This window comes from Ambystoma mexicanum, chromosome 14, assembly GCF_040938575.1.
Source record: "Ambystoma mexicanum isolate Mex_15411 chromosome 14, UKY_AmexF1_1, whole genome shotgun sequence".
NCBI lineage: Eukaryota > Metazoa > Chordata > Amphibia > Caudata > Ambystomatidae > Ambystoma > Ambystoma mexicanum.
In genome coordinates, this window is record NC_090940.1 from 638,080,218 (window position 1) to 638,357,591 (window position 277,374).

A 277,374-nucleotide genomic window follows, 5' to 3' on the forward strand; every position below is an offset into this window, starting at 1 on the left:
TGCAAATGGCTGCGGAGCACGGCATAGATGCCAGTGACATAACATAGCCTAGCATAACAGAATCTGACATAACATTCATTCAACACAAGGTGGACACGAACACGAGTGGCGCGGTGGCACACAGCGCATTCCAGAAGTAGGGGGGCGCCTTAGACACAACTTAGGTGGCACTTAAGAGGTCCTAAAAGGCACAAAACAAGGGGAGGAGGCCAAGAAGATGCTTTGTATGCAAGTCGCCTTAAATACAACAGTACACATTCTCTTGGGAGGATAGCTCAGGGGCAACGTGCTCGCCTTGGAAGCAAGACGACACAGAGCAACACAGGTTCGATCCCCGGGTCGCGCTTAGAACTCGCTGGGTATTAAGCGCATTATAAATAACCTATCATATCATATCGTATCATACACTCTGGGTTACAGACTACACACGTCTCCACACACTGGAATGCAGGCCTCATTTAGGTTTGGTTGCTGCACAGATGCTGGTGCCAGGATTTCAGTGCGGGCCACTAACTCTGTGTGGCAGTGATTCATTCGCAGGACTGCTCCTTTCTGGGGCAGACACTCTCTGCAGGGCAGGGCCCTGCCTCGGGGACGCAGACCACAAGTCTTCAGGGACCTGGGCCTGGTTACACTAGCTTCCCTGAAGCTGCCTCGGCGCGCGCGAGCCTGGCTCACAGAGCATTGCACTCAGAGTGTCAGAGCAAGAGCCCCCGTGTGGGAGGAAGCAGGACACAGGCTTTGTGTGATGGTTGCCATAGTAATCTACCCAGAAGGGCTGGCTAATGGCGTTTGTTCCCAGGACACTTAGCAGTGCTGGGAACGAGCTGAAAGCACTGGCCCGGCTACAGCTCTGTGGGAACTCCTCACTGTCTCTACTCCAGTGGTAGAACGTCTGTGAGAGGTGTTTACTCACAACAAGCGGAAATAGAGCGTGCCCGTCACGCGCGGTCCTCACAGGGTTGCTCACATGCCTGTTGTAGCCATTGGCACCGCTCTTTCCAAGCCCTGGATTCTCCATGCCAGTCATGGTGGAGGGTTCTGTATAACCTCAGTGTGAGGTTTCTCGCAGAGCGCAGACCGCGTTGCAATGATACGCGGGAGCCAGGGGTGTAACACAACCTTTCTTTATTAAACATCCGATAGCAAGAGTACTTCTGGGTGTCTTTGGAGTAAACTGCTCCATGGCGCCAGACCACCTGGGAAGGGGGGGAGGTGTTGATGAGAGCGGGTTTGGTTGACTTAATTGGACGTTGGTTTTTGAGACCACCTAGAGCAAGGAGCAAGGCCAGCTGTCCACTGGTTGTCCCCAGTGGTAGCCATCGCAGAACTCACTGGTTGCGCTGTCTGTGCTGGGCAGATGCGCGCTGACTTGGTGGCTTGGAGTTGCTCGCTTCCTTGATGCCAGTAAACTCTATCGCTCAGATCCTGGAAGAACCCCTAAAAGTGTCCTGAAGAGGTTATTTTCAATGGGGGGGAATCTTGCCTTGCCATGACTCCAGATCACTCTGCCAGTCGATTCCCAGTCTGTCTCTTTGGCCATGGGCACCATCTGATGCCCTTCGACTTAAACCCCAGCCTTGCTGTTACTAAAGGATGGTAGCGCCAGGTGGCACTGGGTCGTTGCCCTTTATGCTTTCAAAGTTTAATTCCCCAATGCCACAGGGAGGAGAGTCTCATGCCCAGATCATAATCCAGTGGGTTCCACGCTAGGAGCTCTCCTGGTGCCCAGTGGGTTCCATTCTAGGAGCTCTCCTGGTGCCCAGTGGGTTCCACTGTGGGAGCTCTCCTGGTGCACAGTGGGTTCCATTCTGGGAGCTCTCCTGGTGCCCAGTGGGTTCCACTCTGGGAGCTCTCCTGGTGCCCAGTGGGTTCCATTCTGGGAGCTCTCCTGGTGCACAGTGGGTTCCATTCTAGGAGCTCTCCTGGTGCCCAGTGGGTTCCACTATGGGAGCTCTCTCTGTGCCCAGTGGGTTCCATTCTAGGAGCTCTCCTGGTGCCCAGTGGGTTCCACTCTGGGAGCTCTCCCGGTGCCCAGTGGGTTCCACTCTGGGAGCTCTCCTGGTGCCCAGTGGGTTCCACTCTGGGAGCTCTCCCGGTGCTCAGTGGGTTCCACTCTGGGAGCTCTCCTGGTGCCCAGTGGGTTCCACTCTGGGAGCTCTCCCTGTGCCCAGTGGGTTCCACTCTGGGAGCTCTCCTGGTGCCCAGTGGGTTCCATTCTGGGACCTCTCCTGGTGCCCAGTGGGTTCCACTATGGGAGCTCTCCCTGTGCCCAGTGGGTTCCACTCTGGGAGCTCCCCTGGTGCCCAGTGGGTTCCACTATGGAAGCTCTCCCTGTGCCCAGTGGGTTCCACTCTGGGAGCTCCCCTGGTGCCCAGTGGGTTCCACTCTGGATGCTCTCCTGGTGCCCAGTGGTTTCCACTATGGGAGCTCTCCCTGTGCCCAGTGGGTTCCACTCTGGGAGCCCTCTTGGTGCCCAGTGGGTTCCACTCTGGGAGCACTCCTGGTGCCTAATGGGTACCATTCTGGGAGCTCTCCTGGTGCCCAGTGGGTTCCACTCTGGGAGCTCTCCCTGTACCCAGTGGGTTCCACTCTGGGAGCCCTCTTGGTGCCCAGTGGGTTCCACTCTGGGAGCACTCCTGGTGCCTAATGGGTACCATTCTGGGAGCTCTCCTGGTGCCCAGTGGGTTCCACTCTGGGAGCTCTCCCTGTACCCAGTGGGTTCCACTCTGGGAACCCCCTTGGTGCCCATTGTGCGGCCATTCTGCCTAAGCATGTAGGCCTTCAGCATGTTCCAGAAGCCCTGAAAGGCAGCTGTTAACGCAGTGGTCTTCAAACTTTTTACGACTGGATGCCCACCCCCACCCCAGAAAAATGGGGCAGGCCGGGCCCTCCCAAAAATGGCAAATGGACAGTAAGTCCACATGGCTATGAACTATCACGCGCCGTCACCGCACTCTGCTCCCAGTATAGTTCCTGGTATCCCCCACCTGCTCCCATCAGAGTCTGTGGACTCCCTCATCCCACTCCTAGCCCCGTCCCTGGGCTCTCCCTACCCCCAGAGACCCTGGGCTCTCCAAACCCTGCTCCCACCACTATCCCATGGCTCCCACCCATCCTGCTCCCACCACAGTGCCTGGGCTCCCCCCACTCCGCTCCCAGCACAGTTCCAGGGCCAGTGGTGGCTGGTGAATTCTTTAAGTTGAGGGGCATACATATTTCCACCAGATATGCCATAGCAACCGAGCGCAGTGAGGGAGCCAGAACCAATCAAAGAGGGCTCAGGGGGTTTCCCCCGTGAATTTGTTTTAAATAATGGGTTAAAATGTTGCATTTTAGAGCATACTTTGAGAGAAAAAGGGTTAAAAGCCAAACAGTTTGCAATTGGCACTGGGGGGAACAGGAGGCAGGCATGATACAAAGATATACCTGTCTCCTCGGCCCAACGGGGAAGCATGGTATTTTTGACTGGACATCTATGATAGATGTCCTGTGAGAAAGTACCTTCCCTGTTCTCTGGGCTCCACAGCACCTCAGAAGGAGAGCTGATTTTAACAGGTGCGTAGGGTAATTTTGCAACAAAGGCATTTTTTAAATGCCTTTGTTCAGCAACCCTCCTTCCCTACTCGCCAAAATCAGCTCCACTGACCAGAACAAACACATGCATTCACACAGCAATCACTCTATCATTCACACGAGCATCCATCACCAAACACAAGCATACACGCATCCATACACATATTTAAATAAAAATTAAATGAACATAAATGTACCTTCTGCAGGGGCCTGCGCTTGAGTGCTGAAGCGCCCTGCTCCAGCCTGCTCTGTCTGTATGTGAGAGGAGGTGCAGGAGCTCCCCCTTGCACATACAGACATGCAGTGCCCCAGCCAGCATTTCCAATGAGCTATGCAATGCTGGCAAAGCAAAACACCCCCAGCCTTGCATGGCTCAGTGAGCAGGTGCGGCTGGGGAAGTGAACTGAACTGTCAAAGGGAAACAGTGGTTCCCTTTGACAGTTCAGCCAGCCCAGGAGAACGCCCTCAGCTGGAAAAATCAGCTGAGGGAGTGCTCACGGTTTCACTTGGCTGGCTCCTCGGCTCCTCCATAAGGGGTGAGGGGACCACTGGGTGGACTCCCCGTTGCCCATTATGGATGAGCCGCCAGCCTCGGACTGGCCTATAGGGCAATGCACGTACCAAAAATGCGAAATGCTAGTGTGCTAGTTTTGACCATTGTTGCAGAATAAATATTCTTTAAATATCACAATTTGCTTACATTTGAACAAAAAACTCCCCCTTGGGTACTTTTCAAACAGTATGTGACCAAAGGAATGAATATCCATTTGCAACTGTGGGCCACCTTTTCATTGGTGCCTTTTTTACGCCCCAATCCGACCAGGTAAGCCGCTCCTACCCATTTCGTCCAATCTAAAAAAATACAAGAACATTTTACATTTTTTTTTTTTACATTTCATGCTGGGCTCTCGCAGCCACTCCCCCACCCCCCACAGTTTGAAGACCTCTCTGTTAATGTCTGAAGGGCTCTGCGACTGCCTGCAGTAAATGGCTACCAATAGAGCCGGACTGGGTCACACAATGCAATTAGTTTAGTTTTATTGAGTATCATTGGTTAAAACGAGTGCAGCAACTCATGAAACCGGCCCACACTGGCTCACTCTAGAATGCTCGGTCCAGGCCTTCGGGTATTCCCCTATAGGCCAATCCGAGCCCGGCTAGCAGCTTCTGTAGGGTGTTGTGTGTAGAGAGCAGCGACTAGGACACTCCGAGGTGGCCCCATTTCCCAGAGGGATTTGGATTGCAGCCTCGCTGATTTCAGAGCAAAGCTAAATCCCGCTTCTGAGAACTGCAGTAAACCCTGGGATGAGCCATGAGCTGTGTGTTCAAGCGTGCAAGGGCACTGTGAAGTGAAGGGTAGCCGCCATTGCACCTATGAGTGGAGTGAAGGGTGGCGGTCCTTGCACCTCACCGATGGGTGGAGTGAAGGGTGGCCGCCATTGCACCTCACCGATTGGTGGAGCGAATGGTGGCTGCCATTGCACCTCACCGATGGGTGGAGCGAAGGGTGGCCGCCATTGTACCGATGGGTGGAGTGAAGGGTGGCCGCCATTGCACGATGGGTAGAGTGAAGGGTGGCTGTCATTGCACCGATGGGTGGAGTGAAGGGTGGCTGCCATTGCACGATGGGTGAAGTGAAGGGTGGCTGCCATTGCACCTCACCGATGGGTGGAGTGAAGGGTGGCTGCCATTGCACGATGGGTGGAGTGAAGGGTGGCCGCCATTGCACCTCACCGATGGGTGGAGTGAATGGTGGCCGTCATTGCACCTCACTGATGGATGGAGTGAATGGTGGCCGCCCTTGCACCTCACCGATGGCAATGGGTGGAGTGAAGGGTGGCCATCCTTGCACCTCACCGATGGGTGGAGTGCAGCGTGGCCATCCTTGCACCTCACCGATGGGTGGAGTGAATGGTGGCCGTCATTGCACCTCACCGATGGGTGGAGTGAAGGGTGGCCGTCATTGCACCTCACCGATGGGTGGAGCGAAGGGTGGCCGTCATTGCACCTCACCGATGGGTGGAGTGAAGGGTGGCCGTCATTGCACCTCGCCGATGGGTGGAGCGAAGGGTGGCCATCATTGCACCTCACCGATGGGTGGAGTGAAGGGTGGCGGTCCTTGCACCTCGCCGATGGGTGGAGTGAGGGGTGGCCACTGTTGAGCCATTGGATGGAGGAGACAGCACCCCAACAGTCGTAGCGTCTTCCAGGAAGCACCGTGGGTGGTGCTGCAGACCCGCCTTCGTGTAATGACCCCTTGTTAGGAAAGATTTCTCTTTACTGCACTTTTCCTTCTATCTTTATGGAACCCACAAAACTTTTTGCTTTTATTTTTCATGCTGACCTTCTCTTTAAGCTTCAATACACTGGCGTTTCCTCATAGGTTATGGGGAAACTGACATGTCCTTCAGGCTGTCAGTACTGGGTAATCTTGTTTCCCTTAATCGTGTTACTGTGTTACTACTTTTGGTTGCTTTTGTATCACTTGTGGTAACTTATCATTGTACAATGCATCTTACAATGCAGTACAATGGGGTACACATTTGCTAGACCAACACTCGAGGATTTCTGGTTACTCGGTGTGCTAAATGGACAAGCTAGTGGCATTAGTGACTTTTCCCCATTTCTTGGGACTTTTTGTTTTGGCCTTACCGCATTTACCGCATTTGGCTACTAGCTGTGGCTAGTGTCCAAGCATGGCCGTGCCACATGGTTTTTTGCTTGTCCTTTGGCCATCTTGTTCTTTAGCATAAGGACTTCCAGTGCCAGGGAAAGCAGAGGCTTTTAGCGGGCTACTGGAGGGCTATGTGTGTTTGCTGGCAGGATGTGGACTGGGACTGTCTGGTTTCAGTGTGTCTCAGTGTTATGCATGAGTGTACCCACTGCTGGGGTGTGTGGTGTGTGGGCTAGTGCTGCTATTGGCTAGTGGGAGATTCGGCTCTTACCTGGCTTTTAGGATAAGAACAGGACCCCCGCACCCATTCTTCAGAGATCCAAGAGAAACCTGAAGGAGCCAAGATTTCTATACAGCTGCGAGACCTACAACGAAACTAGAGACCTCTCGGAAGGAGGCCTGGCTGCCAACTTCTGCTGCTATCCTGGAGGAGCCCTGTCTTGCTGAAGATCTTTTGCAGTCCTGTGAAGGAGCTGCAACCCTGGGAGTGGAGGGAACATCCATTCCTGACGCCTGCTCGATACCCTGCAAAGAAGAGCCTTTGGAAGTGTCCCGGGACCGTCCTGTGGCTGACCAGCACCAAATTTGGGCTACCGTGCTGCCGACGTCCTCGTTCCGAGTTTTGACTTGGAACTTAAGAGATCCTCAGCTGGCCCTACAAGATATACCTCTGCGTAAATTCGGCATCCTAGCATCAGTGGGACCCGAGATAGGTGGGAAAGTCTGACTGCAGCAGTTGAGTCCCTTTGCGTCGCCGTGCTGCATTGACCAACATCCAAAATCACTTACCTAACCCAAGTCAAGTTCTGAGAGCGGTCCTGCATCGGGTTTTGCTGCATTCTTCCTTCGGGAGTCCTTGCACCAGTGAAAGACACCAACAGCAGATCAGCTAGAACATGCAACCCCTGCAATTCGAGAACTGCGACTATCTGGGAAAAGCAACCTTGGATCCTCTTCCTTTATCCTGGCAAGTCTTGGGAATAATCTGAGTACGGCAGGGGGTAAGTTACAGTGATTCTTACCTACCCTAAACTCCCATTATAAGTGTATGGGCTTATAATAAACTTTATTCTAACAATATTGGCTTTGCCACTGCTTGCTTGCGCAAGACTTCTGAAAGTTGGGGCTACTTCTATTAGCTAGTTTTACTTGGACTCTGACAATAAGAACCCTTCACTGGACCCCAGAGACCCTACCTGCATTTCTTCCTGCCTCAAAGAATCTGTGGAACGTTACCTGAACTATTGGACAAAAGGCCCCAGACAACTTAGGGCTGGACATTCTGAGTTAGGGATCCTTCTCTGTGGACCTATAAGTGCATAATATAACCTTAACTTTCCTTTGCAGGAGATTGCGATGTATATTATGCCCTCTGATAAGTGAATGTATATATATATATGTAATCTATTTTGGTAGTGTTGTGTGATAACTGTACTTGCTAGTAGTCCTTTTTCTATAGTGTGTTTGGCCAATAAATGATCATTGTATATTTATACATCCTGTCTAAGTGTAATCTGTGATTCCCACTGTGTGAACTCATTGTGGACCCTTTACAGGCTCACCACCTCTGAAGAACCTAGCTTAGACCGCCTGTCACGGCTACCTTGAACTGGTCTGGCTACAGCTCCCCAGAGTTATCCCTGTCCCAATATAGGTTGGCCTTCTATACATCTCTCCACCAGGTCAGAGTGTGGAAAATCAGTCCTAACACCCCCTAAGTGGGAGAAGCATTGTGGAGCAACCTGTAGCTCTGAAGAGAGCATGTTCAGAAGGGCTGGAGGCGTGCTTAGCGAAGAATCAGTCAATATTTAAGGCACCACCTGATGTTTGGCTCTGGCTGGTTGCTTGTGTGTTCTTGAAGCTGCAGTGTGGTGGGCAGAAAGAGGCCGGCATGGTGAAAGCATTTGTAATCAGAATCTGCTTGTCGATGAAGGCCCAGCCCAGCAGATTCAAACTTTCCCACTCGCAGGTTGAGAAGATTGTGAAAATATCGACTGAAGCAGAAGGCGGCACACTCCTCCTCATCATCATCTTCCTACTCTTCCTCTGCCGAGGAGCAAGCCGCATCTACTGCGGCGAGGGGTGTCGGCACTGCAGAGGAAACCTGGATCTTCCATTACCAGAGGCACCGCCATCGTCAGGCTCCCAAAATCATGACGCACCTTCATGGCTCTGTGTAGTCGAGGATATAAAGGATGGACTCTGAGGGAAGAGGCAGATGAAGGGATGGGGTCCATATCTACATGGATGATGCACACGTATGACCTGGAAGATTCAGAAATCCATGCTCGCCACCCGCGCAAGTAGACCTGACCCGTCTCATCCTGGTGCCAACCTAACAGACCCCACAGGAATTCTAGGAAGTCTACACTAGATGTTGTCTGGCTTTGCCCCCCGGCACCTACGTGGCCTACGCAGCTACCTTTGCCATGACGTCCTTTGCCCTGGCATAGAGTGTTCATCACTACTTGAGGACGCTGCTCTTGACATGCCATAATATCCAAGTCACCTCAGCCTCAGGTGCTTTGGAAGATGGAAGCTGTGGAGCCAGTAATGGAAGCCAGAAGACCATCAGTCAGCCAGTCTTTTAAAGATGCTTTTTGTATTGTTTGGCACTTTGTCTACGAGATTGATGAGGCCATGTCAAATGCCTGTGGATGTTTCCAGCGGCCCCTTACTTTTCAGCTGGAACGGAAGACGTCTTCCTCTTGTCCCCATAATATGTGTAGTTCTTTCCGGTACCTTTCATCAGTCCGAAGCAAGCACCAAAGATGTCCCACTCCAAAGTCCTACAGAAGACTCAAAAGCCTTACCATGCCAGGCCTGCTCCATGTTCATGACCATTGGGTGGTTGAAACCGGGAAGACCCAGTTGGAGGACGCCTGCCTTCCTAGTTTCCCACTGCTAGGTCATGAATATCCTTAAACATGGTTTCCAATTGCAGTTTTGAGCAATTTGCCAACATTTGGGAACTCAGACTAGACTTTAACCACATTATCCAGTCTTGAAAGAATTCTTCTTTCTGGGATCCGGTAGCCACGTTGAAGTCGCGCTAGTATTGGTCACCGAATCAATCCTATTTCTGACGGTGCAGAATTCCGGGCTGGTGCCCTGGGTTAGATCTAAGGAGGATCCGGTTACTTCAATTCTTCAGCCTCAAGGAGGCCGCAACATCACCTCGCCCACGGATCATCACCTCGCCCACAGATGTGTCGCGACAATGCTCCCTGAATACGAAAGATGCCTCACTCTATACTTCCATCAAGCCAACCCTCCTGCAGTTCTGCGGATTCTTAGTTGAAGGCCTATTTTTACCAGTTGAAATTCTTCCCTGTTCAGTCTCGAGACAGCCTCCGGGGTGTTTGCAAAGGAATTGATGGGAGTGCCGCGCGTCCTGGTCATCGACCGTCACCTTTGCGCGAGTGACTGGTCCATCAACGAGAAGACTGTGGTGACCATCCTTCTGGACCTTGGACTACTCCCGAGATGCAGCCACACTGTTCCTCTTTTCAAGCGCTGTATAATGACTTCATTAGCGACTTGGTACAAGATATCATTACATTGACCATTGAATACGGCGTTGAGCGCAGACTATGATATTCAACCGTAAGTTGACCATGTCTTTCACCATGAACCGCTTTAGCTAGGAATACTTCTACAGTGACGTGTTCACACTACTAAGCTTCAGAAACAATAGAACACAGATACATTGGTCGTTGCTTTCAAATGTTTTGTGTATGTTAAGATATACATTGGTATTTGGCCCTCTACGGCACAACCTCGTGACAAAAGTAGGCCTGCAGTGTGTCAAAGTGCTTTGGGCTACTTGTTTTCAGGAATTTGGTAAGAACGAGAAATCCAAGATGGTAGTATTTTAATAAAAAAAGATCTGGCCTCCTCAACTGATCAGATACTCACTTTGGGATTTGAAGGTCTGTTTGGCTTGGAAAATCTGCAGCCCATGTTATCAACTGCCGCATTGGGGGGTGGGGGCTTCATTTTTAGACCGGGATGGCTCAAGGAGCAGCCATTGAGGACTCCTGACGAGGCTTTCGGAGCCAACCCTGGAACAGCAGAGAGCATTATACCTTGTGAAATAACCACAATGTTTCTGGAAGTGCATCAACACTGCCCTCGTCCGCTTAAGCTCTCTAGCAGAACTCGTGCAGGCAGAGGCGTTGCTAGGTGGGGGCTGGGAGGGCTATAGCCCCGGGTCTTTTGGTTGTAGCTCAGGATAGAAGCTCAGGGGCTACAAGCAAGGCCCTGCTGCTGCCACACCCACACGCCTGTTCTTATCTATGGCAGGATTAAAACACTGGTAAAGATGTCCGCGTGTGTGCTCTGGGTAAGGGGTGGAATGACTCTAATAAGCAAAGCAGCGGGTAGATAGCTCACTTTATGGCTAGCAACAAATCAGGCATTTTGTGCATTTCATTTTTAGTTGCACTTTCATTGTCTCGGGAGGATACCTCAACGGCACGGAGCAACACGGGTTCGATCCCGGGGCCCGCTTAGAAACCTCTGGGTATTAAGCACATTATAAATAACCTATCATATCATATAGCTTAACGTTGCATTTTACAAGCCCCTCTCCCCCAGCTGCGATGCATGTTTTGTTAGTATATAGGACAATGTTTCCTTAAACTTTTCTACCAACAGCCACAATAAATCTCCATAGAAACAAGCTTTGGCTAAGCCAATACGTCTTGCTTTGTAAAGGTGGAAGGTGTTTTTTGTGAAGCCCCCACCAGACAGGAGGCAATCTTAGCCACTGCATTTGCAACGCCAGGCCCATTGGCTTTACCGATGCTTGCTAAGTAATGTCTCAAGACTTATGCATGCAATTCTACGGTTGAGGTGATCTCTTGTAATGAGCTTAGAGGAAGGTCTATATATAGGCCACTGAGCGAGACCCATCTGCATCCGAGAGAAGAGCGACCCCGGGACACTGGAAAGAACCAACACGCGCAAGGTAAAAGGCCGGGAGGGATAATACTCACTGCACGTGAATGCACACAGAGAAAGCCTGGCACAGTATAGTGGGAATGTTAAGACTTTAGCGGGTTATGTGGGATGTATATGCGCAGAGAGCCTGTCCATTCACAGGAGGAAGGCTTCCAGGATGGAAATTACTTCTCTGATCAGATTAAATTACCTCTGTCCGTCAGGTAAAGATTTACAGTAAGCCAATTTTTGCCCAATCCAGACTGCGGCTACAATTAGCCAAGGGATACAGTGACTAGTGATTAAATAATAGATATGGGGAAAGAGAAATATACCTATCTATCCCTCTACCTATCCAGCTATCTAAATATCCCTCTACCTGTCTATCTATCCCTCTACCCATCTATATTAATCTGCGCCCATCTATCTACCCATCTACACATCTATCTCTCTATCCCTCTACCCATCTATCCCTCTACCTGCCTATCTATCCATCTATCCCTCTACCCATCTGTGTAGCTATCTATCCTTCTACCCATCTATCCCTCTACCCATCTATCTCTCAATCTATCCTGCTTCCTATCTGTCTACCTATCTATCTCTCTACCCGCCGGTCTCTCTAGCTATCCATCCCTCTACCTGTCTATCTAGCTATCCCTCTATCCATCGATGTAGCTATCTATCAAGCTATCTATCCATCTACCCATCTATCGATCCCTCTACCCATATATGTAGCTATCTCTCCATCCCTCTACCCATCTATCTAGCTAGCCATCCCTCTACCTGCCTATCTAGCTATCTCTCTACCAGCCTATCTAGCTATCCCTCTACCCATCTATCTAGCTATCTATCCCTCTATCTGTCTATCCAGCTTTCCCTCTACCATCTATCTAGCTATCTACCCCTCTACCCCTCTATCTATCTATTTATCTATCCAGATATCCCTCTACCCATCTACCTGTGTAGCTATCCATCTAGCTATCTATCCCTCTACCCATCATTCTCAGCTATGTATCTATCCGTCTATGTAGCTATGTAAGCCTCTACTTGTATGTCCCTCTTCCTGTCTATCTATGTAGCTATCTAGCTGGCTATCCCTCTAACCATTGATGTACCTACCTATCCCTCTACTTGCCTAGTTATCTATCCATTCCTGTACCCATCTATCTATTACTCTAACCGTCTATCTATCCTTCCACCCATCTATCTCGTTTATGTAGCTACCTATCCCTCTATCTGCCTAGCTATCATCCCTCTACCCATCTATTGCTCTACCTGTCTATCTATCTAGCTATACCGCTACCCGTCTAATTATCTATCCCTCTATCTATCCCTGTCTATCTACCCCTCTACCAGTCTATCTACCCCATCCCTCTACCCCTCTATCTATCCCTTTACCAGTCTATCTATCCCTCTACCCGTCTATGCATCTATCTATCCCTCTATCTCTCCCTCTACTCGCCTATCTAGCTATCTATCCATCCTTCTACCTGTCTATCTACCTCTCTACCCATCTACCCATCTATCTATCCCTCTCCAACCGTTTATCTGTTCCTCTACCCACCTATCTGTCGGTCGGTCTGTCTATCTATCTATCTATCTATCTATCTATCTATCTATCTATCTATCTATCTATCTACCCCTCTACCCGTCTATTTATCCTTCTACCTGTCTATCTAGCTATACAGCTACCCATCTATGTATCTATCCCTACACCTATCCATCCCTCTACCTGTCTATCCCTCTATCCCTCTATCTACCCCTCTACCCACCTAGCTATCCCTCTACCGGTCTATTCCCTCTACCCGTCTATCTATCTCTCTACTTGCCTATCTATCCCTCTACACGTCTATCTATCCCTTTACCCGCCTATCCATCTTTCTATATATCCCTCTACCCATCAATCTATCCCTCCACCCTTTTATGCATCCATCTATCCCTATATCTATCCTTTTGCCTGCCTATCGAGCTATTTTATCCATCCCTCTACCCTGTCTAGCTAACCCTCTACCTGTTTATCCCTCTACCCATCTATCTATCCCTCTACCTATCTATCTATCTATCTATCTATCTATCTATCTATCTATCTATCTATCTATCTATCTATCTATCCCTCTACCTTTCTATCTATACCTCTACCTGTCTTTTTACCCCTCTACCCATCTATCTATCCATCTACCTGTCTATCCATCCCTCTACCCATCCATCTATCCCTCTACCTGTCTATCTATCCCTCTGCCTGTCTATTTACCCCTCTACCCATCTATCTATCCCTTTACCCATCTATCTTTCCCTCTACCTGTCTATCTAGCTCTCTACCCATCTAACTATCCCTCTACCCATCTATACATCTATCTATCTATCTATTTATCTATCTATCCCTCTACCCACCTATCTATCTACCCCTCTACCCGCCTATTTATCTGTTCCTCTGCCCGTCTATCTGTTCCTCTACCGTCTAGCTATCTGTCCCCCTACCCGTCTAGCTATCTATCCCTCTACCCACCTATCTAACTGGCCCTCTACCTGTCTATCTCTCCCTCTACCTGTCTATCTATCTGTCCCTCTACCTGTCTATCTATTCCTCTACCCACCTATCTATCTATCCCTCTAGCTGTCTGCCTGTTCCTCTGTCCATCTATCTATCCCTCTTCCTGTCTATCTGTCTGTTCCTCTACCTGTCTATCTATCCCTCTACCCATCTATCTGTCCCTCTACCCATCTATCTATCCCTCTACCCACCTATCTAGCCCTCTGCCCGTCTATCTATCCCTCTACCTGTCTACCTCTCCCTCTACCCGGCCATATATCTGTCCCTCTACCTGTCTCTCTACCCACCTATCTATCCATCTACCCCTTTACCCCATCCCTCTACCAATCCATGTATCCCTCTACCCGTCTATCTATCCCTCTACCCATCTATCTATCCATCCCTCTACCCGTCTATGCATCTATCCATCCCTCTACCTGTCTATCTAACCCTCTACCTGTCTATCCCTCTACCCGTCAGTCTATCCCTCTACCCATGTATCCATCCCTCTACCCGTCAGTCTATCCCTCTACCCATCTATCTATCCCTCTACCTATCTTTCCCTCTACCTGTCTATTTACCCCTCTACCCATCTTCCTACTCCTCTACCCATCTATCCTCTACCTGTCTATTTATCCCTCTACCCATCTGTGCATCTCTCCCTCTATCTATCCCTGTACTCATCTACCCGTCTATCCATCTATCCCTCTACTCGCCTATCTATCTACCCCTCTACCCCTCTAACCGCCTATCTTTCTGTTCCTCTGCCCATCTATTTGTCCCTCTACCCGTCTATCTGTCCCTCTCCCCGCCTATCTGTTCCTCTACCCGTCTATCTGTCCCCGACCCGTCTATCTATCCCTCTACCCATCTATCTATCTGTCCATCTACCTGTCTATCTCTCCCTCTACCTGCCTATCTCTCTGTCCCTCTACCTGTCTATCTCTCCCTCTACCCATCTATCTGTCCCTCTACCCATCTATCTGTCCCTCTACCTGTCTATCTATTCCTCTACCTGCCTATCTATCCCTTTACCCATCTATCTATGCCTCTACCCGTCTACCTATTCCTCTACCCACCTATCTATCCCTCTACCCACCTATCTATCCCTCTACCCGTCTATCTATGCCTCTACCCATCTATCTATCCCTCTACCTGTCTATCTTTCCCTCTACCTGTATATTGACCCTCTACCATCTATCTATCCCTCTACCCGTCTATCTATCCCTCTACCCATCTATGCATCTATCTATCCCTCTATCTATCCCTCTACCCATCTACCCGTCTACCCGTCTATCTAGCTATCCCTCTACCCGCCTATCTACCCCTCTACCCTCCTATCTATCTGTTCCTCTGCCCGTCTATCTGTTCCTCTACCCGCCTATCTATCTGTCCCTCTACCTGCCTATCTATCCCTCTACCCATCTATCTTTCCCTCTACCTGTCTATCTCTCCCTCTACCCGTCTATCTCTCTGTCCCTCTACCAGTCTATCTCTCCCTCTACCCGTCTATCTATCTGTCCCTCTACCCATCTATCGGTCCCTCTACCTGTCAATCTATTCCTCTATCCACCTATCTATCCCTCTACCCATCTATCTATCCCTCTACCTGTCTGTCTGTTCCCCTACCCTTCCATCTATCGCTCTACCCATCTATCTGTCTATTTCTCTACCTGTCTACCCATCCCTCTACCCATCTATCTGTCCCTCTACACATCTATCTATCCCTCTACCCGCCTATCTATGCCTCTGCCCATCTATCTATCCCTCTACCGCCTATCTATCCCTCTACCCCATCCCTCTACCCATCTATATTTCCCTCTACCTGTCTATCTCTCCCTCTACCCGTCTATCTCTCTGTCCCTCTACCAGTCTATCTCTCCCTCTACCCGTCTATCTATCTGTCCCTCTACCCATCTATCGGTCCCTCTACCTGTCAATCTATTCCTCTATCCACCTATCTATCCCTCTACCCATCTATCTATCCCTCTACCTGTCTGTCTGTTCCCCTACCCTTCCATCTATCGCTCTACCCATCTATCTGTCTATTTCTCTACCTGTCTACCCATCCCTCTACCCATCTATCTGTCCCTCTACACATCTATCTATCCCTCTACCCGCCTATCTATGCCTCTGCCCATCTATCTATCCCTCTACCGCCTATCTATCCCTCTACCCCATCCCTCTACCCATCTATCTATCCCTCTATCCATATATCTATCCCTCTACCCGTCCATCTATCCATCCCTCTACCCGTCTATGCATCTATCTATCCCTATATCGATCCCATCCCTATATCGATCCCTCTACCCACCTACCTAGCTATCTATCCATCCCCCTACCTGTCTATCTATCCCTCTACCTGCCTATCTATCCCTCTACCGGTCTATCCATCCCTCTACCCACCTATCTACCCCTCTACCTGTCTATCCATCCCTCTACCCACCTATCTATCCCTCTACCTATCTATCTGTCCCTCTATCTACCCTTCTACCCACCTACATATCCCTCTGCACAGCTTTCTATCCCTCTACCCATCTATCTAGCCCTCTCCAACTGTCTATCTATCCCTCTACCTGTCTATCTAGCTATACCGCTACCCATCTATTTATCTATCCTCCACTTATCTCTACCCTTCTACCCACCTAGCTATCCCTCTACCGGTCTATACCTCTACCCGTCTATTTATCCCTCTACTGGTCTATACCTCTACCCGCCTATCTATCCCGCTATCTCGATGCTGCAAAAGTTTGTGTTCATCGTTGGGGGTCGCAGGCTTGAACACCTCGCCCCCACTCCCCAAATTCGGTCATTGTTTAAATCCTACCAATTTAATAAATGGATTCACAATATGGCAGGCTGTAGTAAGAATGATTTTTTAAGCGTGGGTGCGCGAGAGATATGTTAACAGCTCCTGCTCACATGATCCCTTTTTGATTTTGAAAGAGGATGCGTTTGGAAGCGCGAGTGTAAAGGCTGCGGGAGTGGCGGGGGGGGGGGTGGGGGCGCGGCCCGGGGTCGCAGTTTGCTTGAGAGGGAATTATGGGATGTCTTCTACTCTTTTTCTTTTCGTGTTCTTGGGGCCGACCCTATGACTCACCCCCACTCGTGTGTAGCGTTGGGGGCAGGGCAGCGACTTGCTATGCTGTGATGGGGGAGGGGCCAGGGAGGATAACAGAACTGCCCGTCATGCTGCTGTCTCGGCACGGACTTATGGAGTCAGGGGAACCCAGGGAAAGCCCCGTTTTCTGCGTTTCAATGGGCCCCCGTGCCTCCTTCACACGCCATCAATAGAGGGGGCTCGATGGGGAGGGCACATAATATCCTGTATTAAAGGAGCTATTGGAAGCAGGGGTGAGTTCGTATGGCCATCCTACAAGGCCCATTGAGTATAAGGTGCTTATCATGAACCAAGGATATCCATGAATTGGGAAAATGCACATGTGTGGAGCCAAAATATCTGAAAAGCTAAACTTGTTGGGAGGTTTTGTTCCTTAGAAAAGGAGGGGGTTTAATCCCCTTCTGAATGGGACTTTACTCAGACCTGGCTCAGCCAGTTGAGCCCCAGAGCAACAGAGAGAACTAGGCACCCGTTAAGGATGAGGTCACTATGGCACTCAGCCGCGGCACTGGGTAGAGTTATGCCGTCGAAGAAGCTCCACGTGAAGGAGGCCTTGGGAGGCTTAGTCACTAGAGGAAAGCAGTGCCTGCAGAGGGTAGGGTTATGCTGTGGAATGATATGATATGATCGTTTATTTATAGAGCGCCTATACAGAATGTGTTTCAAAGCGCTTCAAGGCAAGGGAGGGAACTAGGGAAAATACAATGACATTCTTACAGGCCATGAACAGTAAGGATGTGAAATTAACTATCGTACTCGGCCTGATGACATTTCAGATAGTGCAAGAGCTAAGACATAGATAAGGAAGGGAGGGAGGGAGAGAGTGGGAAGTGGAAACAGACAGGCGACTACCGTACCAGGCCTGACGACATTCCTGGTAGAGCCGGAGAAAAACAAAAGGTGAGGGAGAGGGGTGAAGAAAGGGAGGGGAGGAACAAAACAAGCGACTATGATACTAGGCCTGACGACATTTCAGATAGTGCAGGAGGGGCCCTGGGAAGGAAAAAAACAGTAATGTGAGGGTGGAGGAAGCAGACGAGTTTGCTATCATATTAGGTTCAGGAACAATTCTGATAGAGTAAGTGCATAGAAGAAAGTAAGGGGAGGAGATAGGAAAAGGGAGAAGGGAAAGGAGGAGAGAACAGAGAGTAAGCAGTCAAAAAGAGTGGAGAAGCAAGAGGGGAGAGTGAATACAATTGCAGAAGTCAGTAGTAACACATAATGTTGCAAGCCTGGATACAAGATGAAGATGGGAACAGCATGATTCAGGGCCACCATGAGTACAAGATGCAAAGGAAGTCCAGCATGAGAGTTGGGAAAGAGTGAAGCACCGAGAATGAATGATGTCCATAAAAGTGAAATCCAGCATTGGCCACAAGACGGTGATGGTGAAACCAGAATCTATCAGGACAGACTCCAGCAGAAGTAGGCTGGAGGAGGTTGAGGTGGAGCAGGGTAGAAGAATCAAGCTAAACAGGCAACACCTGTGTGCGAGAAGGGGGGGGCACAAGGCAAAATCACATGGGCACCAGAGGGGGTGGGGATGGCCGTGGGGACAGAGGGGTAACACATGTTGGTGCATGCTTACCTGCTGTCTGAGCAGGGGGTCGGGCCTTGGGTCCTCCTGGTCCAAACAGGAATTGCCCGTTTCTTCGTCTGCCCTTCGTTGCAGACGCCTGGGCGAGAGACGCCCCTGATCTAATAGTTAAGAGCAGGAAGGAAGAGGCAGGGCTAAGAAGGTGGGTGGTGCTTAGACCAGGTGACCTAGATCCACTTGAACCTGCTCCCCTTCTGTAAAGGAAAAGAGGCTGGAGGGCTCCTTAAGTAGGGAAACAGAGCAGCAAGCAGGAAGGTATCAGGTGGGCGGGGCTTGCTAAGTGGTGAAAAAGAGCAGCAAACAGGAAGGCACCAGGTGGGCAGGGCTTGCTAAGTGGTGAAAAAGAGCAGCAAGCAGGAAGGCACCAGGTGGGCGGGGCTTGCTAAGTGGTCAAAAAGAGCGGCAGGGAGGAAGGCACTAGGTGGGCGGGGCTTGCTAAGTGGTGAAAAAGAGCGGCAGGGAGGAAGGCACCAGGTGGGCGGGGCTCGCTAAGTGGTGAAAAAGAGCGGCAGGCAGGAAGGCACTAGGTGGGCGGGGCTTGCTCAGTGGTGAAAAAGAGCGGCAGGCAGGAAGGCACCAGGTGGGCGGGCCTTAGGCCAGGTGACCTAGATCCACTTGCACCTGCTCCCCATCTGCCGAATTGCAGAATAAACTCCCTGCAAAGGTGGCCTTGGGAGGCTTAGTCATTAGAGGAAAGCAGTGCCTGCAATGGGTAGAGTTATGCTGTCATGCACCAGCCCTGGAAGATCTGGAGTCGATGGAAATACTACAAACATGGTCCTGGTTGTTCCCAGTTGACGGTCTAGTGTATTTCCAATATGGGTGTCGTAACCTATGAACAACATTGCAAACTGGCGTTTGGTGCGTTGTATCAGATTTTGTTACGTGCGCTGCCAGTCCCTTTCCTAAAGCGACTTGCCTCACAGAGCTTTCTCTCGTCTTCTTAACCTTCATACCTGTCTATTAGTTTCATCTTCCTATTTTCCCGCACGCTGGGATCATTCAGGTCTTCCGGTAAGGTGGCGGGAGCTTTTTTCACTATTCTTTCGTGCACATAGCGTTGACTATCTTTGTAAGAAACGCTACCTTCGTTTATGTGTCTTACCTCGGCTACCTCTTTTAGCCTCCTCCTGCTCTGTTCTATTACCGCTTTCCTCGGTAACATGAGTCTTTCTGTTCTTGATCAGTTCTTTAATTTCTCCGTTCTTGCTTTCTGAGTTTATATCTTTCTGTGAACCTTTAAGCAAATATTACCTGCTCTCCTGGTTTCCTGGATCGGAACTTGCCTTCCCCGTTCCGCCCCTTGTTCGGACCACCTTCATCTCATTCTGGTGTTACAGTACCGCCTGTTTCGATTCCATTCTAAGCCTGTCATCAAGGGATCAGAGATTCCAGTCTCATTCCATGTGGTAACGTTGGAATGGAAGGAAGCTGCGAAGTTGGAGGAGTTACTAGAAGTTACAGGTGAGGAGGAGTTAGGTGAAGGGGATTCAAGTCGTGACAGTATACAACGCCCAAGTGTACCCATGGCATCTCTGGAGCAGTTTCAAGAACTATGCAACGCCATTCAAGGACTTAGAGTGGAAATGCAAACCCTTCATGCGGAGAACCTTACTCTTCGTCAACAGGCTGCGGCCAGAGATGAAGGCAAGGATGATTTTACCACCGATGCTGTTTTCTTATGGCAAGTATGGCAAGTTTGAGGGAGACCCCAAGACGATAAAGGAGTTCCTGGATGCTTGTGCAGTATATTTCTCCTTCAGACCCAGAGCCTTCTAATCTGGAAGGTCTTGGTTTGGATTAATTATATCTAATTTAGCAGGAAGCGCCCTGGCCTGGGCCACCCCCTAGTTACTAATCAAGACCCTTCAATTAATGATTACGCCTTATTTGTGCAAGGTTTCAGGAACTGTTTTGAACGTCCCGAGGTCCAGTATACCAAATACGAAGCCCTCCTTAATGTCAAACAGGGTAATCAGGATCTGCAAGCTTACATTGCGCAGTACCAGAGTCTGGCGGTTTCTGCAGGTTGGCCAGACACAGCTCAACAGACTATTTTTAGAAGAGGGCTAAACGAGGATATTAAAGACGAGCTAGCCCGTGTGGCTCGACCAAACAACTTTCAGGAACTAGTCACTCTAGTCCTCCAGATCGAATTCCGTCTTCAAGAGAGACGTTCGGAAACGAAGAAGAGGAAGAGGATACTCACAACGGTATAGCCCCCCTCAAGGACGGAGGGAACGACCAACACTGGAAGAACCCATGCAGATAGGATCGGCTAGGGGGCCCTTAAGTAAAGCAGCAAGGAGGAGAAGACAAGAATTGAACCTCTGTATGTATTGCGGATCCTCTAAACACGCCCTCAAGGATTGTTCGGAAATCCCCTTCAAACGGCAGGGAAATGTCAGACCCCAGGTTTATGCAAGGGAGACCATGGGGAAGACCGCCCAAACCCTTGCAACCTTACCAGACCCAGCCACGAAGGAGTAGAAGACAATCGCCTAATGGTGTTTCAAGTCTCCTTTTCCTACAGACCGAAGCATACTACCTCGATGTTGGCAATGCTAGACTGTGGTGCTGCAGGAAACTTCATAGACGTCACCTGGGCCCAAGAAAACCAGATCCCACTCCGGGAGAAAACAAAACCTGTGCCTGTAGAGGGTGGGGACGGACGCCCTTTATCCTCTGGACCTATAACTATGGAGACTGTTCCGGTCACGTTGGAGATGAGTCACCACATCAAAACCCTCAGCTTTGATGGCATCACGGTGGCCCATTTCCCCCTGATATTAGGGGTTTCCTGGCTAAGACGTCATACCCCAGTATTGATTGGGCTACAAACAAACTGAGCTTTGATTCAGACTTTTGTGGTGAACACTGTATGAAGGGGCTCAAGGCTGAGGTCCAATCCAGTAACACCGAAATGCACTCAAGCGTCTCAGTCTCTTCCATTCCAATACAGTATCAGTCCTTTTCAAAGGTTTTTGAAGACTTAAACCCCAGACTCCTCCCACCTCACCGTCATGAAGACTGCAGCATTGACCGCAAGGAGGAAGTCTCTCTTCCATTTGGACGGATGTATCCGTTGTCATTATCAGAAAAAGAAGCTCTGTAGGAGTACTTAGAAGCAAATCTTGAAAATGGGCTTATACGACCTTCGAAGTCCTCAGGTGGGGCTTCATTGTTCTTCATATCTAAAAAGGATTCGAAGGAATTACGCCCCTTTATTGACTATAGGGGTTTAAATAGCATTAAAATCCGAGACAGATACCCAATGCCGCTTATTTGAGATATCCTCGAAGCAGTTAGGAACTCCAAGGTCTTCACTAAACTCGACCTCCGAGGTGCCTAGCATTTGTTAAGAATTAAGAGTGGGAATGAATGGAAGACCGCATTCAGAACACCGCTGGGGTTATTCGAGTATTTTGTGATGCCCTTCGGATTGGTGAACGCCCCAGCGGTGTTTCAGAGGTTTGTGGATTAGATCTTTGCAGACATTCTATATATATCTGTAGTAGTGTATCTGGACGATATATCGATCTTCTCACCTTCCTTGGAAGAACATTGAATCCATGTCAATGAAGTTCTTCAGAGATTACAGGAGAATCATCTCTTCGCCAAACCGGAGAAGTGTATCTTCGAGGCTTCTGAGATACCATACCTCGGATTTATATTGTCAGCAAATGGGGTTCGTATGGATCTTAACAAGATTCAGGCGATAGATCGATGGCCCAAACCATCTTCAGTTAAGGAGGTGCAACGTTTCCTGGTCTGGCAAATTTCTATCGCTGATTTATCCCAAGATTCTCAGACCTCGTACTACCCATCACTTCACTTCTCAAGAAGGGAAGAGTCTTTCAGTGGGGAACCGAAGCGCAAGAGGCATTCAAGAGCCTTAAGAGACTTTTCACCTCAGCACCAGTCCTGTTGCAATCCAATCAGACCAAGCCTTTTGTCCTGGACGGACGCCTCAGGAGGCGCCTTAGGGGCAGTATTGTTACAAGAGGACATGGATGGGAAAGAACACCCCATAGCATATTACTCCCGTACCCTGACTGGAAACGAACAGAACTACTCTGTACTCGAGAGACAGCTGTTAGCTATGTGAGCTGCCTGCCAAGAGTGGAGACATCTTTTGCAGGGGGCTTCCCAACAGTTCACCATCCGTACGGATCATAGAAAATTGAAGGTACTCCAACAAATGGAGTGCAGAAACTCGAGGCATGCTCGCTGGGCTTACTACTTTTCCAATTTTGATTTCCAGATTACCTATATACCTGGATCTCAGAACAGCATCGCCGACGCTTTATCCCGAAGCTGGTCAGAAGAAGAGACGCCTGAAATAAACACAGAAAGGATCCTACCTGAGCATCATTTCCAAAGGATAGCTAACATCTTTCTAGAGGAGGCCCACAGCGGGTTGGAGAACTATACACAAGAGGAAAGACAAGCATATCACTTACAAGAGGTTGGAGGGTTGTGGTTTCACCAGTCCACCCTCTTTCTACCTACACCAACTCTTCAGAATCAGGCTATGAGATTTTGTCATGACCTACCATTGGTAGGACATAAAGGCGAAAAAACAACTTACGAATTGATATCTAGAAGGTTTTGGTGGCCGTCTATGCGAAAGCATATCGCCTTATATGTCTCTACTTGTCTCATCTCTGCCATCAACAAGACACCTTGACAAAGACCATTAGGGCTCCTTCACCAGGCAGAAACACCTTCACGTCCTTGGGAAAATCTTTCCATGGATTTTATAGTGGAACTACCTCCCTCAAACGGTAGAACAGCGATTCTGGTGACAATTGATTCCTACACAAAATTAGCTCACTTTATAGCCTTACCGGGTGTACCTTCGGCCTCAGAGACTGCTGCTATATTTCTTAAGGATACAGTAAGACTACATGGATTACCGAAGATAATAATCAAAGAGAGAGGTACACTAATCACCTCCAAGTTTTGGAACTCACTATGTCATCAACTAGGAATACAGAGAACTCTGACCTCGGATATCATCCTCAATCAAATGGACAGAGAGAGAGAGAGAGATTGAATGCTAACTTAGAGCAGTACTTTTGTTGTTTTTGTAACAGGGAGCAAGACAATTGGGCTTCTTTAATACCAATGGCTGAATTTGCCTACAATAATACGCATCAAACAGCGATCAAGATGAGTCCTTTCAAATGTACCTATGGGTATCATCCACACCACTTACAAGGGGCATTATCTATGATTACCCAGACCAAGACTCCAGCCATAGAAAAGATGTTAACGGATCTCAGCGTCTCCCACAAGGAAGCGTTAGAAGCATTGGAAGACAACAGAAAGAGATATAAGGAGTATGCAGACACCAAGAGAGGCCCTACTCCTTCATGGAAGCCGGGAACACGGGTCTGGCTTTCAACTCGATATTTACCTCGCTGGATCCATATGGGTAAATTTGCAGCTAGATATATCGGTCCATGTCGGATACTATCCAGGATCAATCCGATAGCTTTCAAACTACAGCTACCCTGTGCTCTAAGGAGAATTCACCCAGTCTTCCATACTTTGCTTCTCAAAACTCATAAAGAAGATCCATACAAAAGAACCCTGAAGAAACCGATTACCGCTCCTCCCACTGAGCCTGAAGAGTATGAAGTTGCCATACTAGTCGATTCTCATTACAGAGGAGGAACACTCCAATACTTAGTCCATTCGAAGGGCTACCCTATTACTGAAAGGACATGGGAACCAAGGTCCCATGTACGTGCTCCCAGACTTATACAACGATTCCACAGACTATATCCGGGGAGGCCTGGAGGAAGCAAGTATCGAAGGGGGCATACTGTCATGCACCAGCTCTGGAAGATCTTGAGTCGATGAAAATACTACTAACATGGTCCAGGTTGTTCCACGTTGATGGTTTAGTCTATTTCCAATATGGCCGTCGTAACCTATAAACAACAGTGAAAACTGGCGTTCGGCGCGTTGTATCAGATTTTGTTACATGCGCTGCCAGTCCGATTCCTAAAGCGACCTGCCTCACAGAGCTTTCTCTCGTCTTCTTAACCTTCATACCTGTCTATTAGTTTCATCTTCCTATTTTTCCGCACGCTGGGATCATTCAGGTCTTCAGGTAAGGTAGCGGGAGCTTTTTTCACTATTCTTTCGTGCACCTAGCATTGACTATCTTCGTTAGAAATGCTACCTCTGTTTATGTATCTTACCTCGGCTATCTCTCTTAGCCTCCTCCTGCTCTGTTCTATTACCGCTTTCCTCGGTAACGTGAGTCTTTCTGTTCTTGATCAGTTCTTTAATTTCTCCGTTCTTGCTTTCTGAGTTTATATCTTTCTGTGAACCTTTAAGCAAATATTACCTGCTCTCCTGGTTTCCTGGATCAGAACTTGCCTTCTTCGTTCCGTCCCTTGTCCAGACCGCCTTCATCTCATTCTGGTGTTCCAGTACCGTCTTTTTGAGTTCCATTCTAAGCCTGTCATCAAGGGATCAGAGATTCCAGTCTCATTCCGTGTTGTCACGTTGGACACTTGCCTGTATTCCTTACAACAAAGACTATTTCTGATTACTGCCTGCTCTGCTGATATCCTCCATTTAACCGGGTCTTAAAGCAGAAGAGTTCCTTTCCAATTTCCCACGACCACGCACCTATTCTGAAGAAGAACGGAAACATCGAACAGGGTTTTTTTAGCCTTCGGCTTTTTTTCCCTGTCCTAGGGGTGTGCTCCTCGGGGATCCCCAAGATCTGTATACTATCCAGATCAAGGTGGCCACCGAATGAGCACGTCCCTACTTACATCAGAAGAAAGAGAAGAAGACAACAGAAGTTAAAAGAACCAAGAAGAAGAAGAAAGCTGTGAAGTTGGAGGAGTTACTAGAAGATACAGGTGAGGAGGAGTTAGGGGAAGGGGATTCAAGTTGTGACATATACTGTGGAAGAAGCTTCCCACGAAGGCGACCACTGAGGCTTAGTCACTAGATGAAAGAAGTGCCTGCAGTGGGTAGTGTTATGCTGTGGAAGAAGCTCCCTGCAAAAGCAGCCTTGGAAGGCTTAATCATTAGAGGAAAGCAGTGCCTGCAGTGGGTAGAGTTATGCTGTGGAATGAACTCCCCGTGAAGGCGGCCTTGGCCGGCTTAGTCGTTAGAGGAAAGCACTGGCTGCAGTGGGTAGAGTTATGCTGTGGAATAAACTCCCTGAAAAGGCGGCCTTGGGAGGCTTAGTCATTAGAGGAAAGCACTGGCTGCAGTGGGAAGAGTTATGCTGTGGAATAAACTCCCTGCAAAGGTGGCCTTGGGAGGCTTAGTCATTAGAGGCAAGCACTGGCTGCAATGGGGAGAGTTATGCTGTGGAATAAACTCCTTTCCAGGGTGGCCTTGGGAGGCTTAGTCATTAGAGAAAAGCACTGGTTGCAGTGGGTAGAATTATGCTGTGAAACAAGCTCCCCACAAAGGCGGCCTTGGGAGGCATAGTCATTAGAGGAAAGCAGTGCCTGCAATGGCTAGAGTTATAATGTGAAGAAGCTTTCCACAAAGGCGGCCATGGGATGCTTAGTCTTTAGAGGAAAGCAGTGCCTTCAGTGGGTAGAGTAATTCTATGGAATAAGGCCAGAAAGGCGGCCTTGGGAGGCTCAGTCATTAGAGGAAAGAACGGGCTGCATTGGGTAGAGTTATGTTATGGAATAAGCTCCCCACGAAGGCAGACTTGGGAGGCTTAGTCATTAGAGGAAAGAAGTGCCTGCAGTGCGTACGTAGAGTTATGCTGTGGAAGAAGCTCCCCACAAAGGCAGCCTAGGGAGTCTTAGTCATTAGAGGAAAACACTGGCTGCAGTGGGTAGAGTTATGCTGTGGAATAAACTCCCTGCAAAGGTGGCCTTGGTAGGCTTAGTCATTAGAGGAAAGCACTGGCTGCAGTGGATAGAGTTATGCTGTGGAATAAACTCCCTGTGAAGGCGGGCTTGGGAGGCTTAGTCATTAGAGGAAAGCAGTGCCTGCAGTAGGTAGAGTTATACTGTGGAATAAGCTCCCCACAAATGCAGCCTTGGGAGGTGTAGTCATTAGAGGAAAGCACTGGCTGCAGTGGGTAGAGTTATGCTGTGGAATAAACTCCCTGCAAAGGTGGCCTTGGGAGGCTTAGTCATTAGAGGAAAGCACTGGCTGCAGTGGGTAGAGTTATGCTGTGGAATAAACTCCCTGCAAAGGTGGCCTTGGTAGGCTTAGCTGTTAGAGGAAAGCACTGGTTGCAGTGGGTGGAGTTATGCTATGAAACAAGCTTCCCGCGAAGGCGGCCTTGGGAGGCTTAGTCATTAGAGGAATGCAGTGCCTGCAATGGGTAGAGTTATGCCATGGAAGAAGCTTCCCGCGAAGGCGACCATTGAGGCTTAGTCACTAGAGGAAAGAAGTTCCTGCAGTGGGTAGAGTTATGCTGTGGAAGAAGCTCCCTGCAAAAAGCAGCCTTGGGAGGCTTAATCATTAGAGGAAAGCAGTGCCTGCAGTGGGTAGAGTTATGCTGTGGAATGAATTCCCCGCGAAGGCGGCCTTGGCCGGCTTAGTCGATAGAGGAAAGCACTGGCTGCAGTGGGTAGAGTTATGCTGTGGAATAAACTCCCTGCAAAGGAGGCCTTGGGAGGCTTAGTCATTAGAGGAAAGCATTGGCTGCAGTGGGTAGAGTTATGCTGTGGAATATTCTTCCTGCAAAGGTGGCCTTGGGAGGCTTAGTCATTAGAGGCAAGCATTGGCAGCAGTGGGTAGAGTTATGCTGTGGAATAAACTCCCTTCAAGGGTGGCCTTGGGAGGCTTAGTCATTAGAGAAAAGCACTGGTTGCAGTGGGTAGAGTTATGCTGTGAAAAAAGCTCCCCGTGAAGGTGGCTTTGGGAAGCTTAGTCATTAGAGGAAAGCAGTGCCTGCAATGGGTAGAGTAATACTGTGGAAGAAGCTTTCCACGAAGGCGGCCATGGGAGGCTTAGTCTTTAGAGGAAAGCACTGGCTGCATTGGGTAGAGTTATGCGATGGCATAAGCTCCCCACGAAGGCGGACTTGGGAGGCTTAGTCATTAGAGGAAAGCAGTGCCGCAGTGCGTAGAGTTATGCTGTGGAAGAAGCTCCCCGCAAAGGCAGCCTTGGGAGGCTTAGTCAAAAGAGGAAAGCAGTGCCTGCAGAGGGTAGATTTATGCTTCGGAATAAGCTCCCTGTGAAGGCGGCCTTGGGAGGCTTAGTCATTAGAGGAAAGCAGTGCCTGCAGTAGGTAGAGTTAGGCTGTTCAATAAGCTCCCTGCGAAAGCGGCCTTGGGAGGCTTAGTCATTAGAGGAAAGCAGTGCCTGCAGTGCGTAGCGTGATGATGTGGAAGAAGCTCCCCGCAAAGGCAGCCTTGGGAGGCTTAGTCAAAAGAGGAAAGCAGTGCTTGCAGAGGGTAGATTTATGCTTCGGAATAAGCTCCCTATGAAGGCGGCCTTGGGAGGCTTAGTCATTAGAGGAAAGCAGTGCCTGCAGTAGGTAGAGTTATGCTGTTGAATAAGCTCCTTGCAAAGGCAGTCTTGGGAGGCTTAGTCATTAGAGGAACCAGTGCCTGCAGTGGGTAGAGTTATGCTGTGGAAGAAGCTCCTGCGAAGGCGGCCTTGGGAGGTTTAGTCATTAGAGGAAAGCAGTGCCTGCAATAGGTAGAGTTATGCTGTGGAATAAACTCAGTGCGAAGGCGGTCTTGGGAGGCTTAGTCATCAGAGGAAAGCACTGGATGCAGTGGGTAGAGTTATGCTGTGGAATAAACTCGCTTCCAGGGTGGCCTTGGGAGGCTTAGTCATTAGAGAAAAGCACTGGTTGCAGTGGCTAGAGTTATTCTATGGAATAAGGCCAGAAACGCGGCCTTGGGATGCTCAGTCATTAGAGGAAAGAACTGGCTGCATTGGGTAGAGTTATGCTATGGAATACACTCCCCACCAAGGCGGACTTGGGAGGCTTAGTCATTAGAGGAAAGCAGTGCCTGCAGTGGGTAGAGTTATGCTGTGGAATGAACTCCCCGCGAAGGTGGCCTTGGCCGGCTTAGTAATTAGAGGAAAGCACTGGCTGCAGTGGGTAGAGTTATGCTGTGGAATAAACTCCCTGCAAAGGCGGTCTTGGGAGGCTTAGTCATCAGAGGAAAGCACTGGATGCAGTGAGTAGAGTTATGCTGTGGAATAAACTCCTCTCCAGGGTGGCCTTGGGAGGCTTAGTCATTAGAGAAAAGCACTGGTTGCAGTGGGTAGAGTTATTCTATGGAATAAGGCCAGAAAGGCGGCCTTGGGAGGCTCAGTCATTAGAGGAAAGAACTGGCTGCATTGGGTAGAGTTATGCTATGGAATAAGCTCCCCACGAAGGCGGACTTGGGAGGCTTAGTCATTAGAGGAAAGCAGTGCCTGCAGTGCGTACGTAGAGTTATGCTGTGGAAGAAGCTCCCCACAAAGGCAGCCTAGGGAGTCTTAGTCATTAGAGGAAAACACTGGCTGCAGTGGGTAGAGTTATGCTGTGGAATAAACTCCCTGAAAAGGTGGCCTTGGTAGGCTTAGTCATTAGAGGAAAGCACTGGCTGCAGTGGATAGAGTTATGCTGTGGAATAAACTCCCTGTGAAGGCGGGCTTGGGAGGCTTAGTCATTAGAGGAAAGCAGTGCCTGCAGTAGGTAGAGTTATACTGTGGAATAAGCTCCCCACAAAGGCAGCCTTGGGAGGTGTAGTCATTAGAGGAAAGCACTGGCTGCAGTGGGTAGAGTTATGCTGTGGAATAAACTCCCTGCAAAGGTGGCCTTGGGAGGCTTAGTCATTAGAGGAAAGCACTGGCTGCAGTGGGTAGAGTTATGCTGTGGAATAAACTCCCTGCAAAGGTGGCCTTGGTAGGCTTAGGCATTAGAGGAAAGCACTGGTTGCAGTGGGTGGAGTTATGCTCTGAAACAAGCTTCCCGCGAAGGCGGCCTTGGGAGGCTTAGTCATTAGAGGAATGCAGTGCCTGCAATGGGTAGAGTTATGCTGTGGAAGAAGCTTCCCACGAAGGCGACCATTGAGGCTTAGTCACTAGAGGAAAGAAGTGCCTGCAGTGGGTAGAGTTATGCTGTGGAAGAAGCTCCCCGCAAAAAGCAGCCTTGGGAGGCTTAATCATTAGAGGAAAGCAGTGCCTGCAGTGGGTAGAGTTATGCTGTGGAATGAATTCCCCGCGAAGGCGGCCTTGGCCGGCTTAGTCGTTAGAGGAAAGCACTGGCTGCAGTGGGTAGAGTTATGCTGTGGAATAAACTCACTGCAAAGGAGGCCTGGGGAGGCTTAGTCATTAGAGGAAAGCATTGGCTGCAGTGGGTAGAGTTATGCTGTGGAATATACTCCCTGCAAAGGTGGCCTTGGGAGGCTTAGTCATTAGAGGCAAGCACTGGCAGCAGTGGGTAGAGTTATGCTGTGGAATAAACGCCCTTCAAGGGTGGCCTTGGGAGGCTTAGTCATTAGAGAAAAGCACTGGTTGCAGTGGGTAGAGTTATGCTGTGAAACAAGCTCCCCGTGAAGGTGGCTTTTTGTGAAGCCTAGTCATTAGAGGAAAGCAGTGCCTGCAATGGGTAGAGTTATACTGTGGAATAAGCTTTCCACGAAGGCGGCCATGGGAGGCTTAGTCTTTAGAGGAAAGCAGTGCCTTCAGTAGGTAGAGTTATTCTATGGAATAAGGCCAAAAAGGCAGCCTTGGGAGGCTCACTCGTTAGAGGAAAGAACTGGCTGCATTGGGTAGAGTTATGCTATGGAATAAGCTCCCCACGAAGGCGGACTTGGGAGGCTTAGTCATTAGAGGAAAGCAGTGCCTGCAGAGGGTAGATTTATGCTTCGGAATAAGCTCGCTGTGAAGGCGGCCTTGGGAGGCTTAGTCATTAGAGGAAAGCAGTGCCTGCAGTAGGTAGAGTTATGCTGTTGAATAAGCTCCCTGCGAAAGCGGCCTTGGGAGGCTTAGTCATTAGAGGAAAGCAGTGCCTGCAGTGGGTAGAGGTATTCTGTGGAATAAGCTCCCCACGAAGGCGGCCTTGGGAGGCTTAGTCATTAGAGGAAAGCAGTGCCTGCAGTGCGTAGAGTTATGCTGTGGAAGAAGCTCCCCGCAAAGGCAGCCTTGGGAGGCTTAGTCAAAAGAGGAAATCAGTGCTTGCAGAGGGTAGATTTATGCTTCGGAATAAGCTCCCTGTGAAGGCGGCCTTGGGAGGCTTAGTCATTAGAGGAAAGCAGTGCCTGCAGTAGGTGGAGTTATGCTGTTGAATAAGCTCCCTGCAAAGGCAGCCTTGGGAGGCTTAGTCATTAGAGGAACCAGTTGTCACGGCCGCCAGCGACTGGCGTTTGTGGCGAAGGTGGACGAGAGGACGCCATTAAAATGTTCCATTACGTTCCTCCTCGTCTATCAGACGCGGTCTAGTTGTTTTCAAGATGGCCGCCGCCGTTTGTACATATACCACTCGGCTGCCGGCGGTTCGGCGCGTTGCAACTGTGTTTACTCATCGCCCTGTTGCTTGCGCTAGTTTTCCCTTCGGATAGTCTACTTGCTATTTTTCCTGATTGTTTTCTCCACCTCCCGTTCCTTACGGGCCCCCCCTTCCTCTGTATCCTGTTTGCCTTCTCCTGTGTGTCTGTTCTCGTGCTGAATCTCTGCTGAGTATTTTTTTGCTCTAGAGACACTGCCCTCGGTTTACTCCGTTCACTCTTGTCCTCCACCCTGAGGGGTGCCTACCTGAAATCTACCATCTCCTATTCCCTCGATCAGCGGTATCGCCAACCTTACCTATCATCTGGGTCTTCGGCAAAGGATCATTCAACCTACGACTGCGCTGACTGCGCCCACAATCTTCACGTCTATATTGGATCCAGGGGTTTTTTGCCGTTCCAGTGGCTTTTTCCCCTCTGGCTGTCGCGGAGGGGAGTCACCGTGGGGTTCCTTTGTCTGAGAGTCACGGTGGCTTCTTTCCGAGGTAGACCATATCTTCTAAAAAAGAAGAAGCCGTACACAGGACTTACCCGCCGGAAGAAACTGGACTATTCAGGTGAGGAGGAAGAGACAGGGGAGGGTTACAAATCGAGTGAAGACGAAGATATAGCTGATCACCTAGCTAAACCCGTAGCCAATATTGCCAGTACTGATAGATTGCAACGCCCAACAGAAAACATGGCTACGCCACAACAACTGCAAGAGCTGGTGACAGCTGTCCAAACCCTCAACGTAGAAGTCCAAACACTAAAGGCTGACAACGTGGCGCTCCAACAAAGAGTAGCTGCAAGAGAACAACAGACAACCGATTTACCTCCACTACCCCTGGTGTCAGGTAAATTCGACGGCTCGGAAAGAAAGGTTAAGGAATTCCTGGAGGCCTGTAATATTCACTTCACCTTCCGCAGAAACGCCTTTTCCACAGATCATTCCAAGGTGGGTTTCAGGATCACGCACATGACGGGAAACGCCTTGGCATGGGCTACTCCATTGGTATCCCTATCAGACCCAGTGTTGCAGGACTACGCGGCCTTTAAGGAACTGCTGCGACACACCTTTTTGCGAACCGAATGCTCACACGTGGCTAGCGAAGACCTGCTGGAATTACGTCAAGGGAGTACCGACTTACTATCCTATATCTCCACGTTCAAGAAACTTGCTGCAGAGGCAGGTTGGCAAGAGCAGGCCCAGTATACCATATTCCGCCGGGGCTTGCGAGAAGAGCTCAAGGATGAGCTTGCCCGGATCCCGCGCCCAGACACCTTTCTGGATCTTCAAACTGCAGTTCTAAGAATCTATTTCCGCCTGTTGGAACGAAGAAACGAAAGGAAGAAGGTCCGAGGTCCACAATCTTTCTTGGATATACCCCCCGCCTCCTCCTCGCCTGTATCGCGCCACGCCAGAGAGGAACCCATGCAGATCGGAAGCACCAGATCTCCGTTGACTGCCGAAGAAAAGAAGAGGAGACGTGAAGGGAACCTTTGTTTATATTGTGGAGGAGCCAACCATTTGCTGAGAGATTGTCCCGACGTGCCCCCAAGGAGATCGGGAAACGAACGCCCTCGATAGTCAGTGGAACGGACTATCGAGGGGCTACGCCTTGTTCCTACACTACACTTTCTTTGGCCTCTTCTCAGATGAGCGAAGATGTGCGTCTCATGGTGATAGCCATCAAACTCCGCTTCCGGAATAGAGAGGTAGAGACGCAGGCCCTACTGGATTGTGGTGCGGCTGGAAACTTCCTTGACACTTATTGGGCTGAAAAGATGGGTCTGCTAAGAATTGAGAAAAAGGAGGACCAAAAGGTTGAAGGAGTGGATGGTACACCCTTATGTTCTGGACTCATTACCCACACCACTGAGGAGATACAGGTGTCCATACACCAGCATTCTGAAATCATCAAGTTTGATATTATACGGGTGGCCCATTTCCCTGTCATCTTAGGAATAGGCTGGCTCAGGAAACACAACCCAACGGTGGATTGGTCTAAGAACTTACTAAGTTTCCATTCCGCCTTTTGCCTAAGAGAATGCCTTCCAGAACCAACATTCACCACTGTAAAGACCATGTCTGCTGTAGAAGGCAGTACAATCCATTGCATCCCAAGATGTCTTTCAGAATATAACGAAGTCTTTCAGGAGCAGACCCCCATTAGACTCCCTCCACATCGCCCAGAGGATTGTGGTATCGACCTAGTGCCACAAGCATTGGTCCCCTTTGGAAAGATGTACTCCCTCTCAGTATCGGAGAAGGCTGTACTCCGATGCTATCTTGATGATAATTTAGCCAACGGACTCATAAGACCTTCCAAATCCCCCGCTGGGGCCTCTCTGTTTTTCATACCCAAACGGGACACCAAGGAGCTGCGGCCCTGTATCGACTATCGGGGGTTAAACAGAGTGACCATAAAAGACCGATACCCTATGCCCATTATATCAGAGATCCTAGAGGCTGTCCAAGGCTCTGTGGTGTTTACTAAACTTGATCTACGGAATGCGTATCATCTACTCCGCATAAGAACAGGAGATGAGTGGAAGACGGCGTTTCGCACCCCCTATGGGTTGTTTGAGTACCAAGTCATGCCGTTTGGCCTAGTCAATGCACCATCTATTTTCCAGAGATTCATGGACCGATTGTTTTCCGACCTTCTTAACCTTAACACAGTGGTATACCTGGATGACATTTTGGTCTTCTCACGGAGCCTGGAGGAACATACCCGACATGTCAAGGAAGTTTTGCGCAGACTACAATGTCACAGTCTTCTGGTAAAACCTGAGAAATGTGCATTTGCTCAATCCTCATTGTCTTACTTGGGATTTATTCTATCCGACAAGGGGGTTACTATGGACCCCAGGAAGGTGGATGCCATCTTGTCATGGCCATCGCCTTCTTCGGTGAAGGACATTCAACGTTTCCTAGGGCTGGCGAATTTCTATAGGAAGTTCATTCCAAGTTTTTCCTCACTCACTCTTCCTATTACATCCCTTCTCAAGAAATCCACAGGCCCTTTCATCTGGTCTAGTGAGGCCGAAGAAAGCTTTCTCGGCTTAAAGCACAAGTTCTGTGCAGCTCCTATTTTGAAACAACCAGATCAGCTACTACCCTTTATCCTGGAAACTGACGCTTCTGCAGCAGCCGTAGGTGCGGTTCTTCTTCAGAGAGTCGAGGACCTAGAGCATCCGGTGGCGTATTTCTCAAAAACTCTAAATCCTAGCCAACGAAACTGCTCAGTCATAGAGAAGGAATTACTTGCTATGAAATTGGCTTGTGTGGAATGGAGGCATTTGCTCCAAGGAAGCCTACACCAGTTCCAGATACGTACAGACCATAAAAATCTGCAAATACTCAAGCAGCAAGAGTGTTACAACACCCGCCAGGCCAGATGGGCTCATTTTTTCGCCCAGTTTGATTTTGTCATCACATTCATCCCTGGCTCTCAAAACCTAGTTGCTGATGCTCTCTCCCGCAGAGACGATGTTATCGTCCCTTACAGAAAGGAGTTTATGTTTCCTCGTACCCGGATCATATCTACAGTGTCTAACTTCCTGGATGAAGTACGAGGAGCCTGCCTCCAAGAACCTGCTCTCAGTATGGGAAACCAACCGGTCACCACTAAGGACGGGTTGCACTTTATCCACGGAAGACTGTTTATTCCTTCCAGTAATCTTAGAAGACGAGTCACTCAGTGGTGCCACGATTCCAAGACCGCTGGTCACCGAGGAGTACGAGGTACTCTGGAACTTCTCCAAAGGGCGTTCATCTGGCCGAACATGAAGGCTGACACACAAGTCTATGTTAAATCCTGTATGGTATGCTTACAAAGCAAATATTCCACCTCGAAACCTATGGGGCTGTTACAACAGGAGCCGGTTCCACTTGGCCCCTGGAAATGCATTTCTACGGATTTTATTGTGGAGTTGCCGGTATCCCGAGGCTGTACCTGCATTATGGTAACAGTAGACGCTTTCTCGAAACTTGCACATTTTTCTCCATTGACAAAGATCCCATCCGCCTCGGTCATGGCTGACGTATTCCTAAAGGACATTTTTAGGTTACATGGGCTTCCTCAAAAGATAATATCAGACAGGGGCAGCCAGTATACCTCCAGATTCTGGGCAGCATTGTGTAATTCATTGGGCGTGGAGAGAGCTCTTTCGTCGGGGTTTCATCCCCAGACAAATGGACAAACCGAGAGGTTAAACGGTACCTTAGAGCAATACTTAAGGTGTTTCATAAATAAACAGCAAGACAACTGGGTGGACCTGCTTCCCACAGCAGAGTTTGCATACAATAACGCTATCCACACGGCTACAGGTACTAGCCCGTTCTTTTGTACCTACGGATACAACCCGCAGTCCATAGTTCCGTGTTTCTGGGAGGAAACTAACGTTCCTACTTTGGAGAATACCCTTGCGCAGATCAAGGAGGCCCATAACACAGCCATTCAGAGCCTCTCTAAGGCTAGCAGTCATTACAAAGAGCAAACGGACAAACACCAAAGTCAAGTTCCTGCCTGGGACAGAGGGTCCAAGGTCATGCTGTCCACCAAGTTCCTTCCTCGATGGGTTCGGCCTTCTAAGCTGTCACCGCGCTACATCGGACCCTTTGAGATAACTTCAAAGGTTAATCCGGTGGCTTTCCGCCTCAAGTTGCCAAAGGTACTCAGGCGGATTCATCCCGTGTTTCACTCATCACTCTTACGCCCCTTTGTGCCAGATACCCGGAAACAAGCATCCCCCAAACTGGGTACTTTGCCAGTTCCAGCTTCCGAGGAATATGAAGTTTCCCGGATACGGGACTCCCGTTATCATCGGGGACGTCTTGAGTATCTCGTTCATTGGAAAGGATATCCTTCCTCAGAAGACACCTGGGAACCACAGTTCCATATTCACTCTCCTCAACTGTTACACAGGTTCCACCGACTACATCCGGAAAGGCCGGGTGGGAGATGCCTTCGGAGGGGGCATACTGTCACGGCCGCCAGCGACTGGCGTTTGTGGCGAAGGTGGACGAGAGGACGCCATTAAAATGTTCCATTACGTTCCTCCTCGTCTATCAGACGCGGTCTAGCTGTTTTCAAGATGGCCGCCGCCGTTTGTACATATACCACTCGGCTGCCGGCGGTTCGGCGCGTTGCAACTGTGTTTACTCATCGCCCTGTTGCTTGCGCTAGTTTTCCCTTCGGATAGTCTACTTGCTATTTTTCCTGATTGTTTTCTCCACCTCCCGTTCCTTACGGCCCCCCCCTTCCTCTGTATCCTGTTTGCCTTCTCCTGTGTGTCTGTTCTCGTGCTGAATCTCTGCTGAGTATTTTTTTGCTCTAGAGACACTGCCCTCGGTTTACTCCGTTCACTCTTGTCCTTCACCCTGAGGGGTGCCTACCTGAAATCTACCATCTCCTATTCCCTCGATCAGCGGTATCGCCAACCTTACCTATCATCTGGGTCTTCGGCAAAGGATCATTCAACCTACGACTGCGCTGACTGCGCCCACAATCTTCACGTCTATATTGGATCCAGGGGTTTTTTGCCGTTCCAGCGGCTTTTTCCCCTCTGGCTGTCGCGGAGGGGAGTCACCGTGGGGTTCCTTTGTCTGAGAGTCACGGTGGCTTCTTTCCGAGGTAGACCATATCTTCTAAAAAAGAAGAAGCCGTACACAGGACTTACCCGCCGGAAGAAACTGGACTATTCAGGTGAGGAGGAAGAGACAGGGGAGGGTTACAAATCGAGTGAAGACGAAGATATAGCTGATCACCTAGCTAAACCCGTAGCCAATATTGCCAGTACTGATACCAGTGCCTGCAGTGGGTAGAGTTATGCTGTGGAAGAAGCTCCTGCGAAGGCGGCCTTGGGAGGTTTAGTCATTAGAGGAAAGCAGTGCCTGCAATAGGTAGAGTTATGCTGTGGAATAAACTCAGTGCGAAGGCGGTCTTGGGAGGCTTAGTCATCAGAGGAAAGCACTGGATGCAGTGGGTAGAGTTATGCTGTGGAATAAACTCGCTTCCAGGGTGGCCTTGGGAGGCTTAGTGATTAGAGAAAAGCACTGGTTGCAGTGGCTAGAGTTATTCTATGGAATAAGGCCAGAAACGCGGCCTTGGGAGGCTCAGTCATTAGAGGAAAGAACTGGCTGCAATGCGTAGAGTTATGCTGTGGAAGAAGCTCCCCGCAAAGGCAGCCTTGGGAGGCTTTGTCAAAAGAGGAAAGCAGTGCCTGCAGAGGGTAGAGTTATGCTGTTGAATAAGCTCCCTGCAAAGGAAGCCTTGGGAGGCCTAGTCATTAGAGGAAAGCAGTGCCTGCAATGGGTAGAGTTATGCTGTGGAATGAACTCCCCGCGAAGGTGGCCTTGGCCGGCTTAGTCATTAGAGGAAAGCACTGGCTGCAGTGGGTAGAGTTATGCTATGGAATAAACTCCCTGCAAAGGCGGTCTTGGGAGGCTTAGTGATCAGATGAAAGCACTGGATGCAGTGGGTAGAGTTATGCTGTGGAATAAACTCCTCTCCAGGGTGGCCTTGGGAGGCTTAGTCATTAGAGAAAAGCACTGGTTGCAGTGGGTAGAGTTATGCTATGGAATACGGTCCCCACCAAGGCGGACTTGGGAGGCTTAGTCATTAGAGAAAAGCAGTGACTGCAATGCGTAGAGTTATGCTGTGGAAGAAGCTCCCCGCAAAGGCAGCCTTGGGAGTCTTTGTCAAAAGAGGAAAGCAGTGCCTGCAGAGGGTAGAGTTATGCTGTTGAATAAGCTCCCTGCAAAGGCGGTCTTGGGAGGCTTAGTCATCAGAGGAAAGCAGTGCCTGCAGTGGGTAGAGTTATGCTGTGGAATGAACTCCCCGCGAAGGTGGCCTTGGCCGGCTTAGTCATTAGAGGAAAGCACTGGCTGCAGTGGGTAGAGTTATGCTGTGGAATAAACTCCCTGCAAAGGCAGTCTTGGCAGGCTTAGTCATCAGAGGAAAGCACTGGATGTAGTGGGTAGAGTTATGCTGTGGAATAAACTCCTCTCCAAGGTGGCCTTGGGAGGCTTAGTCATTAGAGAAAAGCACTGGTTGCAGTGGGTAGAGTTATTCTATGCAATAAGGCCAGAAAGGTGGCCTTGGGAGGCTCAGTCATTAGAGGAAAGAACTGGCTGCATTGGGTAGAGTTATGCTATGGAATACGCTCCCCACCAAGGCGGACTTGGGAGGCTTAGTCATTAGAGGAAAGCAGTGACTGCAATGCGTAGAGTTATGCTGTGGAAGAAGCTCCCCGCAAAGGCAGCCTTGGGAGGCTTTGTCAAAAGAGGAAAGCAGTGCCTGCAGAGGGTAGAGTTATGCTGTTGAATAAGCTCCCTGCAAAGGTAGCCTTGGGAGGCTTAGTCATTAGGGGAAAGCACTGGTTGCAGCGGGTAGAGTTATGCTGTGGAAGAAGCTCCTACGAAGGCGGCCTTGGGAGACTTAGTCATTGAGGGGAAAGCACTGGTTGCAGCGGGTAGAGTTAAGCTGTGGAAGAAGCTCCCTGCAAAGGCAGCCTTGGGAGGCTTAGTCACTAGAGGAAAACAGTGCCTGCAGAGGGTAGAGTAATGCTGTGGAAGAAGCTCCCAGCGAAGGCGGCCTTGCGAGGCTCAGTAATTAGAGGAAAACAGTGCCTGCAATAGGTAGAGTTATGCTGTGGTATAAACTCAGTGCGACGGCGGCCTTGGGAGGCTTAGTCATTAGAAGAAAGCAGTGCCTGCAGAGGGTAGAGTTATGCTGTGGAATAAGCTCCCAGCGAAGGCGGCCTTGGGAGGTTTAGTCATAAGAGGAAAGCAGTGCCTGCAATAGGTAGAGTTATGCTGTGGAATAAATTCAGTGCGAAGGCAGCCTTGGGAGGCTAAGTCATTAGAGGAAAGCAGTGCCTGCAGTGGGTAGAGTTATTTTGTGGAAGAAGCTCCCAGGGAAGGCGGCCTTGGGAGGCTTAGTCATTAGAGAAAAGCAGTGCCTGCAATAGGTAGAGTTATGCTGTGGAAGAAGCTCCCGCGAAGGCGGCCATGGGAGGCTTAGTCATTAGGGGAAAGCACTGGTTGCAGTGGGTAGAGTTATGCTGTGGAAGAAGCTCCCTTCGAAGGTGGCCTTGGGAGGCTTAGTCTATAGAGGAAAGCAGTGCCTTCAGTGGGATGAGTTATTCTATGGAATAAGGCCAGAAAGGCGGCCTTGGAAGCTCAGTCATTAGAGGAAAGAACTGGCTGCATTGGGTAGAGTTATGCTATGGACTACGCTCCCCACGAAGGCAGAGTTGGGAGGCTTAGTCAAAAGAGGAAAGCAGTGCCTGCAGAGGGTAGAGTTATGCTGTGGAAGAAGCTCCCCACAAAGGCAGCCTAGGGAGTCTTAGTCATTAGAGGAAAACACTGGCTGCAGTGGGTAGAGTTATGCTGTGGAATAAACTCCCTGCAAAGGTGGCCTTGGTAGGCTTAGTCATTAGAGGAAAGCACTGGCTGCAGTGGATAGAGTTATGCTGTGGAATAAACTCCCTGTGAAGGCGGGCTTGGGAGGCTTAGTCATTAGAGGAAAGCAGTGCCTGCAGTAGGTAGAGTTATACTGTGGAATAAGCTCCCCACAAATGCAGCCTTGGGAGGTGTAGTCATTAGAGGATAGCACTGGCTGCAGTGGGTAGAGTTATGCTGTGGAATAAACTCCCTGCAAAGGTGGCCTTGGAAGGCTTAGTCATTAGAGGAAAGCACTGGCTGCAGTGGGTAGAGTTATGCTGTGGAATAAACTCCCTGCAAAGGTGGCCTTGGTAGGCTTAGCCGTTAGAGGAAAGCACTGGTTGCAGTGGGTGGAGTTATGCTATGAAACAAGCTTCCCGCGAAGATAGCGTGCGCGTGTGGATTTACACGCGAACAGGATTCACGCAGTCCAGGCCAGCAGCGCTTGAAGATAGTGTGCGCGTGTGGATTTACACGCAACCAAACAGCTCCAGGAATCAGCGTGTGACGGAAAACACGCTATAGAAGGCCCAAAAAGTAGCTGTAGTAACCTGCAAGGAAGCAGACCGGAGGTTCAGCTACACAACGCCAAATGATTCGATCAGAAGCAGCGAGTGAAGTTTCCACGCTGCTTAAATACGTAATGCCGTAGTTCACGTGACGAAGCAGAATACACGTGAAGTTAGCGACGTGAAAAGTGCAAACGTCGTTTTCCCGGCAACGTATCGAACAACCGCCATTTGGAATAGAACGGTCTAGCTGTTCTACGAGCGTAGGAGGTAGGACCACGTCCAGCATGCATGACAGTTATGCTGTGGTATAAACTCAGTGCGACAGCAGCCTTGGGAGGCTTAGTCATTAGAAGAAAGCAGTGCCTGCAGAGGGTAGAGTTATGCTGTGGAATAAGCTCCCAGCGAAGGCGGCCTTGGGAGGTTTAGTCATAAGAGGAAAGCAGTGCCTGCAATAGGTAGAGTTATGCTGTGGAATAAACTCAGTGCGAAGGCAGCCTTGGGAGGCTTAGTCATTAGAGGAATGCAGTGCCTGCAATGGGTAGAGTTATGCGGTGGAAGAAGCTTCCCACGAAGGCTACCATTGAGGCTTAGTCACTAGAGGAAAGAAGTTCCTGCAGTGGGTAGAGTTATGCTGTGGAAGAAGCTCCCTGCAAAAAGCAGCCTTGGGAGGCTTAGTCATTAGAGGAAAGCAGTGCCTGCAGTGGGTAGAGTTATGCTGTGGAATGAATTCCCCGCGAAGGCGGCCTTGGCCGGCTTAGTCGATAGAGGAAAGCACTGGCTGCAGTGAGTAGAGTTATGCTGTGGAATAAACTCCCTGCAAAGGTGGCCTTGGTAGGCTTAGTCATTAGAGGAAAGCACTGGCTGCAGTGGATAGAGTTATGCTGTGGAATAAACTCCCTGTGAAGGCGGGCTTGGGAGGCTTAGTCAAAAGAGGAAAGCAGTGCCTGCAGAGGGTAGAGTTATGCTGTGGAAGAAGCTCCCCACAAAGGCAGCCTAGGGAGTCTTAGTCATTAGAGGAAAACACTGGCTGCAGTGGGTAGAGTTAAGCTGTGGAATAAACTCCCTGCAAAGGTGGCCTTGGTAGGCTTAGTCATTAGAGGAAAGCACTGGCTGCAGTGGATAGAGTTATGCTGTGGAATAAACTCCCTGTGAAGGCGGGCTTGGGAGGCTTAGTCATTAGAGGAAAGCAGTGCCTGCAGTAGGTAGAGTTATACTGTGGAATAAGCTCCCCACAAATGCAGCCTTGGGAGGTGTAGTCATTAGAGGAAAGCACTGGCTGCAGTGGGTAGAGTTATGCTGTTGAATAAGCTCCCTGCGAAAGCGGCCTTGGGAGGCTTAGTCATTAGAGGAAAGCAGTGCCTGCAGTGCGTAGAGTTATGCTGTGGAAGAAGCTCCCCGCAAAGGCAGCCTTGGGAGGCTTAGTCAAAAGAGGAAAGCAGTGCTTGCAGAGGGTAGATTTATGCTTCGGAATAAGCTCCCTGTGAAGGCGGCCTTGGGAGGCTTAGTCATTAGAGGAAAGCATTGGCTGCAGTGGGTAGAGTTATGCTGTGGAATATTCTCCCTGCAAAGGTGGCCTTGGGAGGCTTAGTCATTAGAGGCAAGCATTGGCAGCAGTGGGTAGAGTTATGCTGTGGAATAAACTCCCTTCAAGGGTGGCCTTGGGAGGTTTAGTCATTAGAGAAAAGCACTGGTTGCAGTGGGTAGAGTTATGCTGTGAAACAAGCTCCCCGTGAAGGTGGCTTTGGGAAGCTTAGTCATTAGAGGAAAGCAGTGCCTGCAATGGGTAGAGTAATACTGTGGAAGAAGCTTTCCACGAAGGCGGCCATGGGAGGCTTAGTCTTTAGAGGAAAGCACTGGCTGCATTGGGTAGAGTTATGCTATGGCATAAGCTCCCCACGAAGACGGACTTGGGAGGCTTAGTCATTAGAGGAAAGCAGTGCCTGCAGTGCGTAGAGTTATGCTGTGGAAGAAGCTCCCCGCAAAGGCAGCCTTGGGAGGCTTAGTCAAAAGAGGAAAGCAGCACCTGCAGAGGGTAGATTTATGCTTCGGAATAAGCTCCCTGTGAAGGCGCCCTTGGGAGGCTTAGTCATTAGAGGAAAGCAGTGCCTGCAGTAGGTAGAGTTAGGCTGTTGAATAAGCTCCCTGCGAAAGCGGCCTTGGGAGGGTTAGTCATTAGAGGAAAGCAGTGCCTGCAGTGCGTAGCGTGATGATGTGGAAGAAGCTCCCCGCAAAGGCAGCCTTGGGAGGCTTAGTCAAAAGAGGAAAGCAGTGCTTGCAGAGGGTAGATTTATGCTTCGGAATAAGCTCCCTGTGAAGGCGGCCTTGGGAGGCTTAGTCATTAGAGGAAAGCAGTGCCTGCAGTAGGTAGAGTTATGCTGTTGAATAAGCTCCCTGCAAAGGCAGTCTTGGGAGGATTAGTCATTAGAGGAACCAGTGCCTGCAGTGGGTAGAGTTATGCTGTGGAAGAAGCTCCTGCGAAGGCGGCCTTGGGAGGTTTAGTCATTAGAGGAAAGCAGTGCCTGCAATAGGTAGAGTTATGCTGTGGAATAAACTCAGTGCGAAGGCGGTCTTGGGAGGCTTAGTCATCAGAGGAAAGCACTGGATGCAGTGGGTAGAGTTATGCTGTGGAATAAACTCGCTTCCAGGGTGGCCTTGGGAGGCTTAGTCCTTAGAGAAAAGCACTGGTTGCAGTGGCTAGAGTTATTCTATGGAATAAGGCCAGAAACGCGGCCTTGGGATGCTCAGTCATTAGAGGAAAGAACTGGCTGCATTGGGTAGAGTTATGCTATGGAATACACTCCCCACCAAGGCGGACTTGGGAGGCTTAGTCATTAGAGGAAAGCAGTGACTGCAATGCGTAGAGTTATGCTGCGGAAGAAGCTCCCCGCAAAGGCAGCCTTGGGAGGCTTTGTCAAAAGAGGAAAGCAGTGCCTGCAGAGGGTAGAGTTATACTGTGGAATAAACTCCCTGCAAAGGTGGCCTTGGTAGGCTTAGTCATTAGAGGAAAGCACTAGCTGCAGTGGATAGAGTTATGCTGTGGAATAAACTCCCTGTGAAGGCGGGCTTGGGACGCTTAGCCATTAGAGGAAAGCAGTGCCTGCAGTAGGTAGAGTTATACTGTGGAATAAGCTCCCCACAAAGGCAGCCTTGGGAGGTGTAGTCATTAGAGGAAAGCACTGGCTGCAGTGGGTAGAGTTATGCTGTTGAATAAACTCCCTGCAAAGGTGGCCTTGGGAGGCTTAGTCATTAGAGGAAAGCACTGGCTGCAGTGGGTAGAGTTATGCTGAGGAATAAACTCCCTGCAAAGGTGGCCTTGGTAGGCTTAGGCATTAGAGGAAAGCACTGGTTGCAGTGGGTGGAGTTATGCTGTGAAACAAGCTTCCCGCGAAGGCGGCCTTGGGAGGCTTAGTCATTAGAGGAATGCAGTGCCTGCAATGGGTAGAGTTATGCTGTGGAAGAAGCTTCCCATGAAGGCGACCATTGAGGCTTAGTCACTAGAGGAAAGAAGTGCCTGCAGTGGGTAGAGTTATGCTGTGGAAGAAGCTACCCGCAAAAAGCAGCCTTGGGAGGCTTAATCATTAGAGGAAAGCAGTGCCTGCAGTGGGTAGAGTTATGCTGTGGAATGAATTCCCCGCGAAGGCGGCCTTGGCCGGCTTAGTTGTTAGAGGAAAGCACTGGCTGCAGTGGGTTGAGTTATGCTGTGGAATAAACTCACTGCAAAGGAGACCTTGGGAGGCTGAGTCATTAGAGGAAAGCATTGGCTGCAGTGGGTAGAGTTATGCTGTGGAATATACTCCCTGCAAAGGTGGCCTTGGGAGGCTTAGTCATTAGAGGCAAGCACTGGCAGCAGTGGGTAGAGTTATGCTGTGGAATAAACGCCCTTCAAGGGTGGCCTTGGGAGGCTTAGTCATTAGAGAAAAGCACTGGTTGCAGTGGGTAGAGTTATGCTGTGAAACAAGCTCCCCGTGAAGGTGGTTTTGGGAAGCTTAGTCATTAGAGGAAAGCAGTGCCTGCAATGGGTAGAGTTATACTTTGGAAGAAGCTTTCCACGAAGGCGGTCATGGGAGGCTTAGTCTTTAGAGGAAAGCAGTGCCTTCAATAGGTAGAGTTATTCTATGGAATAAGGCCAAAAAGGCAGCCTTGGGAGGCTCACTCGTTAGAGGAAAGAACTGGCTGCATTGGGTAGAGTTATGCTATGGAATAAGCTCCCCACGAAGGCGGACTTGGGAGGCTTAGTCATTAGAGGAAAGCAGTGCCTGCAGAGGGTAGATTTATGCTTCGGAATAAGCTCCCTGTGAAGGCGGCCTTGGGAGGCTTAGTCATTAGAGGAAAGCAGTGCCTGCAGTAGGTAGAGTTATGCTGTTGAATAAGCTCCCTGCGAAAGCGGCCTTGGGAGGCTTAGTCATTAGAGGAAAGCAGTGCCTGCAGTGGATAGAGTTATTCTGTGGAATAAGCTCCCCACGAAGGCGGCCTTGGGAGGCTTAGTCATTAGAGGAAAGCAGTGCCTGCAGTGCGTAGAGTTATGCTGTGGAAGAAGCTCCCCGCAAAGGCAGCCTTGGGAGGCTTAGTCAAAAGAGGAAAGCAGTGCTTGCAGAGGGTAGATTTATGCTTCGGAATAAGCTCCCTGTGAAGGCGGCCTTGGGAGGCTTAGTCATTAGAGGAAAGCAGTGCCTGCAGTAGGTAGAGTTATGCTGTTGAATAAGCTCCCTGCAAAGGCAGCCTTGGGAGGCTTAGTCATTAGAGGAACCAGTGCCTGCAGTGGGTAGAGTTATGCTGTGGAAGAAGCTCCTGCGAAGGCGGCCTTGGGAGGTTTAGTCATTAGAGGAAAGCAGTGCCTGCAATAGGTAGAGTTATGCTGTGGAATAAACTCAGTGCGAAGGCGGTCTTGGGAGGCTTAGTCATCAGAGGAAAGCACTGGATGCAGTGGGTAGAGTTATGCTGTGGAATAAACTCCTCTCCAAGGTGGCCTTGGGAGGCTTAGTCATTAGAGAAAAGCACTGGTTGCAGTGGGTAGAGTTATTCTATGCAATAAGGCCAGAAAGGTGGCCTTGGGAGGCTCAGTCATTAGAGGAAAGAACTGGCTGCATTGGGTAGAGTTATGCTATGGAATACGCTCCCCACCAAGGCGGACTTGGGAGGCTTAGTCATTAGAGGAAAGCAGTGACTGCAATGCGTAGAGTTATGCTGTGGAAGAAGCTCCCCGCAAAGGCAGCCTTGGGAGGCTTTGTCAAAAGAGGAAAGCAGTGCCTGCAGAGGGTAGAGTTATGCTGTTGAATAAGCTCCCTGCAAAGGCAGCCTTGGGAGGCTTAGTCATTAGGGGAAAGCACTGGTCGCAGCGGGTAGAGTTATGCTGTGGAAGAAGCTCCTACGAAGGCGGCCTTGGGAGGCTTAGTCATTGAGGGGAAATCACTGGTTGCAGCGGGTAGAGGTAAGCTGTGGAAGAAGCTCCCTGCAAAGGCAGCCTTGGGAGGCTTAGTCACTAGAGGAAAACAGTGCCTGCAGAGGGTAGAGTTATGCTGTGGAAGAAGCTCCCCGCGAAGGCGGCCTTGAGAGGCTCAGTAATTAGAGGAAAGCAGTGCCTGCAATAGGTAGAGTTATTGTCAGAAAGCACCACAGTATTAACCGAAAAGGATACGGTACTCAAAAGGATACAGGTGGTAGGGTCTTCCGGATCCCTGTTCAAGCGTTTTGATAGTTGTGAAGTCAAGTTAAGACCTTCCAAATGATACAACTCTCTGACCGGTAAAACAGGCAGAGCGATGGATCACTGGAAAGGGCGTGGGTAAGGTATAGGAAGTCAACCTAGAACAAAATAAAGTATCATGAATAACTGCCCCAACCTGGATATGATGGAATAGAAAATGTCATGAATGCACACACTGACCTTGAGTCTAGGGCAGACGAATCCAGCAGAGTCTCTTGAGGAATCCAAGGTAGAACAAACGACAAGGAAGGGAAGATTAGTAAGGGAGACTTATCCCGAACGGAACGAGGCTCACGCTAGATACCGGGTTGATGCACCACAGGATAGCGTCCAAAGTACTGTTCACTGTCACCTTCCAATTATCCTTGAAAAGCTTCCTTCCCACGTAGAGTAAAGTATAGAAATGAATCAATCCCCCTGTTAATATCACAGGTGCAGGAGTTGGAAATAACGCCCCTTTTAAGGTATAAACAAAGTTCACGCGGTTCTGTACAGCCGCAAAGAAAAGAGCGTGTGCGTGTGGATTTACACGCGATTAGGATTCACGCAGTCCAGGCCAGCAGCGTTCGAAGACAAGATATGCGTGTGGATTTACACGCGAGCAGGATTCACGCAGTCCAGGCCAGCAGCGTTCGAAGACAAGATATGCGTGTGGATTTACACGCGAGCAGGATTCACGCAGTCCAGGCCAGCAGCGCTTGAAGATAGCGTGCGCGTGTGGATTTACACGCGAACAGGATTCACGCAGTCCAGGCCAGCAGCGCTTGAAGATAGCGTGCGCGTGTGGATTTACACGCGAACAGGATTCACGCAGTCCAGACCAGCAGCGCTTGAAGATAGCGTGCGCGTGTGGATTTACACGCGAGCAGGATTCACGCAGTCCAGGCCAGCAGCGCTTGAAGATAGCGTGCGCGTGTGGATTTACACGCGAACAGGATTCACGCAGTCCAGACCAGCAGCGCTTGAAGATAGCGTGCGCGTGTGGATTTACACGCGAGCAGGATTCACGCAGTCCAGGCCAGCAGCGCTTGAAGATAGCGTACGCGTGTGGATATACACGCGAACAGGATTCACGCAGTCCAGGCCAGCAGCGCTTGAAGATAGTGTGCGCATGTGGATTTACACGCAACCAAACAGCTCCAGGAATCAGCGTGTGACGGAAAACACGCTATAGAAGGCCCAAAAAGTAGCTGTAGTAACCTGCAAGGAAGCAGACCGGAGGTTCAGCTACACAACGCCAAATGATTCGATCAGAAGCAGCGAGTGAAGTTTCCACGCTGCTTAAATACGTAATGCCGTAGTTCACGTGACGAAGCAGAATACACGTGAAGTTAGCGACGTGAAAAGTGCAACGTCGTTTTCCCGGCAACGTATCGAACAACCGCCATTTGGAATAGAACGGTCTAGCTGTTCTACGAGCGTAGGAGGTAGGACCACGTCCAGCATGCATGACAGTGCCATCCCCCAAAGGGGCAACCTCTCCCCTTCTCGTGTAAAAACGTTTCAATAAAGCAGGAGCATGAATATTAGAAAGAGGTTCCCAGGACCTATCTTCGGGCCCATAACCCTTCCAGACCACCAGATAAAACGGCCTACCAGAACGTAGTCTCATATCCAGTATGTCCTGTACCTCGTATTCATCTGAACCCCGCACAAAAATAGCAACAGGCCGTACAGGCAATCTTGTAGCTTCAGAACATGGCTTAATGAGTGACACGTGGAATACGGGATGCACTCGCCATCGTTGTGGCAAAGCCAGACGGACAGCAGCCGGATTAATTACTTGGAGCACTACATACGGACCAATGTATTTAGGCAATAATTTCTTTTTGCCTGGAATTCTCAAGTTCTTAGTGGACAGCCATACTTTCATACCAGCCTTGTAGACGGGTGCGGGTGTTCTATGAGCATCAGCGTAGAACTTGTCGCGTCTTTTAGCCTGCTCTAATTGCTGCTTCACTTTCCTCTGTAATTTCTTCAGATCACGAAAGGTACGGCCTGCGGCAGGAGTATCCAAAGACAAGCTGGAATCCAAAGGTATAGACCGGGGGTGCTGTCCATAAAGCGCATAGAACGGTGAAGTGCCTATGGCACTATGATAGGAGTTGTTATAGGCGAATTCAGCTGCCGGCAGGACCGTGAGCCAATCCGATTGGTACTGCAGACACAGACATCGCAGATATTGTTCCATAGTGCAGTTGACTCTTTCGGTCTGTCTATCAGTTTGAGGGTGGTAAGCACTGGACATTCTATCATCAATCAGTAATGCAGAGGTTAGTGCTCTCCAAAAGCGTGACGCAAACTGTGAGCCCCTGTCCGTAATGATTACTGACGGTAGACAAAAGAAACGAAATACATGGTGGATGAATAGGTCGACCAGAACAGCAGCGGTTGGTAAACCGATACAGGGAATATAAAGAGCCAAATTAGTGAAATAATCCACTACAACCCATATGGTATCGTACTCCTGGTTTGGTGGGAGTTCTACCACAAAGTCCATAGATATCATGTCCCATGGTTTGTTACGGACAGGTAGGGACTGGAGTAAGCCCACTGGTTTACCAGGGGTGTTTTTACACTGGATGCATACAGAACAAGTTGATACATGATCTATGACATCTTTTGACATGGACGGCCACCAGCACCATCTTTTGAGTAGTTCTAGTGTTTTCTTCCGTCCAGGATGGGCTGCGATCAAGGAATCGTGATTCCACTTGAGGGCTTTATTCCGCGTTGAAGACGTCGGTAGGTAGAGCACTCCTTGTGTGAATGGTAAACCGTTATGTACGTCCAGATTCATATCCTGGATAGCTTGTGGATGATTTTTCACCCACTCTTGTACTTCGGTTTTTAAGGATGGTTGAACAGAACAACTACATATTACATGATCTGCCAACAACTGATTCTGTACTTGTGCTTCTTCCTTCGCCTCTTCACTCATACGGGACAACGCGTCCGACTTAACGTGTTCTCGGGCAGGACGGTATGTGACCCGGAAATCGTATTGGGCAAAAAAGACATGCCATCTGGCCTGTCCGGCCGTAAGGCATTTCATGGATTTGAATGCTTGAAGATTTCTATGGTCAGAGTACACTAACACCTGATGTTTGGCCCCAAGGAGATGATGACGCCATTCTCGGAAGGCATCCTTGATAGCCAGCAGTTCCCGTTCAGTGACGGTGTAGTTACGTTCATATGGGGTAAGTTTGCGAGAGAAGAAAGCCACTGGGTGCTCCTCCTTGGTTTCTGTGCAAACTTGTGAGAGTACCGCTCCAGTAGCGACACTGGATGCATCCGCTTCAATGATAAACTGTCGATCTGGATCTGGATGTTGAAGCACGGGTGCAGTGGTAAATGCTTCTTTCAACTTTTCGAATGATGCTTGGGCATTTGGGTTCCAACAGAAAGGAACTATAGAACTAGTTAAGGCTGTCAAAGGAGCTACTGTTTTGGAGAAGGAATGAATAAATCTGCGATAAAAATTCGCAAAGCCTAAGAAAGACTGTAATGACTTGACATTGTGCGGAATCGGCCAATTCAATATGGCCTTCACCTTGGAACGGCTCATTCGAGCACCTAGATTGTTAATGTCATAGCCCAGGAATTCCACTTCCTGTGAATGAAAGACGCATTTCTCGGCTTTCACATAAAGAAGGTTCTCCCTGAGTCTTTGTAGGACTGTAGAAACGTGTTTGACGTGTTCTGAAAAAGATGATGAATAGATCAGAATGTCATCCAGATAAATCACCACAAACTGGTTCATTATGTCCCTGAATATATCATTCATGAAGAATTGAAAAGTGGCGGGAGCGTTGCACAGACCAAAAGGCATCACCAAATACTCGTAAAGACCATACCGTGTCTTGAAAGCGGTCTTCCATTCGTCGCCTTCACGAATGCGAACCAAATTGTATGCTCCTCGCAAGTCCAATTTGGTGAAGTAACTGGAAGTACCTAATTGATCCAATAGAACGTTTATCAGTGGTAAAGGATATTGGTTTTTTATGGTGATGTCGTTAAGTGCCCTGTAATCAATACAAGGCCTTAGGTCTCCCTCTTTCTTCGGAACAAAGAATAGAGGAGACGCAGCAGGTGATTGTGATGGCCGTATGAAACCCATCGCTAAAGCTTTGTCAATGTATTCTTTCAACACAACGTCTTCTTTTGGGGTCAGTGAATATAAACGACCTGTAGGGATTTTGGCACCAGGAATCAATTCAATAGGACAGTCGTACTGTCGATGGGGAGGCAATCGTTCTGCCTGGCCCTTGTCAAAGACATCAGCATACTCAGAGTATTCGCATGGTATGGTAGTGTCGCTTTGATGAACCACGCTGATAGTTGAAGCTCCCACCATAGAGGCTAATATGTGTTGCTTGTTTGACACCTCCTGACTGGTAAAGCAATGTTCATTGCAATGAATCGAAGGATACTGGAGCAATCCCGAAACCCAGTCAACGGCGGGATTATGAAGGGTTAACCATGCAAGACCAAGTATGATCTCGTACTGCGGAGCAGCTATGACATCGAAGATGATTTCTTCCGAATGGTTATTTGATAATGTCATCTGAACAGATACCGTCTCCTGGGTTACCATACCAGAAGTCAAAACAGATCCGTCCACGGTATTAACCATTTCAGGTTTGTTCTTGTTTACAAGGGGTATGGAACAATGCTTGGCATATGTGATGTCTATGTAATTGTTGGTGGCTCCGGAATCAACCATGGCCTTGGAAACCAATTCTCGTTCACCACAACGTAACGTCACCTCAACAATTACGGGTGCGTGTTTAGGAATGGTACTGGAGTCCGATGAAACACTCGACATAGGGACCCCTGCTATTGTCGAGTTTTGGCGTTTCCCGAACGATTGATGGGTTTTTTAGGACATGTCACCAATAAATGCCCAGATGAACCGCAATACATACATAAATGGTTCTTTCTTCGGTTCTCTCGTTCTGCATTGGACAACCGGCCTCTCACGACGCCAATCTGCATGGGTTCGGGGTCGTTAGAGAGGACTGACGGTGTTTCTGAACGCCCCGAGGCTTGCATGAAAGGCTTTTTCTCTCCTTTCCGAGCATTCCTTCGGGCATCAATTTGTAAAACCAAATCGAGCAACTCTGTGAATCCCGTAGGAACCACCGGAACTGTAGATAAGGCATCTTTCAGTTCTTCTGAAAGACCCTTGTAGAAAACAGCCGTTTTCTTGCCGTCAGGCCATTGAGTTTCGGCTGTTAGTTGATTGAACCGGGCAATGTAAGGCAAAAGAGGCTGATTGCCTTGTTGTAGATTAAGTAACTCCAGGTCCATGGCTTGAGTAGCATAACGCATGTCAAAGACTTTACTCATAGCAGCCAAGAGATCATCACAGTCGTACAACAAAGGGCTATTTGTTTCCAACAAAGGGTTAGCCCAAGCAGCAGCTGTGCCCCCTAAATGGGAAAGTACGAATGCTGCTTTTGTGGTTAGGTCAGGAAAAGATGTAGGACGGCAAAGAAAATGGAGACGGCACTGATTAACGTAGGTTCTATAGGTTTTGGGATCACCAGTGAACCGTTCCGGAGGGGCCAAGGGAAACTGAGTGGGCATAACCACATTAATAGTTTCCTGTGGGGGTGTCATAGTCCCCGATCCAGATGCAGTGGGCATTGGAACCTGTGCTCCCTGAGGACTACCGTGCATGGCGTCTTGCATAACGTCCATATGGTGCCGTAACATATCCTGTGCCGTAACCATTTCATTTCTCAAATCGCTGATCAACTGAGTCAAAACAGCTAAAGGATCCGTACCCTCCATGGCTTCTGATTCTGTCAGAAAGCACCACAGTATTAACCGAAAAGGATACGGTACTCAAAAGGATGCAGGTGGTAGGGTCTTCCGGATCCCTGTTCAAGCGTTTTGATAGTTGTGAAGTCAAGTTAAGACCTTCCAAATGATACAACTCTCTGACCGGTAAAACAGGCAGAGCGATGGATCACTGGAAAGGGCGTGGGTAAGGTATAGGACGTCAACCTAGAACAAAATAAAGTATCATGAATAACTGCCCCAACCTGGATATGATGGAATAGAAAATGTCATGAATGCACACACTGACCTTGAGTCTAGGGCAGACGAATCCAGCAGAGTCTCTTGAGGAATCCAAGGTAGAACAAACGACAAGGAAGGGAAGATTAGTAAGGGAGACTTATCCCGAACGGAACGAGGCTCACGCTAGATACCGGGTTGATGCACCACAGGATAGCGTCCAAAGTACTGTTCACTGTCACCTTCCAATTATCCTTGAAAAGCTTCCTTCCCACGTAGAGTAAAGTATAGAAATGAATCGATCCCCCTGTTAATATCACAGGTGCAGGAGTTGGAAATAACGCTCCTTTTAAGGTATAAACAAAGTTCACGCGGTTCTGTACAGCCGCAAAGAAAAGAGCGTGTGCGTGTGGATTTACACGCGATTAGGATTCACGCAGTCCAGGCCAGCAGCGTTCGAAGACAAGATATGCGTGTGGATTTACACGCGAGCAGGATTCACGCAGTCCAGGCCAGCAGCGTTCGAAGACAAGATATGCGTGTGGATTTACACACGAGCAGGATTCACGCAGTCCAGACCAGCAGCGCTTGAAGATAGCGTGCGCGTGTGGATTACACGCGAACAGGATTCACGCAGTCCAGGCCAGCAGCGCTTGAAGATAGCGTGCGCGTGTGGATTTACACGCAAACAGGATTCACGCAGTCCAGACCAGCAGCGCTTGAAGATAGCGTGCACGTGTGGATTTACACGCGAGCAGGATTCACGCAGTCCAGGCCAGCAACGCTTGAAGATAGCGTGCGCGTGTGGATTTACACGCGAACAGGATTCACGCAGTCCAGACCAGCAGCGCTTGAAGATAGCGTGCGCGTGTGGATTTACACGCGAGCAGGATTCACGCAGTCCAGGCCAGCAGCGCTTGAAGATAGCGTGCGCGTGTGGATTTACACGCGAACAGGATTCACGCAGTCCAGGCCAGCAGCGCTTGAAGATAGTGTGCGCGTGTGGATTTACACGCAACCAAACAGCTCCAGGAATCAGCGTGTGACGGAAAACACGCTATAGAAGGCCCAAAAAGTAGCTGTAGTAACCTGCAAGGAAGCAGACCGGAGGTTCAGCTACACAACGCCAAATGATTCGATCAGAAGCAGCGAGTGAAGTTTCCACGCTGCTTAAATACGTAATGCCGTAGTTCACGTGACGAAGCAGAATACACGTGAAGTTAGCGACGTGAAAAGTGCAAACGTCGTTTTCCCGGCAACGTATCGAACAACCGCCATTTGGAATAGAACGGTCTAGCTGTTCTACGAGCGTAGGAGGTAGGACCACGTCCAGCATGCATGACAGTTATGCTGTGGTATAAACTCAGTGCGACAGCGGCCTTGGGAGGCTTAGTCATTAGAAGAAAGCAGTGCCTGCAGAGGGTAGAGTTATGCTGTGGAATAAGCTCCCAGCGAAGGCGGCCTTGGGAGGTTTAGTCATAAGAGGAAAGCAGTGCCTGCAATAGGTAGAGTTATGCTGTGGAATAAACTCAGTGCGAAGGCAGCCTTGGGAGGCTAAGTCATTAGAGGAAAGCAGTGCCTGCAGTGGGTAGAGTTATGCTGTGGAAGAAGCTCCCAGGGAAGGCGGCCTTGGGAGGCTTAGTCATTAGAGAAAAGCAGTGCCTGCAATAGGTAGAGTTATGCTGTGGAAGAAGCTCCCGCGAAGGCGGCCATGGGAGGCTTAGTCATTAGGGGAAAGCACTGGTTGCAGCGGGTAGAGTTATGCTGTGGAAGAAGCTCCCTGCGAAGGTGGCCTTGGGAGGCTTAGTCTTTAGAGGAAAGCAGTGCCTTCAGTGGGATGAGTTATTCTATGGAATAAGGCCAGAAAGGCAGCCTTGGGAGGCTCAGTCATTAGAGGAAAGAACTGGCTGCATTGGGTAGAGTTATGATATGGACCATGCTCCCCACGAAGGCAGAGTTGGGAGGATTAGTCATTAGAGGAAAGCAGTGCTTGCAATGCGTAGAGTTATGCTGTGGAAGAAGCTCCCCCCAAAGGCAGCTTTGGGAGGCTTTGTCAAAAGAGGAAAGCAGTGCCTGCAGAGGGTAGAGTTATGCTGTTGAATAAGCTCCCTGCAAAGGCAGCCTTGGGAGGCTTAGTCATTAGAGGAAACCAGTGCCTGCAGTGGGTAGAGTTATGCTGTGGAATGAACTCCCCGCGAAGGTGGCCTTGGCCGGCTTAGTCATTAGAGGAAAGCACTGGCTGCAGTGGGTAGAGTTATGCTGTGGAATAAACTCATTGCAAAGGCGGTCTTGGGAGGCTTAGTCATCAGAGGAAAGCACTGGATGCAGTGGGTAGAGTTATGCTGTGGAATAAACTCCTCTCCAAGGTGGCCTTGGGAGGCTTAGTCATTAGAGAAAAGCACTGGTTGCAGTGGGTAGAGATATTCTATGGAATAAGGCCAGAAAGGTGGCCTTGGGAGGCTCAGTCATTAGAGGAAAGAACTGGCTGCATTGGGTAGAGTTATGCTATGGAATACGCTCCTCACCAAGGCGGACTTGGGAGGCTTAGTCATTAGAGGAAAGCAGTGACTGCAATGCGTAGAGTTATGCTGTGGAAGAAGCTCCCCGCAAAGGCAGCCTTGGGAGGCTTAGTCATTAGGGGAAAGCACTGGTTGCAGCGGGTAGAGTTATGCTGTGGAAGAAGCTCCTGCGAAGGGGGCCATGGGAGGCTTGGTCATTAGGGGAAAGCACTGGTTGCAGCGGGTAGAGTTAAGCTGTGGAAGAAGCTCCCTGCAAAGGCAGCCTTGGGAGGCTTAGTCACTAGAGGAAAACAGTGCCTGCAGAGGGTAGAGTTATGCTGTGGAATAAGCTCCCAGCGAAGGCGGCCTTGCGAGGCTAAGTCATTAGAGGAAAGCAGTGCCTGCAATAGGTAGAGTTATGCTGTGAAATAAACTCAGTGCGAAGGCAGCCTTGGGAGGCTGAGTCATTAGAGGAAAGCAGTGCCTGCAGTGGGTAGAGTTATGCTGTGGAAGAAGCTCCCAGGGAAGGCGGCCTTGGGAGGCTTAGTCATTAGAGAAAAGCAGTGACTGCAATAGGTAGAGTTATGCTGTGGAAGAAGCTCCCTGCGAAGGTGGCCTTGGGAGGCTTAGTCTTTAGAGGAAAGCAGTGCCTTCAGTGGGATGAGTTATTCTATGGAATAAGGCCAGAAAGGCGGCCTTGGGAGGCTCAGTCATTAGAGGAAAGAACTGGCTGCATTGGGTAGAGTTATGCTATGGTATACACTCCCCACAAAGGCAGACTTGGGAGGCTTAGTCATTAGAGGAAATCAGTGCCTGCAATGCGTAGAGTTATGCTGTGGAAGAAGCTCCCCGCAAAGGCAGCTTTGGGAGGCTTTGTCAAAAGAGGAAAGCAGTGCCTGCAGAGGGTAGAGTTATGCTGTTGAATAAGCTCCCTGCAAAGGCAGCCTTGGGAGGCTTAGTCATTAGAGGAAAGCAGTGCTTGCAGTGGGTAGAGTTATGCTGTGGAAGAAGGTCCCGCGAAGGCTGCCTTAGGAGGCTTAGTCATTAGGGGAAAGCACTGGTTGCAGCGGGTAGAGTTATGCTGTGGAAGAAGCTCCCTGCGAAGGTGGCCTTGGGAGGCTTAGTGATCAGAGGAAAGCAGTGCCTGCAATGGGTAGAGTTATACTGTGGAAGAAGCTCCCCGCAAAGGCGGCCTTGGGAGGCTTAGTCAAAAGAGGAAAGCAGTGCCTGCAGAGGGTAGATTTATGCTTCGGAATAAGCTCCCTGTGAAGGCGGCCTTGGGAGGCTTAGTCATTAGAGGAAAGCAGTTCCTGCAGTAGGTAGAGTTATGCTGTTGAATAAGCTCCCTGCAAAGGCAGCCTTGGGATGCTTAGTCATTAGAGGAACCAGTGCCTGCAGTGGGTAGAGTTATGCAGTGGAAGAAGCTCCTGCAAAGGCGGCCTTGGGAGGTTTAGTCATTAGAGGAAAGCAGTGCCTGCAATAGGTAGAGTTATGCTGTGGAATAAACTCAGTGCGAAGGCGGTCTTGGGAGGCTTAGTCATCAGAGGAAAGCACTGGATGCAGTGGGTAGAGTTATGCTGTGGAATAAACTCCCTTCCAGGGTGGCCTTGGGAGGCTTAGTCATTAGAGAAAAGCACTGGTTGCAGTGGCTAGAGTTATTCTATGGAATAAGGCCAGAAACGCGGCCTTGGGAGGCTCAGTCATTAGAGGAAAGAACTGGCTGCATTGGGTAGAGTTATGCTATGGAATACGCTCCCCACCAAGGCGGACTTGGGAGGCTTAGTCATTAGAGGAAAGCAGTGACTGCAATGCGTAGAGTTATGCTGTGGAAGAAGCTCCCCGCAAAGGCAGCCTTTGGAGGCTTTGTCAAAAGAGGAAAGCAGTGCCTGCAGAGGGTAGAGTTATGCTGTTGAATAAGCTCCCTGCAAAGGCAGCCTTGGGAGGCTTAGTCATTAGAGGAACCAGTGCCTGCAGTGGGTAGAGTTATGCTGTGGAAGAAGCTCCTGCGAAGGCGGCCTTGGGAGGTTTAGTCATTAGAGGAAAGCAGTGCCTGCAATAGGTAGAGTTATGCTGTGGAATAAACTCAGTGCGAAGGCGGTCTTGGGAGGCTTAGTCATCAGAGGAAAGCACTGGATGCAGTGGGTAGAGTTATGCTGTGGAATAAACTCCCTTCCAGGGTGGCCTTGGGAGGCTTAGTCATTAGAGAAAAGCACTGGTTGCAGCGGCTAGAGTTATTCTATGGAATAAGGCCAGAAACGCGGCCTTGGGAGGCTCAGTCATTAGAGGAAAGAACTGGCTGCATTGGGTAGAGTTATGCTATGGAATACGCTCCCCAACAAGGCGGACTTGGGAGGCTTAGTCATTAGAGGAAAGCAGTGACTGCAATGCGTAGAGTTATGCTGTGGAAGAAGCTCCCCGCAAAGGCAGCCTTGGGAGGCTTTGTCAAAAGAGCAAAGCAGTGCCTGCAGAGGGTAGAGTTATGCTGTTGAATAAGCTCCCTGCAAAGGCAGCCTTGGGAGGCTTAGACATTAGAGGAACCAGTGCCTGCAGTGGGTAGAGTTATGCTGTGGAAGAAGCTCCTGCGAAGGCGGCCTTGGGAGGTTTAGTCATTCGAGGAAAGCAGTGCCTGCAAAAGGTAGAGTTATGCTGTGGAATAAACTCAGTGCGAAGGCGGTCTTGGGAGGCTTAGTCATCAGAGGAAAGCACTGGATGCAGTGGGTAGAGTTATGCTGTGGAATAAACTCCCTTCCAGGGTGGCCTTGGGAGGCTTAGTCATTAGAGAAAAGCACTGGTTGTAGCGGCTAGAGTTATTCTATGGAATAAGGCCACTAACGCGGCCTTGGGAGGCTCAGTCATTAGAGGAAAGAACTGGCTGCATTGGGTAGAGTTATGCTATGGAACACGCTCCCCACCAAGGCGGACTTGGGAGGCTTAGTCATTAGATGAAAGCAGTGACTGCAATGCGCAGAGTTATGCTGTGGAAGAAGCTCCCCGCAAAGGCAGCCTTGGGAGGCTTTGTCAAAAGAGCAAAGCAGTGCCTGCAGATGGTAGAGTTATGCTGTTGAATAAGCTCCCTGCAAAGGCAGCCTTGGGAGGCTTAGTCATTAGAGGAAAGCAGTGCCTGCAGTGGGTAGAGTTATGCTGTGGAATGAACTCCCCGCAAAGGTGGCCTTGGCCGGCTTAGTCATCAGAGGAAAGCACTGGTTGCAGCGGGTAGAGTTATGCTGTGGAAGAAGCTCCGTGCAAAGGTGGCCTTGGGAGGCTTAGTCAAAAGAGGAAAGCAGTGCCTTCAGGGGATGAGTTATTCTATGGAATAAGGCCAGAAAGGCGGCCTTGGGAGGCTCAGTCATTAGAGGAAAGAACTGGCTGCATTGGGTAGAGTTATGCTATGGTATACACTCCCCACAAAGGCAGACTTGGGAGGCTTAGTCATTAGAGGAAATCAGTGCCTGCAATGCGTAGAGTTATGCTGTGGAAGAAGCTCCCCGCAAAGGCAGCTTTGGGAGGCTTTGTCAAAAGAGGAAAGCAGTGCCTGCAGAGGGTAGAGTTATGCTGTTGAATAAGCTCCCTGCAAAGGCAGCCTTGGGAGGCTTAGTCATTAGAGGAAAGCAGTGCTTGCAGTGGGTAGAGTTATGCTGTGGAAGAAGGTCCCGCGAAGGCTGCCTTAGGAGGCTTAGTCATTAGGGGAAAGCACTGGTTGCAGCGGGTAGAGTTATGCTGTGGAAGAAGCTCCCTGCGAAGGTGGCCTTGGGAGGCTTAGTGATCAGAGGAAAGCAGTGCCTGCAATGGGTAGAGTTATACTGTGGAAGAAGCTCCCCGCAAAGGCGGCCTTGGGAGGCTTAGTCAAAAGAGGAAAGCAGTGCCTGTAGAGGGTAGATTTATGCTTCGGAATAAGCTCCCTGTGAAGGCGGCCTTGGGAGGCTTAGTCATTAGAGGAAAGCAGTTCCTGCAGTAGGTAGAGTTATGCTGTTGAATAAGCTCCCTGCAAAGGCAGCCTTGGGATGCTTAGTCATTAGAGGAACCAGTGCCTGCAGTGGGTAGAGTTATGCAGTGGAAGAAGCTCCTGCAAAGGCGGCCTTGGGAGGTTTAGTCATTAGAGGAAAGCAGTGCCTGCAATAGGTAGAGTTATGCTGTGGAATAAACTCAGTGCGAAGGCGGTCTTGGGAGGCTTAGTCATCAGAGGAAAGCACTGGATGCAGTGGGTAGAGTTATGCTGTGGAATAAACTCCCTTCCAGGGTGGCCTTGGGAGGCTTAGTCATTAGAGAAAAGCACTGGTTGCAGTGGCTAGAGTTATTCTATGGAATAAGGCCAGAAACGCGGCCTTGGGAGGCTCAGTCATTAGAGGAAAGAACTGGCTGCATTGGGTAGAGTTATGCTATGGAATACGCTCCCCACCAAGGCGGACTTGGGAGGCTTAGTCATTAGAGGAAAGCAGTGACTGCAATGCGTAGAGTTATGCTGTGGAAGAAGCTCCCCGCAAAGGCAGCCTTTGGAGGCTTTGTCAAAAGAGGAAAGCAGTGCCTGCAGAGGGTAGAGTTATGCTGTTGAATAAGCTCCCTGCAAAGGCAGCCTTGGGAGGCTTAGTCATTAGAGGAACCAGTGCCTGCAGTGGGTAGAGTTATGCTGTGGAAGAAGCTCCTGCGAAGGCGGCCTTGGGAGGTTTAGTCATTAGAGGAAAGCAGTGCCTGCAATAGGTAGAGTTATGCTGTGGAATAAACTCAGTGCGAAGGCGGTCTTGGGAGGCTTAGTCATCAGAGGAAAGCACTGGATGCAGTGGGTAGAGTTATGCTGTGGAATAAACTCCCTTCCAGGGTGGCCTTGGGAGGCTTAGTCATTAGAGAAAAGCACTGGTTGCAGCGGCTAGAGTTATTCTATGGAATAAGGCCAGAAACGCGGCCTTGGGAGGCTCAGTCATTAGAGGAAAGAACTGGCTGCATTGGGTAGAGTTATGCTATGGAATACGCTCCCCACCAAGGCGGACTTGGGAGGCTTAGTCATTAGAGGAAAGCAGTGACTGCAATGCGTAGAGTTATGCTGTGGAAGAAGCTCCCCGCAAAGGCAGCCTTGGGAGGCTTTGTCAAAAGAGCAAAGCAGTGCCTGCAGAGGGTAGAGTTATGCTGTTGAATAAGCTCCCTGCAAAGGCAGCCTTGGGAGGCTTAGACATTAGAGGAACCAGTGCCTGCAGTGGGTAGAGTTATGCTGTGGAAGAAGCTCCTGCGAAGGCGGCCTTGGGAGGTTTAGTCATTCGAGGAAAGCAGTGCCTGCAAAAGGTAGAGTTATGCTGTGGAATAAACTCAGTGCGAAGGCGGTCTTGGGAGGCTTAGTCATCAGAGGAAAGCACTGGATGCAGTGGATAGAGTTATGCTGTGGAATAAACTCCCTTCCAGGGTGGCCTTGGGAGGCTGAGTCATTAGAGAAAAGCACTGGTTGCAGCGGCTAGAGTTATTCTATGGAATAAGGCCACTAACGCGGCCTTGGGAGGCTCAGTCATTAGAGGAAAGAACTGGCTGCATTGGGTAGAGTTATGCTATGGAACACGCTCCCCACCAAGGCGGACTTGGGAGGCTTAGTCATTAGATGAAAGCAGTGACTGCAATGCGTAGAGTTATGCTGTGGAAGAAGCTCCCCGCAAAGGCAGCCTTGGGAGGCTTTGTCAAAAGAGCAAAGCAGTGCCTGCAGAGGGTAGAGTTATGCTGTTGAATAAGCTCCCTGCAAAGGCAGCCTTGGGAGGCTTAGTCATTAGAGGAAAGCAGTGCCTGCAGTGGGTAGAGTTATGCTGTGGAATGAACTCCCCGCAAAGGTGGCCTTGGCCGGCTTAGTCATTAGAGGAAAGCACTGGCTGCAGTGGGTAGAGTTATGCTGTGGAATAAACTCCCTGCAAAGGCGGTCTTGGCAGGCTTAGTCATCAGAGGAAAGCACTGGATGCAGTGGGTAGAGTTATGCTGTGGAATAAACTCCTCTCCAAGGTGGCCTTGGGAGGCTTAGTCATTAGAGAAAAGCACTGGTTGCAGTGGGTAGAGTTATTCTATGCAATAAGGCCAGAAAGGTGGCCTTGGGAGGCTCAGTCATTAGAGGAAAGAACTGGCTGCATTGGGTAGAGTTATGCTATGGAATACGCTCCCCACCAAGGCGGACTTGGGAGGCTTAGTCATTAGAGGAAAGCAGTGACTGCAATGCGTAGAGTTATGCTGTGGAAGAAGCTCCCCGCAAAGGCAGCCTTGGGAGGCTTTGTCAAAAGAGGAAAGCAGTGCCTGCAGAGGGTAGAGTTATGCTGTTGAATAAGCTCCCTGCAAAGGCAGCCTTGGGAGGCTTAGTCATTAGGGGAAAGCACTGGTCGCAACGGGTAGAGTTATGCTGTGGAAGAAGCTCCTACGAAGGCGGCCTTGGGAGGCTTTGTCATTAGGGGAAAGCACTGGTTGCAGCGGGTAGAGTTAAGCTGTGGAAGAAGCTCCCTGCAAAGGCAGCCTTGGGAGGCTTAGTCACTAGAGGAAAACAGTGCCTGCAGAGGGTAGAGTTATGCTGTGGTATAAACTCAGTGCGACGGCGGCCTTGGGAGGCTTAGTCATTAGAAGAAAGCAGTGCCTGCAGAGGGTAGAGTTATGCTGTGGAATAAGCTCCCAGCGAAGGCGGCCTTGGGAGGTTCAGTCATAAGAGGAAAGCAGTGCCTGCAATAGGTAGAGTTATGCTGTGGAATAAACTCAGTGCGAAGGCAGCCTTGGGAGGCTAAGTCATTAGAGGAAAGCAGTGCCTGCAGTGGGTAGAGTTATGCTGTGGAAGAAGCTCCCAGGGAAGGCGGCCTTGAGAGGCTTAGTCATTAGAGAAAAGCAGTGCCTGCAATAGGTAGAGTTATGCTGTGGAAGAAGCTCCCGCGAAGGCGGCCATGGGAGGCTTAGTCATTAGGGGAAACACTGGTTGCAGCGGGTAGAGTTATGCTGTGGAAGAAGCTCCCTGCGAAGGTGGCCTTGGGAGGCTTAGTCTTTAGAGGAAAGCAGTGCCTTCAGTGGGATGAGTTATTCTATGGAATAAGGCCAGAAAGGCGGCCTTGGGAGGCTCAGTCATTAGAGGAAAGAACTGGCTGCATTGGGTAGAGTTATGCTATGGACTACGCTCCCCACAAAGGCAGACTTGGGAGGCTTAGTCATTAGAGGAAAGCAGTGCCTGCAATGCGTAGAGTTATGCTGTGGAAGAAGCTCCCTGCAAAGGCAGCTTTGGGAGGCTTTGTCAAAAGAGGAAAGCAGTGCCTGCAGAGGGTAGAGTTATGCTGTTGAATAAGCTCCCTGCAAAGGCAGCCTTGGGAGGCTTAGTCATTAGAGGAAAGCAGTTCCTGCAGTGGGTAGAGTTATGCTGTGGAATGAACTCCCCGCGAAGGTGGCCTTGGCCGGCTTAGTCATTAGAGGAAAGCACTGGCTGCAGTGGGTAGAGTTATGCTGTGGAATAAACTCCCCGCAAAGGCGGTCTTGGGAGGCTTAGTCATCAGAGGAAAGCACTGGATGCAGTGGGTAGAGTTATGCTGTGGAATAAACTCCTCTCCAGGGTGGCCTTGGGAGGCTTAGTCATTAGAGGAAAGGAGTGCCTGCAGTGGGTAGAGTTGCGCTGTGGAAGAAGCTCCTGCGAAGGCTGCCTTGGGAGGCTTAGTCATTAGGGGAAAGCACTGGTTGCAGCGGGTAGAGTTATGCTGTGGAAGAAGCTCCCTGCGAAGGTGGCCTTGGGAGGCTTAGTCATCAGAGGAAAGCAGTGCCTGCAGTGGGTAGAGTTATACTCTGGAAGAAGCTCCCCGCAAAGGTGGCCTTGGGAGGCTTAGTCAAAAGAGGAAAGCAGTGCCTGCAAAGGGTAGATTTATGCTTTGGAATAAGCTCCCTGTGAAGGCGGCCTTGGGAGGCTTAGTCATTAGAGGAAAGCAGTGCCTGCAGTAGGTAGAGTTATGCTGTGGAATAAACTCAGTGCGAAGGCGGTCTTGGGAGGCTTAGTCATCAGAGGAAAGCACTGGATGCAGTGGATAGAGTTATGCTGTGGAATAAACTCCCCATGAAGGCAGAGTTGGGAGGCTTAGTCATTAGAGGAAAGCAGTGCCTGCAATGCGTAGAGTTATGCTGTGGAAGAAGCTCCCCCCAAAGGCAGCTTTGGGAGGCTTTGTCAAAAGAGGAAAGCAGTGCCTGCAGAGGGTAGAGTTATGCTGTGGAAGAAGCTCCCCACAAAGGCAGCCTAGGGAGTCTTAGTCATTAGAGGAACACACTGGCTGCAGTGGGTAGAGTTAAGCTGTGGAATAAACTCCCTGCAAAGGTGGCCTTGGTAGGCTTAGTCATTAGAGGAAAGCACTGGCTGCAGTGGATAGAGTTATGCTGTGGAATAAACTCCCTGTGAAGGCGGGCTTGGGAGGCTTAGTCATTAGAGGAAAGCAGTGCCTGCAGTAGGTAGAGTTATACTGTGGAATAAGCTCCCCACAAATGCAGCCTTGGGAGGTGTAGTCATTAGAGGAAAGCACTGGCTGCAGTGGGTAGAGTTATGCTGTTGAATAAGCTCCCTGCGAAAGCGGCCTTGGGAGGCTTAGTCATTAGAGGAAAGCAGTGCCTGCAGTGCGTAGAGTTATGCTGTGGAAGAAGCTCCCCGCAAAGGCAGCCTTGGGAGGCTTAGTCAAAAGAGGAAAGCAGTGCTTGCAGAGGGTAGATTTATGCTTCGGAATAAGCTCCCTGTGAAGGCGGCCTTGGGAGGCTTAGTCATTAGAGGAAAGCAGTGCCTGCAGTAGGTAGAGTTATGCTGTTGAATAAGCTCCCTGCAAAGGCAGCCTTGGGAGGCTTAGTCATTAGAGGAACCAGTGCCTGCAGTGGGTAGAGTTATGCTGTGGAAGAAGCTCCTGCGAAGGCGGCCTTGGGAGGTTTAGTCATTAGAGGAAAGCAGTGCCTGCAATAGGTAGAGTTATGCTGTGGAATAAACTCAGTGCGAAGGCGGTCTTGGGAGGCTTAGTCATCAGAGGAAAGCACTGGATGCAGTGGGTAGAGTTATGCTGTGGAATAAACTCGCTTCCAGGGTGGCCTTGGGAGGTTTAGTCATTAGAGAAAAGCACTGGTTGCTGTGGCTAGAGTTATTCTATGGAATAAGGCCAGAAACGCGGCCTTGGGAGGCTCCGTCATTAGAGGAAAGAACTGGCTGCATTGGGTAGAGTTATGCTATGGAATACGCTTCCCACCAAGGCGGACTTGGGAGGCTTAGTCATTAGAGGAAAGCAGTGACTGCAATGCGTAGAGTTATGCTGTGGAAGAAGCTCCCCGCAAAGGCAGCCTTGGGAGGCTTTGTCAAAAGAGGAAAGCAGTGCCTGCAGAGGGTAGAGTTATGCTGTTGAATAAGCTCCCTGCAAAGGCAGCCTTGGGAGGCTTAGTCATTAGAGGAACCAGTGCCTGCTGTGGGTAGAGTTATGCTGTGGAAGAAGCTCCTGTGAAGGCGGCCTTGGGAGGTTTAGTCATTAGAGGAAAGCAGTGCCTGCAATCGGTAGAGTTATGCTGTGGAATAAACTCAGTGCGAAGGCCGTCTTGGGAGGCTTAGTCATCAGAGGAAAGCACTGGATGCAGTGGGTAGAGTTATGCTGTGGAATAAACTCCCTTCCAGGGTGGCCTTGGGTGGCTTAGTCATTAGAGAAAAGCACTGGTTGCAGCTGCTAGAGTTATTCTATGGAATAAGGCCAGAAACGGGGCCTTGGGAGGCTCAGTCATTAGAGGAAAGAACTGGGTGCATTGGGTAGAGTTATGCTATGGAATACGCTCCCCACCAAGGCGGACTTGGGAGGCTTAGTCATTAGAGGAAAGCAGTGACTGCAATGCGTAGAGGTATGCTGTGGAAGAAGCTCCCCGCAAAGGCAACCTTGGGAGGCTTTGTCAAAAGAGCAAAGCAGTGCCTGCAGAGGGTAGAGTTATGCTGTTGAATAAGCTCCCTGCAGAGGCAGCCTTGGGAGGCTTAGTCATTAGAGGAAAGCAGTGCCTGCAGTGGGTAGAGTTATGCTGTGGAATGAACTCCCCGCGAAGGTGGCCTTGGCCGGCTTAGTCATTAGAGGAAAGCAATGGCTGCAGTGGGCAGAGTTATGCTGTGGAATAAACTCCCTGCAAAGGCGGTCTTGGGAGGCTTAGTCATCAGAGGAAAGCACTGGATGCAGTGGGTAAAGTTATGCTGTGGAATAAACTCCTCTCCAAGGTGGCCTCGGGAGGCTTAGTCATTAGAGAAAAGCACTGGTTGCAGTGGGTAGAGTTCTTCTATGGAATAAGGCCAGAAAGGTGGCCTTGGGAGGCTCAGTAATTAGAGGAAAGAACTGGCTGCATTGGGTAGAGTTATGCTATGGAATACGCTCCCCACCAAGGCGGACTTGGGAGGCTTAGTCATTAGAGGAAAGCAGTGACTGCAATGCGTAGAGTTATGCTGTGGAAGAAGCTCCCCGCAAAGGCAGCCTTGGGAGGCTTTGTCAAAAGAGCAAAGCAGTGCCTGCAGAGGGTAGAGTAATGCTGTTGAATAAGCTCCCTGCAAAGGCAGCCTTGGGAGGCTTAGTCATTAGGGGAAAGCACTGGTTGCAGCGGGTAGAGTTATGCTGTGGAAGAAGCTCCTGCGAAGGCAGCCTTGGGAGGCTTAGTCATTAGGGGAAAGCACTGGTTGCAGCGGGTAGAGTTAAGCTGTGGAAGAAGCTCCCTGCAAAGGCAGCCTTGGGAGGCTTAGTCATTAGAAGAAAGCAGTGCCTGCAGAGGATAGAGTTATGCTGTGGAATAAGCTCCCAGCGAAGGCGGCCTTGGGAGGTTTAGTCATTAGAAGAAAGCAGTGCCTGCAATAGGTAGAGTTATGCTGTGTAATAAACTCAGTGCGAAGGCAGCCTTGGGAGGCTAAGTCATTAGAGGAAAGCAGTGCCTGCAGTGGGTAGAGTTATGCTGTGGAAGAAGCTCCCAAGGAAGGCGGCCTTGGGAGGCTTAGTCATTAGAGAAAAGCAGTGCCTGCAATAGGTAGAGTTATGCTGTGGAAGACGCTCCCGCGAAGGCGGCCATGGGAGGCTTAGTCATTAGGGGAAAGCACTTGTTGCAGCGGGTAGAGGTATGCTGTGGAAGAAGCTCCCTGCGAAGGCGGCCTTGGGAGGTTTAGTCATTAGAGGAAAGCAGTGCCTGCAATAGGTAGAGTTATGCTGTGGAATAAACTCAGTGCGAAGGCGGTCTTGGGAGGCTTAGTCATCAGAGGAAAGCACTGGATGCAGTGGGTAGAGTTATGCTGTGGAATAAACTCCCTTCCAGGGTGGCCTTGGGAGGCTTAGTCATTAGAGAAAAGCACTGGTTGCAGCGGCTAGAGATATTCTATGGAATAAGGCCAGAAACGCAGCCTTAGGAGGCTCAGTCATTAGAGGAAGGAACTGGCTGCATTGGGTAGAGTTATGCTATGGAATACGCTCCCCACCAAGGCGGACTTGGGAGGCTTAGTCATTAGAGGAAAGCAGTGACTGCAATGCGTAGAGTTATGCTGTGGAAGAAGCTCCCCGCAAAGGCAGCCTTGGGAGGCTTTGTCAAAAGAGCAAAGCAGTGCCTGCAGAGGGTAGAGTTATGCTGTTGAATAAGCTCCCTGCAAAGGCAGCCTGGGGAGGCTTAGTCATTAGAGGAAAGCAGTGCCTGCAGTGGGTAGAGTTATGCTGTGGAATGAACTCCCCGCGAAGGTGGCCTTGGACGGCTTAGTCATTAGAGGAAAGCACTGGATGCAGTGGGTAGAGTTATGCTATGGAATACGCTCCCCACCAAGGTGGACTTGGGAGGCTTAGTCATTAGAGGAAAGCAGTGACTGCAATGCGTAGAGTTCTGCTGTGGAAGAAGCTCCTGCAAAGGCGGCCTTGGGAGGCTTAGTCATTAGGGGAAGCACTGGTTGCAGCGGGTAGAGTTAAGCTGTGGAAGAAGCTCCTTGCAAAGGCAGCCTTGGGAGGCTTAGTCACTAGAGGAAAACAGTGCCTGCAGAGGGTAGAGTTTTGCTGTGGAATAAGCTCCCAGCGAAGGCGTCCTTGCGAGGCTCAGTAATTAGAGGAAAGCAGTGCCTGCAATAGGTAGAGTTATGCTGTGGTATAAACTCAGTGCGACGGCGGCCTTGGGAGGCTTAGTCATTAGAAGAAAGCAGTGCCTGCAGAGGGTAGAGTTATGCTGTGGAATAAGCTCCCAGCGAAGGCGGCCTTGGGAGGTTTAGTCATTAGAGGAAAGCAGTGCCTGCAATAGGTAGAGTTATGCTGTGGAATAAACTCAGTAAGAAGGCAGCCTTGGGAGGCTAAGTCATTAGAGGAAAGCAGTGCCTGCAGTGGGTAGAGTTATGCTGTGGAAGAAGCTCCCAGGGAAGGCGGCCTTGGGAGGCTTAGTCATTAGAGAAAAGCAGTGCCTGCAATAGGTAGAGTTATGCTGTGGAAGAAGCTCCCGCGAAGGCGGCCATGGGAGGCTTAGTCATTAGGGGAAAGCACTGGTTGCAGCGGGTAGAGTTATGCTGTGGAAGAAGCTCCCTGCAAAGGTGGCCTTGGGAGGCTTAGTCTTTAGAGGAAAGCAGTGCCTTCAGTGGGATGAGTTATTCTATGGAAGAAGGCCAGAAAGGCGGCCTTGGGAGGCTCAGTCATTAGAGGAAAGAACTGGCTGCATTGGGTAGAGTTATGCTATGGACAACGCTCCCCACAAAGGCAGACTTGGGAGGCTTAGTCATTAGAGGAAAGCAGTGCCTGCAATGCGTAGAGTTATGCTGTGGAAGAAGCTCCCCGCAAAGGCAGCTTTGGGAGGCTTTGTCAAAAGAGGAAAGCAGTGCCTGCAGAGGGTAGAGTTATGCTGTTGAATAAGCTCCCTGCAAAGGCAGCCTTGGGAGGCTTAGTCATTAGAGGAAAGCAGTGCCTGCAGTGGGTAGAGTTATGCTGTGGAATGAACTCCCCGCGAAGGTGGCCTTGGCCGGCTTAGTCATTAGAGGAAAGCACTGGCTGCAGTGGGTAGAGTTATGCTGTGGAATAAACTCCCTGCAAAGGCGGTCTTGGGAGGCTTAGTCATCAGAGGAAAGCACTGGATGCAGTGGGTAGAGTTATGCTGTGGAATAAACTCCTCTCCAGGGTGGCCTTGGGAGGCTTAGTCATTAGAGGAAAGCAGTGCCTGCAGTGGGTATAGTTGCGCTGTGGAAGAAGCTCCTGCGAAGGCTGCCTTGGGAGGCTTAGTCATTAGGGGAAAGCACTGGTTGCAGAGGGTAGAGTTATGCTGTGGAAGAAGCTCCCTGCGAAGGTGGCCTTGGGAGGCTTAGTCATCAGAGGAAAGCACTGGTTGCAGCGGGTAGAGTTATGCTGTGGAAGAAGCTCCGTGCAAAGGTGGCCTTGGGAGGCTTAGTCAAAAGAGGAAAGCAGTGCCTTCAGGGGATGAGTTATTCTATGGAATAAGGCCAGAAAGGCGACCTTGGGAGGCTCAGTCATTAGAGGAAAGAACTGGCTGCATTGGGTAGAGTTATGCTATGGACTACGCTCCCCACAAAGGCAGACTTGGGAGGCTTAGTCATTAGAGGAAAGCAGTGCCTGCAATGCGTAGAGTTATGCTGTGGAAGAAGCTCCCCGCAAAGGCAGCCTTGGGAGGCTTTGTCAAAAGAGCAAAGCAGTGCCTGCAGAGGGTAGAGTTATGCTGTTGAATAAGCTCCCTGCAGAGGCAGCCTTGGGAGGCTTAGTCATTAGAGGAAAGCAGTGCCTGCAGTGGGTAGAGTTATGCTGTGGAATGAACTCCCCGCGAAGGTGGCCTTGGCTGGCTTAGTCATTAGAGGAAAGCAATGGCTGCAGTGGGCAGAGTTATGCTATGGAATAAACTCCCTGCAAAGGCGGTCTTGGGAGGCTTAGTCATCAGAGGAAAGCACTGGATGCAGTGGGTAGAGTTATGCTGTGGAATAAACTCCTCTCCAAGGTGGCCTCGGGAGGCTTAGTCATTAGAGAAAATCACTGGTTGCAGTGGGTAGAGTTCTTCTATGGAATAAGGCCAGAAAGGTGGCCTTGGGAGGCTCAGTAATTAGAGGAAAGAACTGGCTGCATTGGGTAGAGTTATGCTATGGAATACGCTCCCCACCAAGGTGGACTTGGGAGGCTTAGTCATTAGAGGAAAGCAGTGACTGCAATGCGTAGAGTTATGCTGTGGAAGAAGCTCCCCGCAAAGGCAGCCTTGGGAGGCTTTGTCAAAAGAGCAAAGCAGTGCCTGCAGAGGGTAGAGTAATGCTGTTGAATAAGCTCCCTGCAAAGGCAGCCTTGGGAGGCTTAGTCATTAGGGGAAAGCACTGGTTGCAGCGGGTAGAGTTATGCTGTGGAAGAAGCTCCTGCGAAGGCAGCCTTGGGAGGCTTAGTCATTAGGGGAAAGCACTCGTTGCAGCGGGTAGAGTTAAGCTGTGGAAGAAGCTCCCTGCAAAGGCAGCCTTGGGAGGCTTAGTCATTAGAAGAAAGCAGTGCCTGCAGAGGGTAGAGTTATGCTGTGGAATAAGCTCCCAGCGAAGGCGGCCTTGGGAGGTTTAGTCATTAGAAGAAAGCAGTGCCCGCAATAGGTAGAGTTATGCTGTGTAATAAACTCAGTGCGAAGGAAGCCTTGGGAGGCTAAGTCATTAGAGGAAAGCAGTGCCTGCAGTGGGTAGAGTTATGCTGTGGAAGAAGCTCCCAAGGAAGGCGGCCTTGGGAGGCTTAGTCATTAGAGAAAAGCAGTGCCTGCAATAGGTAGAGTTATGCTGTGGAAGACGCTCCCGCGAAGGCGGCCAGGGGAGGCTTAGTCATTAGGGGAAAGCACTTGTTGCAGCGGGTAGAGTTATGCTGTGGAAGAAGCTCCCTTCGAAGGCGGCCTTGGGAGGTTTAGTCATTAGAGGAAAGCAGTGCCTGCAATAGGTAGAGTTATGCTGTGGAATAAACTCAGTGCGAAGGCGGTCTTGGGAGGCTTAGTCATCAGAGGAAAGCACTGGATGCAGTGGGTAGAGTTATGCTGTGGAATAAACTCCCTTCCAGGGTGGCCTTGGGAGGCTTAGTCATTAGAGAAAAGCACTGGTTGCAGCGGCTAGAGATATTCTATGGAATAAGGCCAGAAACGCAGCCTTAGGAGGCTCAGTCATTAGAGGAAGGAACTGGCTGCATTGGGTAGAGTTATGCTATGGAATACGCTCCCCACCAAGGCGGACTTGGGAGGCTTAGTCATTAGAGGAAAGCAGTGACTGCAATGCGTAGAGTTATGCTGTGGAAGAAGCTCCTCGCAAAGGCAGCCTTGGGAGGCTTTGTCAAAAGAGCAAAGCAGTGCCTGCAGAGGGTAGAGTTATGCTGTTGAATAAGCTCCCTGCAAAGGCAGCCTTGGGAGGCTTAGTCATTAGAGGAAAGCAGTGCCTGCAGTGGGTAGAGTTATGCTGTGGAATGAACTCCCCGCGAAGGTGGCCTTGGCCGGCTTAGTCATTAGAGGAAAGCACTGGATGCAGTGGGTAGAGTTATGCTGTGGAATAAACTCCTCTCCAAGGTGGCCTTGGGAGGCTTAGTCATTAGAGAAAAGCACTGGTTGCAGTGGGTAGAGTTATTCTATGGAATAAGGCCAGAAAGGAGGCCTTGGGAGGCTCAGTCATTAGAGGAAAGAACTGGCTGCATTGGGTAGAGTTATGCTATGGAATACGCTCCCCACCAAGGTGGACTTGGGAGGCTTAGTCATTAGAGGAAAGCAGTGACTGCAATGCGTAGAGTTATGCTGTGGAAGAAGCTCCCCGCAAAGGCAGCCTTGGGAGGCTTAGTCATTAGGGGAAAGCACTGGTTGCAGCGGGTAGAGTTATGCTGTGGAAGAAGCTCCTGCGAAGGCGGCCTTGGGAGGCTTAGTCATTAGGGGAAAGCACTGGTTGCAGCGGGTAGAGTTAAGCTGTGGAAGAAGCTCCCTGCAAAGGCAGCCTTGGGAGGCTTAGTCACTAGAGGAAAACAGTGCCTGCAGAGGGTAGAGTTATGCTGTGGAATAAGCTCCCAGCGAAGGCGTCCTTGCGAAGCTCAGTAATTAGAGGAAAGCAGTGCCTGCAATAGGTAGAGTTATGCTGTGGTATAAACTCAGTGCGACGGCGGCCTTGGGAGGCTTAGTCATTAGAAGAAAGCAGTGCCTGCAGAGGGTAGAGTTATGCTGTGGAATAAGCTCCCAGCGAAGGCGGCCTTGGGAGGTTTAGTCATTAGAGGAAAGCAGTGCCTGCAATAGGTAGAGTTATGCTGTGGAATAAACTCAGTGCGAAGGCAGCCTTGAGAGGCTAAGTCATTAGAGGAAAGCAGTGCCTGCAGTGGGTAGAGTTATGCTGTGGAAGAAGCTCCCAGGGAAGGCAGCCTTGGGAGGCTTAGTCATTAGAGAAAAGCAGTGCCTGCAATAGGTAGAGTTATGCTGTGGAAGAAGCTCCCGCGAAGGCGGCCATGGGAGGCTTAGTCATTAGGGGAAAGCACTGGTTGAAGCGGGTAGAGTTATGCTGTGGAAGAAGCTCCCTTCAAAGGTGGCCTTGGGAGGCTTAGTCTTTAGAGGAAAGCAGTGCCTTCAGTGGGATGAGTTATTCTATGGAATAAGGCCAGAAAGGCGGCCTTGGGAGGCTCAGTCATTAGAGGAAAGAACTGGCTGCATTGGGTAGAGTTATGCTATGGACTACGCTCCCCACAAAGGCAGACTTGGGAGGTTTAGTCATTAGAGGAAAGCAGTGCCTGCAATGCGTAGAGATATGCTGTGGAAGAAGCTCCCCGCAAAGGCAGCTTTGGGAGGCTTTGTCAAAAGAGGAAAGCAGTGCCTGCAGAGGGTAGAGTTATGCTGTTGAATAAGCTCCCTGCAAAGGCAGCCTTGGGAGGCTTAGTCATTAGAGGAAAGCAGTGCCTGCAGTGGGTAGAGTTATGCTGTGGAATGAACTCCCCGCGAAGGTGGCCTTGGCCGGCTTAGTCATTAGAGGAAAGCACTGGCTGCAGTGGGTAGAGTTATGCTGTGGAATAAACTCCCTTCCAGGGTGGCCTTGGGAGGCTTAGTCATTAGAGAAAAGCACTGGTTGCAGTGGGTAGAGTTATTCTATGGAATAAGGCCAGAAAGGTGGCCTTGGGAGGCTCAGTCATTAGAGGAAAGAACTGGCTGCATTGGGTAGAGTTATGCTATGGAATACGCTCCCCACCAAGGTGGACTTGGGAGGCTTAGTCATTAGAGGAAAGCAGTGACTGCAATGCGTATAGTTCTGCTGTGGAAGAAGCTCCCCGCAAAGGCAGCCTTGGGAGGCTTAGTCATTAGGGGAAAGCACTGGTTGCAGCGGGTAGAGTTATGTTGTGGAAGAAGCTCCTGCGAAGGCGGCCTTGGGAGGCTTAGTCATTAGGGGAAAGCACTGGTTGCAGCGGGTAGAGTTAAGCTGTGGAAGAAGCTCCCTGCAAAGGCAGCCTTGGGAGGCTTAGTCACTAGAGGAAAACAGTGCCTGCAGAGGGTAGAGTTATGCTGTGGAATAAGCTCCCAGCGAAGGCGTCCTTGCGAAGCTCAGTAATTAGAGGAAAGCAGTGCCTGCAATAGGTAGAGTTATGCTGTGGTATAAACTCAGTGCGACGGCGGCCTTGGGAGGCTTAGTCATTAGAAGAAAGCAGTGCCTGCAGAGGGTAGAGTTATGCTGTGGAATAAGCTCCCAGCGAAGGCGGCCTTGGGAGGTTTAGTCATTAGAGGAAAGCAGTGCCTGCAATAGGTAGAGTTATGCTGTGGAATAAACTCAGTGCGAAGGCAGCCTTGGGAGGCTAAGTCATTAGAGGAAAGCAGTGCCTGCAGTGGGTAGAGTTATGCTGTGGAAGAAGCTCCCAGGGAAGGCGGCCTTGGGAGGCTTAGTCATTAGAGAAAAGCAGTGCCTGCAATAGGTAGAGTTATGCTGTGGAAGAAGCTCCCGCGAAGGCGGCCATGGGAGGCTTAGTCATTAGGGGAAAGCACTGGTTGCAGCGGGTAGAGTTATGCTGTGGAAGAAGCTCCCTGCAAAGGTGGCCTTGGGAGGCTTAGTCTTTAGAGGAAAGCAGTGCCTTCAGTGGGATGAGTTATTCTATGGAATAAGGCCAGAAAGGCGGCCTTGGGAGGCTCAGTCATTAGAGGAAAGAACTGGCTGCATTGGGTAGAGTTATGCTATGGACTACGCTCCCCACAAAGGCAGACTTGGGAGGTTTAGTCATTAGAGGAAAGCAGTGCCTGCAATGCGTAGAGCTATGCTGTGGAAGAAGCTCCCCGCAAAGGCAGCTTTGGGAGGCTTTGTCAAAAGAGGAAAGCAGTGCCTGCAGAGGGTAGAGTTATGCTGTTGAATAAGCTCCCTGCAAAGGCAGCCTTGGGAGGCTTAGTCATTAGAGGAAAGCAGTGCCTGCAGTGGGTAGAGTTATGCTGTGGAATGAACTCCCCGCGAAGGTGGCCTTGGCCGGCTTAGTCATTAGAGGAAAGCACTGGCTGCAGTGGGTAGAGTTATGCTGTGGAATAAACTCCCCGCAAAGGCGGTCTTGGGAGGCTTAGTCATCAGAGGAAAGCACTGGATGCAGTGGGTAGAGTTATGCTGTGGAATAAACTCCTCTCCAGGGTGGCCTTGGGAGGCTTAGTCATTAGAGGAAAGCAGTGCCTGCAGTGGGTAGAGTTGCGCTGTGGAAGAAGCTCCCGCGAAGGCTGCCTTGGGAGGCTTAGTAATTAGGGGAAAGCACTGGTTGCAGCGGGTAGAGTTATGCTGTGGAAGAAGCTCCCTGCGAAGGTGGCCTTGGGAGGCTTAGTCATCAGAGGAAAGCAGTGCCTGCAGTGGGTAGATTTTTACTCTGGAAGAAGCTCCCCGCAAAGGCGGCCTTGGGAGGCTTAGTCATTAGAGGAAAGCAGTGCCTGCAGTAGGTAGAGTTATGCTGTTGAATAAGCTCCCTGCGAAAGCGGCCTTGGGAGGCTCAGTCATTAGAGGAAAGCAGTGCCTGCAGTGCGTAGAGTTATGCTGTGGAAGAAGCTCCCCGCAAAGGCAGCCTTGGGAGGCTTAGTCAAAAGAGGAAAGCAGTGCTTGCAGAGGGTAGATTTATGCTTCGGAATAAGCTCCCTGTGAAGGCGGCCTTGGGAGGCTTAGTCATTAGAGGAAAGCAGTGCCTTCAGTAGGTAGAGTTATGCTGTTGAATAAGCTCCCTGCAAAGGCAGCCTTGGGAGGCTTCGTCATTAGAGGAACCAGTGCCTGCAGTGGGTAGAGTTATGCTGTGGAAGAAGCTCCTGCGAAGGCTGCCTTGGGAGGTTTAGTCATTAGAGGAAAGCAGTGCCTGCAATAGGTAGAGTTATGCTGTGGAATAAACTCAGTGCGAAGGCGGTCTTGGGAGGCTTAGTCATCAGAGGAAAGCACTGGATGCAGTGGGTAGAGTTATGCTGTGGAATAAACTCGCTTCCAGGGTGGCCTTGGGAGGTTTAGTCATTAGAGAAAAGCACTGGTTGCAGTAGCTAGAGTTATTCTATGGAATAAGGCCAGAAACGCGGCCTTGGGAGGCTCCGTCATTAGAGGAAAGAACTGGCTGCATTGGGTAGAGTTATGCTATGGAATACGCTTCCCACCAAGGCGGACTTGGGAGGCTTAGTCATTAGAGGAAAGCAGTGACTGCAATGCGTAGAGTTATGCTGTGGAAGAAGCTCCCCGCAAAGGCAGCCTTGGGAGGCTTTGTCAAAAGAGGAAAGCAGTGCCTGTAGAGGGTAGAGTTATGCTGTTGAATAAGCTCCCTGCAAAGGCAGCCTTGGGAGGCTTAGTCATTAGAGGAACCAGTGCCTGCTGTGGGTAGAGTTATGCTGTGGAAGAAGCTCCTGCGAAGGCGGCCTTGGGAGGTTTAGTCATTAGAGGAAAGCAGTGCCTGCAATCGGTAGAGTTATGCTGTGGAATAAACTCAGTGCGAAGGCGGTCTTGGGAGGCTTAGTCATCAGAGGAAAGCACTGGATGCAGTGGGTAGAGTTATGCTGTGGGATAAACTCCCTTCCAGGGTGGCCTTGGGAGGCTTAGTCATTAGAGAAAAGCACTGGTTGCAGCTGCTAGAGTTATTCTATGGAATAAGGCCAGAAACGGGGCCTTGGGAGGCTCAGTCATTAGAGGAAAGAACTGGGTGCATTGGGTAGAGTTATGCTATGGATACGCTCCCCACCAAGGCGGACTTGGGAGGCTTAGTCATTAGAGGAAAGCAGTGACTGCAATGCGTAGAGGTATTCTGTGGAAGAAGCTCCCCGCAAAGGCAGCCTTGGGAGGCTTTGTCAAAAGAGCAAAGCAGTGCCTGCAGAGGGTAGAGTTATGCTTTTGAATAAGCTCCCTGCAGAGGCAGCCTTGGGAGGCTTAGTCATTAGAGGAAAGCAGTGCCTGCAGTGGGTAGAGTTATGCTGTGGAATGAACTCCCCGCGAAGGTGGCCTTGGCCGGCTTAGTCATTAGAGGAAAGCAATGGCTGCAGTGGGCAGAGTTATGCTGTGGAATAAACTCCCTGCAAAGGCGGTCTTGGGAGGCTTAGTCATCAGAGGAAAGCACTGGATGCAGTGGGTAGAGTTATGCTGTGGAATAAACTCCTCTCCAAGGTGGCCTCGGGAGGCTTAGTCATTAGAGAAAAGCACTGGTTGCAGTGGGTAGAGTTCTTCTATGGAATATTTCCAGAAAGGTGGCCTTGGGAGGCTCAGTCATTAGAGGAAAGAACTGGCTGCATTGGGTAGAGTTATGCTATGGAATACGCTCCCCACCAAGGCGGACTTGGGAGGCTTAGTCATTAGAGGAAAGCAGTGACTGCAATGCGTAGAGTTATGCTGTGGAGGAAGCTCCCCGCAAAGGCAGCCTTGGGAGGCTTTGTCAAAAGAGCAAAGCAGTGCCTGCAGAGGGTAGAGTAATGCTGTTGAATAAGCTCCCTGCAAAGGCAGCCTTGGGAGGCTTAGTCATTAGGGGAAAGCACTGGTTGCAGCGGGTAGAGTTATGCTGTGGAAGAAGCTCCTGCGAAGGCAGCCTTGGGAGGCTTAGTCATTATGGGAAAGCATTGGTTGCAGCGGGTAGAGTTAAGCTGTGGAAGAAGCTCCCTGCAAAGGCAGCCTTGGGAGGCTTAGTCAGTAGAAGAAAGCAGTGCCTGCAGAGGGTAGAGTTATGCTGTGGAATAAGCTCCCAGCGAAGGCGGCCTCGGGAGGTTTAGTCATTAGAAGAAAGCAGTGCCTGCAATAGGTAGAGTTATGCTGTGTAATAAACTCAGTGCGAAGGCAGCCTTGGGAGGCTAAGTCATTAGAGGAAAGCAGTGCCTTCAGTGGGTAGAGTTATGCTGTGGAAGAAGCTCCCAAGGAAGGCGGCCTTGGGAGGCTTAGTCATTAGAGAAAAGCAGTGCCTGCAATAGGTAGAGTTATGCTGTGGAAGACGCTCCCACGAAGGCGGCCATGGGAGGCTTAGTCATTAGGGGAAAGCACTTGTTGCAGCGGGTAGAGTTATGCTGTGGAAGAAGCTCCCTGCGAAGGCGTCCTTGGGAGGTTTAGTCATTAGAGGAAAGCAGTGCCTGCAATAGGTAGAGTTATGCTGTGGAATAAACTCAGTGCGAAGGCGGTCTTGGGAGGCTTAGTCATCAGAGGAAAGCACTGGATGCAGTGGGTAGAGTTATGCTGTGGAATAAACTCCCTTCCAGGGTGGCCTTGGGAGGCTTAGTCATTAGAGAAAAGCACTGGTTGCAGCGGCTAGAGATATTCTATGGAATAAGGCCAGAAACGCAGCCTTAGGAGGCTCAGTCATTAGAGGAAGGAACTGGCTGCATTGGGTAGAGTTATGCTATGGAATACGCTCCCCACCAAGGCGGACTTGGGAGGCTTAGTCATTAGAGGAAAGCAGTGACTGCAATGCGTAGAGTTATGCTGTGGAAGAAGCTCCCCGCAAAGGCAGCCTTGGAAGGCTTTGTCAAAGGAGGAAAGCAGTGCCTGCAGAGGGTAGAGTTATGCTGTTGAATAAGCTCCCTGCAAATGCAGCCTTGGGAGGCTTAGTCATTAGAGGAAAGCAGTGCCTGCAGTGGGTAGAGTTATGCTGTGGAATGAACTCCCCGCGAAGGTGGCCTTGGCCGGCTTAGTCATTAGAGGAAAGCACTGGATGCAGTGGGTAGAGTTATGCTGTGGAATAAACTCCTCTCCAAGGTGGCCTTGGGAGGCTTAGTCATTAGAGAAAAGCACTGGTTGCAGTGGGTAGAGTTATTCTATGGAATAAGGCCAGAAAGGTGGCCTTGGGAGGCTCAGTCATTAGAGGAAAGAACTGGCTGCATTGGGTAGAGTTATGCTATGGAATACGCTCCCCACCAAGGTGGACTTGGGAGGCTTAGTCATTAGAGGAAAGCAGTGACTGCAATGCGTAGAGTTCTGCTGTGGAAGAAGCTCCCCGCAAAGGCAGCCTTGGGAGGCTTAGTCATTAGGGGAAAGCACTGGTTGCAGCGGGTAGAGTTATGCTGTGGAAGAAGCTCCTGCGAAGGCGGCCTTGGGAGGCTTAGTCATTAGGGGAAAGCACTGGTTGCAGCGGGTAGAGTTAAGCTGTGGAAGAAGCTCCCTGCAAAGGCAGCCTTGGGAGGCTTAGTCACTAGAGGAAAACAGTGCCTGCAGAGGGTAGAGTTATGCTGTGGAATAAGCTCCTAGCGAAGGCGTCCTTGCGAGGCTCAGTAATTAGAGGAAAGCAGTGCCTGCAATAGGTAGAGTTATGCTGTGGTATAAACTCAGTGCGACGGCGGCCTTGGGAGGCTTAGTCATTAGAAGAAAGCAGTGCCTGCAGAGGATAGAGTTATGCTGTGGAATAAGCTCCCAGCAAAGGCGGCCTTGGGAGGTTTAGTCATTAGAGGAAAGCAGTGCATTCAATAGGTAGAGTTATGCTGTGGAATAAACTCAGTGCGAAGGCAGCCTTGGGAGGCTAAGTCATTAGAGGAAAGCAGTGCCTGCAGTGGGTAGAGTTATGCTGTGGAAGAAGCTCCCAAGGAAGGCGGCCTTGGGAGGCTTAGTCATTAGAGAAAAGCAGTGCCTGCAATAGGTAGAGTTATGCTGTGGAAGAAGCTCCCACGAAGGCGGCCATGGGAGGCTTAGTCATTAGGGGAAAGCACTGGTTGCAGCGGGTAGAGTTATGCTGTGGAAGAAGCTCCCTGTGAAGGTGGCTTTGGGAGGCTTAGTCTTTAGAGGAAAGCAGTGCCTTCAGTGGGATGAGTTATTCTATGGAATAAGGCCAGAAAGGCGGCCTTGGGAGGCTCAGTCATTAGAGGAAAGAGCTGGCTGCATTGGGTAGAGTTATGCTATGGACTACGCTCCCCACAAAGGCAGACTTGGGAGGCTTAGTCATTAGAGGAAAGCAGTGCCTGCAATGCGTAGAGTTATGCTGTGGAAGAAGCTCCCTGCAAAGGCAGCTTTGGGAGGCTTTGTCAAAAGAGGAAAGCAGTGCCTGCAGAGGGTAGAGTTATGCTGTTGAATAAGCTCCCTGCAAAGGCAGCCTTGGGAGGCTTAGTCATTAGAGGAAAGCAGTGCCTGCAGTGGGTAGAGTTATGCTGTGGAATGAACTCCCCGCGAAGGTGGCCTTGGCCGGCTTAGTCATTAGAGGAAAGCACTGGCTGCAGTGGGTAGAGTTATGCTGTGGAATAAATTCCTCTCCAGGGTGGCCTTGGGAGGCTTAGTCATTAGAGGAAAGCAGTGCCTGCAGTGGGTAGAGTTGCGCTGTGGAAGAAGCTCCCGCGAAGGCTGCCTTGGGAGGCTTAGTCATTAGGGGAAAGCACTGGTTGCAGCGGGTAGAGTTATGCTGTGGAAGAAGCTCCCTGCGAAGGTGGCCTTGGGAGGCTTAGTCATCAGAGGAAAGCAGTGCCTGCAGTGGGTAGAGTTATACTCTGGAAGAAGCTCCCCGCAAAGGCGGCCTTGGGAGGCTTAGTCAAAAGAGGAAAGCAGTGCTTGCAGAGGGTAGATTTATGCTTCGGAATAAGCTCCCTGTGAAGGCGGCCTTGGGAGGCTTAGTCATTAGATGAAAGCAGTGCCTGCAGTAGGTAGAGTTATGGTGTTGAATAAGCTCCCTGCAAAGGCAGCCTTGGGAGGCTTAGTCATTAGAGGAACCAGTGCCTGCAGTGGGTAGAGTTATACTGTGGAAGTAGCTCCTGCGAAGGCGGCCTTGGGAGGCTTAGTCAAAAGAGGAAAGCAGTGCCTGCAAAGGGTAGATTTATGCTTCGGAAAAAGCTCCCTGTGAAGGCGGCCTTGGGAGGCTTAGTCATTAGAGGAAAGTAGTGCCTGCAGTAGGTAGAGTTATGCTGTTGAATAAGCTCCCTGCGAAAGCGGCCTTGGGAGGCTTAGTCATTAGAGGAAAGCAGTGCCTGCAGTGCGTAGAGTTATGCTGTGGAAGAAGCTCCCCGCAAAGGCAGCTTTGGGAGGCTTAGTCAAAAGAGGAAAGCAGTGCTTGCAGAGGGTAGATTTATGCTTCGGAATAAGCTCCCTGTGAAGGCAGCCTTGGGAGGCTTAGTCATTAGAGGAACCAGTGTCTGCAGTGGGTAGAGTTATACTGTGGAAGAAGCTCCTGCGAAGGCGGCCTTGGGAGGTTTAGTCATTAGAGGAAAGCAGTGCCTGCAATAGGTAGAGTTATGCTGTGGAATAAACTCAGTGCGAAGGCGGTCTTGGGAGGCGTAGTCATCAGAGGAAAGCACTGGATGCAGTGGGTAGAGTTATGCTGTGGAATAAACTCGCTTCCAGGGTGGCCTTGGGAGGTTTAGTCATTAGAGAAAAGCACTGGTTGCAGTGGCTAGAGTTATTCTATGGAATAAGGCCAGAAACGCGGCCTTGGGAGGCTCCGACATTAGAGGAAAGAACTGGCTGCATTGGGTAGAGTTATGCTATGGAATACGCTTCCCACCAAGGCGGACTTGGGAGGCTTAGTCATTAGAGGAAAGCAGTGACTGCAATGCGTAGAGTTATGCTGTGGAAGAAGCTCCCCGCAAAGGCAGCCTTGGGAGGCTTTGTCAAAAGAGGAAAGCAGTGCCTGTAGAGGGTAGAGTTATGCTGTTGAATAAGCTCCCTGCAAAGGCAGCCTTGGGAGGCTTAGTCATTAGAGGAACCAGTGCCTGCTGTGGGTAGAGTTATGCTGTGGAAGAAGCTCCTGCGAAGGCGGCCTTGGGAGGTTTAGTCATTAGAGGAAAGCAGTGCCTGCAATCGGTAGAGTTATGCTGTGGAATAAACTGAGTGCGAAGGCGGTCTTGGGAGGCTTAGTCATCAGAGGAAAGCACTGGATGCAGTGGGTAGAGTTATGCTGTGGAATAAACTCCCTTCCAGGGTGGCCTTGGGAGGCTTAGTCATTAGAGAAAAGCACTGGTTGCAGCTGCTTGAGTTATTCTATGGAATAAGGCCAGAAACGGGGCCTTGGGAGGCTCAGTCATTAGAGGAAAGAACTGGGTGCATTGAGTAGAGTTATGCTATGGAATACGCTCCCCACCAAGGCGGACTTGGGAGGCTTAGTCATTAGAGGAAAGCAGTGACTGCAATGCGTAGAGGTATGCTGTGGAAGAAGCTCCCCGCAAAGGCAGCCTTGGGAGGCTTTGTCAAAAGAGCAAAGCAGTGCCTGCAGTGGGTAGAGTTATGCTGTTGAATGAACTCCCCGCGAAGGTGGCCTTGGCCGGCTTAGTCATTGGAGGAAAGCAATGGCTGCATTGGGCAGAGTTATGCTGTGGAATAAACTCCCTGCAAAGGCGGTCTTGGGAGGCTTAGCCATCAGAGGAAAGCACTGGATGCAGTGGGTAGAGTTATGCTGTGGAATAAACTCCTCTCCAAGGTGGAATCGGGAGGCTTAGTCATTAGAGAAAAGCACTGGTTGCAGTGGGTAGAGTTCTTCTATGGAATAAGGCCAGAAAGGTGGCCTTGGGAGGCTCAGTCATTAGAGGAAAGAACTGGCTGCATTGGGTAGAGTTATGCTATGGAATACGCTCCCCACCAAGGCGGACTTGGGAGGCTTAGTCATTAGAGGAAAGCAGTGACTGCAATGCGTAGAGTTATGCTGTGGAAGAAGCTCCCCGCAAAGGCAGCCTTGGGAGGCTTAGTCATTAGGGGAAAGCACTGGTTGCAGCGGGTAGAGTTAAGCTGTGGAAGAAGCTCCCTGCAAAGGCAACCTTGGGAGGCTTAGTCATTAGAAGAAAGCAGTGCCTGCAGAGGGTAAAGTTATGCTGTGGAATAAGCTCCCAGCGAAGGCGGCCTTGGGAGGTTTAGTCATTAGAAGAAAGCAGTGCCTGCAATAGGTAGAGTTATGCTGTGTAATAAACTCAGTGCGAAGGCAGCCTTGGGAGGCTAAGTCATTAGAGGAAAGCAGTGCCTGCAGTGGGTAGAGTTATGCTGTGGAAGAAGCTCCCTGCGAAGGCGGCCTTGGGAGGTTTAGTCATTAGAGGAAAGCAGTGCCTGCAATAGGTAGAGTTATGCTGTGGAATAAACTCAGTGCGAAGGCGGTCTTGGGAGGCTTAGTCATCAGAGGAAAGCACTGGATGCAGTGGGTAGAGTTATGCTGTGGAATAAACTCCCTTCCAGGGTGGCCTTGGGAGGCTTAGTCATTAGAGAAAAGCACTGGTTGCAGCGGCTAGAGATATTCTATGGAATAAGGCCAGAAACGCAACCTTCAGAGGCTCAGTCATTAGAGGAAGGAACTGGCTGCATTGGGTAGAGTTATGCTATGGAATACGCTCCCAACCAAGGCGGACTTGGGAGGCTTAGTCATTAGAGGAAAGCAGTGACTGCAATGTGTAGAGTTATGCTGTGGAAGAAGCTCCCCGCAAAGGCAGCCTTGGGAGGCTTTGTCAAAAGAGCAAAGCAGTGCCTGCAGAGGGTAGAGTTATGCTGTTGAATAAGCTCCCTGCAAAGGCAGCCTTGGGAGGCTTAGTCATTAGAGGAAAGCAGTGCCTGCAGTGGGTAGAGTTATGCTGTGGAATGAACTCCCCGCGAAGGTGGCCTTGGCCGGCTTAGTCATTAGAGGAAAGCACTGGATGCAGTGGGTAGAGTTATGCTGTGGAATAAACTCCTCTCCAAGGTGGCCTTGGGAGGCTTAGTCATTAGAGAAAAGCACTGGTTGCAGTGGGTAGAGTTATTCTATGGAATAAGGCCAGAAAGGTGGCCTTGGGAGGCTCAGTCATTAGAGGAAAGAACTGGCTGCATTGGGTAGAGTTATGCTATGGAATACGCTCCCCACCAAGGTGGACTTGGGAGGCTTAGTCATTAGAGGAAAGCAGTGACTGCAATGCGTAGAGTTCTGCTGTGGAAGAAGCTCCCCGCAAAGGCAGCCTTGGGAGGCTTAGTCATTAGGGGAAAGCACTGGTTGCAGCGGGTAGAGTTATGCTGTGGAAGAAGCTCCTGCGAAGGCGGCCTTGGGAGGCTTAGTCATTAGGGGAAAGCACTGGTTGCAGCGGGTAGAGTTAAGCTGTGGAAGAAGCTCCCTGCAAAGGCAGCCTTGGGAGGCTTAGTCACTAGAGGAAAACAGTGCCTGCAGAGGGTAGAGTTATGCTGTGGAATAAGCTCCCAGCGAAGGCGTCCTTGCGAGGCTCAGTAATTAGAGGAAAGCAGTGCCTGCAATAGGTAGAGTTATGCTGTGGTATAAACTCAGTGCGACGGCGGCCTTGGGAGGCTTAGTCATTAGAAGAAAGCAGTGCCTGCAGAGGGTAGAGTTATGCTGTGGAATAAGCTCCCAGCGAAGGCGGCCTTGGGAGGTTTAGTCATTAGAGGAAAGCAGTGCCTGCAATAGGTAGAGTTATGCTGTGGAATAAACTCAGTGCAAAGGCAGCCTTGGGAGGCTAAGTCATTAGAGGAAAGCAGTGCCTGCAGTGGGTAGAGTTATGCTGTGGAAGAAGCTCCCAGGGAAGGTGGCCTTGGGAGGCTTAGTCATTAGAGAAAAGCAGTGCCTGCAATAGGTAGAGTTATGCTGTGGAAGAAGTTCCCGCGAAGGTGGCTGTGGGAGGCTTAGTCATTAGGGGAAAGCACTGTTTGCAGCGGGTAGAGTTATGCTGTGGAAGAAGCTCCCTGTGAAGGTGGCCTTGGGAGGCTTAGTCTTTAGAGGAAAGCAGTGCCTTCAGTGGGATGAGTTATTCTATGGAATAAGGCCAGAAAGGCGACCTTGGGAGGCTCAGTCATTAGAGGAAAGAACTGGCTGCATTGGGTAGAGTTATGCTATGGAATACGCTCCCCACGAAGGCAGACTTGGGAGGCTTAGTCATTAGAGGAAAGCAGTGCCTGCAATGCGTAGAGGTATGCTGTGGAAGAAGCTCCCCGCAAAGGCAGCTTTGGGAGGCTTTGTCAAAAGAGGAAAGCAGTGCCTGCAGAGGGTAGAGTATGCTGTTGAATAAGACCCCTGCAAAGGCAGCCTTGGGAGGCTTAGTCATTAGAGGAAAGCAGTGCCTGCAGTGGGTAGAGTTATGCTGTGGAAGAAGCTCCCGCGAAGGCTGCCTTGGGAGGCTTAGTCATTAGGGGAAAGCACTCCTTGCAGCGGGCAGAGTTATGCTGTGGAAGAAGCTCCCTGCGAAGGTGGCCTTGGGAGGCTTAGTGATCAGAGGAAAGCAGTGCCTGCAGTGGGTAGAGTTATACTGTGGAAGAAGCTCCCCGCAAAGGCCGCCTTGGGAGGCTTTGTCAAAAGAGCAAAGCAGTGCTTGCAGAGGGTAGAGTAATGCTGTTGAATAAGCTCCCTGCAAAGGCAGCCTTGGGAGGCTTAGTCATTAGGGGAAAGCACTGGTTGCAGCGGGTAGAGTTATGCTGTGGAAGAAGCTCCTGCGAAGGCAGCCTTGGGAGGCTTAGTCATTATGGGAAAGCACTGGTTGCAGCGGGTAGAGTTAAGCTGTGGAAGAAGCTCCCTGCAAAGGCAGCCTTGGGAGGCTTAGTCATTAGAAGAAAGCAGTGCCTGCAGAGGGTAGAGTTATGCTGTGGAATAAGCTCCCAGCGAAGGCGGCCTTGGCAGGCTAAGTCATTAGAGGAAAGCAGTGCCTGCAGTGGGTAGAGTTATGCTGTGGAAGAAGCTCCCAAGGAAGGCGGCCTTGGGAGGCTTAGTCATTAGAGAAAAGCAGTGCCTGCAGTGGGTAGAGTTATGCTGTGGAAGACGCTCCCGCGAAGGCGGCCATGGGAGGCTTAGTCATTAGGGGAAAGCACTTGTTGCAGCGGGTAGAGTTATGCTGTGGAAGAAGCTCCCTGCGAAGGCGGCCTTGGGAGGTTTAGTCATTAGAGGAAAGCAGTGCCTGCAATAGGTAGAGTTATGCTGTGTAAAAAACTCAGTGCGAAGGCGGTCTTGGGAGGCTTAGTCATCAGAGGAAAGCACTGGATGCAGTGGGTAGAGTTATGCTGTGGAAGAAGCTCCCAAGGAAGGTGCCTTGGGAGGCTTAGTCATTAGAGAAAAGCAGTGCCTGCAGTGGGTAGAGTTATGCTGTGGAAGACGCTCCCGCGAAGGCGGCCATGGGAGGCTTAGTCATTAGGCGAAAGCACTTGTTGCAGCGGGTAGAGTTATGCTGTGGAAGAAGCTCCCTGCGAAGGCGGCCTTGGGAGGTTTAGTCATTAGAGGAAAGCAGTGCCTGCAATAGGTAGAGTTATGCTGTGGAATAAACTCAGTGCGAAGGCGGTCTTGGGAGGCTTAGTCATCAGAGGAAAGCACTGGATGCAGTGGGTAGAGTTATGCTGTGGAATAAACTCCCTTCCAGGGTGGCCTTGGGAGGCTTAGTCATTAGAGAAAAGCACTGGTTGCAGCGGCTAGAGATATTCTATGGAATAAGGCCAGAAACGCAGCCTTAGGAGGCTCAGTCATTAGAGGAAGGAACTGGCTGCATTGGGTAGAGTTATGCTATGGAATACGCTCCCCACCAAGGCGGACTTGGGAGGCTTAGTCATTAGAGGAAAGCAGTGACTACAATGCGTAGAGTTATGCTGTGGAAGAAGCTCCCCGCAAAGGCAGCCTTGGGAGGCTTTGTCAAAAGAGCAAAGCAGTGCCTGCAGAGGGTAGAGTTATGCTGTTGAATAAGCTCCTTGCAAAGGCAGCCTTGGGAGGCTTAGTCATTAGAGGAAAGCAGTGCCTGCAGTGGGTAGAGTTATGCTGTGGAATGAACTCCCCCGAAGGTGGCCTTGGCCGGCTTAGTCATTAGAGGAAAGCACTGGATGCAGTGGGTAGAGATATGCTGTGGAATAAACTCCTCTCCAAGGTGGCCTTGGGAGGCTTAGTCATTAGAGAAAAGCACTGGTTGCTGTGGGTAGAGTTATTCTATGGAATAAGGCCAGAAAGGTGGCCTTGGGAGGCTCAGTCATTAGAGGAAAGAACTGGCTGCATTGGGTAGAGTTATGCTATGGAATACGCTCCCCACCAAGGTGGACTTGGGAGGCTTAGTCATTAGAGGAAAGCAGTGACTGCAATGCGTAGAGTTCTGCTGTGGAAGAAGCTCCCCGCAAAGGCAGCCTTGGGAGGCTTAGTCATTAGGGGAAAGCACTGGTTGCAGCGGGTAGAGTTATGCTGTGGAAGAAGCTCCTGCGCAGGCGGCCTTGGGAGGCTTAGTCACTAGAGGAAAACAGTGCCTGCAGAGGGTAGAGTTATGCTGTGGAATAAGCTCCCAGCGAAGGCGTCCTTGCGAGGCTCAGTAATTAGAGGAAAGCAGTGCCTGCAATAGTTAGAGTTATGCTGTGGTATAAACTCAGTGCGACGGCGGCCTTGGGAGGCTTAGTCATTAGAAGAAAGCAGTGCCTGCAGAGGGTAGAGTTATGCTGTGGAATAAGCTCCCAGCGAAGGCGGCCTTGGGAGGTTTAGTCATTAGAGGAAAGCAGTGCCTGCAATAGGTAGAGTTATGCTGTGGAATAAACTCAGTGCGAAGGCAGCCTTGGGAGGCTAAGTCATTAGAGGAAAGCAGTGCCTGCAGTGGGTAGAGTTATGCTGTGGAAGAAGCTCCCAGGGAAGGCGGCCTTGGGAGGCTTAGTCATTAGAGAAAAGCAGTTCCTGCAATAGGTAGAGTTATGCTGTGGAAGAAGCTCCCGCAAAGGCGGCCATGGGAGGCTTAGTCATTAGGGGAAAGCACTGGTTGCAGCGGGTAGAGTTATGCTGTGGAAGAAGCTCCCTGCGAAGGTGGCCTTGGGAGGCTTAGTCTTTAGAGGAAAGCAGTGCCTTCAGTGGGATGAGTTATTCTATGGAATTAGGCCAGAAAGGCGGCCTTGGGAGGCTCAGTCATTAGAGGAAAGAACTGGCTGCATTGGGTAGAGTTATGCTATGGACTACGCTCCCCACAAAGGCAGACTTGGGAGGCTTAGTCATTAGAGGAAAGCAGTGCCTGCAATGCGTAGAGTTATGCTGTGGAAGAAGCTCCCTGCAACGGCAGCTTTGGGAGGCTTTGTCAAAAGAGGAAAGCAGTGCCTGCAGTGGGTAGAGTTATGCTGTGGAATGAACTCCCCGCGAAGGTGGCCTTGGCCGGCTTAGTCATTAGAGGAAAGCAGTGCCTGCAATGCGTAGAGTTATGCTGTTGAATAAGCTCCCTGCAAAGGCAGCCTTGGGAGGCTTAGTCATTAGAGGAAATCAGTGCCTGCAGTGGGTAGAGTTATGCTGTGGAATGAACTCCCCGCGAAGGTGGCCTTGGCCGGCTTAGTCATTAGAGGAAAGCACTGGCTGCAGTGGGTAGAGTTATGCTGTGGAATAAACTCCCCGCAAAGGCGGTTTTGGGAGGCTTAGTCATCAGAGGAAAGCACTGGATGCAGTGGGTAGAGTTATGCTGTGGAATAAACTCCTCTCCAGGGTGGCCTTGGGAGGCTTAGTCATTAGAGGAAAGCAGTGCCTGCAGTGGGTAGAGTTGCGCTGTGGAAGAAGCTCCCGCGAAGGCTGCCTTGGGACGCTTAGTCATTAGGGGAAAGCACTGGTTGCAGCGGGTAGAGTTATGCTGTGGAAGAAGCTCCCTGCGAAGGTGGCCTTGGGAGGCTTAGTCATCAGAGGAAAGCAGTGCCTGCAGTGGGTAGAGTTATACTCTGGAAGAAGCTCCCCGCAAAGGCGGCCTTGGGAGGCTTAGTCAAAAGAGGAAAGCAGTGCCTGCAAAGGGTAGATTTATGCTTCGGAATAAGCTCCCTGTGAAGGCGGCCTTGGGAGGCTTAGTCATTAGATGAAAGCAGTGCCTGCAGTAGGTAGAGTTATGGTGTTGAATAAGCTCCCTGCAAAGGCAGCCTTGGGAGGCTTAGTTATTAGAGGAACCAGTGCCTGCAATAGGTAGAGTTATGCTGTGGAATAAACTCAGTGCGAAGGCGGTCTTGGGAGGCTTAGTCATCAGAGGAAAGCACTGGATGCAGTGGGTAGAGTTATGCTGTGGAATAAACTCGCTTCCAGGGTGGCCTTGGGAGGTTTAGTCATTAGAGAAAAGCACTGGTTGCAGTGGCTAGAGTTATTCTATGGAATAAGGCCAGAAACGCGGCCTTGGGAGGCTCCGTCATTAGAGGAAAGAACTGGCTGCATTGGGTAGAGTTATGCTATGGAATACGCTTCCCACCAAGGCGGACTTGGGAGGCTTAGTCATTAGAGGAAAGCAGTGACTGCAATGCGTAGAGTTATGCTGTGGAAGAAGCTCCCCGCAAAGGCAGCCTTGGGAGGCTTTGTCAAAAGAGGAAAGCAGTGCCTGTAGAGGGTAGAGTTATGCTGTTGAATAAGCTCCCTGCAAAGGCAGCCTTGGGAGGCTTAGTCATTAGAGGAACCAGTGCCTGCTGTGGGTAGAGTTATGCTGTGGAAGAAGCTCCTGCGAAGGCGGCCTTGGGAGGTTTAGTCATTAGAGGAAAGCAGTGCCTGCAATCGGTAGAGTTATGCTGTGGAATAAACTCAGTGCGAAGGCGGTCTTGGGAGGCTTAGTCATCAGAGGAAAGCACTGGATGCAGTGGGTAGAGTTATGCTGTGGAATAAACTCCCTTCCAGGGTGGCCTTGGGAGGCTTAGTCATTAGAGAAAAGCACTGGTTGCAGCTGCTAGAGTTATTCTATGGAATAAGGCCAGAAACGGGGCCTTGGGAGGCTCAGTCATTAGAGGAAAGAACTGGGTGCATTGGGTAGAGTTATGCTATGGAATACGCTCCCCACCAAGGCGGACTTGGGAGGCTTAGTCATTAGAGGAAAGCAGTGACTGCAATGCATAGAGGTATGCTGTGGAAGAAGCTCCCCGCAAAGGCAGCCTTGGGAGGCTTTGTCAAAAGAGCAAAGCAGTGCCTGCAGAGGGTAGAGTTATGCTGTTGAATAAGCTCCCTGCAGAGGCAGCCTTGGGAGGCTTAGTCATTAGAGGAAAGCAGTGCCTGCAGTGGGTAGAGTTATGCTGTGGAATGAACTCCCCGCGAAGGTGGCCTTGGCCGGCTTAGTCATTAGAGGAAAGCAATGGCTGCATTGGGCAGAGTTATGCTGTGGAATAAACTCCCTGCAAAGGCGGTCTTGGGAGGCTTAGTCATCAGAGGAAAGCACTGGATGCAGTGGGTAGAGTTATGCTGTGGAATAAACTCCTCTCCAAGGTGGCCTCGGGAGGCTTAGTCATTAGAGAAAAGCACTGGTTGCAGTGGGTAGAGTTCTTCTATGGAATAAGGCCAGAAAGGTGGCCTTGGGAGGCTCAGTCATTAGAGGAAAGAACTGGCTGCATTGGGTAGAGTTATGCTATGGAATACGCTCCCCACCAAGGCGGACTTGGGAGGCTTAGTCATTAGAGGAAAGCAGTGACTGCAATGCGTAGAGTTATGCTGTGGAAGAAGCTCCCCGCAAAGGCAGCCTTGGGAGGCTTTGTCAAAAGAGCAAAGCAGTGCCTGCAGAGGGTAGAGTAAGGCTGTTGAATAAGCTCCCTGCAAAGGCAGCCTTGGGAGGCTTAGTCATTAGGGGAAAGCACTGGTTGCAGCGGGTAGAGTTATGCTGTGGAAGAAGCTCCTGCGAAGGCAGCCTTGGGAGGCTTAGTCATTAGGGGAAAGCACTGGTTGCAGCGGGTAGAGTTAAGCTGTGGAAGAAGCTCCCTGCAAAGGCAGCCTTGGGAGGCTTAGTCATTAGAAGAAAGCAGTGCCTGCAGAGGGTAGAGTTATGCTGTGGAATAAGCTCCCAGCGAAGGCGGCCTTGGGAGGTTTAGTCATTGGAAGAAAGCAGTGCCTGCAATAGGTAGAGTTATGCTGTGTAATAAACTCAGTGCGAAGGCAGGCTTGGGAGGCTAAGTCATTAGAGGAAAGCAGTGCCTGCAATAGGTAGATTTATGCTGTGGAAGACGCTCCCGTGAAGGCGGCCATGGGAGGCTTAATCATTAGGGGAAAGCACTTGTTGCAGCGGGTAGAGTTATGCTGTGGAAGAAGCTCCCTGCGAAGGCGGCCTTGGGAGGTTTAGTCATTAGAGGAAAGCAGTGCCTGCAATAGGTAGAGTTATGCTGTGGAATAAACTCAGTGCGAAGGCGGTCTTGGGAGGCTTAGTCATCAGAGGAAAGCACTGGATGCAGTGGGTAGAGTTATGCTGTGGAATAAACTCCCTTCCAGGGTGGCCTTGGGAGGCTTAGTCATTAGAGAAAAGCACTGGTTGCAGCGGCTAGAGATATTCTATGGAATAAGGCCAGAAACGCAACCTTAGGAGGCTCAGTCATTAGAGGAAGGAACTGGCTGCATTGGGTAGAGTTATGCTATGGAATACGCTCCCCACCAAGGCGGACTTGGGAGGCTTAGTCATTAGAGGAAAGCAGTGACTGCAATGCGTAGAGTTATGCTGTGGAAGAAGCTCCCCGCAAAGGCAGCCTTGGGAGGCTTTGTCAAAAGAGCAAAGCAGTGCCTGCAGAGGGTAGAGTTATGCTGTTGAATAAGCTCCCTGCAAAGGCAGCCTTGGGAGGCTTAGTCATTAGAGGAAAGCAGTGCCTGCAGTGGGTAGAGTTATGCTGTGGAATGAACTCCCCGCGAAGGTGGCCTTGGCCGGCTTAGTCATTAGAGGAAAGCACTGGATGCAGTGGGTAGAGTTATGCTGTGGAATAAACTCCTCTCCAAGGTGGCCTTGGGAGGCTTAGTCATTAGAGAAAAGCACTGGTTGCAGTGGGTAGAGTTATTCTATGGAATAAGGCCAGAAAGGTGGCCTTGGGAGGCTCAGTCATTAGAGGAAAGAACTGGCTGCATTGGGTAGAGTTATGCTATGGAATACGCTCCCCACCAAGGTGGACTTGGGAGGCTTAGTCATTAGAGGAAAGCAGTGACTGCAATGCGTAGAGTTCTGCTGTGGAAGAAGCTCCCCGCAAAGGCAGCCTTGGGAGGCTTAGTCATTAGGGAAAACACTGGTTGCAGCGGGTAGCATTATGCTGTGGAAGAAGCTTCTGCGAAGGCGGCCTTGGGAGGCTTAGTCATTAGGGGAAAGCACTGGTTGCAGCGGGTAGAGTTAAGCTGTGGAAGAAGCTCCCTGCAAAGGCAGCCTTGGGAGGCTTAGTCACTAGAGGAAAACAGTGCCTGCAGAGGGTAGAGTTATGCTGTGGAATAAGCTCCCAGCGAAGGCGTCCTTGCGAGGCTCAGTAATTAGAGGAAAGCAGTGCCTGCAATAGGTAGAGTTATGCTGTGGTATAAACTCAGTGTGACGGCGGCCTTGGGAGGCTTAGTCATTAGAAGAAAGCAGTGCCTGCAGAGGGTAGAGTTATGCTGTGGAATAAGCTCCCAGCGAAGGCGGCCTTGGGAGGTTTAGTCATTAGAGGAAAGCAGTGCCTGCAATAGGTAGAGTTATGCTGTGGAATAAACTCAGTGCGAAGGCAGCCTTGGGAGGCTAAGTCATTAGAGGAAAGCAGTGCCTGCAGTGGGTAGAGTTATGCTGTGGAAGAAGCTCCCAGGGAAGGTGGCCTTGGGAGGCTTAGTCATTAGAGAAAAGCAGTGCCTGCAATAGGCAGAGTTATGCTGTGGAAGAAGCTCCCGCGAAGGTGGCTGTGGGAGGCTTAGTCATTAGGGGAAAGCACTGTTTGTAGCGGGTAGAGTTATGCTGTGGAAGAAGCTCCCTGTGAAGGTGGCCTTGGGAGGCTTAGTCTTTAGAGGAAAGCAGTGCCTTCAGTGGGATGAGTTATTCTATGGAATAAGGCCAGAAAGGCGACCTTGGGAGGCTCAGTCATTAGAGGAAAGAACTGGCTGCATTGGGTAGAGTTATACTATGGAATACGCTCCCCACGAAGGCAGACTTGGGAGGCTTAGTCATTAGAGGAAAGCAGTGCCTGCAATGCGTAGAGTTATGCTGTTGAATAAGCTCCCTGCAAAGGCAGCCTTGGGATGCTTAGTCATTAGAGGAAAGCAGTGCCTGCAGTGGGTAGAGTTATGCTGTGGAAGAAGCTCCCGCGAAGGCTGCCTTGGGAGGCTTAGTCATTAGGGGAAAGCCCTGGTTGCAGCGGGCAGAGTTATGCTGTGGAAGAAGCTCCCTGCGAAGGTGGCCTTGGGAGGCTTAGTGATCAGAGGAAAGCAGTGCATGCAGTGGGTAGAGTTATGCTGTGGAATGAACTCCCCGCGAAGGTGGCCTTGGCCGGCTTAGTCATTAGAGGAAAGCACTGGATGCAGTGGGTAGAGTTATGCTGTGGAATAAACTCCTCTCCAAGGTGGCCTTGGGAGGCTTAGTCATTAGAGAAAAGCACTGGTTGCAGTGGGTAGAGTTATTCTATGGAATAAGGCCAGAAAGCTGGCCTTGGGAGGCTCAGTCATTAGAGGAAAGAACTGGCTGCATTGGGTAGAGTTATGCTATGGAATATGCTCCCCACCATGGTGGACTTGGGAGGCTTAGTCATTAGAGGAAAGCAGTGACTGCAATGCGTAGAGTTCTGCTGTGGAAGAAGCTCCCCGCAAAGGCAGCCTTGGGAGGCTTAGTCATTAGGGGAAAGCACTGGTTGCAGCGGGTAGAGTTATGCTGTGGAAGAAGCTCCTGCGAAGGCGGCCTTGGGAGGCTTAGTCATTAGGGGAAAGCACTGGTTGCAGCGGGTAGAGTTAAGCTGTGGAAGAAGCTCCCTGCAAAGGCAGCCTTGGGAGGCTTAGTCACTAGAGGAAAACAGTGCCTGCAGAGGGTAGAGTTATGCTGTGGAATAAGCTCCTAGCGAAGGCGTCCTTGCGAGGCTCAGTAATTAGAGGAAAGCAGTGCCTGCAATAGGTAGAGTTATGCTGTGGTATAAACTCAGTGCGACGGCGGCCTTGGGAGGCTTAGTCATTAGAAGAAAGCAGTGCCTGCAGAGGGTAGAGTTATGCTGTGGAATAAGCTCCCAGCAAAGGCGGCCTTGGGAGGTTTAGTCATTAGAGGAAAGCAGTGCCTGCAATAGGTAGAGTTATGCTGTGGAATAAACTCAGTGCGAAGGCAGCCTTGGGAGGCTAAGTCATTAGAGGAAAGCAGTGCCTGCAGTGGGTAGAGTTATGCTGTGGAAGAAGCTCCCAGGGAAGGCGGCCTTGGGAGGCTTAGTCATTAGAGAAAAGCAGTGCCTGCAATAGGTAGAGTTATGCTGTGGAAGAAGCTCCCGCGAAGGCGGCCATGGGAGGCTTAGTCATTAGGGGAAAGCACTGGTTGCAGCGGGTAGAGTTATGCTGTAGAAGAAGCTCCCTGTGAAGGTGGCCTTGGGAGGCTTAGTCTTTAGAGGAAAGCAGTGCCTTCAGTGGGATGAGTTATTCTATGGAATAAGGCCAGAAAGGCGGCCTTGGGAGGCTCAGTCATTAGAGGAAAGAGCTGGCTGCATTGGGTAGAGTTATGCTATGGACTACGCTCCCCACAAAGGCAGACTTGGGAGGCTTAGTCATTAGAGGAAAGCAGTGCCTGCAATGCGTAGAGTTATGCTGTGGAAGAAGCTCCCTGCAAAGGCAGCTTTGGGAGGCTTTGTCAAAAGAGGAAAGCAGTGCCTGCAGAGGGTAGAGTTATGCTGTTGAATAAGCTCCCTGCAAAGGCAGCCTTGGGAGGCTTAGTCATTAGAGGAAAGCAGTGCCTGCAGTGGGTAGAGTTATGCTGTGGAATGAACTCCCCGCGAAGGTGGCCTTGGCCGGCTTAGTCATTAGAGGAAAGCACTGGCTGCAGTGGGTAGAGTTATGCTGTGGAATAAACTCCCCGCAAAGGCGGTCTTGAGAGGCTTAGTCATCAGAGGAAAGCATTGGATGCAGTGGGTAGAGTTATGCTGTGGAATAAATTCCTCTCCAGGGTGGCCTTGGGAGGCTTAGTCATTAGAGGAAAGCAGTGCCTGCAGTGGGTAGAGTTGCGCTGTGGAAGAAGCTCCCGCGAAGGCTGCCTTGGGAGGCTTAGTCATTAGGGGAAAGCACTGGTTGCAGCGGGTAGAGTTATGCTGTGGAAGAAGCTCCCTGCGAAGGTGGCCTTGGGAGGCTTAGTCATCAGAGGAAAGCAGGGCCTGCAGTGGGTAGAGTTATACTCTGGAAGAAGCTCCCCGCAAAGGCGGCCTTGGGAGGCTTAGTCAAAAGAGGAAAGCAGTGCCTGCAAAGGGTAGATTTATGCTTCGGAATAAGCTCCCTGTGAAGGCTTCCTTGGGAGGCTTAGTCATTAGAGGAAAGTAGTGCCTGCAGTAGGTAGAGTTATGCTGTTGAATAAGCTCCCTGCGAAAGCGGCCTTGGGAGGCTTAGTCATTAGAGGAAAGCAGTGCCTGCAGTGCGTAGAGTTATGCTGTGGAAGAAGCTCCCCGCAAAGGCAGCCTTGGGAGGCTTAGTCAAAAGAGGAAAGCAGTGCTTGCAGAGGGTAGATTTATGCTTCGGAATAAGCTCCCTGTGAAGGAGGCCTTGGGAGGCTTAGTCATTAGATGAAAGCAGTGCCTGCAGTAGGTAGAGTTATGGTGTTGAATAAGCTCCCTGCAAAGGCAGCCTTGGGAGGCTTAGTCATTAGAGGAATCAGTGCCTGCAGTGGGTAGAGTTATACTGTGGAAGAAGCTCCTGCGAAGGCGGCCTTGGGAGGTTTAGTCATTAGAGGAAAGCAGTGCCTGCAATAGGTAGAGTTATGCTGTGGAATAAACTCAGTGCGAAGGCGGTCTTGGGAGGCTTAGTCATCAGAGGAAAGCACTGGATGCAGTGGGTAGAGTTATGCTGTGGAATAAACTCGCTTCCAGGGTGGCCTTGGGAGGTTTAGTCATTAGAGAAAAGCACTGGTTGCAGTGGCTAGAGTTATTCTATGGAATAAGGCCAGAAACGCGGCCTTGGGAGGCTCCGTCATTAGAGGAAAGAACTGGCTGCATTGGGTAGAGGTATGCTATGGAATACGCTTCCCACCAAGGCGGACTTGGGAGGCTTAGTCATTAGAGGAAAGCAGTGACTGCAATGCGTAGAGTTATGCTGTGGAAGAAGCTCCCCGCAAAGGCAGCCTTGGGAGGCTTTGTCAAAAGAGGAAAGCAGTGCCTGTAGAGGGTAGAGTTATGCTGTTGAATAAGCTCCCTGCAAAGGCAGCCTTGGGAGGCTTAGTCATTAGAGGAACCAGTGCCTGCTGTGGGTAGAGTTATGCTGTGGAAGAAGCTCCTGCGAAGGCGGCCTTGGGAGGTTTAGTCATTAGAGGAAAGCAGTGCCTGCAATCGGTAGAGTTATGCTGTGGAATAAACTGAGTGCGAAGGCGGTCTTGGGAGGCTTAGTCATCAGAGGAAAGCACTTGATGCAGTGGGTAGAGTTATGCTGTGGAATAAACTCCCTTCCAGGGTGGCCTTGGGAGGCTTAGTCATTAGAGAAAAGCACTGGTTGCAGCTGCTTGAGTTATTCTATGGAATAAGGCCAGAAACAGGGCCTTGGGAGGCTCAGTCATTAGAGGAAAGAACTGGGTGCATTGGGTAGAGTTATGCTATGGAATACGCTCCCCACCAAGGCGGACTTGGGAGGCTTAGTCATTAGAGGAAAGCAGTGACTGCAATGCGTAGAGGTATGCTGTGGAAGAAGCTCCCCGCAAAGGCAGCCTTGGGAGGCTTTGTCAAAAGAGCAAAGCAGTGCCTGCAGTGGGTAGAGTTATGCTGTTGAATGAACTCCCCGCGAAGGTGGCCTTGGCCGGCTTAGTCATTAGAGGAAAGCAATGGCTGCATTGGGCAGAGTTATGCTGTGGAATAAACTCCCTGCAAAGGCGGTCTTGGGAGGCTTAGCCATCAGAGGAAAGCACTGGATGCAGTGGGTAGAGTTATGCTGTGGAATAAACTCCTCTCCAAGGTGGCCTCGGGAGGCTTAGTCATTAGAGAAAAGCACTGGTTGCAGTGGGTAGAGTTCTTCTATGGAATAAGGCCAGAAAGGTGGCCTTGGGAGGCTCAGTCATTAGAGGAAAGAACTGGCTGCATTGGGTAGAGTTATGCTATGGAATACGCTCCCCACCAAGGCGGACTTGGGAGGCTTAGTCATTAGAGGAAAGCAGTGACTGCAATGCGTAGAGTTATGCTGTGGAAGAAGCTCCCCGCAAAGGCAGCCTTGGGAGGCTTTGTCAAAAGAGCAAAGCAGTGCCTGCAGGGGGTAGAGTAATGCTGTTGAATAAGCTCCCTGCAAAGGCAGCCTTGGGAGGCTTAGTCATTAGGGGAAAGCACTGGTTGCAGCGGGTAGAGTTATGCTGTGGAAGAAGCTCCTGCGAAGGCAGCCTTGGGTGGCTTAGTCATTAGGGGAAAGCACTGGTTGCAGCGGGTAGAGTTAAGCTGTGGAAGAAGCTCCCTGCAAAGGCAACCTTGGGAGGCTTAGTCATTAGAAGAAAGCAGTGCCTGCAGAGGGTAGAGTTATGCTGTGGAATAAGCTCCCAGCGAAGGCGGCCTTGGGAGGTTTAGTCATTAGAAGAAAGCAGTGCCTGCAATAGGTAGAGTTATGCTGTGTAATAAACTCAGTGCGAAGGCAGCCTTGGGAGGCTAAGTCATTAGAGGAAAGCAGTGCCTGCAGTGGGTAGAGTTATGCTGTGGAAGAAGCTCCCTGCGAAGGCGGCCTTGGGAGGTTTAGTCATTAGAGGAAAGCAGTGCCTGCAATAGGTAGAGTTATGCTGTGGAATAAACTCAGTGCGAAGGCGGTCTTGGGAGGCTTAGTCATCAGAGGAAAGCACTGGATGCAGTGGGTGGAGTTATGCTGTGGAATAAACTCCCTTCCAGGGTGGCCTTGGGAGGCTTAGTCATTAGAGAAAAGCACTGGTTGCAGCGGCTAGAGATATTCTATGGAATAAGGCCAGAAACGCAACCTTCGGAGGCTCAGTCATTAGAGGAAGGAACTGGCTGCATTGGGTAGAGTTATGCTATGGAATACGCTCCCCACCAAGGCGGACTTGGGAGGCTTAGTCATTAGAGGAAAGCAGTGACTGCAATGCGTAGAGTTATGCTGTGGAAGAAGCTCCCCGCAAAGGCAGCCTTGGGAGGCTTTGTCAAAAGAGCAAAGCAGTGCCTGCAGAGGGTAGAGTTATGCTGTTGAATAAGCTCCCTGCAAAGGCAGCCTTGGGAGGCTTAGTCATTAGAGGAAAGCAGTGCCTGCAGTGGGTAGAGTTATGCTGTGGAATGAACTCCCCGCGAAGGTGGCCTTGGCCGGCTTAGTCATTAGAGGAAAGCACTGGATGCAGTGGGTAGAGTTATGCTATGGAATAAACTCCTCTCCAAGGTGGCCTTGGGAGGCTTAGTCATTAGAGAAAAGCACTGGTTGCAGTGGGTAGAGTTATTCTATGGAATAAGGCCAGAAAGGTGGCCTTGGGAGGCTCAGTCATTAGAGGAAAGAACTGGCTGCATTGGGTAGAGTTATGCTATGGAATACGCTCCCCACCAAGGTGGACTTTGGAGGCTTAGTCATTAGGGGAAAGCACTGGTTGCAGCGGGTAGAGTTATGCTGTGGAAGAAGCTCCTGCGAAGGCAGCCTTGGGTGGCTTAGTCATTAGGGGAAAGCACTTGTTGCAGCGGGTAGAGTTAAGCTGTGGAAGAAGCTCCCTGCAAAGGCAACCTTGGGAGGCTTAGTCATTAGAAGAAAGCAGTGCCTGCAGAGGGTAGAGTTATGCTGTGGAATAAGCTCCCAGCGAAGGCGGCCTTGGGAGGTTTAGTCATTAGAAGAAAGCAGTGCCTGCAATAGGTAGAGTTATGCTGTGTAATAAACTCAGTGCGAAGGCAGCCTTGGGAGGCTAAGTCATTAGAGGAAAGCAGTGCCTGCAGTGGGTAGAGTTATGCTGTGGAAGAAGCTCCCTGCGAAGGCGGCCTTGGGAGGTTTAGTCATTAGAGGAAAGCAGTGCCTGCAATAGGTAGAGTTATGCTGTGGAATAAACTCAGTGCGAAGGCGGTCTTGGGAGGCTTAGTCATCAGAGGAAAGCACTGGATGCAGTGGGTGGAGTTATGCTGTGGAATAAACTCCCTTCCAGGGTGGCCTTGGGAGGCTTAGTCATTAGAGAAAAGCACTGGTTGCAGCGGCTAGAGATATTCTATGGAATAAGGCCAGAAACGCAACCTTCGGAGGCTCAGTCATTAGAGGAAGGAACTGGCTACATTGGGTAGAGTTATGCTATGGAATACGCTCCCCACCAAGGCGGACTTGGGAGGCTTAGTCATTAGAGGAAAGCAGTGACTGCAATGCGTAGAGTTATGCTGTGGAAGAAGCTCCCCGCAAAGGCAGCCTTGGGAGGCTTTGTCAAAAGAGCAAAGCAGTGCCTGCAGAGGGTAGAGTTATGCTGTTGAATAAGCTCCCTGCAAAGGCAGCCTTGGGAGGCTTAGTCATTAGAGGAAAGCAGTGCCTGCAGTGGGTAGAGTTATGCTGTGGAATGAACTCCCCGCGAAGGTGGCCTTGGCCGGCTTAGTCATTAGAGGAAAGCACTGGATGCAGTGGGCAGAGTTATGCTATGGAATAAACTCCCCTCCAAGGTGGCCTTGGGAGGCTTAGTCATTAGAGAAAAGCACTGGTTGCAGTGGGTAGAGTTATTCTATGGAATAAGGCCAGAAAGGTGGCCTTGGGAGGCTCAGTCATTAGAGGAAAGAACTGGCTGCATTGGGTAGAGTTATGCTGTGGAATACGCTCCCCACCAAGGTGGACTTTGGAGGCTTAGTCATTAGAGGAAAGCAGTGACTGCAATGCGTAGAGTTCTGCTGTGGAAGAAGCTCCCCGCAAAGGCAGCCTTGGGAGGCTTAGTCATTAGGGGAAAGCACTGGTTGCAGCGGGTAGAGTTATGCTGTGGAAGAAGCTCCTGCGAAGGCGGCCTTGGGAGGCTTAGTCATTAGGGGAAAGCACTGGTTGCAGCGGGTAGAGTTAAGCTGTGGAAGAAGCTCCCTGCAAAGGCAGCCTTGGGAGGCTTAGTCACTAGAGGAAAACAGTGCCTGCAGAGGGTAGAGTTATGCTGTGGAATAAGCTCCCAGCGAAGGCGGCCTTGGGAGGTTTAGTCATTAGAGGAAAGCAGTGCCTGCAATAGGTAGAGTTATGCTGTGGAATAAACTCAGTGCAAAGGCAGCCTTGGGAGGCTAAGTCATTAGAGGAAAGCAGTGCCTGCAGTGGGTAGAGTTATGCTGTGGAAGAAGCTCCCAGGGAAGGTGGCCTTGGGAGGCTTAGTCATTAGAGAAAAGCAGTGCCTGCAATAGGTAGAGTTATGCTGTGGAAGAAGTTCCCGCGAAGGTGGCTGTGGGAGGCTTAGTCATTAGGGGAAAGCACTGTTTGCAGCGGGTAGAGTTATGCTGTGGAAGAAGCTCCCTGTGAAGGTGGCCTTGGGAGGCTTAGTCTTTAGAGGAAAGCAGTGCCTTCAGTGGGATGAGTTATTCTATGGAATAAGGCCAGAAAGGCGACCTTGGGAGGCTCAGTCATTAGAGGAAAGAACTGGCTGCATTGGGTAGAGTTATGCTATGGAATACGCTCCCCACGAAGGCAGACTTGGGAGGCTTAGTCATTAGAGGAAAGCAGTGCCTGCAATGCGTAGAGGTATGCTGTGGAAGAAGCTCCCCGCAAAGGCAGCTTTGGGAGGCTTTGTCAAAAGAGGAAAGCAGTGCCTGCAGAGGGTAGAGTATGCTGTTGAATAAGCTCCCTGCAAAGGCAGCCTTGGGAGGCTTAGTCATTAGAGGAAAGCAGTGCCTGCAGTGGGTAGAGTTATGCTGTGGAAGAAGCTCCCGCGAAGGCTGCCTTGGGAGGCTTAGTCATTAGGGGAAAGCACTGGTTGCAGCGGGCAGAGTTATGCTGTGGAAGAAGCTCCCTGCGAAGGTGGCCTTGGTAGGCTTAGTGATCAGAGGAAAGCAGTGCCTGCAGTGCGTAGAGTTATACTGTGGAAGAAGCTCCCCGCAAAGGCGGCCTTGGGAGGCTTTGTCAAAAGAGCAAAGCAGTGCTTGCAGAGGGTAGAGTAATGCTGTTGAATAAGCTCCCTGCAAAGGCAGCCTTGGGAGGCTTAGTCATTAGGGGAAAGCACTGGTTGCAGCGGGTAGAGTTATGCTGTGGAAGAAGCTCCTGCGAAGGCAGCCTTGGGAGGCTTAGTCATTATGGGAAAGCACTGGTTGCAGCGGGTAGAGTTAAGCTGTGGAAGAAGCTCCCTGCAAAGGCAGCCTTGGGAGGGTTAGTCATTAGAAGAAAGCAGTGCCTTCAGAGGGTAGAGTTATGCTGTGGAATAAGCTCCCAGCGAAGGCGGCCTTGGGAGGTTTAGTCATTAGAAGAAAGCAGTGCCTGCAATAGGTAGAGTTATGCTGTGTAAAAAACTCAGTGCGAAGGCAGCCTTGGGAGGCTAGGTCATTAGAGGAAAGCAGTGCCTGCAGTGGGTAGAGTTATGCTGTGGAAGAAGCTCCCAAGGAAGGCGGCCTTGGGAGGCTTAGTCATTAGAGAAAAGCAGTGCCTGCAGTGGGTAGAGTTTTGCTGTGGAAGACGCTCCCGCGAAGGCGGCCATGGGAGGCTTAGTCATTAGGGGAAAGCACTTGTTGCAGCGGGTAGAGTTATGCTGTGGAAGAAGCTCCCTGCGAAGGCGGCCTTGGGAGGTTTAGTCATTAGAGGAAAGCAGTGCCTGCAATAGGTAGAGTTATGCTGTGTAAAAAACTCAGTGCGAAGGCGGTCTTGGGAGGCTTAGTCATCAGAGGAAAGCACTGGATGCAGTGGGTAGAGTTATGCTGTGGAATAAACTCCCTTCCAGGGTGGCCTTGGGAGGCTTAGTCATTAGAGAAAAGCACTGGTTGCAGCGGCTAGAGATATTCTATGGAATAAGGCCAGAAACGCAGCCTTAGGAGGCTCAGTCATTAGAGGAAGGAACTGGCTGCATTGGGTAGAGTTATGCTATGGAATACGCTCCCCACCAAGGCGGACTTGGGAGGCTTAGTCATTAGAGGAAAGCAGTGACTACAATGCGTAGAGTTATGCTGTGGAAGAAGCTCCCCGCAAAGGCAGCCTTGGGAGGCTTTGTCAAAAGAGCAAAGCAGTGCCTGCAGAGGGTAGAGTTATGCTGTTGAATAAGCTCCTTGCAAAGGCAGCCTTGGGAGGCTTAGTCATTAGAGGAAAGCAGTGCCTGCAGTGGGTAGAGTTATGATGTGGAATGAACTCCCCGCGAAGGTGGCCTTGGCCGGCTTAGTCATTAGAGGAAAGCACTGGATGCAGTGGGTAGAGATATGCTGTGGAATAAACTCCTCTCCAAGGTGGCCTTGGGAGGCTTAGTCATTAGAGAAAAGCACTGGTTGCAGTGGGTAGAGTTATTCTATGGAATAAGGCCAGAAAGGTGGCCTTGGGAGGCTCAGTCATTAGAGGAAAGAACTGGCTGCATTGGGTAGAGTTATGCTATGGAATACGCTCCCCACCAAGGCGGACTTGGGAGGCTTAGTCATTAGAGGAAAGCAGTGACTGCAATGCGTAGAGTTCTGCTGTGGAAGAAGCTCCCTGCAAAGGCAGCCTTGGGAGGCTTAGTCATTAGGGGAAAGCACTGGTTGCAGCGGGTAGAGTTATGCTGTGGAAGAAGCTCCTGTGAAGGCGGCCTTGGGAGGCTTAGTCATTAGGGGAAAGCACTGGTTGCAGCGGGTAGAGTTAAGCTGTGGAAGAAGCTCCCTGCAAAGGCAGCCTTGGGAGGCTTAGTCACTAGAGGAAAACAGTGCCTGCAGAGGGTAGAGTTATGCTGTGGAATAAGCTCCCAGCGAAGGCGTTCTTGCGAGGCTCAGTAATTAGAGGAAAGCAGTGCCTGCAATAGTTAGAGTTATGCTGTGGTATAAACTCAGTGCGACGGCGGCCTTGGGAGGCTTAGTCATTAGAAGAAAGCAGTGCCTGCAGAGGGTAGAGTTATGCTGTGGAATAAGCTCCCAGCGAATGCGGCCTTGGGAGGTTTAGTCATTAGAGGAAAGCAGTGCCTGCAATAGGTAGAGTTATGCTGTGGAATAAACTCAGTGCGAAGGCAGCCTTGGGAGGCTAAGTCATTAGAGGAAAGCAGGGCCTGCAGTGGGTAGAGTTATGCTGTGGAAGAAGCTCCCAGGGAAGGCGGCCTTGGGAGGCTTAGTCATTAGAGAAAAGCAGTGCCTGCAATAGGTAGAGTTATGCTGTGGAAGAAGCTCCCGCAAAGGCGGCCATGGGAGGCTTAGTCATTAGGGGAAAGCACTGGTTGCAGCGGGTAGAGTTATGCTGTGGAAGAAGCTCCCTGCGAAGGTGGCCTTGGGAGGCTTAGTCTTTAGAGGAAAGCAGTGCCTTCAGTGGGATGAGTTATTCTATGGAATTAGGCCAGAAAGGCGGCCTTGGGAGGCTCAGTCATTAGAGGAAAGAACTGGCTGCATTGGGTAGAGTTATGCTATGGACTACGCTCCCCACAAAGGCAGACTTGGGAGGCTTAGTCATCAGAGGAAAGCAGTGCCTGCAATGCGTAGAGTTATGCTGTGGAAGAAGCTCCCTGCAACGGCAGCTTTGGGAGGCTTTGTCAAAAGAGGAAAGCAGTGCCTGCAGAGGGTTGAGTTATGCTGTTGAATAAGCTCCCTGCAAAGGCAGCCTTGGGAGGCTTAGTCATTAGAGGAAATCAGTGCCTGCAGTGGGTAGAGTTATGCTGTGGAATGAACTCCCCGCGAAGGTGGCCTTGGCCGGCTTAGTCATTAGAGGATAGCACTGGCTGCAGTGGGTAGAGTTATGCTGTGGAATAAACTCCCCGCAAAGGCGGTCTTGGGAGGCTTAGTCATCAGAGGAAAGCACTGGATGCAGTGGGTAGAGTTATGCTGTGGAATAAACTCCTCTCCAGGGTGGCCTTGGGAGGCTTAGTCATTAGAGGAAAGCAGTGCCTGCAGTGGGTAGAGTTGCGCTGTGGAAGAAGCTCCCGCGAAGGCTGCCTTGGGAGGCTTAGTCATTAGGGGAAAGCACTGGTTGCAGCGGGTAGAGTTATGCTGGGGAAGAAGCTCCCTGCGAAGGTGGCCTTGGGAGGCTTAGTCATCAGAGGAAAGCAGTGCCTGCAGTGGGTAGAGTTATACTCTGGAAGAAGCTCCCTGCAAAGGCGGCCTTGGGAGGCTTAGTCAAAAGAGGAAAGCAGTGCCTGCAAAGGGTAGATTTATGCTTCAGAATAAGCTCCCTGTGAAGGCGGCCTTGGGAGGCTTAGTCATTAGAGGAAAGCAGTGCCTGCAGTAGGTAGAGTTATGCTGTTGAAGAAGCTCCCTGCAAAGGCAGCCTTGGGAGGCTTAGTCATTAGAGGAACCAGTGCCTGCAGCGGGTAGAGTTATGCTGTGGAAGAAGCTCCTGCGAAGGCGGCCTTGGGAGGTTTAGTCATTAGAGGAAAGCAGTGCCTGCAATAGGTACAGTTATGCTGTGGAATAAACTCAGTGCGAAGGCTGTCTTGGGAGGCTTAGTCATCAGAGGAAAGCACTGGATGCAGTGGGTAGAGTTATACTGTGGAATAAACTCGCTTCCAGGGTGGCCTTGGGAGGTTTAGTCATTAGAGAAAAGCACTGGTTGCAGTGGCTAGAGTTATTCTATGGAATAAGGCCAGAAACGCGGCCTTGGGAGGCTCCGTCATTAGAGGAAAGAACTGGCTGCATTGGGTAGAGTTATGCTATGGAATACGCTTCCCACCAAGGCGGACTTGGGAGGCTTAGTCATTAGAGGAAAGCAGTGACTGCAATGCGTAGAGTTATGCTGTGGAAGAAGCTCCCCGCAAAGGCAGCCTTGGGAGGCTTTGTCAAAAGAGGAAAGCAGTGCCTGTAGAGGGTAGAGTTATGCTGTTGAATAAGCTCCCTGCAAAGGCAGCCTTGGGAGGCTTAGTCATTAGAGGAACCAGTGCCTGCTGTGGGTAGAGTTATGCTGTGGAAGAAGCTCCTGCGAAGGCGGCTTTGGGAGGTTTAGTCATTAGAGGAAAGCAGTGCCTGCAATCGGTAGAGTTATGCTGTGGAATAAACTCAGTGCGAAGGCGGTCTTGGGAGGCTTAGTCATCAGAGGAAAGCACTGGATGCAGTGGGTAGAGTTATGCTGTGGAATAAACTCCCTTCCAGGGTGGCCTTGGGAGGCTTAGTCATTAGAGAAAAGCACTGGTTGCAGCTGCTAGAGTTATTCTATGGAATAAGGCCAGAAACGGGGCCTTGGGAGGCTCAGTCATTAGAGGAAAGAACTGGGTGCATTGGGTAGAGTTATGCTATGGAATACGCTCCCCACCAAGGCGGACTTGGGAGGCTTAGTCATTAGAGGAAAGCAGTGACTGCAATGCGTAGAGGTATGCTGTGGAAGAAGCTCCCCGCAAAGGCAGCCTTGGGAGGCTTTGTCAAAAGAGCAAAGTAGTGCCTGCAGAGGGTAGAGTTATGCTGTTAAATAAGCTCCCTGCAGAGGCAGCCTTGGGAGGCTTAGTCATTAGAGGAAAGCAGTGCCTGCAGTGGGTAGAGTTATGCTGTGGAATGAACTCCCCGCGAAGGTGGCCTTGGCCGGCTTAGTCATTAGAGGAAAGCAATGGCTGCATTGGGCAGAGTTATGCTGTGGAATAAACTCCCTGCAAAGGCGGTCTTGGGAGGCTTAGTCATCAGAGGAAAGCACTGGATGCAGTGGGTAGAGTTATGCTGTGGAATAAACTCCTCTCCAAGGTGGCCTCGGGAGGCTTAGTCATTAGAGAAAAGCACTGGTTGCAGTGGGTAGAGTTCTTCTATGGAATAAGGCCAGAAAGGTGGCCTTGGGAGGCTCAGTCATTAGAGGAAAGAACTGGCTGCATTGGGTAGAGTTATGCTATGGAATACGCTCCCCACCAAGGCGGACTTGGGAGGCTTAGTCATTATAGGAAAGCAGTGACTGCAATGCGTAGAGTTATGCTGTGGAAGAAGCTCCCCGCAAAGGCAGCCTTGGGAGGCTTTGTCAAAAGAGCAAAGCAGTGCCTGCAGAGGGTAGAGTAAGGCTGTTGAATAAGCTCCCTGCAAAGGCAGCCTTGGGAGGCTTAGTCATTAGGGGAAAGCACTGGTTGCAGCGGGTAGAGTTATGCTGTGGAAGAAGCTCCTGCGAAGGCAGCCTTGGGAGGCTTAGTCATTAGGGGAAAGCACTGGTTGCAGCGGGTAGAGTTAAGCTGTGGAAGAAGCTCCCTGCAAAGGCAGCCTTAAGAGGCTTAGTCATTAGAAGAAAGCAGTGCCTGCAGAGGGTAGAGTTATGCTGTGGAATAAGCTCCCAGCGAAGGCGGCCTTGGGAGGTTTAGTCATTAGAAGAAAGCAGTGCCTGCAATAGGTAGAGTTATGCTGTGTAATAAACTCAGTGCGAAGGCAGCCTTGGGAGGCTAAGTCATTAGAGGAAAGCAGTGCCTGCAATAGGTAGATTTATGCTGTGGAAGACGCTCCCGCGAAGGCGGCCATGGGAGGCTTAATCATTAGGGGAAAGCACTTGTTGCAGCGGGTAGAGTTATGCTGTGGAAGAAGCTCCCTGCGAAGGCGGCCTTGGGAGGTTTAGTCATTAGAGGAAAGCAGTGCCTGCAATAGGTAGAGTTATGCTGTGGAATAAACTCAGTGCGAAGGCGGTCTTGGGAGGCTTAGTCATCAGAGGAAAGCACTGGATGCAGTGGGTAGAGTTATGCTGTGGAATAAACTCCCTTCCAGGGTGGCCTTGGGAGGCTTAGTCATTAGAGAAAAGCACTGGTTGCAGCGGCTAGAGATATTCTATGGAATAAGGCCAGAAACGCAACCTTAGGAGGCTCAGTCATTAGAGGAAGGAACTGGCTGCATTGGGTAGAGTTATGCTATGGAATACGCTCCCCACCAAGGCGGACTTGGGAGGCTTAGTCATTAGAGGAAAGCAGTGACTGCAATGCGTAGAGTTATGCTGTGGAAGAAGCTCCCCGCAAAGGCAGCCTTGGGAGGCTTTGTCAAAAGAGCAAAGCAGTGCCTGCAGAGGGTAGAGTTATGCTGTTGAATAAGCTCCCTGCAAAGGCAGCCTTGGGAGGCTTAGTCATTAGAGGAAAGCAGTGCCTGCAGTGGGTAGAGTTATGCTGTGGAATGAACTCCCCGCGAAGGTGGCCTTGGCCGGCTTAGTCATTAGAGGAAAGCACTGGATGCAGTGGGTAGAGTTATGCTCTGAAATAAACTCCTCTCCAAGGTGGCCTTGGGAGGCTTAGTCATTAGAGAAAAGCACTGGTTGCAGTGGGTAGAGTTATTCTATGGAATAAGGCCAGAAAGGTGGCCTTGGGAGGCTCAGTCATTAGAGGAAAGAACTGGCTGCATTGGGTAGAGTTATGCTATGGAATACGCTCCCCACCAAGGTGGACTTGGGAGGCTTAGTCATTAGAGGAAAGCAGTGACTGCAATGCGTAGAGTTCTGCTGTGGAAGAAGCTCCCCGCAAAGGCAGCCTTGGGAGGCTTAGTCATTAGGGGAAAGCACTGGTTGCAGCGGGTAGAGTTATGCTGTGGAAGAAGCTCCTGCGAAGGCGGCCTTGGGAGGCTTAGTCATTAGGGGAAAGCACTGGTTGCAGCGGGTAGAGTTAAGCTGTGGAAGAAGCTCCCTGCAAAGGCAGCCTTGGGAGGCTTAGTCACTAGAGGAAAACAGTGCCTGCAGAGGGTAGAGTTATGCTGTGGAATAAGCTCCCAGCGAAGGCGTCCTTGCGAGGCTCAGTAATTAGAGGAAAGCAGTGCCTGCAATAGGTAGAGTTATGCTGTGGTATAAACTCAGTGCGACGGCGGCCTTGGGAGGCTTAGTCATTAGAAGAAAGCAGTGCCTGCAGAGGGTAGAGTTATGCTGTGGAATAAGCTCCCAGCGAAGGCGGCCTTGGGAGGTTTAGTCATTAGAGGAAAGCAGTGCCTGCAATAGGTAGAGTTATTCTGTGGAATAAACTCAGTGCGAAGGCAGCCTTGGGAGGCTAAGTCATTAGAGGAAAGCAGTGCCTGCAGTGGGTAGAGTTATGCTGTGGAAGAAGCTCCCAGGGAAGGTGGCCTTGGGAGGCTTAGTCATTAGAGAAAAGCAGTGCCTGCAATAGGCAGAGTTATGCTGTGGAAGAAGCTCCCGCGAAGGTGGCTGTGGGAGGCTTAGTCATTAGGGGAAAGCACTGTTTGCAGCGGGTAGAGTTATGCTGTGGAAGAAGCTCCCTGTGAAGGTGGCCTTGGGAGGCTTAGTCTTTAGAGGAAAGCAGTGCCTTCAGTGGGATGAGTTATTCTATGGAATAAGGCCAGAAAGGCGACCTTGGGAGGCTCAGTCATTAGAGGAAAGAACTGGCTGCATTGGGTAGAGTTATGCTATGGAATACGCTCCCCACGAAGGCAGACTTGGGAGGCTTAGTCATTAGAGGAAAGCAGTGCCTGCAATACGTAGAGTTATGCTGTTGAATAAGCTCCCTGAAAAGGCAGCCTTGGGAGGCTTAGTCATTAGAGGAAAGCAGTGCCTGCAGTGGGTAGAGTTATGCTGTGGAAGAAGCTCCCGCGAAGGCTGCCTTGGGAGGCTTAGTCATTAGGGGAAAGCACTGGTTGCAGCGGGCAGAGTTATGCTGTGGAAGAAGCTCCCTGCGAAGGTGGCCTTGGGAGGCTTGGTGATCAGAGGAAAGCAGTGCATGCAGTGGGTAGAGTTATACTGTGGAAGAAGCTCCCCGCAAAGGCGGCCTTGGAGGCTTAGTCAAAAGAGGAAAGCAGTGCCTGCAGAGGGTAGATTTATGCTTCGGAATAAGCTCCCTGTGAAGGCGGCCTTGGGAGGCTTAGTCATTAGAGGAAAGCAGTGCCTGCAGTAGGTAGAGTTATGCTGTTGAATAAACTCCCTACGAAAGCGGCCTTGGGAGGCTTAGTTATTAGAGGAAAGCAGTGCCTGCAGTGGGTAGAGTTATTCTGTGGAATAAGCTCCCCACGAAGGCGGCCTTGGGAGGCTTAGTCATTAGAGGAAAGCAGTGCCTGCAGTGCGTAGAGTTATGCTGTGGAAGAAGCTCCCCGCAAAGGCAGCCTTGGGAGGCTTAGTCAAAAGAGGAAAGCAGTGCTTGCAGAGGGTAGATTTATGCTTCGGAATAAGCTCCCTGTGAAGGCGGCCTTGGGAGGCTTATCATTAGAGGAAAGCAGTGCCTGCAGTAGGTAGAGTTATGCTGTTGAATAAGCTCCCTGCAAAGGCAGCCTTGGGAGGCTTAGTCATTAGAGGAACCAGTGCCTGCAGTGGGTAGAGTTATGCTGTGGAAGGAGCTCCTGCGAAGGCGGCCTTGGGAGGTTTAGTCATTAGAGGAAAGCAGTGCCTGCAATAGGTAGAGTTATGCTGTGGAATAAACTCAGTGCGAAGGCGGTCTTGGGAGGCTTAGTCATCAGAGGAAAGCACTGGATGCAGTGGCTAGAGTTATTCTATGGAATACGCTTCCCACCAAGGCGGACTTGGGAGGCTTAGTCATTAAAGGAAAGCAGTGACTGCAATGAGTAGAGTTATGCTTTGGAAGAAGCTCCCCGCAAAGGCAGCCTTGGGAGGCTTTGTCAAAAGAGCAAAGCAGTGCCTGCAGAGGGTAGAGTTATGCTGTTGAATAAGCTCCCTGCGAAGGCAGCCTTGGGAGGCTTAGTCATTAGAGGAACCAGTGCCTGCAGTGGGTAGAGTTATGCTGTGGAAGAAGCTCCTGCGAAGGCGGCCTTGGGAGGTTTAGTCATTAGAGGAAAGCAGTGCCTGCAATAGGTAGAGTTATGCTGTGGAATAAACTCAGTGCGAAGGCAGCCATGGGAGGCTAAGTCATTAGAGGAAAGCAGTGCCTGCAGTGGGTAGAGTTATGCTGTGGAAGAAGCTCCCCGCAAAGGCAGCTTTGGGAGGCTTTGTCAAAAGAGGAAAGCAGTGCCTGCAGAGGGTAGAGTTATGCTGTTGAATAAGCTCCCTGCAAAGGCAGCCTTGGGGGGCTTAGTCATTAGAGGAAAGCAGTGCCTGCAGTGGGTAGAGTTATGCTGTGGAATGAACTCCCCGCGAAGGTGGCCTTGGCCGGCTTAGTCATTAGAGGAAAGCACTGGCTGCAGTGGGTAGAGTTATGCTGTGGAATAAACTCCCTGCAAAGGCGGTCTTGGGAGGCTTAGTCATCAGAGGAAAGCACTGTATGCAGTGGGTAGAGTTATGCTGTGGAATAAACTCCTCTCCAGGGTGGCCTTGGGAGGCTTAGTCATTAGAGGAAAGCAGTGCCTGCAGAGGGTAGAGTTATGCTGTTGAATAAGCTCCCTGCAAAGGCAGCCTTGGGAGGCTTTGTCAAAAGAGGAAAGCAGTGCCTGTAGAGGGTAGAGTTATGCTGTTGAATAAGCTCCCTGCAAAGGCAGCCTTGGGAGGCTTAGTCATTAGAGGAACCAGTGCCTGCTGTGGGTAGAGTTATGCTGTGGAAGAAGCTCCTGCGAAGGCGGCCTTGGGAGGTTTAGTCATTAGAGGAAAGCAGTGCCTGCAATCGGTAGAGTTATGCTGTGGAATAAACTCAGTGCGAAGGCGGTCTTGGGAGGCTTAGTCATCAGAGGAAAGCACTGGATGCAGTGGGTAGAGTTATGCTCTGGAATAAACTCCCTTCCAGGGTGGCCTTGGGAGGCTTAGTCATTAGAGAAAAGCACTGGTTGCAGCTGCTAGAGTTATTCTATGGAATAAGGCCAGAAACGGGGCCTTGGGAGGCTCAGTCATTAGAGGAAAGAACTGGGTGCATTGGGTAGAGTTATGCTATGGAATACGCTCCCCACCAAGGCGGACTTGGGAGGCTTAGTCATTAGAGGAAAGCAGTGACTGCAATGCATAGAGGTATGCTGTGGAAGAAGCTCCCCGCAAAGGCAGCCTTGGGAGGCTTTGTCAAAAGAGCAAAGCAGTGCCTGCAGAGGGTAGAGTTATGCTGTTGAATAAGCTCCCTGCAGAGGCAGCGTTGGGAGGCTTAGTCATTAGAGGAAAGCAGTGCCTGCAGTGGGTAGAGTTATGCTGTGGAATGAACTCCCCGCGAAGGTGGCCTTGGCCGGCTTAGTCATTAGAGGAAAGCAATGGCTGCATTGGGCATAGTTATGCTGTGGAATAAACTCCCTGCAAAGGCGGTCTTGGGAGGCTTAGTCATCAGAGGAAAGCACTGGATGCAGTGGGTAGAGTTATGCTGTGGAATAAACTCCTCTCCAAGGTGGCCTCGGGAGGCTTAGTCATTAGAGAAAAGCACTGGTTGCAGTGGGTAGAGTTCTTCTATGGAATAAGGCCAGAAAGGTGGCCTTGGGAGGCTCAGTCATTAGAGGAAAGAACTGGCTGCATTGGGTAGAGTTATGCTATGGAATACGCTCCCCACCAAGGCGGACTTGGGAGGCTTAGTCATTAGAGGAAAGCAGTGACTGCAATGCGTAGAGTTATGCTGTGGAAGAAGCTCCCCGCAAAGGCAGCCTTGGGAGGCTTTGTCAAAAGAGCAAAGCAGTGCCTGCAGAGGGTAGAGTAAGGCTGTTGAATAAGCTCCCTGCAAAGGCAGCCTTGGGAGGCTTAGTCATTAGGGGAAAGCACTGGTTGCAGCGGGTAGAGTTATGCTGTGGAAGAAGCTCCTGCGAAGGCAGCCTTGGGAGGCTTAGTCATTAGGGGAAAGCACTGGTTGCAGCGGGTAGAGTTAAGCTGTGGAAGAAGCTCCCTGCAAAGGCAGCCTTGGGAGGCTTAGTCATTAGAAGAAAGCAGTGCCTGCAGAGGGTAGAGTTATGCTGTGGAATAAGCTCCCAGCGAAGGCGGCCTTGGGAGGTTTAGTCATTGGAAGAAAGCAGTGCCTGCAATAGGTAGAGTTATGCTGTGTAATAAACTCAGTGCGAAGGCAGGCTTGGGAGGCTAAGTCATTAGAGGAAAGCAGTGCCTGCAATAGGTAGATTTATGCTGTGGAAGACGCTCCCGTGAAGGCGGCCATGGGAGGCTTAATCATTAGGGGAAAGCACTTGTTGCAGCGGGTAGAGTTATGCTGTGGAAGAAGCTCCCTGCGAAGGTGGCCTTGGGAGGTTTAGTCATTAGAGGAAAGCAGTGCCTGCAATAGGTAGAGTTATGCTGTGGAATAAACTCAGTGCGAAGGCGGTCTTGGGAGGCTTAGTCATCAGAGGAAAGCACTGGATGCAGTGGGTAGAGTTATGCTGTGGAATAAACTCCCTTCCAGGGTGGCCTTGGGAGGCTTAGTCATTAGAGAAAAGCACTGGTTGCAGCGGCTAGAGATATTCTATGGAATAAGGCCAGAAACGCAACCTTAGGAGGCTCAGTCATTAGAGGAAGGAACTGGCTGCATTGGGTAGAGTTATGCTATGGAATACGCTCCCCACCAAGGCGGACTTGGGAGGCTTAGTCATTAGAGGAAAGCAGTGACTGCAATGCGTAGAGTTATGCTGTGGAAGAAGCTCCCCGCAAAGGCAGCCTTGGGAGGCTTTGTCAAAAGAGCAAAGCAGTGCCTGCAGAGGGTAGAGTTATGCTGTTGAATAAGCTCCCTGCAAAGGCAGCCTTGGGAGGCTTAGTCATTAGAGGAAAGCAGTGCCTGCAGTGGGTAGAGTTATGCTGTGGAATGAACTCCCCGCGAAGGTGGCCTTGGCCGGCTTAGTCATTAGAGGAAAGCACTGGATGCAGTGGGTAGAGTTATGCTGTGGAATAAACTCCTCTCCAAGGTGGCCTTGGGAGGCTTAGTCATTAGAGAAAAGCACTGGTTGCAGTGGGTAGAGTTATTCTATGGAATAAGGCCAGAAAGGTGGCCTTGGGAGGCTCAGTCATTAGAGGAAAGAACTGGCTGCATTGCGTAGAGTTATGCTATGGAATACGCTCCCCACCAAGGTGGACTTGGGAGGCTTAGTCATTAGAGGAAAGCAGTGACTGCAATGCGTAGAGTTCTGCTGTGGAAGAAGCTCCCCGCAAAGGCAGCCTTGGGAGGCTTAGTCATTAGGGAAAACACTGGTTGCAGCGGGTAGCATTATGCTGTGGAAGAAGCTTCTGCGAAGGCGGCCTTGGGAGGCTTAGTCATTAGGGGAAAGCACTTGTTGCAGCGGGTAGAGTTATGCTGTGGAAGAAGCTCCCTGCGAAGGCGGCCTTGGGAGGTTTAGTCATTAGAGGAAAGCAGTGCCTGCAATAGGTAGAGTTATGCTGTGGAATAAACTCAGTGCGAAGGCGGTCTTGGGAGGCTTAGTCATCAGAGGAAAGCACTGGATGCAGTGGGTAGAGTTATGCTGTGGAATAAACTCCCTTCCAGGGTGGCCTTGGGAGGCTTAGTCATTAGAGAAAAGCACTGGTTGCAGCGGCTAGAGATATTCTATGGAATAAGGCCAGAAACGCAACCTTAGGAGGCTCAGTCATTAGAGGAAGGAACTGGCTGCATTGGGTAGAGTTATGCTATGGAATACGCTCCCCACCAAGGCGGACTTGGGAGGCTTAGTCATTAGAGGAAAGCAGTGACTGCAATGCGTAGAGTTATGCTGTGGAAGAAGCTCCCCGCAAAGGCAGCCTTGGGAGGCTTTGTCAAAAGAGCAAAGCAGTGCCTGCAGAGGGTAGGGTTATGCTGTTGAATAAGCTCCCTGCAAAGGCAGCCTTGGGAGGCTTAGTCATTAGAGGAAAGCAGTGCCTGCAGTGGGTAGAGTTATGCTGTGGAATGAACTCCCCGCGAAGGTGGCCTTGGCCGGCTTAGTCATTAGAGGAAAGCACTGGATGCAGTGGGTAGAGTTATGCTGTGGAATAAACTCCTCTCCAAGGTGGCCTTGGGAGGCTTAGTCATTAGAGAAAAGCACTGGTTGCAGTGGGTAGAGTTATTCTATGGAATAAGGCCAGAAAGGTGGCCTTGGGAGGCTCAGTCATTAGAGGAAAGAACTGGCTGCATTGCGTAGAGTTATGCTATGGAATACGCTCCCCACCAAGGTGGACTTGGGAGGCTTAGTCATTAGAGGAAAGCAGTGACTGCAATGCGTGGAGTTCTGCTGTGGAAGAAGCTCCCCGCAAAGGCAGCCTTGGGAGGCTTAGTCATTAGGGAAAACACTGGTTGCAGCGGGTAGCATTATGCTGTGGAAGAAGCTTCTGCGAAGGCGGCCTTGGGAGGCTTAGTCATTAGGGGAAAGCACTGGTTGCAGCGGGTAGAGTTAAGCTGTGGAAGAAGCTCCCTGCAAAGGCAGCCTTGGGAGGCTTAGTCACTAGAGGAAAACAGTGCCTGCAGAGGGTAGAGTTATGCTGTGGAATAAGCTCCCAGCGAAGGCGTCCTTGCGAGGCTCAGTAATTAGAGGAAAGCAGTGCCTGCAATAGGTAGAGTTATGCTGTGGTATAAACTCAGTGTGACGGCGGCCTTGGGAGGCTTAGTCATTAGAAGAAAGCAGTGCCTGCAGAGGGTAGAGTTATGCTGTGGAATAAGCTCCCAGCGAAGGCGGCCTTGGGAGGTTTAGTCATTAGAGGAAAGCAGTGCCTGCAATAGGTAGAGTTATGCTGTGGAATAAACTCAGTGCGAAGGCAGCCTTGGGAGGCTAAGTCATTAGAGGAAAGCAGTGCCTGCAGTGGGTAGAGTTATGCTGTGGAAGAAGCTCCCAGGGAAGGTGGCCTTGGGAGGCTTAGTCATTAGAGAAAAGCAGTGCCTGCAATAGGCAGAGTTATGCTGTGGAAGAAGCTCCCGCGAAGGTGGCTGTGGGAGGCTTAGTCATTAGGGGAAAGCACTGTTTGCAGCGGGTAGAGTTATGCTGTGGAAGAAGCTCCCTGTGAAGGTGGCCTTGGGAGGCTTAGTCTTTAGAGGAAAGCAGTGCCTTCAGTGGGATGAGTTATTCTATGGAATAAGGCCAGAAAGGCGACCTTGGGAGGCTCAGTCATTAGAGGAAAGAACTGGCTGCATTGGGTAGAGTTATACTATGGAATACGCTCCCCACGAAGGCAGACTTGGGAGGCTTAGTCATTAGAGGAAAGCAGTGCCTGCAATGCGTAGAGTTATGCTGTTGAATAAGCTCCCTGCAAAGGCAGCCTTGGGATGCTTAGTCATTAGAGGAAAGCAGGGCCTGCAGTGGGTAGAGTTATGCTGTGGAAGAAGCTCCCGCGAAGGCTGCCTTGGGAGGCTTAGTCATTAGGGGAAAGCCCTGGTTGCAGCGGGCAGAGTTATGCTGTGGAAGAAGCTCCCTGCGAAGGTGGCCTTGGGAGGCTTAGTGATCAGAGGAAAGCAGTGCATGCAGTGGGTAGAGTTATGCTGTGGAATGAACTCCCCGCGAAGGTGGCCTTGGCCGGCTTAGTCATTAGAGGAAAGCACTGGATGCAGTGGGTAGAGTTATGCTGTGGAATAAACTCCTCTCCAAGGTGGCCTTGGGAGGCTTAGTCATTAGAGAAAAGCACTGGTTGCAGTGGGTAGAGTTATTCTATGGAATAAGGCCAGAAAGCTGGCCTTGGGAGGCTCAGTCATTAGAGGAAAGAACTGGCTGCATTGGGTAGAGTTATGCTATGGAATATGCTCCCCACCATGGTGGACTTGGGAGGCTTAGTCATTAGAGGAAAGCAGTGACTGCAATGCGTAGAGTTCTGCTGTGGAAGAAGCTCCCCGCAAAGGCAGCCTTGGGAGGCTTAGTCATTAGGGGAAAGCACTGGTTGCAGCGGGTAGAGTTATGCTGTGGAAGAAGCTCCTGCGAAGGCGGCCTTGGGAGGCTTAGTCATCAGGGGAAAGCACTGGTTGCAGCGGGTAGAGTTAAGCTGTGGAAGAAGCTCCCTGCAAAGGCAGCCTTGGGAGGCTTAGTCACTAGAGGAAAACAGTGCCTGCAGAGGGTAGAGTTATGCTGTGGAATAAGCTCCTAGCGAAGGCGTCCTTGCGAGGCTCAGTAATTAGAGGAAAGCAGTGCCTGCAATAGGTAGAGTTATGCTGTGGTATAAACTCAGTGCGACGGCGGCCTTGGGAGGCTTAGTCATTAGAAGAAAGCAGTGCCTGCAGAGGGTAGAGTTATGCTGTGGAATAAGCTCCCAGCAAAGGCGGCCTTGGGAGGTTTAGTCATTAGAGGAAAGCAGTGCCTGCAATAGGTAGAGTTATGCTGTGGAATAAACTCAGTGCGAAGGCAGCCTTGGGAGGCTAAGTCATTAGAGGAAAGCAGTGCCTGCAGTGGGTAGAGTTATGCTGTGGAAGAAGCTCCCATCGAAGGCGGCCTTGGGAGGCTTAGTCATTAGAGAAAAGCAGTGCCTGCAATAGGTAGAGTTATGCTGTGGAAGAAGCTCCCGCGAAGGCGGCCATGGGAGGCTTAGTCATTAGGGGAAAGCACTGGTTGCAGCGGGTAGAGTTATGCTGTAGAAGAAGCTCCCTGTGAAGGTGGCCTTGGGAGGCTTAGTCTTTAGAGGAAAGCAGTGCCTTCAGTGGGATGAGTTATTCTATGGAATAAGGCCAGAAAGGCGGCCTTGGGAGGCTCAGTCATTAGAGGAAAGAGCTGGCTGCACAAAGGCAGACTTGGGAGGCTTAGTCATTAGAGGAAAGCAGTGCCTGCAATGCGTAGAGTTATGCTGTGGAAGAAGCTCCCTGCAAAGGCAGCTTTGGGAGGCTTTGTCAAAAGAGGAAAGCAGTGCCTGCAGAGGGTAGAGTTATGCTGTTGAATAAGCTCCCTGCAAAGGCAGCCTTGGGAGGCTTAGTCATTAGAGGAAAGCAGTGCCTGCAGTGGGTAGAGTTATGCTGTGGAATGAACTCCCCGCGAAGGTGGCCTTGGCCGGCTTAGTCATTAGAGGAAAGCACTGGCTGCAGTGGGTAGAGTCATGCTGTGGAATAAACTCCCCGCAAAGGCGGTCTTGAGAGGCTTAGTCATCAGAGGAAAGCATTGGATGCAGTGGGTAGAGTTATGCTGTGGAATAAATTCCTCTCCAGGGTGGCCTTGGGAGGCTTAGTCATTAGAGGAAAGCAGTGCCTGCAGTGGGTAGAGTTGCGCTGTGGAAGAAGCTCCCGCGAAGGCTGCCTTGGGAGGCTTAGTCATTAGGGGAAAGCACTGGTTGCAGCGGGTAGAGTTATGCTGTGGAAGAAGCTCCCTGCGAAGGTGGCCTTGGGAGGCTTAGTCATCAGAGGAAAGCAGGGCCTGCAGTGGGTAGAGTTATACTCTGGAAGAAGCTCCCCGCAAAGGCGGCCTTGGGAGGCTTAGTCAAAAGAGGAAAGCAGTGCCTGCAAAGGGTAGATTTATGCTTCGGAATAAGCTCCCTGTGAAGGCTTCCTTGGGAGGCTTAGTCATTAGAGGAAAGTAGTGCCTGCAGTAGGTAGAGTTATGCTGTTGAATAAGCTCCCTGCGAAAGCGGCCTTGGGAGGCTTAGTCATTAGAGGAAAGCAGTGCCTGCAGTGCGTAGAGTTATGCTGTGGAAGAAGCTCCCCGCAAAGGCAGCCTTGGGAGGCTTAGTCAAAAGAGGAAAGCAGTGCTTGCAGAGGGTAGATTTATGCTTCGGAATAAGCTCCCTGTGAAGGAGGCCTTGGGAGGCTTAGTCATTAGATGAAAGCAGTGCCTGCAGTAGGTAGAGTTATGGTGTTGAATAAGCTCCCTGCACAGGCAGCCTTGGGAGGCTTAGTCATTAGAGGAACCAGTGCCTGCAGTGGGTAGAGTTATACTGTGGAAGAAGCTCCTGCGAAGGCGGCCTTGGGAGGTTTAGTCATTAGAGGAAAGCAGTGCCTGCAATAGGTAGAGTTATGCTGTGGAATAAACTCAGTGCGAAGGCGGTCTTGGGAGGCTTAGTCATCAGAGGAAAGCACTGGATGCAGTGGGTAGAGTTATGCTGTGGAATAAACTCGCTTCCAGGGTGGCCTTGGGAGGTTTAGTCATTAGAGAAAAGCACTGGTTGCAGTGGCTAGAGTTATTCTATGGAATAAGGCCAGAAACGCGGCCTTGGGAGGCTCCGTCATTAGAGGAAAGAACTGGCTGCATTGGGTAGAGGTATGCTATGGAATACGCTTCCCACCAAGGCGGACTTGGGAGGCTTAGTCATTAGAGGAAAGCAGTGACTGCAATGCGTAGAGTTATGCTGTGGAAGAAGCTCCCCGCAAAGGCAGCCTTGGGAGGCTTTGTCAAAAGAGGAAAGCAGTGCCTGTAGAGGGTAGAGTTATGCTGTTGAATAAGCTCCCTGCAAAGGCAGCCTTGGGAGGCTTAGTCATTAGAGGAACCAGTGCCTGCTGTGGGTAGAGTTATGCTGTGGAAGAAGCTCCTGCGAAGGCGGCCTTGGGAGGTTTAGTCATTAGAGGAAAGCAGTGCCTGCAATCGGTAGAGTTATGCTGTGGAATAAACTGAGTGCGAAGGCGGTCTTGGGAGGCTTAGTCATCAGAGGAAAGCACTTGATGCAGTGGGTAGAGTTATGCTGTGGAATAAACTCCCTTCCAGGGTGGCCTTGGGAGGCTTAGTCATTAGAGAAAAGCACTGGTTGCAGCTGCTTGAGTTATTCTATGGAATAAGGCCAGAAACGGGGCCTTGGGAGGCTCAGTCATTAGAGGAAAGAACTGGGTGCATTGGGTAGAGTTATGCTATGGAATACGCTCCCCACCAAGGCGGACTTGGGAGGCTTAGTCATTAGAGGAAAGCAGTGACTGCAATGCGTAGAGGTATGCTGTGGAAGAAGCTCCCCGCAAAGGCAGCCTTGGGAGGCTTTGTCAAAAGAGCAAAGCAGTGCCTGCAGTGGGTAGAGTTATGCTGTTGAATGAACTCCCCGCGAAGGTGGCCTTGGCCGGCTTAGTCATTAGAGGAAAGCAATGGCTGCATTGGGCAGAGTTATGCTGTGGAATAAACTCCCTGCAAAGGCGGTCTTGGGAGGCTTAGCCATCAGAGGAAAGCACTGGATGCAGTGGGTAGAGTTATGCTGTGGAATAAACTCCTCTCCAAGGTGGCCTCGGGAGGCTTAGTCATTAGAGAAAAGCACTGGTTGCAGTGGGTAGAGTTCTTCTATGGAATAAGGCCAGAAAGGTGGCCTTGGGAGGCTCAGTCATTAGAGGAAAGAACTGGCTGCATTGGGTAGAGTTATGCTATGGAATACGCTCCCCACCAAGGCGGACTTGGGAGGCTTAGTCATTAGAGGAAAGCAGTGACTGCAATGCGTAGAGTTATGCTGTGGAAGAAGCTCCCCGCAAAGGCAGCCTTGGGAGGCTTTGTCAAAAGAGCAAAGCAGTGCCTGCAGGGGGTAGAGTAATGCTGTTGAATAAGCTCCCTGCAAAGGCAGCCTTGGGAGGCTTAGTCATTAGGGGAAAGCACTGGTTGCAGCGGGTAGAGTTATGCTGTGGAAGAAGCTCCTGCGAAGGCAGCCTTGGGTGGCTTAGTCATTAGGGGAAAGCACTGGTTGCAGCGGGTAGAGTTAAGCTGTGGAAGAAGCTCCCTGCAAAGGCAACCTTGGGAGGCTTAGTCATTAGAAGAAAGCAGTGCCTGCAGAGGGTAGAGTTATGCTGTGGAATAAGCTCCCAGCGAAGGCGGCCTTGGGAGGTTTAGTCATTAGAAGAAAGCAGTGCCTGCAATAGGTAGAGTTATGCTGTGTAATAAACTCAGTGCGAAGGCAGCCTTGGGAGGCTAAGTCATTAGAGGAAAGCAGTGCCTGCAGTGGGTAGAGTTATGCTGTGGAGGAAGCTCCCTGCGAAGGCGGCCTTGGGAGGTTTAGTCATTAGAGGAAAGCAGTGCCTGCAATAGGTAGAGTTATGCTGTGGAATAAACTCAGTGCGAAGGCGGTCTTGGGAGGCTTAGTCATCAGAGGAAAGCACTGGATGCAGTGGGTGGAGTTATGCTGTGGAATAAACTCCCTTCCAGGGTGGCCTTGGGAGGCTTAGTCATTAGAGAAAAGCACTGGTTGCAGCGGCTAGAGATATTCTATGGAATAAGGCCAGAAACGCAACCTTCGGAGGCTCAGTCATTAGAGGAAGGAACTGGCTGCATTGGGTAGAGTTATGCTATGGAATACGCTCCCCACCAAGGTGGACTTGGGAGGCTTAGTCATTAGAGGAAAGCAGTGACTGCAATGCGTAGAGTTATGCTGTGGAAGAAGCTCCCCGCAAAGGCAGCCTTGGGAGGCTTTGTCAAAAGAGCAAAGCAGTGCCTGCAGAGGGTAGAGTTATGCTGTTGAATAAGCTCCCTGCAAAGGCAGCCTTGGGAGGCTTAGTCATTAGAGGAAAGCAGTGCCTGCAGTGGGTAGAGTTATGCTGTGGAATGAACTCCCCGCGAAGGTGGCCTTGGCCGGCTTAGTCATTAGAGGAAAGCACTGGATGCAGTGGGTAGAGTTATGCTATGGAATAAACTCCTCTCCAAGGTGGCCTTGGGAGGCTTAGTCATTAGAGAAAAGCACTGGTTGCAGTGGGTAGAGTTATTCTATGGAATAAGGCCAGAAAGGTGGCCTTGGGAGGCTCAGTCATTAGAGGAAAGAACTGGCTGCATTGGGTAGAGTTATGCTATGGAATACGCTCCCCACCAAGGTGGACTTTGGAGGCTTAGTCATTAGGGGAAAGCACTGGTTGCAGCGGGTAGAGTTATGCTGTGGAAGAAGCTCCTGCGAAGGCAGCCTTGGGTGGCTTAGTCATTAGGGGAAAGCACTTGTTGCAGCGGGTAGAGTTAAGCTGTGGAAGAAGCTCCCTGCAAAGGCAACCTTGGGAGGCTTAGTCATTAGAAGAAAGCAGTGCCTGCAGAGGGTAGAGTTATGCTGTGGAATAAGCTCCCAGCGAAGGCGGCCTTGGGAGGTTTAGTCATTAGAAGAAAGCAGTGCCTGCAATAGGTAGAGTTATGCTGTGTAATAAACTCAGTGCGAAGGCAGCCTTGGGAGGCTAAGTCATTAGAGGAAAGCAGTGCCTGCAGTGGGTAGAGTTATGCTGTGGAAGAAGCTCCCTGCGAAGGCGGCCTTGGGAGGTTTAGTCATTAGAGGAAAGCAGTGCCTGCAATAGGTAGAGTTATGCTGTGGAATAAACTCAGTGCGAAGGCGGTCTTGGGAGGCTTAGTCATCAGAGGAAAGCACTGGATGCAGTGGGTGGAGTTATGCTGTGGAATAAACTCCCTTCCAGGGTGGCCTTGGGAGGCTTAGTCATTAGAGAAAAGCACTGGTTGCAGCGGCTAGAGATATTCTATGGAATAAGGCCAGAAACGCAACCTTCGGAGGCTCAGTCATTAGAGGAAGGAACTGGCTACATTGGGTAGAGTTATGCTATGGAATACGCTCCCCACCAAGGCGGACTTGGGAGGCTTAGTCATTAGAGGAAAGCAGTGACTGCAATGCGTAGAGTTATGCTGTGGAAGAAGCTCCCCGCAAAGGCAGCCTTGGGAGGCTTTGTCAAAAGAGCAAAGCAGTGCCTGCAGAGGGTAGAGTTATGCTGTTGAATAAGCTCCCTGCAAAGGCAGCCTTGGGAGGCTTAGTCATTAGAGGAAAGCAGTGCCTGCAGTGGGTAGAGTTATGCTGTGGAATGAACTCCCCGCGAAGGTGGCCTTGGCCGGCTTAGTCATTAGAGGAAAGCACTGGATGCAGTGGGCAGAGTTATGCCATGGAATAAACTCCCCTCCAAGGTGGCCTTGGGAGGCTTAGTCATTAGAGAAAAGCACTGGTTGCAGTGGGTAGAGTTATTCTATGGAATAAGGCCAGAAAGGTGGCCTTGGGAGGCTCAGTCATTAGAGGAAAGAACTGGCTGCATTGGGTAGAGTTATGCTATGGAATACGCTCCCCACCAAGGTGGACTTTGGAGGCTTAGTCATTAGAGGAAAGCAGTGACTGCAATGCGTAGAGTTCTGCTGTGGAAGAAGCTCCCCGCAAAGGCAGCCTTGGGAGGCTTAGTCATTAGGGGAAAGCACTGGTTGCAGCGGGTAGAGTTATGCTGTGGAAGAAGCTCCTGCGAAGGCGGCCTTGGGAGGCTTAGTCATTAGGGGAAAGCACTGGTTGCAGCGGGTAGAGTTAAGCTGTGGAAGAAGCTCCCTGCAAAGGCAGCCTTGGGAGGCTTAGTCACTAGAGGAAAACAGTGCCTGCAGAGGGTAGAGTTATGCTGTGGAATAAGCTCCCAGCGAAGGCGGCCTTTGGAGGTTTAGTCATTAGAGGAAAGCAGTGCCTGCAATAGGTAGAGTTATGCTGTGGAATAAACTCAGTGCAAAGGCAGCCTTGGGAGGCTAAGTCATTAGAGGAAAGCAGTGCCTGCAGTGGGTAGAGTTATGCTGTGGAAGAAGCTCCCAGGGAAGGTGGCCTTGGGAGGCTTAGTCATTAGAGAAAAGCAGTGCCTGCAATAGGTAGAGTTATGCTGTGGAAGAAGTTCCCGCGAAGGTGGCTGTGGGAGGCTTAGTCATTAGGGGAAAGCACTGTTTGCAGCGGGTAGAGTTATGCTGTGGAAGAAGCTCCCTGTGAAGGTGGCCTTGGGAGGCTTAGTCTTTAGAGGAAAGCAGTGCCTTCAGTGGGATGAGTTATTCTATGGAATAAGGCCAGAAAGGCGACCTTGGGAGGCTCAGTCATTAGAGGAAAGAACTGGCTGCATTGGGTAGAGTTATGCTATGGAATACGCTCCCCACGAAGGCAGACTTGGGAGGCTTAGTCATTAGAGGAAAGCAGTGCCTGCAATGCGTAGAGGTATGCTGTGGAAGAAGCTCCCCGCAAAGGCAGCTTTGGGAGGCTTTGTCAAAAGAGGAAAGCAGTGCCTGCAGAGGGTAGAGTATGCTGTTGAATAAGCTCCCTGCAAAGGCAGCCTTGGGAGGCTTAGTCATTAGAGGAAAGCAGTGCCTGCAGTGGGTAGAGTTATGCTGTGGAAGAAGCTCCCGCGAAGGCTGCCTTGGGAGGCTTAGTCATTAGGGGAAAGCACTGGTTGCAGCGGGCAGAGTTATGCTGTGGAAGAAGCTCCCTGCGAAGGTGGCCTTGGGAGGCTTAGTGATCAGAGGAAAGCAGTGCCTGCAGTGGGTAGAGTTATACTGTGGAAGAAGCTCCCCGCAAAGGCGGCCTTGGGAGGCTTTGTCAAAAGAGCAAAGCAGTGCTTGCAGAGGGTAGAGTAATGCTGTTGAATAAGCTCCCTGCAAAGGCAGCCTTGGGAGGCTTAGTCATTAGGGGAAAGCACTGGTTGCAGCGGGTAGAGTTATGCTGTGGAAGAAGCTCCTGCGAAGGCAGCCTTGGGAGGCTTAGTCATTATGGGAAAGCACTGGTTGCAGCGGGTAGAGTTAAGCTGTGGAAGAAGCTCCCTGCAAAGGCAGCCTTGGGAGGGTTAGTCATTAGAAGAAAGCAGTGCCTTCAGAGGGTAGAGTTATGCTGTGGAATAAGCTCCCAGCGAAGGCGGCCTTGGGAGGTTTAGTCATTAGAAGAAAGCAGTGCCTGCAATAGGTAGAGTTATGCTGTGTAAAAAACTCAGTGCGAAGGCAGCCTTGGGAGGCTAAGTCATTAGAGGAAAGCAGTGCCTGCAGTGGGTAGAGTTATGCTGTGGAAGAAGCTCCCAAGGAAGGCGGCCTTGGGAGGCTTAGTCATTAGAGAAAAGCAGTGCCTGCAGTGGGTAGAGTTTTGCTGTGGAAGACGCTCCCGCGAAGGCGGCCATGGGAGGCTTAGTCATTAGGGGAAAGCACTTGTTGCAGCGGGTAGAGTTATGCTGTGGAAGAAGCTCCCTGCGAAGGCGGCCTTGGGAGGTTTAGTCATTAGAGGAAAGCAGTGCCTGCAATAGGTAGAGTTATGCTGTGTAAAAAACTCAGTGCGAAGGCGGTCTTGGGAGGCTTAGTCATCAGAGGAAAGCACTGGATGCAGTGGGTAGAGTTATGCTGTGGAATAAACTCCCTTCCAGGGTGGCCTTGGGAGGCTTAGTCATTAGAGAAAAGCACTGGTTGCAGCGGCTAGAGATATTCTATGGAATAAGGCCAGAAACGCAGCCTTAGGAGGCTCAGTCATTAGAGGAAGGAACTGGCTGCATTGGGTAGAGTTATGCTATGGAATACGCTCCCCACCAAGGCGGACTTGGGAGGCTTAGTCATTAGAGGAAAGCAGTGACTACAATGCGTAGAGTTATGCTGTGGAAGAAGCTCCCCGCAAAGGCAGCCTTGGGAGGCTTTGTCAAAAGAGCAAAACAGTGCCTGCAGAGGGTAGAGTTATGCTGTTGAATAAGCTCCTTGCAAAGGCAGCCTTGGGAGGCTTAGTCATTAGAGGAAAGCAGTGCCTGCAGTGGGTAGAGTTATGCTGTGGAATGAACTCCCCGCGAAGGTGGCCTTGGCCGGCTTAGTCATTAGAGGAAAGCACTGGATGCAGTGGGTAGAGATATGCTGTGGAATAAACTCCTCTCCAAGGTGGCCTTGGGAGGCTTAGTCATTAGAGAAAAGCACTGGTTGCAGTGGGTAGAGTTATTCTATGGAATAAGGCCAGAAAGGTGGCCTTGGGAGGCTCAGTCATTAGAGGAAAGAACTGGCTGCATTGGGTAGAGTTATGCTATGGAATACGCTCCCCACCAAGGCGGACTTGGGAGGCTTAGTCATTAGAGGAAAGCAGTGACTGCAATGCGTAGAGTTCTGCTGTGGAAGAAGCTCCCTGCAAAGGCAGCCTTGGGAGGCTTAGTCATTAGGGGAAAGCACTGGTTGCAGCGGGTAGAGTTAAGCTGTGGAAGAAGCTCCCTGCAAAGGCAGCCTTGGGAGGCTTAGTCACTAGAGGAAAACAGTGCCTGCAGAGGGTAGAGTTATGCTGTGGAATAAGCTCCCAGCGAAGGCGGCCTTTGGAGGTTTAGTCATTAGAGGAAAGCAGTGCCTGCAATAGGTAGAGTTATGCTGTGGAATAAACTCAGTGCAAAGGCAGCCTTGGGAGGCTAAGTCATTAGAGGAAAGCAGTGCCTGCAGTGGGTAGAGTTATGCTGTGGAAGAAGCTCCCAGGGAAGGTGGCCTTGGGAGGCTTAGTCATTAGAGAAAAGCAGTGCCTGCAATAGGTAGAGTTATGCTGTGGAAGAAGTTCCCGCGAAGGTGGCTGTGGGAGGCTTAGTCATTAGGGGAAAGCACTGTTTGCAGCGGGTAGAGTTATGCTGTGGAAGAAGCTCCCTGTGAAGGTGGCCTTGGGAGGCTTAGTCTTTAGAGGAAAGCAGTGCCTTCAGTGGGATGAGTTATTCTATGGAATAAGGCCAGAAAGGCGACCTTGGGAGGCTCAGTCATTAGAGGAAAGAACTGGCTGCATTGGGTAGAGTTATGCTATGGAATACGCTCCCCACGAAGGCAGACTTGGGAGGCTTAGTCATTAGAGGAAAGCAGTGCCTGCAATGCGTAGAGGTATGCTGTGGAAGAAGCTCCCCGCAAAGGCAGCTTTGGGAGGCTTTGTCAAAAGAGGAAAGCAGTGCCTGCAGAGGGTAGAGTATGCTGTTGAATAAGCTCCCTGCAAAGGCAGCCTTGGGAGGCTTAGTCATTAGAGGAAAGCAGTGCCTGCAGTGGGTAGAGTTATGCTGTGGAAGAAGCTCCCGCGAAGGCTGCCTTGGGAGGCTTAGTCATTAGGGGAAAGCACTGGTTGCAGCGGGCAGAGTTATGCTGTGGAAGAAGCTCCCTGCGAAGGTGGCCTTGGGAGGCTTAGTGATCAGAGGAAAGCAGTGCCTGCAGTGGGTAGAGTTATACTGTGGAAGAAGCTCCCCGCAAAGGCGGCCTTGGGAGGCTTTGTCAAAAGAGCAAAGCAGTGCTTGCAGAGGGTAGAGTAATGCTGTTGAATAAGCTCCCTGCAAAGGCAGCCTTGGGAGGCTTAGTCATTAGGGGAAAGCACTGGTTGCAGCGGGTAGAGTTATGCTGTGGAAGAAGCTCCTGCGAAGGCAGCCTTGGGAGGCTTAGTCATTATGGGAAAGCACTGGTTGCAGCGGGTAGAGTTAAGCTGTGGAAGAAGCTCCCTGCAAAGGCAGCCTTGGGAGGGTTAGTCATTAGAAGAAAGCAGTGCCTTCAGAGGGTAGAGTTATGCTGTGGAATAAGCTCCCAGCGAAGGCGGCCTTGGGAGGTTTAGTCATTAGAAGAAAGCAGTGCCTGCAATAGGTAGAGTTATGCTGTGTAAAAAACTCAGTGCGAAGGCAGCCTTGGGAGGCTAAGTCATTAGAGGAAAGCAGTGCCTGCAGTGGGTAGAGTTATGCTGTGGAAGAAGCTCCCAAGGAAGGCGGCCTTGGGAGGCTTAGTCATTAGAGAAAAGCAGTGCCTGCAGTGGGTAGAGTTTTGCTGTGGAAGACGCTCCCGCGAAGGCGGCCATGGGAGGCTTAGTCATTAGGGGAAAGCACTTGTTGCAGCGGGTAGAGTTATGCTGTGGAAGAAGCTCCCTGCGAAGGCGGCCTTGGGAGGTTTAGTCATTAGAGGAAAGCAGTGCCTGCAATAGGTAGAGTTATGCTGTGTAAAAAACTCAGTGCGAAGGCGGTCTTGGGAGGCTTAGTCATCAGAGGAAAGCACTGGATGCAGTGGGTAGAGTTATGCTGTGGAATAAACTCCCTTCCAGGGTGGCCTTGGGAGGCTTAGTCATTAGAGAAAAGCACTGGTTGCAGCGGCTAGAGATATTCTATGGAATAAGGCCAGAAACGCAGCCTTAGGAGGCTCAGTCATTAGAGGAAGGAACTGGCTGCATTGGGTAGAGTTATGCTATGGAATACGCTCCCCACCAAGGCGGACTTGGGAGGCTTAGTCATTAGAGGAAAGCAGTGACTACAATGCGTAGAGTTATGCTGTGGAAGAAGCTCCCCGCAAAGGCAGCCTTGGGAGGCTTTGTCAAAAGAGCAAAACAGTGCCTGCAGAGGGTAGAGTTATGCTGTTGAATAAGCTCCTTGCAAAGGCAGCCTTGGGAGGCTTAGTCATTAGAGGAAAGCAGTGCCTGCAGTGGGTAGAGTTATGCTGTGGAATGAACTCCCCGCGAAGGTGGCCTTGGCCGGCTTAGTCATTAGAGGAAAGCACTGGATGCAGTGGGTAGAGATATGCTGTGGAATAAACTCCTCTCCAAGGTGGCCTTGGGAGGCTTAGTCATTAGAGAAAAGCACTGGTTGCAGTGGGTAGAGTTATTCTATGGAATAAGGCCAGAAAGGTGGCCTTGGGAGGCTCAGTCATTAGAGGAAAGAACTGGCTGCATTGGGTAGAGTTATGCTATGGAATACGCTCCCCACCAAGGCGGACTTGGGAGGCTTAGTCATTAGAGGAAAGCAGTGACTGCAATGCGTAGAGTTCTGCTGTGGAAGAAGCTCCCTGCAAAGGCAGCCTTGGGAGGCTTAGTCATTAGGGGAAAGCACTGGTTGCAGCGGGTAGAGTTATGCTGTGGAAGAAGCTCCTGTGAAGGCGGCCTTGGGAGGCTTAGTCATTAGGGGAAAGCACTGGTTGCAGCGGGTAGAGTTAAGCTGTGGAAGAAGCTCCCTGCAAAGGCAGCCTTGGGAGGCTTAGTCACTAGAGGAAAACAGTGCCTGCAGAGGGTAGAGTTATGCTGTGGAATAAGCTCCCAGCGAAGGCGTTCTTGCGAGGCTCAGAAATTAGAGGAAAGCAGTGCCTGCAATAGTTAGAGTTATGCTGTGGTATAAACTCAGTGCGACGGCGGCCTTGGGAGGCTTAGTCATTAGAAGAAAGCAGTGCCTGCAGAGGGTAGAGTTATGCTGTGGAATAAGCTCCCAGCGAAGGCGGCCTTGGGAGGTTTAGTCATTAGAGGAAAGCAGTGCCTGCAATAGGTAGAGTTATGCTGTGGAATAAACTCAGTGCGAAGGCAGCCTTGGGAGGCTAAGTCATTAGAGGAAAGCAGGGCCTGCAGTGGGTAGAGTTATGCTGTGGAAGAAGCTCCCAGGGAAGGCGGCCTTGGGAGGCTTAGTCATTAGAGAAAAGCAGTGCCTGCAATAGGTAGAGTTATGCTGTGGAAGAAGCTCCCGCAAAGGCGGCCATGGGAGGCTTAGTCATTAGGGGAAAGCACTGGTTGCAGCGGGTAGAGTTATGCTGTGGAAGAAGCTCCCTGCGAAGGTGGCCTTGGGAGGCTTAGTCTTTAGAGGAAAGCAGTGCCTTCAGTGGGATGAGTTATTCTATGGAATTAGGCCAGAAAGGCGGCCTTGGGAGGCTCAGTCATTAGAGGAAAGAACTGGCTGCATTGGGTAGAGTTATGCTATGGACTACGCTCCCCACAAAGGCAGACTTGGGAGGCTTAGTCATCAGAGGAAAGCAGTGCCTGCAATGCGTAGAGTTATGCTGTGGAAGAAGCTCCCTGCAACGGCAGCTTTGGGAGGCTTTGTCAAAAGAGGAAAGCAGTGCCTGCAGAGGGTAGAGTTATGCTGTTGAATAAGCTCCCTGCAAAGGCAGCCTTGGGAGGCTTAGTCATTAGAGGAAATCAGTGCCTGCAGTGGGTAGAGTTATGCTGTGGAATGAACTCCCCGCGAAGGTGGCCTTGGCCGGCTTAGTCATTAGAGGAAAGCACTGGCTGCAGTGGGTAGAGTTATGCTGTGGAATAAACTCCCCGCAAAGGCGGTCTTGGGAGGCTTAGTCATCAGAGGAAAGCACTGGATGCAGTGGGTAGAGTTATGCTGTGGAATAAACTCCTCTCCAGGGTGGCCTTGGGAGGCTTAGTCATTAGAGGAAAGCAGTGCCTGCAGTGGGTAGAGTTGCGCTGTGGAAGAAGCTCCCGCGAAGGCTGCCTTGGGAGGCTTAGTCATTAGGGGAAAGCACTGGTTGCAGCGGGTAGAGTTATGCTGGGGAAGAAGCTCCCTGCGAAGGTGGCCTTGGGAGGCTTAGTCATCAGAGGAAAGCAGTGCCTGCAGTGGGTAGAGTTATACTCTGGAAGAAGCTCCCTGCAAAGGCGGCCTTGGGAGGCTTAGTCAAGAGAGGAAAGCAGTGCCTGCAAAGGGTAGATTTATGCTTCAGAATAAGCTCCCTGTGAAGGCGGCCTTGGGAGGCTTAGTCATTAGAGGAAAGCAGTGCCTGCAGTAGGTAGAGTTATGCTGTTGAAGAAGCTCCCTGCAAAGGCAGCCTTGGGAGGCTTAGTCATTAGAGGAACCAGTGCCTGCAGCGGGTAGAGTTATGCTGTGGAAGAAGCTCCTGCGAAGGCGGCCTTGGGAGGTTTAGTCATTAGAGGAAAGCAGTGCCTGCAATAGGTACAGTTATGCTGTGGAATAAACTCAGTGCGAAGGCGGTCTTGGGAGGCTTAGTCATCAGAGGAAAGCACTGGATGCAGTGGGTAGAGTTATACTGTGGAATAAACTCGCTTCCAGGGTGGCCTTGGGAGGTTTAGTCATTAGAGAAAAGCACTGGTTGCAGTGGCTAGAGTTATTCTATGGAATAAGGCCAGAAACGCGGCCTTGGGAGGCTCCGTCATTAGAGGAAAGAACTGGCTGCATTGGGTAGAGTTATGCTATGGAATACGCTTCCCACCAAGGCGGACTTGGGAGGCTTAGTCATTAGAGGAAAGCAGTGACTGCAATGCGTAGAGTTATGCTGTGGAAGAAGCTCCCCGCAAAGGCAGCCTTGGGACGCTTTGTCAAAAGAGGAAAGCAGTGCCTGTAGAGGGTAGAGTTATGCTGTTGAATAAGCTCCCTGCAAAGGCAGCCTTGGGAGGCTTAGTCATTAGAGGAACCAGTGCCTGCTGTGGGTAGAGTTATGCTGTGGAAGAAGCTCCTGCGAAGGTGGCTTTGGGAGGTTTAGTCATTAGAGGAAAGCAGTGCCTGCAATCGGTAGAGTTATGCTGTGGAATAAACTCAGTGCGAAGGCGGTCTTGGGAGGCTTAGTCATCAGAGGAAAGCACTGGATGCAGTGGGTAGAGTTATGCTGTGGAATAAACTCCCTTCCAGGGTGGCCTTGGGAGGCTTAGTCATTAGAGAAAAGCACTGGTTGCAGCTGCTAGAGTTATTCTATGGAATAAGGCCAGAAACGGGGCCTTGGGAGGCTCAGTCATTAGAGGAAAGAACTGGGTGCATTGGGTAGAGTTATGCTATGGAATACGCTCCCCACCAAGGCGGACTTGGGAGGCTTAGTCATTAGAGGAAAGCAGTGACTGCAATGCGTAGAGGTATGCTGTGGAAGAAGCTCCCCGCAAAGGCAGCCTTGGGAGGCTTTGTCAAAAGAGCAAAGCAGTGCCTGCAGAGGGTAGAGTTATGCTGTTAAATAAGCTCCCTGCAGAGGCAGCCTTGGGAGGCTTAGTCATTAGAGGAAAGCAGTGCCTGCAGTGGGTAGAGTTATGCTGTGGAATGAACTCCCCGCGAAGGTGGCCTTGGCCGGCTTAGTCTTTAGAGGAAAGCAATGGCTGCAGTGGGCAGAGTTATGCTGTGGAATAAACTCCCTGCAAAGGCGGTCTTGGGAGGCTTAGTCATCAGAGGAAAGCACTGGATGCAGTGGGTAGAGTTATGCTGTGGAATAAACTCCTCTCCAAGGTGGCCTCGGGAGGCTTAGTCATTAGAGAAAAGCACTGGTTGCAGTGGGTAGAGTTCTTCTATGGAATAAGGCCAGAAAGGTGGCCTTGGGAGGCTCAGTCATTAGAGGAAAGAACTGGCTGCATTGGGTAGAGTTATGCTATGGAATACGCTCCCCACCAAGGCGGACTTGGGAGGCTTAGTCATTAGAGGAAAGCAGTGACTGCAATGCGTAGAGTTATGCTGTGGAAGAAGCTCCCCGCAAAGGCAGCCTTGGGAGGCTTTGTCAAAAGAGCAAAGCAGTGCCTGCAGAGGGTAGAGTAAGGCTGTTGAATAAGCTCCCTGCAAAGGCAGCCTTGGGAGGCTTAGTCATTAGGGGAAAGCACTGGTTGCAGCGGGTAGAGTTATGCTGTGGAAGAAGCTCCTGCGAAGGCAGCCTTGGGAGGCTTAGTCATTAGGGGAAAGCACTGGTTGCAGCGGGTAGAGTTAAGCTGTGGAAGAAGCTCCCTGCAAAGGCAGCCTTGGGAGGCTTAGTCATTAGAAGAAAGCAGTGCCTGCAGAGGGTAGAGTTATGCTGTGGAATAAGCTCCAAGCGAAGGCGGCCTTGGGAGGTTTAGTCATTAGAAGAAAGCAGTGCCTGCAATAGGTAGAGTTATGCTGTGTAATAAACTCAGTGCGAAGGCAGCCTTGGGAGGCTAAGTCATTAGAGGAAAGCAGTGCCTGCAATAGGTAGATTTATGCTGTGGAAGACGCTCCCGCGAAGGCGGCCATGGGAGGCTTAATCATTAGGGGAAAGCACTTGTTGCAGCGGGTAGAGTTATGCTGTGGAAGAAGCTCCCTGCGAAGGCGGCCTTGGGAGGTTTAGTCATTAGAGGAAAGCAGTGCCTGCAATAGGTAGAGTTATGCTGTGGAATAAACTCAGTGCGAAGGCGGTCTTGGGAGGCTTAGTCATCAGAGGAAAGCACTGGATGCAGTGGGTAGAGTTATGCTGTGGAATAAACTCCCTTCCAGGGTGGCCTTGGGAGGCTTAGTCATTAGAGAAAAGCACTGGTTGCAGCGGCTAGAGATATTCTATGGAATAAGGCCAGAAACGCAACCTTAGGAGGCTCAGTCATTAGAGGAAGGAACTGGCTGCATTGGGTAGAGTTATGCTATGGAATACGCTCCCCACCAAGGCGGACTTGGGAGGCTTAGTCATTAGAGGAAAGCAGTGACTGCAATGCGTAGAGTTATGCTGTGGAAGAAGCTCCCCGCAAAGGCAGCCTTGGGAGGCTTTGTCAAAAGAGCAAAGCAGTGCCTGCAGAGGGTAGAGTTATGCTGTTGAATAAGCTCCCTGCAAAGGCAGCCTTGGGAGGCTTAGTCATTAGAGGAAAGCAGTGCCTGCAGTGGGTAGAGTTATGCTGTGGAATGAACTCCCCGCGAAGGTGGCCTTGGCCGGCTTAGTCATTAGAGGAAAGCACTGGATGCAGTGGGTAGAGTTATGCTCTGGAATAAACTCCTCTCCAAGGTGGCCTTGGGAGGCTTAGTCATTAGAGAAAAGCACTGGTTGCAGTGGGTAGAGTTATTCTATGGAATAAGGCCAGAAAGGTGGCCTTGGGAGGCTCAGTCATTAGAGGAAAGAACTGGCTGCATTGGGTAGAGTTATGCTATGGAATACGCTCCCCACCAAGGTGGACTTGGGAGGCTTAGTCATTAGAGGAAAGCAGTGACTGCAATGCGTAGAGTTCTGCTGTGGAAGAAGCTCCCCGCAAAGGCAGCCTTGGGAGGCTTAGTCATTAGGGGAAAGCACTGGTTGCAGCGGGTAGAGTTATGCTGTGGAAGAAGCTCCTGCGAAGGCGGCCTTGGGAGGCTTAGTCATTAGGGGAAAGCACTGGTTGCAGCGGGTAGAGTTAAGCTGTGGAAGAAGCTCCCTGCAAAGGCAGCCTTGGGAGGCTTAGTCACTAGAGGAAAACAGTGCCTGCAGAGGGTAGAGTTATGCTGTGGAATAAGCTCCCAGCGAAGGCGTCCTTGCGAGGCTCAGTAATTAGAGGAAAGCAGTGCCTGCAATAGGAAGAGTTATGCTGTGGTATAAACTCAGTGCGACGGCGGCCTTGGGAGGCTTAGTCATTAGAAGAAAGCAGTGCCTGCAGAGGGTAGAGTTATGCTGTGGAATAAGCTCCCAGCGAAGGCGGCCTTGGGAGGTTTAGTCATTAGAGGAAAGCAGTGCCTGCAATAGGTAGAGTTATGCTGTGGAATAAACTCAGTGCGAAGGCAGCCTTGGGAGGCTAAGTCATTAGAGGAAAGCAGTGCCTGCAGTGGGTAGAGTTATGCTGTGGAAGAAGCTCCCAGGGAAGGTGGCCTTGGGAGGCTTAGTCATTAGAGAAAAGCAGTGCCTGCAATAGGCAGAGTTATGCTGTGGAAGAAGCTCCCGCGAAGGTGGCTGTGGGAGGCTTAGTCATTAGGGGAAAGCACTGTTTGCAGCGGGTAGAGTTATGCTGTGGAAGAAGCTCCCTGTGAAGGTGGCCTTGGGAGGCTTAGTCTTTAGAGGAAAGCAGTGCCTTCAGTGGGATGAGTTATTCTATGGAATAAGGCCAGAAAGGCGACCTTGGGAGGCTCAGTCATTAGAGGAAAGAACTGGCTGCATTGGGTAGAGTTATGCTATGGAATACGCTCCCCACGAAGGCAGACTTGGGAGGCTTAGTCATTAGAGGAAAGCAGTGCCTGCAATACGTAGAGTTATGCTGTTGAATAAGCTCCCTGAAAAGGCAGCCTTGGGAGGCTTAGTCATTAGAGGAAAGCAGTGCCTGCAGTGGGTAGAGTTATGCTGTGGAAGAAGCTCCCGCGAAGGCTGCCTTGGGAGGCTTAGTCATTAGGGGAAAGCACTGGTTGCAGCGGGCAGAGTTATGCTGTGGAAGAAGCTCCCTGCGAAGGTGGCCTTGGGAGGCTTAGTGATCAGAGGAAAGCAGTGCATGCAGTGGGTAGAGTTATACTGTGGAAGAAGCTCCCCGCAAAGGCGGCCTTGGAGGCTTAGTCAAAAGAGGAAAGCAGTGCCTGCAGAGGGTAGATTTATGCTTCGGAATAAGCTCCCTGTGAAGGCGGCCTTGGGAGGCTTAGTCATTAGAGGAAAGCAGTGCCTGCAGTAGGTAGAGTTATGCTGTTGAATAAACTCCCTACGAAAGCGGCCTTGGGAGGCTTAGTTATTAGAGGAAAGCAGTGCCTGCAGTGGGTAGAGTTATTCTGTGGAATAAGCTCCCCACGAAGGCGGCCTTGGGAGGCTTAGTCATTAGAGGAAAGCAGTGCCTGCAGTGCGTAGAGTTATGCTGTGGAAGAAGCTCCCCGCAAAGGCAGCCTTGGGAGGCTTAGTCAAAAGAGGAAAGCAGTGCTTGCAGAGGGTAGATTTATGCTTCGGAATAAGCTCCCTGTGAAGGCGGCCTTGGGAGGCTTATCATTAGAGGAAAGCAGTGCCTGCAGTAGGTAGAGTTATGCTGTTGAATAAGCTCCCTGCAAAGGCAGCCTTGGGAGGCTTAGTCATTAGAGGAACCAGTGCCTGCAGTGGGTAGAGTTATGCTGTGGAAGGAGCTCCTGCGAAGGCGGCCTTGGGAGGTTTAGTCATTAGAGGAAAGCAGTGCCTGCAATAGGTAGAGTTATGCTGTGGAATAAACTCAGTGCGAAGGCGGTCTTGGGAGGCTTAGTCATCAGAGGAAAGCACTGGATGCAGTGGCTAGAGTTATTCTATGGAATACGCTTCCCACCAAGGCGGACTTGGGAGGCTTAGTCATTAGAGGAAAGCAGTGACTGCAATGAGTAGAGTTATGCTTTGGAAGAAGCTCCCCGCAAAGGCAGCCTTGGGAGGCTTTGTCAAAAGAGCAAAGCAGTGCCTGCAGAGGGTAGAGTTATGCTGTTGAATAAGCTCCCTGCGAAGGCAGCCTTGGGAGGCTTAGTCATTAGAGGAACCAGTGCCTGCAGTGGGTAGAGTTTTGCTGTGGAAGAAGCTCCTGCGAAGGCGGCCTTGGGAGGTTTAGTCATTAGAGGAAAGCAGTGCCTGCAATAGGTAGAGTTATGCTGTGGAATAAACTCAGTGCGAAGGCAGCCCTGGGAGGCTAAGTCATTAGAGGAAAGCAGTGCCTGCAGTGGGTAGAGTTATGCTGTGGAAGAAGCTCCCCGCAAAGGTAGCTTTGGGAGGCTTTGTCAAAAGAGGAAAGCAGTGCCTGCAGAGGGTAGAGTTATGCTGTTGAATAAGCTCCCTGCAAAGGCAGCCTTGGGGGGCTTAGACATTAGAGGAAAGCAGTGCCTGCAGTGGGTAGAGTTATGCTGTGGAATGAACTCCCCGCGAAGGTGGCCTTGGCCGGCTTAGTCATTAGAGGAAAGCACTGGCTGCAGTGGGTAGAGTTATGCTGTGGAATAAACTCCCTGCAAAGGCGGTCTTGGGAGGCTTAGTCATCAGAGGAAAGCACTGTATGCAGTGGGTAGAGTTATGCTGTGGAATAAACTCCTCTCCAGGGTGGCCTTGGGAGGCTTAGTCATTAGAGGAAAGCAGTGCCTGCAGAGGGTAGAGTTATGCTGTTGAATAAGCTCCCTGCAAAGGCAGCTTTGGGAGGCTTAGTCATTACAGGAACCAGTGCCTGCAGTGGGTAGAGTAATGCTGTGGAAGAAGCTCCTGCGAAGGCGGCCTTGGGAGGTTTAGTCATTAGAGGAAAGCAGTGCCTGCAATAGGTAGAGTTATGCTGTGGAATAAACTCAGTGCGAAGGCGGTCTTGGGAGGCTTAGTCATCAGAGGAAAGCACTGGATGCAGTGGGTAGAGTTATGCTGTGGAATAAACTCCCTTCCACGGTGGCCTTGGGAGGCTTAGTCATTAGAGAAAAGCACTGGTTGCAGCGGCTAGAGTTATTCTATGGAATAAGGCCACTAACGCGGCCTTGGGAGGCTCAATCATTAGAGGATAGAACTGGCTGCATTGGGTAGTTATGATATGGAATACGCTCCCCACCAAGGCGGACTTGGGAGGCTTAGTCATTAGAGGAAAGCAGTGACTGCAATGCGTAGAGTTATGCTGTGGAAGAAGCTCCCTGCAAAGGCAGCCTTGGGAGGCTTTGTCAAAAGAGCAAAGCAGTGCCTGCAGAGGGTAGAGTTATGCTGTTGAATAAGCTCCCTGCAAAGGCAGCCTTGGGAGGCTTAGTCATTAGAGGAAAGCAGTGCCTGCAGTGGGTAGAGTTATGCTGTGGAATGAACTCCCCGCGAAGGTGGCCTTGGCCTGCTTAGTCATTGGAGGAAAGCACTGGCTGCAGTGGGTAGAGTTATGCTGTGGAATAAACTCCCTGCAAATTCGGTCTTGGCAGGCTTAGTCATCAGAGGAAAGCACTGGATGCAGTGGCTAGAGTTATGCTGTGGAATAAACTCCTCTCCAAGGTGGCCTTGGGAGGCTTAGTCATTAGAGAAAAGCACTGGTTGCAGTGGGTAGAGTTATTCTATGCAATAAGGCCAGAAAGGTGGCCTTGGGAGGCTCAGTCATTAGAGGAAAGAACTGGCTGCGTTGGGTAGAGTTATGCTATGGAATACGCTCCCCACCAAGGCAGACTTGGGAGGCTTAGTCATTAGAGGAAAGCAGTGACTGCAATGCGTAGAGTTATGCTGTGAAAGAAGCTCCCCGCAAAGGCAGCCTTGGGAGGCTTTGTCAAAAGAGGAAAGCAGTGCCTGCAGAGGGTAGAGTTATGCTGTTGAATAAGCTCCCTGCAAAGGCAGCCTTGGGAGGCTTAGTCATTAGGGGAAAGCACTGGTCACAGCGGGTAGAGTTATGCTGTGGAAGAAGCTCCTACGAAGGCGGCCTTGGGAGGCTTAGTCATTAGGGGAAAGCACTGGTTGCAGCGGGTAGAGTTAAGCTGTGGAAGAAGGTCCCTGCAAAGGCAGCCTTGGGAGGCTTAGTCACTAGAGGAAAACAGTGCCTGCAGAGGGTAGAGTTATGCTGTGGAATAAGCTCCCAGCGAAGGTGGCCTTGCGCGGCTCAGTAATTAGAGGAAAGCAGTGCCTGCAATAGGTAGAGTTATGCTGTGGTATAAACTCAGTGCGACGGCGGCCTTGGGAGGCTTAGTCATTAGAAGAAAGCAGTGCCTTCAGAGGGTAGAGTTATGCTGTGGAATAAGCTCCCAGCGAAGGCGGCCTTGGGACGTTTAGTCATTAGAGGAAAGCAGTGCCTGCAATAGGTAGAGTTATGCTGTGGAATAAACTCAGTGCGAAGGCAGCCTTGGGAGGCTAAGTCATTAGAGGAAAGCAGTGCCTGCAGTGGGTAGAGTTATGCTGTGGAAGAAGCTCCCAGGGAAGGCGGCCTTGGGAGGCTTAGTCATTAGAGAAAAGCAGTGCCTGCAATAGGTAGAGTTATGCTGTGGAAGAAGCTCCCGCGAAGGCGGCCATGGGAGGCTTAGTCATTTGGGGAAAGCACTGGTTGCAGCGGGTAGAGTTATGCTGTGGAAGAAGCTCCCTGCGAAGGTGGCCTTGGGAGGCTCAGTCTTTAGAGGAAAGCAGTGCCTTCAGTGGGATGAGTTATTCTATCGAATAAGGCCAGAAAGGCGGCCTTGGGAGGCTCAGTCATTAGAGGAAAGAACTGGCTGCATTGGGTAGAGTTATGCTATGGACTACGCTCCCCACGAAGGCAGACTTGGGAGGCATAGTCATTAGAGGAAAGCAGTGCCTGCAATGCGTAGAGTTATGCTGTGGAAGAAGCTCCCCGCAAAGGCAGCTTTGGGAGGCTTTGTCAAAAGAGGAAAGCAGTGCCTGCAGAGGGTAGAGTTATGCTGTTGAATAAGCTCCCTGCAAAGGCAGCCTTGGGGGGCTTAGTCATTAGAGGAAAGCAGTGCCTGCAGTGGGTAGAGTTATGCTGTGGAATGAACTCCCCGCGAAGGTGGCCTTGGCCGGCTTAGTCATTAGAGGAAAGAACTGGCTGCAGTGGGTAGAGTTATGCTGTGGAATAAACTCCCTGCAAAGGCGGTCTTGGGAGGCTTAGTCATCAGAGGAAAGCACTGGATGCAGTGGGTACAGTTATGCTGTGGAATAAACTCCTCTCCAGGGTGGCCTTGGGAGGCTTAGTCTTTCGAGGAAAGCAGTGCCTGCAGTGGGTAGAGTTATGCTGTGGAAGAAGCTCCCGCGAAGGCTGCCTTGGGAGGCTTAGTCATTAGGGGAAAGCACTGGTTGCAGCGGGTAGAGTTATGCTGTGGAAGAAGCTCCCTGCGAAGGTGGCCTTGGGAGGCTTAGTGATCAGAGGAAAGCAGTGCCTGCAGTGGGTAGAGTTATACTGTGGAAGAAGCTCCCCGCAAAGGCGGCCTTGGGAGGCTTAGTCAAAAGAGGAAAGCAGTGCCTGCAAAGGGTAGATTTATGCTTCGGAATAAGCTCCCTGTGAAGGCGGCCTTGGGAGGCTTAGTCATTAGAGGAAAGCAGTTCCTGCAGTAGGTAGAGTTATGCTGTTGAATAAGCTGCCTGCGAAAGCGGCCTTGGGAGGCTTAGTCATTAGAGGAAAGCAGTGCCTGCAGTGCGTAGAGTTATGCTGTGGAAGAAGATCCCCGCAAAGGCAGCCTTGGGAGGCTTAGTCAAAAGAGGAAAGCTGTGCTTGCAGAGGGTAGATTTATGCTTCGGAATAAGCTCCCTGTGAAGGCGGCCTTGGGAGGCTTAGTCATTAGAGGAAAGCAGTGCCTGCAGTAGGTAGAGTTATGCTGTTGAATAAGCTCCCTGCAAAGGCATCCTTGGGTGGCTTAGTCATTAGAGGAACCAGTGCCTGCAGCGGGTAGAGTTATGCTGTGGAAGAAGCTCCTGCGAAGGCGGCTTTGGGAGGTTTAGTCATTAGAGGAAAGCAGTGCCTGCAATAGGTAGAGTTATGCTGTGGAATAAACTCAGTGCGAATGCGGTCTTGGGAGGCTTAGTCATCACAGGAAAGCACTGGATGCAGAGGGTAGAGTTATGCTGTGGAATAAACTCCCTTCCAGGGTGGCCTTGGGAGGCTTAGTCATTAGAGAAAAGCACTGGTTGCAGCGGCTAGAGTTATTCTATGGAATAAGGCCAGAAACGCGGCCTTGGGAGGCTCAGTCATTAGAGGAAAGAACTGGCTGCATTGGGTAGAGTTATGCTATGGAATACGCTCCTCACCAAGGCGGACTTGGGAGGCTTAGTCATTAGAGGAAAGCAGTGACTGCAATGCGTAGAGTTATGCTGTGGAAGAAGCTCCCCGCAAAGGCAGCCTTGGGAGGCTTTGTCAAAAGAGCAAAGCAGTGCCTGCAGAGGGTAGAGTTATGCTGTTGAATAAGCTCCCTGCAAAGGCAGCCTTAGGAGGCTTAGTCATTAGAGGAACCAGTGCCTGCAGTGGGTAGAGTTATGCTGTGGAAGAAGCTCCTGCGAAGGCGGCCTTGGGAGGTTTAGTCATTAGAGGAAAGCAGTGCCTGCAATAGGTAGAGTTATGCTGTGGAATAAACTCAGTGCGAAGGCGGTCTTGGGAGGCTTAGTCATCAGAGGAAAGCACTGGATGCAGTGGGTAGAGTTATGCTGTGGAATAAACTCCCTTCCAGGGTGGCATTGGGAGGCTTAGTCATTAGAGAAAAGCACTGGTTGCAGCGGCTAGAGTTATTCTATGGAATAAGGCCACTAACGCGGCTTTGGGAGGCTCAGTCATCAGAGGAAAGAACTGGCTGCATTGGGTAGAGTTATGCTATGGAATACGCTCCCCACCAAGGCGGACTTGGGAGGCTTAGTCATTAGAGGAAAGCAGTGACTGCAATGCGTAAAGTTATGCTGTGGCAGAAGCTCCCTGCAAAGGAAGCCTTGTGAGGCTTTGTCAAAAGAGCAAAGCAGTGCCTGCAGAGGGTAGAGTTATGCTGTTGAAAAAGCTCCCTGCAAAGGCAGCCTTGGGAGGCTTAGTCATTAGAGGAAAGCAGTGCCTGCAGTGGGTAGAGTTATGCTGTGGAATGGACTCCCTGCGAAGGTGGCCTTGGCCGGCTTAGTCATTAGAGGAAAGCACTGGCTGCAGTGGGTAGAGTTATGCTGTGGAATAAACTCCCTGCAAAGGTGGTCTTGGCAGGCTTAGTCATCAGAGGAAAGCACTGGATGCAGTGGGTAGAGTTATGCTGTGGAATAAACTCCTCTCCAAGGTGGCCTTGGGAGGCTTAGTCATTAGAGAAAAGCACTGGTTGCAGTGGGTAGAGTTATTCTATGCAATAAGGCCAGAAAGGTGGCCTTGGGAGGCTCAGTCATTAGAGGAAAGAACTGGCTGCATTGGGTAGAGTTATGCTATGGAATACGCTCCCCCCCAAGGCGGACTTGGGAGGCTTAGTCATTAGAGGAAAGCAGTGACTGCAATGCGTAGAGTTATGCTGTGGAAGAAGCTCCCCGCAAAGGCAGCCTTGGGAGGCTTTGTCAAAAGAGGAAAGCAGTGCCTGCAGAGGGTAGAGTTATGCTGTTGAATAAGCTCCCTGCAAAGGCAGCATTGGGAGGCTTAGTCATTAGGGGAAAGCACTGGTCGCAGCGGGTAGAGTTATGCTGTGGAAGAAGCTCCTACGAAGGCGGCCTTGGGAGGCTTAGTCATTAGGGGAAAGCACTGGTTGCAGCGGGTAGAGTTAAGCTGTGGAAGAAGCTCCCTGCAAATGCAGCCTTGGGAGGCTTAGTCACTAGAGGAAAACAGTGCCTGCAGAGGGTAGAGTTATGCTGTGGAATAAGCTCCCAGCGAAGGCGGCCTTGCGAGGCTCAGTAATTAGAGGAAAGCAGTGCCTGCAATAGGTAGAGTTATGCTGTGGTATAAACTCAGTGCGACGGGGGCCTTGGGAGGCTTAGTCATTAGAAGAAAGCAGTGCCTGCAGAGGGTAGAGTTATGCTGTGGAATAAGCTCCCAGCGAAGGCAGCCTTGGGAGGTTTAGTCATTAGAGGAAAGCAGTGCCTGCAATAGGTAGAGTTATGCTGTGGAATAAACTCCCTGCAAAGGTGGCCTTGGGAGGCTTAGTCATTAGAGGAAAGCAGTGCCTGCAGTGGGTAGAGTTATGCTGTGGAAGAAGCTCCCAGGGAAGGTGGCCTTGGGAGGCTTAGTCATTAGAGAAAAGCAGTGCCTGCAATAGGTAGAGTTATTCTGTGGAAGAAGCTCCCGCGAAGGCGGCCATGGGAGGCTTAGTCATTAGGGGAAAGCACTGGTTGCAGCGGGTAGAGTTATGCTGTTGAAGAAGCTCCCTGCGAAGGTGGCCTTGGGAGGCTTAGTCTTTAGAGGAAAGCAGTGCCTTCAATGGGATGAGTTATTCTATGGAATAATGCCAGAAAGGCGGCCTTGGGAGGCTCAGTCATTAGAGGAAAGAACTGGCTGCATTGGGTAGAGTTATGCTATGGACTACGCTCCCCATGAAGGCAGACTTGGGAGGCTTATTCATTAGAGGAAAGCAGTGCCTGCAATGCGTAGAGTTATGCTGTGGAAGAAGCTCCCCGCAAAGGCAGCTTTGGGAGGCTTTGTCAAAAGAGGAAAGCAGTGCCTGCAGAGGGTAGAGTTATGCTGTTGAATAAGCTCCCTGCAAAGGCAGCCTTGGGAGGCTTAGTCATTAGAGGAAAGCAGTGCCTGCACTGGGTAGAGTTATGCTGTGGAATGAACTCCCCGCGAAGGTGGCCTTGGCCGGCTAAGTCATTAGAGGAAAGCACTGGCTGCAGTGGGTAGAGTTATGCTGTGGAATAAACTCCCTGCAAAGGCGGTCTTGGGAGGCTTAGTCATCAGAGGAAAGCACTGGATGCAGTGGGTAGAGTTATGCTGTGGAACAAACTCCTCTCCAGGGTGGCCTTGGAAGGTTAAGTCATTAAAGGAAAGCAGTGCCTGCAGTGGGTAGAGTTATGCTGTGGAAGAAGCTCCCGCGAATTCTGCCTTGGGAGGCTTAGTCATTAGGGGAAAGCACTGGTTGCAGCGGGTAGAGTTATGCTGTGGAAGAAGCTCCCTGCGAAGGTGGCCTTGGGAGGCTTAGTGATCAGAGGAAAGCAGTGCCTGCAGTGGGTAAAGTTATACTGTGGAAGAAGCTCCCCGCAAAGGCGGCCTTGGGAGGCTTAGTCAAAAGAGGAAAGCAGTGCCTGCAAAGGGTAGATTTATGCTTCGGAATAAGCTCCCTGTGAAGGCGGCCTTGGGAGGCTTAGTCATTAGAGGAAAGCCGTGCCTGCAGTAGGTAGAGATGCTGTTGAATAAGCTCCCTGCGAAAGTGGCCTTGGGAGGCTTAGTCATTAGAGGAAAGCAGTGCCTGCAGTGTGTGCCTGCAGTGTGCTGAGCCTGGAGGAGCAGGAGCTCCCTCCTTCTACTGCTGGAGCAGTAGGCAGCCCTGCACTGATGCCCTGGAGCCCTGCCTAACTCCAGGTATGCTACAAGCCACCAGATGATTCTCGCAACTCGGAGCGCGAGCGTGCCGTTTTTCTGCAATTCGAGGCGGATTATTGATTAATATATCCGCGCCGCTCCTGATTGCCCAGGGGACCACATCCACGTAGGTCTTGCCCCATTACTGCACTTGGAGTGCATCTAGCCACCATTGGGAGACACGAGGTCTGCCCCACTTCAAGATGGCCGACCGTCACTGCCACAACACTCCACTCGGCCTCACAGCCCTACAAGCATCGTGATTGGCTCCTCTCCCCTACTTGGGAGCCAACCACAAGCCGGCAGGCTTGGAGCCGGCCCACCACGAAGGCACCCACAAAGGCACTGTGCCTGTCTTCAGCCTGTCTACACCGTCGAGCCTAGAGCCAGGACCCCTTGCCGTCCACCTACAGGGTAAGCATACTGCCCCCCTCCTCCACAATCCACTCCCAACCTTCGAGCTAGAGCCCTGATCTAGCACCTCCCAACATTGCTACGTCCAAGGTCCCACATGCACCGTTGTGCTCTTGAACTGCAACAAAAAATATTCCAATGCACAATCCATAGCCAACCAACCATGCTCTTGCCCTGCTTTGCAATATGCTGTCATCTGATAATAGCACCGGCACCACGGTCACCTAGCGACCATTGTATTACTGTGAAGTGCCTTATGGTCACCCAGAGACCACTGTGATATTGCGTAGTGCCTTATGGTCACCCAGAGACCACTGTGATACTATGTAGTGCCCTATGGTCGCCCAGAGACCACTGTGATATTGTGTAGTGCCTTATGGTCACCCAGAGACCACTGTGACATTGTGTAGTGCCTTATGGTCGCCCAGAGACCATTGTATTACTGTGTAGTGCCTTATGGTCACCCAGAGACTACTGTGATATTGCGTAGTGCCTTATGGTCACCCAGAGACCACTGTGATACTGTATAGTGCCTTATGGTCACCCAGAGACCACTGTGACATTGTGTAGTGCCTTATGGTCGCCCAGAGACCATTGTATTACTGTGTAGTGCCTTATGGACACCTAGAGACTACTGTGATACTGTATAGTGCCTTATGGTCACCCAGAGACCACTGTGACATTGTGTAGTGCCTTATGGTCGCCCAGAGACCACTGTGATACTGTATAGTGCCTTATGGTCACCCAGAGACCACTGTGACATTGTGTAGTGCCTTATGGTCGCCCAGAGACCACTGTGATACTGTATAGTGCCTTATGGTCACCCAGAGACCACTGTGACATTGTGTAGTGCCTTATGGTCGCCCAGAGACCATTGTATTACTGTGTAGTGCCTTATGGTCACCCAGAGACTACTGTGATATTGTGTAGTGCCTTATGGTCGCCCAGAGACCATTGTATTGTAAACCACTTACCCACCAAACTAAGTACTAGTTACGCACAATGTCCAGCCTACTAAGCTTCTACTGCATCATGGCTATTGCTACACTTCCTGCTACTAGCAAGCTGGGCAGCTACACAGAGACCCCACTATATTCACATGCACCTCTATCACATATATCACCAGATATTATTACTAACACTCATGCATACACTGACTCTAAACACCAAGCTCTGTCAGAACCTCTAGCTTACACTTCCAAGCCTAGCTCCACCCACGATAGAAATAGCAAACTACGCGCTAGACTTAACAAACTCCATGAGACACCCAGACGACTCCTCCTTCCCACAAAATCTGTAATGAAACATCAAATTGGCAATACAGGCTACGCTTCCAACCACACCCGAGCTTCAACGCTCACCCAAATATCTATGCCCAAGACAAAATCCAGTGCGAAAAACACTCCTAATCCTACACATACCAAAGAGGAAACTAAGGATCATTCCTATAAAGGAGCACTTCTCAATGCCAGGTCACTAGTTGCACATGCCCTTGAGATAGCTGATCTAATCACTGAGAATAACCTGGACTTCATTGCTATAACTGAAACTTGGCTACACCAGGCAGCAGGCCCTTCACTCATGTTAGCCATACCTGACGGCTACACTATATGTAGACAAGACCGAGAGGGCACCCGCGGAGGCGGAATTGCCATTATCTCTAAATCAAGCCTCTCACTAAGACTAGCCCCTGCACTAACGCTACAATCCTGTGAAGCCCTCACTGCCAAACTCCTTATAAATAATAATCAATCCCTAACCATTCACCTAATCTATAGACCTCCAGGTCCGCTTGGGACCTTTGAAGAGGATCTACACAAGTTACTAACCCTCAATGCTAAAACCACCTCTCAATTGCTGGTATTAGGGGATTTTAACTTAGGATTTAATGACAAAACAGATGTGCATGCCGCGACCATCGCCCAAGCTATTAACTCCCTCGGCTTCTCCCAAAAAGTTAACAACCCTACCCATACGAAAGGTAGAATATTAGACTGGGTCGCTGACTCTAACTGTACTACAGTCATCTCCTCTATCTCGGCTTTATCATGGTCTGACCACTCATTAGTGTCCTTTGACCTCCTAACCTCCCAACCATCCTCTACAGTCGTCCCCATGGCACTCTCATGCCCCACAAGAAACAAAAAGAATATGACAATAGATAATGTCATACCCGCTATTCTTCCAACCTTAAACGCCTTGCCTGACAATTCAGACCCCGGCACATTAGTTCATGAGTATAACAAAATCATGACTGATACGTTGGACAAAATTGCCCCACTTAAAATGCGCACAAGTAAACCCAAAGCCCATCTAAATAAATGGTTTACGCCGGAACTCAAGGCTTTACGCCTCATCAAGAGAAAATATGAATCCAACTGGAAAATATGTGCAACTGCTGAGAACAAGGCTAACCTAATATCTATCTCCCGTCAATACAAAAACGCAGTCTGTCTGGCTAAGAAAAACTCATACAACGATCGTATCGCTAACTCCAAATCAAGTATGAAGGAACTCTTCTCCATCCTAAAGGAACTTGAGTCACCTATTGCCATACCAGACACTTGCACTAAAGATCAGACCTGGTGTTCTGACATCCAATATGCTCTAACTAATAAAATTACTACCCTCCAAAACAAAATTCAACTGAAAAAAGACTCGCTTAAACTCCCTACACTGTCACCACCTAAGGCGATCCACATGCCTCAACATACCAAATTTTCCTTCACTAAAACTTCCACACTTGAGATTGAAAAAATCATCCTCACCCTCAAACCATCCAACTGCAAAGGTGACATCTGCCCAGCACAGCTAATAAAAGACGCTGCCAGAGACCTATCACCATTTATCTCCAAACTTGTCAATGCATCCTTCTCCACAGGCATCATCCCAGCTAACCTAAAACAATCCTGGGTGCTCCCGTTGCTTAAAAAGCAAACTTCAGATCCTCTCATCCCCACCAATTACCGCCCAATCACCACAGTTCCGTTTCTGCTAAAGATCCTGGACAAAGTGGCCTATATACAGATTCAAAACTACCTTGAACAGCACAAACTACTAGGATCTAGACAATCTGGCTTCCGCCCACTACACGGAACGGAAACAGCCCTGATTGACTTAAAGGCCCAAATAGACGAACTGAGAGATCAGGGTAAGACAGCCCTCCTCCTCCTACTAGATCTCTCAGCTGCGTTTGATCTTGTGGACCACAAAGTCCTCTGCAAACACCTGGACGTTGCCGCTCACTTCTCCACCCAAGCTATCAGTTGGATAGAATCCTTTCTGAGTGAGAGAACTATGAGAGTCTTTTCCCCTTCGGCAGCAGCTGACCCTATACCCATTACTTGTGGAGTCCCTCAGGGATCCTGCGTCTCTCCGACCCTTTACAATATATTCACCAAACCTCTGTTCGATGATCTGGACAATCTCGGTATCACCTACACTAACTATGCAGATGATACACAGATTCTCTTCCCACTTTCTGGGGATCACAGCGAGGATGAGGGGTTGGTGAATAGAGTGTATCTCATCATTCAGGCATGGATGGCCACTCACGGTCTTTGCCTGAATGATGATAAGACAGAGTTGATCATTCTGGGCACACAAGCCAATATTAACAAATTGGGCCCGGATTACTCAGCCTTCAGCATAGACGGAAATGCCATTAAAGTCTCGAGGGAAGTAAAAACACTTGGTTTTTATCTCGACTCTACCCTGTCCTTCACTAAACAGGTAAACTCCCTAGCCGCCACTACTGCTTACACCTGTAAATTGATCAGAGCAGGCAAGCCCTTCCTGTCTAATACCAGCTGCCTAATCCTGGCTAGAGCCTTAATTCTTTCCCGACTCGACTACTGTAATGCCCTATACAGTAGCGCCAATAAAGCTACTACCCTAAGACTTCAAACTCTACAAAATAATGCTCTCAGAGCTGCATTAGGAATAAAAAAGAGGGAGCATATCTCCTCGACTAGGCGGCAACATAAATGGCTCTCTACTGAGAATAAAATCCAGCTAAAAATGATCTCATTAACCCATAAGGCCTTAAATAATGCTGCTCCCAGCTACTTGATGGACAAAATAAAAAGAAAAACTTCTAATAGACCCATGAGACTCGCCAACTCCAATTGTTTGGCAGTACCTAGATTCAGACTTGCCAAAATTGGTGGCGTCTGCTTCCCTGTGAAAGCTGCTAACCTGTGGAACGCCCTGCCACCTAACCTAAGAGCTGACCAACCCTTCCCCCATTTCAGAAGGAACCTTATCAAACACATTATCGCCAACAACGACTTAACACCCGAACACGCACAAGTGTAGTCCTACCTAATGCACCCTGACGTGACATCAACCATTATGGTTATTACTGCTAATCCTGTATATTGTTAACTGTACATTCATGTAAATACGGCAACTCTTTATCTGTACATTCTTGTAATTTGTGAAATATGGTGTAATATTGTAAATTCATTTATATAACATTGTAACATTGTAAGCTTCGCATATACTTGTTGCTGCGCCCGGTAACCTAAGGGTCTGGTGCGCAATATAAATAAAATAAACAAACAAACAAACAAACAGTGGGTAGAGTTATTCTGTGGAATAAGCTCCCCACGAAGGTGGCCTTGGGAGGCTTAGTCATTAGAGGAAAGCAGTGCCTTCAGTGCGTAGAGTTATGCTGTGGAAGAAGCTCCCGCGAAGGCTGCCTTGGGAGGCTTAGTCATTAGAGGAAAGCAGTGCCTTCAGTGCGTAGAGTTATGCTGTGGAAGAAGCTCCCCACAAAGGCAGCCTTGGGAGGCTTAGTCAAAAGAGGAAAGCAGTGCTTGCAGAGGGTAGATTTATGCTTCGGAATAAGCTCCCTGTGAAGGCGGCCTTGGGAGGCTTAGTGATTAGAGGAAAGCAGTGCCTGCAGTAGGTAGATTTATGCTGTTGAATAAGCTCCCTGCAAAGGCAGCCTTGGGAGGCTTAGTCATTAGAGGAACCAGTGCCTGCAGTGGGTAGAGTTATGCTGTGGAAGAAGCTCCTGCGAAGGCGGCCTTGGGAGGTTTAGTCATTAGAGGAAAGCAGTGCCTGCAATAGGTAGAGTTATGCTGTGGAATAAATTCAGTGCGAAGGCGGTCTTGGGAGGCTTAGTCATCAGAGGAAAGCACTGGATGCAGTGGGTAGAGTTATGCTGTGGAAAACAACTCGCTTCCAGGGTGGCCTTGGGAGGCTTAGTCATTAGAGAAAAGCACTGGTTGCAGTGGCTAGAGTTATTCTATGGAATAAGGCCAGAAACGCGGCCTTGGGAGGCTCCGTCATTAGAGGAAAGAACTGGCTGCATTGGGTAGAGTTATGCTATGGAATACGCTCCCCACCAAGGCGGACTTGGGAGGCTTAGTCATTAGAGGAAAGCAGTGACTGCAACGCGTAGAGTTATGCTGTAGAAGAAGCTCCCCGCAAAGGCAGCCTTGGGAGGCTTTGTCAAAAGAGGAAAGCAGTGCCTGCAGAGGGTAGAGTTATGCTGTTGAATAAGCTCCCTGCAAAGGCAGCCTTGGGAGGCTTAGTCATTAGAGGAAAGCAGTGCCTGCAGTGGGTAGAGTTATGCTGTGGAATGAACTCCCCGCGAAGGTGGCCTTGGCCTGCTTAGTCATTGGAGGAAAGCACTGGCTGCAGTGGGTAGAGTTATGCTGTGGAATAAACTCCCTGCAAATTCGGTCTTGGCAGGCTTAGTCATCAGAGGAAAGCACTGGATGCAGTGGCTAGAGTTATGCTGTGGAATAAACTCCTCTCCAAGGTGGCCTTGGGAGGCTTAGTCATTAGAGAAAAGCACTGGTTGCAGTGGGTAGAGTTATTCTATGCAATAAGGCCAGAAAGGTGGCCTTGGGAGGCTCAGTCATTAGAGGAAAGAACTGGCTGCGTTGGGTAGAGTTATGCTATGGAATACGCTCCCCACCAAGGCAGACTTGGGAGGCTTAGTCATTAGAGGAAAGCAGTGACTGCAATGCGTAGAGTTATGCTGTGAAAGAAGCTCCCCGCAAAGGCAGCCTTGGGAGGCTTTGTCAAAAGAGGAAAGCAGTGCCTGCAGAGGGTAGAGTTATGCTGTTGAATAAGCTCCCTGCAAAGGCAGCCTTGGGAGGCTTAGTCATTAGGGGAAAGCACTGGTCACAGCGGGTAGAGTTATGCTGTGGAAGAAGCTCCTACGAAGGCGGCCTTGGGAGGCTTAGTCATTAGGGGAAAGCACTGGTTGCAGCGGGTAGAGTTAAGCTGTGGAAGAAGCTCCCTGCAAAGGCAGCCTTGGGAGGCTTAGTCACTAGAGGAAAACAGTTCCTGCAGAGGGTAGAGTTATGCTGTGGAATAAGCTCCCAGCGAAGGTGGCCTTGCGCGGCTCAGTAATTAGATGAAAGCAGTGCCTGCAATAGGTAGAGTTATGCTGTGGTATAAACTCAGTGCGACGGCGGCCTTGGGAGGCTTAGTCATTAGAAGAAAGCAGTGCCTTCAGAGGGTAGAGTTATGCTGTGGAATAAGCTCCCAGCGAAGGCGGCCTTGGGACGTTTAGTCATTAGAGGAAAGCAGTGCCTGCAATAGGTAGAGTTATGCTGTGGAATAAACTCAGTGCGAAGGCAGCCTTGGGAGGCTAAGTCATTAGAGGAAAGCAGTGCCTGCAGTGGGTAGAGTTATGCTGTGGAAGAAGCTCCCAGGGAAGGCGGCCTTGGGAGGCTTAGTCATTAGAGAAAAGCAGTGCCTGCAATAGGTAGAGTTATGCTGTGGAAGAAGCTCCCGCGAAGGCTGCCATGGGAGGCTTAGTCATTTGGGGAAAGCACTGGTTGCAGCGGGTAGAGTTATGCTGTGGAAGAAGCTCCCTGCGAAGGTGGCCTTGGGAGGCTCAGTCTTTAGAGGAAAGCAGTGCCTTCAGTGGGATGAGTTATTCTATCGAATAAGGCCAGAAAGGCGGCCTTGGGAGGCTCAGTCATTAGAGGAAAGAACTGGCTGCATTGGGTAGAGTTATGCTATGGACTACGCTCCCCACGAAGGCAGACTTGGGAGGCATAGTCATTAGAGGAAAGCAGTGCCTGCAATGCGTAGAGTTATGCTGTGGAAGAAGCTCCCCGCAAAGGCAGCTTTGGGAGGCTTTGTCAAAAGAGGAAAGCAGTGCCTGCAGAGGGTAGAGTTATGCTGTTGAATAAGCTCCCTGCAAAGGCAGCCTTGGGGGGCTTAGTCATTAGAGGAAAGCAGTGCCTGCAGTGGGTAGAGTTATGCTGTGGAATGAACTCCCCGCGAAGGTGGCCTTGGCCGGCTTAGTCATTAGAGGAAAGAACTGGCTGCAGTGGGTAGAGTTATGCTGTGGAATAAACTCCCTGCAAAGGCGGTCTTGGGAGGCTTAGTCATCAGAGGAAAGCACTGGATGCAGTGGGTACAGTTATGCTGTGGAATAAACTCCTCTCCAGGGTGGCCTTGGGAGGCTTAGTCTTTCGAGGAAAGCAGTGCCTGCAGTGGGTAGAGTTATGCTGTGGAAGAAGCTCCCGCGAAGGCTGCCTTGGGAGGCTTAGTCATTAGGGGAAAGCACTGGTTGCAGCGGGTAGAGTTATGCTGTGAAAGAAGCTCCCTGCGAAGGTGGCCTTGGGAGGCTTAGTGATCAGAGGAAAGCAGTGCCTGCAGTGGGTAGAGTTATACTCTGGAAGAAGCTCCCCGCAAAGGCGGCCTTGGGAGGCTTAGTCAAAAGAGGAAAGCAGTGCCTGCAAAGGGTAGATTTATGCTTCGGAATAAGCTCCCTGTGAAGGCGGCCTTGGGAGGCTTAGTCATTAGAGGAAAGCAGTTCCTGCAGTAGGTAGAGTTATGCTGTTGAATAAGCTCCCTGCGAAAGCGGCCTTGGGAGGCTTAGTCATTAGAGGAAAGCAGTGCCTGCAGTGCGTAGAGTTATGCTGTGGAAGAAGATCCCCGCAAAGGCAGCCTTGGGAGGCTTAGTCAAAAGAGGAAAGCTGTGCTTGCAGAGGGTAGATTTATGCTTCGGAATAAGCTCCCTGTGAAGGCGGCCTTGGGAGGCTTAGTCATTAGAGGAAAGCAGTGCCTGCAGTAGGTAGAGTTATGCTGTTGAATAAGCTCCCTGCAAAGGCATCCTTGGGTGGCTTAGTCATTAGAGGAACCAGTGCCTGCAGCGGGTAGAGTTATGCTGTGGAAGAAGCTCCTGCGAAGGCGGCTTTGGGAGGTTTAGTCATTAGAGGAAAGCAGTGCCTGCAATAGGTAGAGTTATGCTGTGGAATAAACTCAGTGCAAATGCGGTCTTGGGAGGCTTAGTCATCACAGGAAAGCACTGGATGCAGAGGGTAGAGTTATGCTGTGGAATAAACTCCCTTCCAGGGTGGCCTTGGGAGGCTTAGTCATTAGAGAAAAGCACTGGTTGCAGCGGCTAGAGTTATTCTATGGAATAAGGCCAGAAACGCGGCCTTGGGAGGCTCAGTCATTAGAGGAAAGAACTGGCTGCATTGGGTAGAGTTATGCTATGGAATACGCTCCTCACCAAGGCGGACTTGGGAGGCTTAGTCATTAGAGGAAAGCAGTGACTGCAATGCGTAGAGTTATGCTGTGGAAGAAGCTCCCCGCAAAGGCATCCTTGGGAGGCTTTGTCAAAAGAGCAAAGCAGTGCCTGCAGAGGGTAGAGTTATGCTGTTGAATAAGCTCCCTGCAAAGGCAGCCTTAGGAGGCTTAGTCATTAGAGGAACCAGTGCCTGCAGTGGGTAGAGTTATGCTGTGGAAGAAGCTCCTGCGAAGGCGGCCTTGGGAGGTTTAGTCATTAGAGGAAAGCAGTGCCTGCAATAGGTAGAGTTATGCTGTGGAATAAACTCAGTGCGAAGGCGGTCTTGGGAGGCTTAGTCATCAGAGGAAAGCACTGGATGCAGTGGGTAGAGTTATGCTGTGGAATAAACTCCCTTCCAGGGTGGCATTGGGAGGCTTAGTCATTAGAGAAAAGCACTGGTTGCAGCGGCTAGAGTTATTCTATGGAATAAGGCCACTAACGCGGCTTTGGGAGGCTCAGTCATCAGAGGAAAGAACTGGCTGCATTGGGTAGAGTTATGCTATGGAATACGCTCCCCACCAAGGCGGACATGGGAGGCTTAGTCATTAGAGGAAAGCAGTGACTGCAATGCGTAAAGTTATGCTGTGGCAGAAGCTCCCTGCAAAGGAAGCCTTGGGAGGCTTTGTCAAAAGAGCAAAGCAGTGCCTGCAGAGGGTAGAGTTATGCTGTTGAATAAGCTCCCTGCAAAGGCAGCCTTGGGAGGCTTAGTCATTAGAGGAAAGCAGTGCCTGCAGTGGGTAGAGTTATGCTGTGGAATGGACTCCCTGCGAAGGTGGCCTTGGCCGGCTTAGTCATTAGAGGAAAGCACTGGCTGCAGTGGGTAGAGTTATGCTGTGGAATAAACTCCCTGCAAAGGTGGTCTTGGCAGGCTTAGTCATCAGAGGAAAGCACTGGATGCAGTGGGTAGAGTTATGCTGTGGAATAAACTCCTCTCCAAGGTGGCCTTGGGAGGCTTAGTCATTAGAGAAAAGCACTGGTTGCAGTGGGTAGAGTTATGCTATGGAATACGCTCCCCCCCAAGGCGGACTTGGGAGGCTTAGTCATTAGAGGAAAGCAGTGACTGCAATGCGTAGAGTTATGCTGTGGAAGAAGCTCCCCGCAAAGGCAGCCTTGGGAGGCTTTGTCAAAAGAGGAAAGCAGTGCCTGCAGAGGGTAGAGTTATGCTGTTGAATAAGCTCCCTGCAAAGGCAGCCTTGGGAGGCTTAGTCATTAGGGGAAAGCACTGGTCGCAGCGGGTAGAGTTATGCTGTGGAAGAAGCTCCTACGAAGGCGGCCTTGGGAGGCTTAGTCATTAGGGGAAAGCACTGGTTGCAGCGGGTAGAGTTAAGCTGTGGAAGAAGCTCCCTGCAAATGCAGCCTTGGGAGGCTTAGTCACTAGAGGAAAACAGTGCCTGCAGAGGGTAGAGTTATGCTGTGGAATAAGCTCCCAGCGAAGGCGGCCTTGCGAGGCTCAGTAATTAGAGGAAAGCAGTGCCTGCAATAGGTAGAGTTATGCTGTGGTATAAACTCAGTGCGACGGGGGCCTTGGGAGGCTTAGTCATTAGAAGAAAGCAGTGCCTGCAGAGGGTAGAGTTATGCTGTGGAATAAGCTCCCAGCGAAGGCAGCCTTGGGAGGTTTAGTCATTAGAGGAAAGCAGTGCCTGCAATAGGTAGAGTTATGCTGTGGAATAAACTCCCTGCAAAGGTGGCCCTGGGAGGCTTAGTCATTAGAGGAAAGCAGTGCCTGCAGTGGGTAGAGTTATGCTGTGGAAGAAGCTCCCGCGAAGGCGGCCATGGGAGGCTTAGTCATTAGGGGAAAGCACTGGTTGCAGCGGGTAGAGTTATGCTGTTGAAGAAGCTCCCTGCGAAGGTGGCCTTGGGAGGCTTAGTCTTTAGAGGAAAGCAGTGCCTTCAATGGGATGAGTTATTCTATGGAATAATGCCAGAAAGGCGGCCTTGGGAGGCTCAGTCATTAGAGGAAAGAACTGGCTGCATTGGGTAGAGTTATGCTATGGACTACGCTCCCCATGAAGGCAGACTTGGGAGGCTTATTCATTAGAGGAAAGCAGTGCCTGCAATGCGTAGAGTTATGCTGTGGAAGAAGCTCCCCGCAAAGGCAGCTTTGGGAGGCTTTGTCAAAAGAGGAAAGCAGTGCCTGCAGAGGGTAGAGTTATGCTGTTGAATAAGCTCCCTGCAAAGGCAGCCTTGGGAGGCTTAGTCATTAGAGGAAAGCAGTGCCTGCACTGGGTAGAGTTATGCTGTGGAATGAACTCCCCGCGAAGGTGGCCTTGGCCGGCTAAGTCATTAGAGGAAAGCACTGGCTGCAGTGGGTAGAGTTATGCTGTGGAATAAACTCCCTGCAAAGGCGGTCTTGGGAGGCTTAGTCATCAGAGGAAAGCACTGGATGCAGTGGGTAGAGTTATGCTGTGGAACAAACGCCTCTCCAGGGTGGCCTTGGAAGGTTAAGTCATTAAAGGAAAGCAGTGCCTGCAGTGGGTAGAGTTATGCTGTGGAAGAAGCTCCCGCGAATTCTGCCTTGGGAGGTTTAGTCATTAGGGGAAAGCACTGGTTGCAGCGGGTAGAGTTATGCTGTGGAAGAAGCTCCCTGCGAAGGTGGCCTTGGGAGGCTTAGTGATCAGAGGAAAGCAGTGCCTGCAGTGGGTAAAGTTATACTGTGGAAGAAGCTCCCCGCAAAGGCGGCCTTGGGAGGCTTAGTCAAAAGAGGAAAGCAGTGCCTGCAAAGGGTAGATTTATGCTTTGGAATAAGCTCCCTGTGAAGGCGGCCTTGGGAGGCTTAGTCATTAGAGGAAAGCCGTGCCTGCAGTAGGTAGAGATGCTGTTGAATAAGCTCCCTGCGAAAGTGGCCTTGGGAGGCTTAGTCATTAGAGGAAAGCAGTGCCTGCAGTGGGTAGAGTTATTCTGTGGAATAAGCTCCCCACGAAGGTGGCCTTGGGAGGCTTAGTCATTAGAGGAAAGCAGTGCCTGCAGTGCGTAGAGTTATGCTGTGGAAGAAGCTCCCCACAAAGGCAGCCTTGGGAGGCTTAGTCAAAAGAGGAAAGCAGTGCTTGCAGAGGGTAGATTTATGCTTCGGAATAAGCTCCCTGTGAAGGCGGCCTTGGGAGGCTTAGTGATTAGAGGAAAGCAGTGCCTGCAGTAGGTAGATTTATGCTGTTCAATAAGCTCCCTGCAAAGGCAGCCTTGGGAGGCTTAGTCATTAGAGGAACCAGTGCCTGCAGTGGGTAGAGTTATGCTGTGGAAGAAGCTCCTGCGAAGGCGGCCTTGGGAGGTTTAGTCATTAGAGGAAAGCAGTGCCTGCAATAGGTAGAGTTATGCTGTGGAATAAATTCAGTGCGAAGGGGGTCTTGGGAGGCTTAGTCATCAGAGGAAAGCACTGGATGCAGTGGGTAGAGTTATGCTGTGGAAAAAAACTCACTTCCAGGGTGGCCTTGGGAGGCTTAGTCATTAGAGAAAAGCACTGGTTGCAGTGGCTAGAGTTATTCTATGGAATAAGGCCAGAAACGCGGCCTTGGGAGGCTCCGTCATTAGAGGAAAGAACTGGCTGCATTGGGTAGAGTTATGCTATGGAATACGCTCCCCACCAAGGCGGACTTGGGAGGCTTAGTCATTAGAGGAAAGCAGTGACTGCAACGCGTAGAGTTATGCTGTAGAAGAAGCTCCCCGCAAAGGCAGCCTTGGGAGGCTTTGTCAAAAGAGGAAAGCAGTGCCTGCAGAGGGTAGAGTTATGCTGTTGAATAAGCTCCCTGCAAAGGCAGCCTTGGGAGGCTTAGTCATTAGAGGAACCAGTGCCTGCAGTGGGTAGAGTTATGCTGTGGAAGAAGCTCCTGTGAAGGCGGCCTTGGGAGGTTTAGTCATTAGAGGTAAGCAGTGCCTGCAATCGGTAGAGTTATGCTGTGGAATAAACTCAGTGCGACGCGGTCTTGGGAGGCTTAGTCATCACAGGAAAGCACTGGATGCAGTGGGTAGAGTTATGCTGTGGAATAAACTCCCTTCCAGGGTGGCCTTGGGAGGCTTAGTCATTAGAGAAAAGCACTGGTTGCAGCGGCTAGAGTTATTCTATGGAATAAGGCCAGAAACGCGGCCTTGGGAGGCTCAGTCATTAGAGGAAAGAACTGGGTGCATTGGGTAGAGCTATGCTATGGAATACGCTCCCCACCAAGGCGGACTTGGGAGGCTTAGTCATTAGAGGAAAGCAGTGACTGCAATGCGTAGAGTTATGCTGTGGAAGAAGCTCCCCGCAAAGGAAGCCTTGGGAGGCTTTGTCAAAAGAGCAAAGCAGTGCCTGCAGAGGGTAGAGTTATGCTGTTGAATAAGCTCCCTGCAGAGGCAGCCTTGGGAGGCTTAGTCATTAGAGGAAAGCAGTGCCTGCAGTGGGTAGAGTTATGCTGTGGAATGAACTCCCCGCGAAGGTGGCCTTGGCCGGCTTAGTCATTAGAGGAAAGCAACGGCTGCATTGGGCAGAGTTATGCTGTGGAATAAACTCCCTGCAAAGGCGGTCTTGGGAGGCTTAGTCATCAGAGGAAAGCACTGGATGCAGTGGGTAGAGTTATGCTGTGGAATAAACTCCTCTCCAAGGTGGCCTCGGGAGGCTTAGTCATTAGAGAAAAGCACTGGTTGCAGTGGGTAGAGTTCTTCTATGGAATAAGGCCAGAAAGGTGGCCTTGGGAGGCTCAGTCATTAGAGGAAAGAACTGGCTGCATTGGGTAGAGTTATGCTATGGAATACGCTCCCCACCAAGGCGGACTTGGGAGGCTTAGTCATTAGAGGAAAGCAGTGACTGCAATGCGTAGAGTTATGCTGTGGAAGAAGCTCCCCGCAAAGGCAGCCTTGGGAGGCTTTGTCAAAAGAGCAAAGCAGTGCCTGCAGAGGGTAGAGTAAGGCTGTTGAATAAGCTCCCTGCAAAGGCAGCCTTGGGAGGCTTAGTCATTAGGGGAAAGCACTGGTTGCAGCGGGTAGAGTTATGCTGTGGAAGAAGCTCCTGCGAAGGCAGCCTTGGGAGGCTTAGTCATTAGGGGAAAGCACTGGTTGCAGCGGGTAGAGTTAAGCTGTGGAAGAAGCTCCCTGCAAAGGCAGCCTTGGGAGGCTTAGTCATTAGAAGAAAGCAGTGCCTGCAGAGGGTAGAGTTATGCTGTGGAATAAGCTCCCAGCGAAGGCGGCCTTGGGAGGTTTAGTCATTAGAAGAAAGCAGTGCCTGCAATAGGTAGAGTTATGCTGTGTAATAAACTCAGTGCGAAGGCAGCCTTGGGAGGCTAAGTCATTAGAGGAAAGCAGTGCCTGCAATAGGTAGATTTATGCTGTGGAAGACGCCCCCGCGAAGGCGGCCATGGGAGGCTTAATCATTAGGGGAAAGCACTTGTTGCAGCGGGTAGAGTTATGCTGTGGAAGAAGCTCCCTGCGAAGGCGGCCTTGGGAGGTTTAGTCATTAGAGGAAAGCAGTGCCTGCAATAGGTAGAGTTATGCTGTGGAATAAACTCAGTGCGAAGGCGGTCTTGGGAGGCTTAGTCATCAGAGGAAAGCACTGGATGCAGTGGGTAGAGTTATGCTGTGGAATAAACTCCCTTCCAGGGTGGCCTTGGGAGGCTTAGTCATTAGAGAAAAGCACTGGTTGCAGCGGCTAGCGATATTCTATGGAATAAGACCAGAAACGCAACCTTAGGAGGCTCAGTCATTAGAGGAAGGAACTGGCTGCATTGGGTAGAGTTATGCTATGGAATACGCTCCCCACCAAGGCGGACTTGGGAGGCTTAGTCATTAGAGGAAAGCAGTGACTGCAATGCGTAGAGTTATGCTGTGGAAGAAGCTCCCCGCAAAGGCAGCCTTGGGAGGCTTTGTCAAAAGAGCAAAGCAGTGCCTGCAGAGGGTAGAGTTATGCTGTTGAATAAGCTCCCTGCAAAGGCAGCCTTGGGAGGCTTAGTCATTAGAGGAAAGCAGTGCCTGCAGTGGGTAGAGTTATGCTGTGGAATGAACTCCCCGCGAAGGTGGCCTTGGCCGGCTTAGTCATTAGAGGAAAGCACTGGATGCAGTGGGTAGAGTTATGCTGTGGAATAAACTCCTCTCCAAGGTGGCCTTGGGAGGCTTAGTCATTAGAGAAAAGCACTGGTTGCAGTGGGTAGAGTTATTCTATGGAATAAGGCCAGAAAGGTGGCCTTGGGAGGCTTAGTCATTAGGGGAAAGCACTGGTTGCAGCGGGTAGAGTTAAGCTGTGGAAGAAGCTCCCTGCAAAGGCAGCCTTGGGAGGCTTAGTCCCTAGAGGAAAACAGTGCCTGCAGAGGGTAGAGTTATGCTGTGGAATAAGCTCCCAGCGAAGGCGTCCTTGCGAGGCTCAGTAATTAGAGGAAAGCAGTGCCTGCAATAGGTAGAGTTATGCTGTGGTATAAACTCAGTGCGACGGCGGCCTTGGGAGGCTTAGTCATTAGAAGAAAGCAGTGCCTGCAGAGGGTAGAGTTATGCTGTGGAATAAGCTCCCAGCGAAGGCGGCCTTGGGAGGTTTAGTCATTAGAGGAAAGCAGTGCCTGCAATAGGTAGAGTTATGCTGTGGAATAAACTCAGTGCGAAGGCAGCCTTGGGAGGCTAAGTCATTAGAGGAAAGCAGTGCCTGCAGTGGGTAGAGTTATGCTGTGGAAGAAGCTCCCAGGGAAGGTGGCCTTGGGAGGCTTAGTCATTAGAGAAAAGCAGTGCCTGCAATAGGCAGAGTTATGCTGTGGAAGAAGCTCCCGCGAAGGTGGCTGTGGGAGAGTCATTAGGGGAAAGCACTGTTTGCAGCGGGTAGAGTTATGCTGTGGAAGAAGCTCCCTGTGAAGGTGGCCTTGGGAGGCTTAGTCTTTAGAGGAAAGCAGTGCCTTCAGTGGGATGAGTTATTCTATGGAATAAGGCCAGAAAGGCGACCTTGGGAGGCTCAGTCATTAGAGGAAAGAACTGGCTGCATTGGGTAGAGTTATGCTATGGAATACGCTCCCCACGAAGGCAGACTTGGGAGGCTTAGTCATTAGAGGAAAGCAGTGCCTGCAATACGTAGAGTTATGCTGTTGAATAAGCTCCCTGAAAAGGCAGCCTTGGGAGGCTTAGTCATTAGAGGAAAGCAGTGCCTGCAGTGGGTAGAGTTATGCTGTGGAAGAAGCTCCCGCGAAGGCTGCCTTGGGAGGCTTAGTCATTAGGGGAAAGCACTGGTTGCAGCGGGCAGAGTTATGCTGTGGAAGAAGCTCCCTGCGAAGGTGGCCTTGGGAGGCTTAGTGATCAGAGGAAAGCAGTGCATGCAGTGGGTAGAGTTATACTGTGGAAGAAGCTCCCCGCAAAGGCGGCCTTGGGAGGCTTAGTCAAAAGAGGAAAGCAGTGCCTGCAGAGGGTAGATTTATGCTTCGGAATAAGCTCCCTGTGAAGGCGGCCTTGGGAGGCTTAGTCATTAGAGGAAAGCAGTGCCTGCAGTAGGTAGAGTTATGCTGTTGAATAAACTCCCTACGAAAGCGGCCTTGGGAGGCTTAGTTATTAGAGGAAAGCAGTGCCTGCAGTGGGTAGAGTTATTCTGTGGAATAAGCTCCCCACGAAGGCGGCCTTGGGAGGCTTAGTCATTAGAGGAAAGCAGTGCCTGCAGTGCGTAGAGTTATGCTGTGGAAGAAGCTCCCCGCAAAGGCAGCCTTAGGAGGCTTAGTCAAAAGAGGAAAGCAGTGCTTGCAGAGGGTAGATTTATGCTTCGGAATAAGCTCCCTGTGAAGGCGGCCTTGGGAGGCTTATCATTAGAGGAAAGCAGTGCCTGCAGTAGGTAGAGTTATGCTGTTGAATAAGCTCCCTGCAAAGGCAGCCTTGGGAGGCTTAGTCATTAGAGGAACCAGTGCCTGCAGTGGGTAGAGTTATGCTGTGGAAGAAGCTCCTGCGAAGGCGGCCTTGGGAGGTTTAGTCATTAGAGGAAAGCAGTGCCTGCAATAGGTAGAGTTATGCTGTGGAATAAACTCAGTGCGAAGGCGGTCTTGGGAGGCTTAGTCATCAGAGGAAAGCACTGGATGCAGTGGCTAGAGTTATTCTATGGAATACGCTTCCCATCAAGGCGGACTTGGGAGGCTTAGTCATTAGAGGAAAGCAGTGACTGCAATGAGTAGAGTTATGCTTTGGAAGAAGCTCCCCGCAAAGGCAGCCTTGGGAGGCTTTGTCAAAAGAGCAAAGCAGTGCCTGCAGAGGGTAGAGTTATGCTGTTGAATAAGCTCCCTGCAAAGGCAGCCTTGGGAGGCTTAGTCATTAGAGGAACCAGTGCCTGCAGTGGGTAGAGTTATGCTGTGGAAGAAGCTCCTGCGAAGGCGGCCTTGGGAGGTTTAGTCATTAGAGGAAAGCAGTGCCTGCAATAGGTAGAGTTATGCTGTGGAATAAACTCAGTGCGAAGGCAGCCATGGGAGGCTAAGTCATTAGAGGAAAGCAGTGCCTGCAGTGGGTAGAGTTATGCTGTGGAAGAAGCTCCCCGCAAAGGCAGCTTTGGGAGGCTTTGTCAAAAGAGGAAAGCAGTGCCTGCAGAGGGTAGAGTTATGCTGTTGAATAAGCTCCCTGCAAAGGCAGCCTTGGGGGGCTTAGTCATTAGAGGAAAGCAGTGCCTGCAGTGGGTAGAGTTATGCTGTGGAATGAACTCCCCGCGAAGGTGGCCTTGGCCGGCTTAGTCATTAGAGGAAAGCACTGGCTGCAGTGGGTAGAGTTATGCTGTGGAATAAACTCCCTGCAAAGGCGGTCTTGGGAGGCTTAGTCATCAGAGGAAAGCACTGTATGCAGTGGGTAGAGTTATGCTGTGGAATAAACTCCTCTCCAGGGTGGCCTTGGGAGGCTTAGTCATTAGAGGAAAGCAGTGCCTGCAGAGGGTAGAGTTATGCTGTTGAATAAGCTCCCTGCAAAGGCAGCCTTGGGAGGCTTAGTCATTAGAGGAACCAGTGCCTGCAGTGGGTAGAGTAATGCTGTGGAAGAAGCTCCTGCGAAGGCGGCCTTGGGAGGTTTAGTCATTAGAGGAAAGCAGTGCCTGCAATAGGTAGAGTTATGCTGTGGAATAAACTCAGTTCGAAGGCGGTCTTGGGAGGCTTAGTCATCAGAGGAAAGCACTGGATGCAGTGGGTAGAGTTATGCTGTGGAATAAACTCCCTTCCACGGTGGCCTTGGGAGGTTTAGTCATTAGAGAAAAGCACTGGTTGCAGCGGCTAGAGTTATTCTATGGAATAAGGCCACTAACGCGGCTTATTGGGAGGCTCAGTCATTAGAGGATAGAACTGGCTGCATTGGGTAGTTATGCTATGGAATACGCTCCCCACCAAGGCGGCCTTGGGAGGCTTAGTCAAAAGAGGAAAGCAGTGCATGCAGAGGGTAGATTTATGCTTCGGAATAAGCTCCCTGTGAAGGCGGCCTTGGGAGGCTTAGTCATTAGAGGAAAGCAGTGCCTGCAGTAGGTAGAGTTATGCTGTTGAATAAGCTCCCTGCGAAAGCGGCCTTGGGAGGTTTAGTCATTAGAGGAAAGCAGTGCCTGCAGTGGGTAGAGTTATTCTGTGGAATAAGCTCCCCACGAAGACGGCCTTGGGAGGCTTAGTCATTAGAGGAAAGCAGTGCCTGCAGTGCGTAGAGTTATGCTGTGGAATTAGCTCCCCGCAAAGGCAGCCTTGGGAGGCTTAGTCAAAAGAGGAAAGCAGTGCTTGCAGAGGGTAGATTTTAGCTTCGGAATAAGCTCCATGTGAAGGCGGCCTTGGGAGGCTTAGTCATTAGAGGAAAGCAGTGCCTGCAGTAGGTAGATTTATGCTGTTGAATAAAATCCCTGCAAAGGCAGCCTTGGGAGGCTTAGTCATTAGAGGAACCAGTGCCTGGTGTGGGTAGAGTTATGCTGTGGAAGAAGCTCCTGCGAAGGCGGCCTTGGGAGGTTTAGTCATTAGAGGAAAGCAGTGCCTGCAATAGGTAGAGTTATGCTGTGGAATAAACTCAATGCGAAGGCAGCCTTGGGAGGCTTAGTCATTAGAAGAAAGCAGTGCCTGCAGAGGGTAGAGTTATGCTGTGGAATAAGCTCCCAGCGAAGGCGGCCTTGGGAGGTTTAGTCATTAGAAGAAAGCAGTGCCTGCAATAGGTAGAGTTATGCTGTGTAATAAACTCAGTGCGAAGGCAGCCTTGGGAGGCTAAGTCATTAGAGGAAAGCAGTGCCTGCAATAGGTAGATTTATGCTGTGGAAGACGCCCCCGCGAAGGCGGCCATGGGAGGCTTAATCATTAGGGGAAAGCACTTGTTGCAGCGGGTAGAGTTATGCTGTGGAAGAAGCTCCCTGCGAAGGCGGCCTTGGGAGGTTTAGTCATTAGAGGAAAGCAGTGCCTGCAATAGGTAGAGTTATGCTGTGGAATAAACTCAGTGCGAAGGCGGTCTTGGGAGGCTTAGTCATCAGAGGAAAGCACTGGATGCAGTGGGTAGAGTTATGCTGTGGAATAAACTCCCTTCCAGGGTGGCCTTGGGAGGCTTAGTCATTAGAGAAAAGCACTGGTTGCAGCGGCTAGCGATATTCTATGGAATAAGACCAGAAACGCAACCTTAGGAGGCTCAGTCATTAGAGGAAGGAACTGGCTGCATTGGGTAGAGTTATGCTATGGAATACGCTCCCCACCAAGGCGGACTTGGGAGGCTTAGTCATTAGAGGAAAGCAGTGACTGCAATGCGTAGAGTTATGCTGTGGAAGAAGCTCCCCGCAAAGGCAGCCTTGGGAGGCTTTGTCAAAAGAGCAAAGCAGTGCCTGCAGAGGGTAGAGTTATGCTGTTGAATAAGCTCCCTGCAAAGGCAGCCTTGGGAGGCTTAGTCATTAGAGGAAAGCAGTGCCTGCAGTGGGTAGAGTTATGCTGTGGAATGAACTCCCCGCGAAGGTGGCCTTGGCCGGCTTAGTCATTAGAGGAAAGCACTGGATGCAGTGGGTAGAGTTATGCTGTGGAATAAACTCCTCTCCAAGGTGGCCTTGGGAGGCTTAGTCATTAGAGAAAAGCACTGGTTGCAGTGGGTAGAGTTATTCTATGGAATAAGGCCAGAAAGGTGGCCTTGGGAGGCTTAGTCATTAGGGGAAAGCACTGGTTGCAGCGGGTAGAGTTAAGCTGTGGAAGAAGCTCCCTGCAAAGGCAGCCTTGGGAGGCTTAGTCCCTAGAGGAAAACAGTGCCTGCAGAGGGTAGAGTTATGCTGTGGAATAAGCTCCCAGCGAAGGCGTCCTTGCGAGGCTCAGTAATTAGAGGAAAGCAGTGCCTGCAATAGGTAGAGTTATGCTGTGGTATAAACTCAGTGCGACGGCGGCCTTGGGAGGCTTAGTCATTAGAAGAAAGCAGTGCCTGCAGAGGGTAGAGTTATGCTGTGGAATAAGCTCCCAGCGAAGGCGGCCTTGGGAGGTTTAGTCATTAGAGGAAAGCAGTGCCTGCAATAGGTAGAGTTATGCTGTGGAATAAACTCAGTGCGAAGGCAGCCTTGGGAGGCTAAGTCATTAGAGGAAAGCAGTGCCTGCAGTGGGTAGAGTTATGCTGTGGAAGAAGCTCCCAGGGAAGGTGGCCTTGGGAGGCTTAGTCATTAGAGAAAAGCAGTGCCTGCAATAGGCAGAGTTATGCTGTGGAAGAAGCTCCCGCGAAGGTGGCTGTGGGAGAGTCATTAGGGGAAAGCACTGTTTGCAGCGGGTAGAGTTATGCTGTGGAAGAAGCTCCCTGTGAAGGTGGCCTTGGGAGGCTTAGTCTTTAGAGGAAAGCAGTGCCTTCAGTGGGATGAGTTATTCTATGGAATAAGGCCAGAAAGGCGACCTTGGGAGGCTCAGTCATTAGAGGAAAGAACTGGCTGCATTGGGTAGAGTTATGCTATGGAATACGCTCCCCACGAAGGCAGACTTGGGAGGCTTAGTCATTAGATGAAAGCAGTGCCTGCAATACGTAGAGTTATGCTGTTGAATAAGCTCCCTGAAAAGGCAGCCTTGGGAGGCTTAGTCATTAGAGGAAAGCAGTGCCTGCAGTGGGTAGAGTTATGCTGTGGAAGAAGCTCCCGCGAAGGCTGCCTTGGGAGGCTTAGTCATTAGGGGAAAGCACTGGTTGCAGCGGGCAGAGTTATGCTGTGGAAGAAGCTCCCTGCGAAGGTGGCCTTGGGAGGCTTAGTGATCAGAGGAAAGCAGTGCATGCAGTGGGTAGAGTTATACTGTGGAAGAAGCTCCCCGCAAAGGCGGCATTGGGAGGCTTAGTCAAAAGAGGAAAGCAGTGCCTGCAGAGGGTAGATTTATGCTTCGGAATAAGCTCCCTGTGAAGGCGGCCTTGGGAGGCTTAGTCATTAGAGGAAAGCAGTGCCTGCAGTAGGTAGAGTTATGCTGTTGAATAAACTCCCTACGAAAGCGGCCTTGGGAGGCTTAGTTATTAGAGGAAAGCAGTGCCTGCAGTGGGTAGAGTTATTCTGTGGAATAAGCTCCCCACGAAGGCGGCCTTGGGAGGCTTAGTCATTAGAGGAAAGCAGTGCCTGCAGTGCGTAGAGTTATGCTGTGGAAGAAGCTCCCCGCAAAGGCAGCCTTAGGAGGCTTAGTCAAAAGAGGAAAGCAGTGCTTGCAGAGGGTAGATTTATGCTTCGGAATAAGCTCCCTGTGAAGGCGGCCTTGGGAGGCTTATCATTAGAGGAAAGCAGTGCCTGCAGTAGGTAGAGTTATGCTGTTGAATAAGCTCCCTGCAAAGGCAGCCTTGGGAGGCTTAGTCATTAGAGGAACCAGTGCCTGCAGTGGGTAGAGTTATGCTGTGGAAGAAGCTCCTGCGAAGGCGGCCTTGGGAGGTTTAGTCATTAGAGGAAAGCAGTGCCTGCAATAGGTAGAGTTATGCTGTGGAATAAACTCAGTGCGAAGGCGGTCTTGGGAGGCTTAGTCATCAGAGGAAAGCACTGGATGCAGTGGCTAGAGTTATTCTATGGAATACGCTTCCCATCAAGGCGGACTTGGGAGGCTTAGTCATTAGAGGAAAGCAGTGACTGCAATGAGTAGAGTTATGCTTTGGAAGAAGCTCCCCGCAAAGGCAGCCTTGGGAGGCTTTGTCAAAAGAGCAAAGCAGTGCCTGCAGAGGGTAGAGTTATGCTGTTGAATAAGCTCCCTGCAAAGGCAGCCTTGGGAGGCTTAGTCATTAGAGGAACCAGTGCCTGCAGTGGGTAGAGTTATGCTGTGGAAGAAGCTCCTGCGAAGGCGGCCTTGGGAGGTTTAGTCATTAGAGGAAAGCAGTGCCTGCAATAGGTAGAGTTATGCTGTGGAATAAACTCAGTGCGAAGGCAGCCATGGGAGGCTAAGTCATTAGAGGAAAGCAGTGCCTGCAGTGGGTAGAGTTATGCTGTGGAAGAAGCTCCCCGCAAAGGCAGCTTTGGGAGGCTTTGTCAAAAGAGGAAAGCAGTGCCTGCAGAGGGTAGAGTTATGCTGTTGAATGAACTCCCCGCGAAGGTGGCCTTGGCCGGCTTAGTCATTAGAGGAAAGCACTGGCTGCAGTGGGTAGAGTTATGCTGTGGAATAAACTCCCTGCAAAGGCGGTCTTGGGAGGCTTAGTCATCAGAGGAAAGCACTGTATGCAGTGGGTAGAGTTATGCTGTGGAATAAACTCCTCTCCAGGGTGGCCTTGGGAGGCTTAGTCATTAGAGGAAAGCAGTGCCTGCAGAGGGTAGAGTTATGCTGTTGAATAAGCTCCCTGCAAAGGCAGCCTTGGGAGGCTTAGTCATTAGAGGAACCAGTGCCTGCAGTGGGTAGAGTAATGCTGTGGAAGAAGCTCCTGCGAAGGCGGCCTTGGGAGGTTTAGTCATTAGAGGAAAGCAGTGCCTGCAATAGGTAGAGTTATGCTGTGGAATAAACTCAGTTCGAAGGCGGTCTTGGGAGGCTTAGTCATCAGAGGAAAGCACTGGATGCAGTGGGTAGAGTTATGCTGTGGAATAAACTCCCTTCCACGGTGGCCTTGGGAGGCTTAGTCATTAGAGAAAAGCACTGGTTGCAGCGGCTAGAGTTATTCTATGGAATAAGGCCACTAACGCGGCTTATTGGGAGGCTCAGTCATTAGAGGATAGAACTGGCTGCATTGGGTAGTTATGCTATGGAATACGCTCCCCACCAAGGCGGCCTTGGGAGGCTTAGTCAAAAGAGGAAAGCAGTGCATGCAGAGGGTAGATTTATGCTTCGGAATAAGCTCCCTGTGAAGGCGGCCTTGGGAGGCTTAGTCATTAGAGGAAAGCAGTGCCTGCAGTAGGTAGAGTTATGCTGTTGAATAAGCTCCCTGCGAAAGCGGCCTTGGGAGGTTTAGTCATTAGAGGAAAGCAGTGCCTGCAGTGGGTAGAGTTATTCTGTGGAATAAGCTCCCCACGAAGACGGCCTTGGGAGGCTTAGTCATTAGAGGAAAGCAGTGCCTGCAGTGCGTAGAGTTATGCTGTGGAATTAGCTCCCCGCAAAGGCAGCCTTGGGAGGCTTAGTCAAAAGAGGAAAGCAGTGCTTGCAGAGGGTAGATTTTAGCTTCGGAATAAGCTCCATGTGAAGGCGGCCTTGGGAGGCTTAGTCATTAGAGGAAAGCAGTGCCTGCAGTAGGTAGATTTATGCTGTTGAATAAAATCCCTGCAAAGGCAGCCTTGGGAGGCTTAGTCATTAGAGGAACCAGTGCCTGGTGTGGGTAGAGTTATGCTGTGGAAGAAGCTCCTGCGAAGGCGGCCTTGGGAGGTTTAGTCATTAGAGGAAAGCAGTGCCTGCAATAGGTAGAGTTATGCTGTGGAATAAACTCAATGCGAAGGCGGTCTTGGGAGGCTTAGTCATTAGAAGAAAACACTGGATGCAGTGGGTAGAGTTATGCTGTGGAATAAACTCCCTTCCAGGGTGGCCTTGGGAGGCTTAGTCATTAGAGAAAGGCACTGGTTGCAGTGTGTAGAGTTATGCTGTGGAATAAACTCCCTGCAAAGGCGGTCTTGGGAGGCTTAGTCATTAGAGGAAAGCAGTGACTGCAACGCGCAGAGTTATGCTGTGGAAGAAGCTCCCCGTAAAGGCAGCCTTGGGAGGCTTTGTCAAAGAGGAAAGCAGTGCCTGCAGAGGGTAGAGTTATGCTGTTGAATAAGCTCCCTGCAAAGGCAGCCTTTCGAGGCTTAGTCATTAGAGGAACCAGTGCCTGCAGTGGGTAGAGTAATGCTGTGGAAGAAGCTCCTGCGAAGGCGGCCTTGGGAGGTTTAGTCATTAGAGGAAAGCAGTGCCTGCAGTGGGTAGAGTTATGCTGTGGAATGAACTCCCCGCGAAGGTGGCCTTGGCCGGCTTAGTCATTAGAGGAAAGCACTGGCAGCAGTGGGTAGAGTTATGCTGTAGAATAAACTCCCTGCAAAGGCGGTCTTGGGAGGCTTAGTCATCAGAGGAAAGCACTGGATGCAGTGGGTAGAGTTATGCTGTGGAATAAACTCCTCTCCAGGGTGGCCTTGGGAGGCTTAGTCATTAGAGAAAAGCACTGGATGCAGTGAGTAGAGTTATTCTATGGAATAAGGCCAGAAAGGCGGCCTTGGGAGGCTCAGTCATTAGAGGAAAGAACTGGCTGCATTGGGTAGAGTTATGCTATGGAATAAGCTCCCCACGAAGGCAGACTTGGGAGGCTTAGTCATTAGAGGAAAGCAGTGCCTGCAGCGCGTATGTAGAGTTATGCTGTGGAAGAAGCTCCCCACAAAGGCAGCCTAGGGAGTCTTAGTCATTAGAGGAAAACACTGGCTGCAGTGGGTAGAGTTATGCTGTGGAATAAACTCCCTGCAAAGGTGGCCTTGGTAGGCTTAGTCATTAGAGGAAAGCACTGGCTGCAGTGGATAGAGTTATGCTGTGGAATAAACTCCCTGTGAAGGTGGGCTTGGGAGGCTTAGTCATTAGAGGAAAGCAGTGCCTGCAGTTGGTAGAGTTATACTGTGGAATAAGCTCCCCACAAAGGCAGCCTTGGGAGGTGTAGTCATTAGAGGAAAGCACTGGCTGCAGTGGGTAGAGTTATGCTGTGGAATAAACTCCCTGCAAAGGTGGCCTTGGGAGGCTTAGTCATTAGAGGAAAGCACTGGCTGCAGTGGGTAGAGTTATGCTGTGGAATAAACTCCCTGCAAAGGTGGCCTTGGTAGGCTTAGCCATTAGAGGAAAGCACTGGTTGCAGTGGGTTGAGTTATGCTGTGCAACAAGCTTCCCGCGAAGGCGGCCTTGGGAGGCTTAGTCATTAGAGGAATGCAGTGCCTGCAATGGGTAGAGTTATGCTGTGGAAGAAGCTTCCCACGAAGCGACCATTGAGGCTTAGTCACTAGAGGAAAGAAGTGCCTGCAGTGGGTAGAGTTATGCTGTGGAAGAAGCTCCCCGCAAAAAGCAGCCTTGGGAGGCTTAATCATTAGAGGAAAGCAGTGCCTGCAGTGGGTAGAGTTATGTTGTGGAATGAATTCCCCGCGAAGGTGGCCTTGGCCGGCTTAGTCGTTAGAGGAAAGCACTGGCTGCAGTGGGTAGAGTTATGCTGTGGAATAAACTCCCTGCAAAGGAGGCCTTGGGAGGCTTAGTCATTAGAGGAAAGCATTGGCTGCAGTGGGTAGAGTTATGCTGTGGAATAAACTCCCTTCAAGGGTGGCCTTGGGAGGCTTAGTCATTAGAGAAAAGCACTGGTTGCAGTGGGTAGAGTTATGCTGTGAAACAAGCTCCCTGTGAAGGTGGCTTTGGGAAGCTTAGTCATTAGAGGAAAGCAGTGCCTGCAATGGGTAGAGTTATACTGTGGAAGAAGCTTTCCACGAAGGCGGCCATGGGAGGCTTAGTCTTTAGAGGAAAGCAGTGCCTTCAGTAGGTAGAGTTATTCTATGGAATAAGGCCAAAAAGGCGGCCTTGGGAGGCTCACTCGTTAGAGGAAAGAACTGGCTGCATTGGGTAGAGTTATGCAATGGAATAAGCTCGCCACAAAGGCGGACTTGGGAGGCTTAGTCATTAGAGGAAAGCAATGCCTGCAGTGCGTAGAGTTATGCTGTGGAAGAAGCTCCCCGCAAAGGCAGCCTTGGGAGGCTTAGTCAAAAGAGGAAAGCAGTGCTTGCAGAGGTTAGATTTATGCTTCGGAATAAGCTCCCTGTGAAGGCGGCCTTGGAAGGCTTAGTCATTAGAGGAAAGCAGTGCCTGCAGTAGGTAGAGTTATGCTGTTGAATAAGCTCCCTGCAAAGGCAGCCTTGGGAGGCTTAGTCATTAGAGGAACCAGTGCCTGCAGTGGGTAGAGTTATGCTGTGGAAGAAGCTCCTGCGAAGGCGGCCTTGGGAGGTTTAGTCATTAGAGGAAAGCAGTGCCTGCAATAGGTAGAGTTATGCTGTGGAATAAACTCCCTTCCAGGGTGGCCTTGGGAGGCTTAGTCATTAGAGAAAAGCACTGGTTGCAGTGGCTAGAGTTATTCTATGGAATAAGGCCAGAAACGCGGCCTTGGGAGGCTCAGTCATTAGAGGAAAGAATTGGCTGCATTGGGTAGAGTTATGCTATGGAATACGCTCCCCACCAAGGCGGACTTGGGAGGCTTAGTCATTAGAGGAAAGCAGTGACTGCAATGCGTAGAGTTATGCTGTGGAAGAAGCTCCCCGCAAAGGCAGCCTTGGAAGGCTTTGTCAAAGGAGGAAAGCAGTGCCTGCAGAGGGTAGAGTTATGCTGTTGAATAAGCTCCCTGCAAAGGCAGCCTTGAGAGGCTTAGTCATTAGAGGAAAGCAGTGCCTGCAGTGGGTAGAGGTATGCTGTGGAATGAACTCCCCGCGAAGGTGGCCTTGGCCGGCTTAGTCATTAGAGGAAAGCACTGGCTGCAGTGGGTAGAGTTAAGCTGTGGAATAAATTCCCTGCAAAGGCAGTCTTGAGAGGCTTAGTCATCAGAGGAAAGCACTGGTTGCAGTGGGTATAGTTATGCTATGGAATACGGTCCCCACCAAGGCGGACTTGGGAGGCTTTGTCATTAGAGGAAAGCAGTGATTGCAATGCGTAGAGTTATGCTGTGGAAGAAGCTCCCCGCAAAGGCAGCCTTGGGAGGCTTTGTCAAAAGAGGAAAGCAGTGCCTGCAGAGGGTAGAGTTATGCTGTTGAATAAGCTCCCTGCAAAGGCAGCCTTGGGAGGCTTAGTTATTAGGGGAAAGCACTGGTTGCAGCGGGTAGAGTTATGCTGTGGAAGAAGCTCCTGCGAAGGCGGCCTTGGGATGCTTAGTCATTAGGGGAAAGCACTGGTTGCAGCGGGTAGAGTTAAGCTGTGGAAGAAGCTCCCTGCAAAGGCAGCCTTGGGAGGCTTAGTCACTAGAGGAAAACAGTGCCTGCAGAGGGTAGAGTTATGCTGTGGAATAAGCTCCCAGCGAAGGCGGCATTGCGAGGCTCAGTAATTAGAGGAAAGCAGTGCCTGCAATAGGTAGAGTTATGCTGTGGTATAAACTCAGTGCGAAGGCGGCCTTGGGAGGCTTAGTCATTAGAAGAAAGCAGTGCCTGCAGAGGGTAGAGTTATGCTGTGGAATAAGCTCCCAGCGAAGGCGGCCTTGGGGGGTTTAGTCATTAGAGGAAAGCAGTGCCTGCAATAGGTAGAGTTATGCTGTGGAATAAACTCGGTGCGAAGGCAGCCTTGGGAGGCTAAGTCAATAGAGGAAAGCAGTGCCTTCAGTGGGTAGAGTTATGCTGTGGAAGAAGCTCCCAGGTAAGGCGGCCTTGCGAGGCTTAGTCATTAGAGAAAAGCAGTGCCTGCAATGCGTAGAGTTATGCTGTGGAAGAAGCTCCCGCGAAGGCGGCTATGGGAGGCTTAGTCATTAGGGGAAAGCACTGGTTGCAGCAGGTAGAGTTATGCTGTGGAAGAAGCTCCCCACGAAGGCAGACTTGGGAGGCTTAATCATTAGAGGAAAGCAGTGCCTGCAATGCGTAGAGTTATGCTGTGGAAGAAGATCCCCGCAAAGGCAGCTTTGGGAGGCTTTGTCAAAAGAGGAAAGCAGTGCCTGCAGAGGGTAGAGTTATGCTATGGAAGAAGTTCCCAGCAAAGGTGGCCTTGGGAGGCTTAGTCATTAGAGGAAAGCAGTGCCTGCAATAGGTAGAGTTATGCTGTGGAATAAGCACCCAGAGAAGTCAGCCCTGCGAGGCTTAGTCATTAGGGGAAAGCACTGGTTGCAGCGGGTAGAGTTATGCTGTGGAAGAAGCTCCCTGCGAAGGTGGCCTTGGGAGGCTTAGTGATCAGAGGAAAGCAGTGCCTGCAGTGGGTAGAGTTAAGCTGTAGAAGAAGCTCCCTGCAAAGGCAACCTTGGGAGACTTAGTCACTAGAGGAAAACAGTTCCTGCAATAGGTAGAGTTATACTGTGGAATAAACTCAGTGCGAAGGCAGCCTTGGGAGGCTAAGTCATTAGAGGAAAGCATTGACTGCAGTGGGTAGAGTTATGCTATGGAAGAAGCTCCCAGCAAAGGCGGCCTTGGGAGGCTTAGTGATTAGAGGAAAGCAGTGCCTGCAATAGGTAGAGTTATGCTGTGGAATAAGCACCCGGAGAAGTCAGCCCTGGGAGGCTTAGTCATTAGATGAAAGCAGTGCCTGCAATGCGTAGAGTTATGCTGTGGAAGAAGCTCCCCGCAAAGGCAGCCATGGGAGTCTTTGTCAAAAGAGGAAAGCAGTGCCTGCAGAGGGTAGAGGTATGCTGTTGAATAAGCTCCCTGCAAAGGCAGCCTTGGGAGGCTTAGTCATTAGAGGAAAGCAGTGCCTGCAGTGGGTAGAGTTATGCTGTGGAATAAACTCCCTGTGAAGTCGGCCTTGGGAGGCTTAGTCTTTAGAAGAAAGCAGTGCCCTCAGTAGGTAGAGTTATGCTGTGGTATAAACTCCCTGCGAAGTCGGCCCTGGGAGGCTTAGTCATTAGAGGAAAGCTGTGCCTGCAGTAGGTAGAGTTCTGTTATGGAATAAACTCGCTGCAAAGTCGGCTCTGGGAGGCTTTGTCATTAGAGGAAAGTAGTGCCTGCATTGGGTAGAGTTATGCTGTGGAATACGCTCCCTGCGAAGTTGGCCCTGGGAGGCTTAGTCATTAGAGGAAAGAAGTGGCTGCAGTGGGTAGAGTTATGATGTGGAAGAAACTCCCTGTGAAGGCAGCCTTGGGAGGAGTAGTCACTAGAGGAAAGCAGTGCCTGCAGTGGGTAGAGTTATGCTGTGGAATAAACTCCCTATGAAGTCAGCCTTGGGAGGCTTAGTCTTTAGAAGAAAGCAGTGCCTGCAGTAGGTAGAGTTATGCTGTGGAATAAACTCCCTGCGAAGTCGGCCCTGGGAGGCTTAGTCATTAGAGGAAAGCACTGGCTGCAGTGGGTAGAGTTATGCTGTTGAATAAACTCCCTGCAAAGGCGGTCTTGGGAGGCTTAGTCATTAGAGGAAAGCACTGGATGCAGTGGGTAGAGTTATGCTGTGGAATAAACTCCCTTCCAGGGTGGCCTTGGGAGGCTTAGTTATTACAGAAAAGCACTGGTTGCACTGGGTAGAGTTATTCTATGGAATAAGGCCAGAAACGCGGCCTTGGGAGGCTCCGTCATTAGAGGAAAGAACTGGCTGCATTGGGTAGAGTTATGCTATGGAATACGCTTCCCACCAAGGCGGACTTGGGAGGCTTAGTCATTAGAGGAAAGCAGTGACTGCAATGCGTAGAGTTATGCTGTGGAAGAAGCTCCCCGCAAAGGCAGCCTTGGGAGGCTTTGTCAAAAGAGGAAAGCAGTGCCTGTAGAGGGTAGAGTTATGCTGTTGAATAAGCTCCCTGCAAAGGCAGCCTTGGGAGGCTTAGTCATTAGAGGAACCAGTGCCTGCTGTGGGTAGAGTTATGCTGTGGAAGAAGCTCCTGCGAAGGCGGCTTTGGGAGGTTTAGTCATTAGAGGAAAGCAGTGCCTGCAATCGGTAGAGTTATGCTGTGGAATAAACTCAGTGCGAAGGCGGTCTTGGGAGGCTTAGTCATCAGAGGAAAGCACTGGATGCAGTGGGTAGAGTTATGCTGTGGAATAAACTCCCTTCCAGGGTGGCCTTGGGAGGCTTAGTCATTAGAGAAAAGCACTGGTTGCAGCTGCTAGAGTTATTCTATGGAATAAGGCCAGAAACGGGGCCTTGGGAGGCTCAGTCATTAGAGGAAAGAACTGGGTGCATTGGGTAGAGTTATGCTATGGAATACGCTCCCCACCAAGGCGGACTTGGGAGGCTTAGTCATTAGAGGAAAGCAGTGACTGCAATGCGTAGAGGTATGCTGTGGAAGGAGCTCCCCGCAAAGGCAGCCTTGGGAGGCTTTGTCAAAAGAGCAAAGCAGTGCCTGCAGAGGGTAGAGTTATGCTGTTGAATAAGCTCCCTGCAGAGGCAGCCTTGGGAGGCTTAGTCATTAGAGGAAAGCAGTGCCTGCAGTGGGTAGAGTTATGCTGTGGAATGAACTCCCCGCGAAGGTGGCCTTGGCCGGCTTAGTCATTAGAGGAAAGCAATGGCTGCATTGGGCAGAGTTATGCTGTGGAATAAACTCCCTGCAAAGGCGGTCTTGGGAGGCTTAGTCATCAGAGGAAAGCACTGGATGCAGTGGGTAGAGTTATGCTGTGGAATAAACTCCTCTCCAAGGTGGCCTCGGGAGGCTTAGTCATTAGAGAAAAGCACTGGTTGCAGTGGGTAGAGTTCTTCTATGGAATAAGGCCAGAAAGGTGGCCTTGGGAGGCTCAGTCATTAGAGGAAAGAACTGGCTGCATTGGGTAGAGTTATGCTATGGAATACGCTCCCCACCAAGGCGGACTTGGGTTGCTTAGTCATTAGAGGAAAGCAGTGACTGCAATGCGTAGAGTTATGCTGTGGAAGAAGCTCCCCGCAAAGGCAGCCTTGGGAGGCTTTGTCAAAAGAGCAAAGCAGTGCCTGCAGAGGGTAGAGTAAGGCTGTTGAATAAGCTCCCTGCAAAGGCAGCCTTGGGAGGCTTAGTCATTAGGGGAAAGCACTGGTTGCAGCGGGTAGAGTTATGCTGTGGAAGAAGCTACTGCGAAGGCAGCCTTGGGAGGCTTAGTCATTAGGGGAAAGCACTGGTTGCAGCGGGTAGAGTTAAGCTGTGGAAGAAGCTCCCTGCAAAGGCAGCCTTGGGAGGCTTAGTCATTAGAAGAAAGCAGTGCCTGCAGAGGGTAGAGTTATGCTGTGGAATAAGCTCCCAGCGAAGGCGGCCTTGGGAGGTTTAGTCATTAGAAGAAAGCAGTGCCTGCAATAGGTAGAGTTATGCTGTGTAATAAACTCAGTGCGAAGGCAGCCTTGGGAGGCTAAGTCATTAGAGGAAAGCAGTGCCTGCAATAGGTAGATTTATGCTGTGGAAGACGCTCCCGCGAAGGCAGCCATGGGAGGCTTAATCATTAGGGGAAAGCACTTGTTGCAGCGGGTAGAGTTATGCTGTGGAAGAAGCTCCCTGCGAAGGCGGCCTTGGGAGGTTTAGTCATTAGAGGAAAGCAGTGCCTGCAATAGGTAGAGTTATGCTGTGGAATAAACTCAGTGCGAAGGCGGTCTTGGGAGGCTTAGTCATCAGAGGAAAGCACTGGATGCAGTGGGTAGAGTTATGCTGTGGAATAAACTCCCTTCCAGGGTGGCCTTGGGAGGCTTAGTCATTAGAGAAAAGCACTGGTTGCAGCGGCTAGAGATATTCTATGGAATAAGGCCAGAAACGCAACCTTAGGAGGCTCAGTCATTAGAGGAAGGAACTGGCTGCATTGGGTAGAGTTATGCTATGGAATACGCTCCCCACCAAGGCGGACTTGGGAGGATTAGTCATTAGAGGAAAGCAGTGACTGCAATGCGTAGAGTTATGCTGTGGAAGAAGCTCCCCGCAAAGGCAGCCTTGGGAGGCTTTGTCAAAAGAGCAAAGCAGTGCCTGCAGAGGGTAGAGTTATGCTGTTGAATAAGCTCCCTGCAAAGGCAGCCTTGGGAGGCTTAGTCATTAGAGGAAAGCAGTGCCTGCAGTGGGTAGAGTTATGCTGTGGAATGAACTCCCCGCGAAGGTGGCCTTGGCCGGCTTAGTCATTAGAGGAAAGCACTGGATGCAGTGGGTAGAGTTATGCTGTGGAATAAACTCCTCTCCAAGGTGGCCTTGGGAGGCTTAGTCATTAGAGAAAAGCACTGGTTGCAGTGGGTAGAGTTATTCTATGGAATAAGGCCAGAAAGGTGGCCTTGGGAGGCTCAGTCATTAGAGGAAAGAACTGGCTGCATTGGGTAGAGTTATGCTATGGAATACGCTCCCCACCAAGGTGGACTTGGGAGGCTTAGTCATTAGAGGAAAGCAGTGACTGCAATGCGTAGAGTTCTGCTGTGGAAGAAGCTCCCCGCAAAGGCAGCCTTGAGAGGCTTAGTCATTAGGGGAAAGCACTGGTTGCAGCGGGTAGAGTTAAGCTGTGGAAGAAGCTCCCTGCAAAGGCAGCCTTGAGAGGCTTAGTCACTAGAGGAAAACAGTGCCTGCAGAGGGTAGAGTTATGCTGTGGAATAAGCTCCCAGCGAAGGCGTCCTTGCGAGGCTCAGTAATTAGAGGAAAGCAGTGCCTGCAATAGGTAGAGTTATGCTGTGGTATAAACTCAGTGCGACGGCGGCCTTGGGAGGCTTAGTCATTAGAAGAAAGCAGTGCCTGCAGAGGGTAGAGTTATGCTGTGGAATAAGCTCCCAGCGAAGGCGGCCTTGGGAGGTTTAGTCATTAGAGGAAAGCAGTGCCTGCAATAGGTAGAGTTATGCTGTGGAATAAACTCAGTGCGAAGGCAGCCTTGGGAGGCTAAGTCATTAGAGGAAAGCAGTGCCTGCAGTGGGTAGAGTTATGCTGTGGAAGAAGCTCCCAGGGAAGGTGGCCTTGGGAGGCTTAGTCATTAGAGAAAAGCAGTGCCTGCAATAGGCAGAGTTATGCTGTGGAAGAAGCTCCCGCGAAGGTGGCTGTGGGAGGCTTAGTCATTAGGGGAAAGCACTGTTTGCAGCGGGTAGAGTTATGCTGTGGAAGAAGCTCCCTGTGAAGGTGGCCTTGGGAGGCTTAGTCTTTAGAGGAAAGCAGTGCCTTCAGTGGGATGAGTTATTCTATGGAATAAGGCCAGAAAGGCGACCTTGGGAGGCTCAGTCATTAGAGGAAAGAACTGGCTGCATTGGGTAGAGTTATGCTATGTAATACGCTCCCCACGAAGGCAGACTTGGGAGGCTTAGTCATTAGAGGAAAGCAGTGCCTGCAATACGTAGAGTTATGCTGTTGAATAAGCTCCCTGAAAAGGCAGCCTTGGGAGGCTTAGTCATTAGAGGAAAGCAGTGCCTGCAGTGGGTAGAGTTATGCTGTGGAAGAAGCTCCCGCGAAGGCTGCCTTGGGAGGCTTAGTCATTAGGGGAAAGCACTGGTTGCAGCGGGCAGAGTTATGCTGTGGAAGAAGCTCCCTGCGAAGGTGGCCTTGGGAGGCTTAGTGATCAGAGGAAAGCAGTGCATGCAGTGGGTAGAGTTATACTGTGGAAGAAGCTCCCCGCAAAGGCGGCCTTGGGAGGCTTAGTCAAAAGAGGAAAGCAGTGCCTGCAGAGGGTAGATTTATGCTTCGGAATAAGCTCCCTGTGAAGGCGGCCTTGGGAGGCTTAGTCATTAGAGGAAAGCAGTGCCTGCAGTAGGTAGAGTTATGCTGTTGAATAAACTCCCTACGAAAGCGGCCTTGGGAGGCTTAGTTATTAGAGGAAAGCAGTGCCTGCAGTGGGTAGAGTTATTCTGTGGAATAAGCTCCCCACGAAGGCGGCCTTGGGAGGCTTAGTCATTAGAGGAAAGCAGTGCCTGCAGTGCGTAGAGTTATGCTGTGGAAGAAGCTCCCCGCAAAGGCAGCCTTGGGAGGCTTAGTCAAAAGAGGAAAGCAGTGCTTGCAGAGGGTAGATTTATGCTTCGGAATAAGCTCCCTGTGAAGGCGGCCTTGGGAGGCTTATCATTAGAGGAAAGCAGTGCCTGCAGTAGGTAGAGTTATGCTGTTGAATAAGCTCCCTGCAAAGGCAGCCTTGGGAGGCTTAGTCATTAGAGGAACCAGTGCCTGCAGTGGGTAGAGTTATGCTGTGGAAGGAGCTCCTGCGAAGGCGGCCTTGGGAGGTTTAGTCATTAGAGGAAAGCAGTGCCTGCAATAGGTAGAGTTATGCTGTGGAATAAACTCAGTGCGAAGGCGGTCTTGGGAGGCTTAGTCATCAGAGGAAAGCACTGGATGCAGTGGCTAGAGTTATTCTATGGAATACGCTTCCCACCAAGGCGGACTTGGGAGGCTTAGTCATTAGAGGAAAGCAGTGACTGCAATGAGTAGAGTTATGCTGTTGAATAAGCTCCCTGCAAAGGCAGCCTTGGGAGGCTTAGTCATTAGAGGAACCAGTGCCTGCAGTGGGTAGAGTTATGCTGTGGAAGAAGCTCCTGCGAAGGCGGCCTTGGGAGGTTTAGTCATTAGAGGAAAGCAGTGCCTGCAATAGGTAGAGTTATGCTGTGGAATAAACTCAGTGCGAAGGCAGCCATGGGAGGCTAAGTCATTAGAGGAAAGCAGTGGCTGCAGTGGGTAGAGTTATGCTGTGGAAGAAGCTCCCCGCAAAGGCAGCTTTGGGAGGCTTTGTCAAAAGAGGAAAGCAGTGCCTGCAGAGGGTAGAGTTATGCTGTTGAATAAGCTCCCTGCAAAGGCAGCCTTGGGGGGCTTAGTCATTAGAGGAAAGCAGTGCCTGCAGTGGGTAGAGTTATGCTGTGGAATGAACTCCCCGCGAAGGTGGCCTTGGCCGGCTTAGTCATTAGAGGAAAGCACTGGCTGCAGTGGGTAGAGTTATGCTGTGGAATAAACTCCCTGCAAAGGCGGTCTTGGGAGGCTTAGTCATCAGAGGAAAGCACTGTATGCAGTGGGTAGAGTTATGCTGTGGAATAAACTCCTCTCCAGGGTGGCCTTGGGAGGCTTAGTCATTAGAGGAAAGCAGTGCCTGCAGAGGGTAGAGTTATGCTGTTGAATAAGCTCCCTGCAAAGGCAGCCTTGGGAGGCTTAGTCATTAGAGGAACCAGTGCCTGCAGTGGGTAGAGTAATTCTGTGGAAGAAGCTCCTGCGAAGGCGGCCTTGGGAGGTTTAGTCATTAGAGGAAAGCAGTGCCTGCAATAGGTAGAGTTATGCTGTGGAATAAACTCAGTGCGAAGGCGGTCTTGGGAGACTTAGTCATCAGAGGAAAGCACTGGATGCAGTGGGTAGAGTTATGCTGTGGAATAAACTCCCTTCCACGGTGGCCTTGGGAGGCTTAGTCATTAGAGAAAAGCACTGGTTGCAGCGGCTAGAGTTATTCTATGGAATAAGGCCACTAACGCGGCCTTGGAAGGCTCAGTCATTAGAGGATAGAACTGGCTGCATTGGGTAGTTATGCTATGGAATACGCTCCCCACCAAGGCGGACTTGGGAGGCTTAGTCATTAGAGGAAAGCAGTGACTGCAATGCGTAGAGTTATGCTGTGGAAGAAGCTCCCTGCAAAGGCAGCCTTGGGAGGCTTTGTCAAAAGAGCAAAGCAGTGCCTGCAGAGGGTAGAGTTATGCTGTTGAATAAGCTCCCTGCAAAGGCAGCCTTGGGAGGCTTAGTCATTAGAGGAAAGCAGTGCCTGCAGTGGGTAGAGTTATGCTGTGGAATGAACTCCCCGCGAAGGTGGCCTTGGCCTGCTTAGTCATTGGAGGAAAGCACTGGCTGCAGTGGGTAGAGTTATGCTGTGGAATAAAATCCATGCAAATTCGGTCTTGGCAGGCTTAGTCATCAGAGGAAAGCACTGGATGCAGTGGCTAGAGTTATGCTGTGGAATAAACTCCTCTCCAAGGTGGCCTTGGGAGGCTTAGTCATTAGAGAAAAGCACTGGTTGCAGTGGGTAGAGTTATTCTATGCAATAAGGCCAGAAAGGTGGCCTTGGGAGGCTCAGTCATTAGAGGAAAGAACTGGCTGCGTTGGGTAGAATTATGCTATGGAATACGCTCCCCACCAAGGCAGACTTGGGAGGCTTAGTCATTAGAGGAAAGCAGTGACTGCAATGCGTAGAGTTATGCTGTGAAAGAAGCTCCCCGCAAAGGCAGCCTTGGGAGGCTTTGTCAAAAGAGGAAAGCAGTGCCTGCAGAGGGTAGAGTTATGCTGTTGAATAAGCTCCCTGCAAAGGCAGCCGTGGGAGGCTTAGTCATTAGGGGAAAGCACTGGTCACAGCGGGTAGAGTTATGCTGTGGAAGAAGCTCCTACGAAGGCGGCCTTGGGAGGCTTAGTCATTAGGGGAAAGCACTGGTTGCAGCGGGTAGAGTTAAGCTGTGGAAGAAGCTCCCTGCAAAGGCAGCCTTGGGAGGCTTAGTCACTAGAGGAAAACAGTGCCTGCAGAGGGTAGAGTTATGCTGTGGAATAAGCTCCCAGCGAAGGTGGCCTTGCGCGGCTCAGTAATTAGAGGAAAGCAGTGCCTGCAATAGGTAGAGTTATGCTGTGGTATAAACTCAGTGCGACGGCGGCCTTGGGAGGCTTAGTCATTAGAAGAAAGCAGTGCCTTCAGAGGGTAGAGTTATGCTTTGGAATAAGCTCCCAGCGAAGGCGGCCTTGGGACGTTTAGTCATTAGAGGAAAGCAGTGCCTGCAATAGGTAGAGTTATGCTGTGGAATAAACTCAGTGCGAAGGCAGCCTTGGGAGGCTAAGTCATTAGAGGAAAGCAGTGCCTGCAGTGGGTAGAGTTATGCTGTGGAAGAAGCTCCCAGGGAAGGCGGCCTTGGGAGGCTTAGTCATTAGAGAAAAGCAGTGCCTGCAATAGGTAGAGTTATGCTGTGGAAGAAGCTCCCGCGAAGGCGGCCATTGGAGGCTTAGTCATTTGGGGAAAGCACTGGTTGCAGCGGGTAGAGTTATGCTGTGGAAGAAGCTCCCTGCGAAGGTGGCCTTGGGAGGCTCAGTCTTTAGAGGAAAGCAGTGCCTTCAGTGGGATGAGTTATTCTATCGAATAAGGCCAGAAAGGCGGCCTTGGGAGGCTCAGTCATTAGAGGAAAGAACTGGCTGCATTGGGTAGAGTTATGCTATGGACTACGCTCCCCACGAAGGCAGACTTGGGAGGCATAGTCATTAGAGGAAAGCAGTGCCTGCAATGCGTAGAGTTATGCTGTGGAAGAAGCTCCCCGCAAAGGCAGCTTTGGGAGGCTTTGTCAAAAGAGGAAAGCAGTGCCTGCAGAGGGTAGAGTTATGCTGTTGAATAAGCTCTCTGCAAAGGCAGCCTTGGGGGGCTTAGTCATTAGAGGAAAGCAGTGCCTGCAGTGGGTAGAGTTATGCTGTGGAATGAACTCCCCGCGAAGGTGGCCTTGGCCGGCTTAGTCATTAGAGGAAAGAACTGGCTGCAGTGGGTAGAGTTATGCTGTGGAATAAACTCCCTGCAAAGGCGGTCTTGGGAGGCTTAGTCATCAGAGGAAAGCACTGGATGCAGTGGGTACAGTTATGCTGTGGAATAAACTCCTCTCCAGGGTGGCCTTGGGAGGCTTAGTCTTTCGAGGAAAGCAGTGCCTGCAGTGGGTAGAGTTATGCTGTGGAAGAAGCTCCCGCGAAGGCTGCCTTGGGAGGCTTAGTCATTAGGGGAAAGCACTGGTTGCAGCGGGTAGAGTTATGCTGTGGAAGAAGCTCCCTGCGAAGGTGGCCTTGGGAGGCTTAGTGATCAGAGGAAAGCAGTGCCTGCAGTGGGTAGAGTTATACTGTGGAAGAAGCTCCCCGCAAAGGCGGCCTTGGGAGGCTTAGTCAAAAGAGGAAAGCAGTGCCTGCAAAGGGTAGATTTATGCTTCGGAATAAGCTCCCTGTGAAGGCGGCCTTGGGAGGCTTAGTCATTAGAGGAAAGCAGTTCCTGCAGTAGGTAGAGTTCTGCTGTTGAATAAGCTCCCTGCGAAAGCGGCCTTGGGAGGCTTAGTCATTAGAGGAAAGCAGTGCCTGCAGTGCGTAGAGTTATGCTGTGGAAGAAGATCCCCGCAAAGGCAGCCTTGGGAGGCTTAGTCAAAAGAGGAAAGCTGTGCTTGCAGAGGGTAGATTTATGCTTCGGAATAAGCTCCCTGTGAAGGCGGCCTTGGGAGGCTTAGTCATTAGAGGAAAGCAGTGCCTGCAGTAGGTAGAGTTATGCTGTTGAATAAGCTCCCTGCAAAGGCATCCTTGGGTGGCTTAGTCATTAGAGGAACCAGTGCCTGCAGCGGGTAGAGTTATGCTGTGGAAGAAGCTCCTGCGAAGGCGGCTTTGGGAGGTTTAGTCATTAGAGGAAAGCAGTGCCTGCAATAGGTAGAGTTATGCTGTGGAATAAACTCAGTGCAAATGTGGTCTTGGGAGGCTTAGTCATCACAGGAAAGCACTGGATGCAGAGGGTAGAGTTATGCTGTGGAATAAACTCCCTTCCAGGGTGGCCTTGGGAGGCTTAGTCATTAGAGGAAAGAACTGGCTGCATTGGGTAGAGTTATGCTATGGACTACGCTCCCCACGAAGGCAGACTTGGGAGGCATAGTCATTAGAGGAAAGCAGTGCCTGCAATGCGTAGAGTTATGCTGTGGAAGAAGCTCCCCGCAAAGGCAGCTTTGGGAGGCTTTGTCAAAAGAGGAAAGCAGTGCCTGCAGAGGGTAGAGTTATGCTGTTGAATAAGCTCCCTGCAAAGGCAGCCTTGGGGGGCTTAGTCATTAGAGGAAAGCAGTGCCTGCAGTGGGTAGAGTTATGCTGTGGAATGAACTCCCCGCGAAGGTGGCCTTGGCCGGCTTAGTCATTAGAGGAAAGAACTGGCTGCAGTGGGTAGAGTTATGCTGTGGAATAAACTCCCTGCAAAGGCGGTCTTGGGAGGCTTAGTCATCAGAGGAAAGCACTGGATGCAGTGGGTACAGTTATGCTGTGGAATAAACTCCTCTCCAGGGTGGCCTTGGGAGGCTTAGTCTTTCGAGGAAAGCAGTGCCTGCAGTGGGTAGAATTATGCTGTGGAAGAAGCTCCCGCGAAGGCTGCCTTGGGAGGCTTAGTCATTAGGGGAAAGCACTGGTTGCAGCGGGTAGAGTTATGCTGTGGAAGAAGCTCCCTGCGAAGGTGGCCTTGGGAGGCTTAGTGATCAGAGGAAAGCAGTGCCTGCAGTGGGTAGAGTTATACTGTGGAAGAAGCTCCCCGCAAAGGCGGCCTTGGGAGGCTTAGTCAAAAGAGGAAAGCAGTGACTGCAAAGGGTAGATTTATGCTTCGGAATAAGCTCCCTGTGAAGGCGGCCTTGGGAGGCTTAGCCATTAGAGGAAAGCAGTTCCTGCAGTAGGTAGAGTTATGCTGTTGAATAAGCTCCCTGCGAAAGCGGCCTTGGGAGGCTTAGTCATTAGAGGAAAGCAGTGCCTGCAGTGCGTAGAGTTATGCTGTGGAAGAAGATCCCCGCAAAGGCAGCCTTGGGAGGCTTAGTCAAAAGAGGAAAGCTGTGCTTGCAGAGGGTAGATTTATGCTTCGGAATAAGCTCCCTGTGAAGGCGGCCTTGGGAGGCTTAGTCATTAGAGGAAATCAGTGCCTGCAGTAGGTAGAGTTATGCTGTTGAATAAGCTCCCTGCAAAGGCATCCTTGGGTGGCTTAGTCATTAGAGGAACCAGTGCCTGCAGCGGGTAGAGTTATGCTGTGGAAGAAGCTCCTGCGAAGGCGGCTTTGGGAGGTTTAGTCATTAGAGGAAAGCAGTGCCTGCAATAGGTAGAGTTATGCTGTGGAATAAACTCAGTGCGAATGCGGTCTTGGGAGGCTCAGTCATCACAGGAAAGCACTGGATGCAGAGGGTAGAGTTATGCTGTGGAATAAACTCCCTTCCAGGGTGGCCTTGGGAGGCTTAGTCATTAGAGAAAAGCACTGGTTGCAACGGCTAGAGTTATTCTATGGAATAAGGCCAGAAACGCGGCCTTGGGAGGCTCAGTCATTAGAGGAAAGAACTGGCTGCATTGGGTAGAGTTATGCTATGGAATACGCTCCTCACCAAGGCGGACTTGGGAGGCTTAGTCATTAGAGGAAAGCAGTGACTGCAATGCGTAGAGTTATGCTGTGGAAGAAGCTCCCCGCAAAGGCAGCCTTGGGAGGCTTTGTCAAAAGAGCAAAGCAGTGCCTGCAGAGGGTAGAGTTATGCTGTTGAATAAGCTCCCTGCAAAGGCAGCCTTAGGAGGCTTAGTCATTAGAGGAACCAGTGCCTGCAGTGGGTAGAGTTATGCTGTGGAAGAAGCTCCTGCGAAGGCGGCCTTGGGAGGTTTAGTCATTAGAGGAAAGCAGTGCCTGCAATAGGTAGAGTTATGCTGTGGAATAAACTCAGTGCGAAGGCGGTCTTGGGAGGCTTAGTCATCAGAGGAAAGCACTGGATGCAGTGGGTAGAGTTATGCTGTGGAATAAACTCCCTTCCAGGGTGGCCTTGGGAGGCTTAGTCATTAGAGAAAAGCACTGGTTGCAGCGGCTAGAGTTATTCTATGGAATAAGGCCACTAACGCGGCTTTGGGAGGCTCAGTCATCAGAGGAAAGAACTGGCTGCATTGGGTAGAGTTATGCTATGGAATACGCTCCCCACCAAGGCGGACTTGGGAGGCTTAGTCATTAGAGGAAAGCAGTGACTGCAATGCGTAAAGTTATGCTGTGGCAGAAGCTCCCTGCAAAGGAAGCCTTGGGAGGCTTTGTCAAAAGAGCAAAGCAGTGCCTGCAGAGGGTAGAGTTATGCTGTTGAATAAGCTCCCTGCAAAGGCAGCCTTGGGAGGCTTAGTCATTAGAGGAAAGCAGTGCCTGCAGTGGGTAGAGTTATGCTGTGGAATGGACTCCCTGCGAAGGTGGCCTTGGCCGGCTTACTCATTAGAGGAAAGCACTGGCTGCAGTGGGTAGAGTTATGCTGTGGAATAAACTCCCTGCAAAGGTGGTCTTGGCAGGCTTAGTCATCAGAGGAAAGCACTGGATGCAGTGGGTAGAGTTATGCTGTGGAATAAACTCCTCTCCAAGGTGGCCTTGGGAGGCTTAGTCATTAGAGAAAAGCACTGGTTGCAGTGGGTAGAGTTATTCTATGCAATAAGGCCAGAAAGGTGGCCTTGGGAGGCTCAGTCATTAGAGGAAAGAACTGGCTGCATTGGGTAGAGTTATGCTATGGAATACGCTCCCCCCCAAGGCGGACTTGGGAGGCTTAGTCATTAGAGGAAAGCAGTGACTGCAATGCGTAGAGTTATGCTGTCGAAGAAGCTCCCCGCAAAGGCAGCCTTGGGAGGCTTTGTCAAAAGAGGAAAGCAGTGCCTGCAGAGGGTAGAGTTATGCTGTTGAATAAGCTCCCTGCAAAGGCAGCCTTGGGAGGCTTAGTCATTAGGGGAAAGCACTGGTCGCAGCGGGTAGAGTTATGCTGTGGAAGAAGCTCCTACGAAGGCGGCCTTGGGAGGCTTAGTCATTAGGGGAAAGCACTGGTTGCAGCGGGTAGAGTTAAGCTGTGGAAGAAGCTCCCTGCAAATGCAGCCTTGGGAGGCTTAGTCACTAGAGGAAAACAGTGCCTGCAGAGGGTAAAGTTATGCTGTGGAATAAGCTCCCAGCGAAGGCGGCCTTGCGAGGCTCAGTAATTAGAGGAAAGCAGTGCCTGCAATAGGTAGAGTTATGCTGTGGTATAAACTCAGTGCGACGGGGGCCTTGGGAGGCTTAGTCATTAGAAGAAAGCAGTGCCTGCAGAGGGTAGAGTTATGCTGTGGAATAAGCTCCCAGCGAAGTCAGCCTTGGGAGGTTTAGTCATTAGAGGAAAGCAGTGCCTGCAATAGGTAGAGTTATGCTGTGGAATAAACTCCCTGCAAAGGTGGCCTTGGGAGGCTTAGTCATTAGAGGAAAGCAGTGCCTGCAGTGGGTAGAGTTATGCTGTGGAAGAAGCTCCCAGGGAAGGTGGCCTTGGGAGGCTTAGTCATTAGAGAAAAGCAGTGCCTGCAATAGGTAGAGTTATTCTGTGGAAGAAGCTCCCGCGAAGGCGGCCATGGGAGGCTTAGTCATTAGGGGAAAGCACTGGTTGCAGCGGGTAGAGTTATGCTGTTGAAGAAGCTCCCTGCGAAGGTGGCCTTGGGAGGCTTAGTCTTTAGAGGAAAGCAGTGCCTTCAATGGGATGAGTTATTCTATGGAATAATGCCAGAAAGGCGGCCTTGGGAGGCTCAGTCATTAGAGGAAAGAACTGGCTGCATTGGGTAGAGTTATGCTATGGACTACGCTCCCCATGAAGGCAGACTTGGGAGGCTTATTCATTAGAGGAAAGCAGTGCCTGCAATGCGTAGAGTTATGCTGTGGAAGAAGCTCCCCGCAAAGGCAGCTTTGGGAGGCTTTGTCAAAAGAGGAAAGCAGTGCCTGCAGAGGGTAGAGTTATGCTGTTGAATAAGCTCCCTGCAAAGGCAGCCTTGGGAGGCTTAGTCATTAGAGGAAAGCAGTGCCTGCACTGGGTAGAGTTATGCTGTGGAATGAACTCCCCGCGAAGGTGGCCTTGGCCGGCTAAGTCATTAGAGGAAAGCACTGGCTGCAGTGGGTAGAGTTATGCTGTGGAATAAACTCCCTGCAAAGGCGGTCTTGGGAGGCTTAGTCATCAGAGGAAAGCACTGGATGCAGTGGGTAGAGTTATGCTGTGGAACAAACTCCTCTCCAGGGTGGCCTTGGAAGGTTAAGTCATTAAAGGAAAGCAGTGCCTGCAGTGGGTAGAGTTATGCTGTGGAAGAAGCTCCCGCGAATTCTGCCTTGGGAGGCTTAGTCATTAGGGGAAAGCACTGGTTGCAGCGGGTAGAGTTATGCTGTGGAAGAAGCTCCCTGCGAAGGTGGCCTTGGGAGGCTTAGTGATCAGAGGAAAGCAGTGCCTGCAGTGGGTAAAGTTATACTGTGGAAGAAGCTCCCCGCAAAGGCGGCCTTGGGAGGCTTAGTCAAAAGAGGAAAGCAGTGCCTGCAAAGGGTAGATTTATGCTTCGGAATAAGCTCCCTGTGAAGGCGGCCTTGGGAGGCTTAGTCATTAGAGGAAAGCCGTGCCTGCAGTAGGTAGAGATGCTGTTGAATAAGCTCCCTGCGAAAGTGGCCTTGGGAGGCTTAGTCATTACAGGAAAGCAGTGCATGCAGTGGGTAGAGTTATTCTGTGGAATAAGCTCCCCACGAAGGTGGCCTTGGGAGGCTTAGTCATTAGAGGAAAGCAGTGCCTGCAGTGCGTAGAGTTATGCTGTGGAAGAAGCTCCCCACAAAGGCAGCCTTGGGAGGCTTAGTCAAAAGAGGAAAGCAGTGCTTGCAGAGGGTAGATTTATGCTTCGGAATAAGCTCCCTGTGAAGGCGGCCTTGGGAGGCTTAGTGATTAGAGGAAAGCAGTGCCTGCAGTAGGTAGATTTATGCTGTTGAATAAGCTCCCTACAAAGGCAGCCTTGGGAGGCTTAGTCATTAGAGGAACCAGTGCCTGCAGTGGGTAGAGTTATGCTGTGGAAGAAGCTCCTGCGAAGGCGGCCTTGGGAGGTTTAGTCATTAGAGGAAAGCAGTGCCTGCAATAGGTAGAGTTATGCTGTGGAATAAATTCAGTGCGAAGGCGGTCTTGGGAGGCTTAGTCATCAGAGAAAAGCACTGGTTGCAGTGGCTAGAGTTATTCTATGGAATAAGGCCAGAAACGCGGCCTTGGGAGGCTCCGTCATTAGAGGAAAGAACTGGCTGCATTGGGTAGAGTTACGCTATGGAATACGCTCCCCACCAAGGCGGACTTGGGAGGCTTAGTCATTAGAGGAAAGCAGTGACTGCAACGCGTAGAGTTATGCTGTAGAAGAAGCTCCCCGCAAAGGCAGCCTTGGGAGGCTTTGTCAAAAGAGGAAAGCAGTGCCTGCAGAGGGTAGAGTTATGCTGTTGAATAAGCTCCCTGCAAAGGCAGCCTTGGGAGGCTTAGTCATTAGAGGAACCAGTGCCTGCAGTGGGTAGAGTTATGCTGTGGAAGAAGCTCCTGCGAAGGCGGCCTTGGGAGGTTTAGTCATTAGAGGTAAGCAGTGCCTGCAATCGGTAGAGTTATGCTGTGGAATAAACTCAGTGCGACGCGGTCTTGGGAGGCTTAGTCATCACAGGAAAGCACTGGATGCAGTGGGTAGAGTTATGCTGTGGAATAAACTCCCTTCCAGGGTGGCCTTGGGAGGCTTAGTCATTAGAGAAAAGCACTGGTTGCAGCGGCTAGAGTTATTCTATGGAATAAGGCCAGAAACGCGGCCTTGGGAGGCTCAGTCATTAGAGGAAAGAACTGGGTGCATTGGGTAGAGCTATGCTATGGAATACGCTCCCCACCAAGGCGGACTTGGGAGGCTTAGTCATTAGAGGAAAGCAGTGACTGCAATGCGTAGAGTTATGCTGTGGAAGAAGCTCCCCGCAAAGGAAGCCTTGGGAGGCTTTGTCAAAAGAGCAAAGCAGTGCCTGCAGAGGGTAGAGTTATGCTGTTGAATAAGCTCCCTGCAGAGGCAGCCTTGGGAGGCTTAGTCATTAGAGGAAAGCAGTGCCTGCAGTGGGTAGAGTTATGCTGTGGAATGAACTCCCCGCGAAGGTGGCCTTGGCCGGCTTAGTCATTAGAGGAAAGCAATGGCTGCATTGGGCAGAGTTATGCTGTGGAATAAACTCCCTGCAAAGGCGGTCTTGGGAGGCTTAGTCATCAGAGGAAAGCACTGGATGCAGTGGGTAGAGTTATGCTGTGGAATAAACTCCTCTCCAAGGTGGCCTCGGGAGGCTTAGTCATTAGAGAAAAGCACTGGTTGCAGTGGGTAGAGTTCTTCTATGGAATAAGGCCAGAAAGGTGGCCTTGGGAGGCTCAGTCATTAGAGGAAAGAACTGGCTGCATTGGGTAGAGTTATGCTATGGAATACGCTCCCCACCAAGGCGGACTTGGGAGGCTTAGTCATTAGAGAAAAGCAGTGACTGCAATGCGTAGAGTTATGCTGTGGAAGAAGCTCCCCGCAAAGGCAGCCTTGGGAGGCTTTGTCAAAAGAGCAAAGCAGTGCCTGCAGAGGGTAGAGTAAGGCTGTTGAATAAGCTCCCTGCAAAGGCAGCCTTGGGAGGCTTAGTCATTAGGGGAAAGCACTGGTTGCAGCGGGTAGAGTTATGCTGTGGAAGAAGCTCCTGCGAAGGCAGCCTTGGGAGGCTTAGTCATTAGGGGAAAGCACTGGTTGCAGCGGGTAGAGTTAAGCTGTGGAAGAAGCTCCCTGCAAAGGCAGCCTTGGGAGGCTTAGTCATTAGAAGAAAGCAGTGCCTGCAGAGGGTAGAGTTATGCTGTGGAATAAGCTCCCAGCGAAGGCGGCCTTGGGAGGTTTAGTCATTAGAAGAAAGCAGTGCCTGCAATAGGTAGAGTTATGCTGTGTAATAAACTCAGTGCGAAGGCAGCCTTGGGAGGCTAAGTCATTAGAGGAAAGCAGTGCCTGCAATAGGTAGATTTATGCTGTGGAAGACGCTCCCGCGAAGGCAGCCTTGGGAGGCTTAGTCATTAGAAGAAAGCAGTGCCTGCAGAGGGTAGAGTTATGCTGTGGAATAAGCTCCCAGCGAAGGCGGCCTTGGGAGGTTTAGTCATTAGAAGAAAGCAGTGCCTGCAATAGGTAGAGTTATGCTGTGTAATAAACTCAGTGCGAAGGCAGCCTTGGGAGGCTAAGTCATTAGAGGAAAGCAGTGCCTGCAATAGGTAGATTTATGCTGTGGAAGACGCTCCCGCGAAGGCGGCCATGGGAGGCTTAATCATTAGGGGAAAGCACTTGTTGCAGCGGGTAGAGTTATGCTGTGGAAGAAGCTCCCTGCGAAGGCGGCCTTGGGAGGTTTAGTCATTAGAGGAAAGCAGTGCCTGCAATAGGTAGAGTTATGCTGTGGAATAAACTCAGTGCGAAGGCGGTCTTGGGAGGCTTAGTCATCAGAGGAAAGCACTGGATGCAGTGGGTAGAGTTATGCTGTGGAATAAACTCCCTTCCAGGGTGGCCTTGGGAGGCTTAGTCATTAGAGAAAAGCACTGGTTGCAGCGGCTAGAGATATTCTATGGAATAAGACCAGAAACGCAACCTTAGGAGGCTCAGTCATTAGAGGAAGGAACTGGCTGCATTGGGTAGAGTTATGCTATGGAATACGCTCCCCACCAAGGCGGACTTGGGAGGCTTAGTCATTAGAGGAAAGCAGTGACTGCAATGCGTAGAGTTATGCTGTGGAAGAAGCTCCCCGCAAAGGCAGCCTTGGGAGGCTTTGTCAAAAGAGCAAAGCAGTGCCTGCAGAGGGTAGAGTTATGCTGTTGAATAAGCTCCCTGCAAAGGCAGCCTTGGGAGGCTTAGTCATTAGAGGAAAGCAGTGCCTGCAGTGGGTAGAGTTATGCTGTGGAATGAACTCCCCGCGAAGGTGGCCTTGGCCGGCTTAGTCATTAGAGGAAAGCACTGGATGCAGTGGGTAGAGTTATGCTGTGGAATAAACTCCTCTCCAAGGTGGCCTTGGGAGGCTTAGTCATTAGAGAAAAGCACTGGTTGCAGTGGGTAGAGTTATTCTATGGAATAAGGCCAGAAAGGTGGCCTTGGGAGGCTTAGTCATTAGGGGAAAGCACTGGTTGCAGCGGGTAGAGTTAAGCTGTGGAAGAAGCTCCCTGCAAAGGCAGCCTTGGGAGGCTTAGTCACTAGAGGAAAACAGTGCCTGCAGAGGGTAGAGTTATGCTGTGGAATAAGCTCCCAGCGAAGGCGTCCTTGCGAGGCTCAGTAATTAGAGGAAAGCAGTGCCTGCAATAGGTAGAGTTATGCTGTGGTATAAACTCAGTGCGACGGCGGCCTTGGGAGGCTTAGTCATTAGAAGAAAGCAGTGCCTGCAGAGGGTAGAGTTATGCTGTGGAAGAAGCTCCCAGGGAAGGTGGCCTTGGGAGGCTTAGTCATTAGAGAAAAGTAGTGCCTGCAATAGGCAGAGTTATGCTGTGGAAGAAGCTCCCGCGAAGGTGGCTGTGGGAGGCTTAGTCATTAGGGGAAAGCACTGTTTGCAGCGGGTAGAGTTATGCTGTGGAAGAAGCTCCCTGTGAAGGTGGCCTTGGGAGGCTTAGTCTTTAGAGGAAAGCAGTGCCTTCAGTGGGATGAGTTATTCTATGGAATAAGGCCAGAAAGGCGACCTTTGGAGGCTCAGTCATTAGAGGAAAGAACTGGCTGCATTGGGTAGAGTTATGCTATGGAATACGCTCCCCACGAAGGCAGACTTGGGAGGCTTAGTCATTAGAGGAAAGCAGTGCCTGCAGTGGGTAGAGTTATGCTGTGGAAGAAGCTCCCGCGAAGGCTGCCTTGGGAGGCTTAGTCATTAGGGGAAAGCACTGGTTGCAGCGGGCAGAGTTATGCTGTGGAAGAAGCTCCCTGCGAAGGTGCCTTGGGAGGCTTAGTGATCAGAGGAAAGCAGTGCATGCAGTGGGTAGAGTTATACTGTGGAAGAAGCTCCCCGCAAAGGCGGCCTTGGGAGGCTTAGTCAAAAGAGGAAAGCAGTGCCTGCAGAGGGTAGATTTATGCTTCGGAATAAGCTCCCTGTGAAGGCGGCCTTGGGAGGCTTAGTCATTAGAGGAAAGCAGTGCCTGCAGTAGGTAGAGTTATGCTGTTGAATAAACTCCCTACGAAAGCGGCCTTGGGAGGCTTAGTTATTAGAGGAAAGCAGTGCCTGCAGTGGGTAGAGTTATTCTGTGGAATAAGCTCCCCACGAAGGCGGCCTTGGGAGGCTTCGTCATTAGAGGAAAGCAGTGCCTGCAGTGCGTAGAGTTATGCTGTGGAAGAAGCTCCCCGCAAAGGCAGCCTTAGGAGGCTTAGTCAAAAGAGGAAAGCAGTGCTTGCAGAGGGTAGATTTATGCTTCGGAATAAGCTCCCTGTGAAGGCGGCCTTGGGAGGCTTATCATTAGAGGAAAGCAGTGCCTGCAGTAGGTAGAGTTATGCTGTTGAATAAGCTCCCTGCAAAGGCAGCCTTGGGAGGCTTAGTCATTAGAGGAACCAGTGCCTGCAGTGGGTAGAGTTATGCTGTGGAAGGAGCTCCTGCGAAGGCGGCCTTGGGAGGTTTAGTCATTAGAGGAAAGCAGTGCCTGCAATAGGTAGAGTTATGCTGTGGAATAAACTCAGTGCGAAGGCGGTCTTGGGAGGCTTAGTCATCAGAGGAAAGCACTGGATGCAGTGGCTAGAGTTATTCTATGGAATACGCTTCCCACCAAGGCGGACTTGGGAGGCTTAGTCATTAGAGGAAAGCAGTGACTGCAATGAGTAGAGTTATGCTTTGGAAGAAGCTCCCCGCAAAGGCAGCCTTGGGAGGCTTTGTCAAAAGAGCAAAGCAGTGCCTGCAGAGGGTAGAGTTATGCTGTTGAATAAGCTCCCTGCAAAGGCAGCCTTGGGAGGCTTGGTCATTAGAGGAACCAGTGCCTGCAGTGGGTAGAGTTATGCTGTGGAAGAAGCTCCTGCGAAGGCAGCCTTGGGAGGTTTAGTCATTAGAGGAAAGCAGTGCCTGCAATAGGTAGAGTTATGCTGTGGAATAAACTCAGTGCAAAGGCAGCCATGGGAGGCTAAGTCATTAGAGGAAAGCAGTGCCTGCAGTGGGTAGAGTTATGCTGTGGAAGAAGCTCCCCGCAAAGGCAGCTTTGGGAGGCTTTGTCAAAAGAGGAAAGCAGTGCCTGCAGAGGGTAGAGTTATGCTGTTGAATAAGCTCCCTGCAAAGGCAGCCTTGGGGGGCTTAGTCATTAGAGGAAAGCAGTGCCTGCAGTGGGTAGAGTTATGCTGTGGAATGAACTCCCCGCGAAGGTGGCCTTGGCCGGCTTAGTCATTAGAGGAAAGCACTGGCTGCAGTGGGTAGAGTTATGCTGTGGAATAAACTCCCTGCAAAGGCGGTCTTGGGAGGCTTAGTCATCAGAGGAAAGCACTGTATGCAGTGGGTAGAGTTATGCTGTGGAAGGAGCTCCTGCGAAGGCGGCCTTGGGAGGTTTAGTCATTAGAGGAAAGCAGTGCCTGCAATAGGTAGAGTTATGCTGTGGAATAAACTCAGTGCGAAGGCGGTCTTGGGAGGCTTAGTCATCAGAGGAAAGCACTGGATGCAGTGGCTAGAGTTATTCTATGGAATACGCTTCCCACCAAGGCGGACTTGGGAGGCTTAGTCATTAGAGGAAAGCAGTGACTGCAATGAGTAGAGTTATGCTTTGGAAGAAGCTCCCCGCAAAGGCAGCCTTGGGAGGCTTTGTCAAAAGAGCAAAGCAGTGCCTGCAGAGGGTAGAGTTATGCTGTTGAATAAGCTCCCTGCAAAGGCAGCCTTGGGAGGCTTGGTCATTAGAGGAACCAGTGCCTGCAGTGGGTAGAGTTATGCTGTGGAAGAAGCTCCTGCGAAGGCGGCCTTGGGAGGTTTAGTCATTAGAGGAAAGCAGTGCCTGCAATAGGTAGAGTTATGCTGTGGAATAAACTCAGTGCAAAGGCAGCCATGGGAGGCTAAGTCATTAGAGGAAAGCAGTGCCTGCAGTGGGTAGAGTTATGCTGTGGAAGAAGCTCCCCGCAAAGGCAGCTTTGGGAGGCTTTGTCAAAAGAGGAAAGCAGTGCCTGCAGAGGGTAGAGTTATGCTGTTGAATAAGCTCCCTGCAAAGGCAGCCTTGGGGGGCTTAGTCATTAGAGGAAAGCAGTGCCTGCAGTGGGTAGAGTTATGCTGTGGAATGAACTCCCCGCGAAGGTGGCCTTGGCCGGCTTAGTCATTAGAGGAAAGCACTGGCTGCAGTGGGTAGAGTTATGCTGTGGAATAAACTCCCTGCAAAGGCGGTCTTGGGAGGCTTAGTCATCAGAGGAAAGCACTGTATGCAGTGGGTAGAGTTATGCTGTGGAATAAACTCCTCTCCAGGGTGGCCTTGGGAGGCTTAGTCATTAGAGGAAAGCAGTGCCTGCAGAGGGTAGAGTTATGCTGTTGAATAAGCTCCCTGCAAAGGCAGCCTTGGGAGGCTTAGTCATTAGAGGAACCAGTGCCTGCAGTGGGTAGAGTAATGCTGTGGAAGAAGCTCCTGCGAAGGCGGCCTTGGGAGGTTTAGTCATTAGAGGAAAGCAGTGCCTGCAATAGGTAGAGTTATGCTGTGGAATAAACTCAGTGCGAAGGCGGTCTTGGGAGGCTTAGTCATCAGAGGAAAGCACTGGATGCAGTGGGTAGAGTTATGCTGTGGAATAAACTCCCTTCCACGGTGGCCTTGGGAGGCTTAGTCATTAGAGAAAAGCACTGGTTGCAGCGGCTAGAGTTATTCTATGGAATAAGGCCACTAACGCGGCCTTGGGAGGCTCAGTCATTAGAGGATAGAACTGGCTGCATTGGGTAGTTATGCTATGGAATACGCTCCCCACCAAGGCGGACTTGGGAGGCTTAGTCATTAGAGGAAAGCAGTGACTGCAATGCGTAGAGTTATGCTGTGGAAGAAGCTCCCTGCAAAGGCAGCCTTGGGAGGCTTTGTCAAAAGAGCAAAGCAGTGCCTGCAGAGGGTAGAGTTATGCTGTTGAATAAGCTCCCTGCAAAGGCAGCCTTGGGAGGCTTAGTCATTAGAGGAAAGCAGTGCCTGCAGTGGGTAGAGTTATGCTGTGGAATGAACTCCCCGCAAAGGTGGCCTTGGCCTGCTTAGTCATTGGAGGAAAGCACTGGCTGCAGTGGGTAGAGTTATGCTGTGGAATAAACTCCCTGCAAATTCGGTCTTGGCAGGCTTAGTCATCAGAGGAAAGCACTGGATGCAGTGGCTAGAGTTATGCTGTGGAATAAACTCCTCTCCAAGGTGGCCTTGGGAGGCTTAGTCATTAGAGAAAAGCACTGGTTGCAGTGGGTAGAGTTATTCTATGCAATAAGGCCAGAAAGGTGGCCTTGGGAGGCTCAGTCATTAGAGGAAAGAACTGGCTGCGTTGGGTAGAGTTATGCTATGGAATACGCTCCCCACCAAGGCAGACTTGGGAGGCTTAGCCATTAGAGGAAAGCAGTGACTGCAATGCGTAGAGTTATGCTGTGAAAGAAGCTCCCCGCAAAGGCAGCCTTGGGAGGCTTTGTCAAAAGAGGAAAGCAGTGCCTGCAGAGGGTAGAGTTATGCTGTTGAATAAGCTCCCTGCAAAGGCAGCCTTGGGAGGCTTAGTCATTAGGGGAAAGCACTGGTCACAGCGGGTAGAGTTATGCTGTGGAAGAAGCTCCTACGAAGGCGGCCTTGGGAGGCTTAGTCATTAGGGGAAAGCACTGGGTGCAGCGGGTAGAGTTAAGCTGTGGAAGAAGCTCCCTGCAAAGGCAGCCTTGGGAGGCTTAGTCACTAGAGGAAAACAGTGCCTGCAGAGGGTAGAGTTATGCTGTGGAATAAGCTCCCAGCGAAGGTGGCCTTGCGCGGCTCAGTAATTAGAGGAAAGCAGTGCCTGCAATAGGTAGAGTTATGCTGTGGTATAAACTCAGTGCGACGGCGGCCTTGGGAGGCTTAGTCATTAGAAGAAAGCAGTGCCTTCAGAGGGTAGAGTTATGCTGTGGAATAAGCTCCCAGCGAAGGCGGCCTTGGGACGTTTAGTCATTAGAGGAAAGCAGTGCCTGCAATAGGTAGAGTTATGCTGTGGAATAAACTCAGTGCAAAGGCAGCCTTGGGAGGCTAAGTCATTAGAGGAAAGCAGTGCCTGCAGTGGGTAGAGTTATGCTGTGGAAGAAGCTCCCAGGGAAGGCGGCCTTGGGAGGCTTGGTCATTAGAGAAAAGCAGTGCCTGCAATAGGTAGAGTTATGCTGTGGAAGAAGCTCCCGCGAAGGCGGCCATGGGAGGCTTAGTCATTTGGGGAAAGCACTAGTTGCAGCGGGTAGAGTTATGCTGTGGAAGAAGCTCCCTGCGAAGGTGGCCTTGGGAGGCTCAGTCTTTAGAGGAAAGCAGTGCCTTCAGTGGGATGAGTTATTCTATCGAATAAGGCCAGAAAGGCGGCCTTGGGAGGCTCAGTCATTAGAGGAAAGAACTGGCTGCATTGGGTAGAGTTATGCTATGGACTACGCTCCCCACGAAGGCAGACTTGGGAGGCATAGTCATTAGAGGAAAGCAGTGCCTGCAATGCGTAGAGTTATGCTGTGGAAGAAGCTCCCCGCAAAGGCAGCTTTGGGAGGCTTTGTCAAAAGAGGAAAGCAGTGCCTGCAGAGGGTAGAGTTATGCTGTTGAATAAGCTCCCTGCAAAGGCAGCCTTGGGGGGCTTAGTCATTAGAGGAAAGCAGTGCCTGCAGTGGGTAGAGTTATGCTGTGGAATGAACTCCCCGCGAAGGTGGCCTTGGCCGGCTTAGTCATTAGAGGAAAGAACTGGCTGCAGTGGGTAGAGTTATGCTGTGGAATAAACTCCCTGCAAAGGCGGTCTTGGGAGGCTTAGTCATCAGAGGAAAGCACTGGATGCAGTGGGTACAGTTATGCTGTGGAATAAACTCCTCTCCAGGGTGGCCTTGGGAGGCTTAGTCTTTAGAGGAAAGCAGTGCCTGCAGTGGGTAGAGTTATGCTGTGGAAGAAGCTCCCGCGAAGGCTGCCTTGGGAGGCTTAGTCATTAGGGGAAAGCACTGGTTGCAGCGGGTAGAGTTATGCTGTGGAAGAAGCTCCCTGCGAAGGTGTCCTTGGGAGGCTTAGTGATCAGAGGAAAGCAGTGCCTGCAGTGGGTAGAGTTATACTGTGGAAGAAGCTCCCCGCAAAGGCGGCCTTGGGAGGCTTAGTCAAAAGAGGAAAGCAGTGCCTGCAAAGGGTAGATTTATGCTTCGGAATAAGCTCCCTGTGAAGGCGGCCTTGGGAGGCTTAGTCATTAGAGGAAAGCAGTTCCTGCAGTAGGTAGAGTTATGCTGTTGAATAAGCTCCCTGCGAAAGCGGCCTTGGGAGGCTTAGTCATTAGAGGAAAGCAGTGCCTGCAGTGCGTAGAGTTATGCTGTGGAAGAAGATCCCCGCAAAGGCAGCCTTGGGAGGCTTAGTCAAAAGAGGAAAGCTGTGCTTGCAGAGGGTAGATTTATGCTTCGGAATAAGCTCCCTGTGAAGGCGGCCTTGGGAGGCTTAGTCATTAGAGGAAAGCAGTGCCTGCAGTAGGTAGAGTTATGCTGTTGAATAAGCTCCCTGCAAAGGCATACTTGGGTGGCTTAGTGATTAGAGGAACCAGTGCCTGCAGCGGGTAGAGTTATGCTGTGGAAGAAGCTCCTGCGAAGGCGGCCTTGGGAGGTTTAGTCATTAGAGGAAAGCAGTGCCTGCAATAGGTAGAGTTATGCTGTGGAATAAACTCAGTGCGAATGCGGTCTTGGGAGGCTTAGTCATCACAGGAAAGCACTGGATGCAGAGGGTAGAGTTATGCTGTGGAATAAACTCCCTTCCAGGGTGGCCTTGGGAGGCTTAGTCATTAGAGAAAAGCACTGGTTGCAGCGGCTAGAGTTATTCTATGGAATAAGGCCAGAAACGCGGCCTTGGGAGGCTCAGTCATTAGAGGAAAGAACTGGCTGCATTGGGTAGAGTTATGCTATGGAATACGCTCCCCACCAAGGCGGACTTGGGAGGCTTAGTCATTAGAGGAAAGCAGTGACTGCAATGCGTAAAGTTATGCTGTGGCAGAAGCTCCCTGCAAAGGAAGCCTTGGGAGGCTTTGTCAAAAGAGCAAAGCAGTGCCTGCAGAGGGTAGAGTTATGCTGTTGAATAAGCTCCCTGCAAAGGCAGCCTTGGGAGGCTTAGTCATTAGAGGAAAGCAGTGCCTGCAGTGGGTAGAGTTATGCTGTGGAATAAACTCCCTGCAAAGGTGGTCTTGGCAGGCTTAGTCATCAGAGGAAAGCACTGGATGCAGTGGGTAGAGTTATGCTGTGGAATAAACTCCTCTCCAAGGTGGCCTTGGGAGGCTTAGTCATTAGAGAAAAGCACTGGTTGCAGTGGGTAGAGTTATTCTATGCAATAGGGCCAGAAAGGTGGCCTTGGGAGGCTCAGTCATTAGAGGAAAGAACTGGCTGCATTGGGTAGAGTTATGCTATGGAATACGCTCCCCCCCAAGGCGGACCTGGGAGGCTTAGTCATTAGAGGAAAGCAGTGACTGCAATGCGTAGAGTTATGCTGTGGAAGAAGCTCCCCGCAAAGGCAGCCTTGGGAGGCTTTGTCAAAAGAGGAAAGCAGTGCCTGCAGAGGGTAGAGTTATGCTGTTGAATAAGCTCCCTGCAAAGGCAGCCTTGGGAGGCTTAGTCATTAGGGGAAAGCACTGGTCGCAGCGGGTAGAGTTATGCTGTGGAAGAAGCTCCTACGAAGGCGGCCTTGGGAGGCTTAGTCATTAGGGGAAAGCACTGGTTGCAGCGGGTAGAGTTAAGCTGTGGAAGAAGCTCCCTGCAAATGCAGCCTTGGGAGGCTTAGTCACTAGAGGAAAACAGTGCCTGCAGAGGGTAGAGTTATGCTGTGGAATAAGCTCCCAGCGAAGGCGGCCTTGCGAGGCACAGTAATTAGAGGAAAGCAGTGCCTGCAATAGGTAGAGTTATGCTGTGGTATAAACTCAGTGCGACGGGGGCCTTGGGAGGCTTAGTCATTAGAAGAAAGCAGTGCCTGCAGAGGGTAGAGTTATGCTGTGGAATAAGCTCCCAGCGAAGGCAGCCTTGGGAGGTTTAGTCATTAGAGGAAAGCAGTGCCTGCAATAGGTAGAGTTATGCTGTGGAATAAACTCCCTGCAAAGGTGGCCTTGGGAGGCTTAGTCATTAGAGGAAAGCAGTGCCTGCAGTGGGTAGAGTTATGCTGTGGAAGAAGCTCCCAGGGAAGGTGGCCTTGGGAGGCTTAGTCATTAGAGAAAAGCAGTGCCTGCAATAGGTAGAGTTATTCTGTGGAAGAAGCTCCCGCGAAGGCGGCCATGGGAGGCTTAGTCATTAGGGGAAAGCACTGGTTGCAGCGGGTAGAGTTATGCTGTTGAAGAAGCTCCCTGCGAAGGTGGCCTTGGGAGGCTTAGTCTTTAGAGGAAAGCAGTGCCTTCAATGGGATGAGTTATTCTATGGAATAATGCCAGAAAGGCGGCCTTGGGAGGCTCAGTCATTAGAGGAAAGAACTGGCTGCATTGGGTAGAGTTATGCTATGGACTACGCTCCCCATGAAGGCAGACTTGGGAGGCTTATTCATTAGAGGAAAGCAGTGCCTGCAATGCGTAGAGTTATGCTGTGGAAGAAGCTCCCCGCAAAGGCAGCTTTGGGAGGCTTTGTCAAAAGAGGAAAGCAGTGCCTGCAGAGGGTAGAGTTATGCTGTTGAATAAGCTCCCTGCAAAGGCAGCCTTGGGAGGCTTAGTCATTAGAGGAAAGCAGTGCCTGCACTGGGTAGAGTTATGCTGTGGAATGAACTCCCCGCGAAGGTGGCCTTGGCCGGCTAAGTCATTAGAGGAAAGCACTGGCTGCAGTGGGTAGAGTTATGCTGTGGAATAAACTCCCTGCAAAGGCGGTCTTGGGAGGCTTAGTCATCAGAGGAAAGCACTGGATGCAGTGGGTAGAGTTATGCTGTGGAACAAACTCCTCTCCAGGGTGGCCTTGGAAGGTTAAGTCATTAAAGGAAAGCAGTGCCTGCAGTGGGTAGAGGTATGCTGTGGAAGAAGCTCCCGCGAATTCTGCCTTGGGAGGCTTAGTCATTAGGGGAAAGCACTGGTTGCAGCAGGTAGAGTTATGCTGTGGAAGAAGCTCCCTGCGAAGGTGGCCTTGGGAGGCTTAGTGATCAGAGGAAAGCAGTGCCTGCAGTGGGTAGAGTTATACTGTGGAAGAAGCTCCCCGCAAAGGCGGCCTTGGGAGGCTTAGACAAAAGAGGAAAGCAGTGCCTGCAAAGGGTAGATTTATGCTTCGGAATAAGCTCCCTGTGAAGGCGGCCTTGGGAGGCTTAGTCATTAGAGGAAAGCCGTGCCTGCAGTAGGTAGAGATGCTGTTGAATAAGCTCCCTGCGAAAGTGGCCTTGGGAGGCTTAGTCATTAGAGGAAAGCAGTGCCTGCAGTGGGTAGAGTTATTCTGTGGAATAAGCTCCCCAAGAAGGTGGCCTTGGGAGGCTTAGTCATTAGAGGAAAGCAGTGCCTGCAGTGGGTAGAGTTATGCTGTGGAATGAACTCCCCGCAATGGTGGCCTTGGCCTGCTTAGTCATTGGAGGAAAGCACTGGCTGCAGTGGGTAGAGTTATGCTGTGGAATAAACTCCCTGCAAATTCGGTCTTGGCAGGCTTAGTCATCAGAGGAAAGCACTGGATGCAGTGGCTAGAGTTATGCTGTGGAATAAACTCCTCTCCAAGGTGGCCTTGGGAGGCTTAGTCATTAGAGAAAAGCACTGGTTGCAGTGGGTAGAGTTATTCTATGCAATAAGGCCAGAAAGGTGGCCTTGGGAGGCTCAGTCATTAGAGGAAAGAACTGGCTGCGTTGGGTAGAGTTATGCTATGGAATACGCTCCCCACCAAGGCAGACTTGGGAGGCTTAGCCATTAGAGGAAAGCAGTGACTGCAATGCGTAGAGTTATGCTGTGAAAGAAGCTCCCCGCAAAGGCAGCCTTGGGAGGCTTTGTCAAAAGAGGAAAGCAGTGCCTGCAGAGGGTAGAGTTATGCTGTTGAATAAGCTCCCTGCAAAGGCAGCCTTGGGAGGCTTAGTCATTAGGGGAAAGCACTGGTCACAGCGGGTAGAGTTATGCTGTGGAAGAAGCTCCTACGAAGGCGGCCTTGGGAGGCTTAGTCATTAGGGGAAAGCACTGGTTGCAGCGGGTAGAGTTAAGCTGTGGAAGAAGCTCCCTGCAAAGGCAGCCTTGGGAGGCTTAGTCACTAGAGGAAAACAGTGCCTGCAGAGGGTAGAGTTATGCTGTGGAATAAGCTCCCAGCGAAGGTGGCCTTGCGCGGCTCAGTAATTAGAGGAAAGCAGTGCCTGCAATAGGTAGAGTTATGCTGTGGTATAAACTCAGTGCGACGGCGGCCTTGGGAGGCTTAGTCATTAGAAGAAAGCAGTGCCTTCAGAGGGTAGAGTTATGCTGTGGAATAAGCTCCCAGCGAAGGCGGCCTTGGGACGTTTAGTCATTAGAGGAAAGCAGTGCCTGCAATAGGTAGAGTTATGCTGTGGAATAAACTCAGTGCGAAGGCAGCCTTGGGAGGCTAAGTCATTAGAGGAAAGCAGTGCCTGCAGTGGGTAGAGTTATGCTGTGGAAGAAGCTCCCAGGGAAGGCGGCCTTGGGAGGCTTAGTCATTAGAGAAAAGCAGTGCCTGCAATAGGTAGAGTTATGCTGTGGAAGAAGCTCCCGCGAAGGCGGCCATGGGAGGCTTAGTCATTTGGGGAAAGCACTAGTTGCAGCGGGTAGAGTTATGCTGTGGAAGAAGCTCCCTGCGAAGGTGGCCTTGGGAGGCTCAGTCTTTAGAGGAAAGCAGTGCCTTCAGTGGGATGAGTTATTCTATCGAATAAGGCCAGAAAGGCGGCCTTGGGAGGCTCAGTCATTAGAGGAAAGAACTGGCTGCATTGGGTAGAGTTATGCTATGGACTACGCTCCCCACGAAGGCAGACTTGGGAGGCATAGTCATTAGAGGAAAGCAGTGCCTGCAATGCGTAGAGTTATGCTGTGGAAGAAGCTCCCCGCAAAGGCAGCTTTGGGAGGCTTTGTCAAAAGAGGAAAGCAGTGCCTGCAGAGGGTAGAGTTATGCTGTTGAATAAGCTCCCTGCAAAGGCAGCCTTGGGGGGCTTAGTCATTAGAGGAAAGCAGTGCCTGCAGTGGGTAGAGTTATGCTGTGGAATGAACTCCCCGCGAAGGTGGCCTTGGCCGGCTTAGTCATTAGAGGAAAGAACTGGCTGCAGTGGGTAGAGTTATGCTGTGGAATAAACTCCCTGCAAAGGCGGTCTTGGGAGGCTTAGTCATCAGAGGAAAGCACTGGATGCAGTGGGTACAGTTATGCTGTGGAATAAACTCCTCTCCAGGGTGGCCCTGGGAGGCTTAGTCTTTAGAGGAAAGCAGTGCCTGCAGTGGGTAGAGTTATGCTGTGGAAGAAGCTCCCGCGAAGGCTGCCTTGGGAGGCTTAGTCATTAGGGGAAAGCACTGGTTGCAGCGGGTAGAGTTATGCTGTGGAAGAAGCTCCCTGCGAAGGTGGCCTTGGGAGGCTTAGTGATCAGAGGAAAGCAGTGCCTGCAGTGGGTAGAGTTATACTGTGGAAGAAGCTCCCCGCAAAGGCGGCCTTGGGAGGCTTAGTCAAAAGAGGAAAGCAGTGCCTGCAAAGGGTAGATTTATGCTTCGGAATAAGCTCCCTGTGAAGGCGGCCTTGGGAGGCTTAGTCATTAGAGGAAAGCAGTTCCTGCAGTAGGTAGAGTTATGCTGTTGAATAAGCTCCCTGCGAAAGCGGCCTTGGGAGGCTTAGTCATTAGAGGAAAGCAGTGCCTGCAGTGCGTAGAGTTATGCTGTGGAAGAAGATCCCCGCAAAGGCAGCCTTGGGAGGCTTAGTCAAAAGAGGAAAGCTGTGCTTGCAGAGGGTAGATTTATGCTTCGGAATAAGCTCCCTGTGAAGGCGGCCTTGGGAGGCTTAGTCATTAGAGGAAAGCAGTGCCTGCAGTAGGTAGAGTTATGCTGTTGAATAAGCTCCCTGCAAAGGCATACTTGGGTGGCTTAGTCATTAGAGGAACCAGTGCCTGCAGCGGGTAGAGTTATGCTGTGGAAGAAGCTCCTGCGAAGGCGGCCTTGGGAGGTTTAGTCATTAGAGGAAAGCAGTGCCTGCAATAGGTAGAGTTATGCTGTGGAATAAACTCAGTGCGAATGCGGTCTTGGGAGGCTTAGTCATCACAGGAAAGCACTGGATGCAGAGGGTAGAGTTATGCTGTGGAATAAACTCCCTTCCAGGGTGGCCTTGGGAGGCTTAGTCATTAGAGAAAAGCACTGGTTGCAGCGGCTAGAGTTATTCTATGGAATAAGGCCAGAAACGCGGCCTTGGGAGGCTCAGTCATTAGAGGAAAGAACTGGCTGCATTGGGTAGAGTTATGCTATGGAATACGCTCCTCACCAAGGCGGACTTGGGAGGCTTAGTCATTAGAGGAAAGCAGTGACTGCAATGCGTAGAGTTATGCTGTGGAAGAAGCTCCCCGCAAAGGCAGCCTTGGGAGGCTTTGTCAAAAGAGCAAAGCAGTGCCTGCAGAGGGTAGAGTTATGCTGTTGAATAAGCTCCCTGCAAAGGCAGCCTTAGGAGGCTTAGTCATTAGAGGAACCAGTGCCTGCAGTGGGTAGAGTTATGCTGTGGAAGAAGCTCCTGCGAAGGCGGCCTTGGGAGGTTTAGTCATTAGAGGAAAGCAGTGCCTGCAATAGGTAGAGTTATGCTGTGGAATAAACTCAGTGCGAAGGCGGTCTTGGGAGGCTTAGTCATCAGAGGAAAGCACTGGATGCAGTGGGTAGAGTTATGCTGTGGAATAAACTCCCTTCCAGGGTGGCATTGGGAGGCTTAGTCATTAGAGAAAAGCACTGGTTGCAGCGGCTAGAGTTATTCTATGGAATAAGGCCACTAACGCGGCTTTGGGAGGCTCAGTCATCAGAGGAAAGAACTGGCTGCATTGGGTAGAGTTATGCTATGGAATACGCTCCCCACCAAGGCGGACTTGGGAGGCTTAGTCATTAGAGGAAAGCAGTGACTGCAATGCGTAAAGTTATGCTGTGGCAGAAGCTCCCTGCAAAGGAAGCCTTGGGAGGCTTTGTCAAAAGAGCAAAGCAGTGCCTGCAGAGGGTAGAGTTATGCTGTTGAATAAGCTCCCTGCAAAGGCAGCCTTGGGAGGCTTAGTCATTAGAGGAAAGCAGTGCCTGCAGTGGGTAGAGTTATGTTGTGGAATAAACTCCCTGCAAAGGTGGTCTTGGCAGGCTTAGTCATCAGAGGAAAGCACTGGATGCAGTGGGTAGAGTTATGCTGTGGAATAAACTCCTCTCCAAGGTGGCCTTGGGAGGCTTAGTCATTAGAGAAAAGCACTGGTTGCAGTGGGTAGAGTTATTCTATGCAATAAGGCCAGAAAGGTGGCCTTGGGAGGCTCAGTCATTAGAGGAAAGAACTGGCTGCATTGGGTAGAGTTATGCTATGGAATACGCTCCCCCCCAAGGCGGACCTGGGAGGCTTAGTCATTAGAGGAAAGCAGTGACTGCAATGCGTAGAGTTATGCTGTGGAAGAAGCTCCCCGCAAAGGCAGCCTTGGGAGGCTTTGTCAAAAGAGGAAAGCAGTGCCTGCAGAGGGTAGAGTTATGCTGTTGAATAAGCTCCCTGCAAAGGCAGCCTTGGGAGGCTTAGTCATTAGGGGAAAGCACTGGTCGCAGCGGGTAGAGTTATGCTGTGGAAGAAGCTCCTACGAAGGCGGCCTTGGGAGGCTTAGTCATTAGGGGAAAGCACTGGTTGCAGCGGGTAGAGTTAAGCTGTGGAAGAAGCTCCCTGCAAATGCAGCCTTGGGAGGCTTAGTCACTAGAGGAAAACAGTGCCTGCAGAGGGTAGAGTTATGCTGTGGAATAAGCTCCCAGCGAAGGCGGCCTTGCGAGGCACAGTAATTAGAGGAAAGCAGTGCCTGCAATAGGTAGAGTTATGCTGTGGTATAAACTCAGTGCGACGGGGGCCTTGGGAGGCTTAGTCATTAGAAGAAAGCAGTGCCTGCAGAGGGTAGAGTTATGCTGTGGAATAAGCTCCCAGCGAAGGCAGCCTTGGGAGGTTTAGTCATTAGAGGAAAGCAGTGCCTGCAATAGGTAGAGTTATGCTGTGGAATAAACTCCCTGCAAAGGTGGCCTTGGGAGGCTTAGTCATTAGAGGAAAGCAGTGCCTGCAGTGGGTAGAGTTATGCTGTGGAAGAAGCTCCCAGGGAAGGTGGCCTTGGGAGGCTTAGTCATTAGAGAAAAGCAGTGCCTGCAATAGGTAGAGTTATTCTGTGGAAGAAGCTCCCGCGAAGGCGGCCATGGGAGGCTTAGTCATTAGGGGAAAGCACTGGTTGCAGCGGATAGAGTTATGCTGTTGAAGAAGCTCCCTGCGAAGGTGGCCTTGGGAGGCTTAGTCTTTAGAGGAAAGCAGTGCCTTCAATGGGATGAGTTATTCTATGGAATAATGCCAGAAAGGCGGCCTTGGGAGGCTCAGTCATTAGAGGAAAGAACTGGCTGCATTGGGTAGAGTTATGCTATGGACTACGCTCCCCATGAAGGCAGACTTGGGAGGCTTATTCATTAGAGGAAAGCAGTGCCTGCAATGCGTAGAGTTATGCTGTGGAAGAAGCTCCCCGCAAAGGCAGCTTTGGGAGGCTTTGTCAAAAGAGGAAAGCAGTGCCTGCAGAGGGTAGAGTTATGCTGTTGAATAAGCTCCCTGCAAAGGCAGCCTTGGGAGGCTTAGTCATTAGAGGAAAGCAGTGCCTGCACTGGGTAGAGTTATGCTGTGGAATGAACTCCCCGCGAAGGTGGCCTTGGCCGGCTAAGTCATTAGAGGAAAGCACTGGCTGCAGTGGGTAGAGTTATGCTGTGGAATAAACTCCCTGCAAAGGCGGTCTTGGGAGGCTTAGTCATCAGAGGAAAGCACTGGATGCAGTGGGTAGAGTTATGCTGTGGAACAAACTCCTCTCCAGGGTGGCCTTGGAAGGTTAAGTCATTAAAGGAAAGCAGTGTCTGCAGTGGGTAGAGTTATGCTGTGGAAGAAGCTCCCGCGAATTCTGCCTTGGGAGGCTTAGTCATTAGGGGAAAGCACTGGTTGCAGCAGGTAGAGTTATGCTGTGGAAGAAGCTCCCTGCGAAGGTGGCCTTGGGAGGCTTAGTGATCAGAAGAAAGCAGTGCCTGCAGTGGGTAGAGTTATACTGTGGAAGAAGCTCCCCGCAAAGGCGGCCTTGGGAGGCTTAGACAAAAGAGGAAAGCAGTGCCTGCAAAGGGTAGATTTATGCTTCGGAATAAGCTCCCTGTGAAGGCGGCCTTGGGAGGCTTAGTCATTAGAGGAAAGCCGTGCCTGCAGTAGGTAGAGATGCTGTTGAATAAGCTCCCTGCGAATGTGGCCTTGGGAGGCTTAGTCATTAGAGGAAAGCAGTGCCTGCAGTGGGTAGAGTTATTCTGTGGAATAAGCTCCCCACGAAGGTGGCCTTGGGAGGCTTAGTCATTAGAGGAAAGCAGTGCCTGCAGTGGGTAGAGTTATGCTGTGGAATGAACTCCCCGCAAAGGTGGCCTTGGCCTGCTTAGTCATTGGAGGAAAGCACTGGCTGCAGTGGGTAGAGTTATGCTGTGGAATAAACTCCCTGCAAATTCGGTCTTGGCAGGCTTAGTCATCAGAGGAAAGCACTGGATGCAGTGGCTAGAGTTATGCTGTGGAATAAACTCCTCTCCAAGGTGGCCTTGGGAGGCTTAGTCATTAGAGAAAAGCACTGGTTGCAGTGGGTAGAGTTATTCTATGCAATAAGGCCAGAAAGGTGGCCTTGGGAGGCTCAGTCATTAGAGGAAAGAACTGGCTGCGTTGGGTAGAGTTATGCTATGAAATACGCTCCCCACCAAGGCAGACTTGGGAGGCTTAGCCATTAGAGGAAAGCAGTGACTGCAATGCGTAGAGTTATGCTGTGAAAGAAGCTCCCCGCAAAGGCAGCCTTGGGAGGCTTTGTCAAAAGAGGAAAGCAGTGCCTGCAGAGGGTAGAGTTATGCTGTTGAATAAGCTCCCTGCAAAGGAAGGCTTGGGAGGCTTAGTCATTAGGGGAAAGCACTGGTCACAGCGGGTAGAGTTATGCTGTGGAAGAAGCTCCTACGAAGGCGGCCTTGGGAGGCTTAGTCATTAGGGGAAAGCACTGGTTGCAGCGGGTAGAGTTAAGCTGTGGAAGAAGCTCCCTGCAAAGGCAGCCTTGGGAGGCTTAGTCACTAGAGGAAAACAGTGCCTGCAGAGGGTAGAGTTATGCTGTGGAATAAGCTCCCAGCGAAGGTGGCCTTGCGCGGCTCAGTAATTAGAGGAAAGCAGTGCCTGCAATAGGTAGAGTTATGCTGTGGTATAAACTCAGTGCGACGGCGGCCTTGGGAGGCTTAGTCATTAGAAGAAAGCAGTGCCTTCAGAGGGTAGAGTTATGCTGTGGAATAAGCTCCCAGCGAAGGCGGCCTTGGGACGTTTAGTCATTAGAGGAAAGCAGTGCCTGCAATAGGTAGAGTTATGCTGTGGAATAAACTCAGTGCGAAGGCAGCCTTGGGAGGCTAAGTCATTAGAGGAAAGCAGTGCCTGCAGTGGGTAGAGTTATGCTGTGGAAGAAGCTCCCAGGGAAGGCGGCCTTGGGAGGCTTAGTCATTAGAGAAAAGCAGTGCCTGCAATAGGTAGAGTTATGCTGTGGAAGAAGCTCCCGCGAAGGCGGCCATGGGAGGCTTAGTCATTTGGGGAAAGCACTAGTTGCAGCGGGTAGAGTTATGCTGTGGAAGAAGCTCCCTGCGAAGGTGGCCTTGGGAGGCTCAGTCTTTAGAGGAAAGCAGTGCCTTCAGTGGGATGAGTTATTCTATCGAATAAGGCCAGAAAGGCGGCCTTGGGAGGCTCAGTCATTAGAGGAAAGAACTGGCTGCATTGGGTAGAGTTATGCTATGGACTACGCTCCCCACGAAGGCAGACTTGGGAGGCATAGTCATTAGAGGAAAGCAGTGCCTGCAATGCGTAGAGTTATGCTGTGGAAGAAGCTCCCCGCAAAGGCAGCTTTGGGAGGCTTTGTCAAAAGAGGAAAGCAGTGCCTGCAGAGGGTAGAGTTATGCTGTTGAATAAGCTCCCTGCAAAGGCAGCCTTGGGGGGCTTAGTCATTAGAGGAAAGCAGTGCCTGCAGTGGGTAGAGTTATGCTGTGGAATGAACTCCCCGCGAAGGTGGCCTTGGCCGGCTTAGTCATTAGAGGAAAGAACTGGCTGCAGTGGGTAGAGTTATGCTGTGGAATAAACTCCCTGCAAAGGCGGTCTTGGGAGGCTTAGTCATCAGAGGAAAGCACTGGATGCAGTGGGTACAGTTATGCTGTGGAATAAACTCCTCTCCAGGGTGGCCTTGGGAGGCTTAGTCTTTAGAGGAAAGCAGTGCCTGCAGTGGGTAGAGTTATGCTGTGGAAGAAGCTCCCGCGAAGGCTGCCTTGGGAGGCTTAGTCATTAGGGGAAAGCACTGGTTGCAGCGGGTAGAGTTATGCTGTGGAAGAAGCTCCCTGCGAAGGTGGCCTTGGGAGGCTTAGTGATCAGAGGAAAGCAGTGCCTGCAGTGGGTAGAGTTATACTGTGGAAGAAGCTCCCCGCAAAGGCGGCCTTGGGAGGCTTAGTCAAAAGAGGAAAGCAGTGCCTGCAAAGGGTAGATTTATGCTTCGGAATAAGCTCCCTGTGAAGGCGGCCTTGGGAGGCTTAGTCATTAGAGGAAAGCAGTTCCTGCAGTAGGTAGAGTTATGCTGTTGAATAAGCTCCCTGCGAAAGCGGCCTTGGGAGGCTTAGTCATTAGAGGAAAGCAGTGCCTGCAGTGCGTAGAGTTATGCTGTGGAAGAAGATCCCCGCAAAGGCAGCCTTGGGAGGCTTAGTCAAAAGAGGAAAGCTGTGCTTGCAGAGGGTAGATTTATGCTTCGGAATAAGCTCCCTGTGAAGGCGGCCTTGGGAGGCTTAGTCATTAGAGGAAAGCAGTGCCTGCAGTAGGTAGAGTTATGCTGTTGAATAAGCTCCCTGCAAAGGCATACTTGGGTGGCTTAGTCATTAGAGGAACCAGTGCCTGCAGCGGGTAGAGTTATGCTGTGGAAGAAGCTCCTGCGAAGGCGGCCTTGGGAGGTTTAGTCATTAGAGGAAAGCAGTGCCTGCAATAGGTAGAGTTATGCTGTGGAATAAACTCAGTGCGAATGCGGTCTTGGGAGGCTTAGTCATCACAGGAAAGCACTGGATGCAGAGGGTAGAGTTATGCTGTGGAATGAACTCCCTTCCAGGGTGGCCTTGGGAGGCTTAGTCATTAGAGAAAAGCACTGGTTGCAGCGGCTAGAGTTATTCTATGGAATAAGGCCAGAAACGCGGCCTTGGGAGGCTCAGTCATTAGAGGAAAGAACTGGCTGCATTGGGTAGAGTTATGCTATGGAATACGCTCCTCACCAAGGCGGACTTGGGAGGCTTAGTCATTAGAGGAAAGCAGTGACTGCAATGCGTAGAGTTATGCTGTGGAAGAAGCTCCCCGCAAAGGCAGCCTTGGGAGGCTTTGTCAAAAGAGCAAAGCAGTGCCTGCAGAGGGTAGAGTTATGCTGTTGAATAAGCTCCCTGCAAAGGCAGCCTTAGGAGGCTTAGTCATTAGAGGAACCAGTGCCTGCAGTGGGTAGAGTTATGCTGTGGAAGAAGCTCCTGCGAAGGCGGCCTTGGGAGGTTTAGTCATTAGAGGAAAGCAGTGCCTGCAATAGGTAGAGTTATGCTGTGGAATAAACTCAGTGCGAAGGCGGTCTTGGGAGGCTTAGTCATCAGAGGAAAGCACTGGATGCAGTGGGTAGAGTTATGCTGTGGAATAAACTCCCTTCCAGGGTGGCATTGGGAGGCTTAGTCATTAGAGAAAAGCACTGGTTGCAGCGGCTAGAGTTATTCTATGGAATAAGGCCACTAACGCGGCTTTGGGAGGCTCAGTCATCAGAGGAAAGAACTGGCTGCATTGGGTAGAGTTATGCTATGGAATACGCTCCCCACCAAGGCGGACTTGGGAGGCTTAGTCATTAGAGGAAAGCAGTGACTGCAATGCGTAAAGTTATGCTGTGGCAGAAGCTCCCTGCAAAGGAAGCCTTGGGAGGCTTTGTCAAAAGAGCAAAGCAGTGCCTGCAGAGGGTAGAGTTATGCTGTTGAATAAGCTCCCTGCAAAGGCAGCCTTGGGAGGCTTAGTCATTAGAGGAAAGCAGTGCCTGCAGTGGGTAGAGTTATGCTGTGGAATGGACTCCCTGCGAAGGTGGCCTTGGCCGGCTTAGTCATTAGAGGAAAGCACTGGCTGCAGTGGGTAGAGTTATGCTGTGGAATAAACTCCCTGCAAAGGTGGTCTTGGCAGGCTTAGTCATCAGAGGAAAGCACTGGATGCAGTGGGTAGAGTTATGCTGTGGAATAAACTCCTCTCCAAGGTGGCCTTGGGAGGCTTAGTCATTAGAGAAAAGCACTGGTTGCAGTGGGTAGAGTTATTCTATGCAATAAGGCCAGAAAGGTGGCCTTGGGAGGCTCAGTCATTAGAGGAAAGAACTGGCTGCATTGGGTAGAGTTATGCTATGGAATACGCTCCCCCCCAAGGCGGACCTGGGAGGCTTAGTCATTAGAGGAAAGCAGTGACTGCAATGCGTAGAGTTATGCTGTGGAAGAAGCTCCCCGCAAAGGCAGCCTTGGGAGGCTTTGTCAAAAGAGGAAAGCAGTGCCTGCAGAGGGTAGAGTTATGCTGTTGAATAAGCTCCCTGCAAAGGCAGCCTTGGGAGGCTTAGTCATTAGGGGAAAGCACTGGTCGCAGCGGGTAGAGTTATGCTGTGGAAGAAGCTCCTACGAAGGCGGCCTTGGGAGGCTTAGTCATTAGGGGAAAGCACTGGTTGCAGCGGGTAGAGTTAAGCTGTGGAAGAAGCTCCCTGCAAATGCAGCCTTGGGAGGCTTAGTCACTAGAGGAAAACAGTGCCTGCAGAGGGTAGAGTTATGCTGTGGAATAAGCTCCCAGCGAAGGCGGCCTTGCGAGGCACAGTAATTAGAGGAAAGCAGTGCCTGCAATAGGTAGAGTTATGCTGTGGTATAAACTCAGTGCGACGGGGGCCTTGGGAGGCTTAGTCATTAGAAGAAAGCAGTGCCTGCAGAGGGTAGAGTTATGCTGTGGAATAAGCTCCCAGCGAAGGCAGCCTTGGGAGGTTTAGTCATTAGAGGAAAGCAGTGCCTGCAATAGGTAGAGTTATGCTGTGGAATAAACTCCCTGCAAAGGTGGCCTTGGGAGGCTTAGTCATTAGAGGAAAGCAGTGCCTGCAGTGGGTAGAGTTATGCTGTGGAAGAAGCTCCCAGGGAAGGTGGCCTTGGGAGGCTTAGTCATTAGAGAAAAGCAGTGCCTGCAATAGGTAGAGTTATTCTGTGGAAGAAGCTCCCGCGAAGGCGGCCATGGGAGGCTTAGTCATTAGGGGAAAGCACTGGTTGCAGCGGGTAGAGTTATGCTGTTGAAGAAGCTCCCTGCGAAGGTGGCCTTGGGAGGCTTAGTCTTTAGAGGAAAGCAGTGCCTTCAATGGGATGAGTTATTCTATGGAATAATGCCAGAAAGGCGGCCTTGGGAGGCTCAGTCATTAGAGGAAAGAACTGGCTGCATTGGGTAGAGTTATGCTATGGACTACGCTCCCCATGAAGGCAGACTTGGGAGGCTTATTCATTAGAGGAAAGCAGTGCCTGCAATGCGTAGAGTTATGCTGTGGAAGAAGCTCCCCGCAAAGGCAGATTTGGGAGGCTTTGTCAAAAGAGGAAAGCAGTGCCTGCAGAGGGTAGAGTTATGCTGTTGAATAAGCTCCCTGCAAAGGCAGCCTTGGGAGGCTTAGTCATTAGAGGAAAGCAGTGCCTGCACTGGGTAGAGTTATGCTGTGGAATGAACTCCCCGCGAAGGTGGCCTTGGCCGGCTAAGTCATTAGAGGAAAGCACTGGCTGCAGTGGGTAGAGTTATGCTGTGGAATAAACTCCCTGCAAAGGCGGTCTTGGGAGGCTTAGTCATCAGAGGAAAGCACTGGATGCAGTGGGTAGAGTTATGCTGTGGAACAAACTCCTCTCCAGGGTGGCCTTGGAAGGTTAAGTCATTAAAGGAAAGCAGTGCCTGCAGTGGGTAGAGTTATGCTGTGGAAGAAGCTCCCGCGAATTCTGCCTTGGGAGGCTTAGTCATTAGGGGAAAGCACTGGTTGCAGCAGGTAGAGTTATGCTGTGGAAGAAGCTCCCTGCGAAGGTGGCCTTGGGAGGCTTAGTGATCAGAGGAAAGCAGTGCCTGCAGTGGGTAGAGTTATAATGTGGAAGAAGCTCCCCGCAAAGGCGGCCTTGGGAGGCTTAGACAAAAGAGGAAAGCAGTGCCTGCAAAGGGTAGATTTATGCTTCGGAATAAGCTCCCTGTGAAGGCGGCCTTGGGAGGCTTAGTCATTAGAGGAAAGCCGTGCCTGCAGTAGGTAGAGATGCTGTTGAATAAGCTCCCTGCGAAAGTGGCCTTGGGAGGCTTAGTCATTAGAGGAAAGCAGTGCCTGCAGTGGGTAGAGTTATTCTGTGGAATAAGCTCCCCACGAAGGTGGCCTTGGGAGGCTTAGTCATTAGAGGAAAGCAGTGCCTGCAGTGCGTAGAGTTATGCTGTGGAAGAAGCTCCCCACAAAGGCAGCCTTGGGAGGCTTAGTCAAAAGAGGAAAGCAGTGCTTGCAGAGGGTAGATTTATGCTTCGGAATAAGCTCCCTGTGAAGGCGGCCTTGGGAGGCTTAGTGATTAGAGGAAAGCAGTGCCTGCAGTAGGTAGATTTATGCTGTTGAATAAGCTCCCTGCAAAGGCAGCCTTGGGAGGCTTAGTCATTAGAGGAACCAGTGCCTGCAGTGGGTAGAGTTATGCTGTGGAAGAAGCTCCTGCGAAGGCGGCCTTGGGAGGTTTAGTCATTAGAGGAAAGCAGTGCCTGCAATAGGTAGAGTTATGCTGTGGAATAAATTCAGTGCGAAGGCGGTCTTGGGAGGCTTAGTCATCAGAGGAAAGCACTGGATGCAGTGGGTAGAGTTATGCTGTGGAAAAAAACTCGCTTCCAGGGTGGCCTTGGGAGGCTTAGTCATTAGAGAAAAGCACTGGTTGCAGTGGCTAGAGTTATTCTATGGAATAAGGCCAGAAACGCGGCCTTGGGAGGCTCCGTCATTAGAGGAAAGAACTGGCTGCATTGGGTAGAGTTATGCTATGGAATACGCTCCCCACCAAGGCGGACTTGGGAGGCTTAGTCATTAGAGGAAAGCAGTGACTGCAACGCGTAGAGTTATGCTGTAGAAGAAGCTCCCCGCAAAGGCAGCCTTGGGAGGCTTTGTCAAAAGAGGAAAGCAGTGCCTGCAGAGGCTAGAGTTATGCTGTTGAATAAGCTCCCTGCAAAGGCAGCCTTGGGAGGCTTAGTCATTAGAGGAACCAGTGCCTGCAGTGGGTAGAGTTATGCTGTGGAAGAAGCTCCTGCGAAGGCGGCCTTGGGAGGTTTAGTCATTAGAGGTAAGCAGTGCCTGCAATCGGTAGAGTTATGCTGTGGAATAAACTCAGTGCGACGCGGTCTTGGGAGGCTTAGTCATCACAGGAAAGCACTGGATGCAGTGGGTAGAGTTATGCTGTGGAATAAACTTCCTTCCAGGGTGGCCTTGGGAGGCTTAGTCATTAGAGAAAAGCACTGGTTGCAGCGGCTAGAGTTATTCTATGGAATAAGGCCAGAAACGCGGCCTTGGGAGGCTCAGTCATTAGAGGAAAGAACTGGGTGCATTGGGTAGAGCTATGCTATGGAATACGCTCCCCACCAAGGCGGACTTGGGAGGCTTAGTCATTAGAGGAAAGCAGTGACTGCAATGCGTAGAGTTATGCTGTGGAAGAAGCTCCCCGCAAACGAAGCCTTGGGAGGCTTTGTCAAAAGATCAAAGCAGTGCCTGCAGAGGGTAGAGTTATGCTGTTGAATAAGCTCCCTGCAGAGGCAGCCTTGGGAGGCTTAGTCATTAGAGGAAAGCAGTGCCTGCAGTGGGTGGATTTATGCTGTGGAAAGAACTCCCAGCGAAGGTGGCCTTGGCCGGCTTAGTCATTAGAGGAAAGCACTGGCTGCAGTGGGTAGAGTTATGCTGTGGAATAAACTCCCTGCAAAGGCGGTCTTGGGAGGGTTAGGCATCAGAGGAAAGCACTGGATGCAGTGGGTAGAGTTATGCTGTGGAATAAACTCCTCTCCAAGGTGGCCTTGGGAGGCTTAGTCATTAGAGAAAAGCACTGGTTGCAGTGGGTAGAGTTATTCTATGGAATAAGGCCAGAAAGGTGGCCTTGGGAGGCTCAGTCATTAGAGGAAAGAACTGGCTGCATTGGGTAGAGTTATGCTATGGAATACGCTCCCCACCAAGGCGGACTTGGGAGACTTAGTCATTAGAGGAAAGCAGTAACTGCAATGCGTAGAGTTATGCTCTGGAAGCAGCTCCCCGCAAAGGCAGCCTTGGGAGGCTTTGTCAAAAGAGGAAAGCAGTGCCTGCAGAGGGTAGAGTTATGCTGTTGAATAAGCTCCCTGCAAAGGCAGCCTTGGTAGGCTTAGTCATTAGGGGAAAGCACTGGTTGCAGCGGGTAGAGTTATGCTGTGGATGAAGCTCCCTGCAAAGGCAGCCTTGGGAGGCTTAGTCATTAGAAGAAAGCAGTGCCTGCAGAGGGTAGAGTTATGCTGTGGAATAAGCTCCCAGCGAAGGCGGCCTTGGGAGGTTTAGTCATTAGAGGAAAGCAGTGCCTGCAATAGGTAGAGTTATGCTGTGGAATAAACTCAGTGCGAAGGCAGCCTTGGGAGGCTAAGTCATTAGAGGAAAGCAGTGCCTGCAGTGGGTAGAGTTATGCTGTGGAAGAAGCTCCCAAGGAAGGCGGCCTTGGGAGGCTTAGTCATTAGAGAAAAGCAGTGCCTGCAATAGGTAGAATTATGCTGTGGAAGAAGCTCCCGCGTAGGCGGCCATGGAAGGCTTAGTCATTAGGGGAAAGCACTGGTTGCAGCGGGTAGAGTTATGCTGTGGAAGAAGCTCCCTGCGAAGGTGGCCTTGGGAGGCTTAGTCTTTAGAGGAAAGCAGTGCCTTCAGTGGGATGAGTTATTCTATGGAATAAGGCCAGAAAGGCGGCCTTGGGAGGCTCAGTCATTAGAGGAAAGAACTGGCTGCATTGGGTAGAGTTATGCTATGGAATACGCTCCCCACGAAGGCAGACTTGGGAGGCTTAGTCATTAGAGGAAATCAGTGCCTGCAATGCGTAGAGTTATGCTGTGGAAGAAGCTCCCCGCAAAGGCAGCTTTGGGAGGCTTTGTCAAAAGAGGAAAGCAGTGCCTGCAGAGGGTAGAGTTATGCTGTTGAATAAGCTCCCTGCAAAGGCAGCCTTGGGAGGCTTAGTCATTAGAGGAAAGCAGTGCCTGCAGTGGGTACAGTTATGCTGTGGAAGAAGCTCCCGCGAAGGCTGCCTTGGGAGGCTTAGTCATTTGGGGAAAGCACTGGTTGCAGAGGGTAGAGTTATGCTGTGGAAGAAGCTCCCTGCGAAGGTGGCCTTGGGAGGCTTAGTGATCAGAGTAAAGCAGTGCCTGCAGTGGGTAGAGTTATACTGTGGAAGAAGCTCCCCGCAAAGGCGGCCTTGGGAGGCTTAGTCAAAAGAGGAAAGCAGTGCCTGCAGAGGGTAGATTTATGCTTCGGAATAAGCTCCCTGTGAAGGCGGCCTTGGGAGGCTTAGTCATTAGAGGAAAGCAGTGCCTGCAGTAGGTAGAGTTATGCTGTTGAATAAGCTCCCTGCGAAAGCGGCCTTGGGAGGTTTAGTCATTAGAGGAAAGCAGTGCCTGCAGTGGGTAGAGTTATTCTGTGGAATAAGCTCCCCACGAAGACGGCCTTGGGAGGCTTAGTCATTAGAGGAAAGCAGTGCCTGCAGTGCGTAGAGTTATGCTGTGGAATTAGCTCCCCGCAAAGGCAGCCTTGGGAGGCTTAGTCAAAAGAGGAAAGCAGTGCTTGCAGAGGGTAGATTTTAGCTTCGGAATAAGCTCCATGTGAAGGCGGCCTTGGGAGGCTTAGTCATTAGAGGAAAGCAGTGCCTGCAGTAGGTAGATTTATGCTGTTGAATAAAATCCCTGCAAAGGCAGCCTTGGGAGGCTTAGTCATTAGAGGAACCAGTGCCTGCTGTGGGTAGAGTTATGCTGTGGAAGAAGCTCCTGCGAAGGCGGCCTTGGGAGGTTTAGTCATTAGAGGAAAGCAGTGCCTGCAATAGGTAGAGTTATGCTGTGGAATAAACTCAATGCGAAGGCGGTCTTGGGAGGCTTAGTCATCAGAAGAAAACACTGGATGCAGTGGGTAGAGTTATGCTGTGGAATAAACTCCCTTCCAGGGTGGCCTTGGGAGGCTTAGTCATTAGAGAAAGGCACTGGTTGCAGTGTGTAGAGTTATGCTGTGGAATAAACTCCCTGCAAAGGCGGTCTTGGGAGGCTTAGTCATTAGAGGAAAGCAGTGACTGCAACGCGCAGAGTTATGCTGTGGAAGAAGCTCCCCGCAAAGGCAGCCTTGGGAGGCTTTGTCAAAGAGGAAAGCAGTGCCTGCAGAGGGTAGAGTTATGCTGTTGAATAAGCTCCCTGCAAAGGCAGCCTTGGGAGGCTTAGTCATTAGAGGAACCAGTGCCTGCAGTGGGTAGAGTAATGCTGTGGAAGAAGCTCCTGCGAAGGCGGCCTTGGGAGGTTTAGTCATTAGAGGAAAGCAGTGCCTGCAGTGGGTAGAGTTATGCTGTGGAATGAACTCCCCGCGAAGGTGGCCTTGGCCGGCTTAGTCATTAGAGGAAAGCACTGGCAGCAGTGGGTAGAGTTATGCTGTGGAATAAACTCCCTGCAAAGGCGGTCTTGGGAGGCTTAGTCATCAGAGGAAAGCACTGGATGCAGTGGGTAGAGTTATGCTGTGGAATAAACTCCTCTCCAGGGTGGCCTTGGGAGGCTTAGTCATTAGAGAAAAGCACTGGATGCAGTGAGTAGAGTTATTCTATGGAATAAGGCCAGAAAGGCGGCCTTGGGAGGCTCAGTCATTAGAGGAAAGAACTGGCTGCATTGGGTAGAGTTATGCTATGGAATAAGCTCCCCACGAAGGCAGACTTGGGAGGCTTAGTCATTAGAGGAAAGCAGTGCCTGCAGCGCGTATGTAGAGTTATGCTGTGGAAGAAGCTCCCCACAAAGGCAGCCTAGGGAGTCTTAGTCATTAGAGGAAAACACTGGCTGCAGTGGGTAGAGTTATGCTGTGGAATAAACTCCCTGCAAAGGTGGCCTTGGTAGGCTTAGTCATTAGAGGAAAGCACTGGCTGCAGTGGATAGAGTTATGCTGTGGAATAAACTCCCTGTGAAGGTGGGCTTGGGAGGCTTAGTCATTAGAGGAAAGCAGTGCCTGCAGTTGGTAGAGTTATACTGTGGAATAAGCTCCCCACAAAGGCAGCCTTGGGAGGTGTAGTCATTAGAGGAAAGCACTGGCTGCAGTGGGTAGAGTTATGCTGTGGAATAAACTCCCTGCAAAGGTGGCGTTGGGAGGCTTAGTCATTAGAGGAAAGCACTGGCTGCAGTGCGTAGAGTTATGCTGTGGAATAAACTCCCTGCAAAGGTGGCCTTGGTAGGCTTAGCCATTAGAGGAAAGCACTGGTTGCAGTGGGTTGAGTTATGCTGTGGAAGAAGCTTCCCACGAAGCGACCATTGAGGCTTAGTCACTAGAGGAAAGAAGTGCCTGCAGTGGGTAGAGTTATGCTGTGGAAGAAGCTCCCCGCAAAAAGCAGCCTTGGGAGGCTTAATCATTAGAGGAAAGCAGTGCCTGCAGTGGGTAGAGTTATGTTGTGGAATGAATTCCCCGCGAAGGTGGCCTTGGCCGGCTTAGTCGTTAGAGGAAAGCACTGGCTGCAGTGGGTAGAGTTATGCTGTGGAATAAACTCCCTGCAAAGGAGGCCTTGGGAGGCTTAGTCATTAGAGGAAAGCATTGGCTGCAGTGGGTAGAGTTATGCTGTGGAATAAACTCCCTTCAAGGGTGGCCTTGGGAGGCTTAGTCATTAGAGAAAAGCACTGGTTGCAGTGGGTAGAGTTATGCTGTGAAACAAGCTCCCTGTGAAGGTGGCTTTGGGAAGCTTAGTCATTAGAGGAAAGCAGTGCCTGCAATGGGTAGAGTTATACTGTGGAAGAAGCTTTCCACGAAGGCGGCCATGGGAGGCTTAGTCTTTAGAGGAAAGCAGTGCCTTCAGTAGGTAGAGTTATTCTATGGAATAAGGCCAAAAAGGCGGCCTTGGGAGGCTCACTCGTTAGAGGAAAGAACTGGCTGCATTGGGTAGAGTTATGCAATGGAATAAGCTCGCCACAAAGGCGGACTTGGGAGGCTTAGTCATTAGAGGAAAGCAATGCCTGCAGTGCGTAGAGTTATGCTGTGGAAGAAGCTCCCCGCAAAGGCAGCCTTGGGAGGCTTAGTCAAAAGAGGAAAGCAGTGCTTGCAGAGGTTAGATTTATGCTTCGGAATAAGCTCCCTGTGAAGGCGGCCTTGGAAGGCTTAGTCATTAGAGGAAAGCAGTGCCTGCAGTAGGTAGAGTTATGCTGTTGAATAAGCTCCCTGCAAAGGCAGCCTTGGGAGGCTTAGTCATTAGAGGAACCAGCGCCTGCAGTGGGTAGAGTTATGCTGTGGAAGAAGCTCCTGCGAAGGCGGCCTTGGGAGGTTTAGTCATTAGAGGAAAGCAGTGCCTGCAATAGGTAGAGTTATGCTGTGGAATAAACTCCCTTCCAGGGTGGCCTTGGGAGGCTTAGTCATTAGAGAAAAGCACTGGTTGCAGTGGCTAGAGTTATTCTATGGAATAAGGCCAGAAACGCGGCCTTGGGAGGCTCAGTCATTAGAGGAAAGAATTGGCTGCATTGGGTAGAGTTATGCTATGGAATACGCTCCCCACCAAGGCGGACTTGGGAGGCTTAGTCATTAGAGGAAAGCAGTGACTGCAATGCGTAGAGTTATGCTGTGGAAGAAGCTCCCCGCAAAGGCAGCCTTGGAAGGCTTTGTCAAAGGAGGAAAGCAGTGCCTGCAGAGGGTAGAGTTATGCTGTTGAATAAGCTCCCTGCAAAGGCAGCCTTGAGAGGCTTAGTCATTAGAGGAAAGCAGTGCCTGCAGTGGGTAGAGGTATGCTGTGGAATGAACTCCCCGCGAAGGTGGCCTTGGCCGGCTTAGTCATTAGAGGAAAGCACTGGCTGCAGTGGGTAGAGTTAAGCTGTGGAATAAATTCCCTGCAAAGGCAGTCTTGAGAGGCTTAGTCATCAGAGGAAAGCACTGGTTGCAGTGGGTATAGTTATGCTATGGAATACGGTCCCCACCAAGGCGGACTTGGGAGGCTTTGTCATTAGAGGAAAGCAGTGATTGCAATGCGTAGAGTTATGCTGTGGAAGAAGCTCCCCGCAAAGGCAGCCTTGGGGGGCTTTGTCAAAAGAGGAAAGCAGTGCCTGCAGAGGGTAGAGTTATGCTGTTGAATAAGCTCCCTGCAAAGGCAGCCTTGGGAGGCTTAGTCATTAGGGGAAAGCACTGGTTGCAGAGGGTAGAGTTATGCTGTGGAAGAAGCTCCTGCGAAGGCGGCCTTGGGATGCTTAGTCATTAGGGGAAAGCACTGGTTGCAGCGGGTACAGTTAAGCTGTGGAAGAAGCTCCCTGCAAAGGCAGCCTTGGGAGGCTTAGTCACTAGAGGAAAACAGTGCCTGCAGAGGGTAGAGTTATGCTGTGGAATAAGCTCCCAGCGAAGGCGGCCTTGCGAGGCTCAGTAATTAGAGGAAAGCAGTGCCTGCAATAGGTAGAGTTATGCTGTGGTATAAACTCAGTGCGAAGGCGGCCTTGGGAGGCTTAGTCATTAGAAGAAAGCAGTGCCTGCAGAGGGTAGAGTTATGCTGTGGAATAAGCTCCCAGCGAAGGCGGCCTTGGGGGGTTTAGTCATTAGAGGAAAGCAGTGCCTGCAATAGGTAGAGTTATGCTGTGGAATAAACTCGGTGCGAAGGCAGCCTTGGGAGGCTAAGTCAATAGAGGAAAGCAGTGCCTGCAGTGGGTAGAGTTATGCTGTGGAAGAAGCTCCCAGGTAAGGCGGCCTTGCGAGGCTTAGTCATTAGAGAAAAGCAGTGCCTGCAATAGGTAGAGTTATGCTGTGGAAGAAGCTCCCGCGAAGGCGGCTATGGGAGGCTTAGTTATTAGGGGAAAGCACTGGTTGCAGCAGGTAGCGTTATGCTGTGGAAGAAGCTCCCCACGAAGGCAGACTTGGGAGGCTTAATCATTAGAGGAAAGCAGTGCCTGCAATGCGTAGAGTTATGCTGTGGAAGAAGCTCCCCGCAAAGGCAGCTTTGGGAGGCTTTGTCAAAAGAGGAAAGCAGTGCCTGCAGAGGGTAGAGTTATGCTATGGAAGAAGTTCCCAGCAAAGGCGGCCTTGGGAGGCTTAGTCATTAGAGGAAAGCAGTGCCTGCAATAGGTAGAGTTATGCTGTGGAATAAGCACCCAGAGAAGTCAGCCCTGGGAGGCTTAGTCATTAGGGGAAAGCACTGGTTGCAGCGGGTAGAGTTATGCTGTGGAAGAAGCTCCCTGCGAAGGTGGCCTTGGGAGGCTTAGTGATCAGAGGAAAGCAGTGCCTGCAGTGGGTAGAGTTAAGCTGTAGAAGAAGCTCCCTGCAAAGGCAACCTTGGGAGACTTAGTCACTAGAGGAAAACAGTTCCTGCAATAGGTAGAGTTGTACTGTGGAATAAACTCAGTGCGAAGGCAGCCTTGGGAGGCTAAGTCATTAGAGGAAAGCATTGCCTGCAGTGGGTAGAGTTATGCTATGGAAGAAGCTCCCAGCAAAGGCGGCCTTGGGAGGCTTAGTGATTAGAGGAAAGCAGTGCCTGCAATAGGTAGAGTTATGCTGTGGAAGAAGCTCCCCGCAAAGGCAGCCATGGGAGTCTTTGTCAAAAGAGGAAAGCAGTGCCTGCAGAGGGTAGAGGTATGCTGTTGAATAAGCTCCCTGCAAAGGCAGCCTTGGGAGGCTTAGTCATTAGAGGAAAGCAGTGCCTGCAGTGGGTAGAGTTATGCTGTGGAATAAACTCCCTGTGAAGTCGGCCTTGGGAGGCTTAGTCTTTAGAAGAAAGCAGTGCCCTCAGTAGGTAGAGTTATGCTGTGGTATAAACTCCCTGCGAAGTCGGCCCTGGGAGGCTTAGTCATTAGAGGAAAGCTGTGCCTGTAGTAGGTAGAGTTCTGTTATGGAATAAACTCGCTGCAAAGTCGGCTCTGGGAGGCTTTGTCATTAGAGGAAAGTAGTGCCTGCATTGGGTAGAGTTATGCTGTGGAATACGCTCCCTGCGAAGTTGGCCCTGGGAGGCTTAGTCATTAGAGGAAAGAAGTGGCTGCAGTGGGTAGAGTTATGATGTGGAAGAAACTCCCTGTGAAGGCAGCCTTGGGAGGAGTAGTCACTAGAGGAAAGCAGTGCCTGCAGTGGGTAGAGTTATGCTGTTGAATAAACTCCCTGCAAAGGCGGTCTTGGGAGGCTTAGTCATTAGAGGAAAGCACTGGATGCAGTGGGTAGAGTTATGCTGTGGAATAAACTCCCTTCCAGGGTGGCCTTGGGAGGCTTAGTTATTACAGAAAAGCACTGGTTGCACTGGGTAGAGCTATGCTGTGAAACAAGCTCCCCGCGAAGGCGGCCTTGGGAGGCTTAGTCATTAGAGGAAAGCAGTGCTGCAATGGGTAGAGTTATGCTGTGGAAGAAGCTCCTGCGAAGGCGGCCTTGGGAGGTTTAGTCATTAGAGGAAAGCAGTGCCTGCAATAGGTAGAGTTATGCTGTGGAATAAACTCAGTGCGAAGGCAGCCATGGGAGGCTAAGTCATTAGAGGAAAGCAGTGCCTGCAGTGGGTAGAGTTATGCTGTGGAAGAAGCTCCCCGCAAAGACAGCTTTGGGAGGCTTTGTCAAAAGAGGAAAGCAGTGCCTGCAGAGGGTAGAGTTATGCTGTTGAATAAGCTCCCTGCAAAGGCAGCCTTGGGGGGCTTAGTCATTAGAGGAAAGCAGTGCCTGCAGTGGGTAGAGTTATGCTGTGGAATGAACTCCCCGCGAAGGTGGCCTTGGCCGGCTTAGTCATTAGAGGAAAGCACTGGCTGCAGTGGGTAGAGTTATGCTGTGGAATAAACTCAATGTAAAGGCGGTCTTGGGAGGCTTAGTCATCAGAGGAAAGCACTGTATGCAGTGGGTAGAGTTATGCTGTGGAATAAACTCCTCTCCAGAGTGGCCTTGGGAGGCTTAGTCATTAGAGGAAAGCAGTGCCTGCAGAGGGTAGAGTTATGCTGTTGTATAAGCTCCCTGCAAAGGCAGCCTTGGGAGGCTTAGTCATTAGAGGAACCAGTGCCTGCAGTGGGTAGAGTTATGCTGTGGAAGAAGCTCCTGCGAAGGCGGCCTTGGGAGGTTTAGTCATTAGAGGAAAGCAGTGCCTGCTATAGGTAGAGTTATGCTGTGGAATAAACTCAGTGCGAAGGTGGTCTTGGGAGGCTTAGTCATCAGAGGAAAGCACTGGATGCAGTGGGTAGAGTTATGCTGTGGAATAAACTCCCTTCTACGGTGGCCTTGGGAGGCTTAGTCATTAGAGAAAAGCACTGGTTGCAGCGGCTAGAGTTATTCTATGGAATAAGGCCACTAACGCGGCCTTGGGAGGCTCAGTCATTAGAGGATAGAACTGGCTGCATTGGGTAGTTATGCTATGGAATACGCTCCCCACCAAGGCGGACTTGGGAGGCTTAGTCATTAGAGGAAAGCAGTGACTGCAATGCGTAGAGTTATGCTGTGGAAGAAGCTCCCTGCAAAGGCCGCCTTGGGAGGCTTTGTCAAAAGAGCAAAGCAGTGCCTGCAGAGGGTAGAGTTATGCTGTTGAATAAGCTCCCTGCAAAGGCAGCCTTGGGAGGCTTAGTCATTAGAGGAAAGCAGTGCCTGCAGTGGGTAGAGTTATGCTGTGGAATGAACTCCCCGCAAAGGTGGCCGTGGCCTGCTTAGTCATTGGAGGAAAGCACTGGCTGCAGTGGGTAGAGTTATGCTGTGGAATAAACTCCCTGCAAATTCGGTCTTGGCAGGCTTAGTCATCAGAGGAAAGCACTGGATGCAGTGGGTAGAGTTATGCTGTGGAATAAACTCCTCTCCAAGGTGGCCTTGGGAGGCTTAGTCATTAGAGAAAAGCACTGGTTGCAGTGGGTAGAGTTATTCTATGCAATAAGGCCAGAAAGGTGGCCTTGGGAGGCTCAGTCATTAGAGGAAAGAACTGGCTGCATTGGGTAGAGTTATGCTATGGAATACGCTCCCCACCAAGGCAGACTTGGGAGGCTTAGTCATTAGAGGAAAGCAGTGACTGCAATGCGTAGAGTTATGCTGTGAAAGAAGCTCCCCGCAAAGGCAGCCTTGGGAGGCTTTGTCAAAAGAGGAAAGCAGTGCCTGCAGAGGGTAGAGTTATGCTGTTGAATAAGCTCCCTGCAAAGGCAGCCTTGGGAGGCTTAGTCATTAGGGGAAAGCACTTGTCACAGCGGGTAGAGTTCTGCTGTGGAAGAAGCTCCTACGAAGGCGGCCTTGGGAGGCTTAGTCATTAGGGGAAAGCACTGGTTGCAGCGGGTAGAGTTAAGCTGTGGAAGAAGCTCCCTGCAAAGGCAGCCTTGGGAGGCTTAGTCACTAGAGGAAAACAGTGCCTGCAGAGGGTAGAGTTATGCTGTGGAATAAGCTCCCAGCGAAGGTGGCCTTGCGCGGCTCAGTAATTAGAGGAAAGCAGTGCCTGCAATAGGTAGAGTTATGCTGTGGTATAAACTCAGTGCGACGGCGGCCTTGGGAGGCTTAGTCATTAGAAGAAAGCAGTGCCTTCAGAGGGTAGAGTTATGCTGTGGAATAAGCTCCCAGCGAAGGCGGCCTTGGGACGTTTAGTCATTAGAGGAAAGCAGTGCCTGCAATAGGTAGAGTTATGCTGTGGAATAAACTCAGTGCGAAGGCAGCCTTGGGAGGCTAAGTCATTAGAGGAAAGCAGTGCCTGCAGTGGGTAGAGTTATGCTGTGGAAGAAGCTCCCAGGGAAGGCGGCCTTGGGAGGCTTAGTCATTAGAGAAAAGCAGTGCCTGCAATAGGTAGAGTTATGCTGTGGAAGAAGCTCCCGCGAAGGCGGCCATGGGAGGCTTAGTCATTTGGGGAAAGCACTGGTTGCAGCGGGTAGAGTTATGCTGTGGAAGAAGCTCCCTGCGAAGGTGGCCTTGGGAGGCTCAGTCTTTAGAGGAAAGCAGTGCCTTCAGTGGGATGAGTTATTCTATGGAATAAGGCCAGAAAGGCGGCCTTGGGAGGCTCAGTCATTAGAGGAAAGAACTGGCTGCATTGGGTAGAGTTATGCTATGGACTACGCTCCCCACGAAGGCAGACTTGGGAGGCATAGTCATTAGAGGAAAGCAGTGCCTGCAATGCGTAGAGTTATGCTGTGGAAGAAGCTCCCCGCAAAGGCAGCTTTGGGAGGCTTTGTCAAAAGAGGAAAGCAGTGCCTGCAGAGGGTAGAGTTATGCTGTTGAATAAGCTCCCTGCAAAGGCAGCCTTGGGGGGCTTAGTCATTAGAGGAAAGCAGTGCCTGCAGTGGGTAGAGTTATGCTGTGGAATGAACTCCCCGCGAAGGTGGCCTTGGCCGGCTTAGTCATTAGAGGAAAGCACTGGCTGCAGTGGGTAGAGTTATGCTGTGGAATAAACTCCCTGCAAAGGCGGTCTTGGGAGGCTTAGTCATCAGAGGAAAGCACTGGATGCAGTGGGTACAGTTATGCTGTGGAATAAACTCCTCTCCAGGGTGGCCTTGGGAGGCTTAGTCTTTAGAGGAAAGCAGTGCCTGCAGTGGGTAGAGTTATGCTGTGGAAGAAGCTCCCGCGAAGGCTGCCTTGGGAGGCTTAGTCATTAGGGGAAAGCACTGGTTGCAGCGGGTAGAGTTATGCTGTGGAAGAAGCTCCCTGCGAAGGTGGCCTTGGGAGGCTTAGTGATCAGAGGAAAGCAGTGCCTGCAGTGGGTAGAGTTATATTGTGGAAGAAGCTCCCCGCAAAGGCGGCCTTGGGAGGCTTAGTCAAAAGAGGAAAGCAGTGCCTGCAAAGGGTAGATTTATGCTTCGGAATAAGCTCCCTGTGAAGGCGGCCTTGGGAGGCTTAGTCATTAGAGGAAAGCAGTTCCTGCAGTAGGTAGAGTTATGCTGTTGAATAAGCTCCCTGCGAAAGCGGCCTTGGGAGGCTTAGTCATTAGAGGAAAGCAGTGCCTGCAGTGCGTAGAGTTATGCTGTGGAAGAACATCCCCGCAAAGGCAGCCTTGGGAGGCTTAGTCAAAAGAGGAAAGCTGTGCTTGCAGAGGGTAGATTTATGCTTCGGAATAAGCTCCCTGTGAAGGCTGCCTTGGGAGGCTTAGTCATTAGAGGAAAGCAGTGCCTGCAGTAGGTAGAGTTATGCTGATGAATAAGCTCCCTGCAAAGGCATCCTTGGGTGGCTTAGTCATTAGAGGAACCAGTGCCTGCAGCGGGTAGAGTTATGCTGTGGAAGAAGCTCCTGCGAAGGCGGCCTTGGGAGGTTTAGTCATTAGAGGAAAGCAGTGCCTGCAATAGGTAGAGTTATGCTGTGGAATAAACTCAGTGCGAATGCGGTCTTGGAAGGCTTAGTCATCACAGGAAAGCACTGGATGCAGAGGGTAGAGTTATGCTGTGGAATAAACTCCCTTCCAGGGTGGCCTTGGGAGGCTTAGTCATTAGAGAAAAGCACTGGTTGCAGCGGCTAGAGTTATTCTATGGAATAAGGCCAGAAACGCGTCCTTGGGAGGCTCAGTCATTAGAGGAAAGAACTGGCTGCATTGGGTAGAGTTATGCTATGGAATACGCTCCTCACCAAGGCGGACTTGGGAGGCTTAGTCATTAGAGGAAAGCAGTGACTGCAATGCGTAGAGTTATGCTGTGGAAGAAGCTCCCCGCAAAGGCAGCCTTGGGAGGCTTTGTCAAAAGAGCAAAGCAGTGCCTGCAGAGGGTAGAGTTATGCTGTTGAATAAGCTCCCTGCAAAGGCAGCCTTAGGAGGCTTAGTCATTAGAGGAACCAGTGCCTGCAGTGGGTAGAGTTATGCTGTGGAAGAAGCTCCTGCGAAGGAGGCCTTGGGAGGTTTAGTCATTAGAGGAAAGCAGTGCCTGCAATAGGTAGAGTTATGCTGTGGAATAAACTCAGTGCGAAGGCGGTCTTGGGAGGCTTAGTCATCAGAGGAAAGCACTGGATGCAGTGGGTAGAGTTATGCTGTGGAATAAACTGCCTTCCAGGGTGGCCTTGGGAGGCTTAGTCATTAGAGAAAAGCACTGGTTGCAGCGGCTAGAGTTATTCTATGGAATAAGGCCACTAACGCGGCTTTGGGAGGCTCAGTCATTAGAGGAAAGAACTGGCTGCATTGGGTAGAGTTATGCTATGGAATACGCTCCCCACCAAGGCGGACTTGGGAGGCTTAGTCATTAGAGGAAAGTAGTGACTGCAATGCGTAAAGTTATGCTGTGGAAGAAGCTCCCTGCAAAGGAAGCCTTGGGAGGCTTTGTCAAAAGAGCAAAGCAGTGCCTGCAGAGGGTAGAGTTATGCTGTTGAATAAGCTCCCTGCAAAGGCAGCCTTGGGAGGCTTAGTCATTAGAGGAAAGCAGTGCCTGCAGTGGGTAGAGTTATGCTGTGGAATAAACTCCCTGCAAAGGTGGTCTTGGCAGGCTTAGTCATCAGAGGAAAGCACTGGATGCAGTGGGTAGAGTTATGCTGTGGAATAAACTCCTCTCCAAGGTGGCCTTGGGAGGCTTAGTCATTAGAGAAAAGCACTGGTTGCAGTGGGTAGAGTTATTCTATGCAATAAGGCCAGAAAGGTGGCCTTGGGAGGCTCAGTCATTAGAGGAAAGAACTGGCTGCATTGGGTAGAGTTATGCTATGGAATACGCTCCCCCCCAAGGCGGACTTGGGAGGCTTAGTCATTAGAGGAAAGCAGTGACTGCAATGCGTAGAGTTATGCTGTGGAAGAAGCTCCCCGCAAGGCAGCCTTGGGAGGCTTTGTCAAAAGAGGAAAGCAGTGCCTGCAGAGGGTAGAGTTATGCTGTTGAATAAGCTCCCTGCAAAGGCAGCCTTGGGAGGCTTAGTCATTAGGGGAAAGCACTGGTCGCAGCGGGTAGAGTTATGCTGTGGAAGAAGCTCCTACGAAGGCGGCCTTGGGAGGCTTAGTCATTAGGGGAAAGCACTGGTTGCAGCGGGTAGAGTTAAGCTGTGGAAGAAGCTCCCTGCAAATGCAGCCTTGGGAGGCTTAGTCACTAGAGGAAAACAGTGCCTGCAGAGGGTAGAGTTATGCTGTGGAATAAGCTCCCAGCGAAGGCGGCCTTGCGAGGCTCAGTAATTAGAGGAAAGCAGTGCCTGCAATAGGTAGAGTTATGCTGTGGTATAAACTCAGTGCGACGGGGGCCTTGGGAGGCTTAGTCATTAGAAGAAAGCAGTGCCTGCAGAGGGTAGAGTTATGCTGTGGAATAAGCTCCCAGTGAAGGCGGCCATGGGGGGTTTAGTCATTAGAGGAAAGCAGTGCCTGCAATAGGTAGAGTTATGCTGTGGAATAAACTCCCTGCAAAGGTGGCCTTGGGAGGCTTAGTCATTAGAGGAAAAGCAGTGCCTGCAGTGGGTAGAGTTATGCTGTGGAAGAAGCTCCCAGGGAAGGTGGCCTTGGGAGGCTTAGTCATTAGAGAAAAGCAGTGCCTGCAATAGGTAGAGTTATTCTGTGGAAGAAGCTCCCGCGAAGGCGGCCATGGGAGGCTTAGTCATTAGGGGAAAGCACTGGTTGCAGCGGGTAGAGTTATGCTGTTGAAGAAGCTCCCTGCGAAGGTGGCCTTGGGAGGCTTAGTCTTTAGAGGAAAGCAGTGCCTCCAATGGGATGAGTTATTCTATGGAATAATGCCAGAAAGGCGGCCTTGGGAGGCTCAGTCATTAGAGGAAAGAACTGGCTGCATTGGGTAGAGTTATGCTATGGACTACGCTCCCCATGAAGGCAGACTTGGGAGGCTTAGTCATTAGAGGAAAGCAGTGCCTGCAATGCGTAGAGTTATGCTGTGGAAGAAGCTCCCCGCAAAGGCAGCTTTGGGAGGCTTTGTCAAAAGAGGAAAGCAGTGCCTGCAGAGGGTAGAGTTATGCTGTTGAATAAGCTCCCTGCAAAGGCAGCCTTGGGAGGCTTAGTCATTAGAGGAAAGCAGTGCCTGCACTGGGTAGAGTTATGCTGTGGAATGAACTCCCCGCGAAGGTGGCCTTGGCCGGCTAAGTCATTAGAGGAAAGCACTGGCTGCAGTGGGTAGAGTTATGCTGTGGAATAAACTCCCTGCAAAGGCGGTCTTGGGAGGCTTAGTCATCAGAGGAAAGCACTGGATGCAGTGGGTAGAGTTATGCTGTGGAACAAACTCCTCTCCAGGGTGGCCTTGGAAGGCTAAGTCATTAAAGGAAAGCAGTGCCTGCAGTGGGTAGAGTTATGCTGTGGAAGAAGCTCCCGCGAATTCTGCCTTGGGAGGCTTAGTCATTAGGGGAAAGCACTGGTTGCAGCGGGTAGAGTTATGCTGTGGAAGAAGCTCCCTGCGAAGGTGGCCTTGGGAGGCTTAGTGATCAGAGGAAAGCAGTGCCTGCAGTGGGTAGAGTTATACTGTGGAAGAAGCTCCCCGCAAAGGCGGCCTTGGGAGGCTTAGTCAAAAGAGGAAAGCAGTGCCTGCAAAGGGTAGATTTATGCTTCGGAATAAGCTCCCTGTGAAGGCGGCCTTGGGAGGCTTAGTCATTAGAGGAAAGCAGTGCCTGCAGTAGGTAGAGTTATGCTGTTGAATAAGCTCCCTGCGAAAGTGGCCTTGGGAGGCTTAGTCATTAGAGGAAAGCAGTGCCTGCAGTGGGTAGAGTTATTCTGTGGAATAAGCTCCCCACGAAGGTGGCCTTGGGAGGCTTAGTCATTAGAGGAAAGCAGTGCCTGCAGTGCGTAGAGTTATGCTGTGGAAGAAGCTCCCCACAAAGGCAGCCTTGGGAGGCTTAGTCAAAAGAGGAAAGCAGTGCTTGCAGAGGGTAGATTTATGCTTCGGAATAAGCTCCCTGTGAAGGCGGCCTTGGGAGGCTTAGTCATTAGAGGAAAGCAGTGCCTGCAGTAGGTAGATTTATGCTGTTGAATAAGCTCCCTGCAAAGGCAGCCTTGGGAGGCTTAGTCATTAGAGGAACCAGTGCCTGCAGTGGGTAGAGTTATGCTGTGGAAGAAGCTCCTGCGAAGGCGGCCTTGGGAGGTTTAGTCATTAGAGGAAAGCAGTGCCTGCAATAGGTAGAGTTATGCTGTGGAATAAATTCAGTGCGAAGGCGGTCTTGGGAGGCTTAGTCATCAGAGGAAAGCACTGGATGCAGTGGGTAGAGTTATGCTGTGGAATAAACTCGCTTCCAGGGTGGCCTTGGGAGGCTTAGTCATTAGAGAAAAGCACTGGTTGCAGTGGCTAGAGTTATTCTATGGAATAAGGCCAGAAACGCGGCCTTGGGAGGCTCCGTCATTAGAGGAAAGAACTGGCTGCATTGGGTAGAGTTATGCTATGGAATAACCTCCCCACCAAGGCGGACTTGGGAGGCTTAGTCATTAGAGGAAAGCAGTGACTGCAACGCGTAGAGTTATGCTGTGGAAGAAGCTCCCCGCAAAGGCAGCCTTGGGAGGCTTTGTCAAAAGAGGAAAGCAGTGCCTGCAGAGGGTAGAGTTATGCTGTTGAATAAGCTCCCTGCAAAGGCAGCCTTGGGAGGCTTAGTCATTAGAGGAACCAGTGCCTGCAGTGGGTAGAGTTATGCTGTGGAAGAAGCTCCTGCGAAGGCGGCCTTGGGAGGTTTAGTCATTTGAGGTAAGCAGTGCCTGCAATCGGTAGAGTTATGCTGTGGAATAAACTCAGTGCGACGCGGTCTTGGGAGGCTTAGTCATCACAGGAAAGCACTGGATGCAGTGGGTAGAGTTATGCTGTGGAATAAACTCCCTTCCAGGGTGGCCTTGGGAGGCTTAGTCATTAGAGAAAAGCACTGGTTGCAGCGGCTAGAGTTATTCTATGGAATAAGGCCAGAAACGCGGCCTTGGGAGGCTCAGTCATTAGAGGAAAGAACTGGGTGCATTGGGTAGAGCTATGCTATGGAATACGCTCCCCACCAAGGCGGACTTGGGAGGCTTAGTCATTAGAGGAAAGCAGTGACTGCAATGCGTAGAGTTATGCTGTGGAAGAAGCTCCCCGCAAAGGAAGCCTTGGGAGGCTTTGTCAAAAGATCAAAGCAGTGCCTGCAGAGGGTAGAGTTATGCTGTTGAATAAGCTCCCTGCAGAGGCAGCCTTGGGAGGCTTAGTCATTAGAGGAAAGCAGTGCCTGCAGTGGGTGGATTTATGCTGTGGAAAGAACTCCCAGCGAAGGTGGCCTTGGCCGGCTTAGTCATTAGAGGAAAGCACTGGCTGCAGTGGGTAGAGTTATGCTGTGGAATAAACTCCCTGCAAAGGCGGTCTTGGGAGGGTTAGGCATCAGAGGAAAGCACTGGATGCAGTGGGTAGAGTTATGCTGTGGAATAAACTCCTCTCCAAGGTGGCCTTGGGAGGCTTAGTCATTAGAGAAAAGCACTGGTTGCAGTGGGTAGAGTTATTCTATGGAATAAGGCCAGAAAGGTGGCCTTGGGAGGCTCAGTCATTAGAGGAAAGAACTGGCTGCATTGGGTAGAGTTATGCTATGGAATACGCTCCCCACCAAGGCGGACTTGGGAGACTTAGTCATTAGAGGAAAGCAGTAACTGCAATGCGTAGAGTTATGCTCTGGAAGAAGCTCCCCGCAAAGGCAGCCTTGGGAGGCTTTGTCAAAAGAGGAAAGCAGTGCCTGCAGAGGGTAGAGTTATGCTGTTGAATAAGCTCCCTGCAAAGGCAGCCTTGGTAGGCTTAGTCATTAGAAGAAAGCAGTGCCTGCAGAGGGTAGAGTTATGCTGTGGATGAAGCTCCCTGCAAAGGCAGCCTTGGGAGGCTTAGTCATTAGAGGAACCAGTGCCTGCAGTGGGTAGAGTAATGCTGTGGAAGAAGCTCCTGCGAAGGCGGCCTTGGGAGGTTAAGTCATTAGAGGAAAGCAGTGCCTGCAGTGGGTAGAGTTATGCTGTGGAATGAACTCCCCGCGAAGGTGGCCTTGGCCGGCTTAGTCATTAGAGGAAAGCACTGGCTGCAGTGGGTAGAGTTATGCTGTGGAATAAACTCCCTGCAAAGGCGGTCTTGGGAGGCTTAGTCATCAGAGGAAAGCACTGGATGCAGTGGGTAGAGTTATGCTGTGGAATAAACTCCTCTCCAGGGTGGCCTTGGGAGGCTTAGTCATTAGAGGAAAGAACTGGCTGCATTGGGTAGAGTTATGCTATGGAATAAGCTCCCCACGAAGGCAGACTTGGGAGGCTTAGTCATTAGAGGAAAGCAGTGCCTGCAGCGCGTATGTAGAGTTATGCTGTGGAAGAAGCTCCCCACAAAGGCAGCCTAAGGAGTCTTAGACATTAGAGGAAAACACTGGCTGCAGTGGGTAGAGTTATGCTGTGGAATAAACTCCCTGCAAAGGTGGCCTTGGTAGGCTTAGTCATTAGAGGAAAGCACTGGCTGCAGTGGATAGAGTTATGCTGTGGAATAAACTCCCTGTGAAGGTGGGCTTGGGAGGCTTAGTCATTAGAGGAAAGCAGTGCCTGCAGTTGGTAGAGTTATACTGTGGAATAAGCTTCCCACAAAGGCAGCCTTGGGAGATGTAGTCATTAGAGGAAAGCACTGGCTGCAGTGGGTAGAGTTATGCTGTGGAATAAACTCCCTGCAAAGGTGGCCTTGGGAGGCTTAGTCATTAGAGGAAAGCACTGGCTGCAGTGGGTAGAGTTATGCTGTGGAATAAACTCCCTGCAAAGGTGGCCTTGGTAGGCTTAGCCATTAGAGGAAAGCACTGGTTGCAGTGGGTTGAGTTATGCTGTGCAACAAGCTTCCCGCGAAGGCGGCCTTGGGAGGCTTAGTCATTAGAGGAATGCAGTGCCTGCAATGGGTAGAGTTATGCTGTGGAAGAAGCTTCCCACGAAGGCGACCATTGAGGCTTAGTCACTAGAGGAAAGAAGTGCCTGCAGTGGGTAGAGTTATGCTGTGGAAGAAGCTCCCCGCAAAAAGCAGCCTTGGGAGGCTTAATCATTAGAGGAAAGCAGTGCCTGCAGTGGGTAGAGTTATGTTGTGGAATGAATTCCCCGCGAAGGTGGCCTTGGCCGGCTTAGTCGTTAGAGGAAAGCACTGGCTGCAGTGGGTAGAGTTATGCTGTGGAATAAACTCCCTGCAAAGGAGGCCTTGGGAGGCTTAGTCATTAGAGGAATGCATTGGCTGCAGTGGGTAGAGTTATGCTGTGGAATAAACTCCCTTCAAGGGTGGCCTTGGGAGGCTTAGTCATTAGAGAAAAGCACTGGTTGCAGTGGGTAGAGTTATGCTGTGAAACAAGCTCCCTGTGAAGGTGGCTTTGGGAAGCTTAGTCATTAGAGGAAAGCAGTGCCTGCAATGGGTAGAGTTATACTGTGGAAGAAGCTTTCCACGAAGGCGGCCATGGGAGGCTTAGTCTTTAGAGGAAAGCAGTGCCTTCAGTAGGTAGAGTTATTCTATGGAATAAGGCCAAAAATGCGGCCTTGGGAGGCTCACTCGTTAGAGGAAAGAACTGGCTGCATTGGGTAGAGTTATGCTATGGAATAAGCTCGCCACAAAGGCGGACTTGGGAGGCTTAGTCATTAAAGGAAAGCAATGCCTGCAGTGCGTAGAGTTATGCTGTGGAAGAAGCTCCCCGCAAAGGCAGCCTTGGGAGGCTTAGTCAAAAGAGGAAAGCAGTGCTTGCAGAGGTTAGATTTATGCTTCGGAATAAGCTCCCTGTGAAGGCGGCCTTGGAAGGCTTAGTCATTAGAGGAAAGCAGTGCCTGCAGTAGCTAGAGTTATGCTGTTGAATAAGCTCCCTGCAAAGGCAGCCTTGGGAGGCTTAGTCATTAGAGGAACCAGTGCCTGCAATCGGTAGAGTTATGCTGTGGAATAAACTCAGTGCGACGCGGTCTTGGGAGGCTTAGTCATCACAGGAAAGCACTGGATGCAGTGGGTAGAGTTATGCTGTGGAATAAACTCCCTTCCAGGGTGGCCTTGGGAGGCTTAGTCATTAGAGAAAAGCACTGGTTGCAGTGGCTAGAGTTATTCTATGGAATAAGGCCAGAAACGCGGCCTTGGGAGGCTCAGTCATTAGAGGAAAGAATTGGCTGCATTGGGTAGAGTTATGCTATGGAATACGCTCCCCACCAAGGAGGACTTGGGAGGCTTAGTCATTAGAGGAAAGCAGTGACTGCAATGCGTAGAGTTATGCTGTGGAAGAAGCTCCCCGCAAAGGCAGCCTTGGAAGGCTTTGTCAAAGGAGGAAAGCAGTGCCTGCAGAGGGTAGAGTTATGCTGTTGAATAAGCTCCCTGCAAAGGCAGCCTTGAGAGGCTTAGTCATTAGAGGAAAGCAGTGCCTGCAGTGGGTAGAGTTATGCTGTGGAATGAACTCCCAGCGAAGGTGGCCTTGGCCGGCTTAGTCATTAGAGGAAAGCACTGGCTGCAGTGGGTAGAGTTAAGCTGTGGAATAAATTCCCTGCAAAGGCAGTCTTGAGAGGCTTAGTCATCAGAGGAAAGCACTGGTTGCAGTGGGTATAGTTATGCTATGGAATACGGTCCCCACCAAGGCGGACTTGGGAGGCTTTGTCATTAGAGGAAAGCAGTGATTGCAATGCGTAGAGTTATGCTGTGGAAGAAGCTCCCCGCAAAGGCAGCCTTGGGAGGCTTTGTCAAAAGAGGAAAGCAGTGCCTGCAGAGGGTAGAGTTATGCTGTTGAATAAGCTCCCTGCAAAGGCAGCCTTGGGAGGCTTAGTCATTAGGGGAAAGCACTGGTTGCAGCGGGTAGAGTTATGCTGTGGAAGAAGCTCCTGCGAAGGCGGCCTTGGGATGCTTAGTCATTAGGGGAAAGCACTGGTTGCAGCGGGTAGAGTTAAGCTGTGGAAGAAGCTCCCTGCAAAGGCAGCCTTGGGAGGCTTAGTCACTAGAGGAAAACAGTGCCTGCAGAGGGTAGAGTTATGCTGTGGAATAAGATCCCAGCGAAGGCGGCCTTGCGAGGCTCAGTAATTAGAGGAAAGCAGTGCCTGCAATAGGTAGAGTTATGCTGTGGTATAAACTCAGTGCGAAGGCGGCCTTGGGAGGCTTAGTCATTAGAAGAAAGCAGTGCCTGCAGAGGGTAGAGTTATGCTGTGGAATAAGCTCCCAGTGAAGGCGGCCATGGGGGGTTTAGTCATTAGAGGAAAGCAGTGCCTGCAATAGGTAGAGTTATGCTGTGGAATAAACTCGGTGCGAAGGCAGCCTTGGGAGGCTAAGTCAATAGAGGAAAGCAGTGCCTGCAGTGGGTAGAGTTATGCTGTGGAAGAAGCTCCCAGGTAAGGCGGCCTTGCGAGGCTTAGTCATTAGAGAAAAGCAGTGCCTGCAATAGGTAGAGTTATGCTGTGGAAGAAGCTCCCGCGAAGGCGGCTATGGGAGGCTTAGTCATTAGGGGAAAGCACTGGTTGCAGCAGGTAGAGTTATGCTGTGGAAGATGCTCCCCACGAAGGCAGACTTGGGAGGCTTAATCATTAGAGGAAAGCAGTGCCTGCAATGCGTAGAGTTATGCTGTGGAAGAAGCTCCCCGCAAAGGCAGCTTTGGGAGGCTTTGTCAAAAGAGGAAAGCAGTGCCTGCAGAGGGTAGAGTTATGCTATGGAAGAAGTTCCCAGCAAAGGCGGCCTTGGGAGGCTTAGTCATTAGAGGAAAGCAGTGCCTGCAATAGGTAGAGTTATGCTGTGGAATAAGCACCCGGAGAAGTCAGCCCTGGGAGGCTTAGTCATTAGGGGAAAGCACTGGTTGCAGCGGGTAGAGTTATGCTGTGGAAGAAGCTCCCTGCGAAGGTGGCCTTGGGAGGCTTAGTGATCAGAGGAAAGCAGTGCCTGCAGTGGGTAGAGTTAAGCTGTAGAAGAAGCTCCCTGCAAAGGCAACCTTGGGAGACTTAGTCACTAGAGGAAAACAGTTCCTGCAATAGGTAGAGTTATACTGTGGAATAAACTCAGTGCGAAGGCAGCCTTGGGAGGCTAAGTCATTAGAGGAAAGCATTGCCTGCAGTGGGTAGAGTTATGCTATGGAATAAGCACCCGGAGAAGTCAGCCCTGGGAGGCTTAGTCATTAGATGAAAGCAGTGCCTGCAATGCGTAGAGTTATGCTGTGGAAGAAGCTCCCCGCAAAGGCAGCCATGGGAGTCTTTGTCAAAAGAGGAAAGCAGTGCCTGCAGAGGGTAGAGGTATGCTGTTGAATAAGCTCCCTGCAAACGCAGCCTTGGGAGGCTTAGTCATTAGAGGAAAGCAGTGCCTGCTGTGGGTAGAGTTATGCTGTGGAATAAACTCCCTGTGAAGTCGGCCTTGGGAGGCTTAGTCTTTAGAAGAAAGCAGTGCCCTCAGTAGGTAGAGTTATGCTGTGGTATAAACTCCCTGCGAAGTCGGCCCTGGGAGGCTTAGTCATTAGAGGAAAGCTGTGCCTGCAGTAGGTAGAGTTCTGTTATGGAATAAACTCGCTGCAAAGTCGGCTCTGGGAGGCTTTGTCATTAGAGGAAAGTAGTGCCTGCATTGGGTAGAGTTATGCTGTGGAATACGCTCCCTGCGAAGTTGGCCCTGGGAGGCTTAGTCATTAGAGGAAAGAAGTGGCTGCAGTGGGTAGAGTTATGATGTGGAAGAAACTCCCTGTGAAGGCAGCCTTGGGAGGAGTAGTCACTAGAGGAAAGCAGTGCCTGCAGTGGGTAGAGTTATGCTGTGGAATAAACTCCCTATGAAGTCAGCCTTGGGAGGCTTAGTCTTTAGAAGAAAGCAGTGCCTGCAGTAGGTAGAGTTATGCTGTGGAATAAACTCCCTGCGAAGTCGGCCCTGGGAGGCTCAGTCATTAGAGGAAAGCACTGGCTGCAGTGGGTAGAGTTATGCTGTTGAATAAACTCCCTGCAAAGGCGGTCTTGGGAGGCTTAGTCATTAGAGGAAAGCACTGGATGCAGTGGGTAGAGTTATGCTGTGGAATAAACTCCCTTCCAGGGTGGCCTTGGGAGGCTTAGTTATTACAGAAAAGCACTGGTTGCACTGGGTAGAGTTATGCTGTGAAACAAGCTCCCCGCGAAGGCGGCCTTGGGAGGCTTAGTCATTAGAGGAAAGCAGTGCTGCAATGGGTAGAGTTATGCTGTGGAAGAAGCTTTCCACGAAGGCGGCCATGGGAGGCTTTGTCTTTAGAGGAAAGCAGGGCCTTCAGTGGGTAGAGTTATTCTATGGAATAAGGCCAGAAAGGCGGCCTTGGGAGGCTCAGTCATTAGAGGAAAGAACTGGCTGCATTGGGTGGAGTTATGCTATGGAATACGCTCCCCACGAAGGCAGACTTGGGAGGCTTAGTCATAGGAGGAAAGCAGTGCCTGCAATGCGTAGAGTTATGCTGTGGAAGAAGCTCCCCGCAAAGGCAGCCGTGGGAGTCTTTGTCAAAAGAGGAAAGCAGTGCCTGCAGAGGGTAGAGTTATGCTGTTGAATAAGCTCCCTGCAAAGGCAGCCTTGGGAGGCTTAGTCATTAGAGGAAAGCAGTGCCTGCAGTGGGTAGAATTATGCTGTGGAATAAACTGCCTGTGAAGTCGGCCTTGGGAGGCTTAGTCTTTAGAAGAAAGCAGTGCCTGCAGTGGGTAGAGTTATGCTGTGGAATAAACTCCCTGCAAAGTCAGCCCTGGGAGGCTTAGTCATTAGAGGAAAGCAGTGCCTGCACTTGTCGGAATCGAAATAATATTATACCTCCTATTGCATTGTTTGAATGTGTGTTGGCCTACGCCAAGTTGTCTAAAAAACATTGTGTAAATAGATTCCGCGGCAAGGTCTTGACCTTAATGTACTGTGTAAATCGCCATCTTGGATTTAGCCGCCATTTTAGGTTCTCTTGTAGTGTGGAAGTCACCCTGAACATCAAAATGGAGGCCGAATGACATTTCGAGTGGGATTCTGGCCGTTGTGACCTCCGCACACATGAATAAGTAATATGCCTGCAGGCCACTTGTTGGGGTCGCGAACTGAGACCTTGTCCTATCCCTGACCTGTGCGTAAATGAACAACTGTATCAGCGAAACTGATCGAGATGCATACATTATGGGATTGACCTGGCAATGAACTCTAGGCCTGGTTCTAAGAATGGTTAACCCGTGAGGGGGTTGGCCAGAGCTGTATAAAAAGTATAAAAACCTGAGTATCCCAATGTACGGTCTCTCTCACACTAACACGGCGAACTACCGTTGATAGTTCGTTCTGTTACTCTGAGGGCCGAATAGCTATCCGTTTGTCAATTGACTTTTTGGTAATTGTTGTAGCTTTTGAATAAAGCACTTTGTATGTTCTTTGTAACCTGTGTTGGTGTGTTTCCTTTGGGCTTCCCGGCCTCATATCAATTTCTCTGTTTCCACAGTTGGCGCCCGAATAGGGACCCTCAAGATTGATGCCGGATCATTGAAGGTTGACGCAGACTATCCAACTGGGATAGGACGGTGTGATTCTGCGGGCCCGACCGATCGAGACGCGATACCTCGTCAGCGCTGCATGATCCGATCCTTGGACGATAGTCGTGTGGTCTGACACGGCATCTTGACGAGGGTCCAATTTTGAGGCGGGCAGATTTGCCGAAACCACCAAACACAAGGTAAAATTTGTTAGGTAAGTTCTTTGGTAAACCGTACGGTCCTCCTTAGGTTTGGTCAGGTGCAGGCGTGACCCGGCTCTTAATTTAACCCTGACAATTTGAATTTGGCGTATTGTATCTGCAGACACAATTATTGAACCAGGTAACACCAATTTTTTGTGAAATGCCTGGGAAATTGTCTAGCTGCTTTAGGGCTCTGTTCCGCAGCGATCGACAATCCTTGGAATTTAGCCGCCCGGCACCACAGGAGGGGTCGCCGGTGTGTACTATGTACTGTAAGTATGGCATTGGAAGTATAGTATTTCATGATATTTGGCACAGACAGACCAGACATGCATCCGAATTTCAGTGGCCAATCAACGGTATTTTTGAGATCCCCCGTATTGAATACTTAGAATCGATCTTGTTAAAGAAAAAGGCTAGACCAGCAGCCTTTGACGTGTTACAGAATTGGAAGAAAGAAGCATTGCAGCAGCTTAAAAGTAGGGATAAACATGCACGTCGTCATAAAACAAACGCCGAAAAAGCATTATTATATGATAAAGAAAAGCGGTCAGAATCAGTTAAAAATATGGATAGAGCCTTTTCACTCGGAATCCAGAAAATGTACCCCTCTTAAGATTTCCATGTTTCTGAGGAATTTATTGAGAAGTTATTAAATGAACGCAGGCCTGATGCTTCAGCGCCACCTCCGTATGCCCCTATTTTGGGCGCTCTGCCCGTTCCTGTTGTCGCTCCTGTTGTTATTCCTGTTCCCCCTGTACAGCCTATTGTTCCTAGTCCTTTGGTTGTTGTTCCTCCGCCTATCGCGCCGCCCCTTCCTTTTGTACCGATAGTTGCACCTTTATTAAATTTACCTATACCTCCGCTCCCGAGTGGCCCCGTATTGACTGAAGTCGATCCAGGTGCAGGATCAAAGATTGTGACTCGTAGTACTGTTTCTGCAGATCAGAAACAGGAATTGTTTGCATGGGCTAAGCATTGCATGGAGAAAGGTGATCAAGTTAATGTTTTTTCCACATTATCTAATTTGAATAGTTTTCCCGAGCAAAATGTTTTTATTGAAGGTTTGGGGACTCATTTGTGTGAGATGTGGGGTAGATTACAAAATTCAGATCTTCCACAAGGGGTGAGAGATCTGAATGCTTTGGCACTTTCAAGGGACACGGAGCAGAAGGTATATGGACATGTTGAAAAAAATTGTTTGAGTTTAGGATAGATTTTGAAAAATCGCAAGATGAGGACGACGAAGATTATAGAATATATGTACAGAAACGGTTCCTTCCGTGCCGTAGAGCGGCACCTGAGGAAGTACGAATTTGTACTAAAGATGCGGTTCGATGGATCTCGGATTCATCGATACCGCCAGACGAAGTGTATGACACGTATAGTCAGTATACAGTAGAAATGCAAAGAAAGGTAATTCAGGTGATGATACAGCACCTGCAAGAGGAATGTGTAAGGAAGAGGGTTAGTTGCCCCATAGAATTATTGGGGATTTGTAAAAGGGCTTTTTCGCCCGACACTTCTACAGCTGCCTTAGTGCTCGACCTGGCTCTATTGCTTATTAAGCAGTCGGAGGTACCTATATCTCAGTTGCCTATGAGAGAGGTTCCTCCGACCTTTGTCCCAAAAGTTGAGATCCCCGCCAACGCTGGGACTGGTGCCCCCGCTGTGGATATCCCTGCACATTATGTATCGCAATTTGTTCACGTCCCGTTTTCACGACAGGAAGTGAACACAATTAGACAATCAGTTCCCGATATTAGGAAAAACCTGACGGGGTTTTACAAAGAAATAGAGTCCGTTTACAGTCCTCTGTGTTCACCTTGAGTGACATTGACTTGTTATTCCCTGTACTCCTACCAGTAGATGTATGGAAACAGGTTCGGACAATAGACGATGTGCCGGGGTTGGGAGATACGTGGGCTAATATGATTAGAATTGATGGGGAAAGACCAGCTGGTGAGAAACCACCACAGGTAATACTTACTTTACCTGATAGAATTGTCGCTAAACTAAAAACTATAATTCCAGAGAAAAGGATTATTTGGGACAAGCTTACGGCCTGTGTCCAAGGGAAAACTGAAGGCGCCACTGAATTTTTTAATAGATTCGAACAGGTATTTCTGACTTCAGTGGACAGGATTTAGGTACAGAGTCGGGGAAAAGGTTGTTTGTGGACAAATTTGTACGTGGATTGTTACCTGACATCCAGTCACAGATTATGTCCCCTGAGAGCGCTTGGCAGGCAAAATCTCAATCTGAGGTTTTGCACATGGCTCAATATTATGAGAACCATGTTAATAATGAAAAAGAGAAAAAGAGAAAATCGAAAAGAGAAAGGGTGATTTGAAAACCAAAGTATTATTGCAGCAAATTGTTAGAAACCCCAGAGGAGGTACGACACAGACTAGAGGTCAGTACGTCCCAAAAGGAAATGCTCCTTTGAGTCCTGTGAATATTAATCAATGTGCTTATTGCCGCCAGGAAGGTCATTGGCGAGCACAGTGCCCTGTCCTTCGCCAGAGGTCAAACAGTGCGTTTGGGGGTATGGGTAGACGACCTAGGGGCCGCCCTGGAGCAGGGGGCCCTGACAGAGGTCAGCTTTTACAAGATTCTCAGCAACCTTTTTCACAGGAAAATCAGACCTCGAGTATGGACTCGAGGAACATATTTGATCACCCTTCTGCTGCCTACCTTTCTGAAGAGCTTCCTTCTGACGAGGCTCTATTTCATTAGGATTGCCCGAAGCAGGGTTAGGAACCTTCGCCTATTCCCGTTAATCAGAAAGGACCCTACGTTGAATTATTAGTAGGGAATAGGAAACACCAGTTTTTGATTGACACTGGAGCACAGAAGTGCTCCATTGATCATTCTCGGGTTCCAAACATCCCACTGTCAGGGCAAACAAATGTTTCTGTAGGGTTTTCTGGTATACCAACTGTCTGTCCGGTTTCTGCGCCGGTATCCGTTTCTTTGGGTCCCTTCACAGACCATTGTCCTTTTCTTCTCACTTCAAACTGTGGAGAGAATTTGCTGGGGTTGAATTTGTTAAAGAAATTGAACGCAGTAATTCATTGTTCTTCGGATGGAGTACGGCTGACGGTTTCACCACAGCAACTTCCTAATTCTCAGTTTTTGATTCGACCTTTACCCCCCGAGTTTAGCATTGTCCCGGAATGTTTGTGGGCAGTGGACGACAATGATGTCGGAGTATTACAGATTGAGCCTGTAAAAATAGTTCTGAAACATGGAGTAAAACTGCCACGCATCCCGCAATATAAAATATCAGTAGAAGGTGAACGTGCTTTGAAATGCATTGTCTCTGATTTTGTGCATCGTGGGGTGATCGAGGAGATTACAGGTAGTCTATGTAACAGTCCGATCTTGCCTGTATATAAGAAAGGCGACAATGCAATTCCATACCGGTTCATAATCGATCTCCGTGCCATTAACAGAGTGGTCGCCCCACAATATCCTATTGTACCCGATGTGACGACGATATTGACAATGATCCCTGCTACGGCTACGCACTTTAGCGTTGTGGATCTAAAAAACGCCTTCTTTAGTATTCCTATACATAAAGAAAGCAGATATCTGTTTGCGTTCACCTTGAGGGGACGCTCATTTACATTTACAAAGGCACCCCAAGGGTATACTGAAAGTCCCAGCATTTATAGTAGAGCCTTGAAAGAACAGCTTGACACCCTTGAATTGCCACCTACTTGCACGCTGCTTCAATATGTTGACGATTTGCTTTTGGCTGCAGACTCTGAGAGTGCCTGTAAAGAAGGCACTGTACTGTTGTTTGTTCATCTAGCTAAAAATGGTCACAAAGCTTCGCTTAAAAAATTTCAATATTGTTGTCAGGAGGTTGCCTATCTAGGCTACCTCCTGTCAAAGGAGGGGAGAAGATTGACACCTGAAAGAATAAAACACATTTCTGGCATGTCTGTTCCAAATACACAGAAGGAAGTCAGAGCCCTGATAGGTATGGCTTCTTACTGTAGGTTGTGGATCCCGAATTTCTCACTAGTGATAAAACCGATGTTGGCTTTGACGAAGAAGGGCATTTCTCTGCCACTGCCATGGGAATCGGAACATCAACGATCATTTGAGCTTCTCAAAACCGCGCTATGTTCGGCACCGGTTCTGGGTACTCCAAATTATGACAAGGCCTTTGTGTTGTTTGTGCATGAATGTGATGGATGTGCTTTGGCTGTGTTGACACAGGAACATGGAGGGAAGAATAGGCCGTGCGGCTACTACTCCTCCGCCCTTGATCCTGTCGCATGCGCTTTGCCAAGATGTTTGCGCGCTGTCGCTGCTGCTGCCGCGTCTGTAAAACAGAGTGAGGGAATGGTCCTAGGCCATGATTTGATTTTGATGGTACCTCACTCTGTTGATATTCTATTGAACAAAACCCAAACGCAACACCTCACCTCTGCGCGGTTAACAAGGTATGAACTAATTCTGTTTGCCCCTCATATCCAAATTAAGAGGTGTTGTGTTCTTAATCCGGCTGAACTCTTACCTTTCCCGCAAAACACTGTTTGCGGTGACGAAGAATTACATGACTGCCTGTATACCACTGAACAAGAAACGAAGGGCAGGATAGATCTCATAGATACTCCTTTGGATAATGCAGAAGGGGAGCTGTTTTGTGATGGCTCCTGCTTCAAACTTTCGAATGGTACATCTACAGCTGCTTATGTAGGTACTACATTGAGCAAAGTTGTCGAAACTAAGAGAATTTCGCATAACTCCGCGCAGGCCGCAGAGATTATAGCGTTGACCCGAGCTTGTGAACTTTCCCAAGGGCATAGAGTAAATATATATACTGATAGTCAGTACGCATTTGGGGTGGCTCACAACTTTGGAAAGCTCTGGTCGGAAAGAGGGTTCCTGACCTCACATGGGGCCAAGATCCAGCATGGCCCCCTGATAGTGCAATTACTTTCGGCACTCTCACTCCCTAAACAGTTAGCGATCATGAACTGTGCAGCACATCGCAAGGTCACAGATGATGTGGGCAAAGGGAACGCTTTTGCGGATATGATAGCCAGACAAACGGCCACAGACCTTAGCACGGACATGTATGCCTCGAGGGAAATGAGAGATGCTTGCATAATGGATGAAGGTATTGGGTCTGTGCGAGATATTCAAACTGATGCCACGATAGAGGAATCTAAAAAGTGGGCTGAAGGAATGGGGAAACTGGATGATGAAGGGTGTTGGGTGGATACATCCGAAGGGAAATGGTTGCTTCCTGATTCATATGTATTGGCAATGGTTATGATGGCACACGGTCCTACGCATGTGTGTGCCCAGCAGATCACGAAAATGTTAGAACAGGTTTGGGTGAATGACAAGATTCTGGAAACTGCAAAGAGGCACGTCCAGAACTGCATGATCCGCCTACAGCACAATGTGGGTAAGGGGACAGTGACTCCAAGGGGAAGCTTTGGGCCCCCTTCTGTCCCCTTCGAGGTTCTTCACTTTGATTTTATTGAGATGGAACGATGTAATAATCTAAAATATGTTCTTGTCATTATTTGTGCCTTCAGTAAATGGGTCGAGGCTTTCCCCGTCAAAGATGCTACCGCCATGACCACTGCAAAGATTATGATTAAAGAATTCTTTCCTCGATTTGGGCTCCCGAGGATAATCTGGTCGGATAATGGTCCTCACTTTATCGCAGCAGTAATTTTGCAAATATGTGCAGCCCTATGTATTGAGAAACAATTTAATTCAGCTAGACATCCTCAAAGCGCTGGGTTGGTGGAAAGATACAATGGGAGTTATAAACTTGCAAAAACATGTGCTGATACCAAACTAAAATGGCCAGATGCCTTACCTATTGTGTTATTAGCTATGCGTACCACACCTCAGACTAGAACTGGGCTTTCTCCATTTGAAATAGTAATGGGGAGACCTGCTAACATTTGGGGTCTCCCGAAACCTAAAGCCCTGAGGGAGGTGGAGAATGTATTGCTTGTAGACTACTGTAACCAGTTAACTAAAAACCTGTATTTCATTTATCACCAGGTTTACTCAGCTTTACCTGTATGGTTCACGGGCCCAGGACAGATATACAGCCCGGAAGTTGGGTCTTAGTGAAGGCCTACGAGAGGTCTTCCTGTCTCGCGCCTCGCTGGCGGGGACCCCATCAGGTGTTGTTGGTCACCAGGACAGCAGTGCGGGTGGCTTGAAAGAAGAACTGGATTCACGCGACGCACGTCAAGAAACTTCCTCACCCGACACCACACGTTACAGAAGAAGCAGAACCCCTCGCTGACGCTACAGTCTCTGATCTTGGAGTAGCAAACAGCGCTGTGAGTGCGTCGGAGAAGTTCTCTGAGCCTGAGGAGCTTGGGGAACAGTCCATTTCATCTCTGCACTCTCTTGAAAAATCACTTCCGGAAAACACTGTTTCGAGCTCTGCGACTTCCGTTGCCACCGACACGTCGCTTCCCTCAGGAAGTGACGATACTCTGCTTCCGGACCAGACAATTTTGGGTACCACCAGGTACAACCTTCGACCAAGGAAATAGAACTACGGCACGAGTTTTGCGTGCATTCGGAAAAAGCAAGTGATTGGAAATCCTCTTGTTAAGAGAAAGTTTTGTTGAACAAAAGAGATTCTGCTGGCTAGGGTTGGGAAGTTCTAAGAAATCGCGCGACCGTAGCGTCGCCAGCAATGAACATTGGGGTCGTCGATTGAGGAACTACGATGCCTGCCACCTCCGCTGCTGCCCCCCGCATTGGACTTGTAAATAAGGGGGTGACCAAATCGAACAATGAACAATGTGCCTGGGCCCCGAAACGTACTGTTGTGTTTTGATAATGATTATTGTTATTTTTGCAACCGCTGCTGTAGGACTTTGGTATTTCGAAGAAATCTATCCTTTGAAACCTTTATTACCGACCGAGATTGTATTAACTGTTTTGACTCCCTCTGTACACCTTCACACTCTGTCCCCTAGAGACTCCCAACATAGACAAAAGTATCATAATAACACTCTGATGATAGTAATGAATGCTACTCATGGCATTTTAATAAGAGTAATTGTTGGATTTGTACTCATTTACCACAACATGGGAACAAGGGACTGGGATGGTATATACATCCTATACCTTTAACGACTGCTTGCTATGCCTCCCTTAGAGCACTATTCTTTGGCCGATGGAATGATAGCATCTCAGGGAACTTTGATGGAACTAATTTAAATGATTTCGAGAAACGTGAATTGACTCCCCTGGAATGCTCGCTTTTCGCAAATAGAAGTAAACCTAACGTCGCTTCTATTAGGCCGTCTGACAAACTATCTCTTCCTTTTCAAATTCTGATTTCCTTTAAAATGGCTCAGATAGGCAATAAGGACGCTGTACCTCCTTCTTATTCTATAAATCATAGTCCTGACTCGGTTCCCTTCTGTGTACAGAGAAATGGCACTAGGCCAATGGGAGATTTTAAAGCTTGTAAAAACATTGTAAATTTGACTGGGGAAAACAGGCCTCTGTATTTAGGGGGGCCTGTTTATTTTGTTTGTGGTAGTTTAGCATTTCCCTGGTTGCCCAAGCATTGGCAGGGAACCTGTTATTTAGGGATATTGTTACCCGGGGTATTTGTAGCAAGTACATTAGAGATTTCTAAGGCTCGCCCGCGGCGAGACGACAACGGAGATACCCCTGGGCAAGTATTGGGGGACATAGCGAAATCAGTTGTGCCCTTTTTCGGGACAAATAGCAAACTCAGAGAACATTAGGGGATTAGCAAGGGTACTGGAGAGAACGATCAACCGGACCACGGACATACTCTACAATATGACCTTAGAGCAAAAATCAATAAGATTGGTAGCACTTCAAAATCGGATGGCATTAGATGTCATTTTGGCGGAACGAGGTGGAGTATGCAAATTAGTCGGATCCGCTTGTTGTGTTTTCGTACCAGACTCCTCACCAACAATTTTTAAAGCAATTCAGAACTTGCATACTCTCAGTTCTGAAGTCCATATCCCTGTAGGAGACTGGAACCTTAGTACTTGGTTCTGGGATTCTTTGCGATCTTGGGGTTGGAAGGTGCTTTCCGTTATTCTGGTTATTTTAGGGATCCTGTTATTCCTTTGTTGCTGTTTTCAATGCCTCCCAAGTATGTGTGGAATGATAGGGGGGTGTTGTGCTCAAGCATTGAGCGCAATAGGGCATAAAATATATGCCCCAGATACAGCATCTAAAGAATTCATGTTGCAAGAGGTTTTTATGAACGACCTTATGGCTATAGACATTACTGACAATGATGCGGAATCTATGGATGATAACACATGGAGTTATTTTCAAAAGTATTAGGAATAATGTTTAGCCCTTGGCATAGGCCAAAAGGAGGGTCTGTCGGAATCGAAATAATATTATACCTCCTATTGCATTGTTTGAATGTGTGTTGGCCTACGCCAAGTTGTCTAAAAAACATTGTGTAAATAGATTCCGCGGCAAGGTCTTGACCTTAATGTACTGTGTAAATCTCATCTTGGATTTAGGCGCCATTTTAGGTTCTCTTGTAGTGTGGAAGTCACCCTGAACATCAAAATGGAGGCCGAATGACATTTCGAGTGGGATTCTGGCCGTTGTGACCTCCGCACACATGAATAAGTAATATGCCTGCAGGCCACTTGTTGGGGTCGCGAACTGAGACCTTGTCCTATCCCTGACCTGTGTGTAAATGAACAACTCTATCAGCGAAACTGATCAAGATGCATACATTATGGGATTGACCTGGCAACGAACTCTAGGCCTGGTTCTAAGAATGGTTTACCTGCGAGGGGGTTGGCCAGAGCTGGATAAAAAGTATAAAAACCTGAGTATCCCAATGTATGGTCTCTCTCACACTAACACAGCGAATTACTGTTGATAGTTTGTTCTGTTACTCTGAGGGCCGAATAGCTATCCGTTTGTCAATTGATGTTTTGGTAATTGTTGTAGCTTTTGAATAAAGCACTTTGTATGTTCTTTGCAACCTGTGTTGGTGTGTTTCCTTTGGGCTTCCTGGCCTCATATCAATTTCTCTGTTTCCACACACTGAGTAGAGTTCTGCTGTGGAATAAGGTCCCTGCGAAGTCGGCCCTGGGAGGCTTAGTCATTTGAGGAAATCACTGGCTGCAGTGGGTAGAGTTATGCTGTGGAAGAAGCTCCCTGCAAAGGCGGCCTTGGGAGACTTAGTCATTACAGGAAAGCTGTGCCTGCAGTAGGTAGAGTTATGTTGTGGAATAAACTCCCTGCAAAGTCAGCTCTGGGAGGCTTTGTCATTAGAGGAAAGTAGTGCCTGCATTGGGTAGAGTTATGCTGTGGAATAAGCTCCCTGCGAAGTAGGCCCTGGGAGGCCTAGTCATTAGAGGAAAGAAGTGGCTGCAGTGGGTAGAGTTAAGCTGTGGAAGAAGCACCCCACGAAGGCGGCTTTGGGAGGCTTAGTCACTAGAGGAAAGTAGTACCTACAGTGGGTAGAGTTATGCTGTGGAAGAAGCTCCCTGCGAAGTCGACCTTGGGAAGCGTAGTCACTAGAGGAAAGCAGTGCCTGCATTGGGTAGAGTTATGCTGTGGAAGAACCGCCCCCCGCAAAGGTGTCCTTGGGAGACTTAGTCATTAGAGGAAAGCAGTGCTCGCAGTGGGTAGAGTTATGCTGTGGAATTAAGTCCCCACGAAGGAAGCCTTGGGAGGCTTAGTCACTAGAGGAAATAATTGCCTGCAGTGGGCAGAGTTATGGTGTGGAATAAGTTCCCTACGAAGGGGACCTTGGGAGGCTTAGTCATTACAGGAAAGAAGTGGCTGCAGTGGGTAGAGTTATGCTGTGGAAGAAGCTCCCTGTGAAGGCAGCCTTGGGAGGAGTAGTCACTGGAGGAAAGCAGTGCCTGCAGTGGGTAGAGTTATGTTGTGGAAGAAACTCCCCCCACAAAGGCGGCCTTGGGAGCCTTAATCTTTAGAGGAAACTGTGCACACAGTGGGTAGAGTTATGCAGTGGAAAAGCTCCCAGGGAAGGCGGCCTTGGGAAGCATAGTCACTATAGGAAAGCAGTGCCTGCAGTGGGTAGAGTTAAGCTGTGGAAGAAGCGCCCTGCGAAGGCGGCTTTGGGAGGCTTAGTCACTAGAGGAAAGTACTACCTACAGTGGGTAGAGTTATGCTGTGGAAGAAGCTCCCCGTGAAGTCGACCTTGGGAGGTGTAGTCACTAGAGGAAAGCAGTGCCTGCAGTGGGTAGAGTTATGCTGTGGAAGAACCGCCCCCCGCAAAGGTGGCCTTGGGAGACTTAGTCATTAGAGGAAAGCAGTGCTCGCAGTGGGTAGAGTTATGCTGTGGAATTAAGTCCCCACGAAGGAAGCCTTGGGAGGCTTAGTCACTAGAGGAAATAATTGCCTGCAGTGGGCAGAGTTATGGTGTGGAATAAGTTCCCTACGAAGGGGACCTTGGGAGGCCTAGTCATTAGAGGAAAGCAGTGCCTGCAGTGGGTAGAGTTATGCTATGGTAGAAGCTCCCCACGAAGGAGGACTTTGGAGGCTTAGTCATTAGAGGAAAGCCATGCCTGCAGTGGGTACAGTTATGCTGTGGAATAAACTCCCCGCGAAGGCAGCCTTGGGTGGCTTAGTCATCAGGGGAAAGCAGTGCCTGCAGTGGGTAGAGTTATGCTGTGGAAGAAGCTCCCTGCGAAGGTGGCCTTGGGAGGCTTAGTCACTAGGGGAAAGAAGTGCCTGCAGTGGGTAGAGTTATGCCATGGAATAAGCTCCCAGCGAAGGTGGCCTTGAGAGGCTAAGTCACTAGAGGAAAGAAGTGCCTGCAGTGGGTAGAGTTATACTGTGGAATAAGCTCCATGCTAAAGCTGCCTTAGGAGTCTTAGTCGTTAGAGGAAAGCAGTGCCTGCAGTGGGTAGAGTTATGCTGTGGAATGAGCTCCCAGCGAAAGCGGCCTTGGGAGGCTTAGTCATTAGAGGAATGCAGAGCCTGCAGTGGGTAGAGTTATGCTGTGGAATGAACTCCCATGAAGGCGGCCTTGGGAGGCTTAGTCATTAGAGGAAAGCAGTGCACGCAGCGGGTAGAGTTAAGCTGTGGAAGAAGCTCCTCGCAAAAGCAGCCTTGGAAGGCTTAGTCATTAGAGGATAGCAGTACCTGCAATGGGTAGAGTTATGCTGTGGACTGAACTCCCCATGAAGGCGACCTTCGGAGGATTAGTCATTAGAGGAAAGCACTGGCTGCAGTGGGTAGAGTTATGCTGTGGAATAAACTCCCTGCAAAGGCGGCCTTGGGAGGCTTAGTCATTAGTGGAAAGCACTGGCTGCAGTGGGTAAGTTATGCTGTGGAATAAACTCCGTGCAAAGGTTGCCTTGGAAGGCTTAGTCATTAGAAGAAAGCACTGGCTGCAGTGGGTAGAGTTATTCTGTGGAATAAACTCACTGCAAAGGTGGCCTTGGGAGGCTTAGTCATTAGAGGAAAGCACTGGCTGCAGTAGGTAGAGTTATGCTGTGGAATAAACTCCCTGCAAAGGTGGCCTTGGGAGGGTTAGTCATTAAAGGAAAGCAGTGGTTGCAGTGGGTAGAGTTATGCTGTGGAATAAACTCCCCGCGAAGGCAGCCTTGGGAGGCTTAGTCATTAGAGGAAAGCAGTGCCTGCAATGGGTAGAGTTATACTGTGGAAGAAGCTCCCCAAGAAGGCGGCCATGGGAGGATTAGTCTTTAGATGAAAGCAGTGCCTTCAGTGGGTAGAGTTATGCTATGGAGGAAGCTCCCCAAGAAGGCTGCCATGGGAGGCTTAGTCACAAGAGCAAAGCAGTGCCTGCAATGGGTAGAGTTATGCTGTCGAAGAAGCTCCCCGCAAAGGCGGCCTTGGGAGGCTTAGTCTTTAGAGGAAAGCAGTGCTTGCAGTGGGTAGGGTTATGCTATGGAAGAAGCTCCCTGTGAAGGCAGCCTGGGAGGCTTAGTCACTAGAGCAAAGCAGAGCCTGCAATGGGTAGAGTTATGCTGTGGAATAAGCTCCCCGCCAAGGTGGCCTTGGGAGGTGTAGTAATTAGAGGAAAGCATTGCCTGCATTGGGTAAAGTTATGCTATGCAATAAGCTCTCAGCGAAGGCGGCCTTGGGAGACTTAGTCATTAGAGGAAAGCAGTGCCTGCAGTGGGTAGAGTTACGCTGTGGAAGAAACTCCCTGCAAAGGCGGCCTTGGGAGGCTTAGTCGCTAGAGGAAAAAAATGCCTGCAGTGGGTAGAGTTATACTGTGAAACAAGATCCCCGCGAAGGCGGCCTTGGGAGGCTTAGTCATTAGAGGAAAGCATTGGTTGCAGTGGGTAGAGTTATGCTGTGAAACAAGCTTCCCGCGAAGGTGCCCTTGGGAGGCTTAGTCATTAGAGGAAAGTAGTGCCTGCAATGGGTAGAGTAATGCTGTGGAAGAATCTTCCCACGAAGGCGACCATTGAGGCATAGTCACTGGAGGAAAGAAGTGCCTGCAGTGGGTAGAGTTATGCTGAGGAAGAAGCTCACTGCAAAGTCAGCCTTGGGAGGCTTAATCATTAGAGGAAAGCAGTGCCTGCAGTGGGTAGAGTTATGCTGTGGAATGAACTCCCCGCGAAGGCGGCCTTGGCTGGCTTAGTCATTAGAGGAAAGCACTGGCTGCAGTGGGTAGAGTTATGCTGTGGTATAAACTCCCTGCAAAGGCGGTCTTGGGAGGCTTAGTCATCAGAGGAAAACACTGGATGCAGTGGGTAGAGTTATGCTGTGGAATAAACTCCCTGCAAAGGTCGCCTTGGGAGGCTTAGTCATTAGAGGAAAGCACTGGCTTCAGTGGGTAGAGTTATACCGTGAAACAAGCTCCCCGCGAAGGCGGCCTTGGGAGGCTTAGTCGTTAGAGGAAAGCACTAGTTGCAGTGGGTAGAGTTATGCTGTGAAACAAGCTTCCCGCAAAGGCGCCCTTGGGAGGCTTAGTCATTAGAGGAAAGCAGTGCCTGCAATGGGTAGAGTTATGCTGTGGAAGAAGCTTCCCACGAAGGCGACCATTGAGGCATAGTCCCTGGAGGAAAGAAGTGCCTGCAGTGGGTAGAGTTATGCTGTGGAAGAAGCTCACTGGAAAGGCAGCCTTGGCCGGCTTAGTCATTAGAGGAAAGCACTGGCTGCAGTGGGTAGAATTATGCTGTGGAAGAAACTCCCTGCAAAGGCGGTCTTGGGAGGCTTAGTCATCAGAAGAAAGCACTGGATGCAGTGGGTAGAGTTATGCTATGCAATAAGCTCTCAGCGAAGGCAGCCTTGGGAGACTTAGTCATTAGAGGAAAGCAGTGCCTGCAGTGGGTAGAGTTATTTTGTGTAATAAGCTCCTAGCGAAGGCGGCCTTGGGAGGCTTAGTCGCTAGAGGAAAGAAATGCCTGCAGTGGGTAGAGTTATGCTCTGGAAGAAGCTTCCTGCGAAGGCAGCCTAGGGAGGCTTAGTGATCAGAAGAAAGCAGTGCCTGCAGTGGGTAGAATTATACTGTGGAATAAATTCCTCACAAAGGCAGCCTTGGGAGGCTTAGTCATTAGAGGAAAGCACTGGCTGCAGTGGGTAGAGTTATGCTGTGGAATAAACTCCCTGTAAAGGTGGCCTTGGGAGGCTTAGTCATTAGAGGAAAGCACTGGCTTCAGTGGGTAGAGTTATACTGTGAAACAAGCTCCCCGCGAAGGCAGCCTTGGGAGGCTTAGTCGTTAGAGGAAAGCACTGGTTGAAGTGGGTAGAGTTATGCTGTGAAACAAGCTTCCCGCGAAGGCGCCCTTGGGAGTCTTAGTCATTAGAGGAAAGCACTGGCTGCAGTGGGTAGAATTATGCTGTGGAAGAATCTTCCCACGAAGGCGACAAGAGGCATAGTCAATGGAGGAAAGAAGTGACTGCAGTGGGTAGAGTTATGCTGTGGAAGAAGCTCAATGCAACGTCAGCCTTAGAAGGCTTAATCATTAGAGGAAAGCAGTGCCTGCAGTTGGCAGAGTTATGCTGTGGAATGAACTCCCCGCAAAGGCGGCCTTGGCCGGCTTAGTCATTAGAAGAAAGCACTGGCTGCAGTGGGTAGAGTTATGCTGTGGAATAAACACTCTGCAAAGGTGGCCTTGGGAGGCTTAGTCATTAGAGGAAAGCACTGGCTTCAGTGGGTAGAGTTATACCGTGAAACAAGCTCCCTGCGAAGGCGGCCTTGGGAGGCTTAGTCGTTAGAGGAAAGCACTAGTTGCAGTGGGTAGAGTTATGCTGTGAAACAAGCTTACCGCGAAGGCGCCCTTGGGAGGCTTAGTCATTAGAGGAAAGCAGTGCCTGCAATGGGTAGAGTTATGCTGTGGAAGAAGCTTCCCACGAAGGCGACCATTGAGGCATAGTCACTGGAGGAAAGAAGTGCCTGCAGTGGGTAGAGTTATGCTGTGGAAGAAGCTCAACAGAAAGGCAGCCTTGTGAGGCTTAATCATTAGAGGAAAGCAGTGCCTGAAGTGGGTAGAGTTATGCTGTGGAATGAACTCCCCGCGAAGGCGGCCTTGGCCGGCTTAGTCATTAGAGGAAAGCACTGGCTGCAGTGGGTAGAGTTGTGCTGTGGAATAAACTCCCTGCAAAGGCGGTCTTGGGAGGCTTAGTCATCAGAGGAAAGCACTGGATGCAGTGGGTAGAGTTATGCTGTGGAATAAACTCCCTTCCAGGGTGGCCTTGGGAGGCTTAGTCATTAGAGAAAAGCACTGGTTGCAGTGGGTAGAGTTATGCTGTGAAACAAGCTTCCCGTGAAGGCTCCCTTTGGAGGCTTAGTCATTAGAGGAAAGCAGTGCCTGCAATGGGTAGAGTTATGCTGTGGAAGAAGCTTCCCACGAAGGCGACCATTGAGGCATAGTCACTGGAGGAAAGAAGTGCCTGCAGTGGGTAGAGTTATGCTGTGGAAGAAGCTCACCGCAAAGGCACCCTTGGGAGGCTTAATCATTAGAGGAAAGCAGTGCCTGCAGTGGGTAGAGTTATGCTGTGGAATGAACTCCCCGCGAAGGCGGCCTTGGCCGGCTTAGTCATTAGAGGAAAGCACTGGCTGCAGTGGGTAGAGTTATGCTGTGGAATAAACTCCCTGCAAAGGCGGTCTTGGGAGGCTTAGTCATCAGAGGAAAGCACTAGATGCAGTGGGTAGAGTTATGCTGTGGAATAAACTCCCTTCCAGGGTGGCCTTGGGAGGCTTAGTCATTAGAGAAAAGCACTGGTTGCAGTGGATAGAGTTATGCTATGGATTACGGTCCCCACCAAGGCGGACTTGGGAGGCTTAGTCATTAGAGGAAAGCAGTGACTGCAATGCGTAGAGTTATGCTGTGGAAGAAGCTCCCCGCAAAGGCAGCCTTGGGAGGCTTTGTCAAAAGAGGAAAGCAGTGCCTGCAGAGGGTAGAGTTATGCTGTTGAATAAGCTCCCTGCAAAGGCAGCCTTGGGAGGCTTAGTTATTAGAGGAAAGCAGTGCCTGCAGAGGGTAGAGTTATGCTGTGGAATAAGCTCCCAGCTAGGGACTCCCAACTAGGCCAATGGGAGATTTTAAAGCTTGTAAAAACATTGTAAATTTGACTGGGGAAAACAGGCCTCTGTATTTAGGGGGGCCTGTTTATTTTGTTTGTGGTAGTTTAGCATTTCCCTGGTTGCCCAAGCATTGGCAGGGAACCTGTTATTTAGGGATATTGTTACCCGGGGTATTTGTAGCAAGTACATTAGAGATTTCTAAGGCTCGCCCGCGGCGAGACGACAACGGAGATACCCCTGGGCAAGTATTGGGGGACATAGCGAAATCAGTTGTGCCCTTTTTCGGGACAAATAGCAAACTCAGAGAACATTAGGGGATTAGCAAGGGTACTGGAGAGAACGATCAACCGGACCACGGACATACTCTACAATATGACCTTAGAGCAAAAATCAATAAGATTGGTAGCACTTCAAAATCGGATGGCATTAGATGTCATTTTGGCGGAACGAGGTGGAGTATGCAAATTAGTCGGATCCGCTTGTTGTGTTTTCGTACCAGACTCCTCACCAACAATTTTTAAAGCAATTCAGAACTTGCATACTCTCAGTTCTGAAGTCCATATCCCTGTAGGAGACTGGAACCTTAGTACTTGGTTCTGGGATTCTTTGCGATCTTGGGGTTGGAAGGTGCTTTCCGTTATTCTGGTTATTTTAGGGATCCTGTTATTCCTTTGTTGCTGTTTTCAATGCCTCCCAAGTATGTGTGGAATGATAGGGGGGTGTTGTGCTCAAGCATTGAGCGCAATAGGGCATAAAATATATGCCCCAGATACAGCATCTAAAGAATTCATGTTGCAAGAGGTTTTTATGAACGACCTTATGGCTATAGACATTACTGACAATGATGCGGAATCTATGGATGATAACACATGGAGTTATTTTCAAAAGTATTAGGAATAATGTTTAGCCCTTGGCATAGGCCAAAAGGAGGGTCTGTCGGAATCGAAATAATATTATACCTCCTATTGCATTGTTTGAATGTGTGTTGGCCTACGCCAAGTTGTCTAAAAAACATTGTGTAAATAGATTCCGCGGCAAGGTCTTGACCTTAATGTACTGTGTAAATCTCATCTTGGATTTAGGCGCCATTTTAGGTTCTCTTGTAGTGTGGAAGTCACCCTGAACATCAAAATGGAGGCCGAATGACATTTCGAGTGGGATTCTGGCCGTTGTGACCTCCGCACACATGAATAAGTAATATGCCTGCAGGCCACTTGTTGGGGTCGCGAACTGAGACCTTGTCCTATCCCTGACCTGTGTGTAAATGAACAACTCTATCAGCGAAACTGATCAAGATGCATACATTATGGGATTGACCTGGCAACGAACTCTAGGCCTGGTTCTAAGAATGGTTTACCTGCGAGGGGGTTGGCCAGAGCTGGATAAAAAGTATAAAAACCTGAGTATCCCAATGTATGGTCTCTCTCACACTAACACAGCGAATTACTGTTGATAGTTTGTTCTGTTACTCTGAGGGCCGAATAGCTATCCGTTTGTCAATTGATGTTTTGGTAATTGTTGTAGCTTTTGAATAAAGCACTTTGTATGTTCTTTGCAACCTGTGTTGGTGTGTTTCCTTTGGGCTTCCTGGCCTCATATCAATTTCTCTGTTTCCACACACTGAGTAGAGTTCTGCTGTGGAATAAGGTCCCTGCGAAGTCGGCCCTGGGAGGCTTAGTCATTTGAGGAAATCACTGGCTGCAGTGGGTAGAGTTATGCTGTGGAAGAAGCTCCCTGCAAAGGCGGCCTTGGGAGACTTAGTCATTACAGGAAAGCTGTGCCTGCAGTAGGTAGAGTTATGTTGTGGAATAAACTCCCTGCAAAGTCAGCTCTGGGAGGCTTTGTCATTAGAGGAAAGCAGTGCCTGCATTGGGTAGAGTTATGCTGTGGAATAAGCTCCCTGCGAAGTAGGCCCTGGGAGGCTTAGTCATTAGAGGAAAGAAGTGGCTGCAGTGGGTAGAGTTAAGCTGTGGAAGAAGCACCCCACGAAGGCGGCTTTGGGAGGCTTAGTCACTAGAGGAAAGTAGTACCTACAGTGGGTAGAGTTATGCTGTGGAAGAAGCTCCCTGCGAAGTCGACCTTGGGAAGCGTAGTCACTAGAGGAAAGCAGTGCCTGCATTGGGTAGAGTTATGCTGTGGAAGAACCGCCCCCCGCAAAGGTGTCCTTGAGAGACTTAGTCATTAGAGGAAAGCAGTGCTCGCAGTGGGTAGAGTTATGCTGTGGAATTAACTCCCCACGAAGGAAGCCTTGGGAGGCTTAGTCACTAGAGGAAATAATTGCCTGCAGTGGGCAGAGTTATGGTGTGGAATAAGTTCCCTACGAAGGGGACCTTGGGAGGCTTAGTCATTACAGGAAAGAAGTGGCTGCAGTGGGTAGAGTTATGCTGTGGAAGAAGCTCCCTGTGAAGGCAGCCTTGGGAGGAGTAGTCACTGGAGGAAAGCAGTGCCTGCAGTGGGTAGAGTTATGTTGTGGAAGAAACTCCCCCCACAAAGGCGGCCTTGGGAGCCTTAATCTTTAGAGGAAACTGTGCACACAGTGGGTAGAGTTATGCAGTGGAAAAGCTCCCAGGGAAGGCGGCCTTGGGAAGCATAGTCACTATAGGAAAGCAGTGCCTGCAGTGGGTAGAGTTAAGCTGTGGAAGAAGCGCCCTGCGAAGGCGGCTTTGGGAGGCTTAGTCACTAGAGGAAAGTACTACCTACAGTGGGTAGAGTTATGCTGTGGAAGAAGCTCCCCGTGAAGTCGACCTTGGGAGGTGTAGTCACTAGAGGAAAGCAGTGCCTGCAGTGGGTAGAGTTATGCTGTGGAAGAACCGCCCCCCGCAAAGGTGGCCTTGGGAGACTTAGTCATTAGAGGAAAGCAGTGCTCGCAGTGGGTAGAGTTATGCTGTGGAATTAAGTCCCCACGAAGGAAGCCTTGGGAGGCTTAGTCACTAGAGGAAATAATTGCCTGCAGTGGGCAGAGTTATGGTGTGGAATAAGTTCCCTACGAAGGGGACCTTGGGAGGCCTAGTCATTAGAGGAAAGCAGTGCCTGCAGTGGGTAGAGTTATGCTATGGTAGAAGCTCCCCACGAAGGAGGACTTTGGAGGCTTAGTCATTAGAGGAAAGCCATGCCTGCAGTGGGTACAGTTATGCTGTGGAATAAACTCCCCGCGAAGGCAGCCTTGGGTGGCTTAGTCATCAGGGGAAAGCAGTGCCTGCAGTGGGTAGAGTTATGCTGTGGAAGAAGCTCCCTGCGAAGGTGGCCTTGGGAGGCTTAGTCACTAGGGGAAAGAAGTGCCTGCAGTGGGTAGAGTTATGCCATGGAATAAGCTCCCAGCGAAGGTGGCCTTGAGAGGCTAAGTCACTAGAGGAAAGAAGTGCCTGCAGTGGGTAGAGTTATACTGTGGAATAAGCTCCATGCTAAAGCTGCCTTAGGAGTCTTAGTCGTTAGAGGAAAGCAGTGCCTGCAGTGGGTAGAGTTATGCTGTGGAATGAGCTCCCAGCGAAAGCGGCCTTGGGAGGCTTAGTCATTAGAGGAATGCAGAGCCTGCAGTGGGTAGAGTTATGCTGTGGAATGAACTCCCATGAAGGCGGCCTTGGGAGGCTTAGTCATTAGAGGAAAGCAGTGCACGCAGCGGGTAGAGTTAAGCTGTGGAAGAAGCTCCTCGCAAAAGCAGCCTTGGAAGGCTTAGTCATTAGAGGATAGCAGTACCTGCAATGGGTAGAGTTATGCTGTGGACTGAACTCCCCATGAAGGCGACCTTCGGAGGATTAGTCATTAGAGGAAAGCACTGGCTGCAGTGGGTAGAGTTATGCTGTGGAATAAACTCCCTGCAAAGGCGGCCTTGGGAGGCTTAGTCATTAGTGGAAAGCACTGGCTGCAGTGGGTAAGTTATGCTGTGGAATAAACTCCGTGCAAAGGTTGCTTTGGAAGGCTTAGTCATTAGAGGAAAGCACTGGCTGCAGTGGGTAGAGTTATTCTGTGGAATAAACTCACTGCAAAGGTGGCCTTGGGAGGCTTAGTCATTAGAGGAAAGCACTGGCTGCAGTAGGTAGAGTTATGCTGTGGAATAAACTCCCTGCAAAGGTGGCCTTGGGAGGGTTAGTCATTAAAGGAAAGCAGTGGTTGCAGTGGGTAGAGTTATGCTGTGGAATAAACTCCCCGCGAAGGCAGCCTTGGGAGGCTTAGTCATTAGAGGAAAGCAGTGCCTGCAATGGGTAGAGTTATACTGTGGAAGAAGCTCCCCAAGAAGGCGGCCATGGGAGGATTAGTCTTTAGATGAAAGCAGTGCCTTCAGTGGGTAGAGTTATGCTATGGAGGAAGCTCCCCGAGAAGGCTGCCATGGGAGGCTTAGTCACAAGAGCAAAGCAGTGCCTGCAATGGGTAGAGTTATGCTGTCGAAGAAGCTCCCCGCAAAGGCGGCCTTGGGAGGCTTAGTCTTTAGAGGAAAGCAGTGCTTGCAGTGGGTAGGGTTATGCTATGGAAGAAGCTCCCTGTGAAGGCAGCCTGGGAGGCTTAGTCACTAGAGCAAAGCAGAGCCTGCAATGGGTAGAGTTATGCTGTGGAATAAGCTCCCCGCCAAGGTGGCCTTGGGAGGTGTAGTAATTAGAGGAAAGCATTGCCTGCATTGGGTAAAGTTATGCTATGCAATAAGCTCTCAGCGAAGGCGGCCTTGGGAGACTTAGTCATTAGAGGAAAGCAGTGCCTGCAGTGGGTAGAGTTACGCTGTGGAAGAAACTCCCTGCAAAGGCGGCCTTGGGAGGCTTAGTCGCTAGAGGAAAGAAATGCCTGCAGTGGGTAGAGTTATACTGTGAAACAAGATCCCCGCGAAGGCGGCCTTGGGAGGCTTAGTCATTAGAGGAAAGCACTGGTTGCAGTGGGTAGAGTTATGCTGTGAAACAAGCTTCCCGCGAAGGCGCCCTTGGGAGGCATAGTCATTAGAGGAAAGTAGTGCCTGCAATGGGTAGAGTAATGCTGTGGAAGAATCTTCCCACGAAGGCGACCATTGAGGCATAGTCACTGGAGGAAAGAAGTGCCTGCAGTGGGTAGAGTTATGCTGAGGAAGAAGCTCACTGCAAAGTCAGCCTTGGGAGGCTTAATCATTAGAGGAAAGCAGTGCCTGCAGTGGGTAGAGTTATGCTGTGGAATGAACTCCCCGCGAAGGCGGCCTTGGCTGGCTTAGTCATTAGAGGAAAGCACTGGCTGCAGTGGGTAGAGTTATGCTGTGGTATAAACTCCCTGCAAAGGCGGTCTTGGGAGGCTTAGTCATCAGAGGAAAACACTGGATGCAGTGGGTAGAGTTATGCTGTGGAATAAACTCCCTGCAAAGGTCGCCTTGGGAGGCTTAGTCATTAGAGGAAAGCACTGGCTTCAGTGGGTAGAGTTATACCGTGAAACAAGCTCCCCGCGAAGGCGGCCTTGGGAGGCTTAGTCGTTAGAGGAAAGCACTAGTTGCAGTGGGTAGAGTTATGCTGTGAAACAAGCTTCCCGCAAAGGCGCCCTTGGGAGGCTTAGTCATTAGAGGAAAGCAGTGCCTGCAATGGGTAGAGTTATGCTGTGGAAGAAGCTTCCCACGAAGGCGACCATTGAGGCATAGTCCCTGGAGGAAAGAAGTGCCTGCAGTGGGTAGAGTTATGCTGTGGAAGAAGCTCACTGGAAAGGCAGCCTTGGCCGGCTTAGTCATTAGAGGAAAGCACTGGCTGCAGTGGGTAGAGTTATGCTGTGGAAGAAACTCCCTGCAAAGGCGGTCTTGGGAGGCTTAGTCATCAGAAGAAAGCACTGGATGCAGTGGGTAGAGTTATGCTATGCAATAAGCTCTCAGCGAAGGCAGCCTTGGGAGACTTAGTCATTAGAGGAAAGCAGTGCCTGCAGTGGGTAGAGTTATTTTGTGTAATAAGCTCCTAGCGAAGGCGGCCTTGGGAGGCTTAGTCGCTAGAGGAAAGAAATGCCTGCAGTGGGTAGAGTTATGCTCTGGAAGAAGCTTCCTGCGAAGGCAGCCTAGGGAGGCTTAGTGATCAGAAGAAAGCAGTGCCTGCAGTGGGTAGAATTATACTGTGGAATAAATTCCTCACAAAGGCAGCCTTGGGAGGCTTAGTCATTAGAGGAAAGCACTGGCTGCAGTGGGTAGAGTTATGCTGTGGAATAAACTCCCTGTAAAGGTGGCCTTGGGAGGCTTAGTCATTAGAGGAAAGCACTGGCTTCAGTGGGTAGAGTTATACTGTGAAACAAGCTCCCCGCGAAGGCAGCCTTGGGAGGCTTAGTCGTTAGAGGAAAGCACTGGTTGAAGTGGGTAGAGTTATGCTGTGAAACAAGCTTCCCGCAAAGGCGCCCTTGGGAGTCTTAGTCATTAGAGGAAAGCAGTGCCTGCAATGGGTAGAGTAATGCTGTGGAAGAATCTTCCCACGAAGGCGACAAGAGGCATAGTCAATGGAGGAAAGAAGTGACTGCAGTGGGTAGAGTTATGCTGTGGAAGAAGCTCAATGCAACGTCAGCCTTAGAAGGCTTAATCATTAGAGGAAAGCAGTGCCTGCAGTTGGCAGAGTTATGCTGTGGAATGAACTCCCCGCGAAGGCGGCCTTGGCCGGCTTAGTCATTAGAAGAAAGCACTGGCTGCAGTGGGTAGAGTTATGCTGTGGAATAAACACTCTGCAAAGGTGGCCTTGGGAGGCTTAGTCATTAGAGGAAAGCACTGGCTTCAGTGGGTAGAGTTATGCTGTGAAACAAGCTTACCGCGAAGGCGCCCTTGGGAGGCTTAGTCATTAGAGGAAAGCAGTGCCTGCAATGGGTAGAGTTATGCTGTGGAAGAAGCTTCCCACGAAGGCGACCATTGAGGCATAGTCACTGGAGGAAAGAAGTGCCTGCAGTGGGTAGAGTTATGCTGTGGAAGAAGCTCAACAGAAAGGCAGCCTTGTGAGGCTTAATCATTAGAGGAAAGCAGTGCCTGAAGTGGGTAGAGTTATGCTGTGGAATGAACTCCCCGCGAAGGCGGCCTTGGCCGGCTTAGTCATTAGAGGAAAGCACTGGCTGCAGTGGGTAGAGTTGTGCTGTGGAATAAACTCCCTGCAAAGGCGGTCTTGGGAGGCTTAGTCATCAGAGGAAAGCACTGGATGCAGTGGGTAGAGTTATGCTGTGGAATAAACTCCCTTCCAGGGTGGCCTTGGGAGGCTTAGTCATTAGAGAAAAGCACTGGTTGCAGTGGGTAGAGTTATGCTGTGAAACAAGCTTCCCGTGAAGGCTCCCTTTGGAGGCTTAGTCATTAGAGGAAAGCAGTGCCTGCAATGGGTAGAGTTATGCTGTGGAAGAAGCTTCCCACGAAGGCGACCATTGAGGCATAGTCACTGGAGGAAAGAAGTGCCTGCAGTGGGTAGAGTTATGCTGTGGAAGAAGCTCACCGCAAAGGCACCCTTGGGAGGCTTAATCATTAGAGGAAAGCAGTGCCTGCAGTGGGTAGAGTTATGCTGTGGAATGAACTCCCCGCGAAGGCGGCCTTGGCCGGCTTAGTCATTAGAGGAAAGCACTGGCTGCAGTGGGTAGAGTTATGCTGTGGAATAAACTCCCTGCAAAGGCGGTCTTGGGAGGCTTAGTCATCAGAGGAAAGCACTAGATGCAGTGGGTAGAGTTATGCTGTGGAATAAACTCCCTTCCAGGGTGGCCTTGGGAGGCTTAGTCATTAGAGAAAAGCACTGGTTGCAGTGGATAGAGTTATGCTATGGATTACGGTCCCCACCAAGGCGGACTTGGGAGGCTTAGTCATTAGAGGAAAGCAGTGACTGCAATGCGTAGAGTTATGCTGTGGAAGAAGCTCCCCGCAAAGGCAGCCTTGGGAGGCTTTGTCAAAAGAGGAAAGCAGTGCCTGCAGAGGGTAGAGTTATGCTGTTGAATAAGCTCCCTGCAAAGGCAGCCTTGGGAGGTTTAGTCATTAGAGGAAAGCAGTGCCTGCAATAGGTAGAGTTATGCTGTGGAATAAACTCAGTGCGAAGGCGGTCTTGGGAGGTTTAGTCATCAGAGGAAAGCACTGGATGCAGTGGGTAGAGTTATGCTGTGGAATAAACTCCCTTCCAGGGTGGCCTTGGGAGGCTTAGTCATTAGAGAAAAGCACTGGTTGCAGTGGCTAGAGTTATTCTATGGAATAAGGCCAGAAACGCGGCCTTGGGAGGCTCAGTCATTAGAGGAAAGAACTGGCTGCATTGGGTAGAGTTATGCTGTGGAAGAAGCTCCCCGCAAAGGCAGCCTTGGGAGGCTTTGTCAAAAGAGGAAAGCAGTGCCTGCAGAGGGTAGAGTTATGCTGTTGAATAAGCTCCCTGCAAAGGCAGCCTTGGGAGGCTTAGTTATTAGAGGAAAGCAGTGCCTGCAGAGGGTAGAGTTATGCTGTGGAATAAGCTCCCAGCGAAGGCGGCCTTGGGAGGCTCAGTAATTAGAGGAAAGCAGTGCCTGCAATAGGTAGAGTTATGCTGTGGTATAAACTCAGTGTGAAGGCGGCCTTGGGAGGCTTAGTCATTAGAAGAAAGCAGTGCCTGCAGAGGATAGAGTTATGCTGTGGAATAAGCTCCCAGCGAAGGCGGCCTTGGGAGGCTTAGTCATTAGGGGAAAGCACTGGTTGCAGCGGGTAGAGTTATGCTGTGGAAGAAGCTCCCTGCGAAGGTGGCCTTGGGAGGCTAAGTGATCAGAGGAAAGCAGTGCCTGCAGTGGGTAGAGTTAAACTGTGGAAGAAGCTCCCTGCAAAGGCGGCCTTGGGAAGCTTAGTCATTAGAGGAAAGCAGTGCCTGCAGTGCGTAGAGTTAAGCTGTGGAAGAAGCTCCCTGCAAAGGCAGCCTTGGGAGACTTAGTCACTAGATGAAAACAGTTCCTGCAATAGGTAGAGTTATGCTGTGGAATAAACATAGTGCGAAGGCAGCCTTGAGAGGCTAAGTCATTAGAGGAAAACAGTGCCTGCAGTGGGTAGAGTTATGCTGTGGAAGAAGCTCCCAGCAAATGCGGCCTTGGGAGGCTTAGTCATTAGAGGAAAGCAGTGCCTGCAACAGGTAGAGTTATGCTGTGGAATAAGCACCCGGCGAAGTCAGCCCTGGGAGGCTTAGTCATTAGATGAAAGCACTGGCTGCAGTGGGTAGAGTTATGCTGTGGAAGAAGAGCTCCCTGCAAAGGCGGCCTTGGGAGGCTTAGTCATCAGAGAAAAGCTGTGCCCGCAGTGGGTAGAGTTATGTTGTGGAATAAACTCCCTGCGAAGTCGGCCCTGGGAGGCTTAGTCATTAGAGGAAAGCAGTGCCTGCAATGCGTAGAGTTATGCTGTGGAAGAAGCTCCCCGCAAAGGCAGCCGTGGGAGTCTTTGTCAAAAGAGAAAAGCTGTGCCCGGAGTGGGTAGAGTTATGCTGTGGAATAAACTCCCTGTGAAGTCGGCCTTGGGCGGCTTAGTCTTTAGAACAAAGCAGTGCCTGCAGTAGGTAGAGTTATGCTGTGGAATAAACTCCCTGAGAAGTCGGCCCTGGGAGGCTTAGTCATTAGAGGAAAGCACTGGCTGCAGTTGGTAGAGTTATGCTGTTGAATAGACTCCCTGCAAAGGTGTTCTTGGGAGGCTTAGTCATTAGAGGAAAGCACTGGATGCAGTGGGTAGAGTTATGCTGTGGAATAAACTCCCTTCCAGGGTGGCCTTGGGAGGCTTAGCCATTAGAGAAAAGCACTGGTTGCAGTGGGTAGAGTTATGCTGTGAAACAAGCTCCCCACGAAGGCGGCCTTGGGAGGCTTAGTCATTAGAGGAAAGCAGTGCTGCAATGGGTAGAGTTATGCTGTGTAAGAAGCTTTCCACGAAGGCGGCTTAGTCTTTAGAGGAAAGCAGGGCCTTCAGTGGGTAGAGTTATTCTATGGAATAAGGCCAGAAAGGCGGCCTTGAGAGGCTCAGTCATTAGAGGAAAGAACTGGCTCCATTGGGTGGAGTTATGCTATGGAATAAGCTCCCCATGAAGGCAGACTTGGGAGGCTTAGTCATTAAAGGAAAGCAGTGCCTGCAATGCGTAGAGTTATGCTGTGGAAGAAGCTCCCCGCAAAGGGAGCCATGGGAGTCTTTCTCAAAAGAGGAAAGCAGTGCCTGCAGAGGGTAGAGTTATGCTGTTGAATAAGCTCCCTGTGAAGTCGGCCTTGGGAGGCTTAGTCTTTAGAAGAAAGCAGTGCCTGCAGTGGGTATAGTTATGCTGTGGAATATACTCCCTGCGAAGTCGGCCCAGGGAGGCTTAGTCATTAGAGGAAAGCAGTGCCTGCACTGGGTAGAGTTATGTTGTGGAATAAACTCCCTGCGAAGTCGGCTCTGGGAGGCTTTGTCATTAGAGGAAAGTAGTGCCTGCATTGGGTAGAGTTATGCTGTGGAATAAGCTCCCTGCGAAGTCGGCCCTGGGAGGCTTAGTCATTGGAGGAAAGAAGTGGCTGCAGTGGGTAGAGTTATGCTGTGGAAGAAGCTCCCTGTGAAGGCAGCCATGGGAGAAGTATCACTAGAGGAAAGCAGTGCCTGCAGTGGGTAGAGTTATGTTGTGGAAGAAACTCCCCCCACAAAGGCGGCCTTGGGAGCGTTCATCTTTAGAGGAAACTGTGCACACAGTGGGTAGAGTTATGCAGTGGAAAAGCTCCCAGGGAAGGCGACCTTGTCATAAGCATAGTCACTAGAGGAAAGCAGTGCCTGCAGTGGGTAGAGTTAAGCTGTGGAAGAAGCGCCCCGCGAAGGCGGCTTTGGGAGGCTTAGTCACTAGAGGAAAGTAGTACCTACAGTGGGTAGAGTTATGCTGTGGAAGAAGCTCCCCATGAAGTCGACCTTGGGAGGCGTAGTCACTAGAGGAAAGCAGTGCCTGCAGTGGGTAGAGTTATGCTGTGGAAGAACTGCCCCCCGCAAAGGTGGCCTTGGGAGACTTAGTCATTAGAGGAAAGCAGTGCTCGCAGTGGGTAGAGTTATGCTGTGGAATTAAGTCCCCACGAAGGAAGCCTTGGGAGGCTTAGTCACTAGAGGAAATAATTGCCTGCAGTGGGCAGAGTTATGGTGTGGAATAAGTTCCCTACGAAGGGGACCTTGGGAGGCCTAGTCATTAGAGGAAAGCAGTGATTGCAGTGGGTAGAATTATGCTATGGTAGAAGCTCCCCACGAAGGAGGACTTTGGAGGCTTAGTCATTAGAGGAAAGCCGTGCCTGCAGTGGGTACAGTTATGCTGTGGAATAAACTCCCCGCGAAGGCAGCCTTGGGCGGCTAAGTCATTAGAGGAAAGAAGTGCCTGCAGTGGGTAGAGTTATACTGTGGAACGAGCTCCATGGTAAAGCGGCCTTGGGAGTCTTAGTCGTTAGAGGAAAGCAGTGCCTGCAGTGGGTAGAGTTATGCTGTGGAATGAGCTCCCAGCGAAAGCGGCCTTGGGAGGCTTAGTCATTAGAGGAATGCAGAGCCTGCAGTGGGTAGAGTTATGCTGTGGAATGAACTCCCATGAAGGCGGCCTTGGGAGGCTTAGTCATTAGAGGAAAGCCGTGCCTGCAGCGGGTAGAGTTATGCTGTGGACTGAACTCCCCATGAAGGCGACCTTCGGAGGCTTATTCATTAGAGGAAAGCACTGGCTGCAGTGGGTAGAGTTATGCTGTGGAATAAACTCCCTGCAAAGGCGGCCTTGGGAGGCTTAGTCATTAGTAGAAAGCACTGGCTGCAGTGGGTAAGTTATGCTGTGGAATAAACTCCGTGCAAAGGTGGCCTTGGAAGGCTTAGTCATTAGAGGAAAGCACTGGCTGCAGTGGGTAGAGTTATGCTGTGGAATAAACTCACAGCAAAGGTGGCCTTGGGAGGCTTAGTCATTAGAGGAAAGCACTGGCTGCAGTAGGTAGAGTTATGCTGTGGAATAAACTCCCTGCAAAGGTGGCCTTGGGAGGGTTAGTCATTAAAGGAAAGCAGTGCTTGCAGTGGGTAGAGTTATGCTGTGGAATAAACTCCCCGCGAAGGCAGCCTTGGGAGGCTTAGTCATTAGAGGAAAGCAGTGCCTCCAATGGGTAGAGTTATGCTGTGGAAGAAGCTCCCCAAGAAGACGGCCATGGGCAGATTAGTCTTTAGAGGAATGCAGTGCCTTCAGTGGGTAGAGTTATGCTATAGAAGAAGCTCCCCGAGAAGGCGGCCATGGGAGGCTTAGTCACTAGAGCAAAGCAGTGCCTGCAATGGGTAGAGTTATGCTGTCGAAGAAGCTCCCCGCAAAGCCGGCCTTGGGAGGCTTAGTCTTTAGAGGAAAGCAGTGCTTGCAGTGGGTAGGGTTATGCTATGGAATAAGGCCCGAAAGGCAGCCTTGGGAGGCTCAGTCATTAGAGGAAAGAACTGGCTGTGTGGGTAGAGTTATGCTATAGAAGAAGCTCCCTGTGAAGGCAGTCTGGGAGGCTTAGTCACTAGAGCAAAGCAGAGCCTGCAATGGGTAGAGTTATGCTGTGGAATAAGCTCCCCGCGAAGGTGGCCTTGGGAGGTGTAGTAATTAGAGGAAAGCATTGCCTGCATTGGGTAAAGTTATGCTATGCAATAAGCTCTCAGCGAAGGCGCGCTTGGAAGACTTAGTCATTAGAGGAAAGCAGTGCCTGCAGTGGGTAGAGTTACGCTGTGGAATAAACTCCCAGCGAAGGCGGCCTTGGGAGGTTTAGTCATTAGAGGAAAGCAGTGCCTGCAATAGGTAGAGTTATGCTGTGGAATAAACTCAGTGCAAAGGCAGCCTTGGGAGGCTAATTCATTAGAGGAAAGAAGTGCCTTCAGTGGGTAGAGTTATGCTGTGGAAGAAGCTCCCAGCGAAGGCGGCCTTGGGAGGCTTAGTCATTAGAGAAAAGCAGTGCCTGCAACAGGTAGAGTTATGCTGTGGAAGAAGCTCCCGCGAAGGCGGCCATGGGAGGCTTAGTCATTAGGGGAAACCACTGGTTGAAGCGGGTAGAGTTATGCTGTGGAAGAAGCTCCCTGCGAAGGTGGCCTTGGGAGGCTTAGTCTTTAGAGGAAAGCAGTGCCTTCAGTGGGTAGAGTTATTCTATGGAATAAGGCCAGAAAGGCGGCCTTGGGAGGCTCAGTCATTAGAGGAAAGAACTGGCTGCATTGGGTAGAGTTATGCTATGGAATACGCTCCCCACGAAGGCAGTCTTGGGAGGCTTAGTCATTAGAGGAAAGCAGTGCCTGCAATGCGTAGAGTTATGCTGTGGAAGAAGCTCCCCGCAAAGGCAGCTTTGGGAGGCTTTGTCAAAAGAGGAAAGCAGTGCCTGCAAAGGGTAGAGTTATGCTGTTGAATAAGCTCCCTGCAAAGGCAGCCTTGGGAGGCTTAGTCATTAGAGGAAAGCAGTGCCTGCAGTGGGTAGAGTTATGCTGTGGAAGAAGCTCCCGCGAAGGCTGCCTTGGGAGGCTTAGTCATTAGGGGAAAGCACTGGTTGCAGCGGGTAGAGTTATGCTGTGGAAGAAGCTCCCTGCGAAGGTGGCCTTGCGAGGCTTAGTGATCAGAGGAAAGCAGTGCCTGCAGTGCGTAGAGTTAAGCTGTGGAAGAAGCTCCCTGCAAAGGCAGCCTTGGGAGACTTAGTCACTAGAGGAAAACAGTGCCTGCAACAGGTAGAGTTATGCTGTGGAATAAGCACCCGGCGAAGTCAGCCCTGGGAGGCTTAGTCATTAGATGAAAGCACTGGCTGCAGTGGGTAGAGTTATGCTGTGGAAGAAGAGTTCCCTGCAAAGGCGGCCTTGGGAGGCTTAGTTATTAGAGAAAAGATGTGCCCGCAGTGGGTAGAGTTATGTTGTGGAATAAACTCCCTGCGAAGTCGGCCCTGGGAGGCTTAGTCATTAGAGGAAAGCAGTGCCTGCAATGCGAGAAGTTATGCTGTGGAAGAAGCTCCCCGCAAAGGCAGCCGTGGGAGTCTTTGTCAAAAGAGGAAAGCAGTGCCTGCAGAGGGTAGAGTTATGCTGTTGAATAAGCTCTCTGCAAAGGCAGCGTTGGGAGGCTTAGTCATTAGAGGAAAGCAGTGCCTGCAGTGGGTAGAGTTATGCTGTGGAATAAACTCCCTGTGAAGTCGGCCTTGGGAGGCTTAGTCTTTAGAAGAAAGCAGTGCCTGCAGTAGGTAGAGTTATGCTGTGGAATAAACTCCCTGAGAAGTAGGCCCTGGGAGGCTTAGTCGTTAGAGGAAAGCACTGGCTGCAGTGGGTAGAGTTATGCTGTTGAATAAACTCCCTGCAAAGGCGTTCTTGGGAGGCTTTAGAGGAAAGCACTGGATGCAGTGGGTAAAGTTATGCTGTGGAATAAACTCCCTTCCAGGGTGGCCTTGGGAGGCTTAGTCATTAGAGAAAAGCACTGGTTGCAGTGGGTAGAGTTATGCTGTGAAACAAGCTCCCCGCGAAGGCGGCCTTGGGAGGCTTAGTCATTAGAGGGAAGCAGTGCTGCGATGGGTAAAGTTATGCTGTGGAAGAAGCTTTCCACGAAGGCGGCCATGGGAGGCTTAGTCTTTAGAGGAAAGCAGGGCCTTCAGTGGGTAGAGTTATTCTATGGAATAAGGCCAGAAAGGCGGCCTTGGGAGGCTCAGTCATTAGAGGAAAGAACAGTCTGCATTGGGTGGGGTTATGCTATGGAATACGCTCCCCACGATGGCAGACTTGGGAGGCTTAGTCGTTAGAGGAAAGCAGTGCCTGGAATGCGTAGAGTTATGCAGTGGAAGAAGCTCCCCGCAAAGGCAGCTGTGGGAGTCTTTGTCAAAAGAGGAAAGCAGTGCCTGCAGAGGGTAGAGTTATGCTGTTGAATAAGCTCCCTGCAAAGGCAGCCTTGGGAGGCTTAGTCATTAGAGGAAAGCAGTGCCTGCAGTGGGTAGAGTTATGCTGTGGAATAAACTCCCTGTGAAGTCGGCCTTGGGAGGCTTAGTCTTTAGAAGAAAGCAGTGCCTGCAGTAGGTAGAGTTATGCTGTGGAATAAACTCCCTGAGAAGTAGGCCCTGGGAGGCTTAGTCATTAGAGGAAAGCACTGGCTGCAGTGGGTAGAGTTATGCTGTTGAATAAACTCCCTGCAAAGGCGTTCTTGGGAGGCTTTAGAGGAAAGCACTGGATGCAGTGGGTAAAGTTATGCTGTGGAATAAACTCCCTTCCAGGGTGGCCTTGGGAGGCTTAGTCATTAGAGAAAAGCACTGGTTGCAGTGGGTAGAGTTATGCTGTGAAACAAGCTCCCCGCGAAGGCGGCCTTGGGAGGCTTAGTCATTAGAGGGAAGCAGTGCTGCGATGGGTAGAGTTATGCTGTGGAAGAAGCTTTCCACGAAGGCGGCCATGGGAGGCTTAGTCTTTAGAGGAAAGCAGGGCCTTCAGTGGGTAGAGTTATTCTATGGAATAAGGCCAGAAAGGCGGCCTTGGGAGGCTCAGTCATTAGAGGAAAGAACAGTCTGCATTGGGTGGGGTTATGCTATGGAATACGCTCCCCACGATGGCAGACTTGGGAGGCTTAGTCGTTAGAGGAAAGCAGTGCCTGCAATGCGTAGAGTTATGCAGTGGAAGAAGCTCCCCGCAAAGGCAGCTGTGGGAGTCTTTGTCAAAAGAGGAAAGCAGTGCCTGCAGAGGGTAGAGTTATGCTGTTGAATAAGCTCCCTGCAAAGGCAGCCTTGTGACGCTTAGTCATTAGAGGAAAGCAGTGCCTGCAGTGGGTAGAATTATGCTGTGGAATAAACTCCCTGTGAAGCCGGCCTTGGGAGGCTTAGTCTTTAGTAGAAAGCACTGGCTGCAGTGGGTAAGTTATGCTGTGGAATAAACTCCGTGCAAAGGTGGCCTTGGAAGGCTTAGTCATTAGAGGAAAGCACTGGCTGCAGTGGGTAGAGTTATGCTGTGAAACAAGCTTCCCGCGAAGGTGCCCTTGGGAGGCTTAGTCATTAGAGGAAAGTAGTGCCTGCAATGGGTAGAGTAATGCTGTGGAAGAATCTTCCCACGAAGGCGACCATTGAGGCATAGTCACTGGAGGAAAGAAGTGCCTGCAGTGGGTAGAGTTATGCTGAGGAAGAAGCTCACTGCAAAGTCAGCCTTGGGAGGCTTAATCATTAGAGGAAAGCAGTGCCTGCAGTGGGTAGAGTTATGCTGTGGAATGAACTCCCCGCGAAGGCGGCCTTGGCTGGCTTAGTCATTAGAGGAAAGCACTGGCTGCAGTGGGTAGAGTTATGCTGTGGTATAAACTCCCTGCAAAGGCGGTCTTGGGAGGCTTAGTCATCAGAGGAAAACACTGGATGCAGTGGGTAGAGTTATGCTGTGGAATAAACTCCCTGCAAAGGTCGCCTTGGGAGGCTTAGTCATTAGAGGAAAGCACTGGCTTCAGTGGGTAGAGTTATACCGTGAAACAAGCTCCCCGCGAAGGCGGCCTTGGGAGGCTTAGTCGTTAGAGGAAAGCACTAGTTGCAGTGGGTAGAGTTATGCTGTGAAACAAGCTTCCCGCAAAGGCGCCCTTGGGAGGCTTAGTCATTAGAGGAAAGCAGTGCCTGCAATGGGTAGAGTTATGCTGTGGAAGAAGCTTCCCACGAAGGCGACCATTGAGGCATAGTCCCTGGAGGAAAGAAGTGCCTGCAGTGGGTAGAGTTATGCTGTGGAAGAAGCTCACTGGAAAGGCAGCCTTGGCCGGCTTAGTCATTAGAGGAAAGCACTGGCTGCAGTGGGTAGAATTATGCTGTGGAAGAAACTCCCTGCAAAGGCGGTCTTGGGAGGCTTAGTCATCAGAAGAAAGCACTGGATGCAGTGGGTAGAGTTATGCTATGCAATAAGCTCTCAGCGAAGGCAGCCTTGGGAGACTTAGTCATTAGAGGAAAGCAGTGCCTGCAGTGGGTAGAGTTATTTTGTGTAATAAGCTCCTAGCGAAGGCGGCCTTGGGAGGCTTAGTCGCTAGAGGAAAGAAATGCCTGCAGTGGGTAGAGTTATGCTCTGGAAGAAGCTTCCTGCGAAGGCAGCCTAGGGAGGCTTAGTGATCAGAAGAAAGCAGTGCCTGCAGTGGGTAGAATTATACTGTGGAATAAATTCCTCACAAAGGCAGCCTTGGGAGGCTTAGTCATTAGAGGAAAGCACTGGCTGCAGTGGGTAGAGTTATGCTGTGGAATAAACTCCCTGTAAAGGTGGCCTTGGGAGGCTTAGTCATTAGAGGAAAGCACTGGCTTCAGTGGGTAGAGTTATACTGTGAAACAAGCTCCCCGCGAAGGCAGCCTTGGGAGGCTTAGTCGTTAGAGGAAAGCACTGGTTGAAGTGGGTAGAGTTATGCTGTGAAACAAGCTTCCCGCGAAGGCGCCCTTGGGAGTCTTAGTCATTAGAGGAAAGCACTGGCTGCAGTGGGTAGAATTATGCTGTGGAAGAATCTTCCCACGAAGGCGACAAGAGGCATAGTCAATGGAGGAAAGAAGTGACTGCAGTGGGTAGAGTTATGCTGTGGAAGAAGCTCAATGCAACGTCAGCCTTAGAAGGCTTAATCATTAGAGGAAAGCAGTGCCTGCAGTTGGCAGAGTTATGCTGTGGAATGAACTCCCCGCAAAGGCGGCCTTGGCCGGCTTAGTCATTAGAAGAAAGCACTGGCTGCAGTGGGTAGAGTTATGCTGTGGAATAAACACTCTGCAAAGGTGGCCTTGGGAGGCTTAGTCATTAGAGGAAAGCACTGGCTTCAGTGGGTAGAGTTATACCGTGAAACAAGCTCCCTGCGAAGGCGGCCTTGGGAGGCTTAGTCGTTAGAGGAAAGCACTAGTTGCAGTGGGTAGAGTTATGCTGTGAAACAAGCTTACCGCGAAGGCGCCCTTGGGAGGCTTAGTCATTAGAGGAAAGCAGTGCCTGCAATGGGTAGAGTTATGCTGTGGAAGAAGCTTCCCACGAAGGCGACCATTGAGGCATAGTCACTGGAGGAAAGAAGTGCCTGCAGTGGGTAGAGTTATGCTGTGGAAGAAGCTCAACAGAAAGGCAGCCTTGTGAGGCTTAATCATTAGAGGAAAGCAGTGCCTGAAGTGGGTAGAGTTATGCTGTGGAATGAACTCCCCGCGAAGGCGGCCTTGGCCGGCTTAGTCATTAGAGGAAAGCACTGGCTGCAGTGGGTAGAGTTGTGCTGTGGAATAAACTCCCTGCAAAGGCGGTCTTGGGAGGCTTAGTCATCAGAGGAAAGCACTGGATGCAGTGGGTAGAGTTATGCTGTGGAATAAACTCCCTTCCAGGGTGGCCTTGGGAGGCTTAGTCATTAGAGAAAAGCACTGGTTGCAGTGGGTAGAGTTATGCTGTGAAACAAGCTTCCCGTGAAGGCTCCCTTTGGAGGCTTAGTCATTAGAGGAAAGCAGTGCCTGCAATGGGTAGAGTTATGCTGTGGAAGAAGCTTCCCACGAAGGCGACCATTGAGGCATAGTCACTGGAGGAAAGAAGTGCCTGCAGTGGGTAGAGTTATGCTGTGGAAGAAGCTCACCGCAAAGGCACCCTTGGGAGGCTTAATCATTAGAGGAAAGCAGTGCCTGCAGTGGGTAGAGTTATGCTGTGGAATGAACTCCCCGCGAAGGCGGCCTTGGCCGGCTTAGTCATTAGAGGAAAGCACTGGCTGCAGTGGGTAGAGTTATGCTGTGGAATAAACTCCCTGCAAAGGCGGTCTTGGGAGGCTTAGTCATCAGAGGAAAGCACTAGATGCAGTGGGTAGAGTTATGCTGTGGAATAAACTCCCTTCCAGGGTGGCCTTGGGAGGCTTAGTCATTAGAGAAAAGCACTGGTTGCAGTGGATAGAGTTATGCTATGGATTACGGTCCCCACCAAGGCGGACTTGGGAGGCTTAGTCATTAGAGGAAAGCAGTGACTGCAATGCGTAGAGTTATGCTGTGGAAGAAGCTCCCCGCAAAGGCAGCCTTGGGAGGCTTTGTCAAAAGAGGAAAGCAGTGCCTGCAGAGGGTAGAGTTATGCTGTTGAATAAGCTCCCTGCAAAGGCAGCCTTGGGAGGCTTAGTTATTAGAGGAAAGCAGTGCCTGCAGAGGGTAGAGTTATGCTGTGGAATAAGCTCCCAGCTAGGGACTCCCAACTAGGCCAATGGGAGATTTTAAAGCTTGTAAAAACATTGTAAATTTGACTGGGGAAAACAGGCCTCTGTATTTAGGGGGGCCTGTTTATTTTGTTTGTGGTAGTTTAGCATTTCCCTGGTTGCCCAAGCATTGGCAGGGAACCTGTTATTTAGGGATATTGTTACCCGGGGTATTTGTAGCAAGTACATTAGAGATTTCTAAGGCTCGCCCGCGGCGAGACGACAACGGAGATACCCCTGGGCAAGTATTGGGGGACATAGCGAAATCAGTTGTGCCCTTTTTCGGGACAAATAGCAAACTCAGAGAACATTAGGGGATTAGCAAGGGTACTGGAGAGAACGATCAACCGGACCACGGACATACTCTACAATATGACCTTAGAGCAAAAATCAATAAGATTGGTAGCACTTCAAAATCGGATGGCATTAGATGTCATTTTGGCGGAACGAGGTGGAGTATGCAAATTAGTCGGATCCGCTTGTTGTGTTTTCGTACCAGACTCCTCACCAACAATTTTTAAAGCAATTCAGAACTTGCATACTCTCAGTTCTGAAGTCCATATCCCTGTAGGAGACTGGAACCTTAGTACTTGGTTCTGGGATTCTTTGCGATCTTGGGGTTGGAAGGTGCTTTCCGTTATTCTGGTTATTTTAGGGATCCTGTTATTCCTTTGTTGCTGTTTTCAATGCCTCCCAAGTATGTGTGGAATGATAGGGGGGTGTTGTGCTCAAGCATTGAGCGCAATAGGGCATAAAATATATGCCCCAGATACAGCATCTAAAGAATTCATGTTGCAAGAGGTTTTTATGAACGACCTTATGGCTATAGACATTACTGACAATGATGCGGAATCTATGGATGATAACACATGGAGTTATTTTCAAAAGTATTAGGAATAATGTTTAGCCCTTGGCATAGGCCAAAAGGAGGGTCTGTCGGAATCGAAATAATATTATACCTCCTATTGCATTGTTTGAATGTGTGTTGGCCTACGCCAAGTTGTCTAAAAAACATTGTGTAAATAGATTCCGCGGCAAGGTCTTGACCTTAATGTACTGTGTAAATCTCATCTTGGATTTAGGCGCCATTTTAGGTTCTCTTGTAGTGTGGAAGTCACCCTGAACATCAAAATGGAGGCCGAATGACATTTCGAGTGGGATTCTGGCCGTTGTGACCTCCGCACACATGAATAAGTAATATGCCTGCAGGCCACTTGTTGGGGTCGCGAACTGAGACCTTGTCCTATCCCTGACCTGTGTGTAAATGAACAACTCTATCAGCGAAACTGATCAAGATGCATACATTATGGGATTGACCTGGCAACGAACTCTAGGCCTGGTTCTAAGAATGGTTTACCTGCGAGGGGGTTGGCCAGAGCTGGATAAAAAGTATAAAAACCTGAGTATCCCAATGTATGGTCTCTCTCACACTAACACAGCGAATTACTGTTGATAGTTTGTTCTGTTACTCTGAGGGCCGAATAGCTATCCGTTTGTCAATTGATGTTTTGGTAATTGTTGTAGCTTTTGAATAAAGCACTTTGTATGTTCTTTGCAACCTGTGTTGGTGTGTTTCCTTTGGGCTTCCTGGCCTCATATCAATTTCTCTGTTTCCACACACTGAGTAGAGTTCTGCTGTGGAATAAGGTCCCTGCGAAGTCGGCCCTGGGAGGCTTAGTCATTTGAGGAAATCACTGGCTGCAGTGGGTAGAGTTATGCTGTGGAAGAAGCTCCCTGCAAAGGCGGCCTTGGGAGACTTAGTCATTACAGGAAAGCTGTGCCTGCAGTAGGTAGAGTTATGTTGTGGAATAAACTCCCTGCAAAGTCAGCTCTGGGAGGCTTTGTCATTAGAGGAAAGCAGTGCCTGCATTGGGTAGAGTTATGCTGTGGAATAAGCTCCCTGCGAAGTAGGCCCTGGGAGGCTTAGTCATTAGAGGAAAGAAGTGGCTGCAGTGGGTAGAGTTAAGCTGTGGAAGAAGCACCCCACGAAGGCGGCTTTGGGAGGCTTAGTCACTAGAGGAAAGTAGTACCTACAGTGGGTAGAGTTATGCTGTGGAAGAAGCTCCCTGCGAAGTCGACCTTGGGAAGCGTAGTCACTAGAGGAAAGCAGTGCCTGCATTGGGTAGAGTTATGCTGTGGAAGAACCGCCCCCCGCAAAGGTGTCCTTGAGAGACTTAGTCATTAGAGGAAAGCAGTGCTCGCAGTGGGTAGAGTTATGCTGTGGAATTAACTCCCCACGAAGGAAGCCTTGGGAGGCTTAGTCACTAGAGGAAATAATTGCCTGCAGTGGGCAGAGTTATGGTGTGGAATAAGTTCCCTACGAAGGGGACCTTGGGAGGCTTAGTCATTACAGGAAAGAAGTGGCTGCAGTGGGTAGAGTTATGCTGTGGAAGAAGCTCCCTGTGAAGGCAGCCTTGGGAGGAGTAGTCACTGGAGGAAAGCAGTGCCTGCAGTGGGTAGAGTTATGTTGTGGAAGAAACTCCCCCCACAAAGGCGGCCTTGGGAGCCTTAATCTTTAGAGGAAACTGTGCACACAGTGGGTAGAGTTATGCAGTGGAAAAGCTCCCAGGGAAGGCGGCCTTGGGAAGCATAGTCACTATAGGAAAGCAGTGCCTGCAGTGGGTAGAGTTAAGCTGTGGAAGAAGCGCCCTGCGAAGGCGGCTTTGGGAGGCTTAGTCACTAGAGGAAAGTACTACCTACAGTGGGTAGAGTTATGCTGTGGAAGAAGCTCCCCGTGAAGTCGACCTTGGGAGGTGTAGTCACTAGAGGAAAGCAGTGCCTGCAGTGGGTAGAGTTATGCTGTGGAAGAACCGCCCCCCGCAAAGGTGGCCTTGGGAGACTTAGTCATTAGAGGAAAGCAGTGCTCGCAGTGGGTAGAGTTATGCTGTGGAATTAAGTCCCCACGAAGGAAGCCTTGGGAGGCTTAGTCACTAGAGGAAATAATTGCCTGCAGTGGGCAGAGTTATGGTGTGGAATAAGTTCCCTACGAAGGGGACCTTGGGAGGCCTAGTCATTAGAGGAAAGCAGTGCCTACAGTGGGTAGAGTTATGCTATGGTAGAAGCTCCCCACGAAGGAGGACTTTGGAGGCTTAGTCATTAGAGGAAAGCCATGCCTGCAGTGGGTACAGTTATGCTGTGGAATAAACTCCCCGCGAAGGCAGCCTTGGGTGGCTTAGTCATCAGGGGAAAGCAGTGCCTGCAGTGGGTAGAGTTATGCTGTGGAAGAAGCTCCCTGCGAAGGTGGCCTTGGGAGGCTTAGTCACTAGGGGAAAGAAGTGCCTGCAGTGGGTAGAGTTATGCCATGGAATAAGCTCCCAGCGAAGGTGGCCTTGAGAGGCTAAGTCACTAGAGGAAAGAAGTGCCTGCAGTGGGTAGAGTTATACTGTGGAATAAGCTCCATGCTAAAGCTGCCTTAGGAGTCTTAGTCGTTAGAGGAAAGCAGTGCCTGCAGTGGGTAGAGTTATGCTGTGGAATGAGCTCCCAGCGAAAGCGGCCTTGGGAGGCTTAGTCATTAGAGGAATGCAGAGCCTGCAGTGGGTAGAGTTATGCTGTGGAATGAACTCCCATGAAGGCGGCCTTGGGAGGCTTAGTCATTAGAGGAAAGCAGTGCACGCAGCGGGTAGAGTTAAGCTGTGGAAGAAGCTCCTCGCAAAAGCAGCCTTGGAAGGCTTAGTCATTAGAGGATAGCAGTACCTGCAATGGGTAGAGTTATGCTGTGGACTGAACTCCCCATGAAGGCGACCTTCTGAGGATTAGTCATTAGAGGAAAGCACTGGCTGCAGTGGGTAGAGTTATGCTGTGGAATAAACTCCCTGCAAAGGCGGCCTTGGGAGGCTTAGTCATTAGTGGAAAGCACTGGCTGCAGTGGGTAAGTTATGCTGTGGAATAAACTCCGTGCAAAGGTTGCTTTGGAAGGCTTAGTCATTAGAGGAAAGCACTGGCTGCAGTGGGTAGAGTTATTCTGTGGAATAAACTCACTGCAAAGGTGGCCTTGGGAGGCTTAGTCATTAGAGGAAAGCACTGGCTGCAGTAGGTAGAGTTATGCTGTGGAATAAACTCCCTGCAAAGGTGGCCTTGGGAGGGTTAGTCATTAAAGGAAAGCAGTGGTTGCAGTGGGTAGAGTTATGCTGTGGAATAAACTCCCCGCGAAGGCAGCCTTGGGAGGCTTAGTCATTAGAGGAAAGCAGTGCCTGCAATGGGTAGAGTTATACTGTGGAAGAAGCTCCCCAAGAAGGCGGCCATGGGAGGATTAGTCTTTAGATGAAAGCAGTGCCTTCAGTGGGTAGAGTTATGCTATGGAGGAAGCTCCCCGAGAAGGCTGCCATGGGAGGCTTAGTCACAAGAGCAAAGCAGTGCCTGCAATGGGTAGAGTTATGCTGTCGAAGAAGCTCCCCGCAAAGGCGGCCTTGGGAGGCTTAGTCTTTAGAGGAAAGCAGTGCTTGCAGTGGGTAGGGTTATGCTATGGAAGAAGCTCCCTGTGAAGGCAGCCTGGGAGGCTTAGTCACTAGAGCAAAGCAGAGCCTGCAATGGGTAGAGTTATGCTGTGGAATAAGCTCCCCGCCAAGGTGGCCTTGGGAGGTGTAGTAATTAGAGGAAAGCATTGCCTGCATTGGGTAAAGTTATGCTATGCAATAAGCTCTCAGCGAAGGCGGCCTTGGGAGACTTAGTCATTAGAGGAAAGCAGTGCCTGCAGTGGGTAGAGTTACGCTGTGGAAGAAACTCCCTGCAAAGGCGGCCTTGGGAGGCTTAGTCGCTAGAGGAAAGAAATGCCTGCAGTGGGTAGAGTTATACTGTGAAACAAGATCCCCGCGAAGGCGGCCTTGGGAGGCTTAGTCATTAGAGGAAAGCACTGGTTGCAGTGGGTAGAGTTATGCTGTGAAACAAGCTTCCCGCGAAGGCGCCCTTGGGAGGCATAGTCATTAGAGGAAAGTAGTGCCTGCAATGGGTAGAGTAATGCTGTGGAAGAATCTTCCCACGAAGGCGACCATTGAGGCATAGTCACTGGAGGAAAGAAGTGCCTGCAGTGGGTAGAGTTATGCTGAGGAAGAAGCTCACTGCAAAGTCAGCCTTGGGAGGCTTAATCATTAGAGGAAAGCAGTGCCTGCAGTGGGTAGAGTTATGCTGTGGAATGAACTCCCCGCGAAGGCGGCCTTGGCTGGCTTAGTCATTAGAGGAAAGCACTGGCTGCAGTGGGTAAGTTATGCTGTGGAATAAACTCCGTGCAAAGGTTGCTTTGGAAGGCTTAGTCATTAGAGGAAAGCACTGGCTGCAGTGGGTAGAGTTATTCTGTGGAATAAACTCACTGCAAAGGTGGCCTTGGGAGGCTTAGTCATTAGAGGAAAGCACTGGCTGCAGTAGGTAGAGTTATGCTGTGGAATAAACTCCCTGCAAAGGTGGCCTTGGGAGGGTTAGTCATTAAAGGAAAGCAGTGGTTGCAGTGGGTAGAGTTATGCTGTGGAATAAACTCCCCGCGAAGGCAGCCTTGGGAGGCTTAGTCATTAGAGGAAAGCAGTGCCTGCAATGGGTAGAGTTATACTGTGGAAGAAGCTCCCCAAGAAGGCGGCCATGGGAGGATTAGTCTTTAGATGAAAGCAGTGCCTTCAGTGGGTAGAGTTATGCTATGGAGGAAGCTCCCCGAGAAGGCTGCCATGGGAGGCTTAGTCACAAGAGCAAAGCAGTGCCTGCAATGGGTAGAGTTATGCTGTCGAAGAAGCTCCCCGCAAAGGCGGCCTTGGGAGGCTTAGTCTTTAGAGGAAAGCAGTGCTTGCAGTGGGTAGGGTTATGCTATGGAAGAAGCTCCCTGTGAAGGCAGCCTGGGAGGCTTAGTCACTAGAGCAAAGCAGAGCCTGCAATGGGTAGAGTTATGCTGTGGAATAAGCTCCCCGCCAAGGTGGCCTTGGGAGGTGTAGTAATTAGAGGAAAGCATTGCCTGCATTGGGTAAAGTTATGCTATGCAATAAGCTCTCAGCGAAGGCGGCCTTGGGAGACTTAGTCATTAGAGGAAAGCAGTGCCTGCAGTGGGTAGAGTTACGCTGTGGAAGAAACTCCCTGCAAAGGCGGCCTTGGGAGGCTTAGTCGCTAGAGGAAAGAAATGCCTGCAGTGGGTAGAGTTATACTGTGAAACAAGATCCCCGCGAAGGCGGCCTTGGGAGGCTTAGTCATTAGAGGAAAGCACTGGTTGCAGTGGGTAGAGTTATGCTGTGAAACAAGCTTCCCGCGAAGGCGCCCTTGGGAGGCATAGTCATTAGAGGAAAGTAGTGCCTGCAATGGGTAGAGTAATGCTGTGGAAGAATCTTCCCACGAAGGCGACCATTGAGGCATAGTCACTGGAGGAAAGAAGTGCCTGCAGTGGGTAGAGTTATGCTGAGGAAGAAGCTCACTGCAAAGTCAGCCTTGGGAGGCTTAATCATTAGAGGAAAGCAGTGCCTGCAGTGGGTAGAGTTATGCTGTGGAATGAACTCCCCGCGAAGGCGGCCTTGGCTGGCTTAGTCATTAGAGGAAAGCACTGGCTGCAGTGGGTAGAGTTATGCTGTGGTATAAACTCCCTGCAAAGGCGGTCTTGGGAGGCTTAGTCATCAGAGGAAAACACTGGATGCAGTGGGTAGAGTTATGCTGTGGAATAAACTCCCTGCAAAGGTCGCCTTGGGAGGCTTAGTCATTAGAGGAAAGCACTGGCTTCAGTGGGTAGAGTTATACCGTGAAACAAGCTCCCCGCGAAGGCGGCCTTGGGAGGCTTAGTCGTTAGAGGAAAGCACTAGTTGCAGTGGGTAGAGTTATGCTGTGAAACAAGCTTCCCGCAAAGGCGCCCTTGGGAGGCTTAGTCATTAGAGGAAAGCAGTGCCTGCAATGGGTAGAGTTATGCTGTGGAAGAAGCTTCCCACGAAGGCGACCATTGAGGCATAGTCCCTGGAGGAAAGAAGTGCCTGCAGTGGGTAGAGTTATGCTGTGGAAGAAGCTCACTGGAAAGGCAGCCTTGGCCGGCTTAGTCATTAGAGGAAAGCACTGGCTGCAGTGGGTAGAGTTATGCTGTGGAAGAAACTCCCTGCAAAGGCGGTCTTGGGAGGCTTAGTCATCAGAAGAAAGCACTGGATGCAGTGGGTAGAGTTATGCTATGCAATAAGCTCTCAGCGAAGGCAGCCTTGGGAGACTTAGTCATTAGAGGAAAGCAGTGCCTGCAGTGGGTAGAGTTATTTTGTGTAATAAGCTCCTAGCGAAGGCGGCCTTGGGAGGCTTAGTCGCTAGAGGAAAGAAATGCCTGCAGTGGGTAGAGTTATGCTCTGGAAGAAGCTTCCTGCGAAGGCAGCCTAGGGAGGCTTAGTGATCAGAAGAAAGCAGTGCCTGCAGTGGGTAGAATTATACTGTGGAATAAATTCCTCACAAAGGCAGCCTTGGGAGGCTTAGTCATTAGAGGAAAGCACTGGCTGCAGTGGGTAGAGTTATGCTGTGGAATAAACTCCCTGTAAAGGTGGCCTTGGGAGGCTTAGTCATTAGAGGAAAGCACTGGCTTCAGTCGGTAGAGTTATACTGTGAAACAAGCTCCCCGCGAAGGCAGCCTTGGGAGGCTTAGTCGTTAGAGGAAAGCACTGGTTGAAGTGGGTAGAGTTATGCTGTGAAACAAGCTTCCCGCAAAGGCGCCCTTGGGAGTCTTAGTCATTAGAGGAAAGCAGTGCCTGCAATGGGTAGAGTAATGCTGTGGAAGAATCTTCCCACGAAGGCGACAAGAGGCATAGTCAATGGAGGAAAGAAGTGACTGCAGTGGGTAGAGTTATGCTGTGGAAGAAGCTCAATGCAACGTCAGCCTTAGAAGGCTTAATCATTAGAGGAAAGCAGTGCCTGCAGTTGGCAGAGTTATGCTGTGGAATGAACTCCCCGCGAAGGCGGCCTTGGCCGGCTTAGTCATTAGAAGAAAGCACTGGCTGCAGTGGGTAGAGTTATGCTGTGGAATAAACACTCTGCAAAGGTGGCCTTGGGAGGCTTAGTCATTAGAGGAAAGCACTGGCTTCAGTGGGTAGAGTTATGCTGTGAAACAAGCTTACCGCGAAGGCGCCCTTGGGAGGCTTAGTCATTAGAGGAAAGCAGTGCCTGCAATGGGTAGAGTTATGCTGTGGAAGAAGCTTCCCACGAAGGCGACCATTGAGGCATAGTCACTGGAGGAAAGAAGTGCCTGCAGTGGGTAGAGTTATGCTGTGGAAGAAGCTCAACAGAAAGGCAGCCTTGTGAGGCTTAATCATTAGAGGAAAGCAGTGCCTGAAGTGGGTAGAGTTATGCTGTGGAATGAACTCCCCGCGAAGGCGGCCTTGGCCGGCTTAGTCATTAGAGGAAAGCACTGGCTGCAGTGGGTAGAGTTGTGCTGTGGAATAAACTCCCTGCAAAGGCGGTCTTGGGAGGCTTAGTCATCAGAGGAAAGCACTGGATGCAGTGGGTAGAGTTATGCTGTGGAATAAACTCCCTTCCAGGGTGGCCTTGGGAGGCTTAGTCATTAGAGAAAAGCACTGGTTGCAGTGGGTAGAGTTATGCTGTGAAACAAGCTTCCCGTGAAGGCTCCCTTTGGAGGCTTAGTCATTAGAGGAAAGCAGTGCCTGCAATGGGTAGAGTTATGCTGTGGAAGAAGCTTCCCACGAAGGCGACCATTGAGGCATAGTCACTGGAGGAAAGAAGTGCCTGCAGTGGGTAGAGTTATGCTGTGGAAGAAGCTCACCGCAAAGGCACCCTTGGGAGGCTTAATCATTAGAGGAAAGCAGTGCCTGCAGTGGGTAGAGTTATGCTGTGGAATGAACTCCCCGCGAAGGCGGCCTTGGCCGGCTTAGTCATTAGAGGAAAGCACTGGCTGCAGTGGGTAGAGTTATGCTGTGGAATAAACTCCCTGCAAAGGCGGTCTTGGGAGGCTTAGTCATCAGAGGAAAGCACTAGATGCAGTGGGTAGAGTTATGCTGTGGAATAAACTCCCTTCCAGGGTGGCCTTGGGAGGCTTAGTCATTAGAGAAAAGCACTGGTTGCAGTGGATAGAGTTATGCTATGGATTACGGTCCCCACCAAGGCGGACTTGGGAGGCTTAGTCATTAGAGGAAAGCAGTGACTGCAATGCGTAGAGTTATGCTGTGGAAGAAGCTCCCCGCAAAGGCAGCCTTGGGAGGCTTTGTCAAAAGAGGAAAGCAGTGCCTGCAGAGGGTAGAGTTATGCTGTTGAATAAGCTCCCTGCAAAGGCAGCCTTGGGAGGTTTAGTCATTAGAGGAAAGCAGTGCCTGCAATAGGTAGAGTTATGCTGTGGAATAAACTCAGTGCGAAGGCGGTCTTGGGAGGTTTAGTCATCAGAGGAAAGCACTGGATGCAGTGGGTAGAGTTATGCTGTGGAATAAACTCCCTTCCAGGGTGGCCTTGGGAGGCTTAGTCATTAGAGAAAAGCACTGGTTGCAGTGGCTAGAGTTATTCTATGGAATAAGGCCAGAAACGCGGCCTTGGGAGGCTCAGTCATTAGAGGAAAGAACTGGCTGCATTGGGTAGAGTTATGCTGTGGAAGAAGCTCCCCGCAAAGGCAGCCTTGGGAGGCTTTGTCAAAAGAGGAAAGCAGTGCCTGCAGAGGGTAGAGTTATGCTGTTGAATAAGCTCCCTGCAAAGGCAGCCTTGGGAGGCTTAGTTATTAGAGGAAAGCAGTGCCTGCAGAGGGTAGAGTTATGCTGTGGAATAAGCTCCCAGCGAAGGCGGCCTTGGGAGGCTCAGTAATTAGAGGAAAGCAGTGCCTGCAATAGGTAGAGTTATGCTGTGGTATAAACTCAGTGTGAAGGCGGCCTTGGGAGGCTTAGTCATTAGAAGAAAGCAGTGCCTGCAGAGGATAGAGTTATGCTGTGGAATAAGCTCCCAGCGAAGGCGGCCTTGGGAGGCTTAGTCATTAGGGGAAAGCACTGGTTGCAGCGGGTAGAGTTATGCTGTGGAAGAAGCTCCCTGCGAAGGTGGCCTTGGGAGGCTAAGTGATCAGAGGAAAGCAGTGCCTGCAGTGGGTAGAGTTAAACTGTGGAAGAAGCTCCCTGCAAAGGCGGCCTTGGGAAGCTTAGTCATTAGAGGAAAGCAGTGCCTGCAGTGCGTAGAGTTAAGCTGTGGAAGAAGCTCCCTGCAAAGGCAGCCTTGGGAGACTTAGTCACTAGATGAAAACAGTTCCTGCAATAGGTAGAGTTATGCTGTGGAATAAACATAGTGCGAAGGCAGCCTTGAGAGGCTAAGTCATTAGAGGAAAACAGTGCCTGCAGTGGGTAGAGTTATGCTGTGGAAGAAGCTCCCAGCAAATGCGGCCTTGGGAGGCTTAGTCATTAGAGGAAAGCAGTGCCTGCAACAGGTAGAGTTATGCTGTGGAATAAGCACCCGGCGAAGTCAGCCCTGGGAGGCTTAGTCATTAGATGAAAGCACTGGCTGCAGTGGGTAGAGTTATGCTGTGGAAGAAGAGCTCCCTGCAAAGGCGGCCTTGGGAGGCTTAGTCATCAGAGAAAAGCTGTGCCCGCAGTGGGTAGAGTTATGTTGTGGAATAAACTCCCTGCGAAGTCGGCCCTGGGAGGCTTAGTCATTAGAGGAAAGCAGTGCCTGCAATGCGTAGAGTTATGCTGTGGAAGAAGCTCCCCGCAAAGGCAGCCGTGGGAGTCTTTGTCAAAAGAGAAAAGCTGTGCCCGGAGTGGGTAGAGTTATGCTGTGGAATAAACTCCCTGTGAAGTCGGCCTTGGGCGGCTTAGTCTTTAGAACAAAGCAGTGCCTGCAGTAGGTAGAGTTATGCTGTTGAATAAGCTCCCTGCAAAGGCAGCCTTGGGAGGCTTAGTCATTAGAGGAAAGCAGTGCCTGCAGTGGGTAGAGTTATGCTGTGGAATAAACTCCCTGTGAAGTCGGCCTTGGGAGGCTTAGTCTTTAGAAGAAAGCAGTGCCTGCAGTAGGTAGAGTTATGCTGTGGAATAAACTCCCTGAGAAGTAGGCCCTGGGAGGCTTAGTCATTAGAGGAAAGCACTGGCTGCAGTGGGTAGAGTTATGCTGTTGAATAAACTCCCTGCAAAGGCGTTCTTGGGAGGCTTTAGAGGAAAGCACTGGATGCAGTGGGTAAAGTTATGCTGTGGAATAAACTCCCTTCCAGGGTGGCCTTGGGAGGCTTAGTCATTAGAGAAAAGCACTGGTTGCAGTGGGTAGAGTTATGCTGTGAAACAAGCTCCCCGCGAAGGCGGCCTTGGGAGGCTTAGTCATTAGAGGGAAGCAGTGCTGCGATGGGTAGAGTTATGCT

At 50.5% G+C, this 277,374-nt stretch overlaps 1 long non-coding RNA gene across 1 annotated transcript; it reads left to right on the forward strand.

Annotated features, from left to right (window-relative positions):
* The first annotated feature begins 11,169 nt into the window (after nt 1-11,169).
* Nucleotides 11,170-240,672, forward strand: LOC138527094 (uncharacterized). Its single transcript, XR_011283811.1, has 3 exons — nt 11,170-11,222; nt 231,426-231,656; nt 237,708-240,672. It is a non-coding gene; the product is annotated as an uncharacterized lncRNA (long non-coding RNA).
* The last annotated feature ends 36,702 nt before the right edge of the window (nt 240,673-277,374 follow it).